Source organism: Archocentrus centrarchus, unplaced genomic scaffold, assembly GCF_007364275.1.
Source record: "Archocentrus centrarchus isolate MPI-CPG fArcCen1 unplaced genomic scaffold, fArcCen1 scaffold_26_ctg1, whole genome shotgun sequence".
In the NCBI taxonomy this organism is placed as follows: domain Eukaryota; kingdom Metazoa; phylum Chordata; class Actinopteri; order Cichliformes; family Cichlidae; genus Archocentrus; species Archocentrus centrarchus.
The window spans coordinates 6080437-6366145 of NW_022060256.1; the positions used below are offsets into that span (position 1 = coordinate 6080437).

At 43.5% G+C, this 285709-nt stretch overlaps 12 protein-coding genes and 1 pseudogene across 26 annotated transcripts; 4 read left to right on the top strand and 9 right to left on the bottom strand.

Moving 5' to 3' along the window:
* Window positions 1-5386: 5386 nt before the first annotated feature.
* On the bottom strand, window positions 5387-40555 carry LOC115775867 (rap guanine nucleotide exchange factor 1-like). Its single transcript, XM_030723384.1, has 23 exons — window positions 40392-40555; window positions 40084-40223; window positions 38857-39068; window positions 38622-38778; window positions 21016-21257; window positions 17342-17456; window positions 16939-17002; window positions 14537-14659; window positions 14311-14454; window positions 14005-14228; window positions 13886-13929; window positions 13698-13806; window positions 13545-13620; window positions 12942-13026; window positions 11965-12057; window positions 11293-11481; window positions 11134-11218; window positions 10638-10732; window positions 10469-10547; window positions 9795-9896; window positions 9616-9713; window positions 8883-9023; window positions 5387-8795 (listed from the first exon to the last, which is right to left on the bottom strand). Exons 1-23 carry the CDS (start codon window positions 40417-40419, stop codon window positions 8660-8662), a joined length of 2781 nt encoding a protein of 926 aa, XP_030579244.1. The 5' UTR covers window positions 40420-40555; the 3' UTR covers window positions 5387-8659.
* Window positions 40556-50434: 9879 nt separating this feature from the next.
* Window positions 50435-77168, bottom strand: LOC115775915 (dynamin-1-like). 3 transcript variants are annotated; one of them, XM_030723434.1, is made up of 24 exons: window positions 76791-77168; window positions 70799-70872; window positions 70568-70717; window positions 70246-70449; window positions 70023-70121; window positions 69690-69850; window positions 68628-68770; window positions 64766-64901; window positions 64565-64632; window positions 61927-62065; window positions 61738-61824; window positions 61294-61364; window positions 61026-61077; window positions 60881-60892; window positions 60045-60158; window positions 58879-58988; window positions 58082-58193; window positions 57821-57832; window positions 57569-57736; window positions 57402-57488; window positions 55524-55678; window positions 55276-55446; window positions 52746-52781; window positions 50435-51324 (listed from the first exon to the last, which is right to left on the bottom strand). In XM_030723434.1, exons 1-23 carry the CDS (start codon window positions 76949-76951, stop codon window positions 52760-52762), a joined length of 2508 nt encoding a protein of 835 aa, XP_030579294.1. In that variant the 5' UTR covers window positions 76952-77168; the 3' UTR covers window positions 50435-51324; window positions 52746-52759. The 3 variants fall into 3 exon arrangements, with proteins under 3 accessions (XP_030579294.1, XP_030579292.1, XP_030579293.1); XM_030723432.1 differs by lacking the exon at window positions 52746-52781 and having other exon boundaries at window positions 76791-77167; XM_030723433.1 differs by lacking the exons at window positions 52746-52781; window positions 57821-57832 and having other exon boundaries at window positions 76791-77167.
* Window positions 77169-85467: 8299 nt separating this feature from the next.
* On the bottom strand, window positions 85468-107078 carry fhip2b (FHF complex subunit HOOK interacting protein 2B). 2 transcript variants are annotated; one of them, XM_030723719.1, is made up of 18 exons: window positions 106851-107078; window positions 103348-103426; window positions 103108-103193; window positions 101828-101911; window positions 100674-100778; window positions 99819-99938; window positions 99558-99737; window positions 95544-95743; window positions 95310-95418; window positions 90972-91048; window positions 90720-90876; window positions 90483-90643; window positions 90298-90408; window positions 90100-90190; window positions 89850-89999; window positions 89628-89768; window positions 87000-87100; window positions 85468-86776 (listed from the first exon to the last, which is right to left on the bottom strand). In XM_030723719.1, the coding sequence occupies exons 1-18, from the start codon at window positions 106899-106901 to the stop codon at window positions 86674-86676; spliced, it is 2106 nt and encodes a 701-aa protein (XP_030579579.1). In that variant the 5' UTR covers window positions 106902-107078; the 3' UTR covers window positions 85468-86673. The 2 variants fall into 2 exon arrangements, with proteins under 2 accessions (XP_030579579.1, XP_030579580.1); XM_030723720.1 differs by lacking the exon at window positions 89628-89768.
* A 3737-nt stretch (window positions 107079-110815) lies between these two features.
* Window positions 110816-142353, bottom strand: LOC115775986 (disabled homolog 2-interacting protein-like). 4 transcript variants are annotated; one of them, XM_030723545.1, is made up of 22 exons: window positions 142293-142353; window positions 141432-141550; window positions 139100-139202; window positions 132912-132988; window positions 132540-132649; window positions 123052-123196; window positions 121707-121879; window positions 121090-121361; window positions 120802-121010; window positions 120551-120695; window positions 120221-120365; window positions 119895-120131; window positions 119307-119496; window positions 118982-119217; window positions 117045-117136; window positions 116474-116950; window positions 114797-115077; window positions 114443-114556; window positions 114182-114304; window positions 114025-114104; window positions 112679-112766; window positions 110816-112083 (listed from the first exon to the last, which is right to left on the bottom strand). In XM_030723545.1, exons 1-22 carry the CDS (start codon window positions 142351-142353, stop codon window positions 111913-111915), a joined length of 3648 nt encoding a protein of 1215 aa, XP_030579405.1. In that variant the 3' UTR covers window positions 110816-111912. The 4 variants fall into 4 exon arrangements, with proteins under 4 accessions (XP_030579405.1, XP_030579406.1, XP_030579409.1 ...); XM_030723546.1 differs by lacking the exons at window positions 139100-139202; window positions 141432-141550; window positions 142293-142353 and adding an exon at window positions 136268-136520 and having other exon boundaries at window positions 111913-112083; XM_030723549.1 differs by lacking the exons at window positions 132912-132988; window positions 139100-139202; window positions 141432-141550; window positions 142293-142353 and adding an exon at window positions 132757-132878 and having other exon boundaries at window positions 111913-112083.
* Window positions 142354-148256: 5903 nt separating this feature from the next.
* Window positions 148257-159926, bottom strand: phf19 (PHD finger protein 19). Of its 3 annotated transcripts, none has more exons than XM_030723700.1 (14): window positions 159839-159926; window positions 153861-154038; window positions 153695-153776; window positions 153501-153605; window positions 152029-152123; window positions 151506-151654; window positions 151306-151401; window positions 151049-151238; window positions 150906-150973; window positions 150688-150828; window positions 149275-149335; window positions 149116-149201; window positions 148926-149006; window positions 148257-148850 (listed from the first exon to the last, which is right to left on the bottom strand). In XM_030723700.1, the coding sequence occupies exons 2-14, from the start codon at window positions 154035-154037 to the stop codon at window positions 148505-148507; spliced, it is 1677 nt and encodes a 558-aa protein (XP_030579560.1). In that variant the 5' UTR covers window position 154038; window positions 159839-159926; the 3' UTR covers window positions 148257-148504. The 3 variants fall into 3 exon arrangements, with proteins under 3 accessions (XP_030579560.1, XP_030579561.1, XP_030579559.1); XM_030723701.1 differs by lacking the exon at window positions 159839-159926 and adding an exon at window positions 154505-154700 and having other exon boundaries at window positions 148926-149003; XM_030723699.1 differs by lacking the exon at window positions 159839-159926 and adding an exon at window positions 154505-154700.
* Window positions 151561-208361, top strand: LOC115776077 (regulator of G-protein signaling 3-like). 5 transcript variants are annotated; one of them, XM_030723695.1, is made up of 31 exons: window positions 151561-153120; window positions 153521-153632; window positions 153717-153844; window positions 164232-164305; window positions 169419-169611; window positions 172651-172827; window positions 172895-173105; window positions 174251-174341; window positions 174418-174468; window positions 175300-175358; window positions 175446-175540; window positions 179849-179917; window positions 180075-180135; window positions 180225-180345; window positions 182071-182318; window positions 192156-192237; window positions 192331-192436; window positions 192585-192681; window positions 194370-194630; window positions 194973-195012; window positions 195100-195359; window positions 195886-195969; window positions 198130-198241; window positions 199517-199686; window positions 199848-200382; window positions 200621-200844; window positions 202361-202407; window positions 202489-202587; window positions 203170-203231; window positions 203338-203504; window positions 206922-208361. In XM_030723695.1, exons 5-31 carry the CDS (start codon window positions 169580-169582, stop codon window positions 207141-207143), a joined length of 3783 nt encoding a protein of 1260 aa, XP_030579555.1. In that variant the 5' UTR covers window positions 151561-153120; window positions 153521-153632; window positions 153717-153844; window positions 164232-164305; window positions 169419-169579; the 3' UTR covers window positions 207144-208361. The 5 variants fall into 5 exon arrangements, with proteins under 5 accessions (XP_030579555.1, XP_030579553.1, XP_030579557.1 ...); XM_030723693.1 differs by having other exon boundaries at window positions 182068-182318; window positions 206922-208360; XM_030723697.1 differs by having other exon boundaries at window positions 169419-169495; window positions 182068-182318; window positions 206922-208360.
* On the bottom strand, window positions 160888-167207 carry fibcd1a (fibrinogen C domain containing 1a). 2 transcript variants are annotated; one of them, XM_030723702.1, is made up of 9 exons: window positions 166994-167207; window positions 165753-165831; window positions 164985-165100; window positions 164549-164909; window positions 164165-164297; window positions 163823-163959; window positions 163445-163541; window positions 161449-161628; window positions 160888-161368 (listed from the first exon to the last, which is right to left on the bottom strand). In XM_030723702.1, the coding sequence occupies exons 2-9, from the start codon at window positions 165828-165830 to the stop codon at window positions 161112-161114; spliced, it is 1359 nt and encodes a 452-aa protein (XP_030579562.1). In that variant the 5' UTR covers window position 165831; window positions 166994-167207; the 3' UTR covers window positions 160888-161111. The 2 variants fall into 2 exon arrangements, with proteins under 2 accessions (XP_030579562.1, XP_030579563.1); XM_030723703.1 differs by lacking the exon at window positions 166994-167207 and adding an exon at window positions 166150-166255.
* A 380-nt stretch (window positions 208362-208741) lies between the features above and the next one.
* LOC115776081 (myosin light chain 1, cardiac muscle pseudogene) lies at window positions 208742-209438 on the bottom strand (annotated as a pseudogene).
* A 5714-nt stretch (window positions 209439-215152) lies between these two features.
* On the top strand, window positions 215153-223528 carry LOC115775992 (uncharacterized). The gene is made up of 4 exons (XM_030723556.1): window positions 215153-215277; window positions 216595-217037; window positions 218419-218616; window positions 221550-223528. Exons 2-4 carry the CDS (start codon window positions 216711-216713, stop codon window positions 221760-221762), a joined length of 738 nt encoding a protein of 245 aa, XP_030579416.1. The 5' UTR covers window positions 215153-215277; window positions 216595-216710; the 3' UTR covers window positions 221763-223528.
* A 6616-nt stretch (window positions 223529-230144) lies between these two features.
* On the top strand, window positions 230145-237838 carry LOC115776084 (transcription termination factor 1). Its single transcript, XM_030723707.1, has 11 exons — window positions 230145-230273; window positions 231652-232434; window positions 232612-232736; window positions 232815-233000; window positions 235776-235854; window positions 235935-236059; window positions 236292-236475; window positions 236579-236671; window positions 236811-236876; window positions 237066-237151; window positions 237428-237838. The coding sequence occupies exons 2-11, from the start codon at window positions 231716-231718 to the stop codon at window positions 237586-237588; spliced, it is 1824 nt and encodes a 607-aa protein (XP_030579567.1). The 5' UTR covers window positions 230145-230273; window positions 231652-231715; the 3' UTR covers window positions 237589-237838.
* An 18-nt stretch (window positions 237839-237856) lies between these two features.
* Window positions 237857-243328, bottom strand: endog (endonuclease G). Of its 2 annotated transcripts, none has more exons than XM_030723709.1 (6): window positions 243126-243328; window positions 241801-241994; window positions 238877-239018; window positions 238429-238538; window positions 238268-238349; window positions 237857-238167 (listed from the first exon to the last, which is right to left on the bottom strand). In XM_030723709.1, the coding sequence occupies exons 1-6, from the start codon at window positions 243303-243305 to the stop codon at window positions 237988-237990; spliced, it is 888 nt and encodes a 295-aa protein (XP_030579569.1). In that variant the 5' UTR covers window positions 243306-243328; the 3' UTR covers window positions 237857-237987. The 2 variants fall into 2 exon arrangements, with proteins under 2 accessions (XP_030579569.1, XP_030579568.1); XM_030723708.1 differs by having other exon boundaries at window positions 237857-238185.
* Window positions 243329-245181: 1853 nt separating this feature from the next.
* LOC115775979 (mucin-5AC-like) lies at window positions 245182-271950 on the bottom strand. The gene is made up of 13 exons (XM_030723537.1): window positions 271672-271950; window positions 267600-267858; window positions 267181-267326; window positions 265161-265399; window positions 255627-255799; window positions 255474-255497; window positions 251550-253901; window positions 250892-250978; window positions 250583-250657; window positions 248451-248618; window positions 246567-246710; window positions 246395-246484; window positions 245182-246296 (listed from the first exon to the last, which is right to left on the bottom strand). Exons 1-13 carry the CDS (start codon window positions 271900-271902, stop codon window positions 246166-246168), a joined length of 4119 nt encoding a protein of 1372 aa, XP_030579397.1. The 5' UTR covers window positions 271903-271950; the 3' UTR covers window positions 245182-246165.
* A 9046-nt stretch (window positions 271951-280996) lies between these two features.
* med27 (mediator complex subunit 27) lies at window positions 280997-284286 on the top strand. Its single transcript, XM_030723574.1, has 8 exons — window positions 280997-281239; window positions 281818-281962; window positions 283077-283207; window positions 283334-283427; window positions 283518-283625; window positions 283710-283751; window positions 283833-283910; window positions 284101-284286. Exons 1-8 carry the CDS (start codon window positions 281037-281039, stop codon window positions 284233-284235), a joined length of 936 nt encoding a protein of 311 aa, XP_030579434.1. The 5' UTR covers window positions 280997-281036; the 3' UTR covers window positions 284236-284286.
* Window positions 284287-285709: the final 1423 nt, after the last annotated feature.

The window sequence follows — 285709 nt, forward strand, 5'->3', positions numbered from 1 at the left end:
GAATATCCTGCTTTCTTTATACATGTTGCCCCCGGGGCCTGTCACAGGTGAGTTTTTGCTCATATGCAAATGATAAGCAGCCATCCAGCTCAATGACATTTTCAACTCAGTGGATCTAATGACTCTATCCTGGACATGGCGCAGAACATCCTGAAACTAAATATGAACAAGACAGAAGAGCTTCCCTTTATTTGTTACCTATTAATTGTAAAATTTTAGCATTGACTTTTTAGGCCCCCTCTGGGCTCAGGTTGTAATTTGAGGTCCTTAGCTAAGGTTCATGGCTATCTCACAATCTGGGTGAGAACCAAGGCTGATTGGGCTTTTCTGTCAGGGCGCCCTCTCTTTGGTGTAATCTCCTTGAGATCAGACAGGTGAGCTCACTTAATGATATATTTTTTTTGTCCCATCTATCCATTTTCTTCCACTTACCCTTTCCAGGGTCACAGGGGGGCTGGAGCCTATACCAGCTGTCATGGGGCAAGGTACACCCTGGACAGCCTGTCGCAGGACCAACACAGAGAGACAGACAACATTCACACCCATGGGCAATTCAGAATCACCAGCTGACCTAACCTAACCTAACCCCACTAACTGCGTGTTTTTGGACTGTGGGAGGAAACCGGAGTACCCAGAGAGAACCCACGCAAGCAAGAGGAGAACATGCAAACTCCACACAGAACAGCCCCGGTCAAGGTGGATTTGAACCTGGAACCTTCTGGCAGTGAGGCAACAGTGCTAAACACCATCCCGCCCACTTAGTCAGTTCCTCTGTTTTGAATTACATCTGTGTTGTCCTTCATCATTGTTTCATCATCTTCTCCTAGTGAGCATTTTATTGACATTATTTATATTTGCTTTTAATTGACCTGTTTTTAAATTTAAGTTTGTTTGATTTCTCCATTCGATCTCCTTTTGTGACCAGGATTCCTATGTAACATTGTATTATAAAGTAGTCCTACCTTACGTTGTTTCATGTCTTCTTAGATGTTTTATTTGTTCCCTGTCGTGGTCACTGACCCAGTGTTTTTGTGTTTTACTTTCCAGTTTGTTTATTTGAATATTTTCCATTGATTCTCTGTTCACCTTGTCATTTGCATCATGTTTTGCTTTAAATGTCGTTACTTCTGAGTCCTCAGTTCCTGGTTATAGCTTTGTTTATTTTTTCTTCATATATTTGCCTATTTAGTCTTGTTCTCAGTTCCTGGTTGGTTTAGAGATTAGGTCCATCCTCTTGTGTCAGTTCCCATCTATTAAGTTCATTCATGTTTGCATTTTCCCGTTTGGTTGACTTCCTGCTTTATTTTGAAAGTTATTTGTCTTTTATACCTCGTGTTCAGCCCCTCCATTCCTCTGATTGTGTTGTTTCCCAGCTATGTTCACTTCCCTTGAGTAGCCTTGTGTGTATAAGTACCTTCAGTTTTCTCTCATACTTTGTCAGTGTGATGTTCCCAGTTACCTCACCCTCCGATAGGTGGAGGGAGGTCTTCACTCTCATTGATCTGCCTGTTCGACTGTTAGCAGGATAACTTGGAAAACTGTGACTGGATTTCATTGAATATTTCTGGAGTTATTGGGGGTGGTACAAGGAACAGTTGATTAAATTTTGGTAGTGATCCAGATCATGATCTGGATCCAGGATTTTGTAAAAGGATTCTTTACAAGGCGAGGTATGAGATCTACTGAGTGCTCTTCAGCTTATTTTGTGACACCTTTCCTGCTCTCATGGATATTTTAGACTCTTTGGGTTTTGTTACCCTGTTGGGAGCAGCACAAGCCAGTGTACTCAGAGTGCTGGTCTCATGCCCAGATGGAAGGGTATCCAGCATTTGCCAAATCAAAAAAAAAAACTTTATTGATCCTAGAGGGAAATTCATATGTCTGACATAGTTCTTCTGCTATTTGTATGAGAACTTAAAAGCCTGATGGCTGTGGGTATGAGGAGTCTACCAGAACTGACCTTTTTTGTTCCATAAAAATAATAAAGAATAAGATTTCCATACCAGGGCTGTATTTAAGGAAGCAGCTTCAAACTTTGAGTTTAAAATAAACTCTGAGTTGATCAACTCTGAGATCAGCAACTCTGTTTCCTGTTCCAGAACAGCTGATTAGAGTTAGTTCAATCCACCCTGAGTTAGTGTGTGCGTTAGTAAGGAAGAGAGCAATCATCAATGACACACGAGGATTCACCATGTCAACGGGTAAAAAAAAAAAAGTATAGCCTCCATATTGTTCCAGTGGATCGAGGAATATAAGTGTCAGTGTGGAGCATGACGATTATCTTTAAAAAAAAAAAAAAAACAGGAGGGAGGGAAAGAGTCATTTTAATCAGCTTTGCCCACTTATCTTCAGACAATCCAAGCCTGATTAAAAAAATTGTGTGTGTGTGTGTGTGTGTGTGTGTGTGTGTGTGTGTGTGTGTGTGTGTGTGTGTGTGTGTGTGTGTGTGTGTGTGTGAACAACGAATAAATCCAGAGGTTTGTTTCTTGGCAGAAAACTCTAAATCCACTTCTTCCATATAGACATAGTTGAGATGGGAAAAATCACCTTTCACTGAACTGGACACATTGAAAATAATGAAAGAACACAGAAAAAATTAGAAATTTCCCATTTCTGGGAATCAAGGATGTGAGCAGGTTCATCTACATTCATACATATGTGCCATATATAACAGTGTCTCTGCTTCTTTCCCTGCATTGTGTTTTTAACTGTTTGTGTGTAAATGGGAATGAAAGCATGTTGGTTTATGTGGATAAAGTCTGCAGTTTTTTTTAATGCGTCTGTTTAATCAAGATGCATTCAAAGCCCCTGTAAGAGCCACTTTTATGCATTTGGACACTAGAGGGCACTCATCTTCAGTTACTGCATTTACAGGAAGGGGTTCATTCATTCAGGTGCGTTAATGTGGAAGCGCAACAGTTTGTGATCGTGGTCCATGGAGAGAAAATTGACTCAAAATATCTGTGTGTCTGTAATGCAGGATTTGTGCGTGACTCAAATATCTGTGTGTCTGTAACGCTGGATTTGTGCGTGACTCAAATATCTGTGTGTCTGTAATGCAGGATTTGTGCGTGACTCAAATATCTGTGTGTCTGTAACGCTGGATTTGTGCGTGACTCAAATATCTGTGTGTCTGTAACGCTGGCTTTGTGCGTAACTTGCTGGATTTGTAATTTTTTGTAATACACGAATCACCTGATACACACGGACAAAACGACGGTTACGAGTGCACAAAGTTTTTGAGACTTCTGGAGAGCTCCCAGATTCGTGCGTAACTTGGTGTGTTTAAATGCTGGTGCAAAGCTGGGTCATCTGAGTTTTGCTCGGGGTCTAGTGTTTTTTCCGCTGAACTTATTTCACTCGCGCCGAAGTGGAAAAGACGATTTTCTGTGGAAGATGGGATACCTCAGCACCCTTTAGTTATAACACATACACCTACATCTACTTTTTAATATTCTAATACTGTTGAATTTTATGTTTTTTGGTCAGACAGTGTGTTATTTTGAGTCAATTTTCTCTCCATAGATCTTCTTCCAACTAAAACCTCTGCTGTGAAAACACCTCTCGGACAATCCCCACTGAGCTAAAGTTTATCCCCTCACTATCCATTCACTACAACATCGCGCAGTCAGACTCGGTCAACAAAAACGGAACAAAGAGGAGAGCAGAGATGGTTGTTACCGGTGTTGTGCCAAAAAGTGATCGTCTGCCAGAAAGTGATTTTTGATGTTTCTATGTGCTTTTATGTGTAATGTATTTGCTCATATTGGTGAATAGAGTGTAGTCAATAGGATTTATGAAGGGCTTAGATATAAAATGAAGAAATGACCTGTTATTCAAGTATGTTTATGACTCTGCATTATTGCACATACGTATAATAAATGCAGTCCTCTTTGGTCACTGAAAATATCTTTATAGAGTGTAATGTCATATTTGTTCTGATTTCTGCTGCCCTCTTGACCACATATCTCTTTAAAAATCTGGCCAATCGCAGTTTTTACCCTGATAAATAAAGAATATATAAAAGTCTCTGCCAAAAACTGATTGCAGCTTCTACCTTGTGACAGAAATGTTCTTTGTTACTCAAAATGACTTGATATCATTCACGAGAGATATGTTTGACATATTTTTCACAGATTATAGATCAGCAAGTCATTTACAACAGTTTAAATATGGGCAATCATTTTCTGGCAATCACTTTTTGGCAGACGATCACTTTTTGGCACAACACCGGCCACCTTATTAGGGACACCTGCTCAGCTGCACGTTAACGCAACTGTCTAATCAGCAAATCACGTTACCAGTTCAGTGTATCTGATAATTATAAATATAGACTCGGTCAGGATGATCTGCTGAAGTTCAAACTGAGCATCAGAATGAGGGAGAAAGGTGATTTAAGTGACTTTGGATGTGGCATGGTTGTTGGTGCCAGGTAGGGTGGTTTGAATTTTTTAGAACCTGCTCATCTACTGGGATTTTCCCACACAACCATCTCTAGGGATTAGAGAGGATGGTCCCCAAAAGAGAAAATATCCAGTGAGGAGCAGTTCTCTGGGTAAAAATGCTTTATTCGTGTCAGAGGTCAGAGGAGAATGGCCAGACTGCTTCAAGCTGATTGGAAGGCAACAGTAACTCAAATAATAAGAAGTTACAACCAAGATATGCAGAGGAGCATCTCTGAGTGTACAACACGTTGAACCTTGAAGCAGATGGGCTACAGCAGCAGAAGACCACACTGGGTCCACTCCTGTAAGCTAAGAACAGGAAACTGAGCCTCCAATTTGCACGGCTTCACCAAAATCGAACAATTAAAGATGGGAAAAAACATTGCCTGGTGTTCTGAGTCTCAGTTTCTGCTGTGACATTCATATGGTAGGGTCAGACACTGAGTTTTAGCCTTAGCCAGCAGTTTCAAATTTCCATGAATGTCGCCGCCAGTTTCTGTGCCCTCATCACTGATGGTGATCACTGAAAATGGGCCTGTGACAGAAGTCAGCAGAGATTCTGTGGATGAGGGAAATAAAGGAGTTTCAGAAGTTTCTGAAACCAGAAGACTTCATCCAACCAAACACTGTCTGCACACACATAAGTCTGAATGGTTTCCAGTAACATTCCCACATTCGAGTTTGGAAGTCTTAATTTTCAGGGTCTTAATAAATATTTAGAGCTTAATTTCACACTTTGTTCCAATAAAAAGGAGGAGTGATAAAAATGAAATGATGGGATTACTGATGCAAAGCATCAGTTTTACTCCAGCAGCTTCCAACTTTTCCAAAATTATTACAGCAGGATTATGAGGATTAGGATTGAGTTGATCGTTGAGGACAGCAAATTTCTTCTGAAGAAACTCTCAGACTGAACAGGGACAGTTCAGACATGATGGCAGTGTCATTTATTCACAGCATTATCTACATCTCAAGACTTTTATCCATCAAACAGATTCATGTAGAACTAAAGAGAAGATGAGCAGATACTTCATCAATCAAAGTTCTCCTTTTTCTAACAGTTTGAACTCGGTGCAGTTCTGTCGTTCAGAGTCTTAAACCAGGAAATGAAATAAAAAGAAATCTAATCAAACTACTTAAAGATTTTACAGTAAATATGTAACTCAGGTTCCTGTGAGCTGAGCTCTGAGTGAGGAGACAGGGAAGTGAAGCTGAAACATCTCAGAGATGAAGATGAATGATGTAATAATGTGGCCTTTCTCGCTGCTTTCAGGACGAAGCAGGAGGACCATCGGCCGCTGCACATTAACACAAGCAAGGTGGAGCTCCAGTTTCAGGCTCCAGGTACCATCTCAGAAGATCTGAGAACTCTCAGACAGGCTAATCTGTCCCAGCAGCTTCTGAGCTTTCTACCATTGCTCCACTGAGCAATACTTGTGTGGTATGGCAACAGCTGAGGAGTAGGAGCAGTATGAACAGCAGAAAGTTGAACCTTCACCTCATGGACCAGATTCCAGGTTAATGAGGATTTTTGATCCTGATCAGAGTTCTGTGTCAGTATTTTTTCGTCCTGTGAAGCTGCTGCTGATGTTTTTGTTGCGTTTTCTTTTAATATGCAGAGAAAAACATATTCTGATGCAGCTCTTTATAATACAACAGTTTACTTCTTTTTAAATGTACTTACAAGGAGGTCAGGTGGGCGATCAGACCCACATATTCTGGTACAGTCCTCAGATACAACCTTTGTGGAAAAATGTTAAAGATGTGCAGGAGAGAATAAAAAAGTAAACATTCCTTTTGATCCTGGAATTTTTATACGTGATGTGTTCACTGACCACTTCACTTATGACCAAAGGACTCAGCTACATATTCTTCTAATGACAGTCAGGAAGATAAGCTCAGCCATCTGGATGAAGCCCGACCCACCAGTAACTGGATACAAACAGTTAAGCATGTATATTCAGTGGAATTATTAACTGCTCAACTACAACTGAGAGCTCAGAGCTTTGAAAGACTGTGGAAGCCTATTGTGACTTTTCTTAACTAAGGTGCATCTTTTTCATTTCTGTCTCTCTGTTTGGGTTACCTGTATTACCTTACCCTGTGTGACGGTAAATTAAAAATTTGGGATTCTATGTATGAATAATGATGTGAAGTGACAGTCTCGGTCTCAGGATAAAAATGTTTGTATGTAAATCACCTGTTTTTGGTTGGCAATAAAGTAAAAAAAAATTAAGTACTTTCATGGAAACGGAAGTTCCTCACAGTCACTGAATTTAATTTTCATAACTCAGCAATTCAGCACTGTAACTACATCTTACATACTAATGTTTAATTATTCAGTGGAGCCAATCAGTGCACAAGGGGCTGGTTCACTTTTACTGATTGATCAGTGAGTAGATTGAAAGAAAATGATCAATAAGTGTATCGTTCTCTGTTCCAGCTGCTGCCGGTTCAGCGCTGAAATAAAATCATCTCATTTAAACTGAACAGTCGAGATCAGACTGGCGATTACTGAAAGTACAGGAAAAATAAAAATCAATAAATAACAGCTAAAAATGAAACAAAGATATAAAACTTAACATTTTAAAATAAACAAAAAACATAAATACAACATATATTTGGGTACTTTTCCATTCCTGCTATCAGTCATTTGGATTCTTTCCTCTATGATTAGCATGAACAGTCGCTGCAGAGATTTTCTCTGCACGTCTCTTCGTAGCATCTCACCGACTTTCCACAAGTTTAGATCTTTGCAGGGCAGATTTATGAGTTTGAGTTGGATTCGCCATCCATGTGACTGGACCATGTGATGAGCAGCTGTGACTCTAGAGGCCACCGCAGTGTTCATTATTGTCTGATGACAGGTGTCATGTTTTTCAGCACCTGCTCCTGTTTTCCTGTGAATATTTATGTAATTATAGCTTTAGAAAAGTTTTTAAACCCTCATTATGAAGACCAAAAATATGTGGAGGAGTCCTGAGGCTCATGGGGCCTCTGGGGTCTGGGAATCACGTTGGGCTGGTTGGTGATCCTGTCTCATGCTTGGATTCTTACACGTGCAAAATAAATACTCAGTTTAGAGCAGTTTAGATGTGGCCCATTAACATTCACCTTCAACCGATGAAGGTCGGGCTGTATTAGATGTTTTTCCAGGATCAGGAACACTTTAAATTTCCATTATGTGGAAAATTGGTGGGGCTCACTCCTTCAGGTGTTCATGAGTCCACGCTGAGCCACAGGAGCAGATAATTACCCTGAAACATCTGAAGCACTGAGAAAAAAATCAATGCTAGAAAATCACATCAAAGCAGCCCGACTTCATCCTTTAAGGATTCTTTTTCTTTTCTTAGACATGACTAAAGACAGCATAGAGATGACATTTTGCATAATTCCTACTGAGAAGGGAATCTTTCCTTTGAAATTCCTGAGCTGTCAGATTGGATGAACTGACATCAAATCACTATTGAATTTTTATAGCCTTAAAAACCCAGTGCTGAGCTGTTTCTCAGCTTATTACTGCTAAAGTCTCCACCTCCACCAATCAGGTAAGGGCAGGTGAGCTGACAGGCAGGTCAGCAGTGATGTTTGACGGATGTTGGATGAAGCTCCCCTTCCCTAAAGATCTGGAAGTCACTCAGTGCTTGCTGGTGTGTCCTCCTGCTGATGTGAAACCACAAAAAGATAATTTGTGGTTCCAGGGTAGAAATGAAACTCCTCGGATCCATCTGTACATGTCGGAACCTGAATCTCATCTGGAATATGTGAGCAGAGAGCACAGGCATCCACAGCAATCAAAGATCTGTGAATATTACCCTCATTAGCTGCTTACTGTGGGACATTATGATGGATTTAATCTTTAAATATTAAGCTTCGCAAACTGTCCTTGCATATGTTTCTGTTAAAAGGAGCATATGATTAAATGTACTGAAATACTGACTGAAGTAGGAAAACTGCTGGCTGGATATCCCAAAGGTCACATAGTAAAATGTTATCCTGCTTTTATACCTCTTTAGTATTAGCCTGCATTTTTCTGTGCTCATGTCCATTAAAAGCCCCGTTTGGCACCAGTTCAGGTTAACAGGCTTATCTCTGTATTATAGCATGTTAGCATCAGAGCAGTGCAGGTTAACCCAGTCTGTGCCCAGGTTTTAGTGATGTCACCATGTACGGGTGCTCCTTAACAGTGTGACCCACTGTAGCTTCACCAAAGCTCATCTCTGATTGGCTCGAGGAGTGTTCTTTGGGCGGATCCTCAGGGAGAGTTCCCACAGCGCCTCCTCGGCCAGGTGATCACCGAAGTCATTAAAGAAGGATATGATTTCATCATCGGGCAGCAGAGAGTAGGTCCTGCAGAGAGAGACACCTTCAGTACACAGTAATACTACCACGAAGTACTCCTAATGAAGAGGAGGAACTATTCTGCAGGTAACTGACACTTGCTGGTAGCTCCTCAGAGTGTCCAGGATGTTAAATTGCTGCCAGCGTTTGGAGAAGTTAACCTTTGAACCCTGAGATGTCATCAAGGTGTCAGGATTCCCGAGGTGAACAAAAGTCAAGTCCTGCAGAATCAAACCCCTGAACAGACAGACAGGTCAGAGAGAGAGAGAGAGAGAGAGACAGGTTTAAGACAGTGGGGTTAAAAAGCATTAACCCTTAACCCTGAAGCTCCACAGCTGCAGTTCCTTTGGTGTCCAGCAGAGGCGCCACAGTGAGTCAGTCCCCATAGACTCCCATGTTAAAACTTTCCACCATAAATAAACGTGTTTACAGCCTGATACAGAAACTGCTTTGGTCTCTGTAGATAATGTCCCGCTTCATAACAGCTGTACAGGGAGGATGTTTCTATAACTCACCTGTTTAAATAAAGTTTGAATTATTAGGGGCGTGGCCTCTCTGACTGACAGGTGGATGGTGACACAGGCGGTTGTAGCTGCTAGCTGTCTGCTAGGCTTCACCTCAACTAACTGAAGTCCCTGAATTGAACCTCTGGACCGTGTTTGTGCTGTTGGAGCCTTTTGGAGCATTTTTAATGCAATTATCTGACCAATAATATGGCTGCTGTGGCTTCATTGTACAGACACATTCAATACTAGAGTATTACCTATACCTAGGGTATATTATGGGTTACTGACCAACAGGTAGGGTATAAGTGGGGATATAAACGTACAGGTAGGGTATACAGGGAGGTTCCACTTCAGCCAGAGCTGCTCTGTAGGCTCTGAAAGAAGACGAGCTGTCGATCAAAGTGCTGAACTCCTCCAGAGCCTGAAGGCAAACAGACATTAAAACACTGTTAATGCACTGATCCAAGCTGATTAAAGACTTTGAATAATCTCTCGATGCGACCTCTGAGGTGCTTTTCTGCCAGTCCAGACGTCGCAGAGGGGCGGAGTCCAGCGCTGACAGGATGGACAGGTACGAGTTAAAGTTATTGAGCTTCCTCAGGTGCTGCAGAGAAAAGAAAGAATGTGTGTAACAAACTGTTCTGCACTGAAACAGGAAACTTTCAAAGAAACGAAAGAAACTAAAAAACTCAGATGATGAGGCGTCACCTTGGCTGAACATTCAGATCTTTACTTTGCTGTGTTGTAAATTCAAATTTAAATGAGAAAAAAAAACTTGGTAATCCATATTGACAAAGTTCAAAAATGTTTTTGGAAATTGAAAGAAAATTTTATTTAAAAAAAAAAAAGGGCAGCACAGTTGGGACCTTTCTGTGTGGTGTTTGCATGTTCTTCCCATATTTGTGTGGGTTCTCTCTGGGTTCTCCTGCTTCCTCCCACAGTCCAAAGACATCCAGTCAGAGGGGTTGGTTACCGGGTGATACTAATAGTACTAGCAGCTAACCACAGTTTGGAGCCACAGCAAAGATTTCATATTTGGTCTGTAATAAATTTGTAAAAATATCGAAATCTTGTTTTCAGTTTGTCAGTCTCAGGTAATGAGTGTTGGTGGAGCGGCTGCTCTCCATGACTGGTGGAGTGCCAGCAAGACGTTTTCTGCTGACAGCCTGTAAATACCTTCATGATCTTCAGGAACTTCAGCAGCAGCCGCTCTCTGTCCTGAGGTTTGTCCTGAAGGATGATGACAGAACGAACCCTGAAATCACAAAAAAAGAGTTTAGTTTCAGAATGCTGGGCAGTATAAAGAATGACTTTGTCTGTCACAAAGTCTATAACACTGCTATACCAGAAGGAGACGTTGTTGAAGTGTTGAGTGAACTCTGTCAGGTTTGGACTCTTCTCCTCATTCTGCTCTTTAGACCACAGCAACACCTCTGGAAGCTGGACAGGTGAGATCAGACAGGTGAGAACAATCAAGTCTTTGTCATCCCAGTGTGCCAGACCTGTGGTCTCTGGCAGGTTGATGAAATATATAGACAGTAATTCAAAAACATAGTAAAAAAGCCAAAAGTCCTTTGACAACAGTTCATGTTGGATCGAAACACTCATACTGTGAGCCAAGAGATAACGCAGCCCTTTCACAGAGCTGCACATTACAAAGATTTATGAGCGCTGCTGGAAAAAGTAGCAGGAGTATCAACAAGGAGATGGCTGTTTGTGGTCCATCACTTGCTGTCTTTTGAAAATCACCCTTACTCTGTGCTTTTACAGGCATACATTTACCTGTTTCACTATTGCCATAATCCAGGTGAGACAGGTAGGAAAGAGAGATAGGTGTGTACCTCGATCTTACTGAAGAGCTCAGCATCCAGCAGAGTCAACTGTTCAGCTAAATCCTGACTCCTGAAGTCCAGAAGAGTTCCTGGTCTAAGGAAGTGGGGACAGAAACATGAAAAACTGACCAATAGCATGCATTAATCCAGTCCGGAGTGAAGGGTTACCTGGCAGCGACTCCCTTGGCAGCAAGTGGGCGGAGCGACTGAGGTGAACAAATTAACTGCCATTTCTTCTCCATCTTTGACAGGATGTTGGAGCGCAGCTGGTGGGCCAGTCCCAGCTCTCCACCAATCAGAAGGCTGAACACCAAATCCATCAGCAGCTGCAGCACATCAGAGTCGAGCTCTATGGCACTGCACACACAGTATTGACACTGATGAGACACAGCCATAAATATGTGGACATCTGGTCATATGTGACAGCTTAATGTTCTCTGAACATCCATTTCCACGCTCCCCATACTGAGAGATTTACAGCACTTAAAAGCCATAAACAGAAATCAAAAAATTGCAAAAACTTTTGATTTTGTCTTCTAAAAAAATAAATACAGTACTAGTCAAAAGTTTGGACAAGTGTCATATTCTCTCTTTACAGTCTCAAAACAAGAAGAAATCAGGATGCTCAGTCTGTATCCTACAGGCTTCTCTTTGGAGGTTCCCAGTCTCACCTAAAGGCTAACACTGCCCATAAACCCTGAAACTGAGTCCTTCACAAAGAATGACTCTGGAAACAGGATATGAGAGATGGTCCTCTGTAAACACAGCCACAGTGCAAAGACCTGGGCACGCAGTCTTCATGAAGATATGTGTGTTGAAGTGTGTGTGTGTGTGTCTTACCATAGTTCATCCACCACACTGACCAGCAGGTGAAAAGTGTTTTTGGCAGCTGTCAGGTTTGTAGGTTCCCGTCTGTCACACAGGTGTCTGTATGTGTTGGAGGTTAAAGATTCACAACAAACAGAGTTTGGACAGACAGACAGGCCCTCACAGGGACTGTGGGCTCAAGGTGTTCATGGTAAAAATAGGAGTTTTTTAGGCAGAGGCTTCTCTCTGACCCTGTTCTGTTTTCCTATAAGTAGTAAACCTTTGGCCAAAATGTGGCCCGCATCAGCAGTTTTCTATGGGTCGCATTTGGCCGTAAATCTGACTGCCTAAACTGAACCACAGCTCCACCTTGCGTGGATGAGATGTCAGATGTCTTGTAACATCTGAGACACATCTGGCCCACTCAACACTTTCTGTAGCCTACATCAAGTCCGGCTTTAAGCAAATCTGGCTAAAAAGAGTTTCTAGTACCATTAGTGAGGTGTAAGTGTCAAAAGATAAAGGCCCAAATGGGTCTGCTAACTAGAAAATCACTGAAACATTCATTCTTAAAGCTTAGTCCAAATCTCTGAATGTATATCATTAAAATGAAAGTCTGCAAATACTTTTTTTAACCAGCAAAATATGGCCTTCAAGATTAAAAACCTATTTTCCAAGACTGCCCTGAGCAAGGCAGCAGGTAAGGATTGGTTACAACAAACTGGAACAGGTCAAACCTGAATTCTATAAAGACTCACATCATCTGCATAAAAAGACATTTTCCTGATGTTTCTTATTTGGTCCAGGCTGCATTCGCTGGAGCTTGAAGGAGACAACAGTTTGATGGAGCTTTTGGTCACAGACTGTTTCTGCTTTTGTGTTTGAGGAATTTCAGAAAAACAGCCATTTGTTTTAATAGCACTGTGCTTCTTTTTAATTATTTCCTTGACGCAGAGAGCAAACGTCAGTAAGTGATCAGCATCAGTCCCTGAAGGTGTGTTTGAGGATATCTGTGCTGGAGTTTGCTGATAACGTCGTTTGGACCGATGAAGCTCCTGTAGGTGCAGAGAAAGGCTTCGCGGTACAGGTCCTGCTCTGCAAATGCACACATTTAACAGATGTAATGTTTGACTGCTTTCTTTCAATAGTTTTAAATTAAAAACATTTTGTGTCAGACTGATGTTAAAAAACCAGTTCATGCATTAGTTTATTACTTCTCGGCTAGGCTGTTGTAAATCCTTATCATCAGGCTGAAAAAGCTCTCTAAAAACATTCGGTTTATCCAAAAAGGGAGTACTTCCTCTCCACTGATGGGTTCTCTGTCAGCTCTTGTAGAATCTTTATTTTACTCTATAAAGTCCTTTGAGGAGACTGGCATTATCAGCTGTCTCTGCACTGATGCACAACCAAGTGTTCAAATGTCAGTTTCTGGAGACTTTGGAATATTTCCTGTTAAATGTAGGCTGTAAATGATCTGCAGATGGCAGTTTTATGGAGAACACTGTAGCACCTTACAGTTCTTAGGTGTGCACACAAGTTGCTGATCTGAAACAGTCTCTCAAATATAATTTAATATCTTCCCCACACAAGTTTCTGTCAACACAGGCTCTTACCTGAGCTACTGGTCTGTGTAGCATAGACCAATAGGACATCAGGTGAGGCTGCCTTTACATCTGGCCCCTCCTCCTCCTGAAACACAGGTTAGAGGTCAGAAAACAGGTTCAATGAAAGATATAAAGTAGAGAGGTCAAAGTTCGGAGAAGCACCTCAGACTTCATGGTGATTCTGCTGAGCATGTTTTGCTGGTCAGTCAGTAACACCTCGTCCTGCTCCTCATTACTGCTGCACTCAACCTCCTGCTGGACACTCTGGGAACTGCAGGACAGACAGACAGCTCTGAAGGTGTGTGCAGGTGTATGTTTGGAGGTGTATGCAGGTGTGTGCAGCGTCTCACCTGTCTCCACTCTGACTGTCTTCGGTTTGTCTGTCGTCTGAATCCTGATGTTAGAGACAAGAAAAATTTGGTGATGACAAAAAGACAAAACTATGAAAACATGTTCAGACCTCACTGACCTGCTGCTTCTTCTTCAGTGGTAGAATTGGAAGAGGAACCAGCTCAGGTGACGGGGTGAAGTCTGGGTCCAGGTGTGTGTCCAGGTTTGTGTGTGAGAGCTGGTAGGAGGCGTCGACCTCTCGATGTCTGCTGTTGTATCTCTGACTTAAGGCCTGAGACCTCTGATAGAACATGACGGGAGACTGATCACTGTACGACGAACAGAACTGAAGGTACTGATGGACTGAAGACAGACAGGAGAGAAATGGTTTAATTGATTTTCCAGCTGTGTTGATTATCAATGAGTTCTCTCTGTCTTCACTCACTGTGTCGTTTTTTCTCAGGGAGGGGAGGGGGCGTCTTGCTGGGGGACAAGGGGGAGGAGACAGGTTCATCACATTGGGCGTCGCTCTGGTCCTCAGAGGTGGAGTCAAACTCGAAGCAGAGCTGGGTCTGGGCGCTTGTATTACCTGAAGTTCACAGACAGACAGGCAGCGTGAGAGACTGACAGACAGACAGGCAGACAGACAGTTCACTCAGGTGTGTCCTCACCTGTGGTGCTGCGTCGTCTCTTCTCTGGCAGGGCGGGAGGGGGACAGGAGGAACCAGGGAGAGGGGGGAGTGTGTCTGACGAGGACTGGTCTGTGTCGAGGAAAGCGTAGTCCGGATCTTCGTCTGAAGGCAAGATACAGAAAGTCATAACGCTGTAGACCAGGTCTAACAGAGTCCACCTCTACAGCCACCTCTTTAAACTGAAACTATTTTATAAGCAACAATTATCAAATCAGTTTATGACTGAGAGTTTGATCAGCTCAGACACATTCATGTAAGCAAATAAAAACCTTCATGCTGCAGAGAGAAATCACTCAGAAATGAAATGATGAGTTTCTGTCTTCATGAAATCCACAATAGACTCCTCCTGGACATATCAGTACAAACTGTTTGGCTCCATCTCCAAGTCAGGTGAGTTAAATGTCTGTGCTTAAAAGCCTGATTGGATATATTAACTTGGTAAATATGAGACGACGTCCAGAGAAAACTATGGCGTGATGTACTGGAAGTGAAGTAGAAGTGCTGTGTAGACTCAGAGAGATATGTGAACACAGGTGAGCCTGTGATGTGCTTCAATGGTTAATCTTATTTTACTGGAGCACAAGTGGAACCCTGTGTCTGTCACACGACGTCCTTTTTTCTGTTGGACAACTGAAGAAACGTCTCATAACAAAATGTGTAAAAGTTCATCCTTCTGTTCGTCTTCATGGACACCAAATGTCAGGTTTTTGTGTCAGTGAGGATGAATTAATGAGTGATGTATTTAATAGGAAATCTGTTTTATCACCCAGTGACTGGGTGACCTTTTTCACTCAGCTCGCCTGCTGGGAGGCAACCCGTCTCCAAACAATTGCAGCGCGACTCAGACTGACTGCTGTCCCTCTCAGACAGATTGGAGAAGGTTTGCAGATAATTTCCATCTGATTTCAGTTTAATTCAATTCAATTTTGGTTATTCAGCACCAAATCACAATAGTCGCCTCATGGTGCTTAAATATATATAAACAAAGGCAGACTGCCAGCACGCTATAATAAATGAGAGTCAGTTTTAGGACAGTTATGTTCAGTGAGTTGAGCGGCTGTAATCACAGCGCTGTGGTACAAAGTAGCAAAAATAAATATGAGTAAAATTTGAATCACAAGTTTGCAGCTCTCATTATATTTGTGTAAATATTAGTGAATATTTTTTGTAACTGTACATTTAAAAGCCGTGAGCTGAGCGCCGGTGTGATCTTGCAGTTACGTCTCTGAACTCTGACTGCATGCAGTTAATATGAATTTCTGTATCAGTTGACGATGTGCGATTTTTGCTGATTTATCACAGTTAATCACCATATTACCACAAATAGATTGCATGTAACTGCTGACTCAGCCTGACTCCGCCTCATCACCACTTTAAAGATGGCAGCTGACTGCGAGCAGTTGCAGACCCGGTCCCCAAAGCAGCTATTTTAAAGGCACGCGGTCACTATCATTTTGGTTATGCTGCAGTCTCCAACCACTCGTGCCTGTGGTGTGGCTGTAGCTTAATGCTTCACTTTCCAAATGTGGCCTTTTTCTGCCTTTTGAAGGTGGAAAATCTTATTTTGTGCATATGGACACAAATGAGAGTGGACAGATGATATGAAGTGCTGTGGCTATGTTGGAAGAAAACCTGCAAACAGCTTAAAGTTCATTTCTATCTCTTTTTTTCCGCTTAAATCTTTAAATCTCCATCTGTCATATTATCATCTTCAGAGCTTCTGATCTGAACAGGAGATGTGAGGTGAAGATTTAAACAGGAGAATAAATAAAATAACAAATCTGAAACAAACTGAACCCACTGAGATGTGAATGCAGCTTGTTGTAAACTGCTACAGACCTTCGTAACTGCTCTGTTGAGCCACACTGCAAACATATGCCAAACATAAATTGAATGTTCTGCATAACTGTAACCCTTTGCACTCCCTGGTGTACTGACTTATTTCATGAAACACGCACATCGCATCATTGGTTTTGCATCACTTTGTTGTTGTTTGTCATGAAGTATAATGAGGAGGAAATGGCTCCCCCTGCAGGAGAGCTTAAAACCACTTTCAGGTCTGAACTGATTTTGGGCACCACGCTCTGATGTTGTTTAACCACAGAGGCGTCCTCTGCAAATCAATTTGTTAAACACACTCCTGTTTCTGGTCTTCACACTGACAGGTGTGAGTCCAGCAGGAGGCAGCAGTGAGCCTCAGGCCAGCATCATTGCAGACAGGAAGCAGCAGCAAGCCCAGTTTCCTATTTCTGCGACCTCACAGGAAGTGATGTCACTGACACCCACTTGCTGCTGACGGGAAACAAGCACCACAGTGTGTGTGTGTGTGTGTGTGTGTGTGTGTGTGTGTGTGTGTGTGTGTGTGTGTGTGTGTGTGTTACCAGTGTGTGTGTCCTGAGTGAAAGAACCTGCAGAGTGTCGCTTCAAATAGTCGTCCTCACAGTCCTGAAACACGCAGGAAGAAGAAAATATGAATAAATCGTAGAAACAATCAGACGGAGCTATTTTATTTATTTTATTTCTGTGGTTTACACACACACACACACACACACACACACACACAGGCAAAGAATCTGTTTTGATCTGTACTGCAGGTAGATTTAATCTGGATTAAATCAGGTTTGATTCTGGATTAAACCTAGATTGGAGCCTGTTTCCAAAGAGTTAAAAAAAAAAAACATAAAACAGATCAAAATGGATCAAATCAACATATCAAATGTATCCATGGAAACAGGCATAAATATAGAAAATTATAAAGCGTAAATGTGAATCAGGTGAGCGTACCTGTTCGGTCTGTGTTTCTATTTCAGGCTCTCTTCTCATCGGTGCTACTATGGCAACCCTGCAGGGGGTGGGGTTTAATGTTGACTGACGCTTTTTTGGAGGCAGGGCTGGAGGACTGAGACAAACAGACAGGTTACACCTTAGCTAAAACCACACCCACCAGTGATGTCACTGCTGTGGAGTACACCTGTTGATGAGCGCAGCCAGGTGTGAAGCTGAAGTACTTCAGGTTGGCAGAGACTGAAACTGAGCATGTGCAGCACAGGTGGCGGTGGTTTCCTGTGTATTATAATCAGGTGGCACAACATGACACCGCCCACGATGTACGCTGTAAATTCCTGACATTTAGCAGGTGGAAACTTAGGCTGCAGCGTTTAGTATGAATCACTGCACATCAAACAGCACTCTGTGGGATCTACTAGCTACATCATATTTCTGAATTCTGCCAAAGAAATAAACACAAAAGCTCCAGTTGTGTCAGTAATTTGTTGATATTTGATTCAGGACCACACTCATCCTGGGAAGGATGAGCACATGAGGGTGAAAGATGAGCCTCTGCTCTTTTCCCACAGGTAGAAACCAGTAACCTGAGCTGTAATACTCAGTGACAAACACATTGGTTTTAATAACAGCTGATATCATCACAGTGTAACTCAGCTGGACATCAGCAACATCAATGTATCCAGTTAGGAAGCAGATACAATCTCACCTGCACAGGTGCAGAGCAAAGTGACAACAGGCGCTTATGGCCATACCCCCCTGAGCACACCTCTCAGTTTGATTTCTTTATTCGTACATTTCTCTGATCTCAGGAGCTGAGCGGGTAAGCTAAGTCTGTAAGGAATGTAAAGTTTTACCAATAAAGACAAACAGATTATAATGAAGGTCTCAGCTTGATAGGTTTTAAATATTTCAGTGCAGTTTGGGAGGATGAGACATTTTAAATCATGTTGGGAAAATGAATCCATTATGAACAGATCCGGACTGGATGAGCTGGGAAATGACTGGAGCCTGAACTGGATGTGGGCCTTATCTAGTCTGGATCAGTGATCCTGTGCCGTTTGGATCCTCCTGCTGTGCAGGTGGACTCGGACATGGTTTGCTGATCCGTTATAGAGCCTATGATCACCGATTTAGGTGATTTCAGTGGAAAATATGTCGAGATTCATACTCTGAATTTCAAACATCAAAACTTTCAAAATGTTGACAATATTTAAGTCACTTTAAATCCATTTAGTTCAGTTTTCAGTTTTAAAATCATTTCAGCCTCATCTTCACTCAAACATTCACATCATCTTCTGATCCGGACATTTTTCCATCCAAAGTGTGTTCTGTGTGTAAAGCTTCATCCAGATCAGTGTGATGTAACAGTGATGCTACAGTAACTACCGTAAATGTTTCAGAGGAACTGACTGACAGTCTGACAGCTGCAGCTGCCTCATTATAAATCCGTGACATCATCGCTGTCTCCGCCCTTACAGGCTGATGACGAGTGAACGACTGTAAAAGCTTCATGTTACAAAATAACAAACTAACGTCTAACTGGGATTTCAGAGCTTGTAGAAACACAAACGTCTGCAGATGAACTCGCTCCTCTGACGCTCTGACAGCCACTTTATGAAGAAGGAAATGAATGGGAGTGTCAGACAGGTGGTTCAGGTGCAGCAGGAGGGGCGGAGTCAGAGAGACACTCAGAGGTTGTTGGATAAAACCTGCCAGGTTAGGCTCACAGAGTCTGTTACCCCGTAACTGACTCAGAGTTGGAGTTAGCTCTTCTGGAATCGGAAACCAGAGTTTCCTCGTTTTAGGGTTAACAAACCCAGAGTTGTAGCTAAACCTGCTTCCTGGAATAGGGTCCTGGTGCTGTCATTGTGATTCATGCTATAAACACTCAACAGAAATATAAACGCACAAACCCAAAAGGTTAAAATGACCTTAACATGCCTGTGCACTACATCCCACAGGCCACTACTGACAATCTGATGATGTCTATGTGCCACAGATGCGTGATGCCAATGGTGGACACACTCAGCACTGAGTGCTGTGAACTCTGATCGCTGACTGCGCTGTGTTCACTCTGTAATAACACAAGAACTGTTGCATAAAGATCTGAAACACTGGTTGCTATTGAAGTCTGAAATTATACTGAGTATATACACAAATAATTGTGCTTATGCATTGTTGATTAGTTATGAGATGAAGTAGAAAAACTGTTCTGTTGAGTGTAAATAAACTGAATTGAATTGAACCTCAAAAACAGAGACAGCTGCTCTCTCCTTATCCCTCCTCACTGCTGGGAGCCTGAGACAGTTCCTGCACCCTGTTGCACAGGAAGTCAAGCTCCTCCAGGATGGCACCTCCATTCATTATGTCACAAGAAGGTTTGCTGTGCCTCCCAGCACAGACTCAAGAGGGTGGAGAAGAGACCAGGAGCTGGGCCATTGAATGAGGAGAGCAGCAGCAGGAATGAGATCTGCTGCTTTTTGAGAGGAGGAACAGAAGGAGCACTGCTCCGCAAAATGTCCTCCAGTGGAACTCCATGAGGGTCTGACGTCCTTCAGCAGGTCCTCACAGCAGGACCTCACAGCACCGTGCAACTTGACTGGCATGCTGTTCAAGCAGCAGGTTCACACTGAGCACATGAAGCAGATGACTCTTTGACATCTGTCACATGTTCTCAGAAAAACGATCAGATAACTGCGCTCTGCTCTCTTTAACTGTGTTGCAACTGTAGATAAGCAGCAGTTACAGAAAACGTAGAGCAGTGAGCGTCTTCCCTCCTCCTCGGGTCTTACGTGTGTGTGTGAGCAGCTGGAGGAACTGTGCAGATACTGATTCATGCCTGAACTTGCTGCAGTTCCATGTCATTAACAACATTTATCAAAGCCTGTCTCACCTCTTCAAGGAAACAAACCATTTCAGATACACACTTTAGACACGATCACCTGTTTATGATGTCTGGATCTCTGGCTCCGCCTTACTGAGGACATCATTGTGACCATCATCATGAATGTTTAGCCAGAGCTCCACGGTTCATGGCACTGAAGATACTCTGTGAGTGTCTAAGAGTCTGCGGCGCAGTGACTCAGAGTGTGACCCGTTCACAGCAGCGCCTCCATTATCAACCCAAGATCAGCCGCCACAAACAGCTTAAACCTCTCTGTTCTATTAAAAGACCCTGAAACTGCCTGCTGTCGCCTCTTCAACACTCCCACTTCTTCTTCTTCTTCTTCATGCAGTATCGTGCAGTTAACAGAGACAGGAAGTGCAATATGTGTGTGTGTGTGTGTGTGTGTGTGTGTGTGTTGGGGGGGGGGGGGGGGGTGATGTGCTGTTTGCTCTACTTCCTGTTTCATCCACAGCTCTATTTCTGTTTTCTGTCATGTTTTCTGTCTGAGTGAAGCTGAGCCAGACTGAGTCAAACTCAGTCACACTGGTCCAGACTGAGCCAAACTGATCCAAACTTGTCTAAGCTGATCCAAACTGGTCCAGACTGAGCCAAACTGATCCAAACTTGTCTAAGCTGATCCAAACTGGGCCAGACTGAGCCAAACTGACCCAGACTGAGTCAAACTGAGCCAAACTGCACCAGATTGGGCTGAACCCATTTATCTGTTTTTGTGTAATTGAAGTGAGTGAATCTGTCTGCCGTGCTGATGTCAGTTCAAACTCACCTCTGTTCCTCCTGGGGCATCACCTGGATGATGGGATCTGGGAGGGGCATAGGAGGTTTGGGAGGAGCTAAAAGTATCTGCCCCTCCCTTCTCTTCTCTATCTCCACCCCTTTGTTCTCCTTCTCGTCAGCTGGATTCCTGCAGGTTGACGTTTCTTGGTCATCAAACGTTGAGGACTCCGGTTGGACAGGAGACAAGGGGACGGAGCCTTCTTGTCTCTCTGCAGCCAATCGAACCAGTTCCTGATGAATCCATTAGATCAAAATTTAGTAAAAGCAGCTTCAGAAAAGACAAAAATATATAGTCATTGTCTTGTTGCCATTGAGAGACTAAGAACAGTGGGGCAGGTAGATGTACAGGAAACAGATCCTCATCTTCTTTCTGCAGTGATACAGTTGGTAGTAGATCAGCAAAAAATAACATAGTTCCTACATGAAACTGTAGATTTTTTTAGGACAAGATTTGAGGAAAAAAATGAGTTGTATTTTTTGGTTCTCTGAGCACCTTTCAGTTCCAGAAGAACGAAGAGAAGGTGGGCATATATATACAGTCCCAGTCAAAAGTTTGGACACACTCATCCATTCAAATGAATCGGGGCAGTATTCTGATGAGCAGCTAAATGGTGCCACCTTCTACAGGGACACGACTGAGAGTATTATGGCCGACAGTCTTAACCTCCTGGTTTGGCAGCTCTAAGAACTACAAGGAACATCAGCTGAATAGGTTGGTGAGGATGGCCAAAAGGATTATAGGTGTTCCCCTCCCCTCACTGCTGGACAGAGTGTCAGGCATGCTAAAAGACCCTTACCATCTGTCTCACAGCCTGTTCTCCCTGCAATCTGGGAGAAGGTTCAGGAGCATCAGCTATAGATCCTGCAGACTTTTCAACAGCTGCTTCCCACAGGCTGAGAGAGCACTAAACAAACTGTGACCAGGGACCTTCTTTGTGCAGTTATTCTTGTTTTGCACAATCCTAATTGCACAGTACAGCATATGCATGTGAACACTCACTACTCACTACTCAGCATGAAGGCTGCTGGCCTTGTTGCTGTTTTTATTTCTTAGTATATTTATATTTTAGTTATATTGTTTTTAACTTCATTTGTGCTGCTTCGTTCCAGGCAATACACTATTTCGTTTGTGTTGTACCTGCAACTGCAGAAATGACAATAAAGAATCTTAAATCTTGAATGTCTGCAGCTGATATTTTCCTAAATGCCTCAAGTTTGTCCCCTAAAAATGGAAATTAGCAGCATTGATGATGTCAAACCTGTGGATTTCACCCCCAATGTAATGAAGTGCTCTGAAAGGCTGTGCCTAACACACATTAAATCTTCACTTACAGCTACCCTGCACCGACAGGTCAACACTGCCCACCCTCAACACTGCTCATCATCCCAGCAGACAGGGGACCAAACTGCTAAAGCTGGGTATCAGTGAGCGCACATGCAGATGGTTTAAGGACTTCTTAACAAACGGACTACAGCCTGTTAGACTGGGGACTCATCACTACCCCGCTCTTACACTCAGCTCAGGAGCCCCTCAGGGCTGTGCACTGAGCCCACTTCTCTACTCTCTTCACACCCACAGCTGCACACCAACCCACAACACCAACTTAGTCATCAAGTTTGCAGATGACACCACTATGGTTGAATCAATACAAACAGTTCTATTCGATTCTATTTTTGATGATGCAGCCATAAGTAGTGACGGTGTCATGTATAAAGCACAGACAGGAATGACTTCAGTGGTGCTTTAAATTTCAGGGTTACACAGTTAAAGTGAGACATGACTACACATCTGCTACAAATGAGTTCACATCTTTAAAGTGCTTGTTTGGAGGCTTTAAACAAATTAATGTGATAACATGTCCAGATATGAGATTTAAATTGAGGCTGGAATATCCACAATTGTTTATTAACTAAAATGTTGGAAGCTATTTATATATTACGTGTAATTTACAGTTGGGTCCATAAATGTTTGGACATTGGCACAATTTTTGTGGTTTTGCCACCTCAGTGGATTTTAAATCTAAGAGTCAGGGAGTGCAGAGTTCCAGCTTTAATTAAAGTGGGTTTAACTAAAGTTTTTCATTAAATGTTCAGGGATCACAGGCAATTTTATACAGTTTTCAGAGGTTCAAAATTGCTCGAAGAAACAAACATAAATTTAAATATAAGTACTTTTTTAATGTGTGGGTGGAAAAAGTCTCAGACCTGTGCAGACTCTTTATATGTTTCCCGGTAAAATCTAATCTGACTTCCTGTTCCTGAGTGTAACCAGAGGTTTGCACCTTGTTGTAAAGACTCTGTGTTTCCATCCAAGAATGCATCTCTTATTTGCAGACCTTCACAGTGATCCTCCTGCTTCCTCCAGTGTTCCTGACTTGTTTCGATGTTTTCTTTTAACCATGGAAATCATTCTGTCAGCTACTTTCTGAGGTCTTCCTGGTCTTTTGGTGTTGTAGAGCTGCTCAGTGCAGTCCTTCTTTTTTAACAAAGCACCATATTGTTGACTTGGACACTCACTGATTGGGTTATTTGGGTTTTCCAGCCCAATGATGGTCCCCCTCACCCACATTGACATCTTTCATGTTGATATTTCCAGTGAACAGTTCAACACTTTGAATCAGCTCCAGATCTTTTTCAGCTTCATAATAAGGGAGCAATCCTCACCTGGTCCTCAAATTGTCACTTAATCATCCAATTACTTTTGAGCCTCTGAAAATTGGGACTGTGTATAAAAATAACTGTAATTCCTAAAGTATTAATGCTAAACTTTAGTTAAACCCCTCGAATAAAAGCTCACATCTTGATTGTTTGATTTAAAGTCTCCTGACATGGTGCACCAGGTCAAAATCAAAAATGTGTCATTGTCCAAAATCATATGGGCCTATCTGTAAGTACAAATGCTGGCAAAATTAGCATGAGTGTGCTGAAGAAAGCTGGATCTAAAGGTGTGAATGCACTCAGGAGCTGTGGTCCAGCAATGACTGCAATGACCATCATTTAGTGTTGCTTGTAAGAAAGATAAAGGCAACAGGAGCAGAAACGCATTCAGAAGATTGATGAAAATATTTGTATTGATTCTATCAAAATATATGTTGGGAAGCAGAGGAAGTTAAACCTGTGGTGAAGTCATTATCATTTTAAATGTATGAATGTGAGTGGAAGCCAATGAGTGGACCAATGACGCTTTGAGGGAAGGGAACTGAAGCCAGCAGGTGAAGTCTGATAGGATCATTTATCAAAGAATATCAATTATTAAATGAAAATTTACATTTAAATGGAAAAAGCTTTTTTTTTTTATTTTTCAGGGCAAAGTACCAAACAGTATTATTCTAGTTGTTATTGCCATTTGTTTTGGCATCAGAGCTGTCTGAGTTCAGGTGGTTCCCACACTGAGTTCACTGGTTTCACTTCAGGTTTTATCGCTGAAAAATTATTCGTTTCGGTTTTTATGAGTTTCAATGTTAGTCGTGCACATTTGAAGAAATTCTGACATTACAGCAGAAACACTGGAGCCACAGAAACATCTGGAACAGAAGATGATGAGACGTCTCCGTCTGCTCATCGTCTTTATTTGTCTCGTTTATCACCCATCATCCCCTGTTTTTACCCCTTCATTTATTAGTGTTTATTTTCAATGTTTTAAACTCAGTTCTAACTGTAATGATATCTTTTTGGTATGATTGTTATGAAACTAAAGACATTTCCTGTAAATTCAGTTTTTATTTAAATTTTTTTAAGAACACATAATCTCAGTCTGATTTCAGTCAATTCAAATATGTTTCTAAGTTAAATAAATAAGTGTAATTAAAACAACATCATCAAACATGTGCTACAATCAGCTGACTTCAGTTTGAGATGGTGAAGTGGAGCCTGCATCCAGAACAGAAACAGCAACATCTGCGCAGAGTGCTTCACCTGTACCTGCTTCACCTGTACCTGCTTCTACCACAGAGCCTCTGTGGGGACAGCTATGAAGCACTTTTTGGGCGGAGCTTCAGCTCGGTCAGGGGTGAGCAACTTTTATATAAATGTGGGATGTTTATGATTATTTTTGTACTTTTACTTTGCATTTTCATTTCCATTTACAAAATTATGGAACTAAAAAGATTGATTTTATTGATTTGTTTTATTATGAAACAACAATTATGGAAAGGGGGAAAGCTCTATTAGCGTGTAAGCAGGAGTTTATTCTGTATTTGTGCAAATCATGACTCACGTTTAAAGAATTAAAGAATCGACTTTGGTTATGAATAAATAAATAATAAATAAATGCAGCATACACCAGCAAAAGAAATGAGAAAAATCAGCCAGATTCAGTTTAATCTAATGCAGACGCAGATCAGACAGGAAGGTCAGATAAAGCTGATTTGAAAAACATCTGAAAGAAACTGCAGACGTCAGATGAAACCAGAGGGAATGACGGGAGCGTGTGGAGCAGGAGAGCATCTCTGGGGTGACAAACGTAGCATTTGGTGATATCTGTGGATTTCAGAATTTAAGTAGTCACTGAGTGCAAAGGAGTTTCATTCAAGCATTAAAAACAATCCACATAAAATGATGCTGGTCCATCTGTAAATGGGGACTGTGTATGAAACCCAATGAAAGCTTCAGAAAGAGCCGCTGTTCATGCTCATCTGGTTTTTGTTCAAAGGGAGCTGCCTGAGCTGAAACAAAGATTGTATTTGTGTGGGACTGTCATCTAAGGTCCATCCATTCACTTCTGCTTATCCTGTTCAGGGTCGCGGGGGGGCTGGAGCCTATCCCAGCTGATATAGGGCGAGAGGCAGGGTACACCTGTGCAGGGGTGGCTGTAGCTCAGTAGGTAGAGCAGGTCACCTACTGATCGGAAGGTCAGTGGTTCAATTCCTGGCTACTGCTGGCTGCATGCCAATGTATCCTTGGGCAAGATACTTAACCCCAAGTTGCTCTCCGACCGTTCTGTCGGAGTATGAATGTGAGTGAATGTTAGATGATTAAAGCACTTAGCTTAATTAATCATGGAAGTGCTTGTATGAATGCGTGTGCATGGGGTAAATGTGAACGTGTTGTGTAAGCGCTTTGAGTGCTCATATCTGAGTAGAAAAGCGCTATATAAGAACTAGTCCATTTACCATTTACCAACGCAGAGAGACAGACAACAGCCACACTCACACCTATGGGCAATTTAGAGTGGCCAATTAACCTAACCCCAGTAACTGCATGCAGACACGGGGAGAACATACAAACTCCACACAGACAGAGAGTGCAATTCCACCTGGGCCTGGGCCTTTATATTAACCCTGAATAAAGTATTCAGGGTCAATATGAAAAAGTATTGAGGCCTCAGACTGGTTTAAAAAGCAACAAATAAAAACTGTTGGAGGTCTAATGTGAGCAGACGGTTTAGGAGCAGTGAGGGTTGATATGTGACAGTGTTACACAGCAGCACAAAGGTAATGTAAAGAGTGATGAATTATTTTTTCCTGAGTCATTATTGGGTGACATGGTGGTTAGCACTACTGCCTCAAAACAAGAAGGTCCTTGGTTCAATTCCACTGTGGCCCGAGTCTTTCTGTGTGGAGTTTGAATGTTCTCCCTGTGTTTGTGTGGGTTTTCTCCAAGTACTCTGGTTTCTTCCCACAGTCCAAAGACATACAGTTACTGAGTTAGGTTAATTGGTGCCCACAGGTGTGAATGGTTGTCTCTCTCTCTGTGTTGGCCCTGTGACAGGCTGGTGACCTGTACAGGGTGTATCCTGCCTATGTCAACTGGGATTGGCTCCAGTGACCCTGAACAGGATGTGAGGATCGACGAATCATCATTAATTGAGCGTGTGAAGTGTCCTCACACTGTTAGTTTCATGAATATTTAATCTGGGTTTTTTTCCACAGATGAAAGATTGAGTGATGACAGGAGGAACAACTGTTTTTAGAATAGACCACAAACTTAAAAGAATATTCCCCTCCAAAAATGCTCTCAGAGATAATTTCAGTTCCCGTTTGTCACAAGATCACTTTGAATATTGAGAAATGTTTTTGTGCACAGCAGAGCAAATTTGTAGAAGCCAAACTCAGTGACCACTTCTCCACGAAGCCAAACCGGACGAGAGCTCTGCAGACAAAGACGTCTTTGTCTACTGTTACTCAGTAACTCGGTGACGGGGTGTCTCATATCATTACTGTATGAATTATACTCTGCAGTCTTCATGGTACCACAGCTGATTAGAAACATCACGCTCACATGTTTTACTCTGTAAATGTGAATGAACTGCCATCAGCTGAGACTCTGAAACCATGGAGTCCAGATCACTTTTAGAACAATCCACCATCCCTTCCTGAGCCTGATCGAGCAGTTTTGGTTCCTAAATCAAATCAAGAAGCTACAAAAACCAAAAGTAAATGCCAAGTGAAAGTGAAATAAACGCCTGGCTGGAGATCTGCTCTTAGAGACGAAAGAAGCATGAAAAATACTGTTAGAGCAGCCGCGCATTAACGCTTTCAGGCTTTAAGTTCAGCTTCACAGTGAGATCCAGAAAGAGGCTTTATGGGCCAGTAACCAGTAAGTAAATGTGTTTGCTGATGACGTCATCATTAACTGTGCATGTCACTGTGCACGGATGTGTAAAAATTAAATATGCTGTCAGTAACACACCTCTGAGCACCTCCATGTCTTTATTCCTTTTTTTTTAAACACTGTCTTTTTATAAAAGTTTGTTTTCCTTTATACACACAGAAAAAAACACTAGGTACGAAAGAAGCAAATGTAAAATAATACTACCCTTCAATCATACCCCATAAAAGAAAGAAATAAAAACAAAAAACAAAATAGTAAACAAACAAATAAATAAATTCGGAAAAATAATCCCTACAAAGTAACCCCATTGAATCCCACCCAGGTCACTGCCATAGGTTTACACATTTCAACCTTACCTCTAACATAAGCGGGGCTTGTATTCAAAAAATGAATTCATCTGAAAAATCACTATACAATTTGAAAAGCGTCAAGAAAGGGTCCCCATATGTTTTTGAATTTCCCAATAGAGTGCTGAAGAGAGCATCTTATTTTTTCCAGTTTTAAACATGACATGAGGTCATATAAACACTGCTTATGTGTTGGAGGGGCAGCGCCATTCCATCTGATTAGGATTGTACGTCTGGCTAGCAAAGAACAAAATGACAGCGCCTGTCTTTTAGAGGCTGGTAAGGGCAACTCCTCGTCATTAAAACCAAAAAGAGCCAGGAGAGGGCTAGGTGTTATTGAAATTCTGAGGAACCTGGACAGGGTGTGAAAAACATCTGTCCAGAACTGATGCAGATTGGGACAAGTCCAGTACATATGAACCAATGTGGCCTCAGCAGTTTTGCATTTGTCACAGTATGGGGTGATTTCCTGATACGAGATAGTTTGCTTTTAGAAAAGTGGGCTCTGTGTACCACTTTAAATTGAATAAGACAGTGACGCACACACAAAGAAGATGTTTAGGTATGGAGGCCCATGTCTCATCTAGAATGGTCATGTTCAAGTCTTCTTCCCATAAAGTTTTAAGTTTGGATGAGGAGGTGTCTGTCATTTTTAGCATTTTATTGTACAATGACGAAATCAGGCCTTTACAAGTCAGGTTCAATGATAAGATGGTTTCTAACAACGTAAACTCTGGTAAAGAAACTGAGCCTGAAAGAAAAGATTGAATAAAACTTCTGGCTTGTAAATATCTAAAAAAGTGGGATTGTGGTAGACCATATTTATTGCTGAGTTGTTCAAATGATGCTATTTTCTTCCTTATTAAAAGGTCCTTGAAATGAGTGAGTCCCCTCCTGTTCCATTCTAAAAATACCCCGTCCTGAACAGATGGTTTAAAGAAATGGTTAGGCACAATGGGGCTTAAAGAGGAAAAATCATGGAGTTTAAAATATTCCTAAACTGGCCCCATATTCTCAGTGAATATTCACTACAGGATTTAAAATGGAATTAGGAGAGGAGAGTGAAAGTGGGGAACAGAGTATCTTTGTCACTCTGTAGTTCCATAGTCACCCAGTCAGGGCGGTCACTCAGATTATGGTAGAAATACCAGAACACTAAACTCCTAAGGTTGGCAGCCCAATAATAAAACCGGAAGTTGGGAGGGCAAATCCCCCCTCCTCTTTAGGTTTTGAAGGTGTATCTTATTAAGCCTTGGGTGTTTGGATGTAGGATGAGAAAATAGAGTCCAATTCAGTGAAAAACCTATTAGGAATGAAAATAGGTATTGCCTGGAAAAGGTATAGAAATTTGGGTAATATAGTCATTTTAATTGAATTGATAAGTCCTACCAAGGTCATGGAAAGCGGCATCCATTTTGTGAGGGATCTTTTCACTTGGTTCAGCAAAGGAGTCACATTCTCTTTAAACAGGTTTTTGTACTTTTTTGTCACCGTGATACCCAGATATGTAAATTTTTGTTTTTCAATTCTAAAAGGCAAATTGGTAAAATCTGGCATATTTACTTTATTACTTAAGGGGAAAAGTTCACTTTTGGTAAAGTTCAGCTTATATCCCGAGAGGTGGCCAAATTGGCTAAATATATTAAGGGCAAAAGGCAGTGAAGTTGATGGCTTGGAGATAAAAAGTAAAAGATCATCTGCATAAAGCGACACCTTGTGTTCTATACCATTTCTCCAAATGCCAGATATCTCCTTGCTGGTACGTAGGGCAATGGCGAGGGGTTCTATAACCAGATTAAAAAGCAGGGGGCTGAGAGGACAGCCCTGACAGGTGCCTCTTTGTAGTTTAAATGGCTTTGAGGTTTGGAAGTTAGTGCGAACTGTAGCGGATGGCTGATGGTACAGTAGTTTAATCCATAAAATGAATTTTTCCCCAAAACCAAATCTTAAGAACTGCAAAAAGATAGTCAAACTCAACCCGATCAAAGGCTTTTTCAGCATCAAAAGAGACAACACACTCAGCCGAGTCTGTGGGGCTGGAATAAACAATGTTGAGCAGCCTTCGTATATTAAAATATGAATGGTGACCTTTAATGAAACCTGTTTGGTCTTTTGAGATAATTGATGGTAAAGCGGGTTCAAGCCTACGGGCCAAAATCTTTTTTTTAACATCAGTATTCAGGAGAGAGATAGGTCTGTATCAGGCACATTCCATTGGATCTTTCCCCTTTTTTATAATCAGTGTGATACAGGCTTCGTAAAAAGGCTGAGGGAGGGATCCTAGTTTAAAGCAATCTGTGAGGATGGAACTAAGCTGAGCAGAAAGTAAGGTTGAAAATTGTCTATAGAATTCTAAGGGAAAACCATCCGGACCTGGGCATTTGCCAGATTGCATTGAGGCTATTGCTAAAGAGATTTCTGACTGAGAGATGGGTTCATCTAATCTATTTTTAAGTTCTGATGAAATTGCAGGAATGCGAAGTTTAGTTAAGAAATCATCAATCATGGTAGAGGTAGTTTGTGATTGTGAGCTGTAAAGCTTCGAATAGAAGTCCCTGAATGCATCATTAATTTTTCCGTGATCTGTGACTATATTACCATCCTGTTTTCGAATTTTAGGAATAGTTTGCCTTGCCCTAGAACTCTTAAGTAGGGTTGCTAACAGTTTATCGGTTTTGTCACCATGTACATAGAATTTAGATTTGTCATGCAAAAGCAAATGTTCGGCTGTGTGTGTTGTCAATAAGTCAAGCCTTGTTTTAAGTTCGACGCGTTTTTTAAAAAGTTCTGGGCAGTGGGTTTGAGCATATTTTACGTCAACCTCTTTGATTTGCTGCATTAGGTTATTCTGTTCACAGATGGATTGTTTTTTAAGTTTTGCTGAGTAAGAAATAATCTGGCCTCTGATGTAGGCCTTAAAGGCATCCCATACTATAAGGCTGGAAGTCTCTTGGGAAGAGTTAGTAGCAAAAAAGAAACTCATCTCATCCTGAATAAATTTTAAGAAGTTATCATCTGACAATAGAGTTGAGTTGAAACGCCACTGTCCTGCTCTTAGGGGAAGGTGAGAAAAAGAATGATAAAGTAGTCAATTCTTGTGTAAGATTTGTGTACGTGTGAGAAAAATGAATACTCCCTCTTATCAGGGTTTAAAGTACGCCACACATCGCATAGTCCATATTCAAAAAGAAAGGTCTGAATGACCGATGCAGACTTGCGTGAGACATTTTTAACAGATGAGCAGTCCAAGGCTGGGTCTAAACAACAGTTAAAATCACCCCCTAGTACCAGAGAATATTTATTAAGATCAGGTAGAGAAGAAAATAGTTGTTTGAAAAAATTCTCATCATCTGTATTAGGAGCATAAATGTTCACCAGGGCAACTAAGGTGGTGAACAGTTTCCCACTCACTATAACAAACCTGCCATATTTATCGGCTACCACATCATGGACCTCAAATGGAATATTCTGGTTCATTTCTTTATTCTGAGTTTGGCAACAGGAGTCTTCCTATTATCACAAATTGCCGGATAACAAAAACACCAAACAATACCATTAATGGGATTTTTTTTGTTTCACCAAATTGTGTTGCAGAAAGCGAGACTTTAATCTCAGCCTTCCTATGCAAACACAACAAGCTTGCTGTAAGAGTTTTGATGCAGTCCAGAAGTCTTTTTTTTTTTTTTTAAGTCAGAAGTCTCAATTTCCAGGTTTCCAGTCAGAATTTTCATCTGGAACGCCCACTCAACTCAGATTTCCCACTGGAAAAGTCAGAGCAGCCCCACTAACCCTGAGTTAACAATCCAAGATGGCGGCAATGAAGGTGTAAAACTTGTGATCGGTGCTGCTGCTGTTGTGTTTTGTGACTCGTTAAATAAGCCACATGCAGAGCAGTGACCAGGCTCCATGAATGTGCCGCAGCCAGGGCTGGACTGGGGCAAAAAATTGGCCCTGGCATTTTTGGCTTAGACCGGCCCACAACTATGTCTTAAAAGCATTTGGCACTGTCTTACTCTTAATCAGTGTGGGCATACCTTTTGCTAATAATACTTTTATACTTTTTTACACTTAGTTTAGTAATGCTTAAATTGCAAAGCTTTTACTTACTTAGCTTTTTTTAAAAAAAATCTTTTATTTTGCATTTAGTGCTTTTTAAAACATGTTTAACAGGTATAGAGGCTACAAATTAAAACTACTGTGCAGCCTTTCAACACACCTTTAACCTAATTATCTAAAATGCTATGATGTAGCCTAAAATGGACACTTGCTGCTCATCCAACACTTCTCGGCCTTGACCATTTGCTATTTTATCAGATTAAGGTACCATGGCTGCCAGATTTTAGAAAGTACGCAAATACCAATAAATATTGATACTAATCAATCGCCATTGCTCATCATTCTCATGTAACAGAGCTAATGTTACCTCCATCACCTCAAAGTCCCTGTATTATCCTAACATTACTACCTGCTTATGTACTAGACTTTCCCATTCACTCTGTAACTCGGTTTCCAAAGCCTGCATCTCTGGCTGCTCCTCTCTGTATCCCTGCTGCTGTCTTCACCTACAGCAGAGCCGACCCAAGCCTTGAAGGGGCCCTAAGCAAGATTTGATTTGGGGCCCCTTCATACCATTTCATTGTCCCCTGAACTTAACCGTTATTAATGCTGCAGGGTTAAAGTTGATTATTAATTTTTTTAGGATGCGTTACTGTTTCAGCCTTTTCAATTCAATTTTATTTATACAGCACCAGCTCACAACAAACAGGCACCTCAAGGCACTTTATACTGTAAGGTAAAGACCCCACAATAATTACAGAGAAAACCCAACAGTCATCCTAATCTTAAAAATAGAGAGGGTGTGTTATAGTGGACACACTAACCCACTATCTCTTGCTCGTGGTAACAATGCGGTCCCCTTGTAATATAGTCCGGTCAGAGACATGAGACGATGTCACATCAGGTGCAAACTTTATTTTCCATTGCCACACAATATGCACATACTCAGGCTGACCAGTAGAAGTGTGGTTTCTGAAACAGGTATAAAATGGTAACATTAAAATATCACTTCAACTAATAAATATCTATTTAGACTGCATCACAGTCATTCGAAACAAATTATCCTACAACAGTAAGGACAAGTAAGGTGAAACCGCACAGAAGCATCAACAGGCGAAAATCTCTCATTCTAGGGCCAACAGTGCCATCTACTGGACAGAATAATTCACTCCAGTGCCGTGCTGACATACGGTTTAACACCGAGCAGCTGTCAGCAGCAACAGGTATAAACATTACACGCTAACTTTGTTCGACACATATTAGCTCAACATAACTACAACATAACTGGTGAAGCACGAGGCTAGCACACTCACTTATATAACAACAACGGAGCCGCTTATACACTAACAGTAATAACTTTTATCAAACATGGCTAAATCTACGTGGAACAAAACAACAAGCACAATGCTCACAAGGTGAACTTACTCAGGCCAGCTTTAGTCCGATTTTGTCCAAAGTCCGATAACTTGTGTGCGGCTGCTCCATCCATCTGACTACGCTCTCCGCTGCTACGGCAGAGTGGCTGCGATCTGTGATTAACTGATCGATGCATTCCTATTGGTCACCTGGCGAATCATGCCCCCTCCATGCCGCTAATGCATGGTCTGCAGGTGGGCTTTTTAACAGCCGCCCCCAGATTTCTGGTGGAAATCTGCTCATCAGTCAAGAATCCTTCACTACTCCGGTAAAGCTGGAAGAGGGATGAGTCACGTCAGAGGCCAAGTATATGTGCGCCCATTCACTTCCACCTTGGCGGTTCTGATCCTTCCATCTGATCCAGGAAACGTTTCTGTGATCAGTCCCACCGGCCACAGTGCGCGGGGAAGTTGGAGATCAATGAACATAACTGCCTTGCCCACGAGAATGGCAGGAGTCTCTGCTTGCCATCTCCGTTTACTCAGTAACTCAGATTTAGGATAGTTGCATCTGGCTGCCCCATCAACAAAGAGTTTGGCGTGACTGGATCCACATCAGCCACATCTGACGATACATAACCCAGGGGCTTGGAATTCAGAATCCCTTCGACTTCTGTAAGAACAGTCTGCAGAACCTCCTCTGTTACAGTCTGCGCCCCTAATGTGGTCTGTAGGGCCTGCTTCAAAGAGCGAATCTCTCTCTCCCAGCACCCGCCAAAATGGGGCGAAGTTGGTGGGTTGAAAGTGAATCTCACCTGCTGGGCAGCAAGCCGAGCCTGTAGTTCAGGTTGCAGGGCATTGAAAGCTTCCTTCAGCTCTCTTTGCCCTCCTCTGAAGTTGGGGCCTTGATCAGAAAGCAGTTCGAATGGTTTCCCTCTGCATGTAATGAATCGACGGAATGCCATAAGAAAAGAATCTGTGTCCATGGCAGAGAGGAGGTCCAGGTGGACCGCTCTCGTAGTGAGGCATTTAAATATGATGCCCCATTGCTTCTCATTTTGTCGGCCAACTTTGATAATATATGGTCCAAAACAGTCCACACCCGTGGAGTAGAACGGAGGCTGATGAAGCCGGAGTCTTGCAAGAGGCAAGTCTGCCATCTTTGGTATCTCTGGTTTGCCTCTCCACTTCCTGCACTCAAGACACCCTCGTTGATATCGCTTAACTGCTTCTCTCCCCCGCAATATCCAGAACCTCCTGCGAGCTTCAGCAAACACTCGTTCTGCTCCGGGATGGCATAAAGTTTCGTCTACTTCCTTAATAATTAACTGAGTGATCCTGTGTTTAGGATCGAGCACAACTGGGTGGATAGTGGTTTGGTCAAGATAAGGACTGTAACGGAGTCAACCTCCTACATGAATGAGTCCTGTTGTTGCCTCTAGAGCTGGAGCCAGAGTAATCAGATGGCTTGATTTCCGGAGTGGCTTGCCCATTTCTAAGGAGGCCAGGTCAGAGGGAAAACAATCTTGCTGCACTTGTCATAGCAGCATATCTTCTGCCTTTTGATAATCTTCTGCTGTGAGAGCGGCATCTGCTGGCTCACGCAGAACTTGCACTGTAGCTTCAAAGAGTTCCTTGAATGTGTGGAACTGCTCTGGGTCAGGTAAAGGCGGTTTGCATGGTGTGATGACGTGCAGACAGTTCCGTAGCTCCTCGTCATTAAAAGATGTAAGATGGGGTTTCTTGGGCCACTGATCTGGAGACTCCCGGAGAAATGGGGGACCTTGGCACCAGCGACTTTGTTCCCCTAATTCAGCCAGATTCCTTCCCCTTGTAATATCATCTGCTGGGTTGCTGGCAGAATCCACATATCTCCAGGCTGTCAAGTTGGTCAAATCAAGGATCTCAGCCACATGAGTTCCCACAAAGACTCCGAATCGGCACGTGTCTGACTGTAACCATGCTAGTACCGTAGTCGAGTCAGTCCATAGAGTGACATGGCAGAGAGGGACTGTCAGTTCAGTAGTAAGCACCTGTGCTAACTGTGCTCCTGTCACTGCTGCACATAGTTCCAAGCGAGGTATGGTCTGTTGCTTCCGGGGTGCTACTCTGGAACGTGCAGTCAGGAAGGCGACTTCCACTCTCCCACATGCATCTTCACTTCTGAGATAAGCCACCGATCCGTAAGCTCGCTCAGAAGCATCACAGAATACATGGACATCACGATGACAGGTGCCTACGTCCATAGCAGAGCTGGTGTAGCAACGAGCTAAAGAGATGGTTTGCAGCTCAGGCAGTTCTTGCTCCCACTCCTTCCAAGCCTGGAGGGGATCCTCGGGAAGTTTGGGGTCATCCCAATCTCTCCGTGCCGCCCACATCTGCTGAACTATGATTTTAGCTCGTGTGGTGTATGGTACAATATAGCCAAGTGGGTCATACTGGCTGGCCAGGACCTTGTAAATTGTGCGCAGAGTCACCTGGGGGTGATCCACGGGGTGGAGCTTATAACGAAGCCTGTCTGATGAGCAGTGCCAGTGGAGTCCAAGTGTGGATTCTTGCACATTGGGCTGGCCATGTGTTATCCAGAGTTCTGCGCTGTCCGATTGAAGCTCTGAGGGGAGGTTCCTAATGATGGAAGGCTGGTTACTAGCCCATTGCCTTAACTCAAAACCACCTTCGGCCAGGAGGTTCTGTTTATCCACGAGTACTTTGGCTTCTCCCTCTGATGCCAAACTCTGAAGACAGTTATCGACATAGAATGACATAGAATGCATCACAGTCTCACGGACATCCTCCCCTGGCTGGCTGTGGTCTAGCACATGCTTCTGTAGTGCAACGATGGCGCAGCATAGGCTGTGTGTGGTGCCAAAGGGAAGCACTCTCCACTCATAGACAGCAGGGGGATCTTCACGTTTGCAGTCCCGCCAAAGGAATCGGAGCAGTGGTTGGTCTTGGTGAACCTGGTGAAACATCCCCCGGATGTCACTGCTGATCGCAAAGGGATGCTGTCTGAATCTTAGAAGCACTGCCAGGAGGGATGGCCCCAAAGTAGGCCCAGGGAGAAGGTGGTCATTGAGACTTTGTCCCTAGAACTGAAAGGAGCAGTTAAACACAACTCGATTCTTGCCATTATGCTGCACCATGTGGTGTGGGATATACCAGCTAGTGAGGGTGTCCTCTGCTCTGGGTTCAAGTTTAACAGTAACCTTCCCTTTGCAGTCTCTGAATTTCTGCAGTGTACACGAGGACCTGCTCGGGCGACTTGGCCAGATGCCGCTCGGTGCTGCGAAGCAGAGGGAGCACGGCTTCCTTAGGGGCAGACAGTGTGGGCATGTTGGGAGTGCGCAGGAGTGGTGTTGCATAGTGCTTAACTCCCTTGATGTTTACTCTCTCTGTCTTGGTCTCGAGAAGCTTCACTGCTTCTTGGTCTTGCCGTGACCTGGTGCTGACTTTGGCATTAGTCAGGTGAGCTTTTTAACAGGGTGTCTGTCTCCTGAATCCAAGCTGGGAGCTGGTTCCACAGAAGAGGGGCCTGAAAGCTGAAGGCTCTGCCTCCCATTCTACTCTTAAGTAAACTAGGAACCACAAGTAAGCCAGCAGTCTGAGAGTGAAGTGCTCTGTTGGGGTGATACGGGACTATGAGCCAATGAAGAGAAGCCAATATGGGAGAAATCTGCTCTCTCTTTCTAGTCCCTGTCAGTACTCTAGCTGCAGCATTTTGGATCAGCTGAAGGTTTTTCAGAGAGCTTTTAGGACAGCCCCATAATAATGAATTACAATAGTCCAACTTAGAAGTAATAAATGCATGAATTAGCTTTTCAGCATCAGCCTGAGACAGAAAGAGTGTAGCCATAGTGTAGCCTACTCATTAAATTAGTGTTGTTACAAGTGTAAAAATCTGGACAGTTAGAATAGTCTCTTCTTTCTTTTAGGAAATTGGCATTTGTAAAAAATTAAAACAAACCAAAAAAATTTCATGACAAATGTGAGTGAGCTTGGGGGCCCCCTGGTGGTCAGCCGCATATGTCGCCTATGCCTCGGGCCGGTGTTACACCAAATTCTGCGACCCATCATATTCTGCGACCACAGGGGGCGATAGCGTACATCCCTCTGCATGTACGTGCTGAATGAGAGCTGAGCTGGGTGGCAGAAAATCTTATAAATCATTTGAACCCCTTCCCAAAAAAGTGCTTGGAAACATTTATTTATCGTTTACCAATTTATTGAAGGATGGGTAGTAGTGGGTTTATGTATTTCAAACGATAGAATAAAAGCATTCAATGCAACGGTCCGTCCAGCTGTGTTCAATGTCAAATAAAAAAACGCATTTCCTTCGTCAATGCGAACGAAATAATATTCCGTAAGGTTTACAATCTCCTGTTTTGGTGCTTACACAGTTTACGTAAATAGTGTCCTTCTCGCTCGTATTCAGCACGTACATGTAGAGGGATGTACGCTATCGCCCCCTGTGGTCGCAGAATATGATGGGTCGCAGAATTTGGTGTAACACCGGCTCTGCCTACAGCCTGTTGTTGGAGCATTGATGTTACAGAGGACGTGGGGGCTACAGTAGCGAACATGTCTGTGATCTTTACACATTTTGTAGCATCTACAGCGACACTCTTCAATTTCGTCGCACGTAAATTCTCTTCACCCCCTTTCTGCCACTTCGGTTTCTCCATGTTCCCTCTCCTTTAACACACGTGCTCAACACTGAAACTACTAGCGGGAGTTACAGGGCAGAGAAAGGGTGGGGCTGCTTTCATCCTATATCCTGATTGGTTCTTTCCACTACCTATATTGAAGATGGGCCAATGGGCCGCCCCCTCTAAATTTTGGGTCGGTCTCTAAGAAAAAAAAAAGGGAAGAAAAAAAAATCCAACAGCATCGGCCCCTGAGGACTGTCGGCCCACCGGGCAAATGCCCGGTACACCCGATTAACAGTCCACCCCTGGCCACAGCTGCGTTTCTAAACCCAAAACACATGAATGATGCTGGATTTAGCGTGATGCATCGATGGCTCCACCTTCTTTTCCAACTTTACTGCTGGAATGCGCTAGTTTGGAAATGACCCCCAATTTCCGAGGTAACTGGAACACAACATTTGCTCTGGTGGAAACAAACGCCTCCACGCTCAGACTCCAGCTGTGAGTGTAACAATGCTTTGGTCACGTGTTTGTTTGCCTTTTTTTTATATTGTTTTTATTTCCTGTTTGTTTTTGGTACAAATGTAAAATGTAAAGTAAGTTTTTACCAGCTGAGATGAAGGAAAAACTCATTCTCACCTTGATGTTGTCCAGCACGGTCCTGATCATCTTGGTAACACTCTCTGTCGACTCTTTCTTGTCATGGGAGACACTCTGCAGCATCACCTGATCAGCCCAGCGAATCAGCTGAGCCAGAGACTGGTGGAGTCGATTGAGACAGGCGGTGATGGTCTTACTGCAGGAGGACAGACAGGTCAGGACGGAGGAGACGGCGAGCTCCGCAATTGGAAGCCGCAACGTGACCGACACCTACCTGCTGTGCAGGCGCGGCTCCAGCTGGACCAGAATCTGGACTGTCTCCAGGACCCCCCCAGAAGCCCCACCCAGCAGACGGCCCAGCACAGACTGGTCCAGGACCGGTTTGGCCACTCCGGGTTTGTCCAAACCCAGTTTGTCCACCAGAGCCTTGAAGTACTGCAGGGAGCTGACAACGGCCCGCTGCTGGTCGGCCAACACACCCGCCGACTGCAGACACACACACACACACACAGACACACACACACACACACACACACACACACACAGAGTGGATCATCTTATCAGTGTGAGTCACCATCGATAAAGCTGACAGGTAAATATTTTAGACTAAAACTGAGATTTATAACTGAGAACTTCCTGATAAATGTGAAACAAAAACCTCCATAAAAGTTTGGATGCTGCGTAAAAATCCAGATGAAAACAAGTGAAGTTTAATAAAAATGAGTGTCTTTGATGAGGGCAGCTGTGCTAAGGTAGCTGAGATGTTCTCCAGAGAGGGCAGTAGGCAGCCACTGATGCTCTCCTCAGCACTCTGAGCTTTCTTATCTGAGGCAGAGCGGCCTCCACACCACACCGACATGCAGCATGTTGGCAGGCCCTCTGTGGCCACCAGCAGCCTGCTCTTCAGATGGTTCCTCCTGAGCACTCTCAGGAGGAGCAGTCGCTGTGCTGCTTTCAATGCTGTTTTCTGGTGTTGGCTGACCTTCAGTACAAACAGACCTGAGATTGTCATTAATGCACATGGCAGGGGACCTCTGTGAAGGCCCATTAATGGTGAACCATATCTGCAGTTTTAGGAGTAGCATCTGCTACCATCCATGGTAGCTTCCATGGTAGCTTCATGAAAGCAGAAACACCACAGGAGCAGCTGGAGTCCCAGAGCAACAAGAACAAAACATCTGGCTTCAGACTGCTGCTCTTTTGTAATCCTCACACAGAGTTAAAGGCAAGCTGAAGAGCCCAGAGGGAAACACGCTGCTGGAAAAACTTTGTTCAAACACACTGTATGTGAAATGTTTTTTATTTTCTGAACTAATCACTCAGTCAGCTGACCGGTTTGTGGATGTCCGACCAGCAGCAGGTTTATACACTTCCCCCTGACTTCAGAGCGTGTCAGCTGACAGACGGTTTGAGGACAGTTTGGTGTTCAGGGTGAAGGTGATGATGTGACTGAGGGTCCTCACAGAGACACAAACGTGTGTGTGTGTGTGTGTGTGTGTACCTGGTGCTGCTGCTGCTGCTGCAGGTTCAGGTCAGGTGGTTTGACTCTCAGTGATGGGGGGTGTTTGATTCGCTCAGAATTGATTCGTCGCGGGTGGAGCTTATCCTTCAGCCTCATGGTGAGATACGCAATCTGGGAGCCTGAGGAAGAGGAGACCACCACCAGCACCATCATCATCATCATCATCATCATCATCATATTAAAAGAACAAAAGTGTCCAAACTAACTGAAGAGCACTGGCAGGAAGTGTCTTTAGCCTGTAGTGGCTAACAGTCTGTGAGAAGAGAAAGAGGAGAAAAAAGGCTCACCAGTCTTACTGTCAGCCCGGGAGGACATGTCTGAACAGACGAGCAGGACCACAGTTTATTCCTCTGCTCTCATGTTGGACCTGCTGCTCTCTTCTCCTTCTTCTTCTTTTCTGTTTGTTTCTCTTTGCTATTGTTCACCCTCCGTCCGGCTGCTCTCTCTCTTCCTCTGTCTCTACTTCAGTGTCTCTTCCTTCCTTCTCTTTTCTTCCTCTTTCTGTCTCATTTAAATTAAACTCAGCCTCTTAGTGAGGATGTTGTTGTTGTGAGATCACAGAGCTTTGTGGTTCTGCAGCTCCACCTGGTGGCAGAGATGGCACAGCTGGGCCTCCTGACAGGGCAGAGACGATCAGAGCATGAGCATCTGAGAATCGTTGTGCCAAAAAAAGATTTCTAATGTTTCTCTGTGTTTTTATATGTGTAAAAAATTACATAGACTGTAAATAAGATGATTTATTAGGGTTTATATATAAAATGAAGAAAAGACCTGTTTCATCTTAATGACTCTGCGTTATTGTACCTGCATTATAAATATCAATCCAGACTTTGTCCACTTAAAATATCTTCACAGAAATATGATTTTATATTTGCTGCAATTTCTGCTGCCCTCTTGGCCAGATCACTCTTGAAAGACATTTTTAGATTAGATTAGATTAGATTAGATTTATTATTATTGCATATGTCACAAGTACAGTGCAACAAAATGCAGACTGCATCTAACCAGAAGTACTGGAGCGATTATTAAAAAAAGAGCATATGATAGCATATGTACACGGGTTATATATTAGTATCTACATGAATGTATGGATAGGTTATGACTATTGCTACAGATATGTACAGGTTATGACTATTTATGCAGATAATGACTATAAAATGAAAGTATGTACAGTTGCATATTTTAATGTCAATAACACTGTTTACCCAGATAAATAAAGGATACATATAAAAGTCAAAAACTGATTGCAGCTTCCACCTTGTGACAGGAATGTTCTTTCTGGCCCAAAATGGCTCGATACCATTTGGTAGACAGATGTTTGACAGATTATAGGCCAACACTTACATCAGTTCAAATATGGGCAATCATTTTTTTGTGGATCTTCACTTTTTGGCACAACATTGGTTCTGGTCCTTTAAAAAACAAATACTGGAGCAGCACCAAACATGAAGCTCTACTTCTTTAACACACTCTGATCCCATATCAGATGAGGAGATGAGACATAACTATATTACCAAAAGTATTAACTTGTCTGCCTTCACACACATATGAGCCTGAGTAATATCTGATTCTTAATCCATAGGGTCTAATATAATGTGGGCCCACCCGTTGCAGCTATAACAGCTTCAACTCTTCTGGGAAGGCTTTCCACAAGGTTTAGGAGTGTTTATGTGAATTTTTGACCATTCTTCCAGAAGCACAGGTAAGATGTTGACTGAGAAGGCCTGGCTCACAGTCTCTGCTCTAATTCATCCCAAAGGTAATCTGTTGGCTTAAGGTCAGGACTGTGCAGGCCAGTCAAGTTCTTCCACACCAAACTGGCTCATCCATGTCTTTATGGAGCTGCTTTGTGCACTTGTGTGCAGTCATGTTGGAACAGGAAGGGGCCATCCCTAAACTGTTCCCACAAAGTTGGGAGCATCATATTGTCAAAATTTGCCTTGGTATGCTGAAGAATTAAGAGTTCCTTTCACTGGAACTAAGGGGCCGAGACCAACTCCTGAAAAACACCCCCACACCATAACCCGCACCCCCCACCCCCACCAAACCAAGGTTATAATCGTTAATGAAAACATACGAAATAACGAAAACTGGAATTGAAAAAACATTTTTGTTAAGTGAAATAAATAAAAACAGTAATTAAAAGGAAAAAACAATAACTAACTGAAACTGTATTGAGGGTTTACAAAACTAACTAAAACAAACTGAAATTATATTTTTTTAAAAAGTTCTTCATTTTCATGTACGTCAGTTTATTTTAAAGCCTAGTGGATTGATATGAAATTATTTCTCTAGCAGTTTTGGCTGCGAGCCCCCATATGGCACCTCTGTGTGTGTGTCTGCTCACTGCACCAGTCTGCAAAATAATGGCAGCAGTAAAAGTTGGGAGAAAGCGGCAGAGTCCCATATGGGATTTCTTTGAGTACGATAGCAAGACAGATAGAAGTGAGTGTCTTGTTGTGGATGATGGCAAAATGTGCAGAACAATTCTCAAATGGAAAACCACCAACCTCAAATTCCACCTGAGAAGCGCGCACAGGGCGGCTACAGAAGCTGCTCTGAACCTATGCGGTAACCTACGATGTAACGTAGCGTCCACCTCCCGAGAAATGTAACTGCACGTCGGATCCACGTAGCTTGCAGCTACTGTGATTGGCCTGTTCAGCACTGCTGTGTCCTTGTGCATTTCTGGCTACTTTTTTGCTGTAGTTTTTTTTTTTTTTTTTTTTTTAATTTATCAGTGAGAGAATAACAATGAAAAATAATCATAACATCAATATAAGGGCTCAATAATGGCAATACCGGCATGAGGACTGCTGAAACTATCGGAATGGATGTGAGGGAATGAATAAAGTGAGAAGAGAAAAAAAACAAGGGACAAATGTGTCCAAAAATGAACACAAAGAGTGAGGACCCAGGAGGGGAAAAAGTCCCAGCCGGCACCGCAGATAAAACACTGGTACACAACCATGAGGTAATTAGCACACATAATGCTGCTCACACAAGCATAAATGTGGCAATGACGTCAGACACTTACGTAGGTTATGTACAGAGGCCTCGCGAAGACCCAGCACAGACGTGGGAGTGAGTATCTAACCAAGCTAGCTCTCTGAGCAGCTCCAACAGAGAACCAGCATCATGTGGTGGATAACATCAGAATGCAGCTGTGTTTGAGCTTCGATTCCTTAAAATTTCAAATACATCTGCAGAACACTCAAGGGACAAAGATGCAGAGCGACAAAACATACAGTGGAACACAGGCATGACCAAAAGAACAAAGGAAAACAGGAACTCAGTACAGAGAATCTGTACCAAGAACCAAGAATCTGAACTGTAAGCAAACTAGAACACAGAAGAATTTCAACAACAAAAGAACTTCAAAAACACGAAAACACTGGGCAAAAGGCCCAGGACCGTGACAGGAGCTGGTGCAAAGGTGGAGTTCAGTGAGTCTAATCAGCATCACCACCTTAAATTTAAGCTGGTCTGCTACCCTTGATGTAACCTCACATTGACTAGGAGCACCACAGCTGTTCACCACAGTGCTGCAGATTAACCAGTTTAGCACTAACTGCATTAAACTGGGTGGTATTTTCATGCAGCCTTTGATTAAAACAATATTAGTATAAGTTCAATTTGTTTTGCAACACATTTTGTAAAGACACCATTTCAGCAATCATGTATGGATCTGATATTTAATAAAACTAAAAAAAAAGCAAAAAAACTCTAAACTGAATGATGACATTATCTTTCAGATGTCACTGAGGAGTTCTTAACTTTAAATAACCTCTGATCTTCCTCTCCTGTCCTCTTCCTTGTGTCTTTCTCCATCTCAGAGTGAACTCTCATTCTTCCATAAGTACAACAGCTGTAGCTTCAGCTAGCAGACAACCAAACTGCACTGTGTGACAACTGCACACACAGTTTGTGTGCTTGTTGATATCCGTTGAGCTATGAAAAGTTGCATTTTCATTTACCCAACACTTAGAAAACATCAGTCTGCTCCGATTATGCTCACTCCTCTTCTGCAGTACCATTCTACATTCTGAAGTGCAGCGACTGCAGCTTCATTTACACAAACACATCAAATTTAATCGCTCATTAACTGAAGATGGTTCCAGGTTGTTACAGCCCACTTTATCCCCTGGATATATCTACTGTATTATAGAAGGTGAAAGCATGTTGTATCAAAGACCTCCTCTTCATCACAGCTTTAAAGTGTCTGCAACCAATCACAGAGCCAGCTTTCCTGATCACTTTGTTCAGTGTGATGGTGTCTGCAGCTCTGATGCTGCTCTGCATGTAGACCACAGCTGGCTGATAGGAAGGATCTGAAGGATCTGAGCTCCTGTGACTGTTTTTATTCAAGTAAGTGTTTAATAAGTGATCTTAGGTCTGATCACTGTGTGGCCACAGAGAAATGAATGAATGAATAAAAACAGTATGAGAGTCAACAAGCAGCACCTACAGTTCAAACCGTCATGGCCTGTTATTACCTGTTAGCTGATGATTGGGACCTGTCAATCAGTAGGTTGCATATGTGGAGCTCCCAGTATTGCTGAGCTCCAGCCAAAGACTGTTTCACCCTCATCTGCTGACGCCAGGTCTCTGGGGCCCACCGAAGCCAAGGTTAGCACAGAGACTTGAGATGGGTCCCACTCCGTTTGAGTCCTCCGAGTGTCCCCAAGTCCAAGGGTCTGACGTCACTGGTGTCTGAGGGGTTATACCATCGGCTACCTGTTAAGGCTCCGGAGAGTTTCCACCGATGGCCACACGGCCATCCACCAGAGCTGCCCCATCTCTGCCGCTGGCCATCTAGCCGACCTTCCTTCTCTAGACACTCTCCCCCGTGGCCTGGGTGGCCTTCTGAATTGTGTTGCTTCCCTAGTGGCTTCCCTAGCAGTCCCCCTGAACTGCTTTGGCCTCTGTTCTACCTCATTCCCTGCATCCCATTTTTCCAGTTGTGTACTGCCACTTTTTGTTCTGGTTCTGTGTGTTTTGTTTCTGTTCTGGTTCCATGGTCTGAGCGATCCCGTGGACTACTTATTCTTGGACTCCATTGTTCCTTTGTTGTTCATGGCTGTGTCTTGTCCTGACTGACCTGACTTCAAGCTTCAGTTTCATTCCTGTACCTGATTTCAGTTCCATTTCAATTTTATTTATATAGTACCAAATCATAGTCTCCTCAAGACACTTTGTATTGTAAGGTAAAGACCCTACAATATTTACAGAGAAATACAACAATCAAAATGACGCCCTATGAATAAGCACTTAGTGATAGTGGGAAGGAAAAACTCCCTTTTATCAGGAAGAAACCTCCAACAGAACCAGGCTCAGGGAGGGGCAGTCATCTGCTGTGACTGGTTGGGGCTGAGGGGAGGGAGACAGGACAGAAGATACCGTGGAAGAGAGCCAGAGATTAATAATAACTAATGATTAAATGCAGAGTGGGGTATAGACAGAGTAAAAAGAGGTGAATCATGGGAAGCCCCCAGCAGCCTAGGCCTATTGCAGCGTAATTAAGGGATGGTTCAGGGTCATCTGATCCAGCCCTAACTATAAGCTTGATCAAAAAGGAAATTTTTAAGCCTAATCTTAAAAATAGAGAGGGTGTCTGTCTCCTGAATCCAAGCTGGGAGCTGAAAGCTGAAGGCTCTGCCTCCCATTCTACTCTTAAGTATCCTGCACAGCTTCCACTTTCACTGGGTCAAGCTTCAGACCATCAGCCATTCTCAAACATTTCACAATGGCACTGATGGCTGGCATATGTGGTATTTGTTGAAGTTAAGCCTCAGGTTTTAGCTTGTAGCTCTCTCAACCACTCTGTGCAGAATTGCATCATGTTCCTGTACTATGGGGGCAGCTGTCAGGATGTCGCCCATCACTCTTATAGCTCCAGCAGCTCCTCCAAACGCCCTCAAGCATTTGGATGTGCTGGTAGATTTCGGGTGCACATTTAATACCAAAGGGAAGTCTTAGCCATCTAATCTGACCTATTGGTGCATTGAAGAAGGACGATGGCTTATCCAACTCTATCTGTAGGAAGCCTAATTTTCTATCCAGGACTGAGAAGACATCAGTATCAGTGAGACAACCTCCTCTCCGCTCCTATTTTTATGACTTTATTCAGTTCCCGTGGGTCTATGCAGATCCTTACCCTGCCATTCCTTACTGCAGCAACCATGGAACTCACTTACTCAGTAGGCTGCTCAGCTTTGGCAATGCAACCACCTTTTTCCATTTCATGCAGTTTTTCCACTATCTTTCCTCTGAGAGCCACCAGTTGCCTGTGTACAGAATGGACTACACCTTTTGCACCTGGTTCAAGCTTTATGGTGTATTTACCTGGCATAGTTCCAATGGTACGTGTCAGCTCTGGGAAATCAACAAGTCCAGCAGGAACACACTGTGTTTCAGTATTGTCAGACTGAAACCCTAACCCCGTGTGTGGCGCTTTCGGGTTGCGCTCTCTAGCAAGTCAAGGCGCACAAGCAGCACTAATGCTTCAGCTGTAGCACCAATGAGTACATTCTCTTGAGCAATGTCCACAATTTCAAACACTGTGTTCACTTCACACTTCACTGGCTTAATTTGTGGATTTACTGCAGCTACGAGTGATTGGCCTGTGATTGGAGTATGAGCAGAGCACTATCTCAGAGTTCTGCAGCTCAAGGGTAGGAAACTGGAAGCTTTGTAGAGTCAATGTGTTGCACTCAGCACCTGAATCAATTCTGAATATCACTTCTTTAGACAGAATTTCCAGTTTTAGCACTCATCTGTCAACATTGGGGTCATCAGGCTGCATCAGACTTATGCTCAGAATTTCTTCACCACCTGGCGGATTTTGATTTGATCCAATGCATATATACTGTGCTTACCACACATTTATGGCACATGACCACCCAGTAGCTTTGTTTGTGGAAGTAGGAACAAACCAAGCCTTTCACTGAGCACTTGCCTTGGTTCCACTTGTGCTGTGGGTCTTTTCCACACATGCAGTTTTTTTTTTAATAAATTGACCGATATAGTTTCCTTTGCTGTGCATTTTCTTACTTGGTGCAAAGTACTTTGGTTTAACAGACACGCACACAAAGAAGCATCATGCACATGAGTGTCTGCTGTGCATGCTGCTGCACTTTCACTCTTGTGGAAAACTCTCATCCCTTTGATACTGAAAAAAATCTTAAAAGCTGAATAATTTTGAGGCACATTTTGAAGCTCCATCCAGTCATTGTGCACTTACATGTGTTTGTTGCAGACTGAGCAACTCTGTTTGCAGTTTTATTTGTCTCTGTTTTGGCCAAAGTTACTAGTTACTAGATCCCAGTGCACACTTTCTTTCCGTAACTTGAAATAACACAGTAACCTGAACCATCCATCCAAGTGACCAATCACATTAGGCGTCACACCAACAGTCAGAAGTCAGTTGGTGCAAGTGAGCAGGAGTCAGACCCCGTTTACATGACTTTTTCAGCAGAAACTGTGTTGTTTAACTGCTTTACTGTTTTCGTTTTCGAGAAATAAAACGTTCAGATGGAAATGTTTCAAAAACTATCTCCATTTACAAAGAAGCACAAGACATTGAAAACACGGCAGTTCCCACCGTCAGGCCACAAGTTGGCAGTGTGGATGTAGTCACAACCATAGTGCACATGTGTCAGTACTCCCCATTTACACGGAAATGGAGACCGGAGCGTTTTGAAAACGCTCTTCTCAGGAACCTGTTTTCAAAAAGTATCGTTTTCACATCATTCTCATGTAAATGCATCAAAACTTTAGTTTTTATCTGAAGACGTTCTTGTGTAAACGGGGCCTCAGCTCTGCGTGGAGAGTTTCCCACGAGTGTGAAAGTGGAGCAGCAGACACTCGTGTACACAGTGCTTATTTGTGTGCAGCTGAGTTCTGCGTGTGCAGGTTGGTGAATTTACGCATGAGGAAATACCTGCGCTCGTGAAATGAAATTATTTGCACCAATTATGTTTTTCCTCATGATTTTTGTCTTAATTCCATAGATTTCTGTGGCTTTGTGTAACGTGGGGTCCTCACATCTTTCAAGCGGCCGCTCTTGGACTCACTGTTCTGTCACCAGTCCGAGTGTTCTCAGTCCATCAGAATTAGCCTCAAATCTTTCAGAAAGTTATCAAAATTTTCAGTTGGCCCTTATTTTCTTTGTTTAAAATGGTACCCGGCTATCCTCTCATTTTTCCTAGGCCTGATAGAAAATTTGCAAATTTCTCCAGTAGCTTGGACAGATCTTCATTGTCTCCCTCTTCCCAGGCTAGCATCTTGTAGAGTTCTCTGCCTTGGTCTCTGATCCATGTACTTAACCAGCCTGCCTGTTTTTTAGCCACCAGGTCAGAGAAGGGACCATCAAAAATGAACTCTTGATATAAATCAGAGGCATCTCAATCTATCTTGGAGTGTTCAAACTGCAACAAAGTCATTTTTGTACAGTTTGTGTTCTTGAAAGGCTTCTGACACCATGTAAAATACACCAGTCAATGAGCCATCAGCTAGCTTTATTGTACTGTGCATGTATAAAAACAGCACTATGGGTAATGCATTGTAGCCATGTGAATAAATCAAACTCAGCAGATTATAGTGGAAGTGATATCAGGAGGTGAGTGTGTGATAAAGAGTCAAAGTCGTATTCATTCACACAAACTTTATTCATAGTTTATTCAGTGGGCCCTGATCACATGACACTGAGATACAGAACAGAACTACACATACACCATTACACTCTCTCTTCCTCGCACACGCACCACAGTGCTGCATATTTTAATTTGTTACTCACATAAATACAGTACATTTCTATATCTTCATATAGGGTGTAAACGCTGCACATAGATTCATATTAAGAGCACACACAGGTAACTATCCACGAGCACAGGTGTGTAAGGGGCCGAGCTGCGTTCAACGTGTGGCTGCAGAGCGACCTGCAACACTTTACTGATTATACAGTGAGCATGCGGACATTAATATGGACAACGAGAACACAGCACAGCTAACGCTCCACGGACACGGCAGGGGCAGCGCTGATCGCAGCTCGGAGCTCGGAGCTCGACTAATTCTAGAGAATCATCACAAAGTGAAGAGCAAACACAAACACAGCAAGGAGATCAGCAGGTAGATCCATACAGGAAACATAATCGTTTTACACTTTGTTCACATCAGCAGCAGAAAAACGAGCCCACCTCAGAAAACATTCAGAGAAACCAGAGGACGTTCACAAACTTCATCTCCTCATTGCTTCAAAGCTGCTGACAGCTCTCTGATCACAGGTAAGTCATTACTTCAGTGGAAACACCACAAACCAATGAGGAAATGAAGAAAAATACAACAGGTACAGACATCTCCACCATGCTGGCATTACATGGAGAGGAGGAACCAACTGGAACCAGGAAAGAAGAGAAAGACCCAGCCGGAACCAGGAAAGGGGAAAAGGAAACAGATGGAAATAGGAAAGGAGAGGAGGAACCAGGAAAGGGGAGTAGAATCCAGCTGGAACCAGGAAAGGAGAGAAGGAGCCTGTTGGAACCAGCTGGCAGCTTCATGGTCCATGCTGTGGCTACACTGAACAAACATCTGTGGAACCAATGTTTTTAGTGGTTATACCCTCAGATCAAAGGTAGGATGGCGTCGTAGCTCTGAGTCAGACTTAAAGTTAGCTAAAGGTGAGTGAGTTCAGCACCCATTGTGCAGCTTTTTTGATGATGATGATGATACTTTATTGATCCCACAATGGGGAAATTACAGTTAACAAAACACCCATCCAAGAAGACAAACAAACAAACATGGGGAGATAGGTGAACTGTGGCTATGCTGCCCCCCTGCTGGAGGCGCTGCCATTAATGCCATTTCATGTATTAAAAGCTGGGTTTTTGTGTTTTGTTTTTTGTTTTTTTTTCTTTTTTGCCAGTCTCTGATATAGATAAAAGCTGAGACATTCCTGACTCTGTACCTCTAACAGCCAGTGGACTGATTCCTATGTGAAAGACATTTGACTCATGGAGGAATGTTTGGTTTCCAGGCTCAGACTCAACCCTAGGCTGTCTTTATTCTAACACTAGCTAAAACTGATGAACTGCAAGTTATCTCATGCAGTACTTAGCTGGTCATTTTCAAAGAAGTTACAAGCTAAATTTACTAACTAACCATCACTATAGTCATACAGCGTAGCTAACTTATAGCTTGCTGGCTAGTTTTAAAGGCAGTTAAAAAAGATGGACGCAGCTTCCGGTACTGAAAAGTGAAGCTTTAAGCCTTCTGTCTTTGTAATGGCCACTGGGGGTGGGGGTGGGGGCGGGGGGGTGGGTGGGGGGGTGGGGGTGATAAAAGGCTTCATAGCGGGATTTACAAATCACTGAATGACATCACAGCAGCTACATCCATCTTGTACAGTCTGCTCTCAGCTAATTTCACAAGTCCCTGGATTCTGAAAGAGATCTGAATCCAGATGAGAGGCCAAACCCCATCTCTGGGAACATCTGGACTTTTTGAGTAACTCTGCCAAAAGACAGACAGACCGAGCCAATCAGATGACCTCCTGTGTACAGGTAATTTAATTTTAAAAAAGACCATGCAGAGCCTTTGTCTGGTTGACCCCCTTTCCTGATTACAGTGGATGTGTGGTGGTCCACACAAGTCACATGTTCAGTGTAGCTACAGGTGAGAGGACAGATGCCAGCAGGACCAAACATCTGGAATTACACAGTTTTTAAAATCCAGCAGAATAAAATAAATAATAAATCAACTGATTTCAAATAAATAAATCAATAAATAATTAATAAATACACAACTGTAAACTTTACACTGTAAAGAAACGTCACCATCGATCAGAACAGGAAGTGAAAATAAAAGTCTCAGGATTTCATCGAAGCGCTGCTCTCAGACTGAACATCCAGAGTGGAGTGAGACCTCTTCACTTCAACATCTCCGGAGTCGTCTAGAGTAATTATTGACCTGCTGTGAGCTGATTGGTCATGTTTCTGTCTGTGGTGAGACGATCATGATATTTATACACGAGTACTGCAGAAGTTGTTTGCTGATCAGTTGCTATACAGTCATAATGTGCTGATAATAATCAATATGTTTATTACTATAAGGTTCACAGTAACACAGCTTCAGTAGAGACACAAACACATACTCAGTTCAGCTTAACCCTCAATAGAAGACTGGGGGCTCTCTCCGTGGGCAGGGCTACCTTTACTGGGACGACTGGGGAAAAAAAGGACAGAAAACAAACATGAAGAAAAGAAAAGAGAAGGAAAGTGAATCAACAGAAAGTCTTAGAGGTACAGGCGGTTCAAGGTCAGAGGTCACATTATTACAAGCAGTCAGAACAGGTTGGAACCTACCTCAAAACAGTCAGTCTGTTCAAACCAGTTTAAATGTGTAGACAACAGCAAAAACCAGCAGGATATTACTGGTCACCAAGGATACCAGAAGCTGAAACCAGCCAGAACTGGTTAGAACCAGCTGGAACCTTTAGGATCCTGATGGAACCAGCTGGTACCAGTAAGCTGGGCATATGGTTAGCAGTTCTAAGCTAGATATATATGAACCAGTTAGAAGATCCAACACATTGTAACCAGCGGAACCCAGCAGGAACTGATTAGATGGTAATGGAACCAGTCACCGGAGCATTCCTGAATCTGCCAGGACTAGTTAGAACTAGCTGGAGTCTTTACTCCAGGGTACCAGCATGTTGGTCAATCAGTCTCTTCAAATATGATGCAGTTAGAACAAATCTCAACCAACCAGGATTTGTTAAGAACCTACTGAACCAACTGGTGCTGGTGTGTTGGGAATTCAATTTGGAGCATAAAGATGGATGCAGTTAGAACCTATATGGAACAATTAGCAGGAACCTGCAGGACACCAGTGAAACCAAGAGCTGGAACGAAACAGTAGGACTCAACTGGAATGAGCAGGTGTGGTAACCAGTCCATTCAAACACAATTCAGTTAGAACTAATAGTTTTAGCCAGTTTTACCCCCTTGTAAAAGAGATTTTTAATGATGGAATTTTCCTGGTAAAATTAAGGTTAAATAAATAAAATAATAAACTAGTGTGAACCATTTAGACTGAGTTTAAAACAACCAGAACTGGTTAGAACCATCAGGGATCTTTTGGATCATCAGGTTTTGCATCCAGTTATCAGTATCAAGCTGGAGTTGAAACCAGTTTAAACAGGTTGGAACGAGTCTGAAAACCAAAGACTGATCAAACATCAAGAAGTCTGAACCCGTTCAAACAAGTTTGAACCAGTCTGAACTGATTGCAATCAAAGAGACACACCGAGTAAAGTCTGTGCTGTAAAACCACATATAGCGCATCTGTGAAAATGAATGAAATAGTTGTTTCATGTGTGTTTCATGTATGTTGTATATTTGTGCATGTGACTGTCAGAGGGCGGAGTCAGAGGCTGGTCTGGATGATCGGGATGGAGATGCGGGAGCCCTCCGACTGGAGACAAACAACAGAGAGAGACAGACAGTCAGTTACAGGTCGATGGAGCTGTCAGTCACACTGATGTTAGGAGGATGGTCAGGGTCACATGGCGAGGACAGTAGTCTGATTGGACGATGAAACACACAGTGAGACACACAGTGACATCACACAGAAAGCTGACGTACCATTGGTGAACTCCTCACTGGTCAGTGATAGAGATTCTGAAAAAATAACCATATATGGTCAATATGAGGGAAGAGGAGCAGGGGGCGGGGCTACCTGCTCTGATACTGACATACCTGAGAGCTTCCTGGTGGTGATTGTAGGTTTGTGATTCCTTTTCTACATTTCTGCTTAAATTTGATCAAATTTTCTAAAAGTCCTGAACTAGAACCCAACTAAATAAATGAATTGAAAATATTAGACTTTATCACGCATCTATTGAGCAAATCCAACATTGCATTTCAGTGAGCTTCCCACATCCTGTACTCCTATACTAACACCAGTTAGAAGCATTTGGAACCAACCAGAACCAGCTGGAATTTACAATCCTGTTAGAACTGGCTGGTAATGGTAACTTGGACATTATTCAGTCTGATGCGGTTAGAACCAGGCTGGAACAAAGCAAAACTAGCAAGAACTTGTAGAACACCAAGTCAAAGAAACAAGTAGCTGGAACGTGTTTGAATTAGACAGAACTGATAAGAACCAGGTGGGAGTGATTTTTAGTTCGGTAGTTGGGTATTCTGTTAACACTGATAAGCTAAATGCAGTTAGAACCAGCTTGAACTTGGACACCAGTGAAACCAGTGGAAGGAGGATCTGTGCGATGGATGGTGATGCTAACTAGCAGCAGCTGTTTTTCAGGTTCTAGTGTTGTGTGCTGTTTAGTCTTCAGTCTGAGCTCAGTTGTGGTAGAGAGATTTTCCCATTATCATCAAAGACGGAGGTAAGTGCACTTTTTGTTTTTCTTACTGAATCCATCAGGCATGGTGTCCATTCTGGCGGGAGGAGCCAGAGACGCTGACACTCTAATAAGACTTTGTGCATGTGTTGCAGTGTTTAGCTTGCAGAGAAACAGCTTTTTAAGCTCATTCCAGGCCTCAGACACCCAACGTTTGCTAAAACACTCACTATAACTGACTCACTGTTATAAATGAAAAATATTAGACCAGAGTTAATATTTTCATTTAGTTCTAGTTTATTTCCCCCATTTTTCTACGTTCAGGACTCATTTGAAAATCTCATGTTTTATGTCAAATTTATGCAGAAATAGAAAATCACAAAAACGTCACAAACTTTCAAACACCTCTGTACGGTACTGTTAGAACAGGATCACACAAACACAGAGAGACAGACAGACAGGCAGACAGACAGACAGGTGGACAGACAGATGGGCAGACTGAGGGATAGATGGACAAATAGACAGAGACGGACGGACAGGCAGACAGACTGATTGAGGAACAGACGGACAGACAGACAGACGGAGAGACCGCCGGACGGGCACAGAGAGGTGGACGGAAAGATGGACAGACTGAAGGACAGATGGAGAGACAGATGGACGGACAGGCAGACAAACAGACAGACAGACTGAGGGACGGGCAGACAGACTGAGTAGCAACAGCTGGACATAGTGACAAACAGACAGACAGAGAGACGGACAGACATGGCTCTGGTGGGATGTGTAGGGGGTGAGAGAGTTTTGCAGACCTTGTGCTAAGCTAGGTTAACACACACAGATGAGACTGAGGATGAGGGATGGTGAGTTTGAGGAGGAAAGAAAGAGGAAGCCTTTCTTTTCCATGTCTGTGCAGGTTGTTTGTTGATCGCTGCTTTATGTTCTACAGTACCAGCAAAGACGAAACTAACATTTCTCAGCTCGTTTTTAATAAAACATCATCTCTCTCATCGTTTCATGATGCATTCAGATCACAGTCATCCTTTCATTGTTTCCGCCTGAAGCTCAGAGGATATAAAGGTTCCTTTACAGGTCTGAAACATCAGCCTGATGGTCCTATCAGCCACACTGAGACCTGGATCTTCTTAGACTGTCACACGCAGCCAACCATCAGCTGCAGTTCCTCTGCGGCCCAGCAGAGGCGCCACAGTGAACCAGTCCCCACTGACTCCCATGTTAAAATTTTCCAGCAGAAATAAACATATTTACAGCCTGATACAGAAACTGCATTGACCTCTGTAGCTAATTTCCCCTTTCATAACAGCTTTACGGGGGAAGATGTTTCTATAACTCACCTGCTTATAGTTTTGGGGGGTGGCGTCTTTGACTGACAGGTGGATGGTGACACAGCCGGCTTTAGCTGCTAGCTGTCTACTAGGCTTCACCTCAGCTAACTGGAGTCCCTGTTCGTGCTGTTGGAGCCTTTTTAATGCAATTATTAGACCAATAATATGCCCGCTATGTGGTTCATTGGACTAACAGACTGTCCAAGCAGGTGGAGCTCCAGTTTTGGTGCACAGTGAAATCTGAGGATTTAAGCATGACATCACAGGCTACTTCCATCTTTTTTATACAGTCTGTAATCACACCGTCTAAAGCTGCCTCAATAAACTCTTGGAAGTGAACTCACCTGTCCCGACTGCATTTGAACACATCAAACACTAGGAACCTGCCAGCCTGCTGCTGGTGACCTCTGTGATATCTGTGACCTCAGGTTTCCTGTTATAAGCACATATTAAACAGTAGAGGGGGGTTACCTGGGAACTCCAGGTGGTGGCGCTCTGTTAGGCCGTGAGGGGACAGAGGGTGGGGGTCCAGGATCAGGTGACACCGCTGGACGAGAGGGGGGACCCGGAGCAGCACGACCACCTGGACGAGGAGGGCCAGGAGGGGCCCGACGCTGGGGGGTCGGACTGGACATGGGGGACCTGCAGAGAACAGCTCAGACTCAGTGACACTGCCTGCAGTCTGCCACTGCTGAACAGCAGATCTGTTAGCAGCGTACCTGCGTCCTGATGGCATCCCCGTCACCTGCAGCCAAGAGTCATCTACAGGTGGAGGCATCGCCGTGGTGACGGTAGAGGTGCTGATGTCACCGATGATGCTGAGGCCCTCTCGCAGTGCGTGGTACATCCTGAGCATTTCATCACGATGCTGAGCCTGGACAAGTGCAGGAAGAACATAAGTTTAAAGTGGACATGAAACATGTATGAAGGCTAATTTACAGCTGCTCTATAAACTGTCACAGATTAACTCTGTCTGTTAAGCCGGGTTTAAGAAATAAGAGTAAAGAGTAGAAAAGCGCCTTATAAGAACTAGTCCATTTATGATTTACATTCAGCAATACCAGAGACAGCAGTGAGGCGGACCCAGCCAAGTCAAGCTGAAACTCTGACACTACTTGACACTGCGGCTCTGCAGCCATACTCAATGAGAAATCAAAGCTTGTATTGGTGATGCAGAACCTGGCCAACCCACAAGCCAGCAAAAATGAGTTGCAGAGAAACAAGCTCAGGGCTCACACTGATTCAGCATTATGGTGAGTTGTATTTTTAATGCGCTTTATACAGTAAAAATTGCCTAAGTCAAAGTCACACAAATTGGATTTTCACTCTAGTCGGATGGGATCTGCAGGTCCCAATTTTTCCTAACATTAATTCCAATAAAATCATCTCCTAAATCAGTTGGATTTTCGCCTAAATTTCCAATTAAATATGATCACATAAGTCGGATGAGTTTAGCACTAAAGCCCTCCTCAGCTCCCATCCGCCCACTTCCACGGATCAGCTTGTTCATGCACAACTACACACACTAACAATGCCTGGAGATCGCTTTAGCGTCTCTATCAGTTTATTTCACCAGAGACAATCATGGCAGCGCAGGAGGCAAGCGTAAGCTACAAACTCGCACTTACAAGCAAAAATAAGAGATTATAAATTTACTGGAAGGAAATCCAGAGATGAAGCAGGAGCAATTGCAGAGAAATTCAATATTAGACCCAAACTCTCAGATATTTTGAAGAATCAGATTTTATCCAACTTACACATAAGACTAATTTTTTTATAAGTCGGATGAAATTCCATGGGCCATTTAAATCCGACTGAGGCGATTTCTACTGTATTTGTATATCTTATTTTGAAGGCATGTTTAAATGTTATCATGGTGACCAGAGAGTGTTGTGGGCAGAGAGGATGTTATTCATGCTGTGGTGCAATGTTAGGAGAACGCTGCTGATAGAGTTGCATACGAATACACGGTGGATTCATATTTATTATTGTACCTAGAAAATATCACACTTTTGATTATGGTCATATCATTTATTTTGATTTATCTGCCATACCTTAAAGGCCGGTCCGTGGAAATATTGTCTAACACTAAACTGGTCCGTGGCTCAAAAAAGGTTGGGGACCATTGTTTTACTGCACAAAATCTTGCGGCTATCTGTTCTGCCAGCTGATTGCACTGCTCAGTACACTGAGCATTGGTGCTCTGGTGAAACACCGGTGGTCCAGCAGGCTCTCCTCCACACAGTCCTCATTTAGAAAGTGCTCTATAAACCCGAACATTATGGCTAACAGGTGGATTCTCCTGTTTCAGTGCAGCTAGCCAACAACTACTGCCTCAGACACAGAGTGAAAGTGGGCAGTATATCCTTGGTTTTAACAAAATCCCACTGTTGCAGTCAGGAGGCAGCACAGAGTGTCCCGCTTAGGCTGCCTGTATTGGCACAAGATGGCACTATACATTCTCTAAACTGAGTGAGATGGTTTATTCTGTTAAGGTTTAGACTGACTATAATCTGAATATCAGAAACAAAGCAATAAAAACAACATGCACAACAGTGAAGACCCTCCCACCTCCAGCTGTCTGCCTGTCACCTCACCTGTTCCTGGGACTCCTCCATCAGGGTGTTCTGGTCTCCGCAGGAGTACAGCTGAGCGAGCAGGTCAGAGTGGATGAACTCCTTTGTCTGAGGGGCACAGAGGAGATCATATGACTCACAACATCACTTCCTGTGTGTACCTGAATGTATGCTTGTGCATGCCATACATTGTTGACCATCAGGTGCATGACGGTCTTGGGGATGAGGTCCCTGACGGTACGGTGGATGATGGCCAGGTACGAGTCCACCAGGTTCCTAACAATTTCCACCTGTCGCTCCAGCTGAGGGTCCAGACTGTGAATCTGCCCATCACCACTTGACTCCTCCACCTCCACCTGCATACACACTGGCTGTTAGACACACACACACATAGACAGACAGAGACCACCTCCACCTGAAATACACCACAGGAAACTCACCTTCTCTTTATCCTGATGGGGGGGTGGAGAGAAGAAATAAGGTAATTTGTCATAGTGTCAGAATAAAGCATTTACAGGTAAATTTACTGCTGCAATAATGGTGTACTAATCCATTAAAATGGCATAATAATGTAAAGACAACGTAATAAAAATACATCAGCAATAATATTTTTATAATAGCATAATAGCTACAATTCTGTAGTAAAAAATGCAGTAATGATGTATGATAATACAGTAATGGAGGAGTATATTGGGGAGTACCACGTTGCGTTCAGGGTACACTCCAGCACGTAGGAAAGAAGCCTTCCAGCCGTCAACCTCTTCTTGAGACTCGCTGGCCAGCTCCAGCTGACGGTAGTCCTTGTACACATTTCTGCAACATTAGATGTTTCTGTTATTTAAAAAAAAAAAAAAAATCACAGCATCATCTACATAGAGCAGTCAGAAAGGAAGAGGACCAAGTACAGAACCTGGGGGAACTCCACACCTTTCTTCAAACCAATCAAACTACAGAGCTATCTGATATGCATTTACTGTAAAATATTGATTATCCTCCTGTTATCTACTGATGCACTGACCAAAAACACGGTCAGTGCATCAGCACCATCGAGAGCACCATCGAGAGCATCAGGCCAGCATGGCTGAGGACTAAGACTGAAGGGATAAAGAAGAGTTTTTATCAACAGGCCATCTGTCTGCTCAACTCTGATCCCTGAATGGCACTATTATTGTACAGTGTAAATTATTCTTTTCTGTATAGTGTGAAGTACTTATTTTTTTATTCTTCTTATTTATATATTCGTACTACTTATTATTATTTGCAGGTACAAAATACATTTCACTCTGCATTGTACTGTGTATAACTGTGCATGTGACAAATAAACCTTATATGATCTACTGTGAGAGCTGGAAGCACATCCACGTAGATCATTTTATTGGACCTGAAAAAATCTGAACCACCTCTCAGTGTTTGTTTGATTTGAGAACATTAAGTATCATTTGGACTACGAAATGGTTGATGGCATCAGACTTAAGTGATTGATTGTACACACACTAACCTGTGTTCAGTGTTGAACAGGGCAAAGATGTGTTTGCTGGACATGAAGCTCTTCTCGATGTCCTTCAGTTTCAGGTTGTCTACAGGCAGCATGTATTTCTTCTCTTTCTCCTGTAGGAGCCACAAGGAAAATAGTGAGATAAATAACATAATGTCTGTTGTGCCAATTTTAAAGCATGTTTTAAATCATTTGTGACGTCATGGCTGTGAGAGTTCATTGCAGAGGGGGGAGTCACAGCTGTGTTTATTGTGTATATTTATCCTGAAATGTTTCACTGATCATCACCCCAAACATTCAGAGGAGAACCTCACATATTTCTGCTCATCAGGGCTGCTTTTCTTATCTGAATGAGCAGATCTTAGTGCTTAGGAGGGAGAAAAGCTGCTTATTACAAAACACACGAAATCAATGGACATATTACAAGCAGTAAAATGACTTTTTATGGTGAACTGAGCAGTTTACAGTATTTCAGGTTTTAAGTCACATTTCTACAGTGAGATCAGTCTATAAAGAAGACTGTGGAGAGAATCTCCATTTGAGCAAACACAGAGCAAACTGGTAGCGTCCTTTTTGTTACCGACAGGTGGCTGAGTCAGATTTTTTTCCTTTGACTTTAATAAATACCTGCAGGCTCACACAGCAGCAGCAACTTTATTAACACTGTATAGGTCTGGATATACACACACATTTCAGGTTCAGGAAAAGCAGCTCTGCTCTGGATGAATCCTGTGCTCCACCTGAAGGACTGCCCTAGTCTCAAGGACCAAATATTTTGCCCCAGTATCACAACATATTGATTTTCCTGCATTATGTTCATCCGATCATCAGTAAGACCTGCATAAACTGTGTTGTCAGTGTTCATAAACTTGCATATTGTTAGTAGCTCACCTGCAAAACGTCCTATTGGTCCATGCTCATTTATTCACTATTGTTACCCTAAGAACTTAAAATAGAAACCTTTTGGTAGAGAGTGCATAAATGTTGATCAGGACTTCTTGTATGGCTCAGAGTCTGACAAAGGGTTCAGTCTTAATTCGGGACTTGAAATGTACTTACACAACAAGGATCTCATAATGCTCTTCTAAACAACACTGTGTGATGGTGCAGGTGTTAATTTGAGTGTTTTAGTGTGTGTTTATGTAGGTTTATGCGTTGGTGTGTGTTACCTCATCGTCTTTGTACCAGGACAGGGTCTCAGCAGTCAGGACGAACCAGTACTCTTTGGCTCCACCCTTCATAATGCCTATGTTGTTGATGGTGAGCCAACCTTTACGGATCACCTGCACAGGACGTTAAATCAGTGAATCATGTGACTTGTGATGATGATGTCAGTCACAGACAGAGGTACTCCCTTGATTGTTCAGTCTATCTGTTAGCAGGATTCCTCTAAAAGTTCTGGACATCAGGCTTGCTCCAATTTTGACTCTGTCTGGATTTGTTACTATTACAGAATAAAACTGGACATTTGGCATCTTCACGATTACACATCAAACTGAAAACTAGAAAAATGTGAGACATCATCTTAACATTCTCATGAATACACCACAAACTAATTCTGCATTCAGGGATGAAGTTCATGGGCAGAGTGGACAGAATTTTCAGCCTTGGAGGAGGAATGTATTGATTATTTGTTCATCAATAATCACATCAGTATCTTCACCCAGGTTAAACGTCTTTTTTAATTAGCATATGACACATCAGTGATTTTATCAAAGTATTCCAGTTAAAACCTGCTCTATGGTATTACAGACACACATATACATCCCCTTCAGAGGGCATTCTATCCATGTTTATTTCCATTAAACCAATACTAACCAAGAAAGAACTTTAGCCTAACCAAAAACTTAAACCTAACCTGAAGTTAACCCTGTCCTAACATGTGTGCCTTATGGGGACCTGCAGCCATTTTCCCCCCAAAGAGGCCAAGTCCCCTCATTGTATGCAAAGTCAAAGGATGTCCCCACAACATCAGTTAAACAAGAATACACACACACACACTCACCATGATCTCATCCTGGTTGCCATGGCAACAGAGGCAGATAGAGACAGAGGCAGCGAGAAAAAAGAGCATAGCATGTTAATGATGCAGCCTTTGATCTTTTCACCATGTTCATCCCTCCTGCGCCATGTTACCTGCAGAGTCTCACCTGATTTCCTGTTGCCTTCTTCTTGCTCATCTGACTGCTCTTCTGCTGAGCACTGAGACACACACACACACACATGTGAGTATTCATACACTCTTATGGTCAGCTCAGGCGGTTTATCAGCCAGCTGACCCACTTGTACCTGGGACACAGGTGAATTTACCTGTGTGTGTCAGGGATACAGGTGAGTCTGACAGAGAATGATGATGGATCAGAACTGCTGCATCTCCTACATTCTGATCTTGTATGAAAGAAAGTTTCATGTTCTTACTTTGCGAAGCCGATGAAGTCTTCATGGTTTGTGTTCATGTAGGACAACTCGATGTCAATCAGTAGCATCACCTGAGGAGGAAGACGTACAGTACCATGTGACATAGGTGACAGCGGCCAAAACTCCTCTTTCTGTATTTCCAGGTGATATTAAGTATCTTCTGAGAGCATCATGTGAAGCCCAGCAGAGGTTAAATGGACCGCAGGGTTAATCCTGATGTTTGAACTAGCCTCCCCCCCAAAACACTGATGAGACAGTTTGCCTTGTGATAGACACGTAACCATTCTATGTCTGCCCAGCCTTTCACCTCCACCTCCCAGGACCTGAACTGGATAAGTGGTTAAGAAAATGGTCAGATGGTGAAGATCACACATTCAGAGGTTTCACAGTCAGACCACATCCGGCTTTAAAAACACCAAGATTGCGACATGTCATGTGACGAACCTGCCCTTTGGTGCGGCTCTCTCGGTCTCTGATGTGCTGAGTGACGATTCTCTCCATCTCCTCTCTGAGCAATGGATACTGAGCCAGCTGCAGACAGGAAACAGGAAGTGTAGCACTCAGAGAAGTCAGAGGTCACTGCCTGTGTCATTTTGTACTGTGTGGTGGTATTATTTGTAGTATCTGCAGTACCTTCTGCGTGCACTGCCTGACAGTGTTCACCAGCTCACTGATCACCATGTCAACACATTTCTGACACGGCTCTTTGAGTTGAGCGATCAGACGCTTCACGATCGTCTCGAACGCCATGTCAGGAGTAAACAGACCCGTCCTAAGCACAGGTGAGAACACAGATGAGAACATGGGTGAGAACATGGGTGACATACACTGTAACACATCTAAGGTTGTAAAGTCCAAATCAAATTCATAAATGATTCCATAAATAGATTTATCAGGAATAAAATTCACCAAAAATATTTTTTAATAAAGAAAAATATTTATTTAAATATTAAAAATATTTAAAAACACTTTTTTTTTCTAAAATAAAAGAAACATGTTTACAATAAAAGCAGAAAAAAATGAATGAAACAAAAAGAAAACTTTCATTACAAATCTCAAAAATACAGGGGGGTACACCCTGTACAGGTCACCGGCCTGTTGCAGGGCCAACACAGAGAGACAGACAACCATTCACACCAGTTAACCTAACTCCACTAACTGCACGTCCTTGGACTGTGGGACAAACCCACACAGACACAAGGAGAACATGCAAACTCCACACAGAAATGTCCAGGCCAAGGTAGATTCAAACCTAGGCCTTCTCGCTGTGAGGTAACAGTGCTAACCACTGTGCTGCCCTGCAACCCACAATTATCCCAAAATGAATAAAAATCTGATGATTTCTGCTTCAATGTGCCTCCGAATTAATGCCCATTTTGTCACGTTCCCTTTTCATTTTCCATTTCAGCAGCAACAGACCAGTGAAACTTCATCCCCACAAATCTTAGAAACATGGTGTCTAACCAGATACTTACTCTGGATGGCATTACTTTGGCCTCCAGTAACACTGTGAGAAATCTTGGAGTCATTTTTGACCAGGATATGTCCTTCAATGCACATATTAAACAAATATGTAGGACCGCTGTTAGGTTCGGACCACCGTTAAATAAAGAAAGACACAGAAACCCGTAGTTGATTTTTTACCTGCAGGGAGAGTCTCAGTCAGCTAACACTCACGTGCCTCTGAAAGAGAGTCTGACTTTCTTCTTCCTGCCGGTGCTTTTATTTTAGCATCACGTAAGTGTGTGTGGGGGGTGTGTGTATGTGTGTGTGACGTCAGGAAACAGGCGTTACCTGCTTTCCTCACCTGGAGGGTCCAGGTGTATGAGAGTATGTTTTGTGCTTACAGTCTGATGGTCATGTGCATGTTTATGATGAACACATTGTGATACATAGAAAAACAGTTACATGTTTATCTATTCTAACAACCGCTTTTTTGCATTTGTGCAATATTTCTAAAATTAGAAACATCCTTTCTCAGAGTGATGCTGAAAAGCTCATTCATGCATTTATTACTTCTAGGCTGGACTATTGTAATTCATTATTATCAGGCTGTCCTAAAAGCTCCCTGAAAAGCCTTCAGCTGATCCAAAATGCTGCAGCTAGAGTACTGACAGGGACTAGAAAGAGAGAGCAGATTTCTCCCATATTGGCTTCTCTTCATTGGCTCCCTGTTAAATCTAGAATAGAATTTAAAATCCTTCTCCTCACCTACAAGGTCTTGAATAATCAGGCACCATCTTATCTCAAAGACCTCATAGTACCATATCACCCCAACAGAGCACTTCACTCTCAGACTGCTGGCTTACTTGTGGTTCCTAGGATACTTAAGAGTAGAATGGGAGGCAGGGCCTTCAGCTTTCAGGCCCCTCTTCTGTGGAACCAGCTCCCAGCTTGGATTCAGGAGACAGACACCCTCTCTATTTTTAAGATTAGGCTTAAAACTTTCCTTTATGATCAAGCTTATAATTAGGGCTGGATCAGGTGACCCTGAACCCTCCCTTAGTTATGCTACAATAGGCCTAGGATGCTGGGGGGTTCCCATGATGCATTGTTTCTTTTTCTTTTACCTCTTTTTACTCTGTTTATACCCCACTCTGCATTTAATCATTAGTTATTATTTATTTAGTTATATCTCTGGCTCTCTTCCACAGTTTGTCTTTTGTCCTGTCTCTCTCCCCTTTCACCCCCCAACCAGTTGCAGCATGACCCCCCCTCCCTGAGCCTGGTTCTGCTGGAAGTTTCTTCTGTGTTAAAAGGGAGTTTTTCCTTCCCACTGTCACCAAGTGCTGCTCATAGGGGGTCGTTTTGATTGTTGGTTTTACTCTGTGATTATTGTAGGGTCTTTACCTTACAATATAAAGCACCTTGAGCCGACTGTTTGTTGTGATTTGGCGCTATAAATTTAGTGAAATAAATTTTCACTGAATTTAATTGAATTAAAAACATATAAAGTCACATACAGAGGGATAAAATGTGCTCTGCTGTTCGTAAAAGCTGAAAACGTATTTGATTGGCAGGGCCCTCACTTGCACAAAATGATCATTCATAAATACATCGGGGTCAATAAAAAGGAGACAATGCAAAAAGAAAAAGTTAGAGGAATAAACTGTGCACCGCTGCTGTGCTGTGAAGATACTGCAGGAGGGCTTTGAGATTTACAATGAAATTTACAATGAAAATAGGTTTTAATTTTCATCTTTAAATGAAGATTGATATTACAATTGAATATTTATGACTAAATGTTCACTTTTTAAAAAACAAAACTGACCTGATTCCGTGGATGTTCTTGATGGCGTAGCTAATCTCCTTACGAAGAGTCTTCTCATCACTCTCTAGCTGCAGGGCAAACACATTTGTGATGTCATTTAACTGTTACAGGAAGTCATGCTACACATTGGACCAGAATATGTGATGTGATTGTAATGATGTCACATGTGATGCAATGATGTCACCTGAGTGAAACAGTTACCTTGACCAGTTCGAAGGGGAAGCGTTCATGGAAGATGCGGTTGATCTTTGCTCCTCCTGACAGCTCGTAGGTGTCCACCTGGTCCCCAGATCCTTCGATCCTCTTCTCAAAGTCCACTGCAAACTGCTGCACCATCCTGCCATGAACACACACACACACACACACACACACACACACACACACACACACACACACACACACACAGGCGCACAATACAGTTTTACTTCACTGTTTAAACCACCATCCTCAACAGTCTCACCACCCTAATTGGGTATCTCAAAATTTTCTTCATCTCACCTCTGGCAGATCTGAGGTTCCTGTGTTTGTTCCCCACAGTTTCACTCAGGAGGTGAATATTTGTCTTATATCTGAGCAATATTTTAGCTTTAAATCTCACATCTGTAACCTCATCCAGTTGTGTTTCTTTCAGCTGAGAGATGTCACAAAAAGAGCAAACTTTTACTATGTGCTAATAACTTTTTGTACACACTCTGATCTTTTCCTCTTTAGATTACTGTTACTCACTTTTAATATGCACTGCTCAATACTCTTTCAAACACAGCAGCTCACCAGTGATTGCAGATAATTCTTCTCCTCACCACTCTTCTTGGGCACCTAGTGCTCCTGCTTATAGGCGTTGTCAGAAGTTTCCATCCACTCATGATGGGCATGAATGTCAGGGTAATTTGCTTTTTTGAACTGTTCTTTTTCCAGAGTGGAATGATTGTACAGCATACATCTTTAACTTTAAAAACAATTTTAAATGTATTTAGTATTTTCTGTCATCTACACAGGGTCAAAAGTATACATACAGGCTCAAATATATACATACACACTTAAATCTTTAAATAAGTGGTGTTAATAGGCCAAGGCCTATTAACGTCTTGTTAGTGATCATGATTGACTACAACTGGTAGTTTCTCTTTGCAACATAAAAAGGATACTCAATGGATTGACCAACACGAAGAGCAATGGGAAAGTACAAGGAACTCAGTGAAGCTATAAGAAACAGAATTTTAAATTTACACAAGATCATTAGTTCAAGCAGTTGTGCGTAAGTTATTCAGATGTCTCACCATTTTGCCCATGTCTGGAAGAAGACCCAAATTGTCACCCTCAGACAAGAGGAAATTGGTTAGAATGTTCAAGAACAATCCATGAACCACCAAGGCTCAAGCCTGCCATGAACTGGAAACTGCTGGAATACCAGCATCACTGTCCACAGCGAAGCCAGTTTGGATGGAATAATGAAGAAGGAAGAATACCTCCAAATTCTTCAACTTTACCTCAAATCAATAGCTACACAGTTGAAACTTGGACATAGTTGGGTATCGCAACAGGACAATGATCCCAAACACACCAGAACAGAACAAAAGCAGCACAGGAAGCAAAAGTCCAACAACAAGAACATAGTACTGGGGGTCTGCCTGGCCTTGGGGCAAGACTCTGGGAATGAGCCCAGAAGTCTGGGGGCTGACTGTGTGGCCAGCAACGGAAGCGAAGCACCTCAGGGGGAACCTACCGGTGGAGATGAAGCACCTCTGGGGGCTGACCATGTGGCCAGTGGCGGAAATGGAAGAACTCTGGAGACCAGTCGCATGGCCAGTGGCAGAGACAGAGGAATTCCGAGGAAAGACCAACGACAAAGATGAAGTATTTCTGGGCCAACTGTGTGTATGGAATACTTCCACTGGCTTTGCCAGGGACCAACAACAATGATGAAGACCCACAGGTAACATGGCTGGAGGCCGGCATTGTCAAAGGAGCTGGAACTTCTCAGGAGGCCGAGTAGGATGCCAGCAGCACAAAGATGACACGCCTCTGGAGGTTGGTGATAAAGGAGGCTCTCTCAAGCTGATGTCGGCAGAGGTGATTGAACACCTCAGGCAGTGCAGACTGTCCACAGGCCAGTGTTGTTGAAGGCAATGGAGCACCTTTGGTAGTTGGTGTCGAAGGAGGTGAAAGAGCCTCACAAGGGACTGGCACCAATGGAGGTGACAGGACACCTCTAGTGGCTCGACTGAAGGCCGACAATGGTGGTGAGGAGACACCTCCAATGACTTGGCTGGTGGCAAGCAGTGGAGACCAACCTCCTAAGACTTAACCCTATAACTCTGGGCGATCGCCGCTGAAGCACCCATTACCTGGCCCCACTAGCCATGAACAGCTTGTTAAGACCAAGCATATTGCCGCTGAGCCGGCTGAACAAGGGAACTTTCAATTACTGTAAGTCCGTGACCGTTTGTTCTATAGGAAAAATTCAAATGGTTTCCGAAAGCTGAAAAATTGCACTTTACACCCAATATAGGTAACTGTTGCTGCAAGTCCATGAAAGGCAGCACATTTGAAGTATGCTGTGTCAACACCGATGACGACTGGGAAAGAGGCTGCTCTGGATGCCAAGGTTGCTCAGGATGCAGAAGCTGCTCAGGACCCACTGCCGAATCCAGAAGATGCAGCTGAGGCTGGAGCTTGACCTCGCCCTGGGAAAAGAATTGGGTGCAGGTATGGCCCGGGCCTTGGTCACCCTGACCCTGGGAGCAAGAACAGGTGCAGGATGCTCAGTCTTAGTCTTAGGGGAGTAACATTATCTCTATGTTGGGGGAAAAAAATATCAGTGTTTGTGCCTGGAGCACAGGCAGCAGTCTCTATGGTTGTTGGCACAGCTATACAACACACAATCTCAGAATTATTCACAGTCTCTGGGAAGACCAGCTCAGCATTAGAAACAATCTTACAATAAGCTGGTGAAAGAACACAAATAGATTTTGAGGTGGCTGGTTCAGCCACACAACAAAAAATCTCAAAGTGAGCTGGCTTATGAACAGAAAACACATCTTATAATTCTGCCAGCACAGGATATGCATGCATAGTTTGACTTGCCAGCTTGGAAACAGAACGTGAAATATCGTTTTTCACTAGCTCAGTTGCATGAAATGAAATATTTCCTCCCTTAGGGAATGGAGAGCCTGCCAAAGAGCTGACTGATGACAAACTCCTATAGCTATACTGGCAATAAGTCCATGTACCTTGGGTAGGAGCAAGCCAGGTTGCAGATTCTTTGCCCCACTTCCTCTTTTGCACCAACATGGAAGGAACATATCCACCATTCACAGTATGAGGAGTTGGACTTGAAACTCCTTGAAAGTCTCAAAAGCAGCGTCCACTCAGTCCATAGTGGTCGGATTGTACTGTCACAGAAAGTGGGCTACTGACCAAGTGAGGCAACACTGGGGTGAGGGGACCAGGAAGAAACAGGAACAGATGATCCGACAAAGGACAAGGGAGACTGAGACAAAATATACACAGGATGGTGATTAAGGGAAGAGGAGACAGCTGGGGAGGATGACATGAGACAAAGGAAGCAAAACCAAAAGCTCAGCACGAGGAAGGGATAAACAGGGAAAACACAGACACACAAACTAAACACAGGAGACTTGACACAAGAGGGAGGAGCACTGAAGAATGGGGGGGTCTAGGAACCACTAAGTACACTAAAGAGAAAACACATGGAACCATAAAAATTTTTAAATAATCCAAGAATCACAAAGAATAATGAAATAAACAAAACTTCAATCAGGGCCATTTACCCGTTCCACATTTTTCTTTTAAATTCAGAGGCAACCAAATTTTAAAGATTGTAGCCCCTAAACTTTGGAACAGCCTACTCATCACATCCATCATACTTTTATAAGGTTTTTCTTAGACATTCTCTACTTATTTAAGCTTTTCCTGGTCATTTACTTTTGGCTGTGGTACACTTCTTTAATGCATGGAGTTCAACTTAAAATGTTAAATCATTGTAAATGTATGGTTTAAAAAGAGCTGTAAATGAGTATCTGTGTACTGTTATAGTACTTACTGCAGCAGGGCCTTGGTCTTGCGGCTTGGGTCATCCGGTCTGAAGTTCTTGTACTCCTCCACCTCCTTCTCGATGGACAGTAGCTGACTCTGTAATTTGCTGCGCAATCCTGGCAATGTGTCTCGGATGTGATTGGTCAGTTGCTGGAAGTAACAGAGAGATGCTCTGTTGTGATTTATTACAGAGATTGGAACACACTATTGGCATTATAGGAAATGCACTGCAGTGGTTGGAATCATATCTATATGATAGATCATATCTATATGATAGATCATATCTATATGATAGATTTGTTCTTCTAAATGGGGAGTCTTCATACTCCAAAGTTAGTCATGGAATTCCACAGGGTTCTGTGCTGGGACCAATTCTTTTTGCATTATAGATGCTTCCATTAGGCAGTAGTACATTTTCACTGCTATGCAGATGATAACCAGCTTTATCTATTCATGAAGCAGATGACACACACAAATTAGTTCAACTGCAGGAATGTCTTAAAGACATAAAGATGTGGATGACCTCCAATTTCCTGTTTCTAAATTCAGATAAAACTGAGGTTATTGTATTTAGCACTACAAATCTTATGGTATCTAATCAGACACTTACTCTGGGTGACATTACCTTGACCTCTAGTGACACTGTGAGGAATCTTGGAGTCATTTCTGACCAGGATATGTCCGTCAATGTGCATATTAAACAAATATGTAAGACTTCTTTCATCTGTGCAAGAGTACTGACAGGGATGAGAAAGACCTTATTTCTCCCATAGTGACTTCTCTTTATTAGCTCCCTATTAAATCCAGAATTGAATTTAAAATTTGTCTTCTTACAAAGTCTTCAAAGATCAGACAACATTTTGAGCATGTTCAGGGGAACTTCAGAGGACATTTATACACTGTGAGTATATTCTGAGGACCTTTATGTGTTGATTTGTGCAAATCTGCACTTTGGACAGAGTCAGGCTAACAGTTTCCACCTGCTCCCAGTATTTATGCTAATCTAAGCTAACGACACCGCACATCTCACTGTTAGAAAGACGTCATGAGAGAAATTCTGGGGGTTTACCTGGTTGAGAATTTTCTGCAGGTAGGCAGTGCCCATGCGGTCAGCCAGGTGACGGTAAGACGGGTGCGACAGGAAGAACTTCCTTTCAGCCTGCAGAGCTGCGTTGATGTCTTTCTTCCCGTCGATGTCTTTCTGACTGCGATTTACGACCCCGATGTAACCTTACACAGTTAGAGTCTCTTATTGTTCCTGTTTACTCATCTGGAGTCTGTTCTCTCTCTACATCTTAGCCACAGTGAGTAAAATTAAAGTGTTTGAGGGGACTAAAAATCTGACAGAAACAGCTGACAGCCAATCAGTATGAAGATTCAGGTTGATGTCATGCATTTGTACCTCTTCGTAGTGGCAACAGTTTGTTCTCCAGGATGTCTCTGGCATCTGTTCCTTCATCCATCAGGTCCAGTTTGGTGATGACACCAATGGTCCTCAGACCTGCACCACATTTACAAAGCTGTTTAATTTTACTTTAAGTGGGAAAAATGATGATACAAGTGAAAGAGGCAAATGGAGGTGTGGAGATATGGTGGATGTAGGTGGAGCTGTCCCGGACACTGACCTTGTGGGTCGACCTCCTTGGCAATCTTCAGGGCATCAGAGTTAGCAAGGTCAGAGTTAGCTGGAGAAACAGCCAATAGGAGGCAGTTTTCCTTGGTAACAAACTGCATGATCATGTCTCTGATCTGATGTTCGATGTCGGGTGGCTGGTCACCCACCGGGACCTTTGTCATCCCGGGAAGATCCACCAAAGTCAGGTTCAGGACTGAGGACAGACACAGCTGAGTCAGGACCAGGACTGAGGCGCCGCTTCAGTGTGTGTGTGTGTGTGTTTGTGTGTGTGTGTGTGTGTGTGTGTGTGTGTGTGTGTGTGTGTGTATTACCATTGGGGGAGTAGACTCTGAGGTTGATGGGAACCGGACTGATGCCTTTGTTCTGCCCTGTCACTCGATCGGTTTCAGCTTCAATCTCCTGACGGACTTCATCAAAGTCTGTGAACTTCTTCCCTTTACAGTGCAGGAACTCAGCATACTCTGATCAATACACGTCACACAATCAGAGCAGACATCACATGGATAACACTGAATTGTGTGTCTCTGCACTGCGAGTCTCACCTGTTGGGCAGTTGATGAGCTGCAGCACTAGGGGGCGTCGAGTGACGATGCCGGATCCACGAGGGAGGAAGTCTCTGAGAGGAGGAACAAAGGCTAAGAAACAGTTTCTACCCTTAGAACATTAAACAACTGCTGACCTGGACATAACTGTGTGAATGTCTCCATCACATGCACCTTGATGTTTATACTCTGTGCAATACCTAGTGATTGCTGCTACCATCCTTGGTAGCTGCATTCCTGCTGTTAATATCAACACACACACACACACACACACACACACACCCACACACACACACACACACACACACACACACACACACAAACACACACACACACACAGGTAAACAAATAAAAAAAATAATTCCCCACCCGCTCTGTGGACGGTCTTTGTTCTCCAAGCTCAGGTCCTCTACCAGAGGCCTGGGAGCTTGAGGGTTCTGCACAGTATCTTAGCTGTTCCCAGGACCTCTGGACAGAGATCTTGGATGTCGTTAGTGGAATCTGCTGGAGCCATTCTCCCAGTTTGGGGGTCACTGCCTCGAGTGTTTCGATTACCACAGGGACTACTGTTACCTTCACCTTCCACATCCTATCTAGCACTTCTCTGAGCCCTTTGTATTTCTCGAGATTCTCATGTTCCTTCTTCCTGATTTTGCCATCACTTGGTATTGCTTCATCTATTACTCTAAAATCACAACAAGCAGACTGATCAGTTTCAGTGATGTTCCAGGAACAACATTAATTATTATGATGTTAATTACTTGTGATTAATTATGACACTGAAACACCAACACAGAGATAAATACACTGTAAGCCTGCATGTATGCATGGACAGGCCAGCAGTCCACCACAGGGTAACAGTTTCATCAGGTCCATATGTTCTTTTAAATGGACGAGACAGACGAATGGTTGTTGGTAAACAGCTCACCTTGAAGTTATGTGTTCATTCATGATGTATATCCCAGGATTGTAAGAGTTCAATATAACTTGCAGATTACCTAAGTGAGTTGGGCCAACAATAAGCACAGCAGGTAAATAGTTCACTCAACTTGAATTTATGTGTTAATTTATTATCTATCTGCAAAGATTTTAAGAACATGGTATTACTGTCTCAACTAATTCAGTTAAAAAATGTTAGGCCAAAAATAAAAACGTACAAATTCAACAGTAATCAAGTTGACATTTTTACAGTGTAGAATTTTGAAGTGCAGCAAAAGGCCGAAGGGTTTGGTGGTCTCAGGATGTCATCTCTGCTTTTTGCAGATGATGTGGTTCTGTTTGGTTCACGCTGCTGTCACCTCCAGCCTGCACTCGGGCAGTTTGACCCAGCTGGAATGAGAATTAGCACCTCCAAGTGTGAGGTTATGGTTCTCAGTTGGAAAAGGGTTGTGTGCCCACTCTGGGTCAGGGAGGAGATCAAGTTATCTCAGGATCTTCCTCATCAATAGGAGGAGAAGGAGCTGAATGTGAAGAAGCTGTTGATTTACTGGTAGTTTTATGACCATGAGCTGTGGGCAGTGACGTGTAGAACAAGCTCGAGGACACCAGCAGCAGAAATGATGTTCCTCTGAAAGCAACTCACCAGAGACCAGACACTATCAAAGGTCAATGAAAATAACCGACAGGAAAACATGAAGTGGATGAGTTTGTATTTGAACTCTGAAGGGTTCTGCTGATTCACATATGGTCACCCTCCTAAAATAATGCCCTAAGTTATTTTGTCAAGTTTTAAAGAAAACACAAAAAACTGAATGAAATATTGAAAATATGATTCAGGCAAAAATAATAATTTCATTAAAAAACGAGATAGCCCATAATTTTAGGAGGGTAATGGTATGTAGGGTAGAAAGCACATTAGAGGGTTACAGCCAAACCCAGAAATGACCAAAAGCTACAAAGGGATGCACAATGAAGGATTTAGATGTGGTTAAGGTTTCAGAGCTGCTGCTCCTTCTCAAAAGCTGAAATGGTTCATCAGCTGACCATGATGCCTCCTGGATCAGTCTTAGGTGAGGTATTTCATGTCCATTTGAGAGGAGACCCCAGAATAGACCCAGGACTGTCCTGGGAATGCTTCAGTGTCCTCCCAAAAGAGCTGGATGAGGAGGGCTTATGCTGCTACACTCCTGCCCCCTGAGACCAGGATAAGATGAAATGGATGGATGGCTTTTCTTTAGTTATACTGTATCATATCACCTTCACTTACATAACACTGGAAAAAAGAATGTCATAATGTAGGCAGTATTATATTGTGGTAGATTCTCACATTTATTATTATATTATATTATATTATATTATATTATATTATATTATATTATATTATATTATATTATATTATATTATATTATATTATATTCCATGAAATATACTACGAGCTGTCTGTGATGGGAATCCTTCAGAGGCTGCAGCTTGAGGAAAAGCATCGTCACGACATCCTCAGAACGTGTGAGTGTATGTGTGTGTGTGAGAGTGTGTGTGTGTGTGTGTGTGTGTGTGTGTGTGTGTGTGTGTGTGTGTGTGTGTGTGTGTGTGTGTGTGATTGTGTGTGTGTGAGAGAGAGAGAAGCTGCAGTGTGATTCCCCTGCAGTCAGCTCACACACATCACGCCGTTATTGTCATACGATGCTTCTCTGACCAAAAGCCTCCTGAGTCATGTGACCTACAGCAACCAATAAGAGCAGAGATGCAGACAGAATGACCCTCCTCATCCTCGGGGTGAAGATAAAAATATTCAGCCAATCACGTGTCATCTTCCAGCAGGACTCAAACTACAGGCTTCAGAAACACACACACACACACACACACACACATAGTGCTCCACCATCCTCCACCCTGCTGCCACCTCCTCTTCCTCAGCAGCTCACACTTCAGTGCATCACTATCTAAACACTGCTGCACAGTCAGAAAATAACATGCATGTACATTTAAAGAAGCTCCAACAGCACAACAGCTTTGAATGATTCGCAGTTCCAAAAAATCCTTCTTTATCTCAAACTGGCCCTGTACAGTAAACACACTCCTGCTCCTGACAACTCCTCTGATTGGCTGCCCCTCATAAGCATCCTTGTGGGTAGGGCATCTGTGCCTGAGATGACCATATAAGGATATGCCCTCTCTGTGATGTCACACAGACCCAAGAGTAGAAAAACTGTGATAAACAGATGCCGCGTTTCCACTAGTAACTCGACTCAGCACAGTTTGTAGGGTTTTCCATTAGGCCCTGGTACCAGGTACTTTTTTAGTACCCATTCAGCCGGGGCTCCAAGCGATATGAGGTGATCCGAAAATGAGACGTAGAAGAACCCCGTGTCACTGATTGGCCAAGGAGTGTCGTCACTAGCTGAGTCATGAGAGCGAATCCTTCCCCAGAATCAAACACGCCATTTTTTAAACCCAACAGCAAGAAAATGAAGGCACACAAACCAACACCGTGGTCCAACAATGAGGTGCAGACATTTCTGTGTGTAGTGGCAGACGAGAAATGAGAACTTGTATAAGGAGGTCTACGAGTTAATGGCCATGTTTGAGTCGCATACAAATTACATCAAATGACATCTGCCAGCGTTGCTATATCGACTCCACCCACATTGAGGCGGTAAACAATTGTAATGGAAACAAAACAAATCCGTCCCTCTCCGACTCAGGGACGAGTTCCTGCCCCAAGTGGAGGAGATTAAGTATCTCGGGGTCTTGTTCACGAGTGATGGGAGAAGGGAGCGGGAGATCGACAGATGGATCGGGGCTGCTTCTGCAGCGATGCGGACGCTGCACCGGTCTGTCGTGGTGAAGAGGGAGCTAGCGAAGCTCTCGATTTACCCGTCAATCTACGTTCCTACCCTCACCTGTGGTCACGAGCTTTGGGTAGTGACCGAAAGAATAAGATCGCGAATACAAGCAGCAGAAATGAGTTTCCTTCGAAGGGTGGCTGGCCTCTCCCTTAGAGATAAGATGAGGAGTGCGGCCATCCGAGAGGGGCTCAGAGTAGAGCCGCAGCAAGAGTTTTTGACATGGTTCCTTTTCTGAAGTTTTTCTTTCTTATAAAGTTCTGACTTTTATCTCACAAAGTTTTTTCTCTAAAAAATTACTGTCAGCTATAACGCCCTCTGGACTTCTACCCATCCAACTTCTTTCACTTTCTTAGCAGCAGACTAATCAGGGTTTTCAAGCTATCTTTTCTCCAGTTTTCCAGTTGCTGCTGTGGGATCTTGAGGTGCCCCCAGGCCAGAAAAAATATATAATCTCTCTTCAGAGTTCTAGGTCTGATCTGGGATCTCCTTGCAGGTGATCATGTCTCAGATTGGAGGCCCGTCAGAGAGAGCACAATTCTGCTGCTTGTATCCTCGATCTAGATTGTAAATCAACCAGAAGATTGACAGCTTCATGCTCTCTCCACAACAACACATCACTGTAGATGCTGCATCGTTCCACCAGTCTATCTCATGCTCTACGTTTCCATCATATACAAAACTCTGAGAAACTCCTCTGACTGGGGCAGTAAGTCTTCCATCCCAGAAAGAGTAACCTCTCGGAGTTGAACACCACACCGGGGTTCCTCAGGGTTCCTTTTTCTTCTAATATAGTTCAAATTTTATTCTCTGATTTTTTAAAGATCATTATCAGCAGAACAGCGTGAGACCCCTGACATACCGACACCTGAGAAACTGAACATCATGATTCCTGTGGAGGGTTTGAGTCCACCTGATGAACATCAGTCCTGTTGTGCTGCTTTTCAGGTTCATATCTTCATATGCATGAAGATACGGACTGAACATCAACACTCATGTCCCTGCAGTGCTACATCTGTGGTTTTAGTGGCTAAGTACTGAAGGTTCTGTGCTCCTCTTTCCCTCCACCTGTCTCTCAGATAGCTCTCTGATCCTTGTCCTGTTGGACATCTCTTCCTGTAAAAAAAAATAAGAGTTCTTCCTCCTCACTGTTGCCAAGTGCTGCTCACGAGGATCCTGACTGTCTCTCTAATATTGTGGGGCCTCTGCCTTCCAATACAAAATGCTGTGAAGCAACTGTGTTGCTGTGTTTTAAGGCTTCTGTGGAATCCTGTGGCTGACTGGGCTTCAAGCTTCAAGCATCAGCTGCTTAGATCGAACGTGAATATGGATTTCCCGTCAGTATCGATCTCTGCAGCAGGTTCGATGTATCGTCACTCATTCTGATCCAACAACCGCCTCCCACAGGATTTAATAAAACTGGGATTTTAACTACAGCTGCCACAATATCACAATTTCAAAATTCATCATAACAATATTATTGCAAATATTATAAAATAGAAATAACAGCAGTAATGCTGTCTGTCTCTAACTGTGTTTACTTTTGTATTTATAGACACAGAGCTGGAGTGTTGTTATTATCAATATTATCAGCTGTGCATCACTGACAGCCTGACCATTACAACCTCATCTGAAACACAAGGAATAAATCAGCTGTTTGACTGACACACACACACACACACACACACACACACACACACACACACACACACACACACACACACACACACACACACACACACGAGCTGGTGGTTTAACATGAAATTTATCAAATAAGAAGGATAACATTAGCTCCAGTAATAATAACTGAAACGGCCTGATGGCTGCTGCAGAGCTCTCATTCATGAACCATTTCATGGGAACAGCCAGTCAATTTGAGTCTAGCACGTGACACCACTAGTTTCCTAATAAACTGGCCCCTGAGTGTGAGGAGCAGCAGCATATTGATCACTGATCATTCTGATGATCGATTGAAGCTGCTTGCTGATCAGTTTTGGACGAGCAATAATGATCCCGTATGAAACACATGAACACGTGACAGCGGGCAGCTTCACGCACAGCTGAGATTTATGCAGCGGGTCATTCGGCCTGTAGGCGGTCGGGGTGCTCCACCCCCTCACAGGTTCACACCTCCACAACCCCCAACCCCCCACCCCCGCATCGGTTCGGACACACAGACAGGTGGACACACAGACAGGTGCACTCACTTGCCCACGAAGTTCTCCAGCACCGAGCTCTTCCCGGCGCTCTGTCCGCCCACCACCGCGATCTGCGGCAGGTCGAAGTTCGAATTCTGGCCGATGGCGGAGAACGCGTCCTGGAGCCGGTTCACCAGCGGAATGAGCTCCTCCATTCCCCGGTTCCCCATGGTGGAGTGATGGGCAGGCTCGGAACGACGGCCCAGCGGAGAGAGAGAGACAGGGGGAGGCTTCTGGTGTCAGCACCGCAGACAGGATGCGGCAGCGGAGCCGGCTGTCGTTCCTCCTGTGTCCGATCAGTCGACCTATAATCAGTCAGGGGATCGATGAGGAGGAGGATGCTAATGATGCTCCTCCAGCTGTGACCTTCAGCTCCGCTCTTCTCCTCCTCTCTGCTCCTGCAGGGAGGATACACACACACACACACACACACACACACGCACGCACACACACACACTTCCGATGGGGACTTTCACAATAAAAGCCCAGTCAGCCATATATTAAAAAGAATTCTGCTTCTAAATAGTTTCTAAATTGAGATCTTGCTTCAGTTCCGTGCTACACAAACAGGAAGTGATGACACTCTAAAACTTTATTTATACAGAACAAAGAGCTTTAAAGCAGGGAGGGATCGGTCCAGTAACACCCACACAACCTAAAACACACCTGTAGGCACAGGTGTAACAACTGGAAGGGCCTCACTCTCTCTCTCACACACACACACACACACCCCTAACCCAAAAATATCATGTAGCAATAGTCAATAATATCCATAGCATCATTCCATTCAACCAGAACCATGCACACATTTATATTTTTCCACTTTTTTGACATATTTTCCCTAATTTCTCAGCTGAAAGCATTCACAGTTACATTTGCAGAGTGAAAGACTTTTTTTTTTAACATTTATGTATTTGGCAGATTTGTTTATAACCAGAAATAGTTCATCATAACTGTGGAGTGAAAGGAACAGAAACAGATTTGCTTCACCAAACGATAAACTGAAATCATTTCGAATAAGCAAAGTTGTCCACTTACAGCAAGATGTGAATAATGCCAGTTCTTTTAAATTAGGCTAAAACTGAATTCGTATTGCTGTTGTGTGGGTTTTACCTTATGGCATAAAGTGTCTGGAGGTGACTGGTTGTTGTGATTCGATGCTAAATAAATACATAAAAAATGAAATTTTGAGGGAATGAATAAAACCTTCTGTTACATAATAACAGGGCAATTCAGGAAATTAGTTACCAGAACTTTGTCAGTGATTTTACACATTTATTTGTTGCAATTTAAGCTCAAAGAGTTATGCGAATGAACTTCCTTAAATAACTGAAACAGCATTTCTTTATTATGGAGAAAAACTGAGATGTAGGGATGCGCTTTATTTATTTTTTTTTATATTGAGATATTGTTGGGTTCAAATGTACAGTTAAAAATGTCCTTACCATAACTGGAAAGGGTTTTTCACCAATCTGGTCCTTTAGAGTCAGCGTGGTCAAATGAGTTAAAATCCCTGAGCTCGTCCGAGGTATCAGTAAACGTGAAGCAAGACCAGCGTCAGAAGAGTGTGATCAGCGCTCTGAGGTGTGCAAAGAGCCATGAAAAATTTGGGTCTATTATAAATTCTTTTGAAATGATTTTCCTTTTAAATTATGTCGTTTACCTTTTCCTAAAGCAGTTTTAATTGAATTCTCACAGGCGGTGTATTAATGTTCCTTTGAGTCACAGCTTTTTGCATATGTCTGGTAGGTCTTTATTGTTTTGTTTTTTGTTTTTATTTTACTCCATAGGGGTAACACATGTACGCATAAGCCATTTAGGATTCTAGGATGTCTAATTATAGACTGGTGTGAGCTTTAGCATATGTTTTTTCTGTCCCATCAGTGCTGACTGAAAGTCTGTATCAAATATTGATTTTAGAGCATTACTTTGTTTTTATTTTTATCTGATTAGTCTGAATCAACTCTAAAGATAATACTGCTGAAATAGATTTTTGTTACACATTGGAGCTCCAAACACACATGCAATGAAGACCCGCTTACATTCACAGACGTAATATCTCTCATTAGTGTTCTGCTTAAAGGAATTTGATAACTAACTCTGGGTGCATGAAAATAGGTTCACTTTTGGTGGATTGATCCTAACTTAGTAAAACTAGTGGTATATTAAAACTGTAAGATAATTTCTCAGCATGAAAAAACAAACAAGAGATTTACAATGAAAAACCACTGAATAAATAGATCTCTAAAATATATTTGGGCATATTGGGCACTGTTAAACTATAGTCCTGGCTCTTTGTGTAAATGTAATTATTGACCCATGAGGCCTGCAGTTCATCACTCAATTTGTTTCACTTTCTTTCACTGGACTTTCTGTGGACACCTGACACATTATGCGCCTTTCACAGGAAACTGACCAGGATGACGGCCATGTGTGAACAGCTGTTGTCCAAGAGGTGTAGGAATACATCTGGAGTGATAAACCGCTGACTACTGTGGTTTGAACATCTGTGGGTTCAGTAAACAGAAGCACTGTCAGAACTGATGTGTTGGAGGCTGAAGGCTGCATATTTAACTGTGCATTGGTCCAGCGGATAATTTCTTTTTATGTTTGAAGTAAGAACTTCGTAGAGTTGGATGTTGGTTTGACCCTAAGATGGATGCAATCAACATCTAATCACAATGAGGCCAAAAATTAGATAGATGCAGAGTCTGAGTCACTGCTTGCCGTGTGGGCCAATTTATATGAAGAATCTAGATTGGACTGATTGAGAGCATCACTGACACACAGAAGACAAGATCAATTATTGATATCAATAATCATGGGTCACTAGCTTATGGGGATGTGAAATAACTAGGAGTGTTCTGATCTATATGTAGGTAATGTGTGTAATGGTGATCTTGTATCTCATACTTAAATCCTCTAATGCTTGTTTTATTCTTGTTTTAATGCCATAAAAAATAATAGAAAGGAGGGAAACAAAATATAGATATGACATTATTAAACCCTGTCTAAAACTTGCTGACAGAGACCGACAACAACAATATATGAGAGTAGTTTTTCACAAATGGGCCTCTCCTGGCTGAGCACCCCCGATCAGGCCGGTGGAGTCGACCTCAGAGATGTCTGAGGTCAGGGGGGGGGCTGAAGGAAGGAGTGTAAATAAGCTGCACAGTAGACATACCATGAATATAAAATTTAAATAGAAATATAGTATCAAGTAGCATATCACAGCATTAATTTCACAACAAGCTGAAGGTGATGAAATAACACTGCACAGGAGACAGAAATAAGACTGCATAGCAGAGAGGCAGGAAAATCACATGCTGGATGAGTTACTGGAAAAGAATGTGTGTTTTGGTCTGATGTTTTGTGCCTACAGGACCCAGATGAGGCCATTAACTGGCAACAGTGAAGGGCACAGAAGAAGCAACTGATAAACATGCTGCACGTCCCCACCGTACAAGGCAACATCTTGCATATTTCATTAACTGTGTAACAGGGTTGTTGAACCCCGTGCATAAAAAGTGGACTTGTGTGAAGCTGCGCTGACTGACTGTATTAGGCAGCTTTGACAATTCTGAACCAGAGTACTCTGTGACACTTTGTGTGACGTGTGTGTGTATTAAACATCTCCTTGATTGTGATCCAGCGTCTGACTAGTGAATTTTTCCCAATTAACGAACACGCAGGGACTCAGGGTGATTCAGGAAGTACGTTGTGTCCTTTGTCCTATTCCAATCAGTGATAACAGAACATTTCGTGAGAGAATGAAAAATGGGTTTTGTTCTTTGCTTAGCAGTTGAGTTTGAGTACATGAGAAGATTATATCAGCTGTTCTGAAGTTCTTTACCATGTGATGTGTGAGGGATGAGTATGTGCGTCCATGTGTGATATGTGTGTGTGCGAGAATGGGTGCTCGTGTGTGTGTGTGTGTGTGTGTGTGTGTGTGTGTGTGTGTGTGTGTGTGTGTGTGTGTGAGTGTGTGTGGATGCTCTGCTCATTAAGCATTTGAGTTGGAAGATAATAATAATGTGAAAGTTTTGAGGCACGGATGCAAAAATCAGCGATAAAGTTGTGTGTCAGATTAATGAAAAGACCACAAAACTGGGAGCTTACTGGTTCCTTTCAACAATCATTTTTAGATAATGTGAATAAGTCATTGAAGCTGACCAAAAAATGCACCAATTTCTGAAACATGAACTATCATTGAGTCGCTCATTTTGCATTTGTGAATACATTAGCTTATTTGTATTAAGAATGAATGGAATATGTTGCTTTTGTGGGTTTCACTTTGAAATGCTTAAAGTGCATGAAAACCAAGCTTCTTTTTGGCTGAATATTTTACAGATAATTTGCTTGAAAACTTGAAGAATGTTGAAATTTAAATTAAAACTACTGATAATTGGCATTCCATGGGAACATGACACATGATAAGTAACATAAAGATCTGGAGTTTAACAATATATATAACTAAATCTGCAGGGTGTAGACTCAGCATCCTCAGTTTGTTTCAAATCTGATACCTTTTAAACTAAATTTGATTAATGATAATTACAATAGTGATAACTGATGTCTAGGTGTTTGCTTTTAATGAATTGCTTACAATGAGTCTATAGGTCAGGTTATTGCCTAAAACATCTCAGATTGAGGTATTGTATGCAAATGATTCTTAAGAGATTTCCTAAAGGCCATAGCTTTCCACTCTGCTACAAAGCAAAATGCAAAGAATTGGGAAAAAAATTTTTTAGAAAACAAAATAGTGCCTGGGTTACAGTTTTGTGAAGGGTTGTTAAAGAAGAAAACAATACATCAAAACCTTCACTGAAGGGAGAAATTTACAATTAATGCATCGAAGCACTTTATTATACTGTGAGAATTCAAACAATCTCAGTATAATTTATGGGATTTTTGTTACTTATTTTGTTTTCAACTTTTTATCTTTGTAATTATCAAATTTTATGATTTTTTTTATGATCAGTGTGTCACTGATTTGGATTAGATTTTATTAAGCCCTTTGGAATGATTCTGTCAGGGAAGTTCCAGTAGCAGTTTTACATTACATGGGCCTAAGTTCCTGTTAGTAAATGATTTAATAGTTCATCAACATATTGATTTATTCTGCCTTAAAGAAACCTGGTTACAGCAGGATGAATATGTTAGTGCTACTCGGGGGTGTTGATTCATTTAAACTGATTGTCAGAATGGTCAAAGCACAGGCCGAGGAGGAGGAGGAGCAGCAATCTTACACTCCAGCTTATTAATCAATCAAAGACCCAGACAGAGTTTTAATTAATTTGAATCTCTGACTCTTAGCCTTGTTGATCCTAATTCAAAAACCTGTTTTATTTGCTATTATCTATCATCCACCTGACCCTTAGAGTTTCTGTCTAATTTCTCAGCCTTTTTATATGATTTAGTGTTCAGTTCAGTCATAGTGGGTGATTTTAACATCCATGTAGATGCTGAAAATGACAGCTTCAATACTGCATTTAATCTATTATTAGACTCAACTGGCTTCTCTTAAAATGTAAATCGCACTCTGGACCTTGTCCTAACATATGGCATAGAAACTGAAGACTTAACAGTATTCCCTGAAAGCCCCCTCCTGTCTGATCATTTCTAAGTAACATTTAAATTTACAATGGATTATACAGCAGTAGGGAATAAGTTTTATTACAGTAGAAGTCTTTGTGAAAGTGCTGTAACTAAGTTTAACCCTCTGGGGTCCGTGGTATATTTGGCTGTTTTTGACTACTTTTGTTTTTAGCTTTATAGTTGACCTTAGAAACTGTTTACCTTGCCTTGTTTGGTATCATATTTTTCAGCACCACCTCATTTTGACATACTGTATTAACACAGTGGGCTTAAAATCACATAAAAACATAAAATCCGAGTACAAAAAAGTTAGATTTTTTTACTGTAAAAATCACAAACATGCTTAATGAATTACTTTTACAACTTAAAATGTAAATATAAGTTGTAAATTTTCAAAACTTATGTATAAATATAGTAAATAATAAAGTTTTATACAACTATTTAAATTAAATTGCAGGAAAGGTCTCAGGCGTTTTTCAGTAGAACTATTGGCATAACTCTGGTTTTACTTGGCCTATCAACACAATTTAAAAACTGGCACATAGTATGAAGTCTGCACTTTCGATTCATGTTGAAATGGAGACTCAGCGCAGCAGCGGCCCGGTGCTACGTCATCTCAAATCGGCTATGTCGTTTGGACGCACCGGTGCGTCCGTGGACCCCAGAGGGTTAAGGATCTAATTTCTTCATTATTATGCTCTTCAGTGCCAACACAGTACAGAGCAGCTACCTAAACTCTGCTCCCAGTGAGGTCGATTATCTTGTCAATAGTTTTACATCCTCACTGCGTACGACTTTGGATACTGTGGCTCCTCTGAAAAGGAAAGCTTCAAATCAGAAGTGCCTGACTCCGTGGTATAATTCACAAACGCACAGCTTAAAGCAGATAACCCAAAAGCTGGAGAGGGAATGGCGTCTCACTAATTCAGAAGATCTTCATTTAGTCTGGAAAAAGCGTTTGTTGGTCTATAAAAAAATTTTAAAAAGCCCTCCATAAAGCTAGGACATCTTACTACTCATCATTAATTGAAGAAAATAAGAACAACCCCAGGTTTGTTTTCAGCACTGTAGCCAGGCTGACAAAGAGTCAGAGCTCTGTAGAGCCGAGTATTCCTTTCACTTTAACTAGTAGTTACTTCGTGGATTTCTTTACAAATAAAATTTTAGACATTAGAGAAAAAATTATTCATAACTATCTCAAAGATTATTCTTCATGTTCGGCTGCTTTCAGTTCTGCTATTTATTTAGACTCTCTCTCTCTGATTGATCTTTCTGATTTAACTTCAATAGTTACTTCTCCCAAGCCATCAGTGTGTCTATTAGACACCATTCCTGCTCAAAGGTTACAAATGATCTTCTTACAGCCTCTGACAGTGGACTCATCTCTGCGCTTGTCCTGCTCAACCTCAGTGCAGCTTTTAATACTGTTAACTATAATATTTTATTGCAGAGATTAGAGCATACTATAGGTATTAAAGGTACTGCACTGCAGTGGTTTGAATCCTATCTATCTAATAGACTCTAATTTGTTCATGTAAATGGGGAGTCTTCTTCAGGTTTTATAGACCATTAATTAACAGTATTCCTGTTATAAGGCTGTCCTAAAAGCTCCCTGAAAAGCCTTCAGCTGATCCGCGACAGATGACTGCCCTTCCCTGAGCCTGGTTCTGCTGGATCTTCCTGTTAAAAGAGTTTTTCCAAAGTGTGTGCTCATATGGGGTTGTGTGATTGTTGGGTTTTCTCTGGATTATTGTAGGGTATTTACTTTACAGTATGAAGTGCCTTGAGGTGACTGTTCTGGTCTGGCGCTACATACATAAAATTGAAAGGAATATTACAGTATGAGACATACACTACACTGCCAAAAGTATTCACTCGTCTGCCTTTACACACACGAGTTTGAGTGACAGCCCATTCTTAATCGATAGGGTTTACTATGATGTGGGCCCACCCTTTGCAGCTATAACAGCTTCAGCTCTTCTGGGAAGGCTTTCCACAGGTTTAGGAGTGTTTATGGGAATTTCTGACCATTCTTCCAGAAGCACATTTGTGAGGTCAAATGTTGGATGAGAAGGTCTGGCTCAGTCTCCACTCTAATTCATCCCAAAGGTGTTCTATCAGGCTGAGGTCAGGACTCTGTGCAGGCCAGTCAAGTTCTTCCACACCAAACTGGCTCATCCTTCTTTTTGGAGCTGCTTTGTGCACTGATGTGCAGTCAGGAACAGGAAGGGGCCATCCCCAAACTGTTCCTACAAAGTTGGGAGCATCAAATTGTCCAAAATGTCTCGGTATGCTGAAGCATTAAGAGTTCCTTTCACTGGAACTGAGGGGCTGAACCCAACTCCTGAAAAACACTCCCACACCATAACCCCCCCTCCACCAAACTTTACACTTGGTACAATGCAGCCAGACAGGTACCGTTCTCCTTGCAACTGCCAAACCCACTCATCCATTGGATTACCAGACAGAGAAGCGTAATTCATCACTCCAGAGAACACGTCTCCACTGCTCTAGAGTCCAGTGGCGGCGTGCTTTGCATTATGCTTGGTGATGTGAGGCTTGGATGCAGCTACTTGGCCATGAAAACCTATTCCATGAAGTTCTCTACGTACTGTTCTTGAGCTGAAGGCCACATGAGTTTTGGAGGTCTGGTGGCACCTTATCACAGTACCTCGCTCCACCACTCCTGAGAGCAACCCATTCTCTCACAAACATTTGTAGAAGTCTGCATGCCTAGGTAGTGACTGTAACACCAGAATTCAATCATTTGGATGGGTGAAGAAATACTTTAGGCAATATAGTTTATATCACACACAGTATGAGATCCAAAGTCCTGGCGGTACCTTCATCCTGCGCTCTGCTCTTCTTCCTGTTTGAGCTCTTCTTACAAACATCATTGAAAATGCTGCAAACAGTTTTATTCGTATAACGGTCAGAACGACACGACAGACTGCTGTTAGTGAACGCTTTTATTGTCTCAAACACACTTTTTCACATGTGAAGCTTCTTAACATCTTCACCACCATCATCATCATCCATACTTTACATTATAAATGATAATGACCACTTTCATGCTCTGTGCAGCTGACCAAAAGTTTTTGGACAACTGACCTCCTTTTTTTTTTTTTTTTTTAATGAAAAGTGAAATTAAATTTAAGCCCATTTCTGACACACAATGACCAAAAGTACATGGACACGTTGTCCTCCCCAAATAGAAGACCAACTTCAACATGACCCTAGAGTAAAGGTCAAAGGGTACCATGTAGTTCCTGCAGGTGTCAGGCTTCAGTACTGGAGCCCAGAGAGTTCAGTATTAAATATATATTTTTTTAAAAAACCATTAAAAATCTGTGGAAGTATTTACATTTTTGTGAGTTTTTACTTCACAAAGTGATTTTTCAGCCTTTAAATGTTCACAATTTGTTTTCCTGATGCATTGTGTTTAAATAAAAAAAAAAAAAGACTCCCCCTGAACACATCACGAGTAAAGGCGTTCTGATGAGGTCACCAAAAACAAAGCCATGATACTAAGATGGCTGCGGAGTGACTGACGTGCAGCATTCAGGGCTACGGCGAGGGTTTCTCAGTCAGACCCCGCCTCCTTGCTCCAACAGGACTGTGCTAACCAATGAGTGATGTCACTGTGACTACAGTCAATTAGATTTAATGTCTCAATAACTGAAGGTGACAGTCCACTTTAGCCCTGACTCAACGCTTTGTTATCAAACATCGTCAGCTGCTGGTTGGAGGACCAGCTACCACACAGCCAATGACATCATATCACATGACAGGTGTTGCTTATTTTGATTGGACAGTCTGTGTTTACTCAAACTCACTGAACTCTGACCTCATAAGACTTTAGTTGTGATGTTCTGACATCATGCTGCATACGCTGTACGGCTGTCCAATGAGAACTGACCGCAGCAGGTTTTACAAGGCAAGTGACACGTTTAGAGGGGTCGTGCTGCTGCTTCCTATTTGAAGTTGGTTAAACACTAAAAACATAAATAAATGTGCCGACCAATCAGACGCTGTTCACCTGCAGAGTGATGGCGAGGCATTCAGAAACAACACCAAGGCTTCAGTCAGTTTCTTGCTATAAAAGAATCCTTAAAGAACCACTGGAAGGTTCTGAGTCTGCTTCGTTCGTCCAGGTGCACCTGTCTCAGGTGTGTCTGTTGCTGTCTACTCAGGATGGAGATGCTGAAATCAGATGTACTTGTAGCATGTGACCCATGTTTAGTTTTTAATCTGTACTTCAAAGTACAAGACCCAGGTTATCCAGGTGAGTCAGTCAGTCCTGGTCCAAAGGCAACTTGACGAAGGCGATGGCGGCAAGTTCCTTGCAGAACTCCTCGAGGATGATGACTCCTTTGAGCAGGGTCAGGTGTTCCAGTCTGAGGACATGCCCAGAGGAGAACTCAGGTAAACATAACACTAGCAGCTCAGTGCAGGTGGAGTTTTTAACAGGTATTACAGCAGAACTCAGATGCTTTGCTCATCAGAGACTGAAACTAAACACCTGGACGTCCTGTTTACCTTAATATCTGTTTCAGTAACTAAAATGTTCCTCACACCTGGCTTTAGTCTGTAATGAAGGTGTTACAGGCAGTTACTTACCTGGCGTCGTGGTCCAGTCCCAGCAGGTTTCTCCTAGTGTTCAGCAGTCTGTCGGTCAGGTTAGAAACCTGCTGGATCCTCTGCATCAGCTCCCCCATCACCTGACGGACAGACAGAAGCAGGGCTGGGTGATTAAAACAGACTAAAACACATCTGTCCTCCTCTCTCATTTTCTTCATTCATCAGCTCCTCAAAGTCCTCCTCCATCTTCTCAGCGCGCTCTCCACTTGTTAGCACATTTCCATCTCTGTACTTAATCACGCTGACGTGCTGCACATCCTTTCCAGCTCCATCTTTCTGCCTCATCAATCGTTACAACTCCTTTTCTCCTTCCTTAGTGTCCAGCCTCACATACAGCTCACTTTTCCTTATCCACCCCCCAGCACTCCTGTCTACTTCCTTCTTCTCCTTGACTCTCACTTTTTCTTTGCTAACGTCTTCATTTCAACACTTTCCTTTACTTCCTCATTCCACCACTAAGTCTACTTGTCCTCGTTCCTCTGTCCACAGAAGCACCAAATGCCTTCTCTGCAGTTTCTTCACTTTTCTGCACTTCAGCTGTATTAAACAGACTGAATATTAACCTGTTAACTGGCAAGGGCCCGCCCGCGGGCCCTCTGTAGCGATTTCCGACTTTGAAGCCTCATAGCGTCACAGTAACGCTGCCGTTCGCCCTTACGATGCTTTTATATGACAGACTAGACCCTCAGAATTGGATTGACACCTCATTTGTCCAATCATGTTATGAAATGGGTTCTCCAGAGCCAATAATAACCAGTGTCATGTGACTTTTCTGGACCTGCCCCCAAATCTTGTCCAATCGTTCTGATTGGTCGACTCTGACCCAAAATCTGAAACCACAGATGTATAGCCAATAAAATTCCTGACACGTGGGTATATGGCACTATGGGGTGGGCTTTCATATGAAACCATAAACTGCCTGCGTAACCAGTGCGTCTTCCATGCGTGAAACTGAGCAGGAAGTGAGAGCCTGTGTGCAGTCGTGCGTAAACAGTGTTTACAAAGCTTTTTCTCGGCAACGGATTGTCGGAATGCATCAAAAACAGACTATATTTATTCAACGAAGTGACGAAATGACTCACGAGAGTGGATTATTATTTATTAGAGGATTTCGACGTTGATTCGACCAGTTTTACGGAATCTCCCGAACGAACAGCTGTACTCCAACGGTGAACCACGGTACGTGTTACGTTTTATTCTCAGCTCGTTGTCGTATTATATGCCGTTTAGATGTAATGAGGATGAGGAGGACAAAGGCTCAGAGCTTTTTTTGACCAGTTAAGTGTCTAAAGTTTTATAGAAAGCTTGATGCTTTGTGGTGGGCTTTGTTTGTGGGGGTGGGGGGGGCTGTAAGTTGTGTATCAGAGAAGGACTATTGGGAGGATTGTGGTTTTTTATTTTATGTGTATATGTAGTGTTTACATTTACTGTAACTTTTGATCAATATATAATTTATTTGTTTTGTGTGTGTGAAGGAATCACTGAAAATAGACTGGGGGGGGTTGTGAATGAAGGCCTAACGTTTTCCTTCTTTTACAAATTAGGGCAACCTCTGATTTATATGTCTATAATTATAATTAATTTGTACTATCAGTAACTTTGTGTATATCAGAGGATTCCTCAGGGTAGTATCTTTGATTAGAGCCCTTATTGATGACTGTATGTTGAAGCATTGAGGAGTTACAGCCATTTGAAGTTTGTACAACAAAGGCTGCTCACATGTGGCACTTGGCCATCTCCAAATGGCACAAGCAAGACCACACCTGAGATCAACACACAAAAACCTTTACAAAACAGTAGGTTTTTGTGATAACTTCAAAAAATTAGAAATAAAATTAAAAAAAAATTCATTCTACAGCTTCATTATATTTTCCAATCCATACCTTCTACACTCAGTGTGTAATTAGATAAAAACTAACAGGAAAAATCCAGGCGAGGTAAAAATTGTCTAATTTTTCTGTGTTCCAAACTTAATAGCTACATACTCATTACAGTTACAGCATTTTTGACTGCAGAAACGAAAAATATAGCTTGTCTTCTTTACAAAGAGACCAAGCTTTTGCATGTACTCCAAAGAGTTCAGGAACAGCAGCTGATTTAATTTGGGTATGCTTTTTCAGGCGTTTTTGCTGATTTATCAGCTGCCAGTTAAGGGGTTAAACATACGATTTCACGTTAGAAATTTATTGCTGCAAGCTTTCAGTGAATTCAGGAAAAACTTCCATCTTTCTTCCTGCTGGTTACGTAAAACTGTTTCCTCTCAGTTCAGCCTATCTTACAATGTGTTACCTGCAGCAGGTAGCAGCAGGCCACGCCCCCAAGCAGGCACACAAGCTGAGGCTGTGTATTACTGTGGATTTTACACAGCTGAAAGACTTGGTGTGGGCTTAAGCTGTTTATATATTCTCACCTTTTACCTGCAGTCAGAGAGGAAGTGAAGCCTCTACTCAAACTTCCAGAACTCCGACTTATTGTTATTATTATGCAAACTTGTTATAAATCAAACTTGTATTTATCAGGTGCTGCAGCAGCATTGTGTCTTCAGGCTGTAGGAGGACTTGAACGCAGAAGCAGAGTAGGGACGGAGCTTCGAAGAACACAGCTCACCCTGATGAGGACGGAGAAGAGTGATCTGGAGGAGTGAGACAGGTGTATGTAGGGGTTGAGCAGGTACTCGTGCAGCAGAGGGTGGCTAAAGGCCGACAGTCTGGAGAGAACAGCCGTCAGCTGCAGGTTCAACTCGTACGGCTGCAAACACACAGCATTATCATCACTCGCACAGGCGGGTCACCACACAGGGCAGAGGGCTTTGAACAGGTGTGCGTGTACCTGCTCCAGGATGCGTCCGAGACGGTCGAAGAGAACTTTCAGCAGGTGACCTTCGAAGAAGGAGACGGAGTCCTTACCTGATGGAGGGGCGGGGGGAGGCAGGGTGAGTGGCCAGTCCCAAGACAAAGAGAGAGCCTGACACTCAGTCACCTAAGGGAGGGGCAGGAGTCAGATTCAGGTGTGTTTGTTCATCTGCAGGTCAGAGATGAGTGACAGGTGTGTAGGTGTTTGTGTGCACGTGTGTTCTAACCAGTGTGTGAGCGTCGTGGACGTACGACTCGTATCCTCCTTCTTGCAGCAGCTGAGATGATCGCACCTGAACGGGAACCAAACACAGAAAACTGCACGCAGGCACGTACACACACACAGACACACACACACAGAGTCATGTTTACCTTGGTTCCTCAAGCTAACTCGTTAATCTGCCGAGCAGGCTCAGGTGTGTTACCTGTTGACGACGTCAGCAGCTGACTGCGGTCCGGGTGGAGGGGGAGGAGGGGGGTGGGGGCTGTCTGAGAACGACAGGCTGTCGGAGAAGAAGGGGTCATCCTCCAGGTCTCTGAAGCACAGAAAACACATCATCAGCCGGGGACACAAAAAGACGCACCTATCTGCCACACGTGAAGCACCTACTCGCTGTCCTCGCCACTCTCCACCTGCCGCTCTTCCTGTCCTGCAGCAGGTGGACTCAGGTAACTCCGAGTCTGCAGGAAACTCAACACCAGCACGTCCAAAATGTCCCTGTGAGGCTTCTGTAGGAGCTCCTCAACTAGAGAGAGCGACGCCATGCTGATCTGAGGACAAACACAGCTGTTTGCACACTTCCCATCGCCACCTTCCAGCTGTAGGTTGTGTGGGTGGGGGTCTCACCTGGTCAGAGATGTGGTCGCAGTGCTGTAGCAGCAGCTGAGCAAAGGCGTCGCTCCGCAGCAGGAAGCAGACGAGCTGATCCAGCAGAGACGAGGAGCGGACGAGTCTGACGGAGGCACAGAGGACTGAGGTGGAGACCAGAACCACCCGCTCACACCTGAACACATGCAAACACACACCTGAGCATCAGACAGGACCGCCCCCACTTCCTGTGAGGAGGAGGACAATGATGATGGATGATGAAGGACTCACGTGTCCAGCAGCTGAGGCTGAAGAAGCTCCACCAACCAGAGCTGATGAACACAGCGAGCCAACTTCACTGACAACACCTGCACTCACACACAGACACGCACACACACACACAAACACACACACCACAGTGAGGGGTGAAGAGCAAACATGAATTTTAGCAGTAGCTTAGCAGCAGTGTTAGCATTAGCACTGTCAGCTGTAGTAGCAGCAGAGCTCGGGGTCCTGATGTCACCAGTACAATGCATTATGGGACTGTTGTTCACACAGGACTGAGGAAACAGCTGTTTGGTGTTAGAAAGCCATCGGAATGGCTGCTGTGCTGGACCAGCGTACGTATGTGCGGCTCGGGAGCTGCTTACAGTGCTGAGTCGGATCTTTGACCTTAAAGATGGGAAGCAGAGACGAGCTGAGGTCACATGGCGTGGGTATCAGCTGGAAACAACACTGGTGTGTTTGTGGCGCTGTCACACTGTTGAGTTATAGTTACCACACATGTACCAGTTTATGAATCGGGACTGAATTATCAGCCCCCCTATGAAATTTAAAGTTTAAGTGCTTTTTTTAAACAGAGCAAGGGATTTTCAACATAGCAAGTCTAAACATTTAAGTTTTCTTTAGTAGCATGAATCATTTCTGTTTGAACACAATAACAATAAAAAAATCAGAAAAATAAAAAATGACCAGGATCATTATTACCCCCTAAAAAATCAACCTTTTTTTTTTTTTAGCCACAGCACAAACACCTGCTGTGCAAAGATGTGCTTTAATTCTGTAACACTCAAAGCTTCAATGTGAGGGTCATCTTTACACGCAGTATAAAATCCTCAGCAAAGCTTTGAGCTCCACTTAGAAAGCATTCGGCCAAAAACAAGATCAGTTTAGACTTGAGGAAAAAGAATTGTTCATGCTCACAAAGCAGGAGATGAATATACAAAGTGATCACAGTGTTTCCAAGTGTCGAGAACTGGAGTGAGAAATATCAAGAAATTCAAAATTAGCACACAGTACAGAACAGGCCTGGAAGAGGCAGGAAGTGAGAGATTTCAAAGACTGGAAAGAAAACTGGTGAGAGATGTGTCCAAAGACTCCAGTGAATCAATACGTCCATCCCTTCTTCTATCCATCCATCCATCCATCCATCCATCCTCATCCGCTTATCCAGGGCTGCGTCGTGAGGACAGCAGCCTAAGCAGAGGAGCCCAGACCTCTGTCTCCCCAGCCAACAAAACATCATCCACAAAAAGCAGAAAGTCTGTCCATTAAATTATGAACACAATCGTGACAAAGGGCAGCCCTGGCAGAGTTCAACACCCACAGGAAACAAGTTAGTGACTCAACTCAGGAACTGTAGTCTCAGGGAAGACGGTCACTGGAACAGCACAGGAGCAGACTGCGAGGTTGCAGACAAAACTCCACTTCTGCAGAAGAGACACCGTCAAGCCAGACCGACGAATGCTAAGGACATCCTGAAAAATGATTACGCACACTGGATGCATCCTTTGGTCAGATGAGAAGAAACTAGAGCTCTCTGGCCTCAGAGCTGCTGCTTATGTGGGGAGAAAGAAGGGAGAGGCGCACAACCCAAAGAACAGCATCCCCACAGTGAATATCATGCCGTGGGAATGCTTCAGTGCATCTGGAACTGGGAGTCTTGTCAAGGTGGAAGGAATCATGAAGAAAGAAGGATATGTGAAGATTTTGAAAATAAAATCTCTAGCAGTCAGCAGAACTGGGTCTGGGTTGTTGCTTTCCTTTCCAACACAACAGTGACCCAAAACATACGTCACTCCTGGGGAAGAACGACCTCCAGAAGGCCAAAGTGAATGTTTGTGGCCTGTACAAAGCCCTGACTTGAAGACAAGGTTCAAGCCAGAAGACCATCAAATCTGGAGCAGCGTGAGAGATTTGCCAGAGAAGAACGGGCTGGGATTGCTCAGGTGCAAGACTTGCTGAAAACTACAACAACTGACTGCTGCTGTTATCCAGCAAAAAGGACACACAACTGACTTCTGGAGTTGATCATTCTGAATCTGGTAGTTTTTTTTGTGAAATTATTTTGTTTCTGTGTGAAAAATGAAATAATTTAAGCATCCAAAATAAAACTGCGATGTTTGGAAAAGCTGTGTGAAAATTCATTACTCTGTTTAACAGCATTTGGGAAATGAAACTTTCACGTTATCTTGGCTGTAACTGCACGGCAGCAGAGCTAGAGTCAGAGAAAATCTCTATGATTTTGTTTTTTAAAAACAGCCTCTGAGATGTGACAGCGTGATCTTCACTGGGTACCATCGTCTCACCTCTGACCTCTGCCCGGTATCAGAGGAGAACAAAGAGGCTACAAGCTGCTGCACCAGAGCAGGAAGAGTTGTAATGAAACGCTGTGCCATAATAAAAAACGAATTCAATGAATGACTCCGCGGTTCAGTGCAGAATATGTGATATCCTTACATGTTCTGCACATGTTCTACAGTGCAACATTAACCAGCAGCTGACACTTTATGCAAGGCAAAAATGCTACAGTATTTAATATGAAGTAAAAGAAACCGAGCAGAGTGTGTTTGCGGGGTCAGAGGTGCAGAAATGTGTGCCTGTATCAGAGAGGCTGAGACTGTGACTTAGTCCCACAGGCCTGAATGTGAGACCGAAGCCTTTAGAACTGAACTGGTTTGATGAGCAGGTGCTCCGGCACAGGTTCTGAGGCCACCGGGGAACACGAGCATCGCAGCTCCTAAAACCAAAGTACCGCCCTCTGTGTTCTAATGACTCTGCTCTGCCTCGCTGTTCAGCTTTGCTCTGTATCGGATCGGGCTGCTGATCTCTCACGGCTCAGGTGCTTTCCTCCGCGTTACCTGTTGGCAGTGATGTCAGTAATTACTTAGTAATGTGTTACTCTAATCTGACTACTTTTTCCTGGTAACAAGTAATCTAACGCGTTACTATTTGCAGTCCAGTAATCAGATTACAGTAACTTATCCAAGTCACTGCGTTACTATTTTTTGTCATTTTCTTAGTACAAAGATATATTTTTGCTTTCTTCTTGCGTCTCAGGGAGTGACGTCTGACCAATGCGACAATTAAGTCCCGTTTTCAGCATGAGGACAATAACAGCACAGCGACACAAACGTAAACAATGGAGGGAGGAGAGAGGTGCACGTTTTCTAGCTGAAATACAGACACTAGTGTGAGTCTGTGTCAGCTAAACATGACAATATCAAGGTTAGTTGTGCACTCTGTGCTGGTGACAAAGTGCTACGTAGCTTCAAAAACACTACGTCAGATTTGAAGAAACATTTGGAGTCGCAGCGCGGCACGGTCACACTTACAGAGCGAGTCCCACCAGGTGGATCAAAGCCGGTGTTGTGCCAAAAATTGATCGTCTGCCATAAAGTGATTCAGATGTTTCTGTGTGCTTTTATGTGTAATGTCTTTGCTTATATTGGTAAATAGGGTGCAGTCAGTATGATTTATGAAGGGCTTTTATATAAAATGGAGAAATAACCTGTTTTTCAACAATGTGTTATTGTACCTACATTATAATCAATCCAGAGCTTTTTGGCCACTTCAAATATCTTTATAGATCTGTGATGTTATATTTGTTGTGATTTCTGCAGCTTTCTGAGCCAGATTTCTGTTTAAAAAGACATTTTTAATGTCAATGACAGTTTTTACCTTCATAAAAAAACAAATATATAAAAGTCACTTTGAGTGCAGCTTCTACCTTGTGACAGAAATGCTGTTTCTCACTCAAAATGACCTGATGTAATTCATGAGAGATATGTTTGATACATGCTTCACAGATTATAGGTCAACAAGTCATTTACAGCCATTTAACCCTTTAACTTCGGGCGGTCGCCGCTGAAGCACCGGTTTCCTGCCCTTACCAGCCACGAACAGCTGGTTAGGACATAGCGTATCACAGCTGACTTTTAACCGTAACTCCGTGACCCTTTTCTCCTATCAGAAAAATCTGGAAAAAAGGTAACAATGCCATCACTGCCCGTCAGCGTCTGTATTGGTTTTGCGTGAACAACATGGAGGCGACTACCCAGAATGCACTGCGATTCCCGGCGTCTCTCCCTGTCTTCAAAGCACAACTCAAAACTCACCTGTTTAAGATATCCTACTCACTTTAGTTCCCAGCTCATTTCAATTCGATTTATTTTGTGTGATCGGTGGTTTTTTTTGTGCGTTTGCTTTTTTTAATTCTGTAAAGTGTCCTTAGGTGTTTGAAATGCGCTTACAAATAAAATGCATTATTATTATTATTATTAACATAAGCATTACTAGCAGCTGTGTACCTGTCACGGCAATATTTACAGTACTAACAGTTGTGTGTACCTGTGGCGCCTCTCTCATCAGGTGATCCAGGAAGTCAAACCAGCAGAAGAAGTTGGTCATGTGATCCACAGACTGTGAGCTGGGATCAGCGCAGCGAGAGAACTGAGAGCTGAGGGCAGAGAGAGGAAACACTGCAGCACACCTGTCAGCAGCACTGTGGGCTCTGTGTGTATGTGCTTGTACCTCCACGGTGTGTGTGTGTGTGTGTGTGTGTGTGTGTGTGTGCACTCTTACCTCCACGGTGTGTGCGGCCAGCTCTGCAGCTCTGCAGCGTCCACAGCCTCCAGAGGCAGCAGGGTGTAGAGCTCCCGCAACCTCCCAGCCAGCAGCTCTCCCAGTTGGGTGTGAGCGCTCAGAAGTTCCCCTGAAGATCCGGACTGCAGCCCAGAAAGCAGCAGGAGGCTCTCGTGGGCCTTCAGACACACCGAGCTCCTCTGTGGACGCATGATGGTGACATGAGAACACAAAACCATAGACCTGAAGTGACCAACACACCTTAAAATCTGATCACTGAGGACCTCGTCCGGATCGATCAGTCACTGCTGGTTCCCTCATGCCAGGCATATTTCAGACTTATTGTTCGCCCTGATAGTGATAGTTACACAATGACAGAAAGACCTGACTAACATGAATGTGTGTGTAGGTGTGTTAATTCTGCCATTAGTGTAATGAGATTTAGATAAAAACTGCTTTAATGTTCGAGTTTAACCGTTTCTAATCTGATCTTAGATCAGCTTCACTGATAGATGACGGCTCTCTGGCAGCCACAGCAGAGATGTTTCACCGAGTTAAAGGTCAGAGGTCGGTCACAGTGTCATATTTACCTGAAAACATGCAGGGCAGGTGATGTCTGCCCTGTGATGAATGTAAATTTTCATCAATAAAGGTAAATATGTTATCAGAAAGGTCTCAGCTTTATAGATTTTAAATATTTCAGTGCAGCTTTGGGAGGATGAGCCATTTTAAATAAAGAACACAGTGTGTCGGGACAAATGAAGCCGTTATTAACAGATCCAGACAGGATGAACTGGAAATGACTGGAGCCTGAACTGGATCTGGGCCTGATCCGGTCTGAATCAGTAATCCGTTTGAATCCTCCTGCTGTGCAGGACACGGTTTCTGATCCATTACGGAGTCGATTATCCCTTCGGAATCTGGGTCGGCCCACTGAGACAGATTTAGGAAAATTTCAGTGGAAAATGTGTCGAGATTCAAACTCTGAATTTCTGACACCAGAACTTTCAAAATGTTGACAGTAGCGCTGCAACTATTGATTATTTTAGTAATCAAGTCATCTATGATTATTCCATCAATTGAGTAATCAAATAAAAAATACTTTAATAAATTAAAAAAAGAGAAAAATCACAGGTCTTTTAAAATGAACAGTTTTTCAGCTCAAAACTTGCTGTTTTTAATAGTTTGACTGCAACATTTGTCAAAAAACTAAAGCCTTTCATTGTATTTACATTAAAATCATATTTTTAAAGAAAACATTTTCTTAAATGCAAAAATAATCACAAATACAGTAATACAATAAGATATACATACAAAAGTGTGTGTGTGTGTGTGTGTGTGTGTGTGTGTGTGTGTGTGTGTGTGTTGTACTGGCACCCATATTTATTTTTACTGGCCTATGGAAAAAAAAACAACTTTTATTTATTTTTTTTAATATTAATAAAATTTAACTAATATATTTATTTATAAGAAATCTAAATCTGCAAAAATTATATTTCTAAAGCCTTGAAATAAATAGGCAGTACATCTCATGTCCCCCTTTAGGCTCGCCCTAATCATCACATCATTCCAGGATCCAGACATTTTTCCATCAGTGAGCTTTTACAACATGACCAATGATTGATCATTGATCAAAGATCAGTGTGTTCTGCGTCTAAAGCTTCATCCAGATCAGTGCGATGTAACAGTGATGCTTCAGTAATTACAGTAAATGTTTCAGAGGAACTGACTGACAGTCTGAAAGCTCCATTACTGCACTCAGAGTCAGAGTCAGAAAGATTCTGAGCCGATTATAAACCCGTGATGTCATCGCTGTCTCCGTCCTTACAGCCTATTGATGAGTGACCAACTGTAAAAGATTCACATTACGTACAAAACTACTGAACGTCCAACTGGGATTTCAGTGCTTTTAAAAATGTGAATGTCTACAAATGAATTCACTCCTCTAATCGCTCTGATAGCGACTTTATGAATGAGGGAATGAACCGGTGTGTCAGACAGGTGGTTCAGGTGCAGCAGGAGGGGAGGAGTCAGAGAGGAACCTGCCAGGAGCAGGTTAGGTTCACAGAGTCTGTTAACTGGTAACATGGTAAATTACTCTGAAGCAGAAAAGCCAAGTTTCTCTCACACCTGCTTCCTGGAGCCGGGCTCTGGGCTACCTCTGTATTAACAACAAACTTTTACATTTTTTACACAGAGCAGAAAGCAGCTGATGCTCCTGTTTTTCTGTTCAGCTGAGATCTGCCTGCTAGTTAAGGCTGAGCCATCGATTGCTGCACGTAAACAAGGTTAAAGGTGAATCGCTGCCCTCCAGCTCGCTGCATTCTCTTCATGCAGGAAGATGATCATTAATAAACTCGCAGTCTCCTGCAAACTGCAAACTTTATTTCAATCTAAACTGTAATTCTAATGAATGCACTCAGCTTGAACACTGTTATGTAGAACATGAGCAGAAAAAAGGAGAAAATTTTAAAAAGTTCTATTTGCTGTTACCAACATTGTAGAGGGCAACTCTGCCTCACAGCCAGGGGTTACAGTGGGATTCAGCAGGTGGAGGGACCCTAAGATCAGTTATAGTGACTCAGTGTGGGGTAAAGAATCACAACTCACAATAATTTATGTTGTGAGCTCCAGTAGATTTTCTTTGTGTCAGGCTGTGATCAGCTGCTGCTGCTGCTCTGAGGTTTACTGCTCCTTGTGGACTTAAACAACTGAATTGAACAAGATGTAACCCAGTATTTCAGGAGCTATCTTGGCTGATTTCTATCCCCTACGCTGACAGCATACTGCTTATACTGTCTTTATACTGACAGCATACAGTTGGTATAAAGGTTGAATTCAGTGAATGAATCTCAGCATCATCAACTTTAATTCTAACTCATCTCTGCTACACTTGATGTAACCTGTAACTCTGACCATGAACACACACACACAGCTGCTGCGCACCAGCCCAACACAGAGCTTTACTGTGAATACAGTACAGCAAACTGACCTGTTTATCCTGCACTAAACTGCAGTATTTTGAATAACACACAGTTAGTCTACCTCAGTTTTTTTGCAGGATGTTTCACAATATGAAAAAACATAACTTCACATCATATAAAATTTAAAATCTGATTTAAAAATTCAAATGTCCAGTTTATCAGATGTCACTGAGCAGTCCTTACCTTTAAATCTAACCTCTCCTGTCCTCTTTCTTACATCTTTTCCATCTCTGAGCAAACTTCTCTCTCACTCTTTTCTCTCCCTGGAAATACAGCAGCTCTTGTTTTTGCTGGCACACACACACTTTGTAACAAACTGTGAGTGTTTGCTGATATTTGTTGAGCATTTAGAAACATTGCATTTGAAATTACCTGCAACGCGTTACTCTCTTTATGCTCGCTCCTCTTCTGTAGCGCTAGCTAGATGCTGAAGTACCACAACCACAAGTTACAACTGTAACCCCTGAGCACAGCACTATAAATGATACATAATATGGTTTTGCCTATTTAATCTCTTTATATGTGATAAGCCCCGGGGACGGATACGCCCGTGTGATTGTCCCTTAATGTGTTGCGGTTCCTCCGTTTAGTCTCAGATCGGTTTGATGTTTGAAGGCGCAGTGACCGGAAATAAAAACTTCTCTCAGATGTTAAACCTAAACTAATGAACCTGTTTTGAAAATGTAAGGAGTATAACGTACAGGTATTTGTGTAAAAATGTAGGGAGCAAAAGTAAAGTTAAAGTTGCCAAAAAAATAAATATTCAAGTACAGTACAGCTACATGAACATTCTACTTAAGTACAGTAACAAAGTATTTGTACTTTGTTACTTCCCGCCTCTGGCAGGGAGTGATTAGTGTTATAATGACAGTCGATTGTGATTGGTCAAAGATCAGTATGCTGCCAGCTGATCAGCACATCAGAAACTTGTTGGACAGCAGCCTCTCACGCATCCAAACTTTCCTCCATTCTTCTTTGCAAGTATTCAGACAGCACCTGAATGCATCACAAGATGTTTGTGGTTACTGACCTGACTCTTAGTGAGATGCAGCAGCACCCTCAGCAGACTGCTTTCTGATTGGACAGAGCTGCAGGCAGCTGACTCTGACTGGCTGCAGGGCTGCGGAGGATCTGTCCTGTGACTGGACGCCTGCATGGTGTTCTCTGATTGGTCAGAGCTTGGTGTGTCACCTACTGGTTGGTCTGGAAGCTGAAAACAAAGAAGATGGTCATGTCATAATGGACTTACATCATGTGACAGGAAGTGGACCTCAGACCTGCTGATGGTTACCTGTAAGATGTATCTGAGCATGTGCGGATGCTGCTTCACTCTGGAGCAGACAACCAGTAGGAACTGAGCTTCCTCCTTCTCAGTGTGGGAACCAGGAAGTGCACAGAGGCCAATCAGCTTCTAGGGGGCGGAGCACACAGTGAAATCTTCAGGACACACAGTGGTGGACGGGAAGTGATGGAAGTTCAGACCCTGAGCTTTAATTGAAGGTTTACAACCATGCACACTCACACTTACGGGCAATTTGGAATCACCAATTAGCCTAACGCCATTAGGCGCATGTCTCTGGACTGTGGGAGGAAACTGAAGTGAAAAAAAATTCATGAGCTGTTTTTATTTATCTTCGATCTGGTTCCACTCTGCTGAGCTCAGCAGCATCGAAGCATCAATGTGAGCCGCCCATGGGGGTCCACGAATTGGCTCAATACCAGCTTCAGGTCCTGAGCCACTCCAATCCTCATCCATCCTCTGCCCTTCATGATCCTTCTCAGCCTGTTTTATTGGGTTTTAAAATGTCCTGCTCCTCAGCCTGATGAAGGTCAGACCTTCTGATTCTTTTCTTCATGTTACACAGAGGTCCACCTGATGAGGTACCCCCCCGGTGGCTGAGAGGTGGCACGTTGCTTTGCTTCCTCTCGGCTGTGCTCAGGTGGAGCATCTAACCTGTCAGTGCTCTGATGACCTTAAAAAAGTGTATGTTACCATGAAATGTCTTGCTGCCATCAGCCATGTTCTCCTTCATTTACCCAGAATTCACAGCAATTTACTCCTTCTGAGGAGCATCAGGAGTCTGTGTGTCTGTGCTGTTAGGACAGGTACAGTGTGCTGTAGGAGTGAGTGCTCCAGCTGCTTTACCTGCACGGGTCTATAGACGTTGACCAGCTGCAGCAGAGGCTTCTGAACCTGAGACAGGAGGTTTGAGAAGAAGAGCAGCACCTGCTGGGACATCCCTGGAGGATACTGAGGAAGAGGACAGAAGAGTTTCACTTTTAATTAAGTTTAAAAGGTTTTATTCTCTGAATGAACCTAAACTTCAGCACAGAGGCCCTAATATGGAGACAGAAGATTGATTTTAGAGATGTTCCCACAGACTGTAAATAAACAATGGGTGCATCTGACTAAAACTGCGATCTTTCTAATGTCCAGCAGAGGGCGAATCCTCTGGCTGTAAAATCTGATATCTGATCTCAGTAACCTCTTTCCTGATGAGTGTATGGCCTCAGTCGCCGGTTTGGTCTTAGAGTCAGAACGGTGAAAGAAGCAAGGGAGGATTTAGAACGGGCCACCTGTGACCGACAGGTCATTACCATATGTGACCCGATTTAGCAAAATGAGTCGGAAGTAAGGAGGGCTACTTCTTAGGCCAATAACATATGAATCAGTGCGCTGGATTGCAAGTCATTTCTGGGTTCATGGGATGTTCTTAGCAACAAGGGAGAGATTGCTTACATGTTTTGAGTGCTCTTATTGGCTACCAGTGATGTCATCACTGGTAGCCAATGAGAGTTCATTTTCATTTTGTTCTCCCTTGTTGCTAAGAACATCCCATGATCTTGGAACCCAGCCTAAGAATTAGCCCTTGCTACTTCGGACTCATTTTACCAAATCGGGTCACATATAAGTGCACAGTGTCCCTCTCAGTTGGATCGCCCCTTTGCTTTACTGCAAATACCACGCTGTTGACTGGGGGATGGGTGGGGGACAGGACTTCCCCAGCCAATAGTCATGTCACAGCAGTTGTTTCCATCTTTCATATACAGTCTATGGTTGTTTAAAGCTGATCCAAGAAGGATCCATGAATCAGAGGTGTGAGGTTCTAACACACATTTAAATGTGAACATGCAGCCTTGTGTTTAAGTGTCAGGTGCAGTAACAGGAAGTGAACAGCTGATGTCTGAAGGCAGTCACAGCAGGATCAGGACTGAGCGTCTGTCCATGACCATCACCATCTCCAGAGTATATGTCTAAATGTGCCTTGAGGGGGGTGCTGCAGCACTCTGAGACATTACCTGGGCCTTTCCCAATGTGCAAAGAGTCTCCAGAAGCTTATGTTGCAGCAGGTATTCCATACAGGCTCCTGTGTCCTCCACAGCCTGATCAATACAACAAATACACTGATCAATACAGTGATGAATGTCGCTGCTCAATAGAATAACACATCACTGACCAACACACTGATCAATATATTGCTGATCAATGTAGCACATACAGTGTTGGAAACAATGATTTGATCCATGCTGAAAACATATTTTGATGGTAGTTTAATTTTACTGCAGACAGAACGAAGCAGAAATCCAGAAAAACAGCTTAAAGCTATAAACTGATCTGGACGTCACTGAGTGAAAGAAGGGTTTATATCCCCCACGACAGCCAGATTACAAATCAATCAATCAGTTACAGATCCTCCTCATCTCATCTTGTTAGGTGTATAAAACACACATGTCCACAGATCATTTTCTTTCACTTCAACCTCTCCACCACCACAGGCCAGAACAAAGAGGTGTCAAAGGACGTCAAGACTGCAGACCTGCACGAGGCTGGAATGGGCTGCAAGATCATCGGCAAGAAGCTTGGTGAGAAGGTGACAGCTGTTGGTGCGATTATTTGGAAATGCAAGGAAAATAAAATGACAATCTGCATCATTGGAAGAGAAATTCTGAGTATGACTCAAAGAACACCACCCCCACAGTGATGCACGGAGGTGGAAACATGATGCTTTGGGCTGTTTTTCTGCTAAGGGTACAGGACGACTTCCCCACATCGAGGTGACAATGGATAGTACCATCTCGGATGACAACCTCCTTCCCTCGGGCAGAACGCTGTAGATGGGTCACGGCTGTGTCTTCCAGCATGACAATGATTCAAAACGTACCACCAAGGCAAGCAGCACATTAAGGTCACGGAGTGGCCCAGCCAGTCTCCAGACTTCAGTCCTACAGAAGATCTGTAGGAGCTGAAGCTTCAAGTTTCAAAGCAGCAATCAAGAAAACTAAATGATGTAGAGAGTTTCTGTAAAGAAACAATCCCTCCTGAGATGTGAGCAAACCTGGAGACCAACTACAAGAAACGTCTCACCGCTGTGCTGGCTGAGTCACGTTTAGCTCGGGGATCAAACCCTAATTTCACCCACTGACATGCAGCTCAGTTTATAGCTTTAAGCTGTTTTTCTGGATTTCTGCTTCATCCGGTCTCTGCATCAAAATGAAACTGCAGACTGTTCGTTCTTTGGAAGTTATCGACACACCGATCGATGCACCGACCGACAGCTCTGAGGTTACACTGAGCTCACCTGCTGCTTCTCTTCGTACACCAGGATGTCCAGCATCTGTTTGAGATGCCAGGGGATGTCCGTCTGCCTAACAGGACGGCTGTCATCTGTGCGCGCGCACACACACACACACACACACACACACACACACACACACACACACACACACACACACACACACACACACACACACAGCGAGGAAACGTGATTGACTGATTCTGTGGATCTGTTAACAAACAACTGCAGGTTAAAGAGACTCACCTGTTGTCTCAATATAATAACTGGTTATTGATTTCCAGTGATCAACAAACGAGTCAAACAGCTCCACTGTGGGCTCCCTCTGAGACAGAAATATGGAGAAACTGATTACGGATAATACACTGAAGATAGAGGGGCTGGAAAAAACAGCAGGCTTCGCCTGGTGGAGCAGCGAGTCAGTGACCTCCAGAACTACTCGCGACACTGGAACCTGCACCTGTACGGAGTGGCTGACAGCAAAGACCAGGATGTGCACACAGAGGTGTTACGTATCTGCCAGGCAGTCCTGCCAGAGTATGAAGCAAAGTTTCCATATGTAAATGACACAGTGCATCGACTCGGCCGAATAAGGAAAGATGTCTCCAAGCCTGGAGGGATCATCACAGTTTTCCATGCGATTCTACCGCGACAAAGTTTGGAAAGCTGCTAAAAAGTTGAGAAAAAACTTTTGTTGACTGAACTGAACTGATCCCAACTAACTGAAGGTGATAAACATCTCTCACGTCTGCATGGTTTACTGATATACAGAATGAGTCCAGATGCTGATTTAAGTTATGATCTGTTATGATGGAGGGTTGACAAGCACTGAAAATTTTACTCAGCTAACTTTGCTCCCATTTTTGACTTTTACTTAAGCCAAGATGTGTTATATGCAGCGCCGTGAGGGCTTGTTCTTTGTGTGGTCATATGAGGCTAAGGTGCCTGTTGTAAACCTAAGTGCTTCCCTGGTTTTATAGCTTTAATATATTTCACTGTATAGTTTTATACAGAAGTTAGTGTGGTCAGCTCCAATAAAGGAGGATAGTACAAGGTAAGTTCATTAGATTTTGATTATATATATTGTTCTGTTCATTGTTATTAATATATCATTATCTATTGTTACTCTTACTGCCAGGGGTTTAAGACATAATATTAAGCACAAAGCTTTCTTTTTATTTGCTAAGAAACCCAAAACTTATTTTCTTTTATTCCAGAGTTACATTCAGTTCCTGATGATGGAAAATTCTGGAGATCTCAGTGGGACAATGATCTGTGGCAGGCTCATGGATCTGAACACTGCTGCTGTCACTACCCTAAAATATAACTTTTGAGGCTCTGTGTTATTAACTATTGGTGAGTCTTCAGGCTGCTTTATCCTTCAGGTGGTAACTACTGAAACCTTCACATTGGTAATTGTTAATATAGACAGTTATAACTGACACAATGAAAATTATATACTATTGGAAACATTAGAAAAGCATATTTGAAATACCTCTAATAACTTTGCTATCTCAAGTATTTTAATGGGGAGATTTTGACATGATACTTCATCACACTCAGGACTGTTGGCCTCCATGCAATTCTACTGCAATTAAAAACCTGAAAACCTAAAACTCTTCATGTAAAAGTTTGATCTAATCGCTGTGTGGGGATATCATCAAAACTCTCATTCCTTTACATGGAGTAATAGATTTGCCACCAGGAAATCACAGCTAGGCTTTTGGTTGGTCTCTGATAATCTAAACATTGATCAAATATCTGCTAATGTGACTACAACTCCATTAACTGATCATAGTGCAGTCTCCATATTCATCCCTCACACTCTACCAAAACCAAACAACGTCATCAGTCAGCAACTGTTTTTTTTTCCCTCAACTCTTTTAGCAATGTCGCTCAAATTACTGAAGATGCTAGAGAGCGGTGTGATCAGATTATAACTGTACAGGAAGTGACTTATGATATTGATCATCTTAAAACCAATAAATCTCCTGGAGTCTCTCCGCAGAATTTTATCAGACATTTATAGAAAATCTAGCTCCATTTTTTACTCAAGGTAATATTAGAAATTGTGGAACAGGGAACTTTACTTCCTATACTAACATAAGCTCTGATTACATTAATCCCAAAACCTAATTAAAAAACCAAATTATTCACAATGGGCAACCTATTTCAATATTGAATACTGACTGTAAAGTATTTGCTACAGTACCTGCTAAACAGATGCAATTATTTATGAGACACAATTGGGATTCATGAGGAAGAGACATATTTCTAATAATGTTCAGCTTGTTTTAGACCTGATCGATTACTCGTTCCTGTGTCCCGATGACAAAATTACAGAGGGGCATCCGGCAAGGCTGTCCTGCATCTCCTTATTTATTTATAAGCAAATGTTGTTGGCATGGTCATTAATTTATCTGCTTCATTTGGAACAATCAGCATAATATATACAAAAATAAATCATTATTTTTAATGTGTGATTTTATAATAACATAACTTTAGTAACCCAATTATTAAATGAAAATGGAGATCTAATTTATACTGATATATTATATATATTATACGTTTCTTCAGACATATGGCATTCCTGTTACCCCAAAATAATTTGCTGTTGTAATGGATGCTGTTCCTTCTGGTATTTTAACTTCACTAAGAGGTGCTGAAAAACCAGCTTGTGCATCTTCCTTTGAGCCCACACTAACATCAGCGGGCCGTATAACTATTTCTTTCACATCCAAAAATAACAACTGCAAAATTAGATCATTATTTCAAAAAGATATCACCACTGCCCCTGCTGTTGTTCAATACTGGTTTGGGCTTTTTGGTGATCTGAATTGGAGCAGTGTGTGGAAGCTCCCATACAGATACCTGCTGACAAAGTGAGGGAAGTGTCTTATAAGCTGATTCATAGATATCACCCTGCCAAGCATTATTTGTTAAAATTTAAGAAAGATATATGTGTGAACTGTTCTCTGTCTGAACCTGAAACAGTAACACACCTGTTCTGGCACTGTCACTCTACTGCTACCTTCTGGTCAGAAGTAATCAAGTAAGCAAAAAATAATAATAATTATATGTTATAAATCTGATAATAATTTTAGGGAAATATCACATACATAAAGCAAAATTTAGTCAATCGAATCCGTTTTTACCATTTCAAAAGCAAACTGAACAGTACATTGAAAGTATTTCTAATTCAGGTAATAAGAAAGCCACTGGCTAATGTTATTCTTATCTAGTATATTGGTTATTTAAAAAAATAATAATAATAAAGTTTATATAAAAGAGCGGTTTCATTCGGGTTTCAGCGGGTGGAACCGGATCTGTTCTGATCCTGGTCCCACCTGTTCGGACCCGGACTCAGACCCGTTCACTTGGTTTATTTGTAACGGTGGAGTTAATGAGTTTGAATCAACTTTATTCGTGTCATTGTTAGCTGACACTGAACTGCGGTAGTTTCAAGTACCACCTGAAACAGATACCTATCTGTCCTGTGCCTACCTGCTTGAGGACATTCCTCAGCACTGACGCAAACGCACCTTGGCAGGTAAACACATAAACTCTAGAGTACTCTGGAGCTAACGTTAGCACCAGTTAGCTTCCGAGTTTGTGTGTCAATTATACCTGACAGGGGTCGGGGTCAGGGGTCAGGGGTCAGACAGGTGACACACTGGTCGCCAGAGTCTCTCTGACCAGCTGTTCTCGGCGCTAACAAGAGCTAACAGACTAATTAGCTGCTAACTCACCGTCTCCAGCGCCTGCAGCAGCATGCTCGTGAACTTGCTAAACGTATCCATTTTCCCGCCCCAACTGAGCGACCCCGGCCGTCCGTTAGTCTTGTTTAGTCCCGATTAGTCACAGTTAGTCCCGGTTAGTCCGGGTAGACCCGGGTTCCTGCAGCATGGTGTGCGACTGCGCTAACAGCTGAGCGGCCTGCGTCAAGCGGAAACTTCCACGTAAACACATCCGGTCTAAACTGTCGCAATAAAACTACACCTTATGGTGAAATGTTCGCTTCCGGCTGAAAGTTTTCAGAATAAGAGCTTCAATAAAATCACCCAATAAGCGGGGTTTTAATTCTGTGAGTGAATAACAAACAACACATTAATAAAATTTCAGCATCATTAGTTTTAGTAATAAAGTTTTATAAATATAAAAAGCTTAAGATTTCAGCTGCTACAGCCCAAGGCTAGGAATCTGAGTCATTGTTGACCATATGTCCTTCAATGCACATCTTATACAAAAATGTAGGACTACTCTCTTGGAATTGTGCAATATTTCTAAAATTAGAAACATCCTGTCTCAGAGTTATGCTGAAAAACTAATTCATGGATTTATTACTTCTCAGCTGGACTAGAAGTAATATAGTAATTCATTACTATTAGGCTGTCCTAATAGCTCCCTGAAAAGCCAGCTGATTGAAAATGCTGAAGCTAGAGCACTGACAGGGATTAGAAAGAGAGAAAATATTTGTCCCATGCTGGGTTTGTTTCATTGGCTCCCTGTTAAATCCAGAATTTAATTTTAAATTCCTTCTCCTCACAAACAAGGTCTTGAATACTCAGGCCCCATCTTCTCGCAAAGACACAAGGGGGAAGAGACTTCATCTTTCAGGACTCTCTTCTGTGGAACCAGCTCCCAGTTTGCATTCAGGAGACAGACCCTATTTTAAATATTAGGGTTAAAATGTTCCTTTTTGATCAAGCTTATAGTTAGGGCTGGATCAGGTGACCCTGAACTCTCCCTTAGTTACATTGCTATAGGCCTAGGCTGCTGGGGGGTGGGGGTGGGGGCTGTCACTCACCTCTTTTCACTCTGTTTGTAAACAACTCTGCATTTAATCATTAATCTCTGGCTGTCTTCCACAGCAGGTCTTCCATCCTGTCTCTCTCCCCTCAGCCCCAACCAGTCGTGGCAGATGACTGCCCCTCCCTGAGCCTGGTTCTGCTGGAAGTTTCTTCCTATTAAAAGGGAGTTTTAACTTCCCATTGAAGTAAGAGTCTTTACTTTACAATATAAAGTCCCTTGAAACAACTGTTTGTTGAACTGAATTGAACTGAATTGATTAGCAGGTATTTGTGACTGTGTGATGCTCCCATACAGTCCAGGGATGCTAACCAAGCTAGCTAGTGTTAGCTGATAGCTTAGCAATCTTTTGTCCAAATATGGTCAGTCCCTGAAATCAACAACATGGCAGCAGCCATCGAATTAAATGATCCAAAATACACATCTCAGTGTTTTATTTTACTTTCTCCTGACATTAATGTATGTACTGGCTGTTCAGTGAGACTGCATATTTAAGATTCAAATTTAACAAAACCTGAAAGAAGACAAATAATGATATTGTGTCAGTGAACGGTCTTAAAGGTCTCTAAGAAAATATTACACACAACTTCAGACCACTCCTCCATGAACTGCCACTTTATTGTGGTGGAGGGGTTTGTGTGTTCTAGTGATCCAGGAGCTATGTTGTCCAGGGGTTTTGCCCCTTGGTAGGGTCTCCCATGGCAAATTGGTCCTGGGTGACATGCCTGATGATTCCAACGACCCCTAAAAAAAAAAAACACATCAAGGGAACACTTTACCCTACCCGGGATAGGGTTACCAGGGCCCCTGTATATTGGAGTTTTCACCGGTAGATGTTCTGGAGACTTGGGTGAAGACAGGAGCTGAGCTGTCAACTGGTCACCACCTGGTGGTGAGTTGGATCAGGTGGCAAGGAGAGGAGGCTGGACAGACCCGGTGCACCTAAACGTTTTGTAAGTGTACGCATGGCAGAGGCCCCAGTACACAAGATCTTCAACTCCCACCTCCGGCAGAATTTCAACAGCATTTCTGGAGGTAGCTGGCAGGTACCAGCAGGCCAAGCAGAGCACGGCTCGGGCAATGGCCGAAGCAAAAACTTGGGTGTGGGAGAAGTTCGATGACGCCACGGAAAAAGACTTTTGGACAGCCTTGAAGTGAATCTGGCAATCCGTCAGGTGACCCAGGAGGTGAAAGCAGTGTGTATAGTGTATATACACACGGTGTATAGTGCATGTGGGGCGCTGCTGACTTCAACCGAGGCTATAGTCGGGCGGTGGAAGGAATACTTCAAGGACCTCCTTACTCCCACTGACATGCCTTCTGTAATGGAAGCAGAGTATGGGATGTTACGGCTGCGTGCAGTATTATCATTATTATTGCTGTGTGGGTGGGATCACTCTGTGGTCTGTCTTTCTCTCGCTCTCTTTCTTTATACAGCGGGGCGTCTCCTCCTTAATCCCACTGACACACCTTCTGTAGAGGAAGCAGAGTCTGGGGATAAGACGGATGACTTGCCCATCACTGGGGGTGAGGTCACTGAGGTGGTTAAACAACTCCTTGGTGGCAGGGCCCCTGGGGTGGATGAGAGTCACCCTGAGTTCCTGAAAGCTCTGGATGTTGTAGAACTGTCTTGATTGACACGCCTCTGCAACATTGCGTTGAGATCTGGGGCGGTGCCACTGGATTGGCAGACAAGGATGGTGGTCCCCATCTTTAAGAAGGGAGACTGGAGGGTGTGCTCCAACTATCGGGAGATGACACTCCTCAGCCTCCCCGGCAAGGTCTATGCCATGGTGGTGGAAAGGAGGGTCCGTCCATTAGTCAAACCTTGGATTCGAGAGGAACAATGGAGTTTTTGTCCTGGTTGCAGAATGCTGGACCAGCTCTTCATCCTCTCAAGGATATTCAAGTGTGTGTGTGGGAGTTTGCCCATCCAGTCTACATGTGTTTTGTGGACTCTACTTCCATTACAGAAGGTGTGTCAGTGGGATTAAGGAGTTCCTCGAAGTATTCCTTCCACCGTCCAACTATAGCTTCAGTTGAAGTCAGCAGCTCCCCACCCGTATTACAAACTGTGTGAATAGAGCAGGGATCCTTAAATCCAGGCCTCGAGGGCCGGTGTCCTGCAACTTTTAGATGTGTCTCTGCTTCAACACACCTGAGTCAAATATAGAAGTCATTAGCAGGACTCTGGAGAACTTGACTGCATAATGAGGAGGTAATTCAGCCATTTGATTCAAGTGTGTTGGATCAGTGTTGAGATAGATGAAGTTCCTGACACAGGATGACCTCATTCCTGATGATGTCATGAGGCAGGAAGTAGGACTGGGTATAACCTGATCCTCTACACAGACTGTCCAACTGTGTGATTCACAACTTGTACATCAATCTACTGTTTTGAGTACTTTTACTAACACTATGAGGCTTCACTCAGTCTGTGCACTCACAGGATGAGATGCATTTCTAGGCTGGATCAAATGATGATCTTTTGGTTTAATTATTTAGGATGAAATGGGATTAGTGCCAAATTTATGTGTTTCTTTGGAATCCTGAAGGATTTCTGATTCAGGTTTTGCAATTTAAAAACTGAAGTAATGAAACAAAGCCAGGGGTTTTGGGACATCCTTCTTATCCTGAACTCAAACATCTTTAATTCAGGAAAAACACGAAGGCATTATCTGACCTTTTGCTCATGACGATCAGAGTTCTGACTACAGTTCAGTTTGGAAATGGTGCCTTAAACTCTAAACTCATTTTAGGTGATTTAAATAAACTGCTGCTGACGTGTGTGTGTGTGTGTGTGTGTGTGTGTGTGTGTGTGTGTGTGTGTGTGTGTGTGTGTGTGTGTGTGTGTGTGTGTGTGTGTGTGAGAGAGAGAGATGAGTGTTTCAGCAGGTAGACTGTATTAGTTTATTGTAGCGTCTCTTTATAAATACCAACGTGGATAAATAACAATAAGAGGAACATAAACAGACAGAAGCCACAGTGAGCACAGCAGAGACAGTCTGTGTGTGTGTGTGTGTGTGCGTGTGTGCGTGTGTGTGTGTGTGTTCACAAACTATTCATCACAATTTAAAGTTTGTACTGCTTTACAATAAAATCTGGTGTTTACATTAAAATCAGAAGAATTCTCTCAAACAACAAACTAGCGTCTCTAACTCTGCCTCATCCACATGAAAATATTCAAAGCTACGGAAGCCCTGAGGGGCTAGCACAATCACTTATAGTTCTGCTTGGGTAGCGCAGGCTAACACTTTGCCTCTGCTTCAAGTCTTTGTGCTAAGTTAGGCTAACTGGAATGAAGACGTTCTGGCTCGGGGTGAAGTGGCTCAAACAGAAATGTTGGACTATTCCTTTAAAATACAATCAAAAGATAAAGAGTCTAAAACGAGAAATACATTACACCAGTCCAGAGCCGTACAGTAGTCCAAAGCCATGTATGGGTGGGGTTACATCGGTCCAGAGTCATGTACGGGTGGAGCTACACCGGTCCAGAGCCATGTACAGGTGGGATTACACCAGTCCAGGGGCATACGGGTGGAGCTACACCAGACTGGTGTAGTCCAGAGCCATACAGATGGAGCTGCACCAGTCCAGAGCCATGTAGGGGTGGGGTTACACCAGTCCAGAGCCATGTACAGCTCTGGACTGGTGTAGTCCAGAGCTGTACAGATGGAGCTACACCAGTCCAGAGCCATTTGGGTGGAGTTGTTCCATGTGGTGTAAAGCCATAATAAAATGTCCATTTTGTTTTTTTGTTTTTTGTTTTTTCTGACTCGTAACAGGAAGTACCAAAATGTAAACAGGATATGATGTCAGATTCTGTAGCTAGTCCAAAGAGAAAACGTGCAAAACAAAAACAGGAAATGAGGGGTAACCTAGGAAAAGGGGTGGCGTCAGGTCAGAGGCTGATCTGTAAAACAGTCTATCAGTTAGCCCCGCCTCCAGTGGGCTCATGAGGCTAAGCCCCTCCTTCTCCCTGCAGTAACAGCCAATCGGAGCTCAGCAGTTGCCAGAGTTGCGGAACTCCCCATTCTCGGTTATCTGCAGCGATGACGTGTTGCTGGGAGACAGGCCGTTCCTCTGTGACGTCACAGCGTAACGCTCCTTCAGCTGAGTCAGAGCCGCCATCAGACGAGTGTTAGCTGCATCGAGGCTCGCGATCCTCTTCTCCTGAGAGTCAGACAGATGAGACAGACAAGTGAGGCAGACAGGTAAGACAGTGAGGTCAGACCAAACCTGCAGTTCCTGTAATGTCCACCTGAGAGTGTGTGTGCGGTTGGTTCTCCCAGCTGTCAGAATGAGGCTTGATTTTAATTTGTTACTATATACTTTTGTTAATATGCTTTAAATCTGAAATGCAGTTTTGACTTAAATATTTTATTTATTTATGGTGTCCTACGAGTTTGACAGAAAACTTACAGAAAATCACCAAAGCTGCTCACCTCTGCAGCTACTGTTAGCTTCACTGCTCTGAGAGGCTAATATGCATTTGAATACATCATAATGAAGCTGAAGTGGCAGACTGTAAACTAATAAGCATTTGTGTCATTCGTATTTTACCTGCGTACCCGGCAGGATTTGCGGTGATGTCATCAGAAACACTTAAAATCAGGACCCGCGTGCACAGCCAAATTAGGTAGCATTAGCTGATGACTTCTCTCCAGCCTCTCATCCAAATACAATATCCAAATAACCAACATCAACTCCGAGCCTTCAAAACACAGAGCCCAGGTGAGGGAGACAGGTAAGAGAGACAGACACCTACCTGTGCCTCTATGATCTTCTGCTTGGAGTCGACCACAGCCTGCATGTCAGAATGATCCTTCTTTAACTCCTCCTCCACTGCCATCAACCTGCAGGTCATCATCAGACAGACAGACGCTCATCAGTCAGACAGACAGGTGGTGCTCATCAGGTAGACAGTCTCAGGAGCTTGAAAAAGGGCGACTGGACTTCTTTTTGTTTTTTGAAGACCCCAGGCACCTTAACCCCCATTCACACCTTTGTTTTGGTGACCTCAGTAGATAGAATGGAGCGAAGTCCCAAATTGGTTTCACATGAAAACACGGATTGTAATGACCCACGCCTCCTTTCACATCTTGTCGCATGTGATTATGTACATGAACAATAGCGGGTCACAACCACCTTCAGGGAACTAAACACCTGGGACTCTCCACCTTTTTGGTTTGAGAACTAAAGAAGCCTTCCAGATGAGAGGTGAAACATCTTCAAGAGACAAAAAAAAAGTCCTGTCGCCCTTTTTTAAGCTCCAGAGATCACTATGACCTGTGTAGCTGACATCGAATTGTGTTGGAGTGGCCGCCAGGGGGCAGAGTTCTGCTGGGGTCAGGTGAGGGATACGAAGAAGTAGTAGTTAGGTCTTATAGCCCTCACCTGTTTGCTTGGTGTGTGGTGTGGCATCGGGTTTTCTCCGGCTTCTGCCTTCTTCATTAGACTTTTTGGGTAAGTTTGCCTCCCGGGATTCATTTCTATTTAATGGATTAGTTTGGGGGATTCTTATTCTCACTGTTTGCCTTTAGGAGACGCACAGTTCCCGCGGATGATGTGGTTCACTTTAAATAGCGCCCTTTGGGTAGTGGAAGGAAGTGCGTTTTCTTTATGACAAAGTGTGGGTTTCGTGGTTTAGGTTTCTGAGTTCAATGTTATTGACTGGAATGTTTATTGCGTAATGTTTTGTTTGAAACTGTTGGAGTTTTGTTTGAGTAGTCTTTTCTTTGGAATGTATTTTGAGTTTGTGTAATTAATCCCTTTTCCCTTGATGTTTTTATCTAAGTTTTCATGGTGCACAACAAGTTTTGGAACAGAAATAAAGAATTAAAGCACCCGTCGAGACTCTCCATTCATTGACCCCAGGGGCAGCTACAACCTGGATGACTGAGAACCTACACAGACATCAGACAGACAGACATCAGGTGAAGTTATTGATCTTTTTATCTCTGAGGTCGGAATTGGACACGCTCAGTGGAGCTGTTGCTGCAGTTCATGCTTTAACCTCTAGGTGTCTGCTGATGCGTCTTTGTCTGTTTACCACAGAGAGTAAGCACCAGGTTTCAGGGACTATTGCTATGACAACACACCAGGTGTTCCCACCTGCTGATGATGCTGTTCATCTGCAGGTCTTTGTCGTCCTGCAGCCTCCTCAGCCGACTCTCTGTGTCCTCGAGGCGAGCCTGAAACACACACGCACACAATGCTATTGGTCTTGCTGTATCATGTGACCATGCCTCTCTCCAGGTGAGTCACTGACCTGGTACTCCTGCAGCATGCGTTGGTTCTGCTGATCCTGGACCATCAGACGAGCTTCACACTCTTCCTGTCGTAGAGCAGCAACTCGCAACTTCTCCTGCAGCAACGCAATCTCCTGCTGGTACTACACACACACACACACACACACACGTGCACACACACACGCGTGCACACACACACACACACACACACACACACACACACAGTCAGAACCAGCAGGACCACTGGAACCAGGACTGACACAGAACTGTGAGGACCTTACCTTCTCCACGAGGCTGTCATCATGGCGGTCGTCCTCTGTCTCTCCGTAGGAGGAGGTGGAGTTCATGTTGAGTAGCCAGGCTGCCGTCCGGTCCAACGCACAGGGAGATGGAGCCTGGACACACAAACACACCTGAACAGGTACTGTCCAGAACCTGAGACACAGCCCAGGTACTTCCTCTGGATGGATTACTTCAGAGAAACCTGAGTCCTTCCTGACTCTGTCTTTTAGCTCAAACTTTAAACAAATATCTAGGACCGCCCCCTTTCATCTGATCAATGAGTTAGGAACATTTTGTTCAGGTGCTCTAGTGAGAGAAGTCTGACTCTGTTACCCTGGTAACAGCCTGGTTACCTTGGCAGCGGGCCGCTGTTTCTCAGGACTGTCTCCTTTGGATGACGACGACATCTGTCTGAGCCGTGACTGGCCGCTGCTTGGCCAATCAGGGCTTGATGACATCATGCTGCCAGAGGCAGGACGTGGAGGGTAGGCAGAGCCTCCCCCACTGCCACCACTGAGCATGCTGGGAGGCGTCCGGCCTCGAGGAGGTCCTGGTGGGGCTGAGGATGGCGGAGGAGGTTGATCGATTCGTCTCTGAGGACCTGAGGAATTCTGCCGGGGTGGAGCAGAACTACCTGATGGATAGGAGCAACGAGAGTGCCATCATCAGACCTGATTCTGTCAAATTTTAAGCCCTGCCCACATATATCAGCAACCAACAGCTGACGGTTGGGTGCTGATATATGTTCCAGGCTGGTAACCCGCTAATGCATTTACCACCCTCTCATATGTCAATCAAGAGTAATCTTCACTCTAACTGGTCATCATTTAAATCGTTAATTTGAAGCTACAAAACGTTTAACTGGGGATCCTCCCACTTCACATCGCCAGTGGTTATTTCACTCACTGTTACTTGAAGTTGCTGAATGACACTCACTGCTCTTCACTTCCTGTGTGGGTGTCACTTTACAGGTTTTCTATCTTTATATTAAACACCGACTAACTTCACCTCAGTCCAGCTTTAGTCATACAGCGCCACTTCACAACAGCAGTCACTTTACAGGTACTGTAGGGCAAAGACCCCACAGTATTAGAGGGAAATCTGTAACAATCAGATGATCCCCTATGAGCAGCACTGAGCAACAGCAGGAAGGAAGAACGCCTGTTTAACAGGAAAAGACCTACAATAGAACCAGGCTTGGGAGGAGCAACGAGGAAACAAAGATATCCAATCAATGCATGGCAGGGCCCCATAATTATAAGAACTAACATCGAGAAAAATATTGACTACAGCAGGTAGTAATAAATGTGAGGCTGAAATCTCAAAAATGTGTCAACAGGAGCTGAAGGTTCTGCAGGGGGTCTACTAACAACGAACACATTCAGTTCATTTAATAACGGGAAGAACAATCTGACAAGAGCAGAAGAAATGAAGCGCTCACAGAGACCTGATAATGATAATAATGAGGAAGAGCAGCTTTTACACGTTTCTCCCCAGAAGCCGCGCAGCCATTCAAATCACACCAACGAAGAATCGAAATGTTTGTGCTACCAGGACGAACTCGGTTCCTGCAGATCCACGGACACGCTGAGCGACAGTCCAGATGTGATGAGGAGGGGCGGGTCTGGCTGTGAAACCGTACGCTCATTGGCTAATCACATGAGATTGTCAGTCAATGAGAGTACAGTTTCACACCACAGATAATCCTCCATACTGAAACATGATATGATTTACAAAATAATTTAATCTTTTATTCAAACTGAGCCCAGCAACTCAGCTGGAAACTGTTTACAGAGGTCAGAGGTCAGAAACTTCTATATAACTGGAAGTCAAAGCTGTCACCCCCTGCTGGCCTTCAGATAGAACGCCACTTTGAGGCTCTGTGGGGTTCTGCTTGTTCCATCCATGTTTTCTGCTGTTTATGATAAAGACGCATTCTCTGATTACCCTCGCCCTGGATGGAAGCAGTGATACACACTTTGAAACATGAAGACTTTCTGCTCCTGCTGACCCTTGACCCTGGACTCTACCTGTGAGTGTCTCGCTGAGGGACAACGCTCGCCTCGAGTACTCCTCGCCGCTGCTGCTACTAGACATGGCAGACATCCTCTCCCCCCTCTCCCCACCTGCCAGCCCCACTGACATCTGGGTAAGAAAGGCTGGTTTGGTTGCCAGGGCGTTCCTGTCATCAGCATTCCCCTGTGACCCCACCGAGCCGTCTGAGGGCGTGGCGTCAGTCTGCTGCTGCGGCTGCCGTGGTGACGTGGTGGTCATGTGGTAGACGGGGTTCTGGAAGGAGAGGGGGAGAAGCCCCGTTCTGCGCTGCCACTGACCATCGTCGAGGCCATCACCAGGGGAGGAGTCCTGCAGGTCCACCAGAGACAGGCTGCGGCTCTCATTGGTCAGCTCAAACCCCTCCCTCCGGCCCCCATTGGTCATTTCAAACGCTGCCTCGTTCTCATTAGGTTCTGAGTAGGATGAGCTTGGTGCTGGAGAACCCTGCATGCCTGCAGGAAGTGACATCACAGGAAGAGTCAGAGGTGACAGAGTGCATGGAGAAATGTGGAACTGATTGGATAAAGAAGAGAGGTGAAAGGTCACCAGAAGCAGGCTGCAGACTTGATCCTTTAGTGACGAAAAACAAATCTTTGTTCTCAGGAGTTGGAGAGGGAAGTCTGGTGAAATCTACCAAGCTACACACACACACACACACACACACACACACACACACACACACACACACAAACAAAGAATAAGACAACACAGCAAATATGTAAACGTGAAATTTGTCATGAAGCCAGTTTATCAGCCTGTCCCTGCTGGATACGAGCGCAGTAAGTATGTTCATCGTCTGCTGAAATCATCTGTGAACGCGGGAAACGGCTAACAGCTGTTCTCGGTGTCCACATATGGAGTAAAGATGAGTCCTTACAGGGCAGAGTAAAGCCCAGTTTACACGAGAACGATCCAATGGAAACTATCGTGTTTTTTTTTGTAACATATTCAGACGGAATCGTTTTAAAAACGATCGGCGTTCACACGGAACTGCAAGAGAGGTTGAAAACACTGCGCACCATGCAAGGCTTCAAGTTGGCAATGTGTGTATTGGAGTTGCAACCACAGTGCGCATGTGCCAGCACCTTCCATTTTTAAAAAGTAGTGTTTTAGCTGTTTACATGGAGACGGAGAACAGAGCGTTTTGCTCTTCTGTGGAACCCGTTTTCAAAGTGCTCCATTTTCAGGGACTCAAAACGTCGTCGTGTAAACAAACGGACAAAATGCAACAAAACTTTATCGTTTTCACCTGAAAATGTTCTCGAGCAAACAGAGCCTAAAACTGCTGCCTACAGAGGACTGGCTCCTCCCACCGTTTCACCACTGTTGGGTAGCAGAAAAAAGCATCAGCACGCCAGTTCAACATGGACACATGTGAACGCAGGAAACAGCTCCAGTCTTCTTTGTTATATTTTGATCATGATTATTTGTGCGTTCGCTAAAACACGGCCTGTTTTAAACATCTCTTTGTACTCCTCTTGCTATTCCTCTGCAAAACACTCACCTGTCTTGTGTCTTAACAGTGCTATACAAATAAATCTGACCCGACTTCCTTGAAACAGGTGTTGCTCTTAAACTTGGGATATGGTTCAGCATTAATGGGCCTTCACACCTGTCCAGGTTATCCCTGTGATGTGCACTAATATCCAGAATGAGGTCTGAGGGTCTGAAAACTGTCCAGCAGCTCTTCAGCTGCTCCCTGCATGCTTACAGGTAAAGGTTTCCTCGGATTAGATGATGAATCAATAATTCTTTGTAATTTTTCACTGACAAACATTTACACATCTATTAAACATCTGTCTCAGGAAAATTCTCTAATTCCAGCAGATGATGAACAAACAACATTGAGCTCATATTCCAGCAGCATGGCTCCACTGGAAAAGAGTCCGGCTGCTCTGGGGCTTCATGAAACCAAAAATAAGGAGCAGCTGGATAGTGCATCAATAAAAACTGCAGCAGCTGGTCTGAGTGTTAAAGACGAGCTGATGCCGCTCAGTGGGAAACAAGCTATAGGAAGAATTTTATCAGTTTCCACACCTGATTCATTGTTCTTGTGTTATTTTAATTAAAGACGTGTCAGTGACTGCACTCTGACACCACAGCACAGCTTTTTCAGAGGTCTGTTAGATTCCTCTGAGTGGCTCGTGCATTCTGAACGTCAGTGTTTAAAAACTGGAAATCACTAAGTAACAGACCTAGAACATCTGACAAGCCAAACTAAACACCTGAGACATAGCACTTTAAAGAAGCTGCTCATGTAAGACCACCTAACAAAGACACAGAAACTGATTAAGAACACGTAAATAACCACCAAACAACATGTGAGCAGCAAATTCAAATATTAGTCCTCTGTGTTCATCACTGGGGGGTGCTGCCAGCTTAGGTACAGGTGTTAAATCCTGCCCCCAGTCAGCTGTGATTGGTCCCACAAAAGCAGAACATCGTTTGGATGCTAATGCTAACAGAAAACATAGGATGCTAACCCTCCATCCAGTCCCATGCCGCCCTGCAGGCCAACAGAGGGATTGCAAGTAGCAAGAGGCGGAGAAAGGGGTGGAGACAAAGGGGGTGGGGACAGAGGGGGTGGAGACACCACACGTTGAGGCTCTGGAGAAGAAACAGACACGCCTCCAGCACTGGCCACACCCCCTGGGTTAGCAAGCGCCCCCGACACATCTCTGAGGATCCGAGGAAGAGGGCCGAGCTTTGACAGACACGACTGTAGACAGAAAAGTACAGAGAGAGAGAGACAGGTTAGGGTGTTCCCTGGGCAATCACGTGAGTCACTTGCTGGAAAAGGTGAGTTACCTGGTCAAGCTCAGTCAGCAGAGTGTGCAGGCTGGACAGCTCCCGGCCTAGGTCAATGTATCCATCAAAGCCAGCAGTGTGGTTCAGTCCATCAGGGTTTGAGATCTCCTGCAGGAAGCGCTGCATGCTGCTCCACTGCCGCTCCACAAAGTCATTCATGAACAACATGTACTCCTCTTTAGTGCCGAACCTGCACGACAGATCAAGAGGTCAGCATACACACAGACAGGTGGCAGGTAACAATACAAATGTAAAGGTACAGAGGCTTCAAAGTAAAAACCCTGCACCACTTCAGAGCAAGCAGGCCTTCAGAATTAAAGCCCTCTGCCCATACAGAATAAAAATCATGCACGCCTTAAGAATAAGTCATCCACTCCTTTCAAGATAAAAGCAGTCCTTTCAGAATAAAGCCCTCTAATGCTTAAGAGTAAAAGTCCACTTCTTCAGAATAAAAGCCCCTCCCCCTATTTTCAGAATAAAAGCCCTGCACTCCTTCAGAATTAAAGCCCTCCACCTTTCCAAATAAAAGCACTCTGTTCCTTAAAATTAAAGACCTGCAATCCTTTCAAAAGAAAAGATTTAGCGTACTTGCTGAAGTTGGCAAGGTTCTGGATCACTTTGGCAATCAGCGTCAGGGTTCTCGCTGTGCGTTCGTCAGGGTATTCCTGCATCAGGTCGAATAGTGATGGTGACATCACGGCTGGACACAGGAAGCGTAGGAACAATGAGGCGCTGATGAGGCGCTCACTGATGTCTGGTCGTCCCCGGTTACCACACTCCTGCCGCCATGATGCAAACACCTCCTTCAGCTCCCGGGGGAAGACCCTGAGTGAAGATGGACACACACTGAGTGTCAGCGCATGCTGGCCGGGATGAGCATGTGTCAGCATATGCTAGTGATCACCTGTGCGTACCTGTACGAGTCGAGAATCTTGCAGAATGCCAGCTCACAGCACATCCTCAGGTTGGCCTGATGCTCTGCGAGGTCAGAGGTCGCACAGCGAGATGGGTCCACCTCACAGTTCTCATCAGACTCGTACAGGGCTTTGATGAACTCACCTGGATTTGCACGTGCGCAAATCACACACACACACACACACACACACACACACACACACACACACACACACACACACACACACACAGAGCTGTGATGACCTCACCTGATCAACAATAATCACAGGAAACGCACAGATCTGTGTGTGTGTGTGTGTGTGTGTGTGTGTGTGTGTGTGTGTGCATACCGAGCGCATCCTGCAGGTATTTCTGTCCAATCAGCTTCAGGTATTCCTCAATGCTTTTGGTCGCCAATGTGTTCTCTCTGAAGATCAGCTGGTCATTGTCACGGCAACGGTCCACTTCTGACATCATCAGATCTGTCAGGAAGTCCTGCAGAGAGGGGTCAAAGGTCACTGGGAAAGCGGGGTGGTGGTGGTGGTGATGGGATCAGGTGTAGTGGGAGGAGTCAGAGCTCCGGTGTAGTGGGAGGGGTTACCTTGGCCTTGCCCGTGCTGTGCAGGATGTGCACAAGTGCAGCAGCAAGCTCCTCCTTGGCTCTCAGACTGATGGACGCCTCCAGGGTGGAGCAGAGCAGCAGGTAGTTGGAGCTGATGTACTCCGCAAACTCTTTGTACTGTTCCATCGGCAGGATGACGATGCTCTGGTAGCGAGCTTTGACCCGCACTGTTGGCACCGATGACTTAGCTGAAACCAGGTGAGAAAGGTTAAGTGGGTGACACAGGTGGAGACGTCTAACCTCAGTGCAGTGATCTGATCTATGTACCTCGGATCGTACTGGGCGTGCTCAGCGTATACCACTTCTCCACCAGCTGTCTGCCGGTCACTGTGGCAACGGGGATATTGACTAACCCGACGTAGCTGCTTTTGTCCTTCTTTCTCTTCCGGTCGGTGTCCTTGTACAGGTGCAGCGTGATGGAGGTAACAGGTGGGAGGCTGCTGAAATCGAAGCGTTCGCCCCAGAAGATGTTGTCAGTTTTCAGCTTACAGGATGTCCGAGCGTAGAGGCTGTCGTCGAGACACAGCTCGCAAAAGTACCTGCAGCACAAGTACCGTGATTATTCCCTGCAGCACAAGTACTGCAATTACTACCTGCAGCACGAGTACTGCATTTACTACCTGCAGCACAAGTACTGCGATTACTATCTGCAGTAGAAATACTCTGATTACTACCTGCAGTGCATGTACTAGGATTACTGCTTGCACTGTACTTTGTACCCTGCAGGTCATAGATGTCCCTGCACCAGCACCACCTGCTACAGATACTGCAGTAACATGTATAATGTTACTGCAGTATCTGTAGTGGTGGTGCTGGTGCAGGTACTGCAGTACATATGCTACTTCAGTATCTGTAGTGGTTGGTGCTGGTGCAGTGCCCCCTACCGTTTCTTGGCTGGCAGGTCTTTGGCCTCCACCACCCACACCGTCAGCACGTTCTCCAGCCGCCGGCTGTTGTCCTTGTTGGGGTGAACGGCGCGTCGCAGGTTCTCCATCCATTTGTCTCTTTCTGCTGCCGAGCGACATGAGAAACACTTGGTACCCGTTGAGGTTGTTACCTAGGAGACAGGCAGCCACAGAGACACAAGAGGGCACACGTGTCAGGTCAGAGAAAGACTTGTGACATCCACCCATCCCAACCCCAGACCCAGACCCTCTATCTGCGAGAGAAGCTTTGGATGGTTTTTGTGCCCTGATTACTCAGAAAGAAAAGGGTCCTGTTGGTGGAGGATGGAGGGTAACCTTTTCAAAATCACCATGTGGCCAGCGATGCAAATTTTTACCTGTTTGAGGTATTCAAAGGTGAACCTTATAACTGTAAGTACACATGTATGTAAGAAACTGGATTGAGAGGCAAGTTTTTCAGTTCCTGAAACTCTGTTTATCATGTGGATGAAATGCAGCCAAACCTGAGAGGTTCACAGGTGACCTGAGAGCTGTACAAGGTTCAACAAAGCCTGGCTTTCTCTGTGTTAGCGGGCTTAACCAATCCTTAAAGCCCAGTCAGAGCTAACGGGCATCACCACGGTGCTTATCATCTTTGGGTCTCTGCTTTAGGATCTGAGCGCGCTCACGCAGAAAGAGCTGTTTCAAAGGTCATGTGACTCTTCTTCGGTACAAAATGATCCCTGTGAGCATGCAGACGATGAATAAATAGTGTTTAAAATCTATGAAGAACATAATAATCTGAGAGGTGAACGCTGCAGCAAATCATTAATCTGCTGATTTCTGGCACAGATTGGGAAAACAAAAATCTGAATCCGTGCTGCTGCTTCTTTCTAAGCTTCCTGTCCCACAGCCTGATGAAGGAGACGCGGAAATCAGAGATCACCGTGAGATGACTGACAGGTGTTCTTGGGTTGTGCTCTGTGTTACACCCCTCTGGTCTGCATTGACAAATATTCTTTCAAAATAAAAAGCCATTTTGGAATACGACATAAAAAACTGCAAAAATAAATGAAAACAAGTCTGAGACTGTTTTCTCCAAACATTCAGAGGCATCTGATGCCAATCAGCCATCAGACGCCTCTGAGACCCTCGTCCCACCAACAAAGACTCGTCACGTTTACTTTGTACAGCTGACAGCTCTGCTCTGTCCTCTTGTGGAATTGTGAGGTAATGCAGGGAAAACAGAGCGGTATGTGAACGATCGTGTTAAAGTTGTGACGCCTCCGGCTTTGGGAGTGCTGTGAGTGTGCAGTTTGTGCGTTCTTTGAGTTCTTCGTGTCACCTCAAAGCAGTAGTCCTGTCCCAGCAGGGATGAGTGAACCGGTTTGATGATCACTGATTGGTCCATCCTGAGCTCAAGAGACGACACACAGCCAGTGCTTAGCAACGACTCCTGGCTACCGCAACGCAGCCGCCGCATCACACACCTGAAAAAAACACACACAGTGATTACCAACAGGACTATGGCGTTTGCAAGTGAACAACCAAAGGCTGGTAAACCTGTCAGAAGGAGCCTGCTGGTCCAAACCAGGACTGTGCCAGAGAGAACACACTGGGTCGACCGAAAGGGAGACATTTGTTAAGTCTCCTATCTGCATCACTGAAGGTGATCTGTGCTATGAATTCTTTGCAAAAATGAACATGAGATCTTACTTGGATCTGACACCAGAAACCAAGTGATGTAAGGGGTGTGACCTGGTTCACCAGCAGCTGCTGAGCCTGAAGATATTCAGTGAGTGTACTAAGCAAGGTGGATCGATCCTACCTGAGGCACTCAAACTAGCTGTGAAAAAAAACAGTTACTGAAATAAAAAAAAAAACGAACAAATAATAAAAACACTGAAGAGTTTTAGTCTCTGATCAGATTTGTCCACAGCACTAGCACCACGTGAGTTACTTGCCTGTTCAAAACAGTGTGTTTGAATTGTAATCCTTAAATCTGTCCCTGATAAATATCTTTGCAGAAACATTTGAGGTTTCTAACTTTGGCTTTCAGGCTGCACAGAGAAGAGCATAAGGTCTTAAAAGAGGTTATAATGAAAAACTTTATTTGCTTCATTAGGTTTACACTGTTAACCCTTTGTTAACTTCAAAGGTGCTGCCATTTGCAGACTTTTACCATAATAACCCTATATTAGGCATGAAGCGCAATTTCTCAGCTTTCAGAAACCATTTGAATTTTTCCGATAGGACAAACAGTCGCATAATTACGATGATTCAAAATGCGTTTGATCAGACTTTTTATCGGTGAGACGCTCGCGTTAATCAGCTGTTCGCAGCAAATATGGGCAGGTAACAGGTGCACCGGCACGATCGCCGCTGTTAAAGAGTTAAACAGCATAAAACATCCAATCATATACAACCAATCTACATATGCACCAATGAGGCACATGGTCATGTGATTTAAGGCCAGTCATTGGTCGACCTCCATTTTAATAAATAATTCCAAATAAAAAGTGCAATGAAAGGAGCAAACCTACTCTGGAAATGACCTGAATTCAATAATAAAATTAACAAATAAAAACTAAAGAAAAAAACAAACTACAAAGATTCTGATGGTAACGTATGAAGAGCGAAGTCTTCGGCTCTCCGGCTGAAGCTCAGGATTTCGAGAAAATCAGAAATGAGCTGAGCAGAGAACCTCTGATTGGTTTAGTGTGAGCTGATTGGTTTGATATGTTTCAGGATATTTAAGCTGCTGTACAAACAAAACTTAAATTTAGTAAAAATAAAAGGAATGTCTTAAGTATTTGAATTTAATGTGGCAGAAGAAATTATGAACCTGTGATGGAATAAAAATCAATCAGTAGAAAAAGACAGTCCGCACACCGTAATGTTGCTAGAAAAATATTTAATTGCCTTCAAAGTGAAGTAGCGTTTCGGGCATCCATGCCCTTCTTCAGACTCAAGTCTCAAGTCTGAAGAACGTTCCTGTGTACGGACTGTCTTTTTCTACTGATAACCTCCTTGTTCCTGCACCCCTTCAACTGCTGGATGTGCCTGTTTGGCTTGTATAATAAAAATCAATCAGCTCATTGATGGATGTTTTAGTAATTGGCAAGGTTCGGTAAGCTTTCAAACTTTCCTCCGGCAAACTGTAGAAATGTGAAAGCCAGGTTTCATTCGTCCTGTTGATGGCGGGCGGTTCAAATACTTCCTGTTGCATTATTGCCTGAACAGCAGAGGTCTGTGATGTTTAATGATGTTCCTCATTGGGCACACATGGAGAAACATCACATCTGAAAGTGCTTCTGAACTGAAACTACCCCGTCACTGGGTACGTCCAATCAGATGAAAGTGGCATTTTAGGGAGGAGGGGGCCTTAAAGCAATAGGACCTAAAACAGCCTGTTTGAGGCAGAGGATGGACTGAGGAACTGCATTAAGACTGACTCTGACAGAAATGATTCTGAGCTGTGAATTCTGCAGAGTTGAGCCGAGATGATCAGAGTGGGTCTGGTTGGTGAGTGGGGTCTGGTCTAGGAAAGATCCTGATGACCAATCAGGAGCTACTTCGGTATCTGGCTTCAGAATCGATGCTCCTTCAGTCTCTAGGGCCACATCTGGTTTGGAAAAGGTTTATCACTAAGGAGAAGTCATGGAGCAAACAGCTCATGAAGGATTTTTCTCTTCTGTCCGGCTCAGCCCTTTAACTGCTGCCTCTGCACCTTCCCACTACACACAGGCCTCCTTTTATTACATAACTCACTTCCTTGTGGAGCAGTTAACGAGCACAAGGCTCACAAAACCACATCTACGTCTTCTGAATACCTGCTCACCAACATCCACTCAGCAGCTGGAGAACAAACACAAACACAGCAGAAACAGTTGTTAGGCAGAAAGAGAAGGAGGAGGTCACCACACGCAGAACTGATGAACCTAAATGCAGGTTAACGATGACAGAATCAACAGCTGCTGGAACGAACGCTTCTGCTCTGCTTCCCCACAAACTGCAAAGCACCAGACGTACGTCATTTATTTATTTATCATTGCTGCAAATGTCTCACAGTTCACCGAGAGGCTGCAGAGTCACTGTGAATGCACAGTCAGAGTCTAATTGCTGCGATCATTTCAGATGTAAACATGCAGAGCAGCAAAACAAAGAGAAGCCTGAAAAACAACCGGCAGCTAATGTGAGAACTGATCAGACGCCTCTCACTGCAAAGCGTCCAAAGACGTCACAGAATCGCATGAAAGACTTCATTCAGAAAAAATGTCGGTCTTTTTCTTCACAGAACGAGCCACATTCACCCATTCACCCACTCTGATGGGACATCGCAGCAGTTTTTAGGAATCAGTGCAAACATCAACCTCTGAGGCTGAAACGCAAAGCTCCAAAAGCTGCAGTTCCTCTGGTGTCCAGCAGAGGCGGCACAATGAGTTGGTCCCCACAGACTCCCATGTTAAAACTTTCCAGCAGAAATGAACATGTTTACAGCTAATTTCCCCCTTCATAACAGCTGTACGGGGGGAGAATGTGTTTATGACTCACCTGTTTAAAGTTTGTATTATTAGGTGCGTGGCCTCTCTGACTGACAGGTGGATGGTGACACAGGTGGCTGTAGCTGCTAGCTGTGTGCTAGGCTTCACCTCAGCTAACTTGAGTCCCTGACCTGGACCTCTGGACCGTGTTTGTGCTGTTGGAGCCTTTTGGAGCATTTTTAATGCAATTTTCTGACCAATAATATGGCTGCTGTGCACTTTGCTGGACTAACAGACCGTTAGTCTCCGGTTTGGGTGAGAGAAATTTGAGGATTTTGATCGGATGTTACTGATCAGCAGGTACCTGTGTGATAACTTAGTGTCCACCATCTTGTCCAAATATGGTCACTATGGTCACAATGATGTCACAGCAGTTATACTGCGGTTCAGTTGCTCAGACTGGACATCAAACTGTCCACAGGCCGTTCTTTAGGAATCAGCTCTCCCAGCCTTTCTGTTTCCATCACAGTGTAGGATCCACCAGACTCACCCCCCCCTCCCTGAACCCTCATCTGCTTCCTGCTCCTCTGTGACTAATGGGACCATTATTTCCAAAGTGAAACCAGAAACTCATCAGGAAAGAGTTCACTGAGCTCTGAGATCAGCTGAGCAGGACGCTTGGTTTCTCACAGACTTACTCAGAGCAGAGGAGTCGCCCCCTGCTGGACATTAGAGAGACTGCAGGTTTAAGCTGATGGCAGTGACTTGGGGTTTCAGTGACTTGGACCAAAATAAGGTCCCATCAGCCTGTTGATGGCGATGAGGTCCCATGATATTATGGTGGAAAATGGAGAACATCAGTGCCATAAATGATGATGATGGTTATGGTGATGATGACGACGACGATGATGGTAATGATATGTGTGATCTTCAGAGCGCTGATGAAGATGAACTAAAGAAACCTCAAGAATCTGGAACAACAGATCCAGGTCCAGTTTGAGAGGTCTTGTGGTGGATTCAAGCTGTGAGTCATCTCAGGACGAGGCTGCACTGACCTCTGACCCACATGCACACACAAACACATGTACACAGCAGGTTGGCATGTGTGTGTGTGCCGCTCCGTCATCTCCTCATTGTCTTAACAAGCTGCTTAGTGTTAGCTGCTTACAGCGCTACTGCTGCACGTTTCTGTGTGTGTATGTGCGTGTGTGTCTGTGTGTGTGTGTGTAACCTTGCTTTTGCTAAAAGTGTGGCTAGTGTAGCTACATGCTAACAGAGCAAGCTAGCTGTGTGCAGACTGCAGCCATGCTAACACACACACGCGTGCGCGCGCACACACACACACACACACACACACACACACACACACACACACACACACACACACACACACAGCATGCAAATCAGGTGGAAGACGCCAATGTGCACGCACCTCCCCAACACACACACACACACACACACACACACAGACAAACACACAAACACACACACACACACACACACACACACAAACACACACACACACACGCAGCAGAAATCCACTGCAGCACATTTTTCTGTTCGGAGGACAAAGAGGATCAGAGACACTCACCGAGCATCCTGCTGAGGAGGAGGAGGAGGAGGAGGAGGAGAGGGTTAGAGATCCATGTCCTCCTTCAGCAGCGAACAGGAGGAAGAGGAGGAGGAGGAGAAAGATGGAGAAGCTGCTGATGCTGACGCTGTTTGGATCAACCTGTCTGTCTGTCTGTGTGTTAGTTTGCTGTTCCTGATGCTTCACAGCTTCAGTGTTCCCTCCTCTTCCTCTCTCTCGCTCTGTCTCTATGTGACTCTCCACCCTCATCTGTCAGCTCTCGCCCCTCCCCTGCAGTGAGGCTGCCCTACTTCCTCCCCTCTCTGCTCCTCTTCATCCTCCTCGTCTCCTCTGCCGGGCTGTCAGAGGTGACCCCCCCCCCACCCAGCAGAGAACATGTATGATACGTGTTGATGTGGTAAACAGGCTGCAGTTACACGCATGTTATTCAGGCTCCTCTGAGCTTCTTGTGCTCCTGTATGCACACACTTCCTGTCTGCAGCAGAAGGTGGAATTTTCCATTTGGTGTCACCGAGGCAGAAATCTTATGCCGCTTATTAACTTTTACATGCTTTTCTGAAACACGTTTCAGTCTTACAGGTTTTATTACTGCAGCAGATTACTGTCAGAATTATATAACCCCTAACCCTTTCCTACTCTTTCTGACCTCTTAAAGACCTGTACACCACATGCAGCCAGGTCCATTCAAATGATGGTGGCAACTGTTTTAATTTAGCTTTAATTCAGGGGGATTAATAAAAGTTTTGCTTTCACAGTTTAGGAATTGCATTTGTTAACTGTCCACAGGAAGTATCAGCATGAAAGATGTCAGTGTAGGTGAGGGAGGCCATCATTAGGCTGAAGAACCCAAATAAACCAATCAGAGAGCAGAAACTTTAGGAGTGGTGCTTTGCTAAAAAGAAGGACTGCACTGAGCAGCTCAGTAACACCAAAAGGCCTGAAAGTCCTCAGAAGGCAGCTAAACTGAGATGAAGCAGGATGATGAAAGAGAAAAGCATGGAGAAGAAGAGAAACAGCTGATGAGCTGAAGCTGTCTAACATGGTGGAGGCAACATTATGGCATGGGCATGTATGGCTGCACTGGAGCTGGGTCACTGGTGTTTATCAATGATGTGGCTGCTGATAGAAGCAGCAGGATGATCTGTGGAGTGTTCAGGGCTCTGCTCAGATTCAGACACATGCTGATCAGAGCTTCAGGACTTTAGGACTTTAGGACTTTAGGACTTAGGGCAGCAACTCATCCCTGAGCCAGAGTGGGCACTCCACCCTTTTCTAGATAAGTACCATGGCCTCAGATTTGAAGATGCTCATTCTCATACCTGTCGCTTCACACTTGGCTGTGAACCCCTCCAGTGCAAGCTGGAGGCCACCACCTGATGAAGCCAACAGGACCACATCATCTGCAAAAAGCAGAGATGAGATTCTGAGGCCACCAAAGTGGAAGCCTTCTGCCTACACCTAGATATTCTGTCCATAAAAACTATGAACAGAACTGGTGACAAAAGATAGCCCTGGCAGAGTCCAACACCCATCAGAAACGAGTCTGATTTATTGCCAGCAATGCGGACCAAGCTCTCGCTGCATTTGTACAGGGACAGACACCCCATACTCCTGCATCACCCTCACAGCATACCCCACAGGACACAGTCGAATGGGTCCACAAAACACATGTAGACTGGATGGGTAAACTCTCGAATGTCCTTGAGAGGATGAAGAGCTGGTCCAGTGTTCCACCACCAGGACAAAAACCACATTGTTCCTCCTGAATATGAGGCTTGATTAATGGACGAACTCTTCTTTCCAATTCCATGGCATAAACCTTCCTTGGAAAGCTGAGGAGTGTGATCCCCCTGTAGTTGGAGCACACCCTCCCATCTCCATTCTTAAAGATGGGGGCCACCTCCCCAGTCTGCCAATCCAGTAGCACTGCCCCAGATCTCCATGTGATATTGCAGAGGCGTGTCAAGCCAAGACAGTCCTGCAACATGCAGAGCCTTCCGGAACTCAGGGCGAATCTCATCCACCCCAAGGGCCCTGCCGTCCCCATCATCCCCAGACGTGTCAGTGGGATTAAGGAGATCCTTGAAGTATTCCTTCTACTGCTCAATTATATCTTCAGCTAAAGTCAGCATAACCCACCTGCACTATACACCGTGTGAGCAGAGCACCGCTTCTCCCGTGGAGTCGCCTGACAGTTTGCCAGAATCACTTTGAGACAGACAAAAAGTCTTTTTCATGGCTTCACTGAACTCTTCCCACACCCGGGTTTTGCTTTAGCCACCATCCATGCTGTGACCTGCTTGGCCTGCTTGTACTTGTCAGCTGCCTTTGAAGTCCTACAGACTAAGCAAGCCTGATGGGACTTCTTCTTCAGCTTGATGGCTCCCTTCACCTCTGGGGTCCACCATTCAGTTTGGGGGACTACCACCACAACACGTTTAGATGCACCAGGTCTGTGCAGCATCCTCCCGTCACCTGATCCAATGGTGGTGATCAGTTGACAGCTTAGCTCCTCTCTTCACTAGAGTACCCAGAACATATGGCCACAGATCTGATGATATGATTGCAAAATCAATCATCGACCTGCAACTTAAGGTCTCCTGGTGCTGCATGCACTCATGGACATCTTTATGTTTGAACATGGTGTTTGTTATAGACAAACTGTGGTTTGCACAGAAGTTCAATAACAGAATAGATGAGGCAGGCCGTTCCTTCCAATCACACCCCTCCAAGTCTCACTGTCTTTACCCATATGAGCATTGAAGTCTCTCAGTAGGATGATGGAGTCACCAGATGGAGCACCCTGCCCAGCAACTCCAAAAAGGCTGGGTGCTCTGAACTGTCGTTCGGCACATAAGCGCAAATGACAGTCAGGACCCGTTCCCTGACCTGAAGATGCAGGAAAGCAACCCTCTCATCCACCAATGAAAACTCCAATGTACATGCAGAAAGCCTAGGGGATACAAGGGTACTCACACCAGCCTGTCACCTCTGTCTGAGGGGTGTGAGACTGGAACAGAGTCCAGCCTTTCTCCAAGACACTAGTTCCAGTTTTTTGTTACTGAATAAAAACATTTTCATAGATTTGATTTTTGTATCTCAGCCTGATTATGAAAAGCCTTGCTTGTGTTGGAAGTATTAACCAGGGAAAGACTGCTGCAGTGTTAGCTGAGAGCAGCCGATCACCGTATAAGTTAGCTCGGATGTGTCAGATGCAGAGATGTGGTGCCGAGGCACATGTTACAAAGCCTTGTTACTCTCAGTTCAGTGTGCCAGCATGCCTACCATCCAGTCATTGTTTGTCTGCCATTCTTATTAACCTGCTTTCTCTTCTGATTCATCTGTGATTGGTTGCAGAGGCTCACCTACACACATATAAAGCCAGAGAAGGTGGAACATGGGTAATCTCAACTTTTCACTCTTTCTTCTGTCCCTAACGGCCATCTTTTTTTTGTTGCTTTTTTCCATTTTTGTTTATTAGTTATTTAATGAGTTACCAGCAGCTCAGTTTTCAGTTTTGATTTCATGAGTTTAGTTTCGTAATATTAATTTAGGGGAGAAGCGAGAGTCCAATGGTTGGTTCATGATCTTCTTCCTCGTTTGCTGGTTTTTGTCCAGGTTTCCATCACTTCTGTCTGATCTTTCATCCATCCATCCATCCATTCGCTTCCGCTTATCCTGGTCAGGGTCGCGGGGGGGCTGGAGCCTATCCCAGCTGTCATAGGGCGAGAGGCAGGGTACACCCTGAACAGGTCGCCAGCCTGTCACAGGGCCAACACAGAGAGACGAACAACCTTTCACACTCACATTCACACCTATGGGCAATTTAGAATAGCCAATTAACCTAACCCCAGTAAGTGCATGTCTTTGGAATGTGGGAGGAAACCGGAGTACCCGGAGGAAACCCACGCAAGCACGGGGAGAACATGCAAACTCCACACAGAGAGAGGGAGAGGCCTGGGCCAAGGTGGAATCGAACCCAGGCCTTCCAGATGGTATTCTATCTGTGAGGAAACAGCGCTAACCACTGCGCCACCGTGCTGCCCGTCTGATCTTTCAATCAAGTATAAATTGTTAAACTTTCTTGAACTGCAGCAGTGTCGTGGCATTTTATGTTAGGTTCCTTTGAGCCATGAATTTAGGGATCGGACAGGTTTGGGGGCTCATCTGGGCCACAGCCTTCATGATAGTAAAGGTTGAATCTTACACATCCTTTTTTTATATGTTACAATCACTCACTCACTTTCAAGTAAACTTTTAAAGTTTGGTGGGGATTATTTTTTCACTTAGGAGCAAACTATAAAATGCTAGTTTTAGTTTCTGTGACTTCTTGGCAACTCTCTCTCTGATTAGAAAAATAACTATTTATTCCCCTCATGAAACACCTCAGAGGGTAAATCTTTAAAAAAACTAATTGTCTGTCTCAAAGTTTATTTTAAATGAACTAAGGCTCACACAGGTGTACCATGTTTAATGTTGAGTTCTTACCAACTGATAATGATCTCTGGCCTGCACTTTTATAGCATCTTTTTAGCCTTACACTGTAAAAGGTTTTCTGAAGAAAGGAAAGTGTTACAGTCCACAATTTAATAAAGTCACATGGAATGAGCTCTATCAAATTTACATGTAAATGTAACTGATGTGTTAAACTTACTAAAAAATAAACTTTGAAAATATGCAGGCTGTACTCGTACCCTAAATTAAGTAATAATCATTATGTCAGTGGAATTCTGGGTAACTGATTGCTGAGTCTGTTACCTGGTGTCAGCTGCATTGATCTGCTCATTCTTTAAGCTGCTGTGACGAGACAGTTTGGGCTGAGATCGAGTCCGACGCAGAGACTGCTTCAACCTCCGAGACAGAAATCCCTGAAGAAGAAAAGGGGTGAAGTCATGTTAGCTGCTGTGATTAGTGACTGATGTTAAATTAGTAGATATGTAAATGAAGTTTGGTGTGGCGTCATATTAAATCCCACCAGCAGGTGGAGTCAATCAGTTGATCTACAGCTGACAGTAGCTCAGCTCCTGTTACCATGGAAACAGCAGACTGATCTTAGCAGGTGAGTAGTAAGTGTGTGTGTGTGTGTGTGTGTGTGTGTATGTGAGAGAGAGAGAGAGAGAGAGTGCTCACTGTCACTCTGGCAGTGGGTGTGTCCACAATGGAGCTGCTGGGCATGCTCTGTCTGCGTACCCCCTTCTCTGGAGCATCTGGAACAGACAGAGTGCATCATGGGAGCATTTGTAGCCATGGCAGTTCTGCAGTGGCAGGGTTGCCATAGTGACTGTCATATTATATATATATATATATATATAAACACACACACACACACACATACACACAAACACGGAGCTAAGAAAAAAAAAGAAAAGCATTTTTTAATCAGTGTATAACATCAACTCAGTTAAACTTCGGGGTTATTGATCTCATCAGGTAAGTATCAGAGGGAGTTGTTAATCAGTTTCAGATGCTTTGATGTTAATAAAATTAACAACAGGTGCACTAGAGGGGCAACAATGAGACAACCCCCAAAACAGGAATGGTTTTACATGTGGAGGACACTCACATTTTCCCTCCTCATTGTTTCTGACTTTTTTCACTAGTTTTGCATTTGGCTAGGGTCAATGTCACTACTGGTAGCATGAGGACACACCAGGAAGTCCAACTCCTCCAGAATGGCACATCAATATGTGCCATTACCAGAAGGTTTGCTGTGTCTCCCAGCACAGTCTCGAGGCCCTGGAGGGGATTCCGGGACACAGGCAGTTACTCTAGGAGAGCTGGACAGGGCCGTAGGAGGTCCTTAACCCATCAGCAGGACCAGGATCTGCTCCTTTGTGCAAGAGGAACAGGATGAGCTACAAAATGACCTCCAGCAGCCACTAGTGTGAATGTCTCTGACCAAACAATCAGAAATTGTCTTCATGAGGGTGGCCTGAGAGCCCAGTGTGCTGTGCTCACTGCCCGACATTGTGGAGCCCGACTGGCATTTGCCACAGAAGACCAGAAGTGGCCGGTCCACCACTGGTACCCCGTGTTTTTTACAGATGAGAGGAGGTTCACCCTGAGCACATGTGACAGACATAAAAGGGTCTGAAGAAGCCGTGGAGAACGTTATGGTGCCTGTAACACTGTTCAACATGGCTGGTTTGGTGGTGGGGCAGTGATGGTCTGGGGAGGTATATCCCTACGCCGGTCCAGTGGGTCCTGAGTTCCTCCTGGTGTACGACAATGCCCGGCCTCATGTGGCGAGAGTATGCAGGCAGTTCCTGGAGGATGAAGGAATTGATACCACAGATTGGCCTCCACGCTCGTCTGATCTAATTGCTGAAGGTGCTTTGAATCTAGTTAGACTTCATGCATTTTTAAACTTTAGGATTTTAATTTTTAGCTCATAAAATAATTTTATTTTGTTGTTTTGCATTTTTTTCAATTAATTTTTTTCAATTTTTAATTTAATTACATACGTTAATTTGGTTTGTTTTTAACATTTTAATGAAATAATTTAATTTAGTTTAATCATTTAATATTTATTTAATTCGTTTCTGCTCATGTCGACTGAACCTTTATGAGTTTATTATAAAATCTAAATGACTGAAACAAATATTTCTTGTGTGGTGATGTATTTTTTTGAAGGCTGCACGTTCTGTGCAGTTTGAGATCTGACCAAGCCATATTTTTCATTCATATCAAAATAAACATTAAATTAATGTAAATCTGTTGAAATATTTGGATCTGAGCTAGTTTATTTCAGCAGGATATGAAATCATCCAGGAATATTTCCTTCTGTTGTCTTCTTGATCAAGTTTATTGATTGATCAAGAAGACAACAGAAGGAAATATTCCTGGTCAAGTTTATTGATTGATCAAGTTTGATGGTCTGAATTGACCATCTCAAATGATCCAGTGGAAAATTTTTATTGAATCTGTTTTTCAGATTAAACGCCTGCATGTTTGTAGTTCAATCCCCTCTGACCTACTTTAAAATTACCTTCAGATGAAGTTTGATTGTGTGATCAGGACTCCTGCACCACTTTAAGAGTCTGCCGGTGGTTTTAACACTAAACAAGAACTGCCCTGCAAACATGGCTGAAACCCTGATGTCCGAACTGTATGGCAGTGAAAACTGAACGCAGATGGGCGGATGTTGATATTTCCACACAGAATAAAAAGTTCAGTCATTCCATTTCCTACAAAGTGAGAAATACAGAACAGATTACTGCAATACAACAAACCAAAACAACAGTGTGCACAGACAGAGCTGTGAACACACGGCCGCATGAACAGACCGGTGCTACCGGGATCTGCTTTTTAGATCCATCATCACTTTTAAGCCGATCATCTAAATCTGTCTCATTTGTCGTGCAGTGAACTGAGAGCCATCGGCTCCCGTCCCTGAGGTCGGGGATAAAGTGAATCCGCTCAGTGGGATAAGAAACAGACCTCATGAAAATGTTTTATTTTGTTTAATTCTAATCAATAAAGAGAATGTAGACAACAAATCTTGAACTTTCTCTTGGTGGAAAGGCTAACAAATCACGTTCAGGTGACACTGAAGCACCACCTCGAACCGACGACCCTGAACATCTGTGACATGGCACAACTTCCACTTTCAAACATTCATAAAAACACAAAAATGCATCAAAATGTTTGCTGTGTCTACGTCAACTGCTGATCAGTTTCCTGATTGCTGCTAGAGATGATTTAGCTGATTTTATTTGACATAGGACGGTAAAGTGAGTATTTAGACTGACACTCTGACAGGAACCACTGTTTGCTAATGGCTGAAATAATTATTTCCATTTAAAGCTTAAAGAAACAAACAAAAAACAGCTTCCATAAATGCCGCATGGAGGACAAGCCGGTCAATTAAAGAGAGCATTTCATGAATTAATAATAAAATATGCAATAAAATATGTACATGCATTATTGTATTATTTTTAATGTCTTCTATTTAGTTACACATAATTTATTATTTGCTCACTTATTGGGCACAAAGAGGAATTACAAATAAATATTTTAGGATTTAGTATTAATTAATTAATAATACACCAAATGTAAAAGAAATTCACAAACAGTTAAACACAAAAAAAAAAAAAAAAATTCGATTTCATAATTCACAGATTTTAAAACTTTTTAAAGTGCAATTTAAAACAAGGAAGAAGAAAATGATTTAAAAAACAAATTAGAAGTACAACTACATTTAAAATGGTGACTCCACGTCTCCTTTTCAATCCCATTTCTTCGTTGAAATTCATTTTCTTGTTTAGCATCTGCATTTAGCTTTTCTGGTCCGTGCTGCGCGGCATGATGTAAGGAGCTCTGTGATAGGCTGGAAAGCCCAGCTAGGGCTGGATTTTTCTTTGCTGCTCTCAGTAAGGAGACCATTTTCACGTGTTTGTGCTGCTCGGTCATTTAACTCACATGAAGAACATGGAGGGACACTGCAGTGGAGACCTGACCCTCCGAGTGTGCACCTGTGGACTCACCTGACCACCTGTTGAAGTCTGCGTGCTAGCATGGCTAACGCTAGAATCGCTGCATGTAGCTGCACTCTTTCAGGCGCAGGTATCAGGATGCCTGTGAAAATGTCCCAGCAACACTAGCTAGCTATGCTGTTTAGTTAGCTAATGAAGCTGAAGCCACTCCAACTCCGAGATAAACACTGAGGCACCAATCAGCGAGCTCCTTACATCACGCTGTACCGCTTCTTCTCCGAGGACCAAAAGAGTCACCGAAAGGCTAAAAGTAGAAGCTAATCCCACAGCTAATCCTATAGCTAATCCAGTAGCTAACAGGAAAAGGAAGTGGAATTAAAAAGGGGTAGAATCACTATAGACCCTTTTACAGCCTACGTCATCAAAGGATGCGAGCGCATTTTGGCAACGGAAGTGAACTGCTACTCCATTCAAATCAATAAGAACAAGGAGACTGTGCAGCCTTTAAACGTGATTTTAAAGCGATATCAGCATCAAAATGTCTGCTGTAGCACGTTTGGCTGTCAGAATTTCTACTCTACCAAAAGTGGACTGAAGTTGTACCGAATCCCACAGGATCACGGCTGTTTGAGAGAAAACAGAGGCGTCTGTCGTTACAAGCCATCAAATGTATTGATAAAAATTGGACTGAGGATACGATCAGAAATGCTCAGCGCCCATTTTATATCAGGTAAAGTTATTTATCTATCGCTGTTTATACTGGGATGTCAGGTATCTAAAGTAAACAGCATTAGCTGGTAGGCTATCTGGCTTTTAAACTGTAGTGTGGCTGGCTATTTACAGGTGAGGCATAGCTGGACTCAGAGAGTCCTGATTTTTAAATTAATATTTAATTGCACTATAGATTAAAATATGCAGTGCCAGTGAAAGTTTGAGCAGACTCACATATGAATGGTTGAGTGTGTCTCAGTGTAACTGGAAGAGTATATATTTTTTCATTGTAAATCAATAATATCTGCAGTCGGAAAACTCTTAGCAAGCTAGAAAGGCAATTTGATGAAGTATTCACGCAGCCATGCAGGTACAGTTCACTGTGAGGACGTAGCTCTCTGACTTGTTTACAATGACACGAGCCTCATACACAGCGCTCCTGTTTCCTTGTCTTTGACTTGGAAGAACTTCTGCCTTCAAGACACAAAACTCCGTTGGTTGCCGGTTGTCAAAATTCATTTTTACAGGTAGTTTTGACGATCTTTCGTTGATAATCCCTTCTCATAGATTGAAACGCTATTGAACTCAGCCATATTTTCATTTCCAAAATGCGCGCATCGCTACCTACGTCATCATTGTTTACAAACAGTAAAAGGGTCTATTTTAAACGTCAGGAAAATTCTGTTTTGTTTTCTGTTTTTTTATTTGAATTTGAAAACAGTTTTGAAATGTGGTTTTTATAGAGTTTTCTGTAAAACCTTTTAATGGACTCATCATTTATTTAGAAATATTTATTTATAAATGACGTTATTAATGTATGTTTTATTGCATTTTTTGCTTAATTAATTATTAATTCATGAAAAGCTTTATTTCGATGAGTGCGGCTCTCCTGGTCCTCTACATGGATCATTCATCTGAGCTGAAATAAAATGACTAGTCTTTCTCTCAGTTAAGCTGATTTTACCCATGAGACACTGCACTATGCTGATTGGCCGGCTGGGGGTGACTTTACCAAAAAGACACCAGCACTCTGCTGACTGGTCGGCTTGGGGTTTAGGACAGGGTGTCGTCACCGACGGCGCCCGTTTCCGTTGATCCCGCCAGTAGATGTCTGCAGCAGAGTCAAAGCCCAGCAGAAGCTTCGTGTGGAGAAGAAGCCGCCGGTTGTGGCGGGTGGAGGCAATGCTCTCAGGACGAGCTGCTCGTTTGCCATAAAACAGCTTGTGGTGCTGTGACATCCCTGATACTCACAGAGAGGTGTTTTACTACAACAGAAACAACGGAAAACATCCAAACAGTGCACTACATCTGTTGGAGGAACGTGTTTGCTCCATAGAGCCCTTTTCAATCTGGACGAGTTTGACAGCGCCCCCTATGGAACAGGGAGTCCACAGATTGGGAGATCAGTGGTAGATTAGAAGTTCTCTGATTCTACAATGAAGGATATAATGTAACAGTAGAATATGAACACATTATTCTGGTAGATTAATGTGTTCATATTAATCTACCAGCAGATCATAGCTGTAACTACACCCTAAAATAAACCTAAGAAGACCTAAAAATTCATGGGACTGTTTAAAACTATGTTTTTAAACTCTATGTAAATCTGAGGCATCTCAATGACCTGCAGCAGCGCCAATATCTCAGACTTTCAACTGTCTCTGTGACCTTTGACCTGTGGCAGGTGAAATTCACCTACAGTCTTTTCACTCGCTGAGCTCTTGGTGACTTGAGGGGCCAGATGCTACATTGCCATGGTAACTGCTCTCAGATCTCAGATTATGAGATTAATAATGTGACATGATGTCATGAAGCAGACGCTCTAATCCCGCCGCACTCACACAACAAACACACAAGCACTTGCTGCTTCTTCTTTTTCTTACCGCTGCCAGAGTCAAACTCCACGTCCATCATATGTCCACCTGTCTGTGTCTCTGTCCGCCTGTCTGTGTCTCTGTCCGCCTGTCTGTGTCTCTGTCTGCCTGTCTGTGTCTCTGTCCACCTGTCTGTGTCTCTGTCCGCCTGTCTGTGTCTCTGTCTGCCTGTCTGTGTCTCTGTCCACCTGTCTGTGTCTCTGTCCGCCTGTCTGTGTCTCTGTCTATCTCACTACTCCTGTCTGTTTGTCTGTCTTTCTTCTTCTGCAGCTGCTTGAACCCATCTCGTCTTCCTTACCTTTGTGGGTGGAGCGAGGAGGTGCTGAGGTCACATGGAGTGTGTATCTAAGCAACCACACAGTGCAAGTCTCCGCCCTCTCTGTGAGGAGCAGAGGATGAACCTGAAGGAAGAGGAGGAGAAGAAAACGGAGAAAGATAAAAACAAGACACATCACCTGGAGGATGTGATGATAGACATTCTTAATGTTTTCCTTCTGAAACCAAGAAACGTGAGAATACGAGGCCAATAAGCTGAACTCTGACCATAAAAGATTAACAAGTGGTGGGGACACAAGAAGCCCTGCCGCTGGCAGACGTTTTAGCTGATTTGAACGTCGTTCATCTCACAAATGTGTCACTTTGCAACCACTGAATCACAGAGATAAAACACAGGTCCTGTCCAGGCCTAGAATTTTCCAAGGTTTAAAATGATGTAGTAAAATAACTTTATTCATTTTATGTAATGTTTTGTAAAAGCTTTATATCTTATAATGAGAAAATACATGATATGTGGGGTGGGCGATAATTGATAGAGTGTCAAAAGTTGCGTCATATTTTCACTTATCCGGATCACATCAGATCAAATGTTACAATACTGATATGCATCTTACTGCAACAAGTGAGGCTGACGGCTCTTCTGAGATACGGCCAAAAACGGGCATTGAATGGAGTTTCCATGTGAAATTCAAGTAGCCCGCAAATCCAGAATCTGGATTGGATCCAGATGGCGTTCAGTTTGGCACAAGCTTTTGGTGCTCCACAACCGAATATCAGATGAACCTGGTTTTGAGGGAGACGTGAATATGCCTTTGGTGGCTTTATGGCAGCATCTGCCTCGTCCATGACTACACAACACACTAACTACACCCTCCAAACACACTCAAATCTCTCAGATTTCAAAACTCGCTGTCTGTCTTTCACCAACATCACTCCCACAACTTTCACCTGTTGCTGAACAACCATATAATCTTTGGATTGGTTGATGTGGTGCATTTTTCCACCAATAGAAAAGGGGATGTTGTGATTTGTTTGCTTGCAAGCACTCCCTACTAGTGAAGATCTCATTTTTTCCATTTCTTCCTGCACCTAGCGCGCATCACATGTGAGGACTAAATTCAAGAAGAAGCAGGGCGTAAATTATTGATCTGGTTTTACTTGGTCTATCAACACAATTTAAAACTGGTTCATAGTTTAAAGTCCGCACTTTTGACACAATTTGAAACAGAGACTCAGCAAAGCTGCGTCCTGCTGCTACTGTCATTTGGCGATGCCGATGTGCCATCGCCCAGAGGACCAAAGAAAGGGATTGTTTTTTTTCAAATTTTTCTAGATTTTTTTTTTTTTTTTTTTGTCTTGACCCAATTATGGCAAAAATGTAATCGGGTGATCTCAGGGCCACTGGCCATCTGTTGTGCAAATTCAATATGATTCAAACAGGCAAAAAAACAAAACCCAAACTCACAAATGTAGTAGCAGGAGTCTCTGATAAAGAGCAGAGTGGATTTACAGCTGGAAGAACACTTTTCAGAATATAAAATGAAGGCTAAATATTAAAAAAAGACACTAACAACTGGCAAGACGGCAGGTTTGATGAGTAACAGATTTACAGTTCACCAAAAATCCAGAAATCCAGCCAGTGTTGTTGTTTGCAGTTTGTGAGTTTTCACATGTATAACAAACACAAACTGTGAGGCATGCGGGCAGAAGCTGCACGAAAACTGAAAATAGCTGCAAAAGTCAGAAATGTCATTTAAATGCCTGAGACTATAAAGGTGTCTTTGGAGAAGAACTCATCGCTTCATTCATCCAGAGTCGGACGTGAAGCGTCAGCTCCATCTGTCCTAAATAAAGCGCAGATGCAGACGTCTGACAGCGTGATGGAAAGAGGTGGGTTCATCGAAAAGAACCAGTCTGCAGGCGTGTCCTCATCATCGCTGCTCATGACCGAAGCTTTTCAAGAGATCACAGATCCGTGGGGTAACAGCAGGTCTGAAGATAAGCTCTCCCTCTATGCTGATCATGTGATCCTGTGCACTAATCACTTCCTGCTGTGCTCAGTTTGAGGATCTCTCAGGATGATGGATGCGTGGTTCAGCGCTTGGCATTCAATAAATAGTAAATATTAAAGCCCGGCTTCGTTTGTGTCTTTGAACCATTATTGGGCTGCACAGCTGAGGTCCATTTAGTCTGCAATGTTCCACACCTGGACACACCTGGACTCTGAAGCTATACCTGACTGTGGTTTTACCTCTAACATGAAACCCATTTTTCACCTGAAAGCAGCTGTTTATCATCGACTCACAGGGAGTGTGTGTGTGTGTGTGTGTGTGTGTGTGTGTATTTGTATATACCTCCAGGTCATCCAGCATCAATAAGCGTGAATCTGACAGGATGCAGAACATTTTACTCCAGATGTCAGGCTCTGCCCTCCGGCCACAGGACAGCCAATGGATGGAGGCGCTCTTCAGCTCTGTGACATCATCACAGCAGCATTATGACACGTCATGATTTGACACATTAGACACTTCCTGGACTAAAAGTCTAAGGAAGTGTTTAAAAGTGGACTAAGGGGAACTGTGTGATTTGCTCAGAGTTCAAAACATTACTGTTAAAACATGTAAATGAAGAGGCATTACCTCGTAAACAAGGAGGCGTTACCTCGTTAACAAGGAGGCGTTACCTCGTTAACAAGGAGGTGTTACCTCGTTAACGAGGAGGCGTTACCTCGTTAACAAGGAGGCGTTACCTCGTTAACAATTACTTCATGTGTGTATTTAAAGCCTCGGTTCTCTGTCGAGTTCTCTGTCGAGTCGTATTGTGTTATCCGTTTGTGAGCTCAGCATCGTCACATTTTTTGATACCTTGTGGATTTCCCACCTCGCCTGCAGTTTATATTTTTTCTTTGCTGCCTTTGGAATTAATTTGCTTCACCTCAGTAAAGCTTAGTTAGCTTTTTTTGGAGCTTAAAGTCTGACGTCATCTTTACTCATGACCTTTAGGCTTCAGTTTTACATTTGAAACCTTTTAAAGGTCAAAATTACTAATTTCTTACAGCGAACGCGCTCACCTGCACTTCCTCCTATGATGTCACAGCAGGTAAGATGTTTTATGCTCACACAGACCTCTGACCTCACAGACAGACAGATGCTTGGGTGAAGTGCATGTGGCACTAATTGTCTGAAACAGCCAAATCTCTTCCTGTTTCTACTCACCAATCACATTCATCCAGCCCAGGTGCTGACACTTGGACAGGTGTTTCACCAGCTGTTCCATGGCAACAAGATCCTCTGAGGCAGGGAGACAAACACACCTTAGACACACAGGTAAGAACTTCCACATTTGTCTTTCAGAAATGGTCACAATAAAGTTTGTACAATCTGAATTCAAATGTAATTGATTTTACACCATCAGTTCAAATGTGACTTTATGCATATAAGCAGTAACTTCCTGTCCAGCTGTGACTCCTCGCCTTCTGCAGGTGTGCGTGAAGGCTTCCTGACACTTCTTAACCCTTTATGAGCCAAACCGGAGGAAACGGCGTCGTCTGTAAACAGTTTGGAAGCTGATGAATCGAACAGCGCCGGTTTAAGTTTGTATTTTCAGACTCAGCTTCAGTCTGATGCTCTGTTCTTCTCTTTGCTTTCAGGGTTTTCTTTATTATTTAATTTTTTACAGGAAATCTAAGCATGACTTTATTGTTTGGTCTTTTTGTTGGTGAAACAATTTCCTGTTTCCTGCAGCTTCGTGTTTAATTTTTAGTATAATTTTTTACATTATGATTAATGAGAGGAATGAATGACAGTAATCTGAGCCTCTGTCTGTTTCTTTCATTTGTTCATTATCACTATGAATATGTTTTTCTGTTTCTGGACAGAAAATTAAATCATTATTATTTACAGCCCGGCTCACTGTGAATTTCCACTGTGTACTGAAAGCAGAAAAGGACAGCGTACGTATTTTAATTTCTTCCATCATTAAAATTGGATCGCGTGACTGAAGGGTTCATTTAAGGTGAACCATATTTTGGTTTTACAGCCTTCATACAGACAGGCAGTTACTGAGGTTAGGTTAATTGGTCACTCTAAATTGCCCATAGGTGTGAACGGTTGTCTGTCTCTCTGTGTTGGCCCTGCAACAGGCTGGAGACTTGTACAGGGTGTACCCTGCCTCTCACCCTATGACAGCTGGGATAGGCTCCAGCCCCCCCGCGACCCTGAACAGGATAAGCAGAAGAGGATGGATGGATGGATGGATAGGAGGCAGAGCCTTCAGCTTTCAGGCCCCTCTTCTGTGGAACCAGCTCCCAGCTTGGATTCAGGAGACAGACACCCTCTCTATTTTTAAGATTAGGCTTAAAACTTTCCTTTATGATCAAGTTTAAAGTTAGATCATGTGACCCTGAACCCTCACTAAGCTATGCTGCTATAGGCCTAGGCTACTGGGGGGTTCCCATGATGCACTGAGTGTTTGTTTTGAGTCGCCTCTTTTCACACTGTTTATACTCCACTCTGTATTTAATCATTAGTCATTATTAATCTCTGTCTCTCTTCCACAGCATGTCTTCTGTCCTGTCTCTCTCCCCTCACCCCCAACAGGTCGCAGCAGATGGCTGCCCCTCCCTGAGCCTGGTTCTGCTGGAGGTTTCCTGTTAAAAGGTTTTTCCTTCCCACTGTCGCCAAATGCTGCTCATAGGGGGTCGTTTCCTCCCCCTCCTTGTTTAGGATTTCTGTAATCAAGTAAAATTCCCTAAATCCATCATTGATCCTAGCTGAGCCAAAGTAAACATGAATCCATGGTAATCCTAAAGGCTGCAACACAACATCAGACATCACTGATGCAACTGAATTACACACACCCTGAAACACTGATCAGGTCATCCATGCTAGTGTGGATTTAAGGAGTTCACAGTATTCCCTCGTCTGCCATCACTCACATATGAACTTCAGTGACATCCCCTTCTTAATCCACAGGCTTTAATATGATGCCGGCCCACCCTTTGCACCTATAACAGCTTCAACTCTTCTGGGAAGGCTTTCCACAAGGTTTAGGAGTGTTTTAGGAATTTCTGACCATTCTTCCTGAAGCACATTTGTGAGGTCGGACGCTGATGTTGGAGAGAAGGTCTGGCTCACAGTATCCGCTCTAATTCATCCCAAAGGTGTTCTATCAGGCTGAGGTCAGGACTCTGTGCAGGTCAGTCAAGTTCTTCCACACCAAACTGGCTCATCCATGTCTTTATGGAGCTGCTTTGTGCACTGGTGTGCAGTCATGTTGGAACAGGAAACCCAAACTGTTCCCACAAAGTAGGGAGGATCAAATTGTCCAAAATATCTTGGTACGCAGAAGCATTAATGCTATGTTTCCACCACCAAGGTGCTGGTGCTCATGTCAGTTTCAATGAACCCCCGAAACCGGCGCATTCCACCGCGCTCTGTGAACTGCTCCTTTACGTATGAGTGTGGGCGGATCCTCATCTGGACACGGAAGCCGAAGGGCACAAACGTGGGAGAACACGCTCCCCTTTCTTGTAATGCGAACATATTTTACGGTCCAGACAAAACTACAGCAGCATCTGTGTGCAGCACAGAGGGAAACACAGACAGAAAATACGAGCAAGACGACAAGTACGCACTTTGTGTCCTTTTATCTGTGATATGAACTGATACAAAGCAGCAAGTTCAGCCTTAGGGCCCAATCTAATTCACAGCCGTGAAAATCGCTTCGCTTTTCTCATGTAATACACACCATGCAGAGAAATAGTGGTAGAAAACTTTACGTTGAGATGGCAGATTCACGCCCTTCTGCCGCTTGCATCATGTGTTCTTGGTTCAAGTCCTGCTAGCTTGTGGGGCCCGAGTTGAACCTGTTTTTCAGCCGAGCACCGAGTGAGTTTGCGGTGGAAAACCCGCTGAACGGTTCAAATACTGGCACCGGCATCCGGTTGGTGGAAAAAAGGGCGTGAGAGTTCCTTTCACTGGAACTAAGGGGCCGAGCCCAACTCCTGAAAACCAACCCCACAGAATAACCCCCCCTCCACCAAACTTTACACTCGGCACAATGCAGTCAGACAGGTACCGTTCCCCTGGCAACCACAAAACCCAGACTCCTCCATCAGGTTGGCAGATGGAGAAGTGTGATTCATCCCTCCAGAGAACACGTCTCCACTGCTCTAGAGTCCATTGGTGGCGTGCTTTACACCACTGCATCCAACGCTTCGCATTGAGCTTAGTGATGTAAGGCTTGGATGCAGCTGCTCAGCCATGGAAACCCATCCATGAAGCTCTCTACACACTGTTACTGAGCTGATCTGAAGGCCACATGAAGTTTGGAGGCCTGTAGCCACTTACTATGCCGAAAGTTGGTGACCTCTGAGCACTATGACCCCACTCTGATTTTATGTGGCCTACCACTTCGTGACTGAGCTGCTGTCATTTCCAGTCACTTCCACTTTGTTATAATCCCACTAACAGCTGACTGGAATATTTAGCAACAAGGAACTTTCACGACTGGATTTATTGTACAGTTGCAATCCTATCAGTTTGCTCCTGAGAGCGACCCATTCTTTCACTGATGTTTGTAGAAGCAGTCTGCATGCTTGCTTGGTTTATACACCTGTGGCCACGGAAGTGACTGAAACACCTGAATTCAGTGATTTGGATGGTGAGTGAATACTTTTGGCCGTATAGTGTATCTCCTTTCATAGGGGACACTCCAGTGTCTCCTCTGCTAAAGGAGGTAATAAAAAAAAAAACACTGAAGCTCTTTTTCTTATTTAAATGATTCAAGCTGCAGAGACTTGAGGAAGTTAGGAGAGTTCCTCAGTAATTCTGACTTAGACCCCACCCCAGGTCTCCATCACAGACTGTTGCGTTAAATCAGGTCCCCCTAAAAACATGTTTAATTTCTGGTTCTCATTTCAGAAAGAATGGGAGACAGTTTCCCACTTTCAGGACTAAAACCTGATAGATAGGTGTAAACAGAGAGAGAGGGAGACAGGTAAATACAGAGACAGAAAGTGAGACAGGTAAACAGAGAGACAAAGAGAGAGACAGGTGTAAACACAGAGAGAGACAAGCCAACAGGAAAACACAAGCAGGCAGGTGTAAACCTGGAGAACAGGAACACAAAGACAGAAACAGTGTGCACAGGTGAACAAGTAAGCTTACAGACAGATACAGAAGCTGCAGGATGTCTCCTGTCACATTGTCACGTTACCTGTCTGAATACCTGTCTCTGTGTCTGTGCTGGGACCCTCGGGATGGCAACACCCGAATGCTCGTCTGTTTCTTTGCCTTTTAACACCTTAACTGGATTATGAGATTATCACCTGAACTACTCTCACTGACACACACGCCTGTACTCCTGTCTTTGTGAGGACTCTGAGCAACAAGGGGTTTCTCAGGACCCAATAAACCTGGACCCCGTGAACCTGGACCCAGAACCAGGTGTCGACTGAATATAACACTCACACTGGTTCTCACAAACCCAGGTTTTCATGTCTCGCTGTCTCTCTCTCTCTCTCACACACACACACACACACACACACACACACACACACACACACACACACACACACACACACCGGAGGTCAAAGCCAAACTTTTTTTTTTTTTTTTTAATCCAGAGAAAGCTGGCAGCTGATTGGTCAGCTGAAAAGGAAACCAGCATACAAACAGTCACATGAGCAAAACAAGCATTTAACAGGCCAATAAGAACAGAGAGCATGTCTTAAAGTGACAGAGTGCCATTTTAACGTCTCAGAGACTGTTAGCACTGTTAGCATCCCTCATTCACAATAATAGACTGCGTTAGCTTCAGGCTAAGAGAAACACTGATCAATGGCTGTGATTGAGCACCATGTGGCGAAATTTGGTGTTTGCATAGACACCAAGTGAGACTTCACAGGTGAGATCATGTGACAGTGAGAACAATGCACAGGTGAGGGAGGAGCAGGTAAACGTGACTAAGTGCTTCTGTTCAGGTAAACAAGGTGCACAACTCAGGGGAGTGGGGGCAAGTGATGCAGGACGCTGTTTGACAGCTAGGGGGCACTACATGGGGAACTCTGAGTGTTTCACAAATCAGAACAAAAGAAAGACTCCACCTGCTGTCAGTGTGATGCCATTACAACCAGAAAACAATGAAAACACAGAACTTTGATCGGTGTGACAGGGTGCAAAGATGCTGGAGATGGAGGTGGGAGGAGTCAGACATGACCTCTGTGTGAGAGTGTGTGTGTGTGTGTGTCAGTTTGTGTCTTTGGCTGTATTTAACACTTTTTAAACTAAAAACCGTTTTTTCCAGGATCACATTCTGCTTTGATTCCTGATTCCTCCAAACTCACCTGCCAGCTGGGCATGTACAGCCCAGGTGGGATAACGGGGACACGGAGGGCATGGATGGGATGACCCATGGGAAAACCCATGACCCATGGGATAGTGGGGAGCCCACCTATCCCATGGGTCATGGGTTTTTGAGAGCACCTTTAAAAAAAAAAAAAAGTCACTCCAGACTAATGGGCTCGACACACGGGGAGCGACAAACGACAGCGACGAATGGGTCGCATCGCCACTGGGGTGAAACCGAACACACGGGACGCGATAGCGACGGCAGCTTTGCGAATCGCGCTCTTACGTCACTCGTCTCCAAGAAATGTGATTGGTTATGAAACTGGAGGGATTTAGACATTTTCAAAGCAGTCCGTGTCAGACACGGCAATAAAGATGAGTCTGAAGATTTTATTGGAACTGACAGAAATCTTGCTGTTAAGGCTCCGCTACAAAAGAAAAAGACAACCTCGGTTTCATCCTATATTAGCACAAAAGTCCTCTCTATCCGTCTGTTTAACGTTAGTCTTGCACCAACACGTTCCCATACGGCTGCCTTTTATGTGTAACTCGATAATCACTGCGTGAAGTGTCATATAATATAGGAAAGTCAAACACAGCTAAAACGATGCTTTCCTTCGTGCTGAAAGTGGTTGCAGACTGCAGTGTGTAGCATACTCTCCGCTCATTGGTCAGTCAATGAAACTCTTGCTGATTGGTTTAGTGCCACGCGACAGCGACAAAAGTAGAACATTTTCAAACTTTCTTGTGTCGCGTCGCCTGGTCGCGTGTGCACGTCTACGTGTACGAGCTCGAAATTTCACATGCACGAATGTCGCCGGTTGCTTAGCTGGAGGAGGGCAAGTGATTGTCGCCTCATCGCACAAGCTCCATAGGAAATGAATGGAGAGCGAGCGACGTCGCTCCCCGTGTGTCGAGCCCCTAAGAATGGCAGCCTCAGAGACATCGGTGCCACACGGGACTCTGATTGTAGAACGTGTCAGTTCAGACATCTTGACCAATAAGCAGCTGACCAGCAGCGAGTGTAGAGGAAAAGGAATCAAAGCTTCTCGTGCTATCTGAACCATATTAACGTCCTAATAAGGAGTTGTCCCTTCCCACTCCAGCAGGTACTGGACTGTCCCCTGGGGGGTGACACGGCGAGCCAACACTTGGTAGCGCTCGCCATTGGTCAGCCTGCCCGCCACACCAAAGTACGACGAGATGGAGGAGTGGAGGTGGGTGGAGTCAGACCGGAGCTGTGAGTGGTCTGACAGGAAGTGGGAGGAGTCTGTGGCCAGGTGGGTGTGATTTGTCACTTCCTGGTCCTCAATAATGCCTGAAGGCTCTTCCCCTCCAAGCTCCTCCCCTGCCTCACTGCGGCTGGCCCACTGACTGTAGCTGTTGCTCGGTAACTTCCTCTTCCTGCTGCCCATCCTCCTCCTGATAACAGAGACCAAAGGTCAGAGGTCAAAAGTTTACGGTTGGTGCGTCAGGTGGTCGCTCTGGTCAGCTTACCTGAAGTGGTAGGATGAAGCGGAGCCAGAGGTGGAGGCATCAGTGGAGTCCTGATCGATGCTGACCGCTCTGCTGGAGCTGCTGAGGAAGAAGAGCAGCGTCACACGTACGCCACCGTGTGACACAGGTAAACACAGGTAGGCACAGCATTAATCACTGATCAGTGTGCAGATGGCAGTATTGCTCTCACCTCTTGAGGCTCTGCAGTTCGTCCAGCGTGAAGTCAAAGATGTTTGCCATGTGGTGGTTGGCGGTCCAGCTACAGGTCAGCTCATTCTAGAGTAAGAAGGTTACAGTCACAGGTAACTCTTTAACAGCTTTAAAAACCAAAGAAGAAAATGAGACTTACATTAGGAATGGCGTCCTCCAGAAGCCACTTGGACTTCCTCTTCCTCCTCTCAGCCAAACCACTGAAAAAATGAAGAAACACAATGCCGAAGGTTCAGCTTCCCTCCAACCAAAGGTACCATGAGCCATAAGCTTAGCTTAACACAGACTCCACCAAACAGAGATGAGCGCTCTGACCACATTCAAGGATATAATTCCTCCACCATTATCCTCTTCAGTGCCAACACGGAGCAGCTACCTAAACTCTGCTCTCACAGAGGCTGAATATCTCGAGCAGATTTACAGCCTCACTGCGTATGACTCTGGATCCTGTAGCTGCTCTGAAGAAGAAAGCTTCTTCATTGGCTTCCTGTTAAATCCAGAATTGAATTTAAAATCTTTCTTCTCACATACAAGGTCTTGAATAATCAGGCTCCATCTTATCTTAAAGACCTCAGTACAGTATCACCCAATAGAGCACTTTGCTCTCAGACTGCTGGCTTACTTGTGGTTCCTAGGGTATTTAAAAGTAGAATGGGAGGCAGAGCCTTCAGCCTTCTGTGGACCCAGCTCACAGTTTGGATTCAGGAGACAGACACCCTCTCTGTTTTTAAGATTAGACTGAAAACTTTCCTTTTTTGATAAAGCTTATAGTTAGGGCTGGATCAGGTGACCCTGAAAAATCTCGTAGTTATGCTGCTATAGGCCTAGGCTGCTGGGGGAGCCACTGTGACATCACCCAGAGGTTTCTGAAGTCCCACTCTGAAGCCTCACGATGAGCATTTTCACCGGTATCATCTCTGTGTTTAGATATCAGATGCTGATTAACTTGTTAAATATATACAAGATGGCAGCCAATGAGCATGTCCCATATGATCGTCCTGAGCCCATAAACCCATCAGGAAAGTGTTCACTGAGGTCAGAGGTAGGGACAGAGAGGCGTCTTTTTGCACCCACAGCTATCGTCCCCAGGTGGCCATCTGAAAGAAGACAGCTGAGTCCATCTTTTAGACAGTTTGTGCCACTTGCTAAACGCCAAGATGGTGGCATGAATTCACTCAGCTTGATACTTACAAACAGGATTTTGTAACAGATGGTGGCTATAACAATGGTTATAGACATTTTTATATACAGTCTGTGGTTTTTGATGTTCATCATTTCCTGTTTTGGCCACTGATATTAACTTCTAATTAACACCAACAGACAAAATGATAATTCCGATTGCGTCCACCTGTGGGAGCTCTGCTTTGAAGCTCATGTCTGTCTGATGTCTCAGACCTTCATCTATACACTCAGAGCCAAAGCTGGAAGTCCACCCGGCATACCTGAGGTCAGAGGATCCTCAGCATGGTGGTGATGACTTCTAAAAGGTTTCAGGACAAACGGAGCGTTTACCTGGTGACAAACATTCAGCAGGTCTACGATCAGTAAATACCTGCTCGGTGTCTTCTTCCTTGCCCCGCACCCATCATTCTGAGCACGCTCAGGAAACAGCTTGGAGGGGGGGTTAGGAGGGACTCGGGTCCTCAGACGGAAGATGCATTTCCTCTTTTTGATCTCCTTTCCGCACAGAAACCTGGACACACACACATCCTGTCATCATGTTACACACACGTGTCATCATGTGATTGACTCTCTCTGATTGGTCCTTACTTGCTCTTGTACTTGTTGAGTGCGTCAAGCAGGTGCTGACCTCTCTCTGCTACGGAAGTGTTGGATAGCTGAAGAAACACAAAGAGGGTAAACATACATAGGTGGACCACCTCTCAGTGAACCTGGCTCAGGTGTGCTGTTACCTTCCCGAGCTGCAGGTGGTCCCACTGGGCAGAGACAAAAGTGAGGATCTCGTCCAGCTCAAAGTACTTCTTCTTGCTACAGACGGACAGGTTGTAGAGGACCAGGTGGACCAGGTCCACCCACCTGAGGGGCAGACGCCGCACGTACTCCGAGCCCTTATTACACACTGCACACACGAATAGGTAGAATCTGCGGGAGGACAGGAAGTCAGAGACAGATTGGGGAGGGAGAGCGAGGAGAGTGGGGGGAGTCTCACCTGTCTCCAAACATCATTGCTTCCTGCAGGCACTGCGTGCACGCCTCGTGGAACCACTGCTGACACTTGAAGCACTGCAGCATCTTCAGGTACCACCTGCGCACGCAGGTAACACACACATGCACACACACATAGGTGAGTCATGTAACAGCTAACCACATCTGCAGCCCATCTGCCTGCCTCTCATTGGTCCAACTTACTCTCCAGGGCCGCCACAGTAACAGTAACACTGCTGCTGATTGGTCCGATGCTGCGAGTCCCAGTCCAGAATGTCCAGGTCGTATGGCAGCACCTGCTTCATTGCACTCAGAGCTTTGGCTATCACCCCTTTCCTCAGAGCCCCGCCCTTCTGTGAGAGACAGACAGGAACACAGAGACGGGTCAGAGAAAGACAGATGAGAGAAAAAGACAGATCGGTCAGAGAGAGATGGTGTGGAGACAAGTGAGAAAGAGACAGGTGAGAGAGAGATGAGGGTGGAGACAGGTGGAAGAGAGTCACGTAAAGTCAGCAGCAGGAAGTGGTCCAGAGGAGCAAGAGGAGAGGACCAAATTTAAACCAGGTATTTTATGGGTGGAGTCACTGAACATTCTCATCACACCTGGTACCAGGCTGGCCACAGGAAACAGCACAGTTTCATCTGAGTCTTTTCACAATAAAAGCCTCCCACACCAGTCGTTGGGAGGCTTTTTTTGTGAAGGTGCAGCAGCAAGAGGTGATCATACCCGGACAGCCAGAGCGAAGACGCAGCGTCTGCAGAACCAGGGAGTGAGGCCGCCACCGCCCTCCACTGGAGGAATGTGACACTGCTGGTGGAAACCTGACAGACAGAGAGACAGGTCAGTGTGTGGACTGATGAGAGGAAGCAGTTGTAACAAACTCTGAGCTTCCTGTTGGAGAAAAACTGCTCAGAGTTTGTCCAATCAGCTCTGTGTACGTTCACCCTGAGTTAATGACAGAAAGCCATCATCAATGGAGCTCCGATACCAGGATTCACCATGGCAACAGGTAAGGAAGGAGCAGCGCCTCCATCTGAATCCAGTACTGACCACGATCCTGATCTTAGAGACAGGAGGGGAGGTAAGAGTCATTTTAAGCAGCTCAGTTGCTCTGCCATCATCACTGTCTGAATAAAGTTGATACTCTCTGCGGTCGTCATTCAGCATCTGGACTCTGATTGGATGAAGCTGAATCTAATGTTAAATCGAATGATTCAGCTGTGTGCTGACAAAACAGGATGTGGAGAAACAGCTCAGCCATAGCTTACTGATGGATGCTGATATCAGAGACCCAGATAGCAGCAGACTCCGGGTCAGTTTGATCCAGTAAAAACTGTTTGCTTATGAGCATTTCATTTTTCAGTAATGATTCAGTAACTCTGAATGTCCTGATGGACGGTAACAGCCTTGCTTTATCCAGGATTTCATTATTTCTGCCATTACTGGATAAACTCTGCGTTCATGTTCCACTTCTAATTGTTCCACTTGTTGTGCTTCTAATGTGATCTAAAGTCAGTGTCACTGATAGATAATGGCTCTGAGCTTTTGTTAAAGGTCAACTGAAACGTGTCGGCTGTTACAGAGCCGGCTCCATGCTGCTCAAACACATCAGACACGTTTCAGGATCATTTTGGAACGGCGAGACATTTGAAACCAAGAACACAGATCGAGGCGGGACGGGATGAGCCAGGAAGTGACCGGAGCTGAACTGGATCCGGGTCTGAATCAGTGGTCCTACTCCCAGTTGGATCCGTCCTGGTGTGTGAGTGGGCTCTGACCCAGGTTGCTGATCCATTACGGAGCCTGTGATTCCTTCAGGTGGGTCCGGTTCTGGTTGACCCACTGAGACTGATTCAGGTGGTTTTCAGACTCTGAACCTTTAAAATGTTGTTTGACATCATTTAATGACTGAATCTCTGTGAGCACATGAACATGAACTGTAATCAGCTGATTGTAACGTGTCTGTCCAATAAGCACTGTACCTAAAACACCACCCACACAGTAAATTTTAGACGATCCAAATTCATCTGGAAAAATTCGCCCCACTCCGATTTTACCTTCAAGTCAGCATGTGACGCCTCAATCTGACCTCTGACCCAAATGCGCCTGTTCCTAGCAGCATGCTGCCAAGCATCACATCCACAGTCAGGTGTTCCTAATAAACTGTGTGTGTTTGTGTGTGTGTGTGTCAGACTCACCAATTCCACATTTCCCACAGATAAGGATCTGGTTTGATTTGCTGTCAGAGTTTGGCTCCACCTCCCGGCACACAGAGCAGCGAGGCTCCTCCCCCGGCACTCCAGCTGCAGTGTGTTGGAGAAAAGAAGCAGGTGACTGACTGACACAGACAAGGAAACACATGTCTCTCTCTGTGTCCACCTGTCTGTCTCACCGTGCTGGATGTCCTTCCATAGGACCCAGAACTTGGAGTTGTCCTCAAACGTGACGAAGCAGCTCTGCCTGGGGTGGCTCACCTGTCCACCAATCAGAACACAGAAACTCAGAGCAGAGCCAGTCAAGATGAGGATAATGATGGCATCAGGTGAGCACACTCTTACCCGCTGGATCTTGCCCAGGTAATACAATCCATCCGACCACCGACAGAGCACGAACTGACCCACACTCAGGCTGGACTCCACCCCCTCAGTCTCAGGGACACGCCCCCTCTCACAGCTTCCGCCCCCTGGAGATACCTGAGACTCCAGATGGAAGTCTTCACCCAGGTCCTCATACATCCTGCAGCGAGGGTTAAACAGGAAGGCAGAGAGTCTCTGTGATTCATTTCTAAACTGGGTGATGGTGGAGGATGGGGTGGGGATTTTTTTTTTTTTTTTGACATATCAGCGCATGCGCAGTGCATCCTCCCATCACATACCGTTAACTGAGGTCTAACACAATAAAAACCACAGTAACTACCCACCACACCCTAACGAGTTAACTAACTGAACAGATCCGTGATAAAGTCTGATAAGTGACCTGGAATAAAGACTTACCCGGGCCGTTAAATCCCTGACACAGCGGGGCGGGTAATAACCGGTAATAACGGGTCATAATTGGTAAGAAGTGAGGTTAAATAAGGAAAGTTCACACAGACAGAAATCCGAACCCCGGGTTAAATAATGAACCCCTCTGTGGCCCAGGTTAAAATAACGTGTCAAACTGAATCAGCCGCGGGTCCGCAAAGAGAACCGTGCCCCGTTACCTGCACTGATCCGGGATAAGTGCTCCTCTCTGCCGGTCCTACCGCTGCGGGCGCGTCCCGGGACAGACGGTCTGTGAATCGGTGCTCCTTCAGACTGCCTGCCTGTCCGTGTCTGTCTGTTTCTCTGCCTGTCTGTCTCTCTGTCTGTCTGCCTGCTTCTCTTCGTGGCGCTAAACTTCAAACTTACACCAGCGCCATTTTTCACTTTTCCCGCGAATCACAGGACGGCTTTTTTTCTTACCGCGTCGTCATCACGTCGCAGCGCATTTTCTTGATGTGATTGGCTGTGACGCTGTGCGTAAGCGTGTCGGATGCTACGCTGTGACGTGTGTGTGACGCCAGCTTCGTTCCGCCCCCCTGCTCCGCGTTTAGGAAGCTGCAGCTGTTTCCTTCAGTCACTCACAGCTTCCAAAGCCGAGCTGAACCAACACTGACGCCACCCTGCAGTCTCCTGTTCTTTCAGACTGCAGAAGATGTTCTCCTCTTGCGTGCACCTTCTGCCGCTCTTATACGTCACCCTGTGTTTAAGTACGTGTTCACCACAGCCATCTCCATCCTTTTGTAAAATCCACCACCACCTGTTCTTCTGCATTTTCCTCCTTAACATCATACCTACCCAACTGCTCCTCCTCACCTCTGTTCCCTTCACCTACATTTCCACTGAAGTCTGCTCCATCCACCCCCCCACCCCCAGGGACCCTCTCTACACCTTCATCCAACTTACTCCAGAATTCCTGTTTCTTTTCAGACATCCAACCCATGGGGCCTACGCACTGACAGCATTACCCCTTTAATTATCAGCTTCAATCTCATGATCCTGGCTGATGCTCTCTTCACCTCCACAGCACTGTTCACACACTATTCCTTCAAGATTATCCCTGCTCCATCTCTTTTCCTATCTATACCATGGTAGAACAGTCTGAACTCACAGTGCTCCTCGCCTTGCTGTCCTTCCACCTGGTCTCCTGCACACACAATGTACCTGACTTCCTTCTCTCCATCATATCTGCAGCTCTCTCCCTTTACCAGTCATGGTCCCTATATTTAGAGTCCCTACTCTCACCTCCTCCCTAGTATGTAAATATAATTTATCTACTATATAATATAATTTTATTTATATAGAACCAAATCACAACAAGTCAATGTGCTTGTAAGGTAAAGACCCTACAATAACACAGAGAAAACCCCAGTCAAAAGAACCCCCTATTATCAAGCACTTGGTGACAGTGGGAAGGAAAAACTCTCTCTTAACAGGAAGAAACCTCAAACAGAACCAGACTCAGGGGGGGCAGTCATCAGTGGGAGGGGGGGCAGTGATGAGAGGGAAACAGGACAAAAGACACTGTCATGGCCGGGGAGGAAACAGGCGAGGAATGGCTGACACGAAGGACTCCAGAAGTCAGTGTAACTTAAAAGGGATTTATTTCAACGGGAAAAAACAAATACAAAAACCTTGGATGACAGATAAGAGGAGACGAAGAGGAGACGAAGGGAGCACAGGAACATACGGGCACAAAAACGTCAACGACGCGACCGAGAACAAATGAAAACTGAGGGCTTAAATACACAATGGGTAATCAGGGCAAGAGGAAACAGCAGGGAACAACAGGTGAGGCAAATGAAACTAATCACACGGGGGGAAGCAAAACTAGACACGAAGCACAGGGAAATCATACTGACAAAATAAAACAGGAAGTGATAAACCAAGGAACACGCAGACGAGTCACAACACTGGGAACATGACATCAAACATACTGGGGAGGACACACTCAGGAAATAAACTAAACACACAAAATGCTGGGCAAACGGCCCAGGACATGACAGACACACTGTGGAAGAGAGCCAGAGATTAATAATAACTAATGATTAAATACAGAGTGGAGTATAAACAGAGTGAAAACAGGTGAATGAAAAGAAACAGTCAGTGCATCATGGGAACCTCCCAGCAGCCTAGGCCTATAGCAGCATAACTAAGGGAGGGTTCAGGGTCACCTGATTCAGCCCTAACTATAAGCTTTATCAAAAAGGAAAGTTTTAAGCCTGTAGTGCTCTATTGGGGTGATACGGTACTATGAGGTCTTTGAGATAAGATCATTATTCAAGACCTTGTATGTGAGGAGAAGGATTTTAAATTCTATTCTAGATTTAACAGGGAGCCAATGAAGAGAAGCCAATATGGGAGAAATCTGCTCTCTCTTTCTAGTCCCTGTCAGTACTCTAGCTGCAGCATTTTGGATCAGCTGAAGGTGTCATGGTCTGCAACCCTTTGTTTCTCAGTTTAATGGACTTTTGTAGTGAATTTATTTGCCTTTGTGATCACTGCTTCATTTTGTTATATTGTTTCATGTGTTCCCTTTATGTACTCTTAAGTTCCCAGTTGCTTTAGTCTTTAGTTCTCTCTGTGTTTTTCCCTCGGTGTCCCTCCCTTTTGTGTGAAGTCTCTTGTGTCTGTTTTTCTTAGTGCATCTGTCTCCACGTGTGGTGTCGAGTTTGCATTTGTTTCCCTGTGCAGGTGTTGTGCCAAAAAGTGGTCGTCTGCCATAAAGTGATTCAGATGTTTCTGTGTGCTTTTATGTGTAATGTCTTTGTTTACATTGTTAAATACAGTGCAGTCAGCATGATTTATGAAGGGTTTATATATAAAATGAAGAAATGGCCTGTTTTGCAAGAGTCTGTGTTATTGTACCTACATTATAATCAATCCAGAGCTTTTTGGCCACTTCAAATATCTTTATAGATCTGTGATGTTATATTTGTTGTGATTTCTGCAGCCTTCTGAGCTAGATTTCTGTTTAAAAAGACATTTTTAATGTCAATGACAGTTTTTACCTTGATAAAAAAAAAATGAATATATAAAAGTCACTTTGACAAAAACTGATAGAAATGCTGTTTCTCACTCAAAACTTGATATTCATGAGAAATATGTTTGACAGATTATAGGTCAACATGTCCTTTACAGCCATTTAAATACAGACGATCACTTTTTGGCACAACACCGGCCGCTGTTGAATGTAACTAATAAAGTAACTTGTAATCTAACATAGTCACTTCTGAAATTAAGTAATCAGTAAAGTAACTAAGTTACTTTTTAAAGAGTAATCAGTAATCTGATTACTTTTTCAAGCTAACTATGCCATCACTGGTGACAAGGCAGCAAGCCACCTGTCACTCATGGGTCAAGCTTTGCATTTGTCAACACATATGTTAAACATTTGTTATCAGTCAACACCTTGAAATTAGCAGCACTCAAATAATCATGGAACTCCTCACTGACCGCCCACTCGAAGGCAAGAAATTCACTTTTGGAGAGGGCACAACAAGCATAGGCTACCACATGAGTCTGACCATCTTGGACTTGATACAAGGCTGCCCCCAGACTGGTTATATCAGCATCATTATGTAATGGTAGCTGCCAATGGGCAAAAACAAGAACAAGAGATGAAGTTAGTTTTTCAATGATGAGGTCAAAGGCTGCATGACAGGCGGGAGTCCATTTTGCCCCAGGTTGGGGTGTCTTTGCTCGTGGCCAGTTTTTTTGGGCCCTTATGCTTGGGGACTAGTTCTCCGTTTAACAAGTGATTAAGAGGCCTGACAATGTGGGAATAATCTTTCACAAAGGATTGATTGAAGCTCTTTGGCTGTTTGAGGGCATGGCCATTCTTTGACAGCAGCCACTTTGCCTGGGTAAGGTTGGATTCCCTGAGCAGATATTACATATATTACAAATATTTCACAGAGGTTTGAAAGAACTTGCATTTAGAAGGGAACAACATCAGCCCAAAATCAGTGATGCACTTGAGGACCCTCCCCACATGCTCTTCATGCTCCCCCAGTGAGTCAGAGAAAATTAGGAGGTCTCCATGAATTGTTGAAGCGTTGCCAGACAGTTGGTTGAGCCTTGAGGCATCCTCCAAAATTGCCATGTTCCACACAGTGTTACAAATGCTGTCTTAGGGCGAGCTGATGGCTCAACCTCAAGTTGATGGTATTCACTCTTGAGGTCTAGAACAGCGGACCATTTTGAACCTGAAAGTAGAGTGAATGTCTCCTCTGTTGGAGGCAGTGGGTAGGTATCCTTTCTGGTGAGGTTGTTTAATCTCCAATAATCTACAACCATTCTCAGATCTCCATTCTTTTTCATACAAAGCACTACCAGAGAGGCATAAGGACTATGAGACTACTCTATATCTCAGACAGACCCAGACCCCCAGCACAGAAACAGCTCCTACTGTCACAGTTCTTCCAGAGAAGCAGAGTATCCAGGTAGCTTATATAGTGGTGAGAGTAAAGTTTCAGTCATGACTCATGTCAGATTTTGAGCATTAGTTAATGTTGTGCTATACTGAGATATTCAAATATTCAAATTCAAATTCAGCTCACTGAATTTTGTTAAATAAATTATTTTATTGAAGCTGAAAAAACATACCTCAAACATGAACTATTAAAAATGTATAATATAATATAATATAATATAATATAATATAATATAATATAATATAATATAATATAATATAATATAATATAATATAATATAATAACCCTTTGGGTGGGTTGTGAAGTCTGTTTTATTTGTATAACACATTTAAACTGTCTTGGGTCTTTGACCCGGTGTTTTGAGTTTATTCTTTGTCCTTAGTTAAGAGTTTTTCTTATTTATGATGATCTTATTTATGTTCTTGTAAATATATTTTGGATTATGGTGCTGAAGTTTATAGTTTCTTGATAGCTTATTGTGGCCCTTGAGTTCTAGTTATCCCCCCTCCCCCGGTGTCTTGTTGTCAAATCTCCGTCTCTGTTTGGTGTTTACTCACTTCCTGTTTTATTTTGCTAGTCTCGTGTGCGTTGTGTTCAGTTTTGCATTGTCTTGTTGGATTCTGGTCACCTGTGTCTCGTTCTCCCAGCTGTGTCCTCTCTTCCTAATTACCTCATGTGTGTATTTAAGCCCTCAGTTTTCCTCATTCCCTCATTCTGTTTTCCATTTTTGTCGCTGAGTTAGGGACAATTTTCGGCTCCAGCCTAGCCTTGTTTTATGTATTTTTTTCCTTGTAAGTTCCAGTAATAAAGCGGACCTTAATTTTATTCCCTGTTCTCTGTATAGCATAAACAACAAAAGCTGAGCCTAAGTGCTTTGAACACAGACACATTTACGTTCCAGGTCTCCAAAAAAAACCCCAAAAAACAGTTTCCAATGACAGGAAAAGCTGAAAGTGAAAGTAATGAGTGAAAATGAGCTAACAGATTAACAGCAGGAGCTACAGAATGATGTTAGATGTATAGAAGTATAACATATTCAGATGTGTGTGTTCTTAAAAACAGCGACGTGGTTGTATTTACCTTAATTAACGAGCCAACAGTCGCACTAAAATGAGTACAGAACGTTAAAACTAGAGCAGCCGGGCTGTGTGCAGGAAGGCGTGTTCGCGTTCATGTCCAACAAGTGTGTGGGTGAGAGTTTGATGCAGTGACTACTGCGCAGACTCTGGCTCCAAAAAAGTAAGATGGCAGCCCCCACCAGCTGGAAATTTTGGTGTCACGTTTGTACAATAGGAGGAAGCAAAGTCATGTCAACCAGCTTTTGTACAGAGCCAGCAAACCAAACTGATATTTAGAGCTTACTGCACATATCTGCAGGAGTTTCCTGGACTGAGTGCAGAATCTTTGGACTGAAGTATTTACATGAATCCCACAAATGTTCTTTAGGGTTAGACCATTGTTCCCAAACACTAAAACAAAAAGACACTGTGGGTGTAAAGTGAGACATAGATGGCATCTGGTAACATAGCAACACTGTAATGCATTTATCACCCTGTCAGCTGTCAATCAGCAGCATCCTTTGCCGCCACTGGTGGCTGCTTCAGGAGCTCGACTGCAAGCCGAAGGAAGTTTAACTCAGGAGTCACCTGCTTTACATCACGAACGGTTAGTTTGCTGCTGGTCTCTTCCTGTGTGGATGCCTCTTCAAGGCGGAGCCCTGATGCCCTACAGAGCGACCTCTCTTTTGTACTCACAATTATTTTAGTTACCAACTGCAGTCATAGCTGATTGGCCAGTAAACTGAAAGCTTCACCTTCACGCTCTGCTCTCTGTTTACAGTCTAGGCACTAGTAAAATGAGTACAACACTCACTCACTGTTGACTGAGCCACCTCTGTACCTTCCATCACTTGAGAAACAGAAGAACCTTTTCACCTGGGGCAACAACTCCTCTGTGCCACAGGAAGTTCCTCCACGCAGTAGTAACCCACCGATTTCCCATCTGAGGAAAATGACCTCCGACTAGCCACTCCATGTTGTCACAGCTATGATGTGAAGATCAATTAATGTGATTATGGATAGTCTTATCAAATGAGTTTATTGATAAAAAAAAAAGTCCTGAGTAACAAGTCAAAGCTCTGGTTTATTTACTGTGATTTACAATGTGATCCATTAACTGAAAGTGGAGCTTCACACACACACACACACACACACACACACACACACACACACACACACACACACACACACACACACACACACACACACACACACACACACTAATCAGCTAATCAGTCAGTCAGTAATACAAAATTTCATCGATCAGAAACCAGTGATGCGCTCTTGGTCCTGATTCAGGACTCCCGTCTGGGTCGGATCTTCATCTCCGTGGATTGAAGTGAGTACTGCCAGCCTGTCCAGCTGGACCACTCCACGCCATCAGCGTAGGAGGCGTGGCCCCCTCTCAGGTACTGCCCATTCAGGTTGGAGGTATGGCAGTTCCGGTACCACCACGCCCCCTGGTAGTACGCCGCACAGTTGTTCTCTGACTGGTCCTGGTCCCGGTCTTTGGTGGTGAACCGCATCCCAGAGTGCTTGAGGAGGGAGTCACCTGAAGAGAAATACCTGGTTGTGTACTGTGCAGTACTGTGCACGGTGCTCTGTGGTACTGTGTCGTAATGTGTGTGGTACCTGCGGTCCCAGAGTATCCATCCACGGTCAGCGGGTATCCGTCCTCCTCGGGGTTCACAGAGTCTCGGCCGACAGAGAATTCAGAGTAATGAGCAAAGGCTGTGGCGTTATCAAAGTCGGCCATGTCGATACGTAACTCGAAACCACCTGACCTGGTGAGCGAGTAGATCCTCTGCAGACCTGAGAGAGACAGGTGGACAGACAGGTGTCAATCAGCTGCTGTGTGCATGTTGGACAGTACCTGCTGCCTCTGTGAGGCTTGGCTTCAGTTCATCAACATTTTCGTACCTGAATTTGTACTCTGATAAAATATAAAAACACATCTTTAAAACACATGGTCATCCCATCTCATCAAATTACAAATAAATAAATAAAATCCCATCTGACTGTTTATCCAGGCGAAAGATCCATTTCCTACGTCAGATCAAGGTTATTTCTAAAGCACATTTCAATCCTTCAGGTGTTTGAATATGTGCACCTGTGGCTCTGAGGAGTGGAGCTCAGGTGAGCTGAGACTGATGGATGATGGAGGAGGTGTGATCTGTGACAGCAGGTTTGGAGGTGTGCAGAAAGCACAGTTTGCAGGTTTAAGGGTTAAGATTTGATCTCCAGAATATTCTTTAAAAGAGTCCAAACCTGCTGAATGTTTCACACACATCATCATATCAGTTTTATTAGAAACAGCAAATTTCTGTTTCTGTTAATATTGCATCCAAAATATGTGATAATTTTCTCTTTCATTTTCCTAATATGAATTTTTTTCAAATATTCAGATATGTGTACAGCAAATAAACACTGTTAGAAAAACTAAAACAGCCTTACCTTCATTCCTTAAAACATTTTTTGAGAGAACAGCAGAGACCCAAAATTTAGCATAATTCCTGTTAAGAAGTAGAATTTTTTTCAGGCTAATCAGAGGTTGTTAGGTGGGATTTTATTTTTTTCTATTTGAAAAAATGACAGGAATGACCCCATATCAAATCAGTGCTCATAAATGTACATAAATACTAATAATGAATTAATTTTTTTTTATTATTATTGTTGTGTGTGTTTTAAACTATGGTGACACCAACTCGCCAGGAGGACTGCAGATGAACATTAGCCTATGGCTATAATCTGCCATATTTTACATTGTTTAAATGTTCATTAATATGCACTGTCCTCCTTAAATAAATAAAATTAAATTCAAAAAATTAAAAACATAAAGAACACCACTAATCAGTGAAAATGTGCAGACTGAAGCTGTAATGCCTTCATTTTTAATGTACTTTATTGAAGTATTTCTATGTTTTATATGAATTATTTCTATGCTCTTCTGCTTTCTGTGCCTTTGATGTAAATATTGTTCTTTGTTTTCTAAACCATCTATTTTAAAGCTTTAGTTACTTCTTATTCTGTGGATTTTAAATATAAATCCATTACTATTTAGTACTGCAGACATTGGCTGCTTTTTTCCTGATGTTCAGTCCAGTCCTTGTACTTTAACTAACATTTAACATTTTGTTAGTTAAGCCTCTGAACTCAGACCTGTGAATCATTCAAGCATAAAAAGGCTCTGAACTCAGAGGATGAACCAGTGTTGTGTCGACACATAACAGACGACTGAGCAAAGAACCGGTTTAAACTTTAGGCTCTTTGTTACTAGCAGCCTGTCACAAAAACACATCATTTGTTCTATTTCTTTAGTTGAATCTATAAAAATGCTGACGATAACACAGTTTGACAGCATACAACAGGATTTTTGCACCAACAGGGTGATTTCCAAAGAGCTGTTAGCTGCAAACTTGGCAAATCTCAGCATGGTGTGCAGTGTGTGCTTAAAAAAACAGAAAATCTGCAATATCTGAACTTCATGTCCTTAGGAAACAGGAAATAATCCAGCAAAGACCTGACAGGGGTCAGGTAAAGGTTCAGGTTAAAGTTCAGGGCTCTATGTGTACTCTCAGTGAGTGATTGTCCCCACAAAGACAGGAAAACAAAAGTGTGTGTATCAGACCAATCCAGTGCTCTCCAGTTGTCGTCCCAAATCCGTCCCTGTAAGCCTCCCATCCTCTGAAAAAGTTCACAGAGCCATCCTCCCTCCTCTGGATCACCTGAATACACACACACAAACACACCAGGTGTGAATTTTTTTTAAAGAAATAATCCTACCGATAAAATCAAGCCATGTGATCGATCAGGTATGACAGGATCTTCTTTGGGTCACGAGGTCAAAACAGGTCAGCTTCTCAGCTGCCTGTTTGTACATTAAGCTAATCAGCATTAGCAGTGTTACCCTGGAAACTAAAGCAGGTGTCTAACGAGCTCAGGTTGACAAACTAATTAGCACCTTAGCCGTGTGTGCGCGTGTGTGTATGTGTATGTGTGTGTGTACCGTCCAGCCTCCTCCGTCTGTGCTCATGTCACAGTAAACCATAAAGCCATCGGGGTCATGAGTTGGAAACACGGAATAAACACCGTCCTCAGAGACGCCAGATTTCAGGATGTCACTGCAGTCCCTGGGTCTAAGAGCTGAGGGACATGGGAAATCATCAGCAACACAGGTGTGTCTGTGGATCTGAGTTTTAAAAGACTTTACCCCACAGCTGGGAAATTCCTTAAATTATGCAGAAATATAGAACATCTTCAAGCACTGCTATACCTGCATAGGCGTTACCTGCGTAGGCGTTACCTGCGTAGGCGTTACCTGCGTAGGCGTTACCTGTGTAGGTGTTACCTGTGTGTGTGCTGTCTCTGCTCAGCTCACTCTTCAGCTTCCTCAGATTATCTGTTTCCCTCTGCAGGCTGAGTAGAGAATCACTGAAACCTGTCACCAACTTCAACACACCCGAGTGACTGTCAGACATCACCTGTACAGGTACACAAAGGGAGGGACTGTTTCATAGTGTCAATTTCATAGTTTATTTTACTTGATGCAGTGCTTCTCTTTCATTTAACTAGATTGAGTTAAGTTACATTTAACTGCGCCCTAATGCACAGCAGGTAGCGCTGCATGGACATCCTTCCTCACACCCTCAAACCAGGGACCTTACTTCTACTTCACTGAGGAGCCACAGTTAGTCTCACTTCATTTCATTTTTTTTATTACTTTAATTTCTACCTGGATGATGCGGCTCTGCTCACTCTGCAGTCTGTCCAGTCTCTGGTCCAGAACACCTTGGCCTCTTTTAAGCGAATCAGCTTCCAGCCTCAGATTGTGGGTGTGGCCTGATAGCACTTTCAGCTCCTCTCCCAGCTTCTGGAAAAACCCTCGGTCCTGCCAGTCGTCTGCATTGTAATTGGTCAGTGTCTGCAGCAGCGAGCTCTGCAGCGCCTCCCAGCGCAGGAAGTGCTCACTGAAGTCCGGACAATTTGGGTCTAGAAAGATGCTGATTGGCTCTCCGTCTGCAACACGTGACACTGTCACCAGGGGTCCAGACTCTTTGGGACTGGTTGAAACCACAGATGAGGAGACTTCCTCCCTGTAACCACGACAACCCCATATTGATATTTAAGTGGACAGAGACACGAGAGACAGACAGGTAGAGGTGTTTTACCTGCTGATGAAGGGTAGAGGATATTGGTTCAGGTACAAGATGGTGACTGTTGCCATGACAATGGCTGCAGTGATGACCAGCCCAACACCAGACCATAACAGGAAGGTGCAGCACCTCTGACAAAACACACACACACACACACAAAGTTACAGGAAGACGAAAGACGCCTCAGGGTCAGATCTGATGCTGAATCAAATCTCTCTGCATGAATCGAACCTCATGCTGTTGGAGCCATTTGGAGCATTTTTAATGCAATTATCTGACCAATAGCACGGCTGCTGTGCGCTTCATTGGACTAACAGACTGTCCGAGAAGACTGTGTCTGCGTGATGCAGACTGATAACCAAGACAGCCAGCATTAGCTGGTAACTTAGTACTTCCTTCATCCAAATATGGGCACTTCCTGAAACAAAAACACAACATGGCGGTGGCCACTAAGTGCATGTTGAGATTTTCAATTCAATTTTATTTATATAGCCCCAAATCACAACGAACAGGCGCCTTATATTGTAAGGTAAAGACCCTACAAAGCAGCAAGTTTTGCCTGCAGGTTCCTGTTGTAGGGCTAAAGAGTGACCTGAAGATCGCCTCAGTGCAAATCCTGAGTGCTCCTGCAGGGTGTAATCTGTGCTAAAGCCGACATATGCTGAAGATTACACGTGCGCTGATCTGACAGTTTAACTCCAGATTAACACGAATAAACTCTGCAGAGCTCTCTTACCATCTGAACATACACAGAAAGCTGCTAACAGCTAACGTCGGAGCTACCTTGTGCTTGTTTGGTCTCTTGCTGTCGAGCTCTGAGCTGCTGTTGTTCATAATGGTCCACCGATCGTTCAGCATCATCCTGAAACACAAACACAGTCTGCGGTTGTTTCTCGATCACAACTGGTACCTTTCAAAAACCTCAGAGGCCTCTCCAATGTCCTGACCTTTGAACCCTGTCTAGGACCTTTTATATGTTCCTCATAACTTCATCAAGGAGCACTGACTCTTCATTGGCCTCCTCAATGAACTCTAAACCTCAGATTTTTGACCTCTATGATCAGCATTAGATTGGTATCTATGTATCTATGAACTGTCTCTAGGATCTTTAGAAATGTCCCCCAGAATATTGTTAATGAAGAACTTTTAATGACTTATAGGATGTCTTCACTGAACTCACACTCTTCCTGTAGCACCTGTCCAGATCCCTGAGTGACCTCTCGAATCTGTGATAAGAAACCACAGCAGCTGATTGGCTGGAACCACAGATTTCAGTGGCAATGGCAGGGTGTAATGAAGGAAACTCAGAGATGAAGTGTTGAACATTTGGTTCTGTGCTGGTTTTTAAAAGGCACCATGTTGGAGAGAAAGGCTCAGAGGTCCAGCCAGCTTCACTTTAATCCAGCAGATCAATGTCAACTTTAAATGCCTCACTGTGACAGGAAAACCTCACACCTGAGCTCCATCACCTGACGGGGGTTTGTTTGCATGAAGAAACATTACAAACCAGCCGAGTGCAGTCGATTCACTTATTAATGAACAATGTAAAAATACGATATGATAAACTTTATTTATCCCCTAAGGTTGGCAAAATCCTGCGTTCCAGCAGCAAAACATGAAACAAACCCAGAAACAAAATGAAATAAAAGATCTATAAAACAGAAAATGATGAAAGATAATGCCTTCATAAAGCAGTTTTACACAAGCATAAAAGGGTTAAATCAGATAGAATAAAATAAACCAAAATATAGAAAATCAAAAATATTTAATTTTCTAGGTTCATGCGTATAAATCTTCCAGTAAGACATTATTGTTCTTTTAGTTTCCACAGTTTAAACTGCAGAAAATGCATGAATCCACAGTCTGAGTGAAGCTCAGATTAACATTGTTTAACTGACGATAACAGAAGAAGAAACAGTTTTCCTCACTTCATGGATAACTCAGCAGCTTTATACAGGCACAGAAAATGACCTGCTGACCATCTGATTGGACAATGATATCAATAATCAGTAATCATAACTCACCTGTCTTCAGCCGGTGACACAAACCTCTGATTTAAAAATTCAAATCAAATTAAACTTTGTCTGTCTGCTGGAAGATGCCGGACATGTTCAACCATGGACACAGATCCTCAGAGAGAGAGACCATCTGCCAGAGGGCGAGAGAGGGCGAGAGAGGAACAGGGGGTGAGAGGGGGAAAGAGAGAGAGGGAGAGGGAGGGGAGAGAGGGCGTGAGAGAGACCATCTGCTGCAGAGATGGGTGAGAGACACTGAATCACAGAGAGAGAGCTGCTGCGATAATCTGATCAGATTTATTGGCTTCAGTCTGTCAGCGCCACCTCAGGACCAGTCGCACCTCGGGCTCTGAGCATGCTCAGTCTGGACCAACACACACAATGGTTTCTTATTTTGCTCATTTCCACCTTTATTCTTATTCTTAGACCCATTAAGAACAGCTTTGCATGATTCACAGTTCAAAGTAATCCTTCTTTATCTCATACTGAGCCTCAATACAGCCCTCAGTCTGAAACAAGCAGTTTTAGCTCCTGAAGTCAGTAGAGTTTTGTGCTTTTCACAAAGTGCTGTACAACAAAATAAGTAAAAACTAGAAATAATCCCAATAAAATAAAAATGAAAATTGAAAAACAGTTACTAGCAATACAAACCATGTTAAAAACATAATAAAAACATAATAAATGTATATTAACAAAAGAATCTCAATCTAAGTGCAATGAGATAAATGCATGAACTATTTTCTCTATTTTCACAGCTCGCAGCTTAAAAAAACAAGAAATGAGAAATAGATTTTAGATATGAATCAAAGCTCAGAGAGGAATCAAATACTACACCAAAAGTATCAATACTGGACTTTGCTTCTTTTTGCACATGTGATATCACTTGACTGATTCTTGGGGAGCTAGAATCATGGCTTCAGTCTTACTTGGAGAGCAAGTCTGGGATAAACAGAGGGCCAGGGTGTACAGTCTATCCAGCTGGTGAGGCTTAAAAAAAACATGTACAGCTGAATGTCACTGGCATAGAAATGATAAAAAAAAAGAAGCCAGACAAAGATGGATTAATGGCTGCTAAAGGGTGCAGAAGGAGAATAATAATGGCCCTAGGACTGAGCCTTGTGGAACCCCACAGGTTAGAGGAGCAGTGTTAAAACTTGCTCACCCTAACAGAGAGAGTCTGAGCCAGTGATATCATCCAAGACTTTAAGCCACTATATCATGGTCAACGGTATCAAAGGCTGCACTGAGGGCAAGCAATATGAGTACAGAACAATGCCCTGCATCAGATACCATTAGAAGATCATTACAGACCTTCAGAAGAGGAGTCTCAGTGCAGTGCTGCTTTTGAAACCCAGACTGAGAAGGGTCAGAAATTTGTGATTTACATAGAAAAGATATGATTGACTGAACCTGAACCAAACAGCAGATGGATGGAGCTTCTGTGCCTGAGATGGTCATATAAGGACTGTGGCTCTGTTCTTTAACATTTTGGTTATATTTGTCTCCACATTCGTTTAGTGTACTGTTTGCTGAGACGGTCACATGACACAATAATTGACAGACACAGTAAAAAACTGAAACTAACAAACTGTGGAAACTAAACTGAAATCAACCCTGAAACTGAAAAAAGAATCTAAAAAAGAAATGCCAAACTATAACCTCTAACCAGGGCACCCCTCTCAATGACATCATCCAGATCCCAGACGAAAAAAACTGTGATAAACTGAGTGTTTAGAGCAGTGTGTAGCCTGAACTTTAGGGACTCAGGGATTAACACACACACACACACACACACACACACACACACACACACACACACACTTCTTATTAAGCATGTTTAATGAGAGCATCCACCACAGGAGCAGGAAATATGTCCGACAGTAAGGAAGAGAAGTTTGTTTTCCTCCTTCAGTGTTCCTGCATTCATGTGTGTGTGATAACCTCTGATTTGGATTATTTACTCCATCAGCTTCCACATGTTGACTTTCACCCACAAATATGCTCAGGTTGGTTTGTTGCTGTGGGAGCAGGTCACACCCCCTGTTAATGACTAACATGTGCCCTGCAGTGCCCTGAAACACACTGAATTTCACCTCAACCATACAGGAAACCAGGTAGAAGTCTCCAAAATAAAACCTTGACTATCACAGATGCCGCAGAAGTTCATGCAGCGCCACTGCTGCTCATTTACTGATCTGAAGTGATTGTTGAGTATTGAAACCGAGCTGCTCTGATTGGACTGGCATGTTCTTCAATCAGTCTGCTTTATATATGTTTTAAAAAGAAGAAGAAGAGAAGCTTAAAGAGCTGAGGAATGCTGACGTCAGGACAGCAGGCTTTTATTCTGAAAGGGCAGGCAGGAAGCAGCTGTGTATGTTTGGCGGAAATTGATGAGGTGAAAAATCTGAAGCTGGTTTGAATTTTTTTCCTTCAGAAAATTTGAAGAAACGGAGAGGAAGAGGCGAGACGTTGGACTGTTGGTCGCTGTGGAGGTCAGTTAGTCAGAGTTAGGTAGGTGGTTAGATATTTAGTTAGTCAGTCAGTTAGGTAGATAGGTTGTGGGGTTGGTTAGTTATAGAGTTTTGATGTGGAGGGATGGACTCAGCGTCTGTCTGCAGCAGAAAAAGGTGAGGCTGAATCTGAACTTTAACTTTGGGAATGTTTTAATTTGAAATGACTGCAGGATAAAACCTTCAAAATAAATGAAAAATATAAAGTTTGAAAGAGTTTAAAGTAAAAGGTTAAAAAAGTTTGATGTTTGTTTCCAAACAGCACTGACAAAACCGAGTTTAATGAATTAATTTAAAAGTGTGTGTGTGTGTGTGTGTGTGTGTGTGTGTGTGTGTGTGTGTGTGTGTGTGTGTGTGTGTGTGTGAAGGGTCCAGTGACCGGGAGAAAACCAACGATGTAGGGTCCAACTCCTCCACAGTATTCTTTCCTTTAAATGGGCTCAGGAGCCTCCACTGATGTGCCTCCTGCTTGTTTTGTCACTTGGCCTACAAGATGGCACAAAGTGGAAATGTGTGTGTGCAGTGTGAGTAAAAATGTTGCTATAGAGAGCCCCCTGTGCAGTACAGGCTTTTGGAAGTGTGTAACACATTAGCTAATCAGACACTGCTAACTGGTTCTTGTGGACCTTTGCCAGATGTTCTCTTGATGTTGTGATGGTCATGCTTACTGCTGTTTAATTATCAACACCATGTTCTATGTAACAATTTACTGCTGCAAGAAGTCGGTACACTTATTTTGGCATCATTCAGTTGGTGCTGTTTGTACAGCACAACAATCTCCCTTTAGGGATTAATAAACCTAAAGTACAATTTTATACTACTACACTACTTCCTGTACTAGCTGCTGGTATTAACTACAGGTATTATGTATAGTTAGCTGTTAGCTTTGGAGTCTGTTGACCAATCAGTGGGGATTCTTCTTAATTTTGAACCAATCAGCTTCTGTATTGCTTAATGTATGGCAGTTCTTATGCAAAGCGTTTGGCTCTTACAGAGACCAGTATACTGAACATCTGCTAATTGGGCAGCTTTCATTACCATTACACATGTGGTCTGAGTTGCTTCCACTATCTGACGAGGAATTGGACGACCCTCTTGGCTGAATCCTAATTTCTCCCCTAGGTCTTACCCTTCGGTTTTGTGATGTCACGTTTCTTTAAAAGATCAAATGTTAAGGGTCATCTAGCCCTCTGATATTCCTCCAAATGGATGTTTATTATGTAATTATTTGGCATGTGACTGTTTTTTTATTATACCTCAATTGTCTGCCTGTGTTATGGGATGTAATGGTGATGGGAGCCAGATTAGGTGTCTGTCCTGGCTCCACCTAATTTCACAGCATACCTGTACAGGTACTGTTTGATCAAAAACATCTCGTGTTAATGTTGGTGTTTGTTCATCATTTTTGTTTTAGTTTAATGTCATGTTCTGACAGTCTCTTTGTTTACATGGAACTGTCCTATTTTAAAATTAAACAGAACAAATTATATTGAGTTCATTTTATACAATGTGTTGTGTAAAAATATTGCTGTTGGATGACATTAGGAATGCCAGTGTTCACCCAGAATGCATTTCGGAGGGTTTATTGATTTGAAAAAAATTCTCCCTGGATTTGGAAGTATTGAGAATTTTTAGAGTACAGCATTACTGCCCTGACCGGGACTGAGCTAGCCACGAATGTGAGTGGCAGGCTGCAGGATGAAGTATGTATGCAGTTTCTGTGGTAATCCAGAAAACATTGGTCCATGCTAAACTACTAAAACAAGAAGTGTGTGTGTGTGTGTTAATCCTCCTCGTTAGTGTTAATCAGTGTCACTTCTGTCTCGGCTCGTCTGTTCCTTCACGTCTGAATGCAGAGATCTGAGTGTAACGTTGGCTGCTTTCATCGGGGTCGGGGCTGAAGATCTGCACTCAGCCCGATTTGAAAAAGTCACTTTAAATCCATTTTGTTCCATTTGAGAGGCTGAAAGTAATTTGAGCCTCATCTTCACTCAGATATTCACATCATCATCATCTTCATCATCCTGCTGTGACTCACATTTATCCTTCAGTGTGACCGATGATCGATCGTTGATCGGTGTGACCGATGATCGATCGGTGTTATGCAGATCAGTGTGATGTAAACAGTGATGTTACAGTAAATGTTACAGAGGAGCTGACTGACAGTCTGGCAGCTGCATTAATGCGAGTTACAAAGACGGAAACTAGAGATTGATTATGCGCTGATAATCAATCACTGATGGAATTGCTGTCTTTGTCCTTGTATATTGATGACTGATTATTAAAGCGCTCACATAACAAATGTATAACTGGGATTTCAGTGTTTGTAGAAACTCGTGCAGATGAAATCTCTCCGCTCTGACAGCAACTTCATGAATGAGGAAATGAAACTGAGTCAGCTGGTTCAGGTGCAGCAGGAGGGGGAGGAGTCAGAGGGAACACCTGTTAAGTTCACAGTCTGTTACCACGGGAACTGACTCAGAGTTTAACTGTCTTTCCGGAACTGAAAATACTACTACTAATACTACTGCTACTAATACTAATTAACGGTAGTTAATAGTACTTTGTTTTGGTCATCATTCATAGTTTCTAAATCAGCTCAATCTCAAAATGCTCAAAATTATAATTAAATACACAACAATAAGATATTAAATCATATGGAAGGAACACAAAGGAGTAACCAAAGACGTGTAGGTTTGAACATTTTACTGGATGTTGTCACTTCCAGTCTCATTTCTTGACCTCGATGGGGGCACTCTGGATATTTTCTCATCTCATACTGTTTGTTTTTTCCTGCGTCACAGTGAGCGTTTCAGGGGAAATGATATTCACCTCTGTTATTGGACACATTTGTTTCAGTTTCTTCAGTCAGACTTTCTCATTAATGGTGCTCGTCTCTTCTGACACCCTCCATTTCACGCCGAGGCAAACGTGTTTCCTTACATGGAGAAATGGCAGTGACAGTTGCAGATGTTGACTGAGCATGAATCTGATTCGCTGGCCAGTGTACAGTTTTATTTTATGAATCAATGGATTTCAGGTAGATCTGTTGGATCAGCTGTTTCCTGTGTTTGTTTATGTTGCTGTTCTTCATCTCCATCACTCAGAGGAGGAAGGAGTTCTTCACTGAACTGTCAGACCTGCTGTCTCCCATAGGCACTGTGATGGAGCTGTCCTCCGCTTGCACCAGGAGGCCCAGCAGCCTGCAAACTGTAAGAGGAGGTTCAGGGAGGAGGAGGTGGAAATGAAGAAGAGGAGGAAGAGGAGAATAAGCTGTAAGGAGAACAGGGACCCTGAAGACAACCTGCAGAGGGAAAGGAGGCACCAGAGAGGGTGAGGAGGTCACAATCGATCACTGATCAATCAGTGCAGACTATAACAGTTCTCTGACTCCCTCCAGGGTTCACCAGACTGGCTCTGGTTTTAGGTCTGGTGGTGAGATCCAGTCCTGCAGACCAGAAGTCCGAGTGGCCCTGATCAGGAAGACCAGGATCCAAACTGGGGTCAAGACTTTGGTCCAGTTAAGAGAGTCAGATCCAATTCAGGCTCTGACTGATCCACAGCGGGACCAGAAATCAGCCCAGAACAGACGGGTCAGAACCCCCTCCAAGGTTTGTCACAGAGGCACCGGGTGCAGGTCCGCGTGACGTCCTTTAAGTCTGTGATGGTTCAGTGTTCAGGCCTTCAGACCATAGACATATATACGTAGACGCTGCATTGAGCGCTGACTCGTACGTCAGTGTCGCCACCATATTGGAGGAGGCAAAAGTGGCCGACATGACATGAGAGAGATGCTGCACTCTGGTGCTGCATGGAGTTTTTCGAACCATTTTACAGTCAAAACGTGATCACATGGGATCACCTTTCACAGGTAAGACTGAGGAATTGTTTTTGATCGTATTTGGCCATTCTAACATTTTGAAAACAGAATTATTTTTTTGTCCCTAAACGTTTCCCAGAGTATATTAGTGCATATTTGAATGTGTGAATGAACGCATTAACTGAAATAACTTTGTAGAAAGGCGCTTTATGAAGATCAGTCCATTCACTTGTATTAGTTCACAGCGCAGCTTTGCCTCCTCCAATATGGCGGACACACAGTTACGTCACATCAGCGGGCCAACCCAGTCAACGAGGCATCTACGTATACACGTCTATGCTTCAGACCCTGACCTTCTGTGAGGGGTCAGTCAGTTTGAGGACTTCCTCAGTCTGAGGTTACCCAGAGTTCATAGCACACAAGGTTACCATGGAAAAGGTAGACAAAGCGGTGCGAGAGGTTCTTATCATGAACTCAAACTAAAGTGAAAAATTACATCTACCAGAAACAAGAATATGTGCTCATAAAATGAAGGTTACAGGAGACGTCTGAATTCATGGCCTTCATGTGTTTGTTGTTATGGTTCTTTTTAAAAACTAAGATCAAAAAATAAACTGAAGCCGACTCAGTGTGGAAACTGATACTGAATGATAGAAAATGGAAACACAGCAGAAATTTTATATGATAATATAATGATTTTATATGAAGTCTGATGGCCCATCACTGTGAGTCATGGGGTGGCATTCTCTCCGCTCCTTTCATAAAAAAAGCATGATGATGATGATGATGATTAATTATTATTATTATTAAACATGCTTAAGTGTCTCCTTTGCTAAAGGAGGTAATAACAGAAGTGCTGAAGCTCTTTTCTTGGTATCTGGAGAATTGAAAGAACACTGTTAAAGAGACTGTTAGACCAGCTCGTTCTGATCCCAGGTCAGATCCAGGCCCAGTTCTGTGGGGAGGATTCCTGAGACCGGAACCAGAAGGAAGAGGAAGGTCCACCCATCTGCGTTCAGAGGGAGAGGTATGATCAATTGATTAATCACTGATAAAGTTAAAGTCTCTTGGTGGCTGAATCCAGCCGTCTTCTCTTTCTGTAGGTCAGCTGCGGCTGTCAGTCACTGTGGAGGTGGAACAGGTCATCATTCACAGTAAGTGATGCAGCAGCCAATCAGAGGAGAGCTTTAACAACCCACCAGTTAGTCAGTAATTAATGATGTACGGGTAAAAGTTTAGTTTCTGCCTGATGTGAGTCTAAAAATAGATTAAATGCAGTGTTGAGGCTTTGGTTATATCATCTACATGGAAGTTAAAATCACCCACTATAATTATTTTATCTGAACTGAGATCAGACAGAAACTCTGAGTAAGAGCCAGGTGGATGATAGATGACAACCAATAAAACAGGTTTTTGTGTTTTCCAGTTAGAGTGCATGAGGCTCAGAGTCAGGCTTTCAAATGAATTAAAACTCTGTCTGGGTCTTTGATTGATTGATGAGACAGAGGTGAAGATTGCTCCTCCTCCTCCTCTGCTTCGAGGATTCTGACAGATTCAAATGCAGTTTGTGTTTGCAAACATGAACAAATGGAACTTTGCAAAGAGAACCAGAATCGCATCACTGTCAGACGTCACACTGTGGGTGATGACAGGAAGAAGCTGCAGTAAATGGACTAGTTCTTATATAACACTTTCCTACTCTGTCTGAGCATTCAAAGCGCTTATACAACATGTTTACATTTACCCATTCACACAAGCACTTCCATGAGTATCTAAGCTAAGTGCTTTTATTATCTAACATTCACACACATTTATACTCCAACACGTGTGTTGGAGAGGAGCTGGGATACTGTGGCACGCAGCCCAGAGCAGCCAGGAATCGAACCGCTGACCTTCCAATCAGTAGGTGACCTGCTTTACCTCCTGAGCTACAGCCAGTTGATCTAATGTCATCATTTTATCAACCTGTCCTCTTCTTCCTGCAGTCCACGAGGCCAGAGGCCTGATGGGAAAATCCCAGAGGTCATGTGACTCCTATGTGAAGGTGAGGATGTGGTTTCAGGATGTTGATCAACACTTGCTGCTGCAACAGTCAGATATTTTGTGTGTGTGTGTGTGTGTGTATTCACAGCTGGCCCTGACCTCTGACTACAACCACAGGATCAGGATGAAAACTCAGACGGTCCTGGACAACAAGAACCCGAAATATGAGCGCCGCTTCACACTGTGAGTCACAAAAAGGTTTTTAATGAGGCAAACTTGTAGTTTTAGTGTTTGGCCTCTGGATGGCAACAGAGTTCAGCTCTGTTCTGAGAGTCTGCTGATGGAGTTCATATCCAGGGGGAGGGCTTTACTAGGAAATGGATCCTTTCAGGGGAAGTAAGTTCATGAAAAATATCCTGAGTTATGTTGTTTCCTGTCCAGACTTCTACCAGGAGAGAACTCACGTAGGTACAGGGAGAACATTTTAACTCCACCAGGGGTGGATTCCAACTCAGGGCCTTCCTGTTGGGGAGGCAATGGTGCTGACACTCTCTGTTTTGACTCCACATACTCAGACTGATATCAGACGCCCGTTTCGTTTCAGATGCATGTTTCTGTTTCACGTGAACTTGCTGTGTGGACTGATGTCAGGATTATTCACTTCAATTCAGTTTTATTTATATAGCACCAAATCCCAACAACAAGGAGCTCGAGGAGCTTTATGAGGTAACATCCCTACAGTAATACAGATAAAAACCCAACAGTGAAAACAACCCATGAGCAAGCGCTTGGCGAGAGTGGGAAGGAAAAACTCCCTTTCAACAGGAAGAAACCTCCAGGCTCAGGGAGGGACAGTCATCTGCTGAGACCGATTTCTGCTGAGGGGAGAGAGACAGGACAAAAGACATGAGGTCTTTAAGATAAGATGGGGCCTGATTATTCACGACCTTGTATGTAAGAAGAAGGGTTTTAAATTCTATTCTGGATTTAACAGGGAGCCAATGAAGAGAAGCCAATATGGGAGAAATCTGCTCTCTCTTTCTAGTCCCTGTCAGTACTCTAGCTGCAGCATTTTGGATCAGCTGAAGGCTTTTCAGGGATCTTTTAGGACAGCCTGATAATAATGAATTACAATAGTCCACCCTAGAAGTAATAAATGCATGAATTAGCTTTTCAGCATCACTCTGAGACAGTTTATACTTTTAGAGGTATTGCACAAATGCACGAAAGCAGTCCTACATATTTGTTTAATGTGTGTTTTAAATTACATATCCTGGTCAGAAATGACTCCAAGATTCCTCATAGTGTTATTCTTATTGAGCCATTGGGACACGATGAATCCAGAGTAAAATAACTGCAGTTTAACTAATTGATGCGCATCATCTGGTTTCATGGATAGATAAAGTTGGGTATCTTCTGCATAGCAATGAAAATGTATGCAGTGCTTTCTAATAATACTGCCTAAGGTGAGCTTGTATAGTTTAAATAGAATTGGTCCTAGCACAGAACCCTGTGGAACTCCATAATTAACCTTAGTGTGTGAAGAAGACTTCCCATTTACAAGAACAAATTGCAGTCTATTAGATTAATCAATCAACAAATCAAAAGAATTTGTCATTATACGTCAAGAAAAATGTGAATAAATTTGAATAACTATGATTCAAACCACTGCAGCGCAGTACCATTAATACCTATGGTATACTCTAATCTCTGTAAAAAAATATTATGGTTACCAGTATTGATCGCTACACTGAAGTCTAGCAGGATAAGCCCAGAGATGAGTCCACTGTTTTTTTTTTTTCATTTGACCAGAACTGTGCACAAAAATGCTAATCTGAGAGAAAATATGTCCTGTAACAGAATGAACTTCTACCTGACTTCCACAAATGTGTTTGAGACAAATAAATTTAAATAGTATATACAAGCTAAAAATCCTTATACTCAGTCCATCCACATATAAACTGTGTGTGCATGCAACCACTACATTAACCACTACACTAAGCATAGATAAAACTGATGTAATTGTTATTAGCCATGATGCTACTAACCCACTGACATCTGCACGTCTGAGCTCCTCATCTTTGAAGTTTGGCCATTGTTGTAAAATCCTCGGTGTCACTTCCGGCAGCCACCTCAGCCTGAATCAAGGTCCAGTCTTGTTTTCTGCAGCTTTGGAGACTTAGTAAGATCAGCTCGGGTTTATTCAGAGGTCTGGTCCAACAACCTGCAGCCAGACTAAAAGAGAACGCATCATTCCTACTTTAGCTTCTCATCGTCAGTACTTTTAAGGCCCGCTCTGGACTCACACTGAAGTACATTCTTTAGTCCTCACTTTAATCTCCGTGTGCCGCCAGTATTCTTACATATGATGCTGTTTCACCTTTTGTCTTTTTAATGTTTTATTGCTATTTGTTTCCTGTCTTGTCAGTGAAGCACTTTGTAACTTTAAAAAAAGTCTGTTATTATTAATATTATCCCACAGAGTATGAAGATCCTGATCAAAAGGGTTAAAATTTGACGAATCTTCACCTGCCTCATTTCCTAGAATCCCTTTTCTTCTTTTTACCTGATGAGCAAGATATGTAAAGTAGATCATTTTAAATGGTCGGGGAGCTTGTACCATTCAGTATTAGATTTAAATGAAAAGCAGGGTCATGCAAATGTGAAGCTTCTCCTAGGAACGGACCTCTGATCCCGAGCAGCTCGAAACTCATCTGTTTACAGCAAAGTTGGACAAATCGTTCAGCGGTGGAGGTGCAGCACTGTAACCCACAGGTGCTGGTCATAAAATTAGAATATCATAAAAAAGTTGATTTATTTCAGTAATTCTATTAAAAAAGTAAAACTTGTATATTATATTCATTCATTACACACAGACTGAGATATTTCAAATGTTTATTTTAATTTTGATGATTATAACTGACAGCTAATGAAAAGCCCAAATTCAGTATCTCAGAAAATCAGAATATTGTGAAGAGGTTCAATATTGAAGACACCTGGTGCCACACTCTGATCAGCTAATTAACTCCAAACACCTGCAAAGGCCTTTAAATGGTCTCTCAGTCTAGTTCTGTAGGCTACACAATCATGGGGAAGACTGCTGACTTGACAGTTGACCAAAAGACGACCTTTGACACCTCGCACAAGGAGGGCAAGACACCAAAGGTCATTAGTAAAGAGGCTGCTGTTCACAGAGCTCTGTGTCCAAGCACATTAATAGAGAGGCGAAGGGAAGGAAAAGATGTGGTAGAAAAAGTGTACAACAATAGAGATAACTGCACACTGGAGAGGACTGTGGAACAAACCCATTCAAAAATGTGGGGAGATTCACAAAGAGTGGACTGCAGCTGGAGTCAGTGCTTCAAGAACCACCACACACAGACGTATGCAGACATGGTTTCAGCTGTTGCAGTCCTCGTGTCGAGCCACTCTTGAACAAGAGACGGCGTCAGAAGCGTCTCGCCTGGACTAAAGACTAAAAGGACCGGACTGCTGCTGAGTGCTCCACAGTTATGTTCTCTGACCAAAGTCAATGTTGCATTTCCTTTGGAAATCAAGGTCCCAGAGTCTGGAGGAAGAGAGGAGAGGCACAGAATCCATGCTGGCTGAGGTCCAGTGTAAAGTTTCCACAGTCAGTGATGGTTTGGGGTGCCGTGTCATCTGCTGCTGTTGGTCCACTGTGTTTTCTGAGGTCCGAGGTCAACACGGCCGTCTACCAGGAAGTTTTAGAGCACTTCATGCTTCCTGCTGCTGACCAACTTTATGGAGATGCAGATTTCATTTTCCAACAGGACTTGGCACCTGCACACAGTGCCAAAGCTACCAGTACCTGCTTTAAGGACCATGGTATCCCTGTTCTTCATTGGCCAGCAAACTCCCCTGACCTTTAACCCCATAGAAAATCTGTGGGCTATTGTGAAGAGGAAGATGTGATACGCCAGACCCAACAATTCAGAAGAGCTGAAGGCCACTATCAGAGCAACCTGGGCTCTCATAACACCTGAGCAGTGCCACAGACTGATGGACTCCACGCCACGCCGCATTACTGCAGTAATCCAGGCAAAAGGAGCCCCAACTAAGTACTGAGTGCAGTACATGCTCATACTTTTCATGCTCATACTTTTCAGTTGGCCAACATTTCTAAAAATCCTTTCTTTGTATTGGTCTTAAGTAATATTCTAATTTTCTGAGATACTGAATTTGGGGTTTTCATTAGTTGTCAGTTATAATCATCAAAATTAAAACAAACATTTGAAATATATCAGCCTGTGTGTAATGAATGAATATAATATACAAGTTTCAATTTTTGAATGGAATTACTGAAATAAATCAACTTTTTCATGATACTCTAATTTTATGACCAGCACCTGTATATAGTTGATGTACTATAAAGACCAAAGCTGCGTTCATCAGTTCACATCTTGCTTCCTGTCCTGTTAAGAACCTGCAGGGGGCCACACTAAATGTGTGACAGAAGCGATGGCCTCAGGTTTAACACATTGTTTACACTATTTATGTTTTCATTGTGTTCATGGTGTTTGTGCATCACAGGTGTGTCGGGGATGAGCTCCTCCTGAGCAGGTTGTTGGTTTCAGTGTTCAGACGACAAGCTGACAGCAGGTTAGTGGTGACATCGATCGATCAGTTATCAATGAACGCTCACATGTGTGTCTGTTTACATGGAGGAGTCCAGAGGTTCATAAAACTCTCACTTCTGATCATTGCATTGATTTGAAATCTGTTCTCTTCAGACTGAACACCCACTCTGTCTCCTCAGGTGTAGCCGGCTGATTGGCTGTATGAGCTTCGGGATTGGCTCTCTCATCTCATCCTGTGAGGTTAGTTTAAACCAGTCACAGCAGAGAATCTTTCACTGATCGTTTGTACGCTTTCTAACCAACTGGCCCCGCCTTCTCTGTGATGGCAGCCCCTCACTGGTTGGTTCTACCTTTTGGGGGAGGAGTATGGGCGGAGCAAATACCTGAGAGTAACGTCACAGGGAAGGGGACCAGTGAGAAGATGTGAGGAGGTGCCAGTGGAGATGAGAGGTGAGGATTGGCTCCTTCTTGGTCATGTGACCATTTGACGTGTGAATCACGCAGATCTACTCGAGTAGAGTCCAAGAATAAAAACTTGGAGCTGAAACAAACAGATCACCTTTGAAGTCGATTTCTCAAATTTCAGGCAAGTTGTTTTTTTTTTTTTTTCTTTCATTGCGATTATATACTGTTACCATGGTTACAGACTGAGCATGCTCAGTAAACCCAATGCTGCTGACTGAACTGAATAAAAAGATGACATGTTAAGATGACACAATGTCCAGAAGGTCAGAAGGTCAGTGGGAGGAGCTTCACAGCGGAAAACTGTCTGATTTCATTGTGCTTTATTAACATCAGTATCTTTAACATCATTGATGAATTTCTGAAGGTCACAGTTCTGACGGGCTGACGTTATGTTAATGGTTAATATGTCCATCCATCATGTTCTTAAATTAATTTCTAACATGGTGCAAACAGGCCAAAGGTCAAAGTTCACTGTGATTGGAGGAAAAGCGCTGCAGACACCAGGTCTGAGATGATATAATTGGCTGTTTTTGGCTACTTCTGATTTTACCTTAAACTCTTTACCTTTCCTGTTTGGTATCATTGTTTTCACCACAATACTATCATTTGGACGTGCTGCTGCATCCATTGACCCCAGAGGACCTTTCTATAAATTTATTTTTAGGCCATACCCTAAGCTTGGTTCTGTGTGAGGTCAAAGGGAGTTCTTCCTTTCCACCAAGTTCTGCTCACAGGGATCACCTGAGGGTGGGGATTTCTCTGATATTATTTCTCTGATAATGCTCTAACAGGGCAGGCATGATGGCCTGTCTGATTCAAGAGGTCAAAGGTCAGCTTTCCTGCATCATTCTTCAGCTCTGTAATTCAGGAACAGGGGAGCGGATTGGGAGCTCGTCGTCGGAGATTAGATGGTCCATTAAAGTCTCGGCGACCCGACCGTGGCGGCATGAACTCTACGTGAATGTTCTGTGGCGACGGCACCGTGAGCGGCTGCTGCTGTGACCTGTTCGTCCATATGTGGATCCATACGTTCATCTATTTATAGAGGACTGGGAGAGAGAGGGGCGAGTGAGCAGATATAGATTAAAAGTGACTCCTGCTCTCTCACTCACCCCCCAGGGGTCCACATGGTTACCATGGTAATGACAAGCAGCCCGTTAACCATGTGACCCTCACAATACCTCTATGCTTATGTCCCTCAGCCCTCTCTCTCGCTCTCTCTCTCGCTCTGACATCACACTGAGAGCTGACACTGGTTCGCCTGGCTGAGCAGAGCGAGCACAGGACCACAGAAGAAGAAGCTTCAGTTTGTCTGCAGTTCACTGGAGCAGCTGTTTGTTCTTCACCCCACTAAGTGTGTCTGTTCTGTGTCACATGAAGCGTTTTGTATGTCTGGAGTTGAAATCCTGCAGTGTGGACCATCATCATCATCATCATCATCCTGTTCCTGGTTTCTGAGCCTCCTGTGTTTGTCTTTGTTTATTTCTCCCGTTTCCTGTTTGTTTTCTGGGTGTATCGTTTACCTGAGTTCTACCTGAAGGCCTTGAGTGACTTTGTGTGGAACAAAAACTGACTTTTGTCTCTGCTGGTCACAGAACTCTTATCTGATCCTGGACGTTTTCAGTATGTTCTGGAAGAATACAGCCTGGTCTTGGGATGATGCAGCAGGTGATGATGACAATGATGATGGTGGTTATCTGCTTGCAGCAGACCTTCGAAGGACTCCGGACTCAACCCCAGATTCTGACCTGAACCGTGACATTGATGTCGCCTCCACCAGCGTTTCCACAGCCATCCTGACAAAGTCCACCTCTACCACTAGCACCACTGCTCCAAAAGACCTGACCACCAGCCTTGACCCTGCCAAGGCCAGCTACAGCGGCTATGTCTCCACACTGTACACTAACACCAACCAGCACCACGCGAGCAGAGATGGCAGCTGTGCCCAACAAATGACGGTGAGTCAGTGTACACGCTCGTGCCACAAAGCATGTAGTAGGAGGACTGATGGCTGATGTTTCGTGTGTCTGCAGAGACCTGATGTTTCAAACTGTCAGTCTTTATTTAAAGTTTCCACATTGCCTTCTGTTTCCTGAATGTTTGATAAACTGTGAGTATACCAGGACTGTGGGCAGAAGTCAGAGTATTTAGTTTTTGGTTAGGGTGAACAAAAAATATGTAACACAACTGGAAGGTGAAGAACCAGAAGTTGGTTTGTTACTGAAGATTAAAGCTAACGCTACTCAGATTTATCACAGATCTACAACATCTGAAAATAAGTAGAAACCTCCAGAGAAGCTGCAGTTCCTCTGCAGTCCAGCAGAGGCACCACAGTGAGCCAGTCCTCATAGACTCCCATGTTAAACCTTTCCAGCAGAAATAAACATGTTTACAGCCTGATACAGAAACTCCTTTGGTCTCTGTAGCTAATTTCCACCTTCATAGCAGCTGTACGTGGGGAGGATGTTTCTTTAACTCACCTGTTTAAATAAAGTTTGCATTATTAGGGGCGTGACCTCTCTGACTGACACATGGATGTCACAGGCAGCTGTAGTTGCTAGCTGTCTGCTCGGCTTCACCTCAGCTAACTGGAGTCCCCAAACTGGACCTCTGGATCATGTTTGTGCTGTTGGAGCCTTTTTAATACAATTATCTGACCAATAATATGACTGCTGTGCGCTTCATTGGACTAACAGACCACCCAGGAAGGAGGAGCCCCAGGTTTGCTGAGTGAAAAACTAAGATTTTATCTGGCTGTTACTCACACTGATTAGCAGGTATCTGTGATTGTGTGATGCTCCCATACAGTCTGTGTATGCAGCTAGCATTAGCTAACACCTTAGCACTCTGCCCTCTCATCCAAAAAATGGTCACTTTCTGAAACAAAACCCAACATACTCATAGCCATAAAAGCTTAAAGCTTTGATTTGACTTCACTAACCAGCGGGTGATGTCCTGGTGTCCATTATATCCAGCCTGTGTGGGAAACCAGTTCCTCATGAACTGTCTTCTGCTAGGAAGAGAGGAGTGACTGATGCTGACAGTGAGAGTGTGGTTATTCTGAGCCTCGTCCTCGGTGTCCTGTTTTCTCTGACCGTCAGTAAGCTGCTTGGAGGCTCTTCATGTGTTTTACTGTTTTTCTGTAAAGACTCATCAAACATTCACATGTGATGAATTATAGAGTGAAGCTGCTTCTGTAGTTCACGCAGCGCTGAGACGACCTGTTCTCTGACCCCGACCTCAGCATGAATAAAAACATACTCAAGGGGAAATAGAGAAAACCAGAAAAATAAAGTCCAAGAGTGGGCTCAGTCATGTCCCCCTTTAGTGTTCATTGATAGCCCAAACAGAAGAGATCTGCACCAGTCTGCTAGATGCTTGTAGGTGTTGGAGGACAGCTGGGACATTTTGTTTTTTTCTTCAGATCTTCAGAGGACTCAGGCCCAGTTTCAGGGTTCAGGAGCCTGGGAAAAAAAAGCATTACTGAGTCACAGTCTTCACAAACAGTGTGTGTGTGTGTGTGTGTGTGTGTGTGTGTGTGTGTGTGTGTGTGTGTGTGTGTGTGTGTGTGTCGGTTTTCAGGAAGTGTGTGCGTGTTATCGTGGCGACACATCCACTGTTTTTGTGTGTCTGTGTGTGTGAGTTTCCTGCTATTATTCAGTGCACTGGTTCCCACACACACACATCCAGTCCACCTCCGCACCTCCACTACACTGCTCACACGGGTTCACCTGGACCAGCAGACTGGAGTTTAGACCCTGTGAAGTCTGGTCCTGGTCCTGGTTTTGGATCAGTTCTGTAGAGGATCACATGCTGGATCTGTAGGATTTGAACCCTGATCTGCTGCCATGCACACCATCCACCGTCTGTGTCGCATCTGCATTGGGCAGAACCTCCCTCAGGTCTGACGCTCTGATTATTGATTACATTGATCAGTCATTATCTCTGTGCTTATTGATTAGATTGATTAGGACATGTAGAGCATCGCAGAACTGTTGCAGCAGCTGTGAGACAAGAACTTTATCAGGTTTATGAATCTCGATCAGCAGAATTCCCTCCTCAGTGTGTTTTAGTCCACAGGTTTGTTTCTGTCTTTTTAAAGGAGTGTGACTGATAATCAATCAATACATCAACACAAATCTCAGAGTTCACAACAAAAGCAGCAGGATGCAAACAATTTGTCTGATTGGCTGTGGAGTGTGATGTCACCACTGGCTGTGTCATTTCTTGAGAACCTAAACTGTGTGTGTGTGTGTGTGTGTGTGTGTTGTTTAAATTCACCACTTAAACTAGTTCATGGTCTCAGTTGGTGGTTTCAAGTCTCAGTGAATAAAACAGGAAGTTCATTTTGGAAGTGATGATCCTGTTAGAGTCATGAAGGAGCAGGAAGCAGGGGAGGATTTAGGGCGGGGCTACTGCTGAAATTATAACTGAGTGTTTCTGAGTCAGACTCAGTTTGAAAACACAGAAAAGGTGTTGGAGAAAAAGCAGATCAGAATCGCAACTGCTTGTAATAAGTTCATGTAAACAGTGGGCTAATTTAATTTACAGTACCAGTCAAAAGTTTGGACACAGTACTGTATTTAAACCAAAAAATTCAGATTTGCTTCACAGTAACAACAACCTAAAACAAATACCAAAAGATCACACTACACTACACAATAAACTAAAATGGTCAATCAGTGAATCCATGAGATTAAAAAAAAACCAAGTACAGACAGAGTTGTTTGTGATGATTCATTTAAATGTAATCACTTATAAAACGAGTAATTTATAGGTGGAGTGTAGGAAGTGAAAGCAGTTTGTTCATTACAAACCTGTAGAGCTCACTGTGATAATTGGTCCTTAGGGCCTGTAACACATGGTTGTCATATCTCGCAGATGGCAACATCAGAGGATGTGATAAATACTGAAATCATTGTTGGTAACAAAACTGAATCATAAAAGTATGTGAGACATTTCCCAAGAAATCAAAGTCTGATTTCTGTAATGAAACCAAGCATGTCTTCTAGTTATTAACATGAGCGACTGTATAATACTCCAATGAAAGTTTATCTTCTAATCCCAGGCCAGTTATTTATTATATAACAGTGGAAATATGACAGTGTACCCATGACCTCTGACCGCAGAGAACAACATAAACTGAGTTTTATCTGCTTTCACTTTGAGCTCATTAAGAAGAGCTTGGATAACATTAAAAAAAACAAAACAGTGTATCATCTGCATAGAAAAGCGTAATCAGCTAAAATAGAAGTTATTACTATAACATGCAAGAAGTGGGCATAGAACTGAACACTGTGGGGTGCTGTTTTTTTTTTATGGATGAAAACTTTGAATGAAGATAAAGATCACTCCTTGATCACCATTTTGTAAATATACAGTTATTTATTCAAGTCTTTCCATAGAGAGTTAAAGGAGTAGTCCAACATTTTGATGTTTATCATGGTCCCATGTTGGACTGCTCTTTGTGACTGGATAACATGGTCACATGACCAGCAGCGTGAGCACCCAAACCTGTCTTCCTAAGCCAATCAAAAGTCAGAAAACTAATAGTTCCTTTTGTTCAGCTTTATCCAAAGCACACTCTCTGCTGAACCACCTATAAATTATATTTACAGTATTCACTTATTGTGTCTTTCAGGATTTGCTAGCTTAGCGTAGCTATCAGCTCTCAGCCAAGTCACCAACAGCATGGCTTCTTCTCCTGTCCTTCCCACACTTTCCTGCTCAGTGTTTCAGATGTCTATTTACTCCTTGGCCTCCTTTAGCAGCAACAGTACTTGTAACAAATGTAGCTTGTTTGTAGCTTTGTTACACCACCAACCCAATGTTCATGTTTAAATAGTTTTTCTCCACTCTGCGACACACCCGCCAACAAGAGTCTGGTTATTGGCAGGTCTGTTATAGAAACCTGAAGCTAGCGACACCAGCAAGCATAGCTGACTGTCTTCCAGGGGCCAGAGCAGGCGACATTGAGATAGCTATGTGCGGATTCTATTCATTGATTATAGCTCCCCCTGCAACACCATCTACCCCCACAAACTCACCACTAACCTGGTTCTCCTGGGCCACAACACACACCTGAGCAGCTGGGTTCTGGACTTCCTCACCAGCAGACCACAGACTGTGCGCATGGAGGGGTGGGTCTCCTCCAGCATCACCCTGAGCACTGGCGCACCACGGGACTGTGTGTTGAGCAACTTCCTCATCTCCCTCTACACACAGGACTGCAAACCTACCCACGAAACCAAAACCATCATAAAGTTTGCAGATGAAGCCATCATGATAGGCAGGATTACGTCCAGCAGTGAGGCTGCCTACAGAACAGAGGTCGAGAACCTAGAGAACTGCAGCTGAGAGAACATCCTGATCCTCAATGCAGCAAAGACAAAGAAGCTGATCCTGGACTTCAGGAGACTGAGACCCCTTGTCCATCGCCCCATCATCATCAGTGGCGAGAGAGTGGAGGTGGTGCAGTACCTCGGGGTCAACATCAGCCATGACATGACCTGGACTCTCAACACCACAGCGACAGCCAAGAAAGGTCTCCAGAGGCTTCACTTTCTGAGGTGCTTGAAGAGAGTGCAACCCAACAGACAATCTCCTTGCACATCCACTGCACCACTGAAGGATAGTTCCAACAAATTTTCATTGTATTGTGCAAAGACAACAAAGATATTGTATCTTATTTACTCTGAAACTGCTGGCTAAGTCTAAGCGTAAATTTGGTAAAATAATAATTCATATCGACAGTAATGACACCCGGTTAAGCCAATCGGGGGTCAGTAAAATTAATATTGAGTCTGTGTAATTTTGCAAAAACAATGTCGGACTCTGTAGTTTTCTCTGGGCCCCTCCCCAATCAGACCAGGAGCGACATGTTTAGCTGCATGTTCTCCTTGAATCGCTGGCTGTCTGAGTGGTGTCCAAAAATCAATGTGGGCTTTATGGATAATTGGAAAACTTTCTGGGGAAAACCCGGTCTTGTCAAGAGAGACAGCATCCATCCCACTTCAGCAGCTCTCATTTCTAGAAATCTGGCCAAATGTATTTAACGCCCAAAACGTGGCTATCAATTTGAGACCAGGAAGCAGAGCTGCAGTCTTACACGCCTCTCTGCAGCTTCTCTCCTCCTGCCATCCCCCCCAAAACCCCATCCCCACAGAGTTGGTGCCTGCTCCCATACCACCAAAAAACAAAAAATCAAAAAATTATTGAAGCATAAAGATTCACAAAGAAAAACCAGCATCTTCCAAACCAGCATATAGCATCTTCAACTGCACAAAAGAGTAAAACAGTTAAATGTCCCTATTAGCAAATGATTTGGTGATTGGATAACATGTTGATTTATTCTGCCTTACAGAAACCTGGTTACAGCAGGATGAATATCTTAGTGTGACTCGGGGGTGTTGATTAATTTTAACTGTCAGAATGCTCAACGTACAGGCCTGAAGAGGAGTAGCAGCAGTCTTCCACTTTAGCTGATTAATTAACCAAAGACCCAGGCAGAGTTTTAATTTGTAAGCCTGACTCTTGTCCACTCTAACTGGAAAACTCACACAGTTTTATTTGTTATTATCTATCGTCCACCTGGTCCTTACTCAGAGTTTCTGTCTGATTTCTCAGACTTTTTATCTGATTTAGTGCTCAGTTCAGATAAAATAATTATAGTGGGTGATTTTAATGTCCATGTAGATGCTGAAAATGACAGCCTCAACACTGCATTTAATCTATTATTAGACTCAGTAGGCTTCTGTCAAAATGTAAATGAGCCCACCCACCACTTCAATCATACTCTGGATCTTGTCCTGACATATGGCATAGAAACTGAAGACTTAACAGTATTCCCTGAAAGCCCCCTCCTGTCTGATCATTTCTAAATAACATTTAAAGTTACATTAATGGATTACACAGCAGTGGGTAATAAGTTTTACTACAGTAGAAGTCTTTCTGGAAGTGCTGTAACTAAGTTTAAGATATAATTCCTCCATTATTATGCTCTTCAGTGCCAACACAGTGCAGAGCAGCTACCTAATCTCTGCTCCTGACTCCGTGGTATAACTCATAAACACACAGTGTAAAGCAGATAACTCGTGAGATCAGCCCCAGATTACTTTTCAGCACTGTAGCCAGGCTGACAAAGAGTTCAAACAGCTCTGGTGAACCGAGTATTCCTTTAACCTTAACTAGTAATGACTTCATGAATTTCTTCACAAATAAAATTGTAACCATCTCACAGACATATCTTTGTGTGTAGCTACTTTCAATACTGCTAATTGTTTAGACTCTTTCTCTCTGAGCTGATCTTTCTGAATAAAGTTTAATAGTTACTTCCTCCAAACCATCAATGTGTCTATTAGACCACATTCCTACTAGACTGCTCAAAGAAGTCCTACCATTAATTAATACTTTGATCTTAAATATGATCAATCTATCTTTATTAATTGGCTACTATCACATGCCTTTAAGGTGGCAGTAATTAAACCATTACTTCATCACTTGACCCAGCTGTCTTAGCTAATTATAGGCCAATCTCCAACCTTCCTTTTCTCTCAAAGATTCTTGAAAGAGTAGTTGTAAAACAGCTCACTGATCATCTGCAGAGGAACGGTTTATTTGAAGAGTTTCAGTCAGGTTTCAGAATTCATCACAGTACAGAAACAGCATTAGTGAAGGTTACAAATGATCTTCTTACAGCCTCTGACAGTGGACTCATCTCTGTTCTTGTCCTGTTGGACCTCAGTGCAGCTTTTGATACTGTTGACCATAACATTTTATTACAGAGTATTAAAGGTACTGCACTGCAGTGGTTTGAATCATATTAATCTAATAAACTCCAATTTGTTGATGTAAATGGGGAGTCTTCTTCACACACTAAGGTTAATTATGGAGTTCCACAGGGTTCTGTGCTAGGACCAATTTTATTTACTGTACATGCTTCCCTTAGGCAGTATTATTAGAAAGCACTGTCTAGCTTTATCTATCCATGAAGCCAGATGACACACATCAATTAAAGACATAAAAACCTGTATGACCCCTAATTTCCTGCTTCTAAATTTAGATGAAACTGAGGATATTGTACTCAGCCCCACAAATCTTGGAAACATCTTCTTGGAGTCATTTTTGACCAGGATATTTCCTTCAATGCACATATTAAACAAATTTGTAGGACCGTTTTTGTGCATTTGTGCAGTATTTCTAAAATTAGAAACATCCTGTCTCGCTTATTCAAACTTTTGACTGGTACTGTAATTCATTATTATCAGGCTGTCCTAAAAGCTCCCTGAAAAGCCTTCAGCTGATCCAAAATGCTGCAGCTAGAGTACTGACAGGGACTAGAAAGAGAGAGCAGATTTCTCCCATATTGGCTTCTCTTCATTGGCTCCCTGTTAAATCTAGAATAGAATTTAAAATCCTTCTCCTCACCTACAAGGTCTTGAATAATCAGGCCCCATCTTATCTCAAAGACCTCATAGTACCATATCACCCCAACAGAGCACTTCGCTCTCAGACTGCTGGCTTACTTGTGGTTCCTAGGATACTTAAGAGTAGAATGGGAGGCAGAGCCTTCAGCTTTCAGGCCCCTCTTCTGTGGAACCAGCTCCCAGCTTGGATTCAGGAGACAGACACCCGCTCTATTTTTAAGATTAGGCTTAAAACTTTCCTTTTTGATCAATCTTTTTTTTTTTTTCCTGCTCTCGGTGGAGACAGACACATTTTTCTCTTCTCCCCAGCCTTCCCTATCTACCACTGCTTTCTCCAGGCTTTAAATGTGCTGCTGCTTTGCTGAGGTGTTTTTTTGGAACCTCGTAAGGTGTTCATAATGAACACAATACGAGATGATTTTTTTTTTTAACCTACCTATCCCAGTGTATCTCTTTCTGTTTTCCTCCTAAAGGTAGCGCCGGCAAAACGGCTGCACGACCTCAGACGCCTGCCCCCCCCCCCCCGTTTGTTTCTGTGTTTGTATTTCGCTTGGATGGCTGTTCTGGAACGCAAATTTCGTTATATGTTTACATATAATGACAATAAAGTCTTCTTGAATCTTGAATCTATAGTTAGGGCTGGATCAGGTGATCCTGAACCACCCCTTAGTTATGCTGAATTAGGCCTAGGCTGCTGGGGGGTTCCCATGAGTGTTTGTTTTCATTCACCTCTTTTCACTCTGTTTATATCCCACTCTGCATTTAATCATTATTATTAATCTCTAGCTCTCTTCCACAGTGTGTCCTTTGTTCTGTCTTTCTCCCCTCAGCCCCAACAGCAGATGACTGCCCCTCCCAGAGGTTTCTTCCTGTTAAAAGGGAATTTTTCCTTCCCACTGTCACCAAGTGCTTGCTCATGGGGAGTTGTTTTGATTGTTGCATTTTTCTTTGTAATTATTGTAGGGTCTTTACCTTACAATATAAAGCACCTTGATGCGACTGTTGTGATTTGGCGTTATATATAAATCAAATTGAATTAAAAATAAATTTTTGAAATTAAAGCATTCAAACACAGAAGCTTGGCTCTTGATTCAAAGTGGAAACCTTTTAGGTTTTTACTCCACCAGCTTCTCTAGCCTCCTCTGATCTCTGTATTCCCAGCTTAGCTCAGTGTGAGGAGGCAGGTGGAAACTGTGCATTGAGGAAAACACAAAGCTGTGTTCAAGTCCTTCTCAGCTTCCTGATCCTGGTTATTCCACTTCCTGTTCGGCCTGAAGACTCCGCAGGGGCAGGAAGATAGACGAGGAGCAGGACCATAGAAGTGGAGCTGGTCTGTGAGAGCAGGAGCTCAACCTGCAGAGAAACACTGTTTGCATACCTTCACCCTGGTGCTGTGTCCTCAGGAGCAGAAGGCACCCCTGCAGGAGTTTTAATATCAGCCTGTCAGTCTGAACTCAGGGACATTAAACTTCTATTGTGGTTAGGAAACTCTCAGGACGAGTCGACCTTTCCTCGCGCCTTGGCTGTTTACACAGCCATGGAAACCGCGCAGACCCCAACGGGCCTCGGTCAACAAGAGCGAGGAGCAGCAGTCCTCACATGGTGTCCCCTGCAGGCTGTAAGCATTACAGCAGGGAAACTTTATTTAAACAGGACAAAAAAATTTCCGGTCAGAAGTTGGAGAAAACAAACCTGACCTGAGAGCAGTTTTCTGTCCTAACAGGAGAAGTTTACTAAAAGAAACTTTACAATGATAACAGCAGCAGAGTGACAGTTAATGAGCAGATTTCCTGAAACAGAAGCCGGTAACTGCTCAGTACAGCACCAAGAGCACACGTTTAAAGGATAAAGAGTCACAGAGTCTGAGACAAAATCAAGTTCACTGCAGTTCCACAAACTGCACCTGGTTTACCTTCAGATCTTATATTTAAATGAACCTCAGGTGGAGACTCTACAGGTGACAGGGGAATAATTTTAACAGTTTATTTGTGACGCTGACCTCAGCACATCTTAGTCTCTAAATATTCAAAAAATTTCAAACTTTTCTAGAACAGAAATGTGAACATTAGATTTAAAAATCCTCATTGATCCAAAAAATACTAAAACAGTCTGAAAAAATATCATAAAGGGCATTTTCTGCCGTGATCTTTGTGTTCCCTAAATGAGACTGAATGATTCATGCAGCTGGAACATTTGATCTTCAGCAGCTCTGTGAAAATTAACATTTCAAGCACGTTTAGGGAAAATTAAATCTCCTGTCTCAGAATCTGGGATGTGAGGCAGGAAGCAGACCTGCTCCACCTCTGAGCGGACAGAGTCTGAACCAGCTGAACCAAAACTGACCCCAGGTGTGTTCTCACTGTCCTGCAGGTGAGCATTGCTCGGGGAAAAGATGGATTTGGTTTCACCATCTGCTCCGACTGCCCAGTCAGGGTCCAGGCAGTAGATGCAGGTGAGAAACACAATCACATGATGACCGTACAACATCCTTTTCACTCGTGGATCATAAACACCTGTAACATCTGACTCTGCTCTCTGCTCATAGGTGGTCCGGCTCAACAGTCTGGACTCCGTCAGGGAGACTCCGTCCTGCAACTCAATGGCCTTCCTGTAGAGACCTGGAAGTGTGTTGACCTTGCACACGCCATCAGGTAACCCCACCCCTCCGAGTCTGACCTTACCTGTTCAGGTAACCCCACCCCTCTGAATCTGAAATGTTCTTACCTGCTCAGGTAACCCCGCCCCTGCAGTTTGATGGTCTGGCCTTGTGTGAATTCTAACAGTGGCATGTCTCCTCAGGAGCTGTCAGTCTCAGATCGTGCTGGTGGTGTGGAGAGGTTTACCTGAGGTCCGGTCAGCATGTGAAGCTATGCTCCGCCCACACACACACAACACGGTGAGTTCTGACACGTGGAGAACATTTGAATACTCAGTGTCTCTGAGGAAGGTTCCTCACTGAGAGAAGTGACCCAGAAGTATCTACAGCCATAATCGAAGCTGTTCGAATCCAAGGAAAGGAGCTTCAGTGCTGTCTTCATTACCTACTTAAGCAGAGGAGACACTGGAGCATCCTTTATGAAAGGAGTGGAGAAAATGCTGTCCCATAATGCATAGCAATGCACCATCTGAGCATTCATGAAAACATAAACATCACTGACAAAGCAGCGCACGTTGTGTACATGTTAACCAACAGTGTGTTTTCCACTTCCATAAAAATCACAGCTGAACTCTGAACATCACACAGCTGGAAGAACATGTGCTTCCTGCTCAGGTGTTCATGAAGAGCACAGATTCATATGAACTCTCCAAATCCAGATTATGATCTATATGAACTGATCAGAGTGTCTTTTAGGGTCTGTGTGGTAGTGTGTGTCATCCTGTCTGTAAACCTGATAGCTTGAATGAATTCTGCTAAGATTTTGTAGGGGTCAGAGGTCATATTACCAATCTGTAAAATAACATATTGTCTTACATCCACCAAGGACTCCAAAGACAACTTCATGCTTTATTGGTCCAAAACTGACAAAAAAAAACCTTATAACTCAAAAACTATGATTCTTACAAGTGTGATGTATCAGCATATAGAAAGTACAAAGATTTAAAATGTGTCTCATTTGACCTCTGACCTCGCCCTCAAGGTCAACAGATTGATCTGAAGGTCACAGTTTAAAACCATGTATCAAAATTGTCCTGTCCCTGGTTCTGCTGGAGGTTTCTTCCTGTTAAAAGGGAGTTTTTCCTTCCCACTGTCACCAAGTGCTGCTCACAGGGGGTCGTTCTCACTGTTGGGTTTTCTCTGTATTGTTGGAGGGTCTTTACCTTACAATATAAAGCACCTTGAGGCAACTGTTTATTGTGATTTGGTGCTATATAAATAAAATTGAATTGAATTGAATTAAATGTCAGATGATAGTTTACATCCTAATCTCATGTCACATTTGACCTCTGACCTTACCTTTACATTTCACATCTGCCTTTCTTTGAAGTTATATCTTTTAAGAAAGTATTGTTAAGAGAAAGAATTAATCCACATAAATAAAAGATGATAAATAATTCTCCTCAAAAAGATGTTGCGTGCATTAAAATGGGTTCAACAGGGTGAATAACAAAATCCTGCACTTTTAAAAAGAACAAAGAAAATTAAATCTGCAGAATCCAATCATGTTCCTGTCAAATGAGTCCTGCCTCTGGGGGGCGCTGTCTCTGGGAAGGTGCTGCCTCGGTGGAAGTTCGTGCTCTGAGTGCTGCTTGTTCCGTTTGCATCTGTAATGTCTGCTGTTGTTTTGCAGCCTTTAGGATTCTCATGGATTCATGTTTACGTCACTGTGCTTCTCTTTTCCTGAGTCCTTATAAGTTCTCCTTCATTCCTTTCCTTGACCTCATGATATTTTCCACTGAGGTCAAGGGAAAGTGGTTAGGAAAAGGAGTTAGGAGGTAATTTTTCTGGACTGTTCAGATGTACCCCTGGACTCAGGGTTAGGCTGCACACCTGGGCCAGAACCAGAACAAAGAACCAGAACCAGCAATAATGCTAACTGTTCTTAGGCTAAGCTAATGCCAAGCTAATCTTCCTCTGTCTCCTAGACAACAGGCAGGAAGCTGTTATCTCACCCCACCCACAGCAAACATGGCCGCAAATGGGGTCAGGGGTCAGGAGTCCGGTCCAGTTTGGGAGCTCTAGGTTCTCTATGGAGGGACAGGAAGGAGGACCGGGAGGAAGAGGAGGAGGACGAGGAAGACCAGGAGGTGTACACACCTCACACCACCACGCTAAAGGGCACCCGTGTGACATCATCAAATGGGGACAATTACATCATCCTGTCACCTGTCAACCCAGGAGGGCAGGTGAGTCTCAGGTGGCGACACTTTCAGCTCAGGAGTCACAAAACTCAGATGTTTTTGCTCAAAGAGAATTTTTTTTTTCTCATTTTGGCAGTTTTATCAGGAGGTGACTCTAAACAGTTTCCACAGAACACTTTGACCTTTGGTAGAAATCTCATCATTATTCTGTGAAGCTCTTTTTGGTCCAGAATACTTTCATATAATTTTGTAGTTTGGGTTGATGTTTCCTGGACCCTGACGTTGGCGCACCTTTAGAATGACGCTCCAATCGGCAGTTTGACGATAAAAGGGTTCTAATAAGGATCTGTTGTAACAATAAACTGTTCTCCATCTGTTCCTTTTCAGCTCATGCAGCCGGTTTATCAGGACAGGAACGGGACGATCGGTACGACTTCCTGTCTGAATATTGATCATCAGTCCTGAGTACTGTAAATGTATTGATTATAGGACGATATGACTTGTGGTTCTCCAGGTCGTCTGTACCAGACTCACCCCAGCAGAGGTCAGAACCTTCTTCATGACCCTCGATCGGGGTCATCACAGAGACCTTTCAGCAGCCACACCTCCACCCTGCCTCCACCTCTTTCCTCCACCTCTTCATCATCAACCCTACCCAGAAACTATGGCAACTACCAGAACTGCACCATGGTTCAGTCACATGTGCCCTGCTCAGGATATGGAACCTACGTTACCCTGGCACCCAAAACTGTCATCTTTCCCATCTTCGTCCAGGTCAGAACCTTTAGACCAGACCAGAACCAATCCAGAACGCTTATCTTAGCTGTAGAACCTCTTTATTCACCCCATTTAGCACTAACCCGACCCAGAACAGAGTTTATAATCTTCCAGCCAACCTGAAAGCTCTTTATAGAGACCCTAAAGTAGCGTCACCCAGCTGTACCCAAAGACTCTCCCGTCCATACAGGAGCCCGTTACCTGATCCAGCCTGAATTCAGGGCTGTTGTAGGAACAGGAAGAGATGCAGCGACCAGAGAAATTCAGCAGCTTGTAGCTATGAAAGACAGAATAAAGTTAGTGAGGCAAAGTGGGCGGGGACTGAATCTAAATAATAACTAAGCAGCGAGCCCTACCAGGAAACTGATGACTGATTTTATGATGAGGTGGGAAATGACGGAGATTACTGAGGCCATGCAGCCATCAGCTACAAAGGCACAAAATATTGTTGGGGTTTGTGTGTTTTGCCGTTGTTTGTATGTTGCTCTTGTTTACATGTTTGTGTTGTTGTTGTTGTTTTCAGCCGCTCGATCTCTGCAGCCCAGACAGAACCCTGCTGATGTCTGAAGAGATGATTCTACACCAGGCCAACCTGCTGCCTGCAAAGGTACTACTGTAAATATACAGCGAGTACACAGCAGTACTCGTGTATTTGAGGGTTTTGTTGGTGTTCTGCTGCTTTGAGAACTTGAAAAAAAGACAACCGGACTTCTTTAAGTTTGTGAAGACGTTTCACTCCTCATCCACGAGGCTTCTTCAGCTCTAAATCTAAATTCTCCTGAGTTTCTCTGACAAATCAGCCACATAAGGAATGACAGTGTCGTTCCGTTTGTCACTCTCCATAGTTGGTGTCTGACCTTCTTTCTTTTGCATCTTCACTGATTTGATGAAGGCCCAGTTGGGATAACCTCGTGTTTTAAGAGCTTAAATACCTGAGACTCTCCATCTGATGTTTTAAAACTGAAGAAGCCTCTTGGATGAGAAGTGGAAACATCTTCACAAACTGCCATGACCTGGACGACTGAGAGCCTACACAGACGTACTCTCCTGCTGTTAAACAGAAGGGGGTTGGGGAGCATTGAGCAGCACTCACAGCTGTATCAGGAGTACTGTGAGCTCTCCTGAGGCGTTGAGGTCTCTGAGGAGGTTTGGTGTCTGTGCAGAATATCGATGTTTCTGAGAAATGTTTGATTCTGAGAGTGAACCTGATCCTGAAGGACACGACGACCTCAGAGAGCAGAACCAGGATCACTTTCACGCTACTGCATTTTATACACACACACACACACACACACACACACACATATATACAGTATCTGGGAATCTGCTGCGTTTTTAGTTTCGTATTTTCAGTAAAGGTGAAGGTTTCTGCCCTCCAGCTCTCACAGAGTTCACAGCAGTTTATCTGTTTTATTTCCACAATCCAAATGAGAAGATGACATTCAGTGGTTTGATTTTTTTGATTTTTAAGGAGCTGTTCCTTTTTTTCAGTATTGTTCTTTGTGTAAATGAAGAGTTTATTTTACCTCAGGACTACTTCGGCTGTTTCCCATAGTGCACGTGTGGATAACGCTGGTGTTTTGGTGGTCTCCAGAAAGGGTGCTGCTTCTTGTTCAAAACACTGGATTGAAGAATTAAAGCACCATCAGGGAAGAGGCTGGAGATGAGTTCCACTTTGTGAGCTCAGTGTGGCTGGGGCACAGCCTGAGGTGATACTGTGGATCTTGGATTGTGGGCCTTGTGTGTGAGTGAATTTCTGATCACAAAGTAATCCATAGATATGTTTATATCTGATATCCTGTCTTTGTTCTCCAGATGTGCATCAGACCACTGTCAGATACAGCTGTTGATGAGTGTGAAGGTTTCTGGGAGGTGGAATTAGATGAATGATCTGGCTGTGGGTTCAGTACACAATTGAAATCTGCCCTAACATGTTGTGGGAATGCAGAAAAGAGAAAGATGGGCGCTCCATATTGGGCCCATAAATATGATCTATTGTTCCTCTGACTTGGTTAATGTTCCTGTTTATAATGAAGTGCCCTTCCAGAAGAACTACAGATGATTTGTGCCTGTATATTTTACTGTGCAGAATGGAAATGGCTCTGGTTCTTGGAGTTATAAGTTGAGTTGAGGCCTGGCTGGTTTTCAGACTCTGTGACGTGTTTCCTGTAATCCTGACAGACTTTAGCTGCTGTAGGCGCCTCAGTGCTTTGCTTCTTTGTGCAGGTCAGCTGATTCCTCTGAGGCTCCCAGATGTTGCATTCAGTGTAGATGTTTTGGCATTAATGGCGCTCATGAGAAGATTTCCTCCCTGTGATAGTGTGAAAACCTGGGCGAGTGCTCCGGGGTACAAAGAAAGAAAACAGGAACAAAACCACCAATAACAAAGACACAGTAAAAATAAAGTATAATGTGTGAGTGCGCTGGTTTTAATCCAGAAATGCATTTAGTTTGATGGTCTGTAGATGCAGGAAGACAATATACGATAAATGAGGAGGGGGCCAAAGGATGGAGGAAAACTCACCTATACACAGGTGTAATGACAGACATATACACATTGACTCCACAGAGGACGTTACTCAGGGTCAAAGGTCACAGTGACTTCATGTGTGATGTGTGTTGATTGAGAGACAGCGGTGTGTAACTGCAGCAGCAAGTTGTGTGTTCATATGAGGAAGAGGAGCTGATTTCTACACATATAGATTTTACTGTGGTGATAAGTGTGTGTGTGTGTGTGTGTGTGTGTGTGTGTGTGTGTGTGTTTCAGGTGACTGTGTTGATCTACAGTGACCTGCTGCTGCTTACCAGAGAGGATGAAGCTGGACGCTGTAACGTCCTGCAGAGTCCTGTGTACCTGAACACACTGCAGCTCAGAGAGGGTAATGCTGCATTCACTGTCATCTCTGAGTGTTGGTGTTTTTAAACTGCACTCTGATGCACTAATCTCCTGAGTTTATCTCCTGCCAGACTCTTGATTTCTGTTCATACATGTGATATCAGAGCTCAGGAGAACACTCTGATCTGCACAACAAAACCTGGTTAGATATTCATTTGTCTTTATGGCCCCTCAGTCTGTAGTGTAGGTACAGAAATGGTCTGCACACCTGGTCGACTAATTTTCTGCTCAGAATAAAATCTAAACTCTGCCCATCTCAAGACCAGACTTTCTAAATACAGCAAACTGGTGTGAGGCCACAAAATGTTCAGATGGAGTGGAAATACGAGCACAGCTGTAGCCACTTCACTTTACTGATGTCCACAGAGAGCAGCACAGATGAGCCGATGCTTGCTGCTGATAACAAAAATGATCCAGTGTGAGCGGGGTACAGTGTGAATGTGTTTCTGCCAAGAAACAGCAGGAGGGGAATCGATCTCTTCTGTTCTGGTCGGACTCTGAGGAACCTCTAACAGAGGAACGTTAGCAGGGTGGAGACTATCTACAATTCTACACAATGAGTCATATATCGAAATATCAGCATGCAGTAAATTAGAAACAAGGCATTATAAATAAGCAAATATTTGGTTGTATGCAAAATAGAGTGTCTGAGATTTTTACCTTTGTGTAATAAATATGCTGCTTCCATGTTAGCTGCCCTAAAAACCTTTTATCAAAACCTCTCTCAAGTTCAACACCACTGATTTAAATTTTTTTTTTTCTCTTTAAGCACCTCTTTTTTTTATTTACAAATACCATAAATTTAGTTTTTGCTGTACTGAGAGACAATTTGTTAACATCAAACCAAGTTTTGAGTAGCTTTAGTTATTTTCTTTATGCCAAAGTTCATTTACATATAGTTCCCCTCAATTTTCTGAACCGTCTCAACAGCTCAGTCTTATATTTTTGATTTGTAAACTGTATGACTGTAGCTGGCTTGGTCTTGTGGTCCCTGTTAGGAAACATGTAACAAGTAGATATATGCTGTTTCTCAAGACTGATGCTTTTACTGCTGAAGGAGTTCAAGTGCTTGAAGTTAGCCTGGAGGTGCATTTTCACCTTCATTCACTCAGCCGAGTGTCGCTCTGTGTCATTGCTCCTCTCTTCCAATAGGAGTCTCTTCCCCCATTTTTTTTTTTTAGATTATTGTAAGTTAGAGTCTAGCTGCCAATCAGAGTGCAGGATTTGACCTTTGCGTGTGTGTGTGTGTGCATTGCAGCACTGTCCGAGCCGCTTCACCTGTACTTCCTGCACAGCTCTCAGGGCTGCTGCCGCTGTCTCTTCAGCCTGGAGGCGTTCAGCATCGAGCAGAAGGTCCGAGTGAGCCTCTGTCTCCATGACAACATACAGCTGCAGCTCATCAGCACAGAGACCACTCACACACAGCAGGTACGCCACCTGTGCAGGTAGTCATAGAAAGTGGAAGGAGGTCCAGTTCACTTAGTTTGTCCAGCAGAGGGCGCTGAAACAGATGCATTAAACAACCCCACAGGTTTGTCCACATGATTCATTTTCTCTTCTTCTCCTCTTCCTCCTCCTCCTCCTCTCAGTTCTCAGACCTCCCCTCAGACTTCGGCCTCCTCTCTCTCAGGCAGTCAGACCTCCTCTATCGTCCTTCATCTCCTTACTCCTCTCTCTGTGATCCCCTCAGACCTCCCTCCCCTTCTCCTTACTCTCCCAGTGCTCCCTTTTCCTCTTCCACCCCTCCTCCTGCTCCCGTTCCCCTTCTGTCCCCATACACCACCTCCTCACCACCCCCCAGGACTGTCATCTCCCCAGCTCAGCTCCTCTCTCCCCCCCAATACCCCTCTTCCACTCTGAGGAGTCCCATCTGGAAGGAGAGAGCGGGAGCAGAGGAGGAGGAGGAGAGAAGAAAAAGGCAGCGGGGGGAAGAGGAGGTGGAGGAGCGACAACAGGGGGAGGGGGAGAGTGCCTCTGAGACTTCAGAGAATGTGGGAGGTGTCAGGGGGCGGGGCTTCCTGCTCAGCCATCACCACTTCGACATGAACCAAGAGAAGGATGAGGACAGTGATGATGAAGAGGAGGAGGAAGAGGGCACGAATGAGTTTACCTACAGACCAACAGGTCAGTTGAAGTGCTTTCACAGAACATCAGAAAAGCACGAGTTCAGCGAGATGAAGCGCTGGTTCGAGTGAGTGAGGATGAAGAGTTGATTCGGAAGTGTGATGCTGAATTTGGCGTTAGTGAGGATGAAGGAGTTGAGAGATGAAAGATGAGCTCAGCTGAAGCGGTGCACATGAAGCATTTGGAGATGCTGTCTGAGCCTGATTGATCATATTGATTGATTTCTCCTTTGTTTCAGTCCTGCGCCGCTCGCTGTCTGAGGGTTCTCTGCTGCAGGAACCTCGATCGCCCCGCTTCCTCTCTGACAGCACCATCCACCGCCTCACCCGCACTGTGAACTTTGACTTCAACTCCAGCTCAAACCTCACTTCCCAAGCCCCCTCCCCCCACACTCTGAGGAAGCAGCTGACCAAAGAGGGGGGGTCTCTGCACCAAATGCTGATGCTGCTCAACATGACCAAGGTAGGGACCAGAACTGGGTTTGAGCAGCTACTAAAGAACCAAGAAACATTAGCTGTCTAAGTTTAAGTGAGGGGTACCTTCTTCAATGCCATGTGCCAACACAATGCAGAGCAGCTACCTAAATTCCCAGAGGTTGATTATCTTGCTAATGGTACACATTGGCCCAGTTTCCCGTACAGGGATTATGTCTAATCCTGGACTAAGTACTTTTCCTATTGTGGTCTTCACTGACTTTTTCCTTTTAGCCTAGGACCATGCTTAATCCAAGACTGGGAAACCAGCTGATTAAGTATTACAAGCCCAGATAAACGAGGAGGATTGCATCAGGAAGGGCATCCGGTCTAAAATATTTGTCAAATCAGACATGCAGAGCATTAATAAGGTGACCTGCAAGAGAATTGGTTGAGGCCTGGATTAACAATGACTGCCTCATGTTAGGCAGTAAGAGAGCAAGAAAGGCAGGAGTGTGGTTATAAGAGTAGGGACTTTAAATGTATGGCCTGTGACTGGTAAAGGGAGAGAACTGGCTGATATGATTGAGAGAAGGAAGGGAAGGTGCATGCACTGCTCAAAAAAATGAAAAGAACACTTATAAAACATCAGATCTCAACAGGGAAAAAGTATCTTTGCTAATATGGACTGGGAATGAAAGGATGCCACATAGTTTGTTGGAAATGAAAATGATCAACCTACAGAGGCTGAATTCCAAGACATGGGCGTAGGGTCTGACAATGAGTCCAAGGATTTCATCCTGATACCTGATGGCAGTCAGGGTGCTGTTGCCTAGCCTGTAGAGGTCTGTCCCTCCATGGATATGCCTCCCAGACCATCACTGACCCACCACCCAACCGGCCATGTTGAACGGTGTTACAGGCACCATAACATTCTCCACGGCCTCTCCAGACCCTTTCACGTCTGTCACATGTGCTCAGGGTGAACCTGCTCTCATCTGTGAAAAGCACAGGGCGCCAGTGGTGGACCTGCCAATACTGCTATTCTATGACAAATGCCAGTCAGGCTCCATGGTACCAGACAGTGAGCACAGGGCCCACTAGAGGATTTTGGGCCCTCATGAAGACATTTTCTGATTGTTTGGTCAGAGACATTCACACCAGTGGCCTACTGGAGGTCATTTTGTAGCTCTGGCAGCGCTCATCCTGTTCCTGCTTGCACAAAGGAGCAGATACCGGTCCTGCTGATGGGTTAAAGACCTTCTACGGCCCTGTCCAACTGCCTGTCTCCTGGAATCTCCTCCAGGCTCTTGAGACTGTGCTGGGAGACACAGCAAACCTGGCAATGGCACGTATTGATGTGCCAAAACCTGTGAAACCTCTGTAGGGTCCAGGTATTACCAGTAGTGACACTGACCCTCGCCAAATGCAAAACTAGTGAAAAACAGTCAGAAAATAAGAGGAGGGGAAAAATGTCAGTAGCCTTTCCATTCCTGTTTGACTGTTTACTGCTCCGGTTCTGTGGTTCTTCAGGTTCTCACAGTCATTGTGATTTGTTTGCTCAGGCTGGAGAATCCAGAAACCATCAGCTGAAGAAGAAGACCCAGAATCTGTACGTAAACAAACACACTGTAGTTTTTGTTGTTTTTTTTTTCTTTCCTGTCGCTCTGATTCGTCTTCGTTGTCTCCCCAGAGCTGCTGATGTTCGTGGTCGCCTGGCATTTCTACGAAGGCGGAAAAACAGTACTGGTGTCCGTGGTAACAGTTTGGAGAAAGCGCTGAGAAACAACAGGTAGAAAAAAACATTCAGCCTGAACCTGACCTGAAGCCAAGCGAGATTCTAACCTGAAGCAAAGGACAGGGAGCATAAACCCAAAGTATTTTAGTTACAGAAAACACAAACAAGGCATTCTCCCTTAACTTGTCTTTCACAGGTGTAGAACCACAGATTTAAGGTGGAAACTTCATATTGGGATCCACCTTTACCCCTGCTGCAGTTATTTTGTAACCACAAACCTTTCTGAAACCTTCCTCTGTAACCTGACGTGTACCTCCAGAGAAATATAACTACATGTCACCGTGATGCAGTGATTGGCCCATTCAGTACATTTTTCCATTGTTTATGGTTACTACTTCTTCTGCCACTGTTATTTTTTTTTTTTATCAACCAGAAGAAAATGGATCATCACCAAATAGTGTATTGGTGGTGAAACTGCAGAGCAGCAGTGCTGAGCCTGCATAATGGGCTCTACTTAGATTCAACACAGAAGTCTAAATGCAGCTCGATTAACCTTGAGAGCCTCAGGTGGACGTTAGAGGAACTTCAGGTGTTGGTGTTTCAGTGTGTCTGAAGTGTGTTCGTTTTGTTTTCCAGACCATCTGCAGGGGAGGTGCTGAGGTGGGCGGAGAGTCTGGAGGCTCTGCTGTCCAATCAGTGTAAGAGTTCCCGTTTGTGTTTAACCAATTTTCATTAGGGGGAGGAGCCAGCATGATGACGTTCTCGCCATTAGCTTAATTCGATTGCTCCTTTCTTATTGGTCAGACGGTCTGACGGTGTTCCGTCACTTCCTGAGGTCAGAGTTCAGCGAGGAGAACCTAGACTTCTGGTTGGCTGTGGAGAGATTTAAAAGGACACGCCCCTCCAGCAAGATGGCTGCCAGAGCTGCAAAAATCTATGACCAGTTTATTTCTACAACTGCAGCGAGACAGGTACCATCTGAGCTCTGATTGGTTGTTTTTTCCTTAAATCATGTTTAATCATGTAAAAAAAAAAAAAAATGAGAGCCACGTTCCTTTAATAATGATGGAAATGAAAGTAAAAGAAAACGAGTCAGTTTGTCTGGTGCTCTCACAGTCTGTGGGAAGAAGCTGATGCTCCTGAACCTTCTCCCAGATGTTAGTGGGGAGAACAGGCTGTGAGATAGGTGGTAAGGAAGTGTGATACCCTACAGCAGTGATGGGTAGATGAGGCATCATAAAGCATTTCGACACATTGCCAAACTGTGTTGATACTGTCACTGAATACTGACACCTGCTGGAACTTAAAAATCCCTACAGGCAACCTAGTTGACAGACTCAACTGACACTGATGTGATGACCTAGTATATATATAATAATATAATTTAAGTCATTGTATTTTATATTGTATTAGTTCATATCGTCATTTAAATTTAAAATATCTGATATTTTTAGATACAGTCAATGAATAATGTGAACATGCATCATTATGTGAAAATATAAGTGAATGTGAATGAGGATGCTTGTCGACTGGGATTTTTTTTTTTTTTTTTACAAATTTTATTCAAAAAAAAAAGTTTCCCCAACGTTTTGAAATTGAGTCTGTTACGTTTTTTTGATGCAACTTCTCCAGCTGTAGAAAACATCTGCTCATACGGCACAGATGAGGCTGGAGTGCAGAGAAACTGTAAGGAAAAGCAGGAGAGGTTTGGATAGATTGTCTTTTGGTTGTCCCAGTGTCTCAAAGGATCCTGGGAAAAGGCAATATCGCCCTCTGCCAGGTATCTCTGCACCTCCTGGATGGCATCGGCTGTGGCGCTTTGGGGTCTGCCTGCCCACTTTGATGTCGAGATGTTGCCAAAAGTTATCTAAAAAAAACAACAAATTGGCATTTTAGTACATGATTTCCAAACAACAACAAACAAATAATGCTGAATAACGTGCCTGAAGTGGGTGCAGACAGCTGTTGTGAAGATGGTCCCGGCTGGGGCTCATTTGTGTGTCTGATTACAGACGCACATTCTGACCGCAGTCTGCTGATGGCCTCATTGCACTTGGAGGAACTGCAGAACCCGAGTGATTCAAATCTGGGGTCTACAAGTGTTGCTGGGGTCAACACACTTAATGACCCCAGATTGGAAGCAGAGTCTGTGACGCGATGCTTCAGGTGTTCGTGTAGGTGTATGGCTGCCTGTGTGTGCAAGGTTGAAGCATTGCGCTCTAGTGCAAGATAGAGCATTTTCATCATCGGGATGACCTTTGACCCTGACACTCGCCTCTCTTCAGACAACTCCACTGTAGCTTGATGGAAAGGAGCAAGCACAAGAAGTGTTTCTCCTATGATGGTCATCAGCTGTAAGTGGAGTCAAATCGTCCCATCTGTTGCTGCACTTGAGCAAGCTTCTCCTTGGCTGTAGTGCTTGATCTGAAGTATGTGACAATGTGCCTGGCTTTGTGTCTGATGGATGTAAGTGTGGGGATCTGATCACATGATTTTCTAACTAATAAATTGAGACTATGTGCAATGCAAATTGAGCACCAAATTTGGAGCTGTCTGGTGGATGCAGTCATGTTTGGTGCTGCATCAGTCACATCAAATCAATATATTTAAATTAAAGATTAAATAAATTGGATATATCAACTACTACTTTAGATAATTTCCACACAGACCTTTCTGGTTGGCAAAACATATGAGGGCTGAAGGACCTGGACCAGTTCCCTGAACCCCTCACTCTCCACAATGCTGAGGGGCTGGCAGTCCTTCAGGATGAAATTCAGCAGATCCTCATCCAGCATCTGCTTCCTGGAAGCTTGGTGGTTAAACATGAGATACAGAATAAATTAATAGGAATTAATTATGAATAAAGCAACTGTGAGTAAGTTGTAGAGTGGCTGTATACCTGGGTTTACCCTGGATGTATCTGGGATTTCATTCTCATGCCTGGCCCTATAATGCCTCAGCATCGAGGAGGTGGATTTATTTAAATACGAAAGCTCTGTCGAACAAATTCGACATTTAACCTGCAGACAATAATATGAATAGTGAACTAAGAGTCACTTTGAAATGAATTTGAATTCAGACAGATCAAGTGGAAACTCTGAGAGGAACAGGATGAAAACACAAGCAAATTAAAACAAATACCTTATTTTCTGATATGAGATCAAAATGGTCCCACACAGCGGAAACCTTTCTTTTGGTTTGAGGCTGCTCCATGATTCTTGATGGATTTAATAATGACCTGCAAAAGAGCAAAGATTCTTTTGGCAGATGCTTCCCCTTGACAGATACGCTTCCTTATAAACAGTTTGGCGCATCAGTTCGAAACAATTTCTGTATCGGTCACATGACTTTATAATAGCGGTACGCGCACCGACACGGGTTGTGCTTTATGAGCGCGACGCGTGCGCCGATGCATCGGTGTTGCCGGACCCATCACTACCCTACGGATGCAGCGTTAGCTGTAGATGTCCAGCAGCACTGGGAGGGAAGCCCCTATAATCCTTCTGGCTGTCCTAATCAAGCTATTCAGCTGCCAAACCAGGAGGTGAGGCTGTAGTTCACAATGGCGCCCCTGTAGAAGGTGGGTAGACCTGCCTTCCTGGGTCTCCTAAGAGGGTGGAGCTGCTGTTGGACCTTCATCATTTGGCGATGGCTGCAGTATTGGTAGTGAAGGTAAAGACCTCTGCCAGGTGGACTCCGGTAAACTTGACACTGCTGACCCTCTCCGCAGCAGCCCTTTTGATGGTCAGAGGACTGCAGGCCTGTCTGTCTGAAATCCATCACCATCTCCTTAGTTTGTTCTATGTCTTGAATAATCAGGCCCCATCTTATCTCAAAGACCTCATAGTACCATATCACCCCAACAGAGCACTTCGCTCTCAGACTGCTGGCTTACTTGTGGTTCCTAGTTTACTTAAGAGTAGAATGGGAGGCAGAGCCTTCAGCTTTCAGGCGCCTCTTCTGTGGAACCAGCTCCCAGCTTGGATTCAGGAGACAGACACCCTCTCTATTTTTAAGATTAGGCTTAAAACTTTCCTTTATGATCAAGCTTATAGTTAGGGCTGGATCAGGTGACCCTGAACCACCTATGCTCCTATAGGCCTAGGCTGCTGGGTTGTTCCCATGATGCACTGATTGCGTTCTCTCATGTTGGGCCTTTACGGTCCACAGAGAGGCGACTGTGATCTGTTAAACTTTCTGTTCTCGCATCGGTTTTTAGAAGCGACAAAGGTTTAAAGTCAGAAAACTGCTGGCTCTTTTATTGTATTTCAATCTGGATTTTTTTTTTTAGTAAACATTTTATTAAAATGGAGATTTTAAATCTTTGAACTAAACATGTCTATTGGGCCAGTGCCTGGTCATGTGACACAGCTACTCTTTGTCTCCAGGTCAACATGGACTCAGCCATCAGAGAGGCGACCAATCAGAGCATGCGTCTTGGTATTAGCTCTGCCTCCTTCCAGCTCGCCCAGGACCAGATTTTCTACCTGATGGAGACGGACAGTTATCCTCGATTCCTCAAGTCCCGCTTCTACACCCAGCTGGCCAGTCAAAACACAGAGACAGCCACGGAGCTGGCCAATGAGACTGATGGGACAGGACGAGGATGAGGATGGTCTGATCTGAGCTTCTGATTGGCTGAACAGATCCATCTTCCCAGCAGCATTCTGGGAGACAAGTATTATCAAGTGTTTTTGGACTAAAGGGCACAGATTTGGATGTTTTATCCTTTCATGAACAAGTTAAACAACTTTATTATGACTTTAATGTTCAGTTTTAAACTGATCTTCATCTGTTTATTTAGAAACATTTAACCTGCCCATGTGACTAAAGCATGACCGCCTACAGACCCTGAAACCTGATTAGGCCAACTTTTAGTGTCTTAGCCTTTAGGCCGCCGGGGAAGCCGTGCTAATGTGATTCTCGTGGGGCCTCTCGGCCAGGTCATGTTTATAAATGAGAACTGGTCCTCAAACATTTTACCTGGTAAAATAAAGGTTTAAAAAAATAAATTAAATAAGGGGCTAGACGAATGATCTCACTCACATGTTAATGTTCAAACACCTGCAGAAGGTTCCCATCAGCCTCAGCTGCGTGTTGTGTTTAATTAGCCAGTGTCAGCGTGCTAATCCTGCTAACCATCATGCTGCGAGTAGCTTCCAGACATGATTGATTTTGGATCTCAGCACCGACTGTGAGCAGACCGAGTTTCTGCTTTTAGTTTCTTTAAAAAACAGTTTTTAACAACTAACTGAAGTTTTGTGTGTGTGTGTTTAAAGGCAGGTTTGTGAGTGAAGGAATCACCTGCTGCTTTTTGTTTATCAGAAGACAGAACTGTTTAGCTTCATGCTGATGTAACCTTTGATTAAATAATAACCTGTAAAATCAAATAAAACAAAATTACCTTAAACTTGTTTATTCAGTCTCAGAAAGCTATAAAAACAACTGTCTCCCCTCCTCTGGGGATTCAGGTGCTTCTTCCTCGGTGAGTCTCTCTGAGTCTTCTTCGAGAGGTAAAAATTAGAAGCTGATGGAAGCAAGGTTTGTGCAGGGGGAGGGGCAACACCTTTGCAGGTGTCATATCCAGATACCACCAGTCAGAGGGGTTTCTTTCAGATTGCTGTTTTTTAATTACTGAGGGGAGGAAGAAGAATTATAATTAATTTTACTGATCATTTTATTAAATGAAAGGTTCTACATGTTCTGATAAAATTGCCTCTCAGTCCAAAGGAAAAGAACGTGGATGTTTTGTTAAGCAGACATGAATACAAACATGAACTCCACTTTCGCTGGGCTTTGGACAGTCTGAAAATCAGTGATGCCGGCTGAATAACCTCTGATGTTGCCTCATCAAGTTTGGGCACAAAAAATTCATGTTTTATGTTGTTTCAATAATTGGAATAAAGCTAAAGAAAAAAACTCTAGATTGAAATGTTTTTCATTAGCTTTTCTCATTATAAACTGGTTCACCATCGTGCTGCAGAGAAACCAGAGGGGGATCTTCAGTGTGATGAACTTCATACCATCCCTAACAAATTAAACCAGACTTAAACAATCCAAAAATATTGGATACACATTTTACCTCAATCAGAGTTACTGATGTGTGAGCTGCTTCAGAGGTTAGGGGTTCAAATCCAGCTGCAGTGACTGGGTCTGTTTCTGCATCGTTTTATGAGTGAAAGTAGTTGTTAAGTGAAAACAACGAGAAGAGCTGCAAACGTTTTATTAGAGATGACAAACTTCTGATGCATCACAGACACTCGGTCCATCAAAGAAGAAGTCTGTTTTTCTACCCGGCCAGGATGTGTTTGACGAACTCAGTGTAGTTGATGTGTCCGTTGGCATCCTCCTGTCCAGCCATTAGACGGTCCACCTCGTTCTCTGTCATCCTCTCTCCCAGCGTGGCGAGGACGTGGCGGAGTTCCGCCCCCATCACCGTGCCGTTGCCTTCCTTGTCGAAAACCCTCAGCCCCTCCACGAAGTCCTCAAAGTTGCCTTGTTCCTTGGAGCGTGCCACATGCTGCAACATGGGCAGGAAGCTGTCGAAGTCCAGCAGCTTGATGTTCAGCTCCTCCGCCTTTGGCCTCCCCAGCAGCTTCAGCACCTCCTCATTGGTGGGATTGTGTCCAAGCGCCCGCATCACATCTCCACACTGAGCGTAGGTGATCTTCATCTCGCCGGTGGGCGTCTCGTCAAACAGTGTGAAGGCATCTTTGAACTCCTCGATCTGGTCGGGGGTGAACTCTATCACAATGCTCTGCAGGTCCACCTCAGGAGGTTTGGGCTCCGGCTCCACAGGCTTTGGTGGAGGAGGAGGCTCCTCCTTCTTAGCCTCCACCTTCTTCACCTCTGTCTTCTTCGGTTCAACTTTTTTTGGCGGCATGCTGCTGCAGAGCACCGGTGGTGGAGATAGAGGAAGGTTTCTGCCAGGCCTTTTATAGGAGCCAGAGGTGGGGCGAGCAAAGCAGGAGCAAATGGCAGGGAGGAGAGAGAGAGATTACCAAAGATGGAAGAAAACTGGAATAGAAACACAGAGATGATAAGAAACTGAAGATAAGAAGCTTCCAGAAGCAGCAGAGACACTAATGTTGTTAAATGCACCCATTTGCAGCCTGGTTCTGCTCGAGGTTTCTTCCTGTTAAAAGGCAGTTTTTCTTCTTACTGTTGCTCATAGGGGGGGTCGTTTTTGATTTTTGGGTTTTTTAGGGTCTTTACCTTACAAATAAAGTGCCAAATAAAGTGCTGAAGCAAATGTTTGTTGTGATTTGGTGCTATATAAATAAAATTTAATTGAGCTGAATTATTGTAATTCTTTATTTGCAGGACCCTCCAAATCATCAGCACATTGACTTCAGCTCATTCAGAACAGAGTCTGACCTGCTCAGTGTCTATAACCCAGTCACACCTCTCAGGTCATCAGGTGCAGATCTTTAAACTGTTCCTCTGGTTTCCTCCCAAACACGTGCAGTTCCTGGGGTCAGGTTAATCGGTGATTCTGAATTTCCCATAGGTGTGAATGGTTGTCTGTGTTGGCGACCTGTACAGGGTGTACCCTACCTTTTGCCCTATGACTGCTGGCTCCTGTGACCCTGAAAAGGATGATGGATGAATTGAATTGGACTGCATTTAAGGTTTTATAAGTGAGCAAAAAGGGATATTATGTTTATTTTTAGATATATTGTATGCAAAGGAAGTTTTTTGAAATAAAAAAGGATCAGATTTGTGAAGCTGAATGTTAAAATTATGGCATAAATAATCAATATTTATTCAGGTTTGGATGTACGCATTCGTAAAATAGTTGAACGTGTGGTCAAATTGATTTGTGTATGATTTGGAGCACGCACGTGTGAGTCCTCAGGTTACACAGAAATCACTGTGCACATTTCTAAATCTGGGTTTATGCTGTTGAGTCAAATCATGCACATTTGAAGCCGTTTTGAGGCATTCTTCTGTCCACAGAACCAGACGGATTGTGAACATCTGCAGCCACATCTGCCGCCGTCCTTCACACCCCCTCCTCTCCTTCTTTGTCTTTGTCCTCTCCGGTCTATTTGCGTCTCGTTATCTCTGAGGCGATGTGGTGTCATTAACATTCCAGCTGTGATAAGAGCAGACTGGAAATAACTCAGCAGCTGCAGCTTGGCGTCATCTTTCAGACTCTCCACCAGTAAAATGAAAAATTTAAAACAGTTTGAATTTTGATTTTAGATCACACAGGTCACAAAAAACAGTCTGTGAATGTCTCTGCATTTGGCCTGAAGCTGAAAATCAATAAATGAAACAGATCTTTTATCACGGGAGCAAAGTTTAAAAAAACAAAAAAAAAAACATGTTTTAATTTTTAAAAAAATATTTCTACACTTTGATGAAACATTGCATCCACCAATGAAATGTTTAGGACGCACATGTGAAACAAGCAGGTCAGGCTGATCATTGATCACTGATTGGTTCATGATTTCACAGAAGAACAAATATTAAGCGATCATTACTGTCATCACAGAAGATTTTATTAGCAATAAGTAATCAACAATCACTTGGTGGACCTTTCAGAAGACCTCTCTGTCTAATGGCTGAGCTCAGATCAGCAAAATCCGCTTCCTCGACTTGGCTTGCATCCACCTGTAAAACAAAACCCAAGACACTCCGAGCTCCGCCTCCGTCTGACTGAACATAAACAGGTGTGGCCTCAGGTGTGAGCTTCCTCAGGGTTCAACTGAAAACTCATGAATATGTCCATGAATAAAAAGAGAGAAACTGAGGATGTATTAAGAAAGCTTTCTGACCATCCTCAGACAGGACGTCCTCTGCGCTGCTGTCTGCCACTCAATGGACCCCAATCCAATCATTGAAGAACCAGCAGTGCCTTTCAGGAGGGTCTCTAACCTGCATCTCTAAAAATCCACTTTTTATGCAAAAATCAAGCAGCAGTTGAGGAGGGCAGAGAGTCAGACACAAGAAAGATATAGAGAATCCAGTCAGTTTTCAAAATAAAAGACCTTGCACAGACTAAACAATCCATTTCTGAAACGATGGGATTTGAAGCCGAGAAAAGAACAGAACAAAACTGTGTGGATGACATGAAAGGGGTCTGATGGGAAACCAGACACAGGTGGGAACATTTAGGGCAGAGCAGACAATAACCACTTTTAAATAAATCAAACTTAGACCCTAATATAATAAGTAATCACAGAACAATATCAAGCGTCTCTGTTTTTAGTAAAGTATTAGAAACAGCTGTGTTCATGCATGTCAGCACATTTTTTTACATTTTATTGTTTCAGTCTGGTTATAGAGTGGGTCACAGCACAGGGACTGCCCTCACTGAGACAGTCAGTGACCTCAGACTGCTCAGGGCTCACTCTGATTCAGCGTTATGGTGAGTTGTATTTTTTATGCGCTTCATACAGTAAAAATTGCCTCAGTCGAAGTCGCACACATCGGATTTTCGCTCTAGTCGGATGGCTTCTGCAGGTGACGTTAATTCCAATAAAATTATCACCTAAATCAGTCAGATTTAGATTTACCTACCTCGGATGAAAAATCTGCTCCCATTGTAATTCATTTCCAATTAAATGTGATCCATAAGTCGGATGAGTTTAGCGCTAAAGCCCTCCTCAGCTCCCGTCCCCCCCACTTCCATGCAGCGGCTCGTTCATGCAGAACTACACTAACAACGCCTGGAGATCGCTTTAGTGTCTCTATCAGTTTATTTCACCGGAGACAATCATGGCAAGCGTAAGCTACAAACTCGCACTTAGAAGCAAAAATATGAGATTATAAAATTTGCAGAAGCAAATCCAGAGATGAAGCAGGAGCAGTGCAGTAGCATCACTAGGTCAGGTGAGAGGGCGGGGTTAATGCTTATTTCATCAGGTTTGTTCATTTTTTTCTGCAAACTCACCTCCAGATAAAAGCACTCAAATAAAACTCTAATGCTTTTACTCATCCAGATGATTCCAGGCCAGTAAGCTGTCTGGTTTCTCTGACAGCTATCTTCACTGTTTTCCTGCTAACCTGAATGTTGCTTTCTGATTGGTCCATACCTGTTCCTGGAAGCTCAGAGCCTGATGGACGCCTCGGGGGAATCCATCCAAGTCTTGGACCTCTGGCTGACCAATGAGCTGCTGCCTCATCTCAGAGATGATGTCCTCCTGCACAAAGACACAGGTAACATACCTGAAGAACCTCAGCTGGGGTCAGGTTTCAATTCTATTCAATTCAATTTTATGTATATGGAACCAAATCACAACAAACAGTCACCTCAACGCTCTTTATTGCAACGCAAAGACCCTACAGCTTTGGGGTCGGGGTTCAGGCTCAGACTCAGTAGTAATGTGTGGTGGCTCTGACCTGTGGTTCCAGCTCTCCATTACTCATCACTTGTGAAATAACCTCCCATTTCCTTCTTGGGGGGGTGAGCAGGTGGAGCCGAGAGCTTCTCATGAATGAATGTTCTTTTTCACTAACCAGTAATAAAGATGATGATGGGGCGTGGCCTCTCGGTAGGGTGGATGCTGACCTCCTGGAGGAGTCTGGAACTCTCCGTCATGCCAGAGTCTGAATCTATGGAAAGCAGGGAGCGAACCGCCGGAGGTGCTGGGAAAAGAGTCATGACAGGAAGTGGGGCTGTGTGTCAATGTGAGGCAGAATAATGATGATGAAGATGAACTGCTGTTGAACTCACTTACCGTTTCTGCTGGGATGCTTTGTCTCTTCTAGCACTTCAGCGTGGACCCCTGGAGCTCCTACAGGTCCAGGTGGAGGTGCTGATGGAGCCAGTTTGTGGACTTCAGAGGGTGTTTCATGGGAAGAGGTGGAGGGAAGGAGGGGCTTCAGCGGGGGTGAGATAGGGAGCACTTCAGGTAGATGAAGGTGTCCCAGGTGATCCTCTCAGGACCTCCCAGTCGTCTGGTTGTAATCAGGCAGCTGAGCAGGAAGCTGACGGGGTCGTCAGGGCGGTGATACAGGAGACTCGTTACCAGAGTCTGAAACACGACACATCAGAGGCTCAGTTGCTGCTTGGAATAAGAAACACCAGGAAGCAAAAACATGTAAACAGTGCCACACAAGAAACATGGAGTTCATCGTGTCATAATTATTCATATTTCAATTCAATCAGCCACTCAATCATAAAGTTTTTAAATGTTGCTTCATGTTGTTCTTAATTAAAACAAGGTCCTACTTAACGGACTCAAACAAACAGCATCCTGAGCCTCGACTGTCACTCACTGATATGAACACTGATCTATCTATCTATCTATGAACTGTGATGAACAGTAGCATCAGGTGGCTACAGTGGATACCATAGTAACGTCCTGCTGAGAAATGATTGACAGACAGTATGACATCATCACAGTGACACCTGGTGGGTTAGCAGTGAACTACACATCTCTCAGTGTCTCCAAAAGTAAATGGACATTAAAATGTCTCACACACACACACACACACACACACACACACACACACACACACACACACACACACACACACACGTCTTTGGACAGGTCCAGGGGGACCCCGGGACAGACCCAGGCACTGGAGACATGATGTCAGTTCTTGGTGGTATTCACTTTAATCTCAGATTCTCAGTGACAACCGATGTCTATTAGTTAGTTCAGCTTCAGTAAGTTGTCACTTATGTAACCCACAATGCCGTTAACCTGCGTCTGACTGTGGCGATCAACCCAAATCACTTTTTCTTTGAATAACAGAATATTTTCAGATTTCTGAAATCAAATCATTTGTCCTTAAAAAAACGAGAATACAATCAGAAATTCAATTTGGTCTCATCCTCTCTCCACTCTGGGTTCTTTACCGCTGAGAGTTCAGTGATGACTCTGACGCGCTCAGCTGTCAGGCACTCGTCTCCTCAATAACTAACCCAGAGGTGAGCGCTCTTTCAGACTCACTGAGACTACCTGCAGGTTTTCTGGATCAACATGGAAGCAGAAAAGAAATCCCTCGAGAAATCCTGGAGCTCATCGCCGAGAACAAGAAATAAACAAACAGATTTTCTGAGATTTATTGAAAGAAACTTTTGCAATGGGATCAACACGGCACGAACAATCTTTGCAACAGCACTGATACTGAAAGGACGACACTCGATTCATTCGAATCTTTTCTATTTTTCTACTATTTGTGCATCTGATGATGTTTGAATCTGTGCAGGAACTTTTTCCTGAAACTGAATCTGAGCTCTGAAAGGAGAACAGCTGATGATGGTTCAACTGTGCAAAAGTTATCGAGCATTTTGTGTGTGTGTGTGTGTGTGTGTGTGTGTGTGTGTGTGTGTGTGTGTGTGTGTGTGTATGTGTGTGTGTGTGTGTGTGTGTGTGTGTGTGTGTGAGGCCCACTGATGAACAGTGTTCTTTGGGTTCAGCTGAATGGAGTACAACAATGCAGGAATGTGTGTGTGTGTGTGTGTGTGTGTGTGTGTGTGTATGTGTGTGTGTTTGGACAGAAAGAGGGGGCAGGATTTGGAAGCCTTTCTTTGGTTTCCATAGGAACATGATGTAAGGGCGAGGGGGTGGGGTTCTCCTTTTATTTTGTGTGTGTGTGTGTGTGTGTGTGTATGTGTATGTGTTTCTGCTGTAAAGTGTGTGTGGACCAGCTAGCAGAGGGATTGGTCTCGATGGAGGAGTGAGACGCTGAGAAGAGCGACAGAAACCAGCAGCAGAGTGGAGTGACAAACTAACGGGGTTGAAGACACAGAGTTGGAAGTTTGAGGGAGTTTGTGATGTGGAGGTGAGGAAGCTGAAACTTGTTTTGTACTCTTAAGTGTCTGCATGTCCTCTCTTTGTGTTTGCGAGTTTGAGTTCCAGCGCGGAGTCCAAACTGGATGACCTCTGACTTCTTCTCTGGTTTTCTTTCTGAAATCACACCTCTTCCAGTCTGAGCTCCACTGGTGCTGCTTTATTTTTGGGGCGGTGTATTTCCCCCTGCAGCCTCTGGGTGTAGCTGCTTCACTGCATGGAGCCTGGGGGCAGATGAACGCAATGACACTGCTCATTAATGCATTCATGTGTGAGTGTGTGGCTGCCTTTGTGTTGTAAATGTGATTAGACACTTGCAGCTCTGCTCTTGTTGTTGTTGACCTACTTCTGCTGCAGCTCAGTAGAAGCTTCACTTTAACCTGAAACCGACTCCGAGGGCGTGCTCTGCTAAAATCTACTGTTTCTGGTTGATGTGGCTCACAGCCCAGATTTGTTCCCGTGTATCTATTGTAGGGTCTTTACCTTATTATATAGAGCACTTTGAGGCAACTGTTTGTTGTGATTTGGTGCTACAGAAATAAAATTGAATTGGATTGACAAACACTCAGTGGATTAGCCTCCCCCAGATTTTGGACCTTAACATTATTGAAGCATCAAATATTGAGCCAGAATTGTGCCAAAAGCTTGTTGATGGCTACCAAAAACATGTGGTCAAGGTTCAGCTTGCTAAGCGGCATTAATCAAATAATTGTGGGGCTATATGCATGATACTGTGTGAATTAGAGAAAATCCAAAATACATAAAAACTTGTTTACATTGTTCTTGTTTTTTAAAGATGCTTTCTGTGCAATCACTCCGCCCCGGGAGAAGAACAGTTCAAAGAAATCATTAAAAGCTCAAAATTAAACTGACATGCATGCCCACGATGAGTGGATGGAAACTTCTGACCACTGTAGGTCATCACCTTCATGTCATCAGAGAACATGTGCAGCCTTCAGGTTATTTGGGGATATTACATAAGTTAAAAAGAATCATTAAAATTTTTATTGGCTGATATTACAGATGAGTAGACTGTGGTAATGGAATAGTGGAGACAAGCAGTGGAGGGATGTGTGGAGATGGAGGTGAGGACTAATTTACAGAGTTACACACATACGAAATAAAGCAAAACACAGCAAAGTTGAAGGCCAAGGGGATGTTGTTTTAGGGGTTAAATCAACACAAACATTTCAGGTAAGTAGTTGGTGGACAGTAAGTACACAGAGTACTACACATGAGAGTCCAAAATGATTCTTGGTATGGCCTTTCATGTCTGTTTCTAACCTCCTGGTCTTCTCTCTGTGTCCAGGTTTACCTTGAACCCCTGAGAACACCTCCCTCAGCCCCACCCACACCTCCATCAGCCCCGCCCACACCTCCCTCAGCCCCACCCACAACTCCATCAGCCCCGCCCACACCTCCATCATGGCTGACAACAAACGCTCAGGTGTGCCTTCCCCCGCCTTCTCTTCGCCTGCTCACCACAATGGTGGGATTGGGGGGGCGGTACCCAAAAGTCCTATGACCTCTCACCAAAATGGCAGTCTGGACCCAGGACCAGGACCCCAAAGTCCCAGTAACACCAGTAGCAGGATGTTGACCTCCACGTCACCCCTGAGGACTCTCAGGACTCTTGGAGGCCTGGTGAATCCAGCAGGTACTGGCCCCGAAAGCAGCTCCACCAGACCCCGGGGTCAGAGCCTTGGCTCTGCTTTGAGCTCCAGAATGAGAATCGCAACGCCAAGAAGCAAGGTAATTTTCACCTGCTGCTATAGTCACACCTAAGCTCACTGGTCCAGAAGGAGGCAGGGGCCTACTATTGGAGCCTGTAGTCTGAAGCTCATCGTGGGAGTTGTTGATCTGTCCTTCAGTATTTGGGTAGTTTTAATCAGATATTTTCTAGCAAAGCTCTGATGGGGAGAGTTTCATTTCAATTTTATTTATATAACACCAAATTACAACAAACAGTTGCCTCAAGGTGCTTTATATCATAGATAAAGACCCTACAATAATACAGAGAAAACCCAACAATCAAAACGACCCCCTGTGAGCAGCACTTGGTGCTACTTGGTAGCTTAGTTAATCATGGAAGTGCTTGTATGAATGGGTGTGAATGAGATAAATGTAAACATGTTGTATAAGCGCTTTGAGTGCTCAGAGTAGAAAAGCACTATATAAGAACTAGTCCATTTACCGTTTTCACTCCTACATTTAACTTTATGGCACACAAATTTTCAAGTGGATCGCCGATATTTTCTCCAAGTGTATTTTGGGTAAAACTCATCACCAACTGTCCACCAACGTCATCATCATTCACTTTGCAACAGACTGTAAACTAAGTGGAGCATTTTTAGCTAACTAAGCTAACATGAGAGGCACTTCATATAAGCATAAAAGTGGAGCGGCAAAGCGAAAAGAAAAGGAAAAAAGAGAGCAAGGAAAAGCCAAGTTACAAAAACTGGATACACATTTTGTTTGTCGTGACGTTATGATGAGCTTTATTATTTGGGTATAAAGAGCCCGGTCATTTGCCCCGCCCCTGGCCCGGCTCTGATTTGTTCCGCTAGTGAGCCTAGGCCTATAGCAGCATAACTCAGGGAGGGTTCAAGGTCACCTGATCCAGCCCTAACTATAAGCTTGATCATAAAGGAAAGTTTTAAGCCTAATCTTAAAAATAGAGAGGGTGTCTGTCTCCTGAATCCAAGCTGGAAGCTGGTTCCACAGAAGAGGGGCCTGAAAGCTGAAGGCTCTGCCTCCCATTCTACTCTTAAGTATCCGAGGAACCACAAGTAAGCCAGCAGTCAGAGTGAAGTGATCTGTTGGGGTGATATGGTACTATGAGGTCTTTGAGATAAGATGGGGCCTGATTATTCAAGACCTTGTAGGTGAGGAGAAGGATTTTAAATTCTATTCCTGATTTAACAGGGAGCCAATGAAGAGAAGCCAATATGGGAGAAATACATCATCCTAAAAAGCTAAAATAATGTTTTCTCAAAGAAAGCTGATCGGGGTACTTGTTCAGACACTGTCAGATTAACTGAAGGAGTATAAAGGACTGTCCGTTTAAACCTGAACCTCCAGTTCATACTACTCTTAGCGACCTGTAACACCTGACCCTGTGTTGTTGCTGCAGCGCAGGAGCGGCCAGCAGGAGGAGCCGGAGGCCCTGTTGGACCTGATTCTGGAGTCTCAGTGTCAGAGACTGGATGACCAAAGAGCCAGCCTCAGTCTGCTGCCTGATCCAGGACCAGATACTCTCTGTGGGGCCTGCAGTCCAGATCACCCCCCTGTGCCCAGCCTGGACTTCTACTACATGCTCATACACTATCAGGTCTGTATGTTGACTGGTTTAACTGGTCTAAAGACTGGATAAGCTGGGAGAAATGAGAGAAATGAGAGCAGGAAAAGTTGGTGTGGTTCCTACATCACCAGGAACATCATGTAACTGACCAATCAGAAACTTGTGATATCACAGCTTTGCAGCTGTGAGGAAAAAGACAGAAAACAATTAGAAATACTTTAACTACCTGTAACAAAACCAAAACAGTTACCCTACTCAGTATAATTGAAGCTAAAGCAAAGTGATAAAAGAGAATATTTTAGAAAAATTAAATATATATTAAAGTCCTTTCTTTTGGTATCCCACAGGCAAACAGAATAGAATAGACCTTTATTGTCATTGTACATGGCATGATGAAATTGTGGGTGCTCCACCCAAGACGAAGTTGTCACTGTGCACTCAAATATATCAGAAATGTAAAAAATAAATACAGTAAAATGCAAATAAATACACAATCTGTACATCAATACACAATAAAATACACAAAGTATTGTATTGCTTGTTTACAGTCCGTATGGCCCAGGGGAATAAACTGTTGGTGAGTGTAGTGTGTGGGATTTAACTGACCTGAAGCACCATCCAGAGGGTAATGGGTCAAACAGGATGTGAGGGGTCTGCTGTGAGCGCGCTGGTTCTCCTCTGGATATTTCTCATGGTACTTGGTCTAGGACCCAGTGTGTCTGATTTGGACTTTCAAGTTCTGTTTTGTCTTGGTTTGATTTTGCAGTTTTGGTACCTTTTGTATTATAATTTTTGATTTAGTTCCTGTATTTATGTTTCTAGGGTTTTGGGTTGTTAGTTCTGTTTGCAGGTTCTGCCTATGTTCTCTGAGTGTTATTGCCTGACTCACTGATGTTTCTGTCTGGTTTTGGCTCCATCTCTGTGCCCCTGTGTCTGTCTAGTTTCTGTATCAAGTCCACCTGTATTAGTCCTGGTCTCTGTCCATCATGTTTAGTCACTTCCTGTTTTACTTTGGTGGTCCTTCGTGTTGTGGGTTTGATATTCAGTTTTTTTCTTCCTTGTCTTGTTAGTGTGATTCTGTTCAGCTGTGCTCCCTGGTGTGTTCGATTTCCTTGATTGCACCGATGTCTATTTATTAGCTGCATTTACCGTAATCCTGTTGCTGTTCTCAGCCGTGGAGCTTATGTACCATACGCTCAGACAGTATGTCGGTACATACTTTTCCGCAGAGGCGCAATAGAAGGTCAGCAGCACCTTCTTGTCCAGATGTTTTTTTCTGAGGACACAGGAAGTGAAGCCACTGCTGAGCCTTCTTCACTGTGGCCATGGTGCTTTGAGTCCAGGAGAGATCAGCTGACATGTAGGTGTCCAGGAACCTGAAAGTGGTGACAATTTCCACATGTTCACCATTTAGTTCAAGGGGTGTTTGGTGCTTCCTGAAGTCCATAATCGATTGGATTTAGTTTTGACAACATTCAGGTTGTTCACTGAGCACCACTGGGACAGTTTTTCTACTACTACAGTTTTCCCTATATGCTGTCTCATCCCCATCCGAGATGAGCCCAACCACGGTGGTGTCATCCGCATTTTTGTTGATGCTGTTGGTTGTGAAGTCACATGTGTAGAGGGCTTACAGAAGAGGGCTGAGGCCTGAGGGGAACCAGTGCTGAGTGTGAGTGTGGAGGAGATAATGGGGCCAAATCTGACAGACTGTGGGGGCGGTGAGTGAGGCAGTGTCGTGCAGGTAGGAAGGAGGATCACCAGTGTGAGCAGTTTGGTGGTTAAAATATCCGGGATGATTGTGTTAAATGCTGAGCTAGTCCACAAAGAGCATCCTCACAGCAGTGTTATTACGATGGCATCCTCTGTGGACTGGTTTGCTCTTTAGGTGAACTGATGGGGGTCGAAGGAGGGAGGGAGGGAGCCAGTTGCTCTAGGCACTTTATGACTACAGACATGAGGGCTACAGGTCTGTAGTCACTGAGGCTGTCGTTGACAGGTTTTTTTAGGGATGGGAATGATGGTGGAGGCCTTCAAACAGATCCATGATGCATGATGTTGACCACACCTGAAGGTAAAGTTCTCCCACAACACTGTCAGGAAAAACACTTCTCTATCCTTACAGGTACACTCCACCATAGATTTAATTACTGGACTGCAACGTAACCGTGTGACCCTTCGAGGGCCAGAAAGGCGCGTGCATGTTTCCAAGCACTTGTTTGCAGTTTCTTCTAGAGTTCAAGGTTTAGTGTGAGGAAACAGCCAAAACAAATCAGGTCAAATATTAATTTTACTGTCAGATTTTCAGGTTTAGCAGTTTTTAATATATTCTGACCAGTTTCACTCTAGATCACGCTGATATATGAGCAGCAGGAAGGTTCCGGTTTCAAACCAAGATTACACCTGCCCTCTTCCAAGTGAATGAATGAATGAGAAAATGTATAAAATAAGTTAATGATATTGCTATCTGTTAACATTAATCAGTGAAGCTGGCATGGGTAGGGGTTAGGGTTAGGCTGCATTTTAGCAACATGCTAAATAAGCACAATTTCAAAAACCAGCAGATATTCATTTTTAGTCAAATCTATACTTCATCTGCTACAGGATTTCCATTTGGGCATGTCTCAAGTAAAGTGTCTTGATGAGATGAGAACATAACCTTAAATGGGTGATGTTATAATGGTCCATTACATTAACCAGAGGTCTACAACGGTCCTTGTAAGGTACAAATAAGTCCTTCCTGTCAGGACCACCCCAGCAACATATTGATTCACTTCTAAAGGTTCAATAAGGTGATTTATTTTCAGAAACATATGATATTACAGCAACATGATTAGTCAGTGAAGGTCCTGGATCAACATTAATAATTATCTTGGAACAGGACCAACATGGAGATATCAGACCAGGACCAGGTCCCTGAAATTTTAAGCATGCTCTTCCCTCACCTGCCTGTCTGTCTGCAGTCTGACAGGATGGAGGACCAGAGGTGTTCCCTCCCAGACCTGGATGATGTGCTCAGTCCGGTTCCTGAGGGTCAGGAGGACTTCTTCTCTTTGGTCCAGAGAGTCCAGTCCAGGAGGATGAACGAGCAGCGAGCTTCACTGCTGCTGAGAAACAGCGAGGATGACCAGGACGCACACTCATCATCCCTCCATCATCATCATCATCATCACTGATGAAGACCAGAGTCTGGTGGGGGTGGAGTGACTGACTTCTAGTTCCATTTAAGGAGTAGCATCTGTTGTTGTGTTGAGTCTGGATCTGGATCCCCATGGCTTCAGGATTTGGACTGAAACCAGAATCCAGACCCCAGTGATGTGGATCCTGATGATCCTGAAGGCTTTCAGGTCTGAGTCTTCCAGAGCCCGGACTCAGACCCCAAGAGGTCGGGTTCAGTAGAGACTGAAGGATTTAGTTTGAACTGCTTTCAGAAATAATCTCCATTTATACTAATACACCTGTAACACATATCACATGACCAGGTGTCAACAGGAAGCAGAGCGTTGGTTTCTTTAGGAAATCCTTCAGCAGAAGAAGAAAAGTCCGAGCAGAGGTTTCTGAAACTGACTCTGAGGTGGGAAAGTTCCTGAAATAGTGGTTTGGATGTTTGGAAGTTGTTTTAAAGCAAGCTTGGTGACATTAGAATAGTACTGGAAGTGTTATACATCAGCAAAGGACGCCATGGAGAACACGTGAAGTCTGTCCCAGCAAACATGCCCGTGCAGGCCCACAGTGGATAGGTGTGGGTCAACTCAGCCCGCACATGGCCCACAGCAGATTTGCCCTCTTAGGATGCCAAGAGGGAATTCTGTGGGCAACCCACTGTGGGCTTGCCCACACAAAACCCATGTAGAGGCCATGCTTGCAGGGGTGAGCCAAGGTTTGACTTGATCAGAAGGTGAACGTGGATGTCCCTGTAATGCTGGGGTAGCGTAAAAGTAGTGAAGGTTAACGAGACGTATCCGTGCAGAAGTGGTTGAGGTTGGAAGGACTGCTGAAACCCTCACAGGTTCAGGACACTAATCATTAAGTCATGTGGTTGATGCCTGTCATAGTATATCTGAAGGCACCTCTGAAGATGGGAGGAGGTGGGCTCCGCAGCCAGATTCTGGTAGTTGTGGGATTTCTTCAGGTCTCAGCTGGCACCTGGAGACGGAAGTTTGTCGACCCAGACTTTCAGCTCTAAGAGTGCTGGCACTGTAAATGAAAATTGTCTGTTTTAATGAGTTAATTAACTTTATTAGCTGTAGCTCCTCTCAGCATCAGTACCACCACCGCCATGACAGCCATTTACTTCCTGTTCATTCTGTGGTCCCTAACCCAAACTAACATGTTGACTGAATGCATTTCAACAGCATACCTCCTGTGATGCATTCACTGACCTGTGTTTCTCATGTTTCACTTCATCCCCAATTTTCTTCTGCTTCTGAACAGCGGCAGCAGAGGATTGTGGGACCTGTTTTTTTTTGTTTGTTTTTTTTGTTTGGGCTCAAACTGCAGGGTTACATCATCACACTGAGCTACATGTATGTATTTCACATGTTTTAGTTCTCATGATACTAAATATGACTTAAAGTAGACACGATCCTGATCAGATGCCCAATCAGCGGCTGGAATCTCATCCTGCACCTCTGACCTGTGACCTGTACCTGGACTGTGTCCTGTCTGTCTCCTGTTTAACCCCGTAGTGACCTGAGTCTGTAGTAACCGAATAGACATTTAACCTTCTGGTGATGATTTAAAGTGTTTCTCTAACAAACATCTCTTTCAAACACACGGATCAGACAGTCGTGATATCTCCCATGTGTAAACACCTGACATGCTTACCAACCAGAGGAGTCCGTCTGGACCCGAAGCCTCTCTTTGGCCTCTGACTTCTGTAAACTGGAATGTTTGATCATAAAGAGAGATGTCACTTCCTGTGTGAGAGGATCAAATAAAGTTTTATCAGGTCAGAAGCTGTTTGTCCTCTTCCTCATGTTTTATCTCCATCAGTAAAGGTACAGTGTTTAAAATGTCACTACTAGTTGTCAGTAAGTTGCGGTCAACTGAGTTCTGTTTTCTCCAATTCAAGTACATAATCCTAGCTACGGTGGCCGCTGTAGGACAAACAACTCTGGCTGCTGTTCATCTGTAGTGAGCGTAGGCTGTCAGTTTGCTATTTACCTCATCCAGTATCCACATCTATTTATTCTGGAGGAGGCTGTAACATTTTGTGACTGGAGTCCAATACAAGTCGACTGAGTCAGTGAAGCTCACGTCTGTCCAACATCAGTGATACTGAGGTGAGTCGTTGAAGATATCCTGATCTTCTCTGTCGGTAAGCGCTGCTGTTGGTGCTGCTGTTAGCCAGCGACAGTGAAACAGTCTCTGAAGTGGATCTAACGCTGCTGAACTCTGAGGCTTAGTGAATAAACTCTTCTACGATTTAAGACTGTAATCAAGCTATTTATCAGGGGAAAGTGGGATTTTAGGACACTGGAGCTGAACATTAGCTGGCATAATGTTAGCTTATAATCAGCTGTTGTTGTTCAGCCAACTCATTTAAACAAAAATGTTTAAACTGAGCACTCAGGCCAGTTTTTAATGATTAAAATTCAGTTTTTACTTTAAATGATTTTTCCTGTTTTTACACTCAGGTCTGTTTCCAGTCTGAAGCTTCGATCAAGCAATCTGACTGATAACGGGTAAAACATGAAGCAGCAGCAGGAAAAACCTCAGACTGTGCTGCTCATCATGGTTTATTTTGACTACAAGCTACCATACTGTGCAAAAGTCCTGAGCCTCCCCTCATTTCTTTATATTTTGCTTCCAAAGAGACAGATTTTTGTGTTACTTTAGAGTGTGTGTGTGTGTGTGTGTGTAACACAAAGACAGCTAATTGCATTGATAGATAATTTAATGATCCTACAAGGGAAATTGTTACAGCAGCAACAGGTGCACAGTGAGCCATTAAACTGTGAATGCAAAACTATACATATACAACAGTGATAAAAATAAAATAAAATATAAAAATGTAGGTAATGAGTAATAGTAAAGCTGACATTGTGCAAGAGACTAGTCCATATTGCATTAATAAATAATATGTACACTATGAATCTGAAAGATGGCTGCAAGAAGATACAATACAGAAATATTTGTGTAGGATCTTATGTCCCGACAGGTGTGCTCACCTGTCACAGAAAGAAGAGTTATTATACAGCTTCATAGAGAACGCAGGAATGATTTCCTGAAGCGTTCTTTATGGCAGCGAGGTTGGGTCAGTCTGAGGAGTGTGGAGTAGAGCGGGTGAGATGGGTGGTCTGTGATGGAGAGCAGTTTGTTCAGTGACCTCCTGACCCTCAGTGACTCAAACTCTTCCAGATTCTGACCAATGATGTTGATCCTGCTGGTATCTCTGGCACTGATGACCGTCCCCTGCTGGTGCCCCAGTATTGCTAACCACCACATCAGACAGGATCCCCCCAGCCGTACAAACTGAAGCCTCTCTGACAGATGGTCAGCAATCCAGGAGGCAGCAGAAGTGGTGACACCATCCTGAGCAGCTTCTCATTCAGTAGAGGTGGTTGGATGGTATTAAAGGCACTGTAAAAATCAAAAAACATGATTCTCACCATGCCACCTGGCCCATCCAGGTGAGAGTGAGCACACTGCAACAGGTAAGTAACTGCATCATCCACCCCCACACGAGGCTGATAAGTAAACTGAAGAGGGTCGAGCATTTTTCACCTGGAAGCTAAGCCAGGCCAGAGCCAGTCTCTGCAGCACCTTCATTACATGTCATCATAACTGGTCTGAAATCGTTAAGGACAGAAGGTCCTTAATGATTGGTTCTGACACTAAACATGATGTCTTCAATAGCACCGGTACCTTTCCTGCAAAGGAGGTCCAACAGATTCAGCTCATTGGCTCTGCCCAGGCTGCCCCCTGCTGCTGATCTCTTGGATTGAGGCCAGTTATCAGCTTCACCCCCCTCCACACTTCTTCATCCAGCTGGAGTTTGGTCTTCAGCTTCTCCCTCTATGCATCTTTACACCTCAGTGCTAACAATGTTAGAGTCCTTTACAAAAACACAAACCGCTCACCACCCGAGCTTCATCTTTCAGGCCATGCACTCAGGAAAGTGACTGTCGGCACTGCTCAGATCCAAAGTCCTGGTGGTACCTTCGTCCTCTCTGCTCTTCTTCCTCTTTGAGCTCCAGGTTTTGCTTTGGTTGCAAATAAAGTCAACAGGTTCAAATGATAGAGGGAAAGACCAGGAAGTTTAAGTGGTATATTTCCCAGCATGCCATCAGAGCTTTTCAGAAGAGGCCTTTGCTGCTAACTCAAGGGATGAACCAGCTTTGACCACAAATAGCAGGGTTTGGTATCAAGCACAATACCAACACTTTTAACTTATAAAAACAGCTTATGGAGGAGAGCAGTGCATCATGATTTATGAATTGAATATGAATTAATATGCTTTTTTTTTTTTTTTTTTTGCATTTTGGCCACAGCAGCTTTTCTCGGCAGTGGAGAGAGACAGGAAACGGGGGAAAGATACAGGGGAAGACACGCGGGCAAATTGGCGACAGGCCGGGATTCAAACCCGCGCCGCCCACACCTCAACGCCGCGTATGTGTGTGGTCGCCAGCTTCACCACTAAGCCACCCGGGTGCCCCCCCATCATTAATATGCTTAATCTGAGACAACTAAATTATGGGTTTTTTTGTTGTTGGCCAGCTATCAGCTGACCACACGGTTGGAGCTCGTGATACCTGCTGAGAACGCCTGGCTCACATCTGGAGCAGTATGTTGATGGAGATCCTGAAGACTGATGTCACACTTGCTCCAGAAATGATCAAATTATGTGTTTTTAATATTTATTCGGTTATATTCTAAACACCAGCTGTCTGATGGAAGTGTTGGAAGTCTTCTAGAATAAAGTTAATTCTCTAACATCTGATCTGTTTGCTTTTGTTCAATAAGTAGTGTAAACTGTGTATATATGTATGATGTTTTTATGAAGCAAGATAAAATTTGTGTTTCAGTAACTGTTGGTGCTTAACTGTGCGAGGCTTGTTAGACACTGAAACATCCATTCATCCATTTTCTACCACTGATCTGGGTTTGGGCCATTGGGCAGCAGTTTGAGCAGAGAATGATGTAATATCTCCAGTGAGTCATGGGTCTGCCCTGGGGCCTCTTCCCGGTAGAACATTCCTGGAACATCTCACCCAAGAGGTGGCCAGGAAGCATCCTAGTCAGATGGCTGAACCACCTCAACTGGCTCCTTTCAATGTGGAGGAGCAGCAGCTCTTCTCTGAGCCCCTATCAAATTACTGTGGTCTTCACCCCATCCCCAAGGATGTCATGGTCCTTGGTCTGTGTCCCAATATTTTCAGTTTTGGGCTTCAAATTTCTATTTTGTAATTTCACTGTTTCTTAGCTTTTTGTTTTGTTTTGAGTTCTCTTCTCAGGTATAGTTTATTTGTACTTTATCTCTGGTTTCTCTGTGTTCTCCACGTCAGCTCTAGGTTTCTGTGTTCCCATCTGTCCCTCTCTCCCTCCCTCTTGTTACCTACCCTGCTGTTGCTTTTTGCTGCTTTTAGAGCATCTCTTCACACATCCCCGAACTGGAATTAAATTATGGATCTGGTCAGCTGGTCTCTCAACACTATTGATGATTAAATTCTCATCACGAGGTGCCCTCTCTCCTTTGGTCCAACTGACACACCCAGCTGGCTACGTTATGGATTCCCGTGGAGGATGGAAGATAACGTGCCTGGCTGTACTGTCAAGTGTGGACGTGGCGTATATTGAGACCAGGACTTCTGACTGGAGTTGGGGATAAAAATGAAAAATTGGATTTTTTGCCACTGAGAGGTAACCAGAAAAACTGTATTGTATGCCTGTATTTAAACAGCTGTAAATGACTTGTTGACCTATAATATGTGAAACATGTGTCAAACATATCTCTCATGAGTGATATCAGGTTATTTTGAGTGAGAAACAGCATTTTTATCACAATGTAGAAGCTGCAATCAGTTTTTGGCAAAGTGACTTTTATATATTCATTTTTTTTTATCAAGGTAAAAACTGTCACTGACATTAAAAATGCCTTTTTAAACAGAAATCTGTCTAAGAACGCTGCAGAAATCACAACAAATATAACATCACAATTCTATGAAGTGGCCAAAAAACACTGGATTGATTATAATGTAGGTACAATAACACAGACTCCTTAAGATGGTTGAAAAACAGGTTATTTCTTCATTTTATATATAAACCCTTCATGAATCATGCTGACTGCACTCTGTTTACCAATATAAGCAAAGACATTACACATAAAAGCACACAGAAACATCGGGATCACTTTATGGCAGACGATCCGGCAGCTGTTGAAAGTCATTAATAAAGTAATTTGTAACTTAGTTACTTCTAAAAGTAAGTAATCAGTAAAGTAACTAAGTTACTTTTAAAAAGGAGTAATCAGTAATCAGATTACTTTTTCAAGGTAACTTTGCCATCACTGGACTCAGCTGCTATTATTCAGCTGAAAAGGCTATAGGAAAAGGTGCACATATCTATTCCATTTATTTATTCATTTTTAAATTGCCTTATTTTCTTTATATGGGTTTTAGCTGTTTTGAGCCCTTTTTGTTGTAGTCTTTCTCTGAGACTTGGAAGCTGTGGCCTTTGGTTTTCTGTGTGACTGTTTGTGTCTGAACCCTGTCTGTTCATGCAGAACAAATCTCTCTGTAAAGGAACCTGAACCTGAGTGTGCTGCTAAAACTTTAAAATAGTTGTTAGATTGAATAATTTTAATATATTTTAAGATGACACCCCTTTTTTCTGATATTTTGTGTAGTTTCTCATATTTTATTCTGTTCTCTTTCTCGTTCTGCGCTTCTCGTTTAATCGTTTGTTTGTTGATTTATGGTTGTTCTTTTTTTTTTTTTTTTTTTTTTTTTTTTTTTTTTTTTTTTTTTATTAAACAGCGTTCAAGAACAATACAATAACAGTATAAAACAACTTCAGAATACAAACTCTCATAGAGGATAACAAGCTAGGGGGTATGCAATAGTAATGAATTGAATAATAAAAGAGAGAACCAAACAAATATAGACTTAGAACAGAAAATTTTCAGCTATCTGTTGTGAGATGATTCTAGCAGTTTTCCATTTTTTGATCTTACATATCGATGAATAATATAATTTAAATTCGTTCATGAAACAGGAAAAGGAGGGCTTATTACCTTTCCATTTATTACAATGAATGTGGTATTTGGCTAAAAGAACAATTATATTTATAGCATCAGAGAAGGCTGGATTTAAGTTTTCCACATAAAATAAAATAGAATTAACATCAAATGAAGGAACGTTAAGTTTGAGATTAATCCAGTTCCCAATGTCAGTCCAAAAACTCTGTGAATATTCACATAAAACAAACAAATGTTCAAGAGATTCCTCTGCTGATTTACAAAAAACACATAACTCAACATCAAATTTAAATCTTCTTTCAAGAAACATAGATACAGGATATATTTTATTAATGATTTTAAAATGGGTTTCTTTCACTTTAGGGGCTATAGGCCATTTAACAAACTTGGAATGAGCAAAAATCCTGGTTTTTTCATTTGCCTTAGGATGCATCTTAAAGGAACCTCTATTATAGTCAAAATAAATCTTTTGTCTTATACCATCATTAATAACCTTCTTGTTACATTTAAAGTCAACTAGGGCACATTCATTTATCTTTAATGTGGGCATCGAAAAGGTCACTTTTGAATACCTAATAACATTTTGGATTAACTGAATCAATGCTAAAGGAATCGCTTTAGACACCTTTTCAAAATCTTTGTAATGGCAATCAAGATTAAATTTCCTAACAAAAGCTAAGTAGTCTATTGGCTCTCCACAACAATCTAACATATCGTTTACAAAGATAACTCCTTTTTCATGCCAGTCTTTCCTAAATAATGATTTCCTACCAACAGTAATTGTCCTATTATTCCATAAAATGGATCCGTGGGGTGAAAAGTTATGCTGAAATATCATTTTCCAGAAGTGGAGAGTTTGTTTATGATAGTTAGATAGCTTGACTGGGATTTTACTAATCTCAAAATCACATTTTAAAAGAAATTCAATTCCTCCAAGTTGCTTAAAAAGAGAATTTGGAATATGAAACCACAATGAATTTTGCTGCAGAATAAATGTTTTAAGCCATTTGATCCTAGATGCACCAACCATGGCCTCAAAGTCTAATGCATTAATGCCACCGTTCTCATATTTTTTAACTAACTGGGATCTTTTAATATAATGTGTTTTATTTTTCCACAAAAACTGAAAAATAATGGAGTTAGCTTTTCTCATATTTTGAGGTGATATATACATAGAATTACACTGATAGATGACCCTGGAAATACCATCTGCTTTAACTAATAAACTTCTTTTATGGTTGTTCTTGTGTTCATAAATAAATCGAAAAAAAGATCCGGTTTGTAAACCGGATCGGGAAACTCCATCAGAGGGCGCTCGTCACTTCCGCCTGCGCGGTGTTTTGCTGCGCATGCGTAACAGGCATACAGGAAGTAAACAAGCACCGCGAGGCCGTGTGGCCATCGGAGATCGCGTGACGGTGAGAAGCAGATCTAAGGGGTTAAAGAGCACGCGAGCGGATCTATCAGAGTGATCACACCTGATCAGGTAGGAGCACTTCTGGGACTCAGACCATTTTTGTTTGGATGTCCGAGCTCCTTGACCCTTGACCCTCAGTGTGATCACCGAGTTTTAAGTCGCAGCTGTTTGGCGGGGTAACAGAGGAGCTCCAGCTTTGCTTCTCTGTGGCATCATGAGGAAGCCACGGCTTAGCTTCTGTCCGTTAACCCCTGACGGCGCCATCAGTGGAGATAAAAGAGTCACGTTAGTCTAAGCTGGGGGAGGAGCTGTGCACAGGTAAAAAGCTGCTCAGGTGCGGCTTGTCTGGAGACCAGCTGCTTTTTGAATCCTGGTGGGATCCTTACAAACCAGGTTAAATACAGACTTTTGAAATAGTATGTGTACAGTATATGCATTCCACATTTACCAAATTATACTATAGTTTACACAGTGCTGTACAGCCAACAGTAACAGTGAGCATAGAATCAGGAATACTTTATTGATCCCAGAATGAAGTTTCTGTTGTTCAGTAGAGGAGTTATAGAGTCTGAGCAGTGGTGCTGCAAGCATCAGTGCTGAAGTGTGTGCAGGTTACACTTACTAACATAATGATGTTGTAGGTGGTTGACTCTTGCTGAGCTGTGCTCAGAGGGTACTCTGTACACTTGTTTCACGCTGTCTGTTGCATTGGAGGACACAGTCAATAGTTGACAGCGACACACTGTTGATTCCATCACAGTTGATATTGTCTTAAATTGCACTCTGCTGGATTTCAGAGTCGTTGGCATTATTCTGAAGAACCATGTCAACAATGAGTGCTTCTTGATGCTGGGAGAAAAGAGCAGGTCTTCCTTTTCATCATCTTTCAATTCCAGAAAAGGGAAAATGCTCTTACAAATGTGTACAGCCAGTAAAAGCAGAGTCACATTCGGTCTGAAGGCAGACTGAATGAACCAATCAGACACACTCGTTGGACTGAAATGTAATTGCAAATTTGGTCGTGACAGACTTGTTGAGTCCTTTTCTTCCTGTGGTGAGGAGGTGGCTTATGGACGCTGCATCACAGGTGAAACACACCTGAATTGTGCTACCAGTTTTACTACATGCCTGCATTAGTATGTGAAGACTTGAAAGAACACAGACACGGGCGTCTTCGTGAATATGGATCATTTTTTAGGTTTGTTCCTGTTAAAGTTGACTGTACGAGTGGATCAGGATGATATTTAGGAGCAAACATGAAGGCAGTAACTAAACCCTAACCTGTGAAGTTCAAACAGTGGTGTCACACTGGACAGATGTTCATCTGTCAGCTCACATCTGTAACTTTATCACTGTTACAGCGACCACAGCTCTGCTGGTGATTATTCTCATAATCAATATCCTGATCATCCAGATTGTAATTTGAGCTCTTCTTTTTCTTCTGCAGCTTCAACAACAAACTGACCTGCAGCGTCAAACCTTTACCTCCTCCTGCAGCTCTTCCTCCCATCATGAAAACTCCATCATCCGCTCAGAAGAAGAGGAGATGGTCAGAGAATGAGGACGAGTCTCCTGCTCCCGTCAACATCAGCACTCCCGAGAGAGAGGAGATCACTGATTATGAAGAACTGTTGGGCACACCCGCTTCTGCTGAAGATGGACAGGTGAGCAGGAAAGAGAAGAAAAAGAAGAAGCGGAGAGAGGAGGAGGAGGTTTTCAAGTCTCCTTTTTCTCCTGCTGAAGATGGACAGGTGAGCAGGAAAAAGAGAAAGAAGATGAATATGAAGCAAGAGGAGGAGGAGTTCAGGTCTCCTTTTTCTCCTGCTGAAGATGGACAGGTGAGCAGGAAGAAGAAGGAGAAACTGATGCAGGAAAAGGAAGAGGAAACCGTCCAGGCAGGAAAGAAGAAGACGAAAGACAGGAGCACAGTGGAAGAAGTGACATCACAGGAAAGCGAGAGTGACAAGACCAAACAAAAGAAGAAGAAACACAAGGCGAGTGTAACCACAGCAACAACACACTCAAACAGTGGAGAGACAGATGTGTCAGTTTCTATGGAGGCAGTCAACAGCAGGATGATGGTGGAGGGAAACGATGAGAGTGTGGAGGAAGTGACATCACATAATCGACAGCTAGGAGAGAAGGAGAAAGTAAAACTGGCAAAGATTAAGAAAGGAGTGACAGAGAAAAACGGCAAGAAGAACAACGTGAAAGCAGCAGCTACTGATGGGTGAGTCCAGAAATTCTGAAAAAGTTGCAGGATCTGAGCCTGAGACGCACCCGTACTCTGCCCACTCAAACAGATAGAAACCAACCATAAAGCTTCTAATGCGGCATCTATTTTGCAGTCTGTGGTTTTATGGTGAAATGATGGTGTGAGAGAAGGTGATGATGTTGTGTGCTTCAGGTTGGACTGCAAGTTGTTGGAGGAGCTTCAGGAATTTATTCCCGATGTAAAGCAGAAATCAGCTGATCAGATCACTAAACTGCTGCGATACGACCTGGCACGCCTCAGGATCTTCAAAAAGCAAGGTACAAATGCTGCAGTTACCTCAGGCAGGAAGGTATGAGCACTGTGCACCAACCCTCTGAACACCTGTTCTCTTCCAGGTGTGTCTCTGCGGATGGGGCGGTTCTCTCGGGAGGAAAACCAACAAATCATAAAAAATGTGGCCGACTTCTTGTCTCTGACGGGCATCGGCTCAGCAGATCAGCTTCTGTTTCCTCAGAGGTTCAAAGACCATGCGGAGCAGATCAAAAAGCTGAAAGTACAACATCGCTTTCTGGAGAACATCGGTATGTAATCACAATGTTCTCCGTCACTTCAGGCATAAAGACCTTACAACATCAGACAGAACCACAGTGATCAGAAGGTCACCTATCAGCTGCATATGGTGAGAGTTTGAAGGCAGAACTCTCTTTTAATAGGAACAGGATCTGACTTTTTTAATCATGAAGGAAAGTTTTAAGCCTAATCTTAAAAATAGAGACGGTGTCTGTCTCCTGAATCCAAGCTGGGAGCTGGTTCCACAGAAGAGGGGCCTGAAAGCTGAAGGCTCTGCCTCCCATTCTACTCTTAAGTATCCGAGGAACCACAAGTAAGCCAGCAGTCTGAGAGTGAAGTGCTCTGTTGGGGTGATATGGTACTATGAGGTCTTTGAGATAAGATGGGGCCTGATTATTGAAGACCTTGTATGTGAGGAGAAGGATTTTAAATTCAATTCTGGATTTAACAGGGAGCCAATGAAGAGAAGCCAATATGGGAGAAATCTGCTCTCTCTTTCTAGTCCCTGTCAGTACTCTAGCTGCAGCATTTTGGATCAGCTGAAGGCTTTTCAGGGAGCTTTTAGGACAGCCTGATAATAATGAATTACAATAGTCCAGCCTAGAAGTAATAAATGCATGAATTAGCTTTTCAGCATCAGTCTGAGAAAGGATGTTTCTAATTTTAGAAATATTGCTCAAATTAAAGTAAGTAGTCCAACATATTTATTTAATATGTGCATTGAAGGACATATCCTGGTCAAAAATGATCTGGTTAGACACCGTGTTTGTAAGATTTGTAGGCTGAGCACAAGAACTGCGGTGTTATTAGAGGTCATCCAGGCCTTTATGTCTTTAAGGTTTCATAGATGAATAAAGCTGGGTGTAATCTGTATAGCAATAAACATGTATGTAGTTTTTTTTTTCCTAATATGATGTAAGTGCTTTTCTTTATGTAGGGCTGATTAAAAGCAACACAAAGAACATTAAATGTTCAATAAAAACACACCAGGACCTGCCTATAACTTAAATGTCATTCAAGCACTTAGAAGTTTGAAAGCAGATTGTTCAAATGTGTTTTCATATGCATTAGTTTTTCTTTTTGTGAGTTTTAACCTTCTTACCAAAAGCAGTACTGAAATTCTTCTCATAAAGGATGGCGCTAACAGGCCATAATGCGTCCAGCTAGCTGAAGCTCCGCCTGCTCAAACACAGTATTTTACTTTGTTTTTTTCACAGCATTCTGTAACCTATTCAATTTTATTTATATAGCGCCAAATCAGAACAACAGTCACCTGAAGGTGCTTTATATTATAAAGGTAAAAATCCTACAATAATACAGAAAAAACCCAACAATCAGATGACCCCCTATTAGTAAGCACTTGGCGACAGTGGGCAGGAAAACCTCCCCTTTTAAACAGAACCCTCGGGCAGAACCAGGCTCAGGGAGGGGCAGCCATCTGCTGAGGGGAGGGAGACAGGACAAAAGACATGCTGTCTATGGCCTACTGTATACTGCCAAAAGTATTCGCTCCTCTGCCTTCACACACATGAACTTGAGTGACATCCCATTCTTAATCCAGAGGGTTTACTATGATGTGGGCCCACCCTGTGCAGCTATAACAGCTTCAACACTTCTGGGAAGGCTTTCCACAGGTTTCAGTGTGTTTTGGGAATTTCTGACCATTCTTCCAGAAGCACATCTGTGAGGTCAGACACTGATGTTGGAGAGAAAGCCTGGCTCACAGTCTCCACTCTAATTCATCCCAAAGGTGTTGAGTTCAGGACTCAGAATGAAGTTCTTCCACACCAAAGTCCCTCATCCATGTCTTTATGGAGCTGCTTTACACTTGATGGACTGAACTTTGCTCTGATGGACCCAGACTCCTCCATCATATTGCCAGACGGAGAAGTGTGAGTCTCCACTGCTCTACAGTCCAGTGGCGGCGTGCTTTACACCACTGCACTCTCTACACACTGTTCTTGAGCTGATCTGAAGACCACATGAAGGTTGGAGGTCTGTAGTGACTGACTCTGCAGAACGTTGGTGACCTCTGAGCACTGTGACCCTCAGCATCCACTCACCCCACTCTGTGATTTTATGTGGCCTACACTTTCGTGGCTGAGTTGCTGTCTTTCCCAATCACTTCCACTTTATTTAGTATTGAGGAAATTTCATGATTGGACTTGTTGCACAGGTATTGTCCTATCACGGTACCACACTGGGATTCACTGAGCTCCTGAGAGCGACCCATTCTTTCACTAATGTTTGTAGAAACAGTGTGCATGCCTAGGTGCTTGGTTTATACACCTGTGGTCATTGAAGTGATTGGAATACCTGAACTGAATGATTTAGACAGGTGAGCGAATACTTTTGGCAAAAAAAGACATAAAACCCTGTCATCATTTTCCTGTCAACACTGAAGACATGCAGTCTAATCTCTGGTGGCACCTTTTACAGACTGACTCAGTGTTGGCATTAAAATTTATTATCAACAAGGGTAACTGTAGGTATTTGCTGTATAAATCTTATAATTAATCCTGAAATCATCAAAATAAGATAATCAATAGCAGGTCTATGATTCTCTTCAGCATCCTGTCATGTCTGTCTGTATTGTGTTTATAATGTAAACTGTGTTGGTTCTAGAACAGAACCCTGTGGAACGCCCTGAGTAACTCTGGCTGTGATTCGGTGCTTTATAAATAATGTTGGGTTAAAAATCAGGGACTCCTCCTTCAGAAGCTATCATCAATGTGATCGATTTTTGATGCCAGCGTGACCTTTGACCCACCTGTCTCTCTCTACAGCTGAGGGGATCGCTCGGACGTGTGATCAGGTTTATATCAGAGCCAAGAAGATTTTTGATGTGACGAATAGCATGGGAAGGTCAGAGGTCAAATCACACGTTCTACGTTCTACTCATGGTCCTGTCGATTGCCTGATGCGATGTGGGGATGTTCTTTCAGGTTTTCCACGGATGAGCTTCACTCTTTGATAAAGTTACAGAAGCTCCACGGAAACAACTGGAAGACAATATCCGAGAAGATGGACCGCAGCATCTACGCTCTGCAGAAACGCTTCAACACCATCAGTGAGTATCCACTGTGGCTCCTCCATGTTTCCTCCAGCTCCTGGTTCTGCTCTGAAGGGTTACTCGAACCAGAACCGGGAACTGGAGAACAATGTGGACGAGATGGATAACTATTGATCAGTTATTTACTGTTATAGTCATTAATAAATACATACTTTACAATATTTTAAAGTGTGATGGAGCCTTAAAGCCATCAAACACACTCTTAACCTGTTCATGTGCTCATGCACAGCTTCAGGTCGCGGCTCCTGGACCGCAGAGGAAGCCTCCCGGTTGAAGCAGGCGGTCAGGGATCACCTGGAGACTCAGCAGAGTCCTCCAGGTCTGACCAGAGACCAGCTGTGCAACAACCTGCCCTGGAAGAAGATCAGCGAGCAGGTGGAGACCAGGTCCTGGGTCCAGTGTCGTCTCAAGTGGTCAGTATTCTGCTGGTCGTGTACTGTGTGATCCAGACTTAATACCCCCATATCCTGCAGCAGTTCCTCAGGTGTGACTCAATCAAATGTTCTTGTGTTCCAGGTTCTCCATCCTGAAGCCTAAACTGTCCTCAAAGGGCAAAGTCTTCAACAGAGGCACCGAGGGATACATAGCTAAAATCCACCTCATCAACACGTAAATCATATGACACCTGAGCCAGTATATATGTGACCAATAGGAGAATTTACTGATCATAGTTGGAGTAGCCAATAAGAATCCAGAACAATCTTCAGTGTGTGTGTGTGTGTGTGTGTGTGTGTGTTTGTGGGTTCAGGCTTTACGAGATGCGTGTGGACGATGCAGCAGACATCAGCTGGGACGAGGTGGCTGAAGCTATCGGGTGAGGTCAAAGGTCAAACTGTTTAAGCAGATCTGAAAAGGTTAAATTGACAGCAGCGCCAACAGTGTACCTGCAGTACTGTCAGTACTACTGACAAGCATAGACAGTATTACAGATAGTAGTACTTACCATATTATGGTGCCCCTGACAGTGTCTCTGTGTGTGTGTGTGTGTGTGTGTGTGTTTCAGGAAAGTGACCCCAGTGTGTGTTCAGAAGACGTTTTACAGACTGAAAGTTTCCAGAGTTCCCAACTGGACCCGTTTATCGTACAGCGGTGAGCAGCACGGTCGCTCTGATGTCATCGTTTATTCGGTTTAAATTTGCTTCAGTCGGAGCGCGTTTGTGCGTTTCATTTCGTGTGTGAGCCATCTGTCCCACTGTGAGATTTAAAGTGTTCAGATCTAACCAACAGACTCGGGGTCCCATAAACGCCCGAACAAAATGAGCTAAATCGTCCTCACTGCGTTTATTTGGTTTTAGTCCGTTTCACACGCGCTTCAGTTTCTGCAGCTTTTATGCAGGCTAACGAGGTCCATCTCCTCCTCCTCAGACATCATCGACTTCCTGAAGGCCAATGTGGTTCCTGTCCTGGAGAAGAAACTGAAGAAGTGCCAGGAGGAGGAGGCGCAGGAAGAGGAGGCGGAGGGCTTTTATCAGCTCTCTGACATCTTCTCAGAGCACGATGATGACGTGGAAGTGGACAACAGCTGACCTGCAGCCAATCAGGACACGGTGTCCCTTTGGACTGAATCTTTTTTTAAAAAATGTCGCTTCTAAATCTGGACAAGAAATTGATTAAAAGAGACTTCTATTTTGAAAATACTGAATAATTGATTAGCTAGCTAATACTATGTAATATTAATAAAATAATTTCTCCTTTGGTACATCTGCCTGATCAGTATCATTGATCACACATTGCAGGTGGAGAGAAATCAATCACTGACCAGTAATCAGTTAAATTTAAATAAAATTTATAAAGTTGAATTAAAATAAAGTTTATCAATATTTAATCAATGATAGGCATTCATGAACACACATTCAGAGATTATTGATCTGTAATCGATTAAAGGTTTAACACAGTCTGAAGCAGAGGATTGTGGGTAACATGGTTCATCTTTCGCTGATGGCGTACACGCCACTCGTCCTCTTCATGATGTTCGGCACAAACAGGAGTCCCGACGCCCGCTCAATGGTTTCTATGGGAACCAGGAACCGCTCCAGAGGAACCTGCTCACTGATTGGTTCGTTTGGTAACACATATGAGCGAAGCTCCACCCCCCTGCCATCTCCCTGCTCCAAGATCAGCACCTGAGGACACATGGGACAGGTGAACTCATCGCCAGCTGACAGGCACCAGTGGTGACATTTCCATCAGGCAGGTGAGACTCACCTTGAAGAAGTGTGTTGGCACAGCAACGTGGTTTTGTCCTATCACTTGATATCGAACATAGAATTTCCCATCAGCCTCCTGCCTGCAACACATGGGATGATGTAATCCTTAAGCCCCTCCCTCTCAGTCACCAAGAAGTAAAAGAAGGAGCAGCAGGTTACCTGGGCAGGTAGAGCGGGCCAGTGCAGACATAGACGTTGAGGTAGCGTTTGGTGAGAGAGCGGCAGAGTTTCTCCAGGTTGTTCCAGGTGTTCTGGTTCAGGTGAGGGTTCTGCTCGCAAATACCAATAATTAATAAAAAAAAATCCATTTATAAATCAATAGTCAGTACATGTGTCAAAGGCCTGTGAGATCATCCCTGCAGTCATAACTGAGAGGGCATATTAACAACTAGGAGTTTGAAGGTGAGTTTCTCGTCTCTGAATTACGTTTGTGTTTTAACGCAGTCTGGACCCAAGAAACAGACACAGCAGCACACCTGGCCTCTTCAGGAGCAGCTCAGGTATGTGGCATCACTTACCATGGTGCTGTTTCAAGGTAAAATAAGGGCCACCCTGGTGAACCTCTGATTTCAAACAGACCCATGAACCAGTTAATGTCTGTGCTCACCTGTGGAGCCACGTTGCTCAGGTAGAACGTGTCCTCCATGGCTTTTTGGCTCCACTTGTGATTGCCTGCTGCAGCCAGGTGACCCCTGTCGAAGCCGCTCCCCTTGTAATCAGCATTGGTCGCTCGGTGGAAAATGTGAACGCTGCCGACGAATCAAAACAGAAACGTTAAATGTGAAGAAATAAAAATAAATGATCTCACTGCCGCTTCTTTATTAAACCATAGCTGACCTTTGTTACCCTAAATCAACCAGTTTCCATGTGCAGGTGTAAGCATTTCCTGTCTTGGCAAGGATGTGTTAGGAATGGCTGGATGAGAAGTTTAGGTCACTGTGTTGTATGTAACGTGTAACTCCAGCTCTAGCTGCAGAGCTTCAGGTCGCACAGGTGAACCACCACGGCTTTCAAACCAGGCTTATATTAGTTTTGGATTTTACATTATAGTTCAGTTTTAGTTCATTTTTACTTTTTTTTCCCTCTAATTCAGTTAGTTTTCAGAGTGGTTTTGCTCATTTTTATTTTTGGTTTAATGCTTAGTTTTAATATTTTCATACTTTTCCAGGTGCAAGAGTGACTATTGTGTAATAAAAACTTGACAAAAGATTCCGTTTAAGGAAATAGATTTAACAACCAACTGTTCACAAGGCAGCAGCACTACATCCTAAATGTGTGTAATATTAAGGGCACACACGAACATTTGTGAGTCCTTATATGGATGCTTTGATTGTTATTCTCTGACTGATAAATTCAAACACTGCGGCGAAAACTAGCAGGAAGCGCACGAGGACTGAACAGGTTCATCACAACGTTGCGGGCTGCGTGGACCCGACGAGTAGTCACGTTTCTCCAGAGGTTAACGTCAGGTTACGTTGTGGGATAAGAGCGGTTTCCGTAGTACACGTTTCATCATCCACAACATCACACCGACTTCACCTGCGCTATCCTACTCAAAGATACTGGACTCAGAGGACCGCCACCAAGGTCAGCTTATCTATAATTTCAGGTACTTTTAGTTAGTTCTGTATACTCACAATACAGTTTTAGTTAGTTTTAATTATAGTTTTTATTTATTTCAGTTAACAACAATTTTTTTTCATTTTGTTTTCATTCACTATAATAACCCTGCTTCAAACCGCGTCACCTCTGTCCTCTCTGTCCTCACCTGTTCTGTTCCGCTGGTGTCTGATCAGTCTGCTGCTCCTGTCCTAAAAACAATGCAGTGCCAATCAAACTATGGAGAGAAAACTGACTCAAAATATCCGTGTGTCTGTAATGCAGGATTTGTGCGTGACTCAAATATCTGTGTGTCTGTAATGCAGGATTTGTGCGTGACTCAAATATCTGTGTGTCTCTAATGCAGGATTTGTGCGTGACTCAAATATCTGTGTGTCTCTAATGCAGGATTTGTGCGTGACTTGCTGGATTTGTAATTTTTTGTAATACACGAATCACCTGATACACACGCACAAAACTAAAGTTACACACGAATCACCTGATACACACGCACAAAACGGCGGTTACGAGTGCACAAAGTTTTTGAGACATTTCACGCTTCCGGTGAGCTCCCAGAATCGTGCGTAACTTGGTGCGTTTAATGCTAGTACAAAGCTGGGTCATCTGAGTTTTGTTCTGGGTCTAGTGTTTTTTTTTTCTGGCTCGGAAAACAGCCAGTCAAACTCTGAGAGGCATTATAATACATCTGAGCCTGGAGATAAATTTAGAGATAGCTTTCATAGATCTGGAATGTACTGTCTTAGCTACCAACAGCTAAAGTAGCTTAGCTCACATAAAGATGAGTTCTAGCTAACAGAGAAATGCATGGAGAACTGTATCAAACTACTTGACACATAAAACGCAATCTCTAAAAAATACTCATTATAATCGGATAGCAAAGTGTGCAGATTTTAACTTGAAATTACTTCTGAGGGTAGACCACCGTGATTCCCTGCCATAACAGTCGCCTACTCTTCCTTTGTGCCTCTCAGAGTTTGACTGGCTGTTTTCCGAGCCAGAGAAGCATTGCACCACGTAGTGGTCGTTTCTTTTAACCAAATAATTACATTTGTACAGCTCACAAATGCATATGTAAATAGTATTAGAATATTAAAAAATAGATGTAGGTGTATGTGTTATAACTAAAGGGTGCTGAGGTATCCCATCTTCCACAGAAAATCGTCTTTTCCACTTCGGCACAAGTATAGAGTGAAATAAGTTCAGCGGGGAAAAAAAACACTAGACCCAGAACAAAACTCAGATGACCCAGCTTTGTACTAGCATTAAACGCACCAAGTTACGCACGAATCTGGGAGCTCACCGGAAGCGTGAAATGTGTCTCAAAAACTTTGTGCACTCGTAACCGCCGTTTTGTGCGTGTGTATCAGGTGATTCGTGTGTAACTTTAGTTTTGTGCGTGTGTATCAGGTGATTCGTGTGTAACTTTAGTTTTGTGCGTGTGTATCAGGTGAATCGTGTATTACAAAAAATTACAAATCCAGCAGGTTACGCACAAATCCTGCATTACAGACACACAGATATTTTGAGTCAATTTTCTCTCCATATCAAACTGTCAAAATCTCTTAATTATTTATTGGATGATTAGGTATTTAAAACGTTATTTATCAAATCATCCACTCAGCCAATTATTTGAACACATCAACCAAGTTCAGATTTCAGAAAGGTAAAACGGGCTACAGGTGATGTTTCCTGCTGCTGCAGGTATGCATCAATCAGCATTACAGCGCTACTTGATTCTTAGCGCTTCCCATCTAAAGGCATCACCTCCTGTCTTAATTAGTTTTTCTTCCTTTTCCTTCTGCACTGACTTCGTTAACTCAGTCGGCCCATGTTGTAGGACGAAGTGCATGTGAACTCTGTGGACCGTTACAAACTCCCCGTCTGATTTTACCTGTCCTGTTTCTGCCTCACCTGTCGTCTTCTTTGAACTCGCAGTACTTCCTGTTGGACTGTCCGCTCAGGGAGGCAGGATTTAGCCGCTCTATTACCCAGGATGCAGTGCGTGTGCGGGGGTCGTAGGAGGTGACGTAGGATTCTCTGGTCTTGACGTTAGCCAGTGAAGGGAAGCCGTACTTCATCACCGCTCCTGAGTTACCTGGACTCACCTGCACACAGAGATGCAGTCAATGAATCTAATAAATAAATAAAAAGCTGTTTGAACACTGAGTAAGGGACCTTGAATGTTTCCTTTATTACCTTCTTTTGCTGAGGAGACACTTTCAATTCAGTTTTATTTATATAGCACCAAATCACAACAGTCACCTGTAAGGTACCCTACAATAATACAGAGAAAACCCAACAATCACAGTGACCTCCTCCAGTGCCTCCCCTGACTGCACGTCACGCTGTTAGGAGACTACTGTAAGGGTTAGGACTCTCAGCGCACCGCTCTTCTCTTTCCCAAGTCCTTAGAAATTTTCCTAATGAAAAGAGGTTAGGAAAAGCATATAGGAGGAACTGCACCTTTACTGCAGTCTCAGTGCTCAGAGGATCTAAAACACTGACACCTGGTTTACTCAACAGAGGAAAAAATTTGTTTAATAAATAAATTAATCAAAATGTGCATTTCTTAATAAACAAGTTTTAAGTTTATCTAAATTTTAAGTTCAGAATAAACTGTAACTTTTATTGTAATCTGTTTTTTGTGGAATGATATAATCTATTTCAGATGGATTTAGGATATTATTGCTCTGGATCTGACCGTCTGTGCTTGAAGTAATAATTTGTATTTAGTTTGAGAAACTATGCTTTGTTAAATATTGCATACATATAGTGTCATTTTAACCCATATTTAATAAAATTTGGATCAATTTTACTAATTGCTGTTATAAGTCTCACATGTATTGCACTGGATCTGTTAATATCACTTTTCAGTATCCTGACTGCTGACAGATGCGGATAATACTTATAATTAGAAGCGGTGGTGGATTCAGTAACGGCGGAGCAGGCACAGCTGGAGCCCTGCCGAGGATGGTCTTAACCGGAGCGGTGAAACTTGAGGTCCGGGGAACATCCTCCTATCCGTCATTATTACCAAACCTCGAACGTTCCCCGAACGTCAGGAAACCTCGACGCTCGGAAACGAACGTTCCCGAGCGGTCGCGTGTTTGCTGGGCTGACAGCTTTCATTTTCACTGATAATTAAACGTCGTGTCGCTCATCCCGCTGCTTCCGGTTTCAATTGATCACCGTTTGGATTGAAACGACAGGAAGCTTGTGACCTCACCCTCACTCACCTGCAGCTCGGAAGCCTCCACCGTCGGGACTCCCGGTACCGGGATCACCGGGAACCGGCTCAGCGGACCAGCTCCCTGCTCCTTCTCACGCAGGCCTCCATCGCTCAGCAGGCGGTTTGCCGACGCTCCGAGTCCCGCTCCGACCACCAAGGTCGCCCCGGTCCGCCACCACCGCCTCATGCTGCCGGTGAATCAGCTGATCGTGACGCGCTGTGATGACATCACCGGTGTGGTTTCATAGCTACAGTAATGCTGAATATGCACCATCAACACCTTTTAAGGTTAACTGGTTAAAAAAATGTCTCCTAAACCATGACTCAATCTGGTTTTTCATCCCAAATCACATTTTTAATAAAATAGGAGGCCTGTCGTTCCTCTTAAAGTGTAATTTTTGACCTAATAAATTACCCATTACATTATCCAAATTTCATCAGCAAGCCCTACTAGCTTGGAAACTGGCTTTTGTCCACAATTTTTCACCTCACAAGGCTCTCCTCTGGAACAACTGCGATATTTTGATTAGAAATAAGTCCGTTTTCTTCCCTAATTGGTTTGAAAGAGACATTTATCTTTTTGATGGTACTGGCGATATGTTAACCTATGAGCACTTCATGTCTGGCCACAGTTTTCCTGTTCCTTACAGTGAATTTAATAAGATAATGCTATTTCCAAAGAGTTAATTCAACTTGTAAAAAATCACTTGAGCTACAATGAATTTACAGAAGCACTACCTACACTTACACTAGGAGGAATTAAACTAACAGAAAGTGCAATAACAAACATATACATCGGTGCTTTCATAGAAAGAACAGCGTCGTACCCAGGGGTAAGTTCTACTGGAGAGCTCAAACTGGGGACATAAACTGGAGAAAGGCTCTTACCTCATAAATACTGTATTCCCATCAAAGCCAAAGAAGTACATTTTAAAATATTACACAACATATATACTGTGAACTATGTTATTGCTAAATTTGCTGATGTTAATGACTCCTGTACTTTTTGTAAAAAACATTCAGAAACGTCACATTTATTTTTTAGCTGTGACATATCCAAGAAGTTTTGGAGTGACCTTGAATCTCATCTTTTCTTTTTGACCAAAGTTCTGTGTACACTCAGACTCAAGGATATACTCTGAAAATTGTATTTTTGAATATATGCTCAATTTCATTATTATATATGCAAAATTTTTTATTCACAAGCAAAAGTTTGCAAATTCGATACCCAACATCACTCATTTCCTTGCAGAACTTAAGTACGTGATAAATTTATTTCTAATTACCAGGAATATTTTCCCGACTCCTCTGACTGAGAAAAGATTTGTATTATTGTAATGGACTCAATAGAAATTACATATTATTCTTGTTTTGATGTGCTGCCCTTTAATGCAAAACCTGTTTGTTTTGTATATTCTGGTTCAATAAAGTTAAAAAAAAAAAAGTAATGCTGAATATGACGGTAAATTAAAGTCAGTGAGAAGCTCATTTCCTGTTTCGGTTCGTCTGATAAACCATCTGTTTTTTTCAATAATCAATCAATCAATCTGTTAAGTGTGTGACGTCACTCAGTATAAACTGAAGGCTCAGCTAATCCCAGCAGGGCCCTGAAAGTGAAGCAGGGGAAGCCGGTGTTGTGCCAAAAAGTGATTCCTGGTATTTGCCAAAAAATGAGCGCCTGTATTTAAATGGCTGTAAGTGACTTGTTGACCTCTGATCTGTGAAACTGTCAAACAGATCTCTCATGAGTGATATCAGGTCATTTTGAGCGAGAAACAGCTTTTCTGTCACAACGTAGAAGCTGCAATCAGTTTTTGGCAAAGCGACTTTTATATATGCGTTTTTTTTTTTTAAATCAAGGTAAAAACTTTCATTGGCATTAAAAATTTATTTTTTAACAGAAATCTGGCCAAGAAGGCTGCAGAAATCACAACAAATATAACATCACAGATCTATAAAGATCTTTGAAGTGGCCAAAACGCTCTGGATTGATTATAATGTATTTGCAATAACACAGACTCCTAAACATTCTTGAAAAAAAGGTTATTTCTTCATTTTATATATAAGCCTGTCATAAATCATGCTGACCGCACTCTATTTACCAATGTAAACAAAGACATTACACATAAAAGCACACAGAAACACTGGAAATCACTTTATGGCACAACACCGGCGCACACACCAAAGAATTTTATGTTTATTGTAGCTTCAGCTGGATGTGCTGTTAGATGACCTGACAGCTCCTCTGCATCATCACAGGGTAAATCTGATTGATCAGGACAGCTTTTTACAGCTCTCATTATTATTAATCTGCAGTGACCCAAACTATGGCAGCAGACTGCAGACGCCGCTCCTGCTGCCTGTGACCTCCCAGTTAGATGGGCAGGTCCAGTCTGCGTTCATGTTTTATCATCTCACTTCATCAATAAAACTCATGTAAATCTGAAGTTTCTACATGAAGTATGTAAACAGAATGAGGACATGTCTGCCTTTATTAATCAGCTGCCTGCTCAGACAGCTGATTTCACGCTCTGCACTGTGACATGGTGTGACATCAATCTCATATGCAGCTGTCACAGGTCCAAGTGCAGCATGGGCAATGTAGGCTGCAGGTCAGGATGAAGAATGTGAGAACTGAAGAACATCTTGCTTCATCAGTTTTTGAGCTTTTCTACAAGTTGAGAGTCTCACAGGGTCACAGGTCACAGATAAAAGTGGAGTCCTTTAAGCCCACAGGAGGAGGAGGAGGAGGAGGAGGGAGAGGAAGGTCAGGGCAGTTTTGTCTGCAAAAACTTCAAAACTAAAAAGTTCATTTGTCTGTGATTCGCCTGATTACTGTGAATGATGATCATCCTAGTGGGCGGGGCCTTATGTAATGTCATATGACGACGATGGCTTAAGATTGTCATTCTGTACAACATCAACAACACATTCAGTTCAGTGGAAAAAAAATACAAGTAAACATTTTCTCTGGTTCAAATCGTCACCCACTGATGACATCAAAGGTGATGTCATCAGTGGGTGTGACCTCGTGCCTGGGGGCAGGGTCAACAGAAGGTGGTGGTGACAAGACTGAGGGTCAGCAAGTAAAGCTGTGATGTCAGAGAAGAGGCGGAGTCATCAGCGTTCTCCGGGCAGCCATCCTTCCTCAGACAGACACTCTGCTCGCAGAATGAACCTGAAGACATGCATAGCATCATCAAGCTGAGCATATCATTACACCCCCCCTCCCCCCAAACACACACACACACACACACACACCTTAGCTGTGTTTACCTGTGAAATTATCAGGACAGACACAGCGCAGGAAGTCGACACAGGTTCCTCCATTCTGACAGATCAAACCCTCGCCATCACACGCATTCACTGTAGGAGGAAGATTAGTGATTACCAATCAACTCATTGATAACAGGCGGCATATCATCCTCACGCCTCTGTGTGTGTGTACCTGTGCAGCCAGCCCCGCCTCCTCTCCAGGTGTATCCAGGTAAACAGGATTCACAACGCCTCCCCGCGGCTCCATCTTTACACTGACAGAGACCCAAGTCTGAGCAACGAGGAGACACACTGCGGTCTGCGTCACACTCGCACTCTGAGGACACACACACACAATCTTTATCACTTTGAGGTGAGCTTTTTTCTGTACTGCGACTGTTCATCCACCTGGTGGCAGCATGCAGCCCTCTGACTGCATCAATGTGTCAGTGTGGCAGCCACTGAAGAAGCTGATGCTCGGTTTGGTGTGTTCCAGATGTTGCAGCTGTGTTTATGATGCAGGATCCTTTAGTGATGAGTGTTAGACATGTTGGAAGCTCTAAGGTGACTCACAGTAACAGGTAACCTGCAGAGCTTCACAGCGGTGCTCACATGGACATGTTTAAATAGAGACATTGAAGGTGAAGTGACCTGTCTGCAGCTCTGGTTTGAATGACGGAGGAATCCTGTCACTTTATTTTTTACCTCTCAGACTTACTTACTACCCTGTGAATAAGACAGTCTTTGTTTTTTTTACTGTTCTTATGTTAATATAAACTGTTTACTTTGTGTTTTTATTGCTGCTGGTCTAAACATGATAACAGTGAATCTTTATCTGCTGGGTAGTGTGTACGAAAGTTCAGGACTGCAGCGGATTTGTGGAAAAAAAAACAAAGATGCACACGGCGACAGCTCAGTGATTTCACGGCCTTACTTCACTGTCCTGGCAGACCAGAAGATGATCAACAGCCACTCTCACGATCCGTTGTTAACCCTAACCTTAACCCTGGTCCAAACTAAAGTCAAAAAAAGTCTGCCCTGCTCTCAGTTTTTTTTCACACTTGTAGGCCTGTTTGGACATTTTGGTGAGTCAGCTTGGGCCTGCAGAGGTTTGATGGGCCTGCAGAGGTTTGATGGGCCTGCAGTAGCACCAGAAAGCAGAAGTAGGAAAGACATCACACGGCACGTCCATGTGAAACACTGTGGAGTTTTCTGCAGCTACAGGTCAGGTACACAAGTTACATGTTACTGTGAGTCACCTTAAATCCATCAAACACACCTAACAGTCACACTGATTATTTAGAACTGCACACACTCACTGATTGATTAGGGGGTGCTCTCAGGCTCATCCAGAATGAATGGAGTGTTATGGAGCTACAGTTGTAAATTTCATGGAATAAACTTCTGTCAGATCCACAGACCTTCCATTTGGTAGCCCTCTTTAGTCCACATTTTAAGAATTACCATGATCAGCCACCAAAGAAACTTTTTTTTTGCATTTTTGGCCATAGCGGCTTTTATGGGCAGTGGAAAAAGAGAGGAAATGGCGGAAGGATACAGGGGAAGACACGCGGGCAAATTGGCGACGGGCCGGGACTCAAACCCGCGCCGCCCACACCGCAACATATGTATGTGGTCGCCGGCTTCATCAAGCAGCCACCCAGGCGCCCCCATACAAACTCTTTAATATGTCGTCTATCTAATACAGTTAAAAAAAAAAAACCCTGTATGTTTAATGTGAAGTGCACTCAAGGTACCTAAAAGTCTTAATTGTCCAAAAGATGAAAGCTTCTGCATAACAGAATATAGCAAATTCTGTTATGCACAAGCTTTCAATATACAAAGTTTAACAGGAACCAAAGCTCTATGTTGCAGTGATACTATCTCTGTGTACGATAACTACGGCCCAGTCCATCTAAACCTTTCAGCAGCTATCTTAATTTTAACCACTGATTGTAACAGATTAGACTAAAGGGAAAGGACAAAAATCCCAAGTGACTATTGATCATACGGAATGAAGTCCTTCTGAACCCTGTAAAAGCAGAACCAAATGTGTGTGTGTGTGTGTGTTACTGACCAATGCAGATGTTCTCGTCGTTGAGCGGCAGCGAGTTGTTTCGATAGTAACCAAGGCGACAGTACTGACAGTTCTGTCCTCGCGTGTTGTGTTTACAGCTCACACATGTGACCACATTGATGAAGTCGATGTAGCTGCAGCGGTTGGAGTGACCATTACACTCACAGTCTGAAGGAAACACACACACACACACACACCTGAAGTCCTGACCTATGTTCAGACAGCGCTCAACAAAGAAGCACCACCCACAGCCCCACCTCAGGACAACAAACACACAAATGAATGAATGGAGGAGACCGTTTTATTTGTGCTCATCACGGCAGGTAGTGAATTAAAGAGTGAGGAGTCAGAGCAATATGAGGGTGGGGTCAAAGCAGCTAGGGAGAAGTCAGTGCCTACTTAAGATCTTGAAACATAAGGCATGTCCAAATTCAGGGGCTGCATCCGTCCAAGACCCCATTTAAAGGCTGATTATGTCACAGTGAGGCCACGAAGGCTCCTCCAAATGGGGCCTTCTTTTCCATGGATTCAAAGGACGGATCAAGGGACGTATCCTTCGTAGTCTATCCTATCCTGATATTCGTTGTGCAGCCGTTGCAGGAAATTTTCAAACAAACGCGGCAATGGCAGAGAAGAGCAGCCAAAAGGTTTTAAATAGGACTGTTTCTGTGAGCCAAAATAAACTTTTATGACATTCGTGTTTGTGTGTAAAGCTCAAATATTTGCTCAATTTATCAACACACTGCTAAGTTGTTAAGTGCTCCGACGTTTTCGGAGATGTCTGTTCCCGCTTGCCTAACATCCAGCTCACATCTCCAACTGTCAGCTGACCTGGTGGTCGAAGCTCGCTGTACCCAACAAGAACACGTGACCCCTGTCATACTGCTTTCAAACCCCCTGTTGGCTTTCTCCGCTGAGTGGAAGTTAAACAAGTTTTTTTAAATTAAAACAAAAACAACCAAAGATATAATTCACTCAGATGATGTCTAACGAGTGATGTTTGGTTTATTTCAGAAGAAGAAGAAACAGCCTTTATTGTCCCACAGAGGGGAAATTTGGGTGTAACAGCAGCCGCAGTTATTATAAATATAAATAAAGATATAATAATTCACACTATTAAGAAAAGAATATATATAAAATCAACAAACAATATTAACCTTAATACTACTAATAATAATAACACTATATACAATGTACATTTCAGTGTTTCATTTGTTCCTGAGCAAAAAGTTAAACTTCACAGTTGAATAGTTTTATTTAACTTTAATATCTCACTGCAGAGCTGTCAGTATATTTGGAAATGAAAAAGCTGATCACTGCAGATCATCTTGATATCACAGCAGATGACTGCCCCTCCCTGAGCCTGGTTCTGCTGGAGGCTTCTTCCTGTTAAAAGGGAGTTTTTCCTTCCCACTGTCGCCAAGTGCTGCTCATAGGGGGTCGTTTTGACTGTTTGGGGTTTTCTCTGTATTATTGTAGGGTCTTTACCCACAATACAAAGTGCCTTGAGGCAACAGTTTGTTGTGATTTGGTGCTATATAAATAAAATTGAATTGAATTGATATGGCAAACTAGTAAAGCGCAATGTAAGTATCAGTGACCTTCATCTTGACCCCAGTGACCCCATAGACACGCCAACCTTGGTTTGGTCATAAGCTATTTGGCCCTGAAGTTTGGTAACTGCAGGCCAAACAGTTCTCGAGTTATTGAGCAGACACTTAAATGGATCCCCGCTCACCTGCCAGCCCGCCATGGATGTTCATATAATACCTCAAAAGTTCAGGCTCCATTTTAGCAGCGTCTTTTCCACAGCTATCCTTCACACTGTCACGGTTGGAGGTGAGAGGAGCTACGCTGAGATAAGGGCAGGAATAGCTGGTGATGCAGATATTAAGACTACTAGACTGTCCAATTTCACACTCTCTTCCGGCCTTCGCAGTCCTCGTGGCCACAGAAGAACCCGGCCTACGTAGACCTCATCCTTCGAAGAATGCAGCCCCTGAATTTGGACACACATAAAATATCTGGACACCATCAGTCTATCTGGAAGGGGTTAGGAGAGCAGTCTGTTTCAGGGCGGGTCTGTTTGGTGGGGTGGAGTCAGGTATGGGGTGAAGCATACAGAGTCTTACCCTGGAAGCTGACGTAGGCGATTTTGGACAGCTGACTGAACTTTGGTCCTCCTGGAATCAGAATCTTCTGGGTCGCTTCAGACACAAAACCAGGTGTGTAACCATATCAACGTAAAGTTGGGGTCATCACTGCACTAACTACCAGTCAGGGATCAGTACAACTACTTGGCCTCTCATAATGAGAAAAGGTTACTGGATGTGTGCTGTTAGGATGTCTACCACAAGGGCTATATTACTGCTACCTATGAAATGCTGTTATCACTCACAGCCAGTAGGTGGTAACACTATGACTGTCTGTGCATTCTGTACCTTTCTTCTCATAGCCCTTGTCCTCTTTCTCCTGCTCTCCTTCCGGTTTAGGTTTTTCTTTCGTTTCCTCTTTGGCCCCATCAAATGCTTTGTTCAAAAAGGAAATAAAATATTTAATGTGTGTGAGAATGTGGGTGTTTTCAATCTACTTGTTTACATCTTCTAAAACACACCTGAAACCTGGCAGGAAGTGCTTCATTAGAAAAGGGTTTGCTTTCAGTATTAGCACAGACCTATAACCTGCCCACTGTCAATAATCTGACTAATCATTCACTGACATAGTAATCACATTATCATTTTATGGAATCTAACCTCATCCATTTGGAGAAATCTCTAAAAGTCAAACTTAATCAGCCTCTGAGGCAGCCACATCTACTTAAGTCAAATGGAAACTAAAGATCTCCCCAACAGCAGAGAAACTATAGTTTCAAAAGAAAAATGTAAATGGTGTCTTTTAGTGGGAACTTTTTATTAAACTGATTTAAAGCCTAATCTATACTAACAGTTGGGACAGGCTCTAGCCCCCAACAACCCTGAAGTGGATTAGAAGATGAATGGATGTATGGATTAAGGATGGATGGATTAAGGATACAATCACCTCTAATATCGGTTTACTCTGAATCCTAATCTAACCAAACACAGTCTGTTGTGTTTGTACCTTTCTCCTCTTTTTCTTCTCTTGTCTTTTCTTGTTTAGAGTCTCTCTTTTCCTCAGACTTCAACCCTCCTGATGGTTCGAATGATTCCTCTGCAGAAGACTTTTCTTCCTTCCGGACTGCTGAAGAATCTACTCCAGGATTCTCAGCACCTGGAAAGGGATCCAGTCTAGGATCTAAATTAGGGCTGTTTCTGTCTGGCACAGAAGAATCTGGTCCACTTAATTCTGGTTTGTCCTTTCCTGTCTCTCCCGTGTCTTGCCCTACTGAAAAAGATTCCTGTCCAGCATTGACAGAATTAGATCCAGGAGTATCAATAGAACCACGGGAATCATTTGAAAAATTCCCCAATTCAACTACAGGTATGGACTGAGAAACTGATCCTGATTCTTGTCCAGGGCCAGCTGACTTTGGATTTTCTGGAATAGGGAAGGTAAAGTCAACAGGTGCTAAATCACCAGTAGGGTCAGACTGAGTTATAGTACTGGACTTTGTGTTGGATACAGGACCTGCTTCAGAGGGAGGAGACAAGGAATCCCCAGGAATATCTGGAGCTGAAGGAGTAGCATCAGGAGGACGTACTTCTGGAGATGCCCCATCAGGAGAAGGTACATCAGGAGGAGGTAAATCCACTGAAGTGTCTGGAGTCTTAGTGGATGGCACATCTGGAAGTAAATCTGGAGAAGGTGGATCAGGAAAAGGTAGGTCAGGAGGAAGTGCGTCTGGAGGCAGTACATCAGGAGAAGCTGGGTCAGGAAGCGCTACATCAGGAGCAGGTATGTCAGAAGGTGGTACTTCCAGAGGGACATCGGGAGGAGGAACTTCTGAAGTACGTACATCAAGGAAAGATACACCAGGAGGAGCTCCATCAGGAGGAAGTACATCAAGAGGAGGTACATTTGAAGTTGGTACATCAAGGGAAGATAGAGCAGGAGGAGATGATGTATCTGGAAACAGTGCATCAGGGATTGGAACAAAAGGAACAATTTCATCAGGAGGTGGTGTATCTGGAGATGATACATCAAGAGGCAGTATATCAGGTAGAGGTACATAAGAAGTAGGTGCAACTGGAGATGGTGCATCAGGAGAAGGTGTATCTGAAGATGGTACATCCAGTGGAACACCAGAAGAAAGTATGTCAGGAAGGGCTTCATCAGGAAGAGGAGATATATCCAGAGAGGATGCTTCCAGTGGTAGATCTGGAGGCGGTACATCCAGAGGAGGTACATCTATTGGAAATTCAGGAAGAACAGTAGTTGTGTCAGCTTCTGCTGTAGATGGAGTATCTCCAGCCTGACTAGTAGGGACATATCCAGTGGGGGAAGAGTATCCAGATGGAGACCTGTCACCTGGTAGAGACATTTCTGGGATGGTTGTTAGAGGCAGGATTCCAGTTGGTACTGCAACAGTAGGTGAAACAGCACTGCTAACCAGTTTGGTGTTAACTTTCTCGGGCAAGCTAAAGTCTGAAGTGGAGTTAAAGGGTAGAGTCACTGGGTCAGAAATGGATAACCCAGAGTCAGTACTTCTGCCTGGGACAGTGGGGGTGTTACTGGTGAGACTGTTGGTGGTGCTGTCTGGTACTGCGGGAGCTGGTCTGTCTCCAGTCTTCAGACGTGGAGTGTTGGGTGGAGCTGTGTCTGTGGTAGGTCCAGTTGTACTGAGTGAGTCTGGAAATGCAACAGAACCTGTAGTACTAATAGTACTACGGACAGCAGTAAAAACTACTGTACTAGTCGTGAATGTTGAGGTAGAGTCGACACCAGTTACAGGAAGGTCAGTTGAATCACTACTACCAGTAAAGTAAGTCACAGAACTAGAGTCAGTCATGTATGTACTGGTACTTACACTGCCTTCAGTATTAGTGGAACCTCCTGGGCTGTTATCAGTCAATGTGTACATGAATGTGGTTGAAGGAATATCTTTAGGAGAAGCTGGGTCATTAGAAGTCATGGGGTTAGTACTACCAACAGCAGTATTAGTATCACTTGTTGGAGTACTGTCAGTAATAGTATAAGTGGTGGTAGTACTGTCACTGGTATCTGCAGTAGTAATTTCAGTTGGGGTTCTGTTGTCAGTTATAGAATACATAGTGGTAGTACTGTCTTTGGCGGTACTGGTAGTGTCAGTTGGGGTACTATTGTCAGTTACAGTAGGAACAATAACTGTACTATCTCTGATAGTAGTACTGTCGGTTGTAGATGTAGTAATACCAACAGCAGTATATGTGTCAGTTGGTGTACTGCTCTCAGGTATAGCAGAAGTAGAAGTAGTAGTAGTAGTAGTACTGTCAGTCACTCCATCTGATGAGGCAGAAGGTCTATCAGATGCTTCAGAGTTAGAGTCACCAGCCGCTGTCAGAGAAGAAGAGTTACGTCTCTTTAGTGAATCCGTTCTCTACAGATACCGACTGAAGTCTGCAGAACAGGGAACTGGGGGCTTTCCAGTCTAAGGCCTTTATTTCACTCGTGAACTTTCTGGCAGTAAAACCAAACTGGAGAGCCACAGGACAAAGTGTGTCCCATCATAAAGCCAGATCAGCAAATAATGAAAACAAGTTTCTTTTACAGCTAAGAGATTCCAAGGAGGTTTTAATGAGAGAGAGTGCAACAAATCAAGATTTTTATAACAGCCACCCAGATGGTCAGGTTGACAGCAGACTCCAAAGTAAACCACCTGCTCTCAAAGACCCCCCTCATCCATAACACTAACCAACAACAGACAAGTACAGAAAACATCTGAGCCATTGATCTTCAGTCCTGATGCTTAATTTCTTTAAGGTCATAGCTGCCTTTAACCTGCTCTTGAGACAAAATCTCCTTCTCGACACCCCAAATCAGAAAATCTTTCTATTCATTTCTTAGCAGTGCAAACAGCAGCACTGTTTTAGATATTATACAGATGTGTTTGCATTGTTAACAGATCAAAATTTGTCACTGTGCCACAACCCTTCTTGTAGCTGAGAGGTTCCTCTTACAATTGTCCTGAACCTGGATCTCAAAGTTCACACAGTTTGGGGTTTGTTTGTTTTTTTCCTTGCTGTCCTCAGCTCATCCTCAGTTACCCGATCTCTGTATGGCCCCTCATTGGCCCTGATCAGCCAGAAAGCCAGCCAGGCTCTGGTCTTCCTGGATGTTATTATCATCTCTATTCCTGCTATTATAGTGTGCACAGGCCATAATATTGGATTTAGTTTGGAGTCTGTTGCAGCCCATCAGGCCAAATCTTAAAAAAAAAAAAAAAAAAAAAAAAAAAAAAAGCAACCCTTTTCCTGTGATTTGAAGAAACACCCGGTCTGTGTCCTGCAGAGAGCTTCATGGACATTAATGGTTTTCTAATGCAGCTAAATTCACAGACTGCCGGACAAATCCTCTTGCAGCCCAGACTGTTTCCAGCCTGTCTGTTTCAGCTTGAGAAACTTTGGATCATGTTTGTCCTGAAGTTTGAGAATTCAGCTGCTGACTCCTCTGATCTACTACAGTCAGTCATCACCTGATCTATTGATCTGTTCCTTTTATAGTCTGTTAATATTTTCTGTCAGTGTTGCATCTTTAGGATGCATGTGTGCAGTGTGTGTGAGGTGACTGGTAGATTAAAACCAACTATCACAGACTAAGAACACCAGCTGTTCAAGTGATAACTAAATAATTAGCATACAGACTTTCCTCATAGACTGCTATCATGTGACTGACTGGAATGATGTAATGTGACCAATCAGCACCCAGAAACTCGCCTGAAAAAGTCATGTGTGTTTTACATTTATAGTTTTTGTTTTTCAGCTGCTAAAAATAAATCACCAGAATTTATGAATCTGCACATAAAAATGGATGTTTAAAGACATGTGATGTGAATGATATCCCATGATGCAACACAGACAGGTGAGCAGACAGACAGGTAAGACAGCTAATTAGGTGAACAGTACTTACTGGCTACAGATTCTGTTGCTTCACCTGCAAAAAGCATGAACAGAAACAGATGTAGAGTTTATCTACCTGTGTGTAGGTGTTGGCAGTGTGTGTGTGTGTGTGTGTGTGTGTGTGTATGTGTGTGTGCGCGCGCGTGTGTGTATGGGTACGTACAGGCATTAGCGGTGCCTTTGGGCAGGGGCAGGTATGATCCTGGTCTCCAGGTGCGAGATGTGAACTCTTGTCTGCAGCTCTGACAGTCCTGCCCGGCCGTGTTGTGGTCACATTCACAGTGCAGTGTCGCATCACGCAACACACACTGAGACGCATGCAGGTTGCACTTACACCTAAGAAACACACAAAGAAAGACTGACCTTCACCTGAACTTCCACCAACTTATCCGAAACCTCCTCCTGAAACAAAACCACTAAGATAGATGCTGCTCCTGAAACTCCTCTGACCATAAAAAAGACGTCAGATTGGGCTGAAATGAATGAAAAACTGAGCCTCCTGCCAACCTTTGGATTCAGTGAACGCTTTTACAATGACTTTATGGTCTCAGTTGCTGGTTTCAGGTATGAAAGAATAAAACATATTGTCCAATTTTGAAATTATGGTCCCATAAGATTTACAGAGGAGCAAGAAGCAGGGCAGGATTTAGGGTGGGCAACAATGTGACTGGATGAACTGGCAGTCAGATTCCCCCTTTGCTTGTCACAACATCCCCTGATTTCCTTCAAGTGTCCTAAACCTCAAACTTCCCAGTATAGCTTGAAATAAAAAACTAAAAACTCCTTCTGAATTTAAAGAGCCAAATCTGGCCAGAAATTGTTTTGCTCTTTTTAAAATCTCTTTCTGAACCTCCCTAGTGTCCATGCTTCACTTACAAATCCTAAGCAGTTAGGCCAGTTCAAGAAGAACTGGCCTCCCTGCTCTCGTCTGTCCCCCTAAATAACTCTACATGGTTGACAGTTGGGAAATACCCATCAGGCTGCTTTTTAGTAGACAAACATGATCCAAAGTTTCTCAAGCTGAAAAAGGGACAGGGTTAGCCCTGCGACAGGCTGGCAACCTGTACAGGGTGTACCCTGCCTCTCACCCTATGACAGCTGGGATAGGCTCCAGCCCCCCTGTGACCCTGAACAGGGTAAGCGGAAGTGGATGGATGGATAAATAAATTAGATAGAGAGCAGACAGATAGTGGACCAGTGGACGCCTGGCTGACTTCACGGCCTTTGGGAGATATGTTTATCTTATTTATGGCCTTCCTGGTCTCTGGGAAAAATATGTTTATTTTATCCTTGAAGGTTTTGCCAAAATATGAACAATTAGGTGTACAGGAGGGTGAGTAGATGTCACCGCTCCCTGTTACTAAGCTGGATAAAACTGCCTTGTCATGATTAGGGAGATGTGAGGGCGAGAAGGCAGGTGTTTTCTTCACTGATGTAACAAGTCTGAGCCACGAGGACCTGCCACTGGACGGCTGAAGGTCAAACCACGGCTCTGCGCATCTGTTTTGCTTGTAGATAGTGGTCGTATAAAGTGTTGTGTTTAGCCTAAGATTTTTGCTCTTCTCTGGCCTGTGATTTACTGAACCGAAAGAAGCACATGTACACGTAAAAGCATCTGATTCTTTAATATGTTAAATTTTATTAAATGTTTTAAATGTGAACTAAAACGACCCAGACCACCCACTGCACCAGGAGTTTAAGTTGCTTGCCTCTGGATGCAGATATCAGGTGCCAAGATGCAGGAAAAATACATTGAGAGTATCTTTTGTCCCATTAGCAATTAGGTTTTTAAATGATTTGTTGTGATTCTGTGTATTTTTATGTATGTTTTATGGTATAAATTAAATTTTATCTGTATTGTACTACTGGCTGTGGAAATAATTGCCCCCTTGGGGATAATAAAGATCTCTGAAGTGAATTGAAGTGCTATAATGCACACTTTTTGTCCTACCACGACTGCTTTTATTTGATGAGTAAAGCAGAGTATGCCCAATAATCTGGGTGATTTTCAAAATGATTCCTTTTTTCACCCTACAACCCCGAACCTCACTTAAACACCGAGCCTGCCTACCCGCTCCCATCCCCGGTCCTCGCTTCGGCTTTCATCAACCTTTGAGACAGGCGACAGCGAGTTTTCTTACACACATTGGCAACAGTGGCCCAGATAAAGGAGGAGGGTTGAATGTAGCTAGCAGTCGCACCCCATAATGTTTTCATTAAATTTGATATTCAAACATTAAACAATACGGGACAAAACATTAAAGTTATTAAGTTATTTCAAAATTCATTTGTAGTTCTAAACACATTTAGGGTGGTTTTTTTTTTCTTCATTTTTTGTCTCTCCAAAGATGTTTTTCCTCTCTCCTACTGTCTCGATTGCAACTACATGCAAATAACCGATTATGCAAATTAGGTGATGACCTCATATAGCGACTTCTATTTTCAGTGGCGGAAAATTTCCCGTATTTTTAAATACAAAACTTGACAGGTATGGCATGACATTGAGGAGCTGGGACCATAGATATATAGACGCCGCATTGAGCGGGGCGGCCTGTTGCTGTGACTCGTCAGCGCGTCCGCCATATTGGATGTGGCAGATCTGCGCTGTAACCCAATAGTGAACGGACTGGACTTCATAAAGCGCCTTTCTATAAAGTTATTTACGTTAATACGTTCATTTACACATTCAAATATGCACTACTATTCACTGGGAAACGTTTAGGCACAAAAAATAATTCTGTTTTCAAAATGTTAGAATGGCCAAATACAGTCAAAAACAATTCCTCAGTCTTACCTGTGAAAGGTAATCCCATGTGATCCCGTTTTGACAGTAAAATGGTTCGAACAACTCCATTCAGCACAAGAGTGCAGCACCTCTCTCATGTTGTCCGCTTTTGCCCCCTCCAATATGGCGGCGACGGTGACTACGAGTCAGCGCTCAATACGGCGTCTACGTATATATGTCTATGGTTGGGACAATATCAGCTTTCACGCGCATACGTGCGCGCATACGTGCTGCGTGAAGCTGACACGCGCATACGTGCGCGGGCGCCCGCTTACCTATGCATTCTAGAATGCTGAAAACCTTTGTTCCTTTGAAGTCATGAAACCTTCGAACAGGCGCTATAAATAGGACCCACATTCGGAACTTTGCTCCAGTGCGTATCAGACTTGACATGAGTGCAACGAAACAATTTTGAATTCTTAACAATTTCCTAACAGCAAACAAAAAACTTTTGCAAAAAACTTTTAAACATGTCTGTTCATCTTGACATTTTTAAAGGAACCATGCTGGGAAAATGCCACAAAGTGACGGCTTTTCTTGGAAAGGGTGGTTTTGGTTTTGTAACCAAATGTCTCAATACCAAAACCAACAAAACCGAGGCTATCAAAGTGATCAGGAACCACCCCAAATATTTGCAACAGGCAAAAAAGGAACTGTTCATCCTAAACAAGCTTCAATGCCTGGATCCAGACAGCTGCAATATTGTTAAATGGAATGGCTTCTTCCTTGACAGGGAGCGTATGTGCCTAAATTTTGAACTCCTGGATCAAAACCTATTTGATTACATGCAGGACCACAACAACCAATGCCTTCCCATAAGTGAGCTGAGGCCAATTTTATATCAGCTGGTCAATGCCGTGTCTCACCTGAGTTCCATGGGAATAGTACATGCTGACCTGAAGCCAGAGAACGTGATGGTTGTGGACCGCCATCAGTCTCCCATCAAAGTCAAAGTTATTGATTTTGGATTGGCATGTCCTGTGTCTGCAGTGATTCCAGGTGACTGTGTGCAGACAGTTTGGTACAGGGCACCAGAGGTAATGCTCAAAGCTCCATTCAGTCAAGCTATTGATATGTGGTCCCTGGGCCTGATAGCTGCAGAGATGGCCATAGGGCAGCCACTCTACCGTGGTGATGTGGAATATGATGTGTTCAGAATCATAATACAAACTCAGGGCCAGCCACCAGACTACATCTTAGACCGTGGATTTGGTACAGATTACTTCTTCATTCAAGAAAACTGCAGCAATCATCAGCGCTGGAGATTTAAGTCTGAAGAACAAATTCAACATGAGACAGGATATCAAGTAGAAGAAACACAATATATAAAGCTCAAGTGTCTTGATGATCTTGAACAATTAATGAAAATGAAAACAGGACACCAGAGTGGTCAGGATTTGTTGGTGAGTCTGATTAAAAAGATGCTGCATTTAGATGTTGACCTGCGCATCACGCCCTTCAACGCTCTTCGCCATCCCTTCTTTGACCCTGGTCTCTCACCGAGTTCCTCCAGAAACCCTCGTATTGACACGGAGAACACAGAAGCCCAAATCCCTCCTTCTGATTGCCAACTTTCCTGTTGGCAATCAGAAAGGCCACACAGCACTGACTGGAGCACAGAAGACCAAATCCAGGTTCTCTCTGAGCAGCCTTCCAGTTGGCAATCAGAAAGGTCACACAGCAGTGACCGGAGTGTCCAAAACTCAGTTAAATCACCTGAACAAGTACCATTTTTCCTCCGTAATGATTTTCACATTTTTGAGGGAACCACACTGGGAAAATTCTACAAAGTGGAGACTTTACTTGGACAGGGCTGCTTTGGTTTTGTAACTAAATGTCTTGATACTGAAACCAACAAAGCCGTGGCTATCAAAGTGAACAAGAACAACCCCATATATTTGGAACAGGCAGAATCAGAGATATTCATCCTAAAGCATCTGCGATGCTTGGATCCAGACAGCTGCAATATTGTTAAATGGAATGGCTTCTTCCTTGACAGGGAGCGTATATGCCTAAATTTTGAACTCCTGGATCAAAGCTTATTTGCTTACATTCAGGAGTGCAAGAAGCAAGACCTAAGTGAGCTGAGGCCAATTTTATATCAGCTGGCCAATGCCCTGTACCACCTGCGTTCCATAGGAATAGTGCACGCTGACCTCAAACCTGATAACGTGATGATTGTGGACCGCAATCAATCTCCCCTCAAAGTCAAAGTTATCGATTTTGGAATGGCATGCCCCGTGTCTGCATTGCTTCCACATGTCGCTGTGCAGGGCCTTTCGTACAGGGCACCAGAGGTAATGCTACAGGTTCGTTTTAATCATGCCATTGATATGTGGTCCCTGGGCCTGATAGCTGCAGAGATGGTCATAGGGTGCTCGCTCTACCATGGTCGAAAGGATTACGATGTGTTCAGATTCATAATAGAAACTCAGGGTCAGCCACCTGACTTTGTCTTAAACTGTGGATTTCGTACAGATTACTTCTTCATTGAAGAAAACTGCACCAATTCGCGCTGGAGATTTAAGTCTGAAGAACAATTTCAACATGAGACAGGATATCAAGCACAAGAAACACGATATATAAAGCTCAAGTGTCTTGATGAGCTTGAAGAATTCATTGAAATGACACCAGAAGACCAGAGTGGTCCGAATTTGTTGGTGAGTCTGATAAAAAGGATGCTGCATTTAGATGCTGACAGGCGCATCACACCCGCGGAGGTTCTCCGCCATCCCTTCTTTGACTCCGGCCTCTCACCGAGTTTCTCCAGAAACCCTTGTATTGACACGGAGAACACAGAAGACCAGCAGCCTTCCAGTTGGCAATCGAAAAGCTCACCCACCACTGACTGGAGTGTGCAAAACCCACCTGTATACCTAAATTCTGCATTGATCAACAACAATGAAGAGTTTGATAATGAATTTAAAAACACAAATCAGAGCTGGCAATTCAACATTAAAAGTGCAGATGGCTCCAACTCCTGCTTCTGCTACCCTGTCCATTCTAATCAAATTTGCCCAAATTGTTCACACCCTTGTATTGACATGGAAAACACAGAAGCCCAAATCCTCATTCTGTCTCAGCAGCCTTCCAGTTGGCAATCAGAAAGGTCACACAGCAGTGACCGGAGTGTCCAAAACTCAGGTGAATCACCTGAACAAACATCTTGTACTGTGTCAGTGAACAAACCATTTTTCCTCCGTAATGATTTTCACATTTTTAAAGAAACCACACTGGGAAAATGCTACAAAGTGGAGGCTTTACTTGGAGAGGGCTGCTTTGGTTTTGTAACTAAATGTCTTGATACTGAAACCAACAAAGCCGTGGCTATCAAAGTGAACAAGAACAACCCCAAATATTTGGAACAGGCAGAATCAGAGATATTCATCCTAAAGCAGCTGCGATGCTTGGATCCAGACAGCTGCAATATTGTTAAATGGAATGGCTTCTTCCTTGACAGGGAGCGTATATGCCTAAATTTTGAACTCCTTGATCAAAGCTTATTTGCTTACATTCAGGAGCGCAACAACCAATGCCTTCCCGTAAGTGAGCTGAGGCCAGTTTTATATCAGCTGGCCAATGCCCTGTACCACCTGCGTTCCATAGGAATAGTGCACACTGACCTCAAACCTGATAACGTGATGGTTGTGGACCGCAATCAATCTCCCATCAAAGTCAAAGTTATTGATTTTGGACTGGCATGCCCCGTGTCTGCATTGCTTCCACATGTCGCTGTGCAGGGCCTTTGGTACAGGGCACCAGAGGTAATGCTACAGGTTCGTTTTAATCATGCCATTGATATGTGGTCCCTGGGCCTGATAGCTGCAGAGATGGCCATAGGGCGGCCACTCTACCGTGGTGAAATGGATTACGATGTGTTCAGATTCATAATATGCACTCAGGGCCAGCCACCAGACTGTGTCTTAGACTGTGGATTTGGTACAGATTACTTCTTCATTCAAGAAAACTGCAGCAATTCACACTGGAGATTTAAGTCTGAAGAACAATTTCAACATGAGACAGGATATCGAGCACAAGAAACACGATATATAAAGCTCAAGTGTCTTGATGATCTTGAAGAATTAATGAAAATGAAAACAGGACATCAGAGTGGTCAGGATTTGTTGGTGAGTCTGATTAAAAAGATGCTGCATTTAGATGCTGACCTGCGCATCACGCCCTTCAACGCTCTTCGCCATCCCTTCTTTGACCCTGGTCTCTCACCGAGTTCCTCCAGAAACCCTTGTATTGACACGGAGAACACAGAAGCCCAAATCCCTCCTTCTGATTGCCAACTTTCCTGTTGGCAATCAGAAAGGCCACACAGCACTGACTGGAGCACAGAAGACCAAATCCACAGTCTCTCTCAGCAGCCTTCCAGTTGGCAATCAGAAAATCCACACAGCACTGACTGGAGCACAGAAGCCCAAATCCACGTTCTCTCTGAGCAGCCTTCCAGTTGGCAATCAGAAAGCCCACACAGCACTGACTGGAGCACAGAAGCCCAAATCCACAGTCTCTCTGAGCAGCCTTCCAGTTGGCAATCAGAAAGCCCACACAGCACTGACTGGAGCACAGAAGCCCAAATCCACAGTCTCTCTGAGGAGCCTTCCAGTTGGCAATCAGAAAGTCCACACAGCACTGACTGGAGCACAGAAGCCCAAACTTCTCCAACTTCTGAATTTCACACTGGAAAACCCCAAACTCATTTAATCATCAGCCCACTACTTTGTTGAAAAACTAATTATTAAGTTGCTCCAAAAGTATCATTTTGGCTTTTTACTTTTTTAGTTTTCACTTTCCCCTCACCCACCAGTCGGTCGTGGCAGATGGCCGTCCCTCCCTGAGCCTGGTTCTGCCGGAGGTTTCTTCCTGTCAACAGGGAGTTTTTCCTCCCCACTGTTGCCAAGTGCTTGCTCATAGGGAATCATCTGATTCTTAGGGTGGGGATTCTTGTGGAAATAAATTTTTTTAAAAAGCCTGTTTTTTTTTTTTTGCTTACTGTTTTTACATATTGTAACAGTTTTAAATCTTATTAAATGAATAAAAATTAAACATAAACATGCTGTTTTTTTATTTCTTGTATCTCGTATATATTGTATGGTATAGTGTTTAAAACTGCAGACACTGTTCTTGATGTTCCACACTGTCTGCATTGAAGCTACATTTGAGACATATGAAAAACTTTTAAATTTCTTTGTGGAGGTGGCTAATGTGAGAGGTTATATATATTATATATATATATTTTATTCAGTGAATGAATCTCAGCATCAGCAGCTCTGATTCAAACTCATCTCTGCTGCACTGATGTAACCTGTAACTCTGACCATGAACACAAACACTGTGCACCAACACAGAGCTTTACTGTAAATACAGTACAACAAGCTAACCTGTTTATTACGTACTAAACTGCAGTATTTTCATACAATCTTTTGAATTACACAGAGTCAGCATACTTCAGTTTGTTTTCCAGTCCTTATCTTTAAATCTAACCTCTCTTCTTCCTCTCCTGTCCTCTTTCTCCATCTCTGAGTGAACTTCTCTCTTTGCTCTCCCTGAAATACAGCAGCTCTTCTTTTAGCTAGCAGACACACTGTGTGACAAACTGCACACACTTTGTGTGTTTGCTGATATTTGTTGAGCATTTAGAAACGTTGCATTTACCTGCCACACGTTACTCCCTTCATGCTCGCTCCTCTTCAGTAGCGCTAGCTAAGCTGTTTATGTGCCGCAGCGCAACTTATGGCAGGGCTATTTGCCAGTGGGCCACACATTCCTCGGGACTCTTACGCTCACTCTTGTGCATACTTATCGGTCCAGTTGTTGTTAAATTTTCTATTTTCGCTTTCCACCTTGCGTCTCTTCTCTTTTGAATGCGACATGTTTGCATTAAAAAACTGCGGTCTGGCCTCCCGCCAACGGTGTAAACGCAGTGCTGCATGTCATAAAATGTTGTAAAGTGCCGTTCTTCTTCTTCTTGAGTTTAATGGCGGTTGGTAATTTACCTTACATGTGGTGGTTACGAGTGTGAACTACATGCCGTGCTTACAGTTTAGTCACAGCTTCTGTTAAAAATTTTATTTAATAATAGAGTTAAATGGGCAGTAGGCCGGTCCAAAATGACTGATGGGCCGGTTCTGGCCCTTGGGCTGCCAGTTGAATACCCCTGACTTACGGACTCGGAAGGAAGTTTTATTTAAAAAGAAAGGGCACTTGTCAATATTTTTTCTGAGGCCCTTAAAAAAAGCACCCCAACTGACATTACTACTACAGCTACCAGTGACAGTACTTCCACCACTTATACTAATACTGACAGTACTACAACAACTGATGCTGTTGCTACTACTAACCCCATTACTTCTTATTCCTTCAGCTATGTTCATGCACACATTGACTGATAACATCACCTCAGCCCCAACCGGCCGCAGCAGATGACTGCCCCTCCCTGAGCCTGGTTCTGCCAGAGGTTTCTTTCTGTTAAAAGGGAGTTTTTCCTTCCCACTGTCACCAAGTGCTGCTCATAGGGGGGTCGTTTTGACTGTTGGGTTTTCTCTAATTATTGAAGGGTCTTTACCTTACAATATAAAGCACCTTGAGGCAACTGTTTGTTGTGATTTGGCATGATATATAAATCAAATCAAATTGAATTGAATTGAATTGAATTGAATTGAATTGAACTGAATTGAATTGAATTTTGGTGTTTACAGTTATGATGGGTGGCTGGTTTTTGACCCATTTTTTGATGTGGAGGTTGTTTGTTAAGTGGCTTTAGTTCTTGGACGGTGAGTTAATGTCTGTTTATGGATGTGTAGTGTGTTACACAGCAGTGGTGTTTTTGCAGGGTTTGTCTCATTTGTGGCTGTAGCTATAGCTATAGTTATAGTTAGATGTTAGCAGGTCATTGTTGGTTACCTGGCAAATACATCGATGTTGGAAATAGCATAGAAGTACTTCAGCAGGTTGTCTCTCTGAACGTAGGTTCCTCCCAGTGCTGGGCGGAGGAGCCTCAGTCGGAGGTTGGTGAAAGTAAAGAAGTCTCTAAGACCCTTCGTGGTCTCCATCCGGGTGTACAGAGAATCCATGTTAATCAGCTTTGGACCAGCAAACACCCCAAAGCGTGCTCGTACCTCAAACACCACAGCTTTCTCTTCCTGTTGGTGAGGAGGAGGTTCAAATACAGTCCCTGACAGAAGTTCTGTCGCTTATCCATGTTGTGGAAACAAAAGCTCATAACCTGACTTTAAATTCATCCATTGGTTTTAGAAATGACTCATATGAAAGCTGAAACCCTCCCAAATGAGGTTTAATTTACGAAAATAAATTTGCTTCACTGCAGAAATATTGATCATTTAATGAACACAGAAAGGTCAGATTTTGTCGCCCACAGAAAGTAATGTGAAAATCAAACAAATAATTTACTTCAAATACAAAGATATGTTTCATAACATTGGTTAATGAAGTTGTGGTGCTATTAGAGCCATATTTAATATTTTGTGTGACTTCCATGAGCTTGAAGGACTGCATCCATGCGGTTCGACAATGATTCATACAATTTATTGATGAAGTCATCAGGAATAGCAAAGAATGCAGTCTTACATGCCTCCCAGAGTTCATCAAGATTCTTTGGTTTTGTCTTCCAAGCTTCCTCTTTCATCCCACCCCAAACATGCTCAGTGATGTTCATGTCTGGTGACTGGGCTGACCAGTCCTGGAGCACCTTGATCTTCTTCGCCTTGAGGAACTTTGATGTAAAGATGGATGTATGGGATGGAGCACCATCCTGCTGCAAAATTTGACCCCTTTTATGATTGGGAATGTAAGAGGTAGCTAATACTTCTTGATATTTTAGGCTATTGATATTGCTTTCCACCTTGCAAATGTTTCGCACACCCCCATACTGAATGTAACCCCAGACCATGATCTTTCCACTGCCAAACTTAACTGTTTTCTGGGTGAATCTTGGATCCATACGGGCTCCAGTAGGTCTCCTGCAGTATTTGAGGCGGCTGTGGTGTAATTCAACTGAAGATTCATCTGAGAAATCCACCTTCTGCCACTTTTCCAGCATCCATCCGTTTAGCAGGCTGTGGGCCTTGGCAAATGCCACACGGTCTTTTAATTGCCTTTTGTTTAGTGCTGGCTTCTGGGCACTGATTCGACCATGGAGGCCATTTCGAGACAGAATCCTAAAAACTGTTTTAGTTGACACAGGGACTTGAGGTGACCAGGCCTGGTGGAGCTCTGCTGCAGTGGAAAAGGGGCTGGCTTTGGATTTTCTAACCAACAAACATTCTAGGTCTGCCAGACCTGGGCTTTTCAAAAACATCTCCAGTCTCTTCAAATCTTTTTTTAATTCTTTGTACTTGACGCTGAGACACATTGAAGGTGCCAGCCACCTCTGCAGTGGATCTGGTCTTCAGCCTCTTGATAATCAAGGCTTTGGTCGCAGGGTGGATTTTTGGCATGTTGTCAGAAGTCAAGTTGCAGTTCAAGTGAAGGTCTGGGGTGCTGGGGTTCTTTTTATACACACCCACTAATTAACCGATCAATTAGTGAGCACAGGTGAGGCTGTAAACTAGGATTGGCTGCAATATATGACAAGGCGACAAAACTTTTGTCTTGCCAAAATCTGACCTTTCTGTGTTCATTAAATGATCAATATTTCTGCAGTGAAGCAAATTTATTTTCGTAAATTAAACCTCATTTGGGAGGGTTTCAGCTTTCATATGAGTCATTTCTAAAACCAATGGATGAATTTAAAGTCAGGTTATGAGCTTTGTTTCCACAACATGGATAAGCAACAGAACTTCTGTCAGGGACTGTAAGTGCATATAAATATAAACAGGTACAGATTGTACAAATATGTCTTGCATACAGTTTGTATCACTATCAGTTTCCTGATAGGGACCAATATCAGGGTCCAGTCACAGACCTTGGCTCCAACCCAGCGGGAGTACTGCTCTGTGCAGATGACCCGAGTGATGTTACTCGGTGTTAAATCAGAGACTCGTTTGGGCGACATGCCGAAGGCCTCGAGACAGTCATCAGCGTAATACTGATATGGCTGCCACGTGACACCTGAAACACAAAGGTTGATTATGTTATGATTCATCATGTTTCTGATTTCCTACTTTCAAAATCACCTTCAGGTAAAATACATCAACAAACCTACTTCAGCTGTTTCCCAAAAGCAGAATAAATGACTTAAATGAATCTTCACCCACAACCATGAACCAGAGGAGGCAAGAATTTCTGACTGATACCCCTCACCCCTCAGACTGCACTCAGTCAGTGAAGCTCATCAGGATCATTTCCATGACCTTTGACCTTCACCCCCTGAGATCCACTCACCTTTGTCGATGGATTTCTCCAGCACCATGCTGGTTGGACGTCCGTACTCGAAGGTAATGACGATGTCATCAACCACCTCCAGACTCTTGTTCCAGGTGAGAGTGATGTTGGCCAACAGTGGCTCAGGGTACCTAGACCATGTGATTGTCTGCCAGTAGGTGATGAGCCCACCCCTCTCCCTGTCTCCCATGAGCTGAGGAGGATGAGACAGGTCTGGGCTGGAGGCATCGCACTCATCGCTACACAGGTATGGGTTCTCCTGAGGACATACCATATTAAAAACAAATATTTAATGTTTAATGAAACACAAATACAGGCACCGACGTGGCTCATAGTTTACACACACGGCTGTTCTTTTTTCTGGGACTTTTCTTTTTTTTTAAGTAACCAGGGGGTCAAATTTTTAGATACATGAATATAAGTATGCATAGAAGTTATAATATTTTGTCAAGTGCCCCATAGCAAATTTTACATTGACCAGATTACTTTTGGTAGTCATGAACAAAATCCAGGTATCATCCTGGTTTGACATTTTCCTTCTGGGCAGAGCGGTGCAGCTAAGTTAAAGACCTGACATTTAATCAGAGTCTGCAGTTTTAATATGAGTTTGAGGACCAAGCTGGAAATTCTGATTCAGAAACTTAGTATTAGCCAGTTTTATCCACATCCCACTTTAATATGTGCTTGTGGTCACTGCTGTGTCGAAATACCAAGTTTTTAATGAAGAATCTGTAGTCTGCCTCCTTCATTGTCATCCAGTCTTTTTACAGCCTCCACCATGCTTAACAGCTGGTACAGTTTTCATTATGAATGTATCGCCACCCCCCCCAAAAAACAAACAAACAAACAAACCAAAAAAACACATTTCTCAATTGTTGTCCTACCTGACATTAAAACCTTTCTCCAGAAGAATTTTTGTCTCTGTGATCAAGTACAAATGCAAGATTAGCTTGAAAGTGATGTGGAGCCTCTCAGCTCCGGAGACTAAAATCTCTGATGATCCAGTGACTGTAGTTCATGTCAGCCTCAGTGGTCTCCGACCATCAGAACAAACTTCCTCTGAGTTCAGGGTGACCAGTAAGAAGTCACACCTTCCAAAACAAATATGCTTTTGCTGTAAGGGCTAACGCTTCAGACAGAAATGTGTTCTGTTGGAAACTGTGAGTTCCTAAAGACTGATACTCAGGCGCACCACCGTACCACAGCACACAGTATCATCTCAATAAAGCACTTCGCTCTCTGACGGCTGGGTTAATCTGACACACTAACACACTCACTGTGCTTTGACCCTTCAATATGCTATGTAAAAAACAAAATAGAATAGAAAGAAGTAAAAAAAGAAATGAAGAATTACACGAAAGACACCCTGCGTGCACATTGCTGAGAAAAAGACATGCAGAGATGTTTTCATGGAAATCTGTGGGACTCCAGCTCATAGCTTTGAACATCCACCAACTCCTGATAACATCTCTCATCCCAAATAAAGGAACACTCCACATTTGTGTGATCGCTATTCTCCACCCAACGTTTGTGTGACTCTGTCTCTGCTGCTGTGTGAGCCAGGAGACATTTTTATTCTGAAAGTGTTTCATAGATGGAAAGAGAGGAGAGCGTGAAGAAGAGTTTCTGGACAAACACAGTGTTTGTAGCTGCTCACACATGATGTTCAGCGTTTGAGGTGAACAAACACAAACTGCGCAGCGACCTCACAGCTTCCCTTTGTGTCACTTCAGCTTGTGTTTAGTTAGTGTTGACCTTTAACCCGCACCTCCATTAACGACTCGGTGTAGTCATTAAAGGTCAGCGAGCTGTACGTTTGGAGAAAAGAGCCTCGCTAACATGTGCAGAGCAGTGGATTAACAGTGACGCTAATCTGATCAGTATGTGTGTTAGAGGTTTATCCTTTAATTTCAGCTGCTGCTGCCAACAAAGAGCAGTGTGCAGGAGATCCAGCTTTAACTAACCAACACTAACTAATCACATGAAGGGGCTCACTCTGGGAGCTGCTTCTGCAGGGCTGAAACCCTAAATACACTCTGAAGCAGCCATGTTGGACTCATTTCTGTCAGGAAACGTGTTAAAATGTTGTTCTCCAAAACTTTCTTGCAGTTTCCATGCAGAATTCAGAGACTAGACAGTCCTCTCCAGATTTTATCCCTGTTTCTGCTGAAACATGCGGCTGATTCGAAGTTATAAAATCCATCCCTCCGTTTTCTTCCACTTATCTGGGGCCGGGTCACGGGGGCAGCAGAGAAACTCAGACCTTTCTCTCCACAGCCACTTCCTCCTGCTTATGTGGGGGAACACAGAGGTGTTCCCAGGCCAGTCGAGAGATATATTCATGCCCGGGGCCTCCTAATGCCCGGAACAACTCACCCATGAGGCGCTCAGGAGGCATCCTAGTCAGACGCCTGAGCCACCTTAACTGGCTCCTTTAGATGTGTAGGAGCAGCGGCTCCTGCATGACTGCACTCTTCACCTTAACTCTAAGGCAGAGGAAGCTCGTTTCTGCCGCTTGTAATCGCGATCTTGTTCTTTTGGCCACTACCCAAAGCTCATGACCGTAGGTGAGGGCAGAGACTTCTTCACTTTTATGCTCAGTTCTCTCTTTACTGCAACAGACCGGCGCAGGGTCCGCATCACTGCAGCCGCAGCCCCAATCCATCTGACAATTTCCTGCTGCCTTCTCTCCTCCGAGATGCTTGAACTCCCCCACTTGGGGCGGCAACTCATCCCTGATCCGGAGTGGGCACTCCACCCTTTTCCAGCTGAGGACCATGGCCTAATTCTCATACCTGCCGGTTCACACTCGGCCGTGAACCGCTCCAGTACAGTCAGCTGCAGTGTTCAACTGCAGCAAGAGCTTGGTCCATATTAATAAGTAAGTAATAAGTGAGACTCATTTCCAGTGGGTGTTGGACTCCGTCAGGGCTGGCCTCCTGATTCTGTTCATAATTTTTATGGACTAGTTATAGCCAAGTGGTGGAAGGCTTCCACCTTGTTGGCCTCAGAATCTCATTTTTGCATTTTGTGGATAATTTAGACCTTTTGGCGTCTTCAGGTGGTGGCCTCCAGCTCAGTTAATCTATCATGCAGGTCTCTCAGAGGACTCAGGAGAGAACCCACACAGGTACAGGAAGACAGAAGAGACCAGCCTGGATTCAAACCAGGAACCTTGTTGCTTTGAGGAGACATACCTAACCACTGTTCCACCCGATATGATAACAGCTGTTTATGATCTGTTTGTGTTTTTCACCAGACTGTAGCTGTTCAGCTTCTTCCCACTGTACAGTCTGAACGCCCACAATAAAATTGTGATTATTTTACATTTTACTGCATATGCATAATTCTGCATATCTGCTGGATTTGCTGAACTCACATGTTCAGCCTGTCGTGTTTCGTGTATGTTATCAGGTGTCTCTTGTTAGACTCTCATGGTCTTTATTGTGAGGACTAAAATCAATTAGTATTTAGCCTTTGCTTCATTGCAGCTGTTACATTTATCAATAATTCAGGCAAGACTTCAGTTTCCCAAAGGAACAATTAGAGAGACAGCGGGACTCATCGTGTACTCTGTGCGTGTGCAGAGGTGTCCAACCTGTGGCTCAGGACGCCTGCAGGAGGTCACATGATGACTGACATGTGATCATCTCCTCTTCATTGTTTGTTTTTTTTTAGTTACAGACAAAAAAAAACTTTATTATGAATGTCATGGCTAGAAGTGGAGATAATGAGCTGTACATGGTTTAGAACATGCAAAATACCATAATATTAAAAGTTGCCTGAGCTGAGACGTATAAAATAATTTCAATAATAATCTGATGCACTGATTGGGTCTTGTGCTGCTATTTTTGTAAATAGTGGTGGATGGAGAACTGTGGCTCTCTTGAGGTGAAACCCACCACCTGCAGATGGAGCTAATCTTACAGACTGACGTTTGTGGAGTAAAAATTATTTTTGCAGCAGCACAGATTAACGATCTAAGAACGTCCCAAAGCGGCTGTATGTGACACAGGAAGTAGGCTCTGAGGTCGCCTGTGTGTTCAGGCGGGTCTGTGTGAATCAGACTGACCAGTGTGCAGAATCTCTCAGGTGGGTTTCCACAGGTGATTCCAGGGGGGTCGACTCTGATCTGCATCACCTCCTTCATGTTGGCTGCTGGGGGCTGACAGGCATAAAACTCCAAGAAAGGCCCAGCCTTCAAGCTGCGCAGAGATCGACACACATCAAACTGACCACCGTTCTGACACCGGCCCCACGGCAGCAGGAGAGCGAGGAGGGCGAGGACACGTGAAAGGGACATGATAAACCATCAGATGAACAACAAGTTTACATGCAGGTCATCCTGGGTCGACGCCCACATTTTGCTCCACAGGTTCAGCTCTGCCAGACCTTCTTCAAACAGGTGACTACCATGGTAACCAGCTCCTTATTGTATGGTTGTCATAGTGTCCAGCTGGATGTTGACACCCAAAGTTTAGCTTGTTGACATCATTAAAATGCTCTTCCGCCTCCAGCCTGCAATAAGAGAACACAAACAATCAGAACCTCAAACCTTGGACCAGAAGTGAACTTAAAGCAAAGATGCAAACAGGCAGAAAGTGAGCTTTCTCTGCACACCTGCTCTACATTACCTCATATTTCCTGTTTGCATCCATTCCTGCCACCTTTGGCAAAACTATGTGTTGTAGCCTGACTTCCACCTGTAGTTTTGTCCATGCAAATGGGCATTTCAGAACAATTATTCATGAATATTTTTAGTCCTTTGATCATGCAACACAAAATATTTACTCCTTTACCCGCACCTAAGTGGGTAAAGGAGTAAGTTTCCTAATATGTTATTGTTACTTTTACTAAAGGAAAGGATATGAATGGATCTTCAACCACTGCTGTATATTGTGGCTCCTCTGTAAAAGAAAACCTCAAATAAGAAGCGCCTGACTCCCTGGTATAACTCACAAATGCACAGCTTAAAGCAGATAATGCATAAGTTAGAGAGGAAATGGCATCTCACTAATTTAGAAGATCTTCATTTAGCCTGGAAAAAGAGTTTGTTGCTCTCTGTAAAGCTAGTAATGAATACTAAATTCATTACTGATTGAAGAAAATAAGAACAACCCCAGGTTTCTTTTCAGCACTGTAGCCAGGCTGACAAAGAGTCAGAGCTCTGTAGAGCCGAGTATTCCTTTCACTTTAACTAGTAGTGACTTCATGGATTTCTTTACAAATAAAATTTTAGACATTAGAGAAAGAAAAAGTATTCATAACATCACAAAGACATGTCTTTTTGTTGCTTTCAGTACTGCTGGCATTTATTTAGACTCTCTCTCTCCAATCAAGCTTGTGGCAGTGGCGCAGTGGGTAGGTGCTTGCCTTGCAGCCGTAAGGTTGCTGTTCGAGCCCCTGTGCTGCGTTGTGTCTGTGGGCAAGACACTTAAACCACATTGCCTAATGGTTGCGCCTGTTTCTGGCTGCAGGACTGCAGATGCTTGTCTCTAGATGAGTGATCTGGAACGATCATTTCATTGTGTGCACATTGACAAGGAGTTGAATCTAACATCTGAGTTAACTTCAATAGTTACTTCCTCCAAACCGCCAACATGTTTATTAGATCCCATTCCTACAAGACTGCTCAAAGAAGTCCTTCCATTAATTGATGCTTCAATCTTAAATATGATTAGTCTGAGTTATTAGTTGGCTGTGTATCACAGGCCTTCAAGGTGGCTGTAATTAAACCGCTACTTAAAAAGCCATCACTGACCCAGCTGTCTTAGCTAATTATAGGCCAATCTCCAACCTTCCTTTTCTCTCAAAGAGTCTTGAAAGAGTAGTTGTAAAACAGCTAACTGATCATACATTCTTCCCTTAGGCAGTATTTTTAGAAGGAATAGCATTCATTTTCATTGTTATGCAGATGATACCCAGTTTTATTTGTCCATGAATCCAGATGACACACATCAATTAGTTAAACTGCAGGAATGTATGGCCTGGATGACCTCTAATTTCCTGCTTCTAAATTCAGATAAAACTTAAGTTATTGTACTCAGCCCTACAAACCTTAGAAACATGGTGTACAGTCACATTTTTACATTACCTTATTACATTACCATTACCTTGGATTCCAGTAATGCAGTGAGGTATCTTGGAGTCATTTTTGACTTCACTCAGGTTGAATTTCATCTATTCCACAGACCTGCCACTAAGGAGTTGTTCAACTACCTCGGTGACCTCGCCCCCAGCGATGAGTGAGTCGTCCCAGTTGACCCTAGACTCTGCTTCCTCTACAGAAGGTGTGTCAGTGGGATTAAGGAGGTCCTCGAAGTATTCCTTCCACCACCTGACTATATCCTCAGTTGAAGTGAGCAGTGCCCTACCAACACCGTGTGACTTATTTCCCCTGAGTTGTCAGTTTGCTAAAATTGCTTCAAGGCAGAACAAAAGCATTGTTTCATGGCGTCACTGAACTCCTCCCATGTCCAAGTTTTTGTTTTATCTAATGCCAAAGCTGCACTTTACGCATTGTCTGCTGGTACCCCTCGGCTGCCGCCGAAGTCCCACAGACTAACCAAACCTGATAGGATCTCTTCTTCAGCTTGACGGCTGACTCCCTTCACTTCTGTAGGCGCTGCTCAATAATGGAGGTGAGGAACATGGTCCATTTGGAGACAATGTCCCCAGCCTCCCTTGAAATACTGTTGAATGTCTGCTGGAGGTGGGAATTGAAGCTGTCACAGCTCTCTGCCAGATGGTTCCTGCTCACCCTTACTATGAGTTTGGGCACACCAGGCCTGTCCAGCATCCTCCCACCCCACCTGAGCCAGCTCACCATCAGGTGGTGATCAGTTGACAGCTCAGCTCCTCTTTTCACCTGAGTGTCCAGAGCATACGACAGCAGATCTGATCTGATAATGATTACAAGATCGATCACCAACCTGCAAACTAGGGTGTCCTGGTACCACGTGCACTTATGAACACCTTTATGTTCAAAGAGGGTGTTTGTTTTTAACAAACTGTGATTTGCACAGACGTCCAATAAAAGATCACCACTCAGATTCAGATTGAGTGGGTTGTTCTTTCCAATCACGCCCATCCAGGTCACACTGTTATTGTTTATGTAAGCACTGAAGTCCCTCCATAGGCTGACAGTGTCCCTAGATGGAGCACCCTCCAGCACCCCACCCAGTGACTCCAAGAAATCTGGGTACTCTTAACTGTTATTGGGCACGTTCACATAAACAAAAAGTCAGGACCTGTTCTCTGGCCCCAAGGCACAGGGAAGCCGCCTTTTCGCCCACAAGGAGAAACCCCTCTTTATATTGCATCAAATCACAACAAACAGTCACCTCAAGGCACAAAATGGGGGAATACAAGGATACCCACCCCTGCCCACAACCTATCAGTGAGGGTAATTTCATTGATAAAGCCCCCCCTCCGGGATAGTGAGCCATGCGTTCAGGCAAAGTCCCAGATTATATCTAGCTGTTATCTCTCACCCTCACACAGGCTCCTTCCCCACAACAGAATGTACTACATGTACTACAAGCCAGTGTTGGAAGCCTGGGATTGGACCGCCAGGACCCCCGCCCATGACCATTGCCCAATCCACAAGGCACAGAACCTCGCCAAAATACTTTTACCACCAAGTTTATATCAAGGTGATGATTTTTACCACCAAATAAAAAGCTTTCACTACCAATTTAAAGATTTTACACTCTAAAAGGAAAAAATCTTTACTACCAGCATTTAGCTCTTTAAAGCCCAAATGAGTGCCCTGATCTGTACTGAAGTGCTAGTTGCTGACAGCCTTCAGATGTTTGTGGCATCTAGATCCAGAGCAGGTGTAATCAGGCCTGAAGCCTTTTAATCAGGCGTCATCATGTAGGAGTGGGTGTGTAAACTTCCTGTTTGTTAACAGGTAGACATTGTTCAGTGTCCTGCACCCCCAAGAGAAATAATTTAGAGAATATGACAGTTTGTGCTCAGCTCAGTGTCTCTTTGTTTGTTTGTGTCTGAGCTGATGAGAAAGATGATTAAACTGAGACACTCAGGTCCTCCGACTCTTCCTCTTTATTAAAATCTTCCTCCTCCCGCTGATGGAACCGGAGCTGGATCAGGATGTCACCGAGTCATAACACTTTGTTCACGCTCAGTGTCCACTTCATTAGGAACACCTCCTGATTGATATCTCATTGTCTAACGGTCTGCTTAATAAATAGAAAATCATTTTTGCCCTTTCTCAAATAAAACAGAACAAATTAAGACAAAAAACAAAACAAACAACAAAGCGTGACTGAAGCTTTCGGCAGGCTCTGCGTTAACTTGCAGGTTATAACCATTAAAGACATTAAAGGGACAGTTCACTGTTTTCACCTGAGATGCCGGCCTTTCTATCAGAACACAACTGCTCGGGCTATTTTCTCCACCTTCTGTCTGTATACACACACCTATCTGTCTCTCTCCCACCTGTCTGTGTGTCGTTCACTCACCTGTCTGTGTTCAGCTTGATTCTTGATAAGCTGATTAAACAGCTGATCAAACATTTGTCCTCCTGCTGCTCCTCATCAGCTCTTCTCTTCTTTCTGTATTTTCCTTTTGTTCTCCTCCTCTCTTCCTCTTCTCTTTAATCCCTCTCTTCCTCAGTAACCCTCCTTCTGTTTCTCCTCTTTTAATCCTTCTCCTTGTCTCCTCCTCTTCTCTCTCTCTCTCTCTCTCTGTTCACTCTGACAGCTCAAACTCAACCTCCCCCCCTTCGCCTCTCTCTCTCTCTCTCTGAATCAGGTGGTAGAGTGGTCAGCCTGCTAATCTGAAGGTTGATGGTTCAATCCTCACTGTAGCGAGCAGTAGGTATCCCCCACCTGTCACATGGAAGACCACCATTGGATTTCCTGACAGGGAAACAAACTTTTCAAACAGTTTCTCCCACAGAATGAATTATTCTGAGTCTGCTCCCTACACATGCTGAGGTGGACTTCAGTACTTTGAATATCTCTGAGTGTGTCTGCAGGACATTTAAGTGACTTTTCTAATTGAATATTAAAAAGTTCAAGGGTTTAAAAACACACTAAAAACATGTCAGACACAAATAAATGAAATGACTAGAAACACGTTTGAACCCAGGGCATAGGCAATGGGCGGAGACCACGCCCACCCAGCCTGGCAGGAGGTGGAGCCTTAGCAGCTACACACAGGAAGAGGAAAACCTAAAAGTGTTACCTACGCTGAGGGGATGTGGTGGCTATGGTTTAGGCTCACCTGAAGTTCTGCTAGCTCTTCACCTGTGTGACATTTTGGAGCAGGTGGATTTTTATGTTTTTTTTTTTTTTCTTCCTCCTTATTGTGAACAGCAGCTTTTCCATTTTAAGCCAACAATTCAGCTAATCAGCATTCAACCTGAACATTGCATCACTGCTGTCAGGCTGTGCACTGCTGGATTTTTAGCAGACTGCACACAAGAAAATTTTAGTCTATGGTGAATATCAGTCAGACACCTTTGAGGCTCCACCCCCAAAAGAGTTATGATGATGATGATACTTTATTGATCCCATAATGGGGAAATTACAGTTAACACTATTACTAAGATATTTGGGATAAGAAATCAGAAAAGGTCAAAGATCACACTGTGGACAGAAGGTTGCATTTCTGGCCTGAGCAATCCCCTGCATTGGATGAAGATCTCACTGTTTTAATGTCCATCACGTCAGACTGAACAAAAGGATGAAGGAGGCACGAACAGTAAGGCAAGTTCATGAGGAAGCAGACTTAAGAGCTGCTGCCTGTAACCACAATCTGTACATAAAGATGGAGGCAGCTTTTCCAACCTGCATTGTCTCCAGTGTCCAACAGGGGGTGACTCCTGAATTCTGATTGGATAGGTCTGTGAGAAAATGACCCTCCTGCTCAGCTTATCTCTGAACACTTTCTGATGATAAATGCTTCAATCTTAAATATGATCAATCTGTCTTTATTAGTTGGCTATGTACCACAGGCCTTCAAGGTGGCTGTAATTAAACCTCTACTTAAAAAGCCATCACTTGACCCAGCTGTCTTAGCTAATTATATGCTGATCTCCAACCTTCCTTTTCTCTCAAAGACTCTTGAAAGAGTAGTTGTAAAACAGCTAACCGATCATCTGCAGAGGAACGGTTTATTTGAAGAGTTTCAGTCAGGTTTCAGAATTCATCACAATACAGAAACAGCATAAGTGAAGGTTACCAATGATCTTCTTACAGCCTCTGACAGTGGACTCATCTCTGTGCTTGTCCTGTTGGACCTCAGTGCAGCTTTGATACTGTTGACCATAACATTTTATTACAGAGATTAGAGCTTGCTATAGGTATTAAAGGTACTGCACTGCAGTGGTTTGAATCATAGACTCCAATGTGTTCATGTAAATGGGGAGTTTTCTTTACACACTAAACTTGATAATGGAGCTCCACAGGGTTCTGTGCTAGGACCAATTCTATTTACACTGTACAAAATGTATACTATGCCTTCTAATAATACTGCCTAAGGGAAGCATGTACAGTGTAAATAGAATTGGTCCTAGCACAGAACACTCTGGACTTGTTTTTATGGCTGCTCTGCAGTGTGTTGGCACATGGCACTGAAGAGCATAATAATGGAGGAATTATACCCTTAAACTTAGTTGCAGCACTTTCAGAAAGCCTTCTACTGTAGTTAAATTTATTCCGCACTCCTGTCTTATCCATTGTTGTAAATGTAAACATTATTACAGAATTATCAGACAAAAAAGCATTTTCAGGGAATATTGTTAATTCTTCAGTTTCTATGCCATATGTCAGAGTGTGGTTAAAGTGGTGGGGGGGGCTCATTTACATTTTGAGAGAAGCCAATTAATCTAATAATAGATTAAATGCAGTGTTGAGGCTGTCATTTTCAGCATCTACATGGATGTTAAAATCACCCACTATAATGATTTTATCTGAGCTGAGCACTAAATCAGAAAAAAAGTCTGAGAAATCAGACAGAAACTCTGAGTAAGTTCAGGTGGACAATAGACGACATCAAATAAAGAGTTTTTTAAATTTTCCAATTGGGTGGAGTCAGAGTTTCAAATGAACTTAAGCTCTGTCTGTGTTTTAGGTTAATTAATAAACTGGAATGAAAGATTGCTGGTACTCCTCCTCCTTAGCCTGTGGGTCGAGGTTTCTGACAGTGTGACTCAGGGGTGTTGATTCATTTAAACTAACATATTCATCCTGCTGTAACCAGGTTTCTGTGTAACAGAATAAATCAATATGTTGATCAATTATTAAATCATTTACTTACAGGGATTTAGAAGAGTGAGATCTAATGTTGAAAAAGCCACATTTAACTGATTTACTCTTTGGTGCAGTTGATGATGGAGGACAGAGGAGAAGGTGTACAGTGAGGTGTTCAGTTCACACCTTTACCTGAAAACCTTTGGTATACTCCTCTATCGGTGATGGGAAGCAGAAAGAAGCCAGGGCACAAATTCCTCAGTAGCTAAAAAAGGTTCTTTATTTTAGAATATGTGAGCCCTGCAGGAGGAACCCCAACCCTTCCTTACGTATTGAACTGATTTATATAATCATCTAATGAATGCAAAACTGGCCATATCAACTTTTCAGAGTCTGTTTTCAGAGTCTGAACACATTACCCCAGTCCTGTCATCCCTTCACTGGCTCCCTGTCCGTTTTAGAATCGATTTTAAGATTTTATTGCTTACTTTTAAAGCCTTAAACGGACTGGCACCTTTGTATCTGTCTGAGCTGCTTCACTGTCACACCCCTGTAAGAGCTCTGAGGTCATCGAACCAGCTGCTCTTACAGAGGCCTAAAACTAGACTAAAACAGAGAGGTGATCGAGCTTTTGCAGCAGCAGCACCAAAGCTATGGAACGATCTACCTCTCCATATCCGCACAGCTCAGACGATACACACATTTAAATCTCTATTAAAAACACATTTCTTTTCCTTGGCATTTGGCTGCAGTGCTACCTCCTTTTAGATGATTGTTTTATGGTATTTTATGGTACTTGTTTTAAACATTTTAATTTTTAATTTTCTTATGTTATTTATTGTTCTTAATGTTTTTATTTATTTACTTTTATTTTATTATTTTATTTATTTATTTATATATTTTTATTTTTATTTAGTATAGTCCTTGGGGTTACAGATCTTGTACAGCACTTTGGTCAACGTCGTTGTTTTAAATGTGCTTTATAAATAAACTTGACTTGACTTGACTTGACTTGTTTTTATTAACCCTTTCATGCATGGGTGACACTACAGTGTACAGCTGATTAAAAGTTGTTTATCTCTTCAAATACATAAAATCTTGGGCACTGTTCCACATAGTCAACAGCAGGTAGTGCTACTTCACCCTTTCATACAAAAAACCCCCACTGAAAATCCTTTGAGAGGGCTACAGGGGTCATTGATTCCAAGATGGCTGATGGAGACAAAAAGAGATCAGGCACCTTAGCTATCCCAGCGTCTACCTTCTATAAAAAGAATCCACTGAAGGTAAAAAAAAAATAAAATAAGACTAATGAGCATCTTAGGTAACATAATGTCCAAGAAATATCTCAATTTGGATTTTACATTTGGAGAAAATACTAATTTTCCATGTGTACACTGTAGTGACCATTATGCACTGGCCATGTCTACATGGCCATGTGCATGTGCTATTTCCACTGTGTTCTACCTAGTCATCACTGAATGTTTGCACTTTCAATGCATATTTTATGCATTGAAAATGTTTTGTTTCTTTATATTTTATAGAGCTTCAAGAGACAGGAGTACATAGTTATAGAGTTGGCAGTTTCCTGAATCAAGTGAGGAAGAGTGTGGTGATAGTGGCAGTGATGAGGATGTGACTACAGAATGAGAGTTCTGTAACCTCTTACTGGGTGCGAGTATGAGTTCAGTGACTATTTACATGGTGATAAGGGATGGTGTGTGTGTGTGTGTGTGTGTTTCTAAAGTGATATGAATTGACAATAAAGTGATTTGAAATAATTAGAATCGTTCGAGTGAATAGTCAAGAATAAAGCATGTAGTGCACCCTTTGCCAGGCAGAATTAGGTATACTACAGGCAGGAAAGACTAGTAATGAATGTGCTGTGATTATACAGGTATACTGGGATATTATTTCAAGATTTACACAGTATTTCAACAAATTACCATGTAATTCTTTGTTTTAAGGAAAGCGCACAGAGTACACTGTAGTGTACAAAAAAATATCTCCTTAGGGGATGGAGATAGAAAAAAAAATTTTTCTCAGTATGTTTTTGTACCCTTATGGAACCCTAAAATCATTGGATAAAAAAATCTGTAATCAAAATTTAATAATTCATGCATGAGAGGGTTAATGTCACAGAAAACATAAAATACGACACCCGTGGCCGTGACGTCATCACCGCGCGCCAGCAGCCGGAACAGAAGCGGGGAAGATGGCGGACGTGGTGAATGTTGGGGTAAACCTGGATGCTTTTTCTCACGCGATCAGCGGCATCCAGGCGCTGCGCTCCAGCGTGAGCCGCGTGTTCGATTTCCTGAAGGACGGCATGAAGAACCGGGAGACCCTGGAGGGCCGCGAGAAGCAGTTTATATCCGAGTTCCAGGAAAACCTGCAGGCGGTCAACAGGGACCTCAAGTGAGTCCGAACAGTATGTGACCCAGAGCCACAGCTATACACTCTCTGACCAGGGTCCATTCATATTTCTACAGATTTAAGCATAATGCACAGAGACTCTGACAGACCAGGGTTCATTAAGATTTCCTCTGATTTTAACAGCTACCAGTTAGAAAACATTGAATGCTGTTATTTTGATTGTGATCAACAATCTTCACTGAGTCCTCACCCCGAATGCTTGGAGCTCCTCAGGAACTCTGGGATTAAGATCAAATCAAAGCAGATCAGAGGTAAATGTGGAGCACTGGTTACAGCGAGCTGATGGTTTCCACACAGAGATCAGCCACAGTCAAGTAGGTTTAAGTGAGGCTTTGGTCAGCCTGCCCCTGACCTGACCCCGACTGGACTCTGACCCTCTACCAGGTGTAGAGATGCTGCTGTAGCTGTAATCTGTTTTTTTTTTTTTTTTTTAATGACTTTAAATTTTGTTTTGGGCCATAATCCCAATAAGAACACATTTGTAAGTTTTTACAGTTTGAGTTTCAGAAATATTTCATCCGTTTTCACCTCTGACTGAAACCTGTCTGTCTGTCTCTCAGTGAGCTGGAGCGTCTCAGCGGTCTGGTCGGTCGTCCCTCAGAGTCCCACCCTCTCCATAACAGCGGTCTGCTGAGTCTGGATCCCGTCCAGGATAAAACTCCTCTCTACTCTCAGCTGCTGCAGGCATACAAGTGGTCCAACAAGGTGAGAGCTAACATATACCTATAACATATACATGAATGTGGGTCATTTTCTACATGAAAGGATTAAACAGGAAATGGAATGACTGAGGTCGACTATGTGACGCTCCCACATGTTGAACTGGTGATGTCATCTCGTTCAAACTGAGCAGCTGGGACTCAGAACCCCCCCCTTTGATCTGATGCTTGTTGATGAACCAGATGAGTCCCATTATTAAGCGAGTTATTGATCAGCACCCTTCAGCCGCTCTCAAGGCGTGACACACTCAGATCAGCTCCTCTGATGTTCATCCACAGCTGGAGAGCAGCTCAGACAATCTTCCTCTGAGACTGGAAGCAAACAGAGAAACATGAATGTGGGTCATGGTTTTATAAACACCTCTCATCAAAGCGGCTGCAGCTCAGATTCACCTGCAGCTGTTTATCACCTGCTTGGTGTTTTCACACTAAGAACTACCCACAGCAGAAAGATCGGCAGCGCTGCAATGACCTCACCTGCTGGTTTCTGAAGCCTCGAGACGAGCGCTTCCTCCACCGCATCTTGGTTGAATAAAATGTGATGAGGAAGGGCGTGTCTGATTGTAAAACTGCTGCCTAATGACTTCTGATTGACAAGTCCTTATCCAATGAGTGAGCGGAAAATGCCACGGATAATTCTTCATTTTGAAACATGGTGTGACCAAGATTTACAAAACTGACTTAATTTTTATCCCATAACAAGCATCTGAGCCCAGGAGCTCAGCAGGTCAGAAAGCTGTCCCGATCTGCTGGCCTTCAGACAGAATGCAGGTTTAAGGTTGACTTTTCTGTGCATGCATCCATGTTTTTTTATCATCTGTGATCAGAAGTGTTGGACATTGAGGCTCCATAAAGGACTCTGGGATTGTGCCGGCTGTCAGACGCAGATGTAGACAAAAACATGCAGGCATGTGGATATCCACACGGAGCCTCGTGTTGAATTCTGATCACGCCTCTCATACACACCCCTCAAATAAATGTGGCGTTTTCCTCACAGTCAGAAACACGCCACGTTTATCCTCTGTGTTCGGAGTTCAGTCAGGTCCCACCTACAGAGTCAGATCCTCGTCATCACCTCCTCATTGTGTGTGTGTGTGTAGTTGCAGTACCACGCTAGTTTGGCCTCCAGTTTGTTGAACCAGCAGTCACTGAAGCGATCAGCCAACCAGATGGGAGCTTCAGCCAAGAGACGACCCAAAGTCCAGCCTAGTACTCTGGTACTGCCTCCTCAGTGAGTACTATTACACATAATACTACGACAGCACTGCCGAATGCTATTTCAGTACTTCAGTACTGTGGATCCCCTGGCTGGCCATGCATCAGCTGTCGTGCTAACCCTGCGTTCCTCCCGGCACAGGTATGTGGATGACGTCATCTCTCGGATCGGCAGGCTGTTTCCTGATATGACCATCGAGCTGTTCAGACCCAACGGGACGTCAGCTGTGCTGCTGGTATATAAAACACGCATTTAAACACACTTGTTGCCCGCACGTGTTCAGACCAGGTAACAGGTATGTCTGTCTCACCTGTCTTCCTCACAGGTGACCCTGGGGAAGGTGTTGAAGGCCATTGTCGTGATGAGGTCACTGTTTATCGATAGAACTGTTGTTCGAGGATTCAACGAGAACGTATACAACGAGGATGGAAAGGTGAACGCTCCTGCGCTCCTGAAAGGTAACACCTGATACTGTGTCTGTGGTAACTATGGTAACCTGTTCTTATGTCCTCCTCAGCTGGACATCTGGACCAAGTCTCAGTACCAGGTGTTCCAGAAGGTAAGATTCACCTTTTCTCAATTTAATACTCATCTGGACTTGACCAGCATGCAGATCCCTGATTGGCCATGTTGTTGCTAGGTAACAGACCCCGCCACCACCGCCCTGCTGCACTACCAGCTGCCTCAAATGCCTGATGTCGTCGTGCGGTCTTTCATGGTGAGAGTAATCAGTCGTCAGTAATCTGATTACCTTCTAGTGCCGGTCTCTGTCTCACCCCTCTCTCTCCCTTTCACTTGTCTGTATTTCATTGTACCTGTCTTTCTGGCCCGTCTCCCTCTCACCTGTCTCTCTCTCTGTGTACTTGTCTGCCTGACCTGTGTCTCCCTCTCTCACCTGTCTGTCTCAGACCTGGCTGCGGAGCTACATAAAGCTCTTCCAGTCTTCGTGTCAGCGTTGTGGCCGTTTCCTACAGGATGGACTTCCTCCAACATGGAGGGACTTTAGGACCCTGGAGGCTTTTCATGACACCTGTCGCATGTAAAAGGACACTTCCTGTTTATCTGTAAAGATTTGTATATTTTTTTCTGTTATGTAAAGGTCTTTGAATAAAGTTTGTTTTGTGTAGGTGTGTGTTGGCGTGTTTTATTGACGGCTGATTGATCAGTGTGACCACAACCATTCACACAGCTGGGGTGGTTTATTGAAGAATCCATCGCAGTACAGAAACAGCATTGGTGAAGGTTACAAATGATCTGTGGACTCATCTCTGTGCTTGTCCTGTTAGACCTCAGCGCAGCGTTCGATGGCGCTGCAGCTGTGCGATAAAACGATAAAAATAATTGTTGCAAAATAACTTTCCCCCGATAGAAATATGAGACTTAGTCAATATAAAGTTGATAGAACTCATTCAAAACACAGATTGAACGAGTGTGATTTCCTCTTTAATCCCGCTCGCACTCCTAACATAAGACTGTGTGCACACATCAGCGCAGGATTAAAGAGGAAATGACATCAGGAAATGTTCGATTGAGCACCAAATGGACTGTTAGATCAGAATGCAGTGTCACAATATCACAGCTTCATAATATACTGATGTTATGACTGTTTGCTAGTTAAAGGAAATGAGTTACACTGATTTGAATCATATTTATCTAGACTATAATTTGTTCATGTAAATGGGGAGTCTTCTTCACACACTAAGGTTAATTAGGGAGTTTTGCAGGACCAATTCTATTTACATACATGCTTCCCTTAGGCCGCATTATTAGAAGACATTATTATTATAAAAGCTGACTTTCTTGTTGTTAAATATAATAAACTAATTTCAATTAATTTCATGTAAACTTCTGCAAATGAATGCACTCAGACATCACCTATGGATTGGACTGCATCAGTGAGGAAAGCTGTTCAGGTACAGCAGGAGGGGAGGAGTCAAACCTGTCAGTGAGCAGGTTAGCATCACGGAGCTAAAGTTAGCTCTGTCTCTGGAACAGAAAAGCCAGAGTTTCCCTCATGTCAGGGTTAACTCAGAGTTTTCAGTAAAGCTGGTTTCTGGAACAGGACCCTGTTTGATTCCATGTGTCACAGTTTTATCCCCGGATGTTTCCTCAAACATCATCACACACTGTGTGAAAATGTTCCTCCTTAACTAACAGAAGCAAACAGCACTGAATGTGTTGATGTATAAGGCTCAGCTGCAAAGACTGCCCGGATACTTCTGCTCTGTGTCAGAAAATCAGTGTCTCTAAAACTGTCATGCTACTTTCTCCTGTTTTATTAAAACATTTAAAAGGTCATAAATATCTTTCTGCAGTCCCACGTGCACAAGTACAGCGTTTGCCTTCCTGTGCGAAACAGAATAAATGATGCACTGGCTTCATATTTGAATTGTTTGGCTACAGAAAAAAAAAAAAACAGGAGCAGCGAACCCCCCCCCCCAGCTGATCTGAAGTCATTTTTTTTCACAAATAAAATCTTACTGCCCTCTTAAATGGCTGGCTGCAGGTTTGATCAGT

Coding starts and splice junctions, on each gene's coding strand:
- LOC115775915 (XM_030723432.1), bottom strand. CDS start 76,951: ATGGGGAACCGGGGAATGGAGGAGCTCATTCCGCTGGTGAACCGGCTC. Junction 69,851..70,022: donor ACTGTTGCCACTACGAAGAG/GTACAAATGCAT, acceptor TAACTGTGTAAG/GTTACATCGGGGTCGTAAAT. Junction 55,679..57,401: donor TGGAGGAGTCCCAGGAACAG/GTGAGGTGACAG, acceptor GCACTTGTCCAG/GCTCAGCATCGTGATGAAAT.
- LOC115776077 (XM_030723693.1), top strand. CDS start 169,580: ATGGACTCAGCGTCTGTCTGCAGCAGAAAAAG. Junction 169,612..172,650: donor TCTGTCTGCAGCAGAAAAAG/GTGAGGCTGAAT, acceptor TGTCTCCCATAG/GCACTGTGATGGAGCTGTCC. Junction 198,242..199,516: donor CACACTGCAGCTCAGAGAGG/GTAATGCTGCAT, acceptor TGTGCATTGCAG/CACTGTCCGAGCCGCTTCAC.
- LOC115776084 (XM_030723707.1), top strand. CDS start 231,716: ATGAAAACTCCATCATCCGCTCAGAAGAAGAGGAGATGGTCAGAGAAT. Junction 235,855..235,934: donor GTGACGAATAGCATGGGAAG/GTCAGAGGTCAA, acceptor ATGTTCTTTCAG/GTTTTCCACGGATGAGCTTC. Junction 236,476..236,578: donor GTCCAGTGTCGTCTCAAGTG/GTCAGTATTCTG, acceptor CTTGTGTTCCAG/GTTCTCCATCCTGAAGCCTA.
- endog (XM_030723708.1), bottom strand. CDS start 243,305: ATGAGGCGGTGGTGGCGGACCGGGGCGACCTTGGTGGTCGGAGCGGGA. Junction 239,019..241,800: donor GAGTTCAAAGAAGACGACAG/GTGAGGCAGAAA, acceptor ATTCGTCGGCAG/CGTTCACATTTTCCACCGAG. Junction 238,539..238,876: donor TGAGCAACGTGGCTCCACAG/GTGAGCACAGAC, acceptor ATTTGCGAGCAG/AACCCTCACCTGAACCAGAA.
- fibcd1a (XM_030723702.1), bottom strand. CDS start 165,830: ATGATGCTGAACGATCGGTGGACCATTATGAACAACAGCAGCTCAGAG. Junction 165,101..165,752: donor AGAGACCAAACAAGCACAAG/GTAGCTCCGACG, acceptor GTGTTTTGTCAG/AGGTGCTGCACCTTCCTGTT. Junction 163,960..164,164: donor CAGAGACAGCACACACACAG/GTAACACCTACA, acceptor CATGTCCCTCAG/CTCTTAGACCCAGGGACTGC.
- LOC115775867 (XM_030723384.1), bottom strand. CDS start 40,419: ATGTCCTCCCGGGCTGACAGTAAGACTG. Junction 10,548..10,637: donor TTCAACAACGTCTCCTTCTG/GTATAGCAGTGT, acceptor TTGTGATTTCAG/GGTTCGTTCTGTCATCATCC. Junction 9,024..9,615: donor CCTCCCTGTATACCCTACCT/GTACGTTTATAT, acceptor CTGTCTGTTCAG/GGGTTTGATTCTGCAGGACT.
- LOC115775986 (XM_030723545.1), bottom strand. CDS start 142,353: ATGGAACAGCTGGTGAAACACCTGTCCAAGTGTCAGCACCTGGGCTGG. Junction 132,989..139,099: donor TCCTCGCTCCACCCACAAAG/GTAAGGAAGACG, acceptor TGTCTGTTCCAG/ATGCTCCAGAGAAGGGGGTA. Junction 120,132..120,220: donor AAGATTCTCGACTCGTACAG/GTACGCACAGGT, acceptor ATCTTCACTCAG/GGTCTTCCCCCGGGAGCTGA.
- fhip2b (XM_030723719.1), bottom strand. CDS start 106,901: ATGGATACGTTTAGCAAGTTCACGAGCATGCTGCTGCAGGCGCTGGAG. Junction 95,419..95,543: donor TGGCCGCACACACCGTGGAG/GTAAGAGTGCAC, acceptor CTCTGCCCTCAG/CTCTCAGTTCTCTCGCTGCG. Junction 90,877..90,971: donor CAGCCTCAGCTGCTGGACAC/GTGAGTCCTTCA, acceptor GCATGTGTTCAG/GTGTGAGCGGGTGGTTCTGG.
- med27 (XM_030723574.1), top strand. CDS start 281,037: ATGGCGGACGTGGTGAATGTTGGGGTAAACCTGGATGCTTTTTCTCAC. Junction 283,208..283,333: donor ACTCTGGTACTGCCTCCTCA/GTGAGTACTATT, acceptor CTCCCGGCACAG/GTATGTGGATGACGTCATCT. Junction 283,752..283,832: donor AGTACCAGGTGTTCCAGAAG/GTAAGATTCACC, acceptor TGTTGTTGCTAG/GTAACAGACCCCGCCACCAC.
- LOC115775979 (XM_030723537.1), bottom strand. CDS start 271,902: ATGTCCCTTTCACGTGTCCTCGCCCTCCTCGCTCTCCTGCTGCCGTGG. Junction 265,400..267,180: donor CCCGCTGGGTTGGAGCCAAG/GTCTGTGACTGG, acceptor CCTCACCAACAG/GAAGAGAAAGCTGTGGTGTT. Junction 255,498..255,626: donor CAAAGGCACCGCTAATGCCT/GTACGTACCCAT, acceptor TGCTTTTTGCAG/GTGAAGCAACAGAATCTGTA.
- LOC115775992 (XM_030723556.1), top strand. CDS start 216,711: ATGGCTGACAACAAACGCTCAGGTGTGCCTTCCCCCGCCTTCTCTTCG. Junction 217,038..218,418: donor TCGCAACGCCAAGAAGCAAG/GTAATTTTCACC, acceptor TTGTTGCTGCAG/CGCAGGAGCGGCCAGCAGGA. Junction 218,617..221,549: donor ACATGCTCATACACTATCAG/GTCTGTATGTTG, acceptor GTCTGTCTGCAG/TCTGACAGGATGGAGGACCA.
- phf19 (XM_030723700.1), bottom strand. CDS start 154,037: ATGTATGAGGACCTGGGTGAAGACTTCCATCTGGAGTCTCAGGTATCT. Junction 153,606..153,694: donor ATGGAAGGACATCCAGCACG/GTGAGACAGACA, acceptor AACACACTGCAG/CTGGAGTGCCGGGGGAGGAG. Junction 150,829..150,905: donor CTCAACAAGTACAAGAGCAA/GTAAGGACCAAT, acceptor GTGTGTGTCCAG/GTTTCTGTGCGGAAAGGAGA.